The sequence below is a fragment of the Microtus oregoni genome, unplaced genomic scaffold, assembly GCF_018167655.1.
Source record: "Microtus oregoni isolate MIOR12 unplaced genomic scaffold, Mior012 000081F_ref0000091, whole genome shotgun sequence".
Taxonomy (NCBI): domain Eukaryota; kingdom Metazoa; phylum Chordata; class Mammalia; order Rodentia; family Cricetidae; genus Microtus; species Microtus oregoni.
The window spans coordinates 2,146,699-2,401,663 of NW_024544541.1; the positions used below are offsets into that span (position 1 = coordinate 2,146,699).

Below are 254,965 nucleotides of genomic sequence, written 5' to 3' on the forward strand. Positions count from 1 at the left end.
CTGGAAAAAGCCTTGTCCAGTTGCAATTTAAAAAAATCTTTTTTTTAATGTGCATGGGTGGTTTTGTCTGCATGTATGTCTATGTACCACATATGTTCCTGGGCCCATAGCGACCAGAAAAGGCTATGTGAGCCCCTGAAACTGGAATTACAAATGGCTATGAGTTGACATGTAGGTGCTGGGACCCGAACCCTGATTGGCTGGAAGAGCATCCAGCGCTCTTAACTGCTGCCATTTCTTCAGCTCCCAATCATCTGCATTTTCATGCAGAAGGTGGTTAGCCAGGCAGCTCTCCTTAGTCCCAAACTCAGGAAGGGTGTTGAGAGTCCACTTCTCCACAGGCAAGGCATTGAGGGGCAGCCGGTGAGCTTGCTGGAAGCCCTGGGTTTCATCCCCAGCATGGGATAAACCTGGGGTGGCAGCTCATGCCCATAATCCCAGCACTGGGGAAGGGAGGGCAGGAGAATGGGGAGCTCAAGGTCGCCTTTGGCTACATATTGAGGATAGCCTGGGCTACGTGAGATTCTGTCTGAAAAGGAAAGAAAGAAAGGAAGGGAAGGGAAGGGAAGGGAAGGGAAGGGAAGAAGGAAGAAAGGAACCCCAATCTAGGTTGAGGCCACTGAAACGCTTCCTCCCTTGAAGGGGCTCAAGAAGCTAGCAGGATGCTTCTCTTCTGACTCAAGCAGTCCCTGGATGAGGCCTGACCTGAACCTGCTTCCCTCTACTAAATTCCAGGATGCTGGACCTCACCTGCTAGCTTTGGGCTCTGCCTCTTGAAGAAATCCCATCACAGAACGCTAATGAATGCAGGTTTGGAGCCAGCGCTGTCTGGTCTGCAGAAAGCCGGCAGAGGTGAGGCAGGCAGTACAAACAACAGCCCTCATTAAAACATGTGCTAATTGCCTTAGCTGCCAGGTGAGATGAGTCCTCGGTAGGCATTTCTAAAACCTTCGCCTGTAGCTTCCCGCACTGAGCAAGTGGAACTCATGGGGAGCCCAGTCCATAAAAATGGCTCCTGTGCCCCTTGAATGGCATCTAAGGATAGGCCCTGGACCTCTTGGCCCCTTCCCCAGTGGCACAGAGGATCTGCAACCCCAAAGTCATAGCCCCTCCCCACACACCCTGTGTCTTTCCACTGTTGTCCCCTCCTCCTGGTTGCACTTTTGCCTCCTTCTGCGGATGACACAGGAACAGACAGGTGTCTAAAGTGTTGGGGTCCGATGCCCCAACATAAAACTACTTTTTCAGTCGGGACACACTGAAGGAACATTCAAGGCTCTTTAACAGGAGGGCATTCCAATTTCCTCTCCCTTCCCTCTTCCCTTCCTCCTTCCTTCTGATTGGGCAAGCCCAGGACTGTTTGATATTTCTCCGTGGAAGTTACTGTTATTACGGTGCCAGAGGCCTTTATGAATTTTGAATGTTAATTTTTTCAGCAGAGATACTGTTTCCAAACACCTCCTCCCATTCTGCTTCTTCACTCTGTAGAAAAATCTTTGGTGCTGGGTGTGGCAGTGGACACCTTTAATCCCAGAACTCTGTGAGCGTGAGGACAGCCTGGTCTACACTGTGCGCTCGTGTGTGTGTGTGTGTGTGTGTGTGTGCACACCATGACGTGTGTGGAGGTCAGAGGACAATCTCGGCTCCTGTGTCTCACCTACCACTTTGTTTGGGGCGAGGTCTCTTGTTGTTGCTGTGTTCTGGACCAACTGGCCCTTAGGCTTCTCACCTCACAGTAAGAGCTCTAGGATACAGACCCATGCTACGTCCTAGGCCAGCTTTCCCTGAGTTCTGGGGTCCTGGTCCCCAAGCTTGCTCAGCAAAGACTTGATCCACTGAGCCATCTTCCCCTCTCTGCTCTTTCACGCTCCTGCTCTAATGCTTTGAAACGCAACCAAGTGAGAGTTTTTCCATACATGAAAAGCAGACATTTATCTGACAAAGATCCAGTCCGCTAACAACTATGCTCCGCTCATTAATTCACGCGTGGAACCAACCAACGTAGATAAGAAGAGCCTTGGTGGGGTGAGGGAGCGCCAGGTAAGGCTGGGAGCACTGGACACCTTGCCTGCAAAGTGTTTACAGTCTGGTTAACACGAGAAGGCTGCAACCCACTGCGATTATATTTTCTCTCCCGTAAACAATGAAGCTTGAAGGTGCCACATGGTCACCTCTACGCATGCATCCGTCAGCTGGTGTGAGGGGAGGCTCCAGTGTCACAAAAGCCACCTGAGTCCTTCATCGGTCCTAAACCACACAATCCAATTTCTCACCAAGAATCAAGATTCCACCCACATGGCAGATGCTGAGGGACATCTAGATCAGCGAGCATTGATGCCAGGTGTTGTGACACCCCGCCTCGTTGAGTCTCTCACCAGGTCAAGGTCGTGTTCTAGAGGAATCCTAGTTTGCCCTTCCGTTGCTGCAATCAACACCATGACCAAAGCAACTTCAGAAAGGGAAAGATTTCGCTGGTTTACTCTTCTAGGTCACAGCCCATCACCGAGGGAAGTCAGGAAGAAAGCTCAGGCCGAAATGAAGCAGAAATGGTGGGAGAATGTTGCTTATGGCCCCACTCTCTGGCTCAGGCCCAGCTGGATTCCTTAACACAGCCCGGGCCAACTTGCTTAGGGATGCCGCCGCCCACAGTGGGCTGGGCCCGCCCACAGCAGCCATCAATCAAGACAATCTCTCAGATCTGAACACTTCTTTAATTAAGGTTCCCTCTTCCCAGGGGACTCTAGATTGTGTCAATAGACAGCAAACCCGACCAATCAGGCACAAAAACATCACCTGCCCTTCCTTCCAAGGGGGCTGGGCCGTCAAAAGCCAGAGAACTTCCTTTTTTTTAGCACTTATTTTATTTCCTATGGGGGCTCTATTTCCTTAAAGGAGAATAACAGCTAGGTGTGGTAGTGTATACCTGTAATTACAGCTACTGCAGAAACGGATGCTCGCAAGTTCGAGTCTAGCCTGGGCTACATAGCGAGACCCTGCTTCTTAATAAATAAGCAAACAAATAAGAATGACATGCTTAGGTGTGACACATATGTGTAATCCCAGCACTGTGGGAGGCTGAGGCAGCAGGAGGCTAGCCTGGGCTACATAACTATACTTTGTCTTAAAAAAATAGTTACAGGCATTTACATATATATATAAAATTAAATTCAATAAAATGAGCTCTAATAAAGCAAAAAAGTTAGAAAGCAATTATTTACACAGTCAGGAGAGTCTGCTACATGTGTGTTTCTAAATTATTCATTTTACATATATAGGTGTTCTGCCTGCATGTGTGTCTGTGCACCACATGTATGTCTGATGCCCACAGAGGCCAGAAGAGGGAACTGGATTCTCTAGAACTGGAGTTACAGACAGTGTGAGTTACCATATGGGTGCTGGGAATTGAACCCTGGTCCTCTGGAAGAACAGTCAGTGCACTTAACCCCTGAGCCATCTCTCCAGTCCCCTTAAAAGATGTTTAAAACAAAGTCAAAAACAGGACCAGGAGATTCACTTGCAGGCACTGTCTTTGGGTTCTCCTCTTCCCTGGTTGGTGTCTGTCTATCAGTCAGTTCTGTTAATTTCTCTTCCCTAGGGCCATTCCATAGGACTCAGGAGTCTTGTTTATACTGTGTGTTTCCGGTGTTCTGATGTCTGAGGCCCTGCTGATGCAGACGGCCCTGAGCCTCAGGTCAAGTTAGTTAATAGAGGTTAACAAGAGTTTGCCTGGGAGCTTTTTATATGCACATTGAGCAGCCTAGAGCCCCACACCACCCCAAGACCATCATGCCTCTGCCTTCATCACCCCAGAGCCGAGTATGGACAGCAGAGGGGCAGGCTGGGTTATGCAAGTATGTGTGTTGGAAGCATGGTCCTCAGGGTGGTGATGTTGGGAGGGAGGTGGGGCCTGTGAGTGCTTGGCCTCTGCCCTCAGAGGGAATGAAAGGGCTTCTCATGGGCTCCTGGTTATTCTTGCAAAGGCAGTTTGTTGTCAAAGAAAAGCCGGCCTCTTGCATTTCCTAACTTCCCATCTCTCTGGGATCTGTTACCCTCATACATGATTCTGCAATGATGCTGGATACTACTGTTTGATGTGGCCAAAGGATCGCCGTGTTCTTGATCCTTTGAAAATTATGTACTGTGTGGGTGGGGTGGCACACGCCTTTAATCCCAACACTCTGGAGGCAGAGACAGGCGGAACTCTGTGAGTTTGAGGTCAACCTGGTCTACAGAGTGAGTTCTGGGACAGAAGCAAAAACAACAAATACAGAAACAAACACCCTTGCCCCCCCCCCCCCAATAAAGACGACACTATGAAGCAAATAAGTCTGTTTTCATTATAAAGGACGGGTCTCAGGTATTTCACCGAAGTGACAGAAATGGGCTAATGGGTCTTTCCTGCCTAGAACACTATCCATTCATAGACCCGGAGCCACTATTCCTCATCGCAGAAACCACGCACATTGTTCTCTTGCTTGCTTTGCCTCCTGAGAAATCCGGACACTTCCTTGTGTGGTGTCCTCTCTCCCCCTTGTTGGGGGACTTTGAAAACAATAGCTGTCTTTCCATGTCAGTAGTCCCTGCCTCTGTTTCCTTGCCCTGCTGGAATATGAAGAATCGGCAGAACCCTTCTTCCGTCCTGGAGATCGAAACCAAGGGCCTCATCCACGCTACGTAATCAAGCATTCTATTGTGGAACTACGTTTCCAGCCCCAAACTTACACTGGCTTGTTTATTAGTTTGTTAGAGAGAGGGTCTTTCTATGTCATTTTGGCTGGCCTGGAACTCACTATGTAAACCAGGCTGGCCCTGAACTCAGAGAGCCCCACCAGCTTCTGCCTCCTCAAGTGCTAGGACTGAAGACATGCGACACCATGCCCAGACAATGCACCTTAGAGCTGTGCAGCTAGCTTGAATGACCCTGCTATGAGTTCTACCCAACACGCTTTTCTATAATCCAAGAATCTAAAACATCTTGTTGATGTGGGATGTCCTTCTGTATATGTGTTGCTCTTATTGGTTAGTGAATAAAGTTGCTTTGGCCTATGGCGGGGCAGAATATAGCCAGACTGGAAGATATATATATATAGAGAGAGAGTAGGCAGAGTCAGAGAGATACCATGTAGCTGCCAAAGGAGACAGATGCTGGAACCATATCCGTAGGTCACAGCTTTGTGGTGATACACAGAATAATCGAAATGGGTGAATTTAAGATATGAGAGCTAGCTAGGAATATGCCTAAGCTATTGGTCAAACAGTGTTGTAATTGTGTGATTACTCAGGTATGGGTGGCTGGGAACAAATGAGCAATCTCTGTTTACATCTTGCTTCCTGTTTATTTATTTGTGAGGCAGGGTCCTATAAAGCATGGGCTGACCTCAGGTGGCTAAGGATGACTCTGAATTTCTGGTCTTCCTGTAGTCACCTCCCTAGCACTGGCATTACAGATATGTGCCACCACACCTAGTTTACGAGGTACTGGGTATCAAACCCAGGGCTTCCTGAAGGTAAGGCGGCCCTCTACCAACTGAACACCATTCCTAGCCCTTATTCATTTACTTGTTTTGAGACAGAGCCTGAACTCTGTATCCCAGGTTCACATTGAGCTCACTATGTAGCCCGAGACGGCCTTGAACTCTGCCTTCTCCAGTCCCCCGTCTCCCCCAAGCCACATCTACAAAGGTTCTAAAATGAACCCCAGTTGTGTCACTCTGCCATTTGAAACCCCACAGAGTCCTCTGCTGGCAACTGGCATCAACCCCATGTGTAGCTTCCCAGGTCCCGTGCATCTCGGACCCTGCCCCCAGGAAGCCTCTGCTAAGAGACCAGATGATGCTCACTGCCTTTTAGCTCTTCAGAGGTGCTGAGCTGATCCCACGGGACGCTTTTGTGTGTGTTTTCCTGGGACATTTTTCTCCAGCTTTTGGGTACCAGCTTCTCTCTCTCCAGCCGCTGTCCAGGGTCTCCTCCCAGAGATCTCATCTCTAAGCACCCAGTGAAACCCAACCCACCGCTCAGTTGTCTTTCCTTCCTGGCCCTGGCCACACTCTGATTCTCCATTGGATTTCTGTCTGTTCCTTATGCAGACCGAGAACAGACTAGAGGCTGCCTGAGAACAGGGCCCTTCGCTGTGTCCCTGAGCCTGGCACAGCTTGGCAGGTTCTACTGACTGAAGGGATGAGGGTGTCTTGGGGGAGTCTTACCTGCAGATCCAGCACAGGAAGAACACAAGGAGTCCTTGAATGGGGACCTGTCTCCCGCTGTGACCCTGCAGCCACTTGGGAACTGCTGGCTCACCAGCGGCTTTCAAACTCTTGGCCCCAGACCAGGCCACTGCAGTGGCAGTCTGGGGAAAGGCAGACAGAGCCTGCTTCCTGGAGAAGCCGCTGTCTCATGAGGTCCTGCTGACCATCACATTTCCCCTACAAGGATGCCTTGTCCTTCCCCCAGGACCCTAGGCTTGCCAGTCGCTTGACCATAGCTGGGCTGTGTCTTCTCTTGGCCCACAGGCTACGATGCAGCTCTTGTTGGTGCAGTGATGTCTGGGACGGCCGCCAACACTTTTATCTTTTTGTTGTGTTTGCCAACTGAGAGCTCGTCCTCTTCCCACCCCCACCCCCACCCCCCAAGCTCAAGGCAAGGGATGGCAGCCTTGAGGACAGGTGCTTCTCTTCTCCTACCCAAGGTCCTGCCCTGGCTTACACCCAGGCCAGCTGCTCCTGATCTCTGTCTGCCTAACCCTTTGCTCCCAACCCCTAGGGATTCTCTACCCCCCCATCTGACTCCAGCAAGGACCGCATTGTTCTTGTGCCCCTTCTGTCCAAATGCGTCGCAGTGCTCTGTAGACAAACATCCTCTCCGTCTTCACGGCCACTTGCAGAGCAAAGGAACCCCCGTCCCCCCCAGCACCTGGGCTTGGTAACTCTGACTCCTCAGCAAACCCTCTCTCTGTGGGCAGTTGTCTTGAGGGTATTTTATTTGTTAGGCCCCGGTTTCCTGGGTCAGCCTCACGGGATGGGACAGGCATTTTGATCATGCGTGTGTTGTCCATCTGTGAGCGGATGTTTCAAAGGTGCACGGTGCGCATCCTGAGACTGGCAGTTACCCACATGCCACAGACGTTAACCGAAAATGACCTGAAGTGTGTGTCAGGCCAGGGGTGTAACTCAGGGGTAGACTGCTCTTGTCATAAGCTCAACATCCGGGGTTTTGTCCCCAGTAATGAAGAAGACAAAGACAGCAAACAAACCTAAATACAGGAGCCGGAAAGATTTACTTCTAGGACCGAATGTGCAGCACGCATTTCCCTGGCAAGACTGTGCTGTGTGGCTCTGTGGTGTGGTCAGTGGCGTGGCTCGATAGTGTGTGTGTTCAGTGGTGTGGCACTGTGCTGTGGCTCCGTGGTGTGACTCCGTGGCAGGCAGAACACTTGCTTTAGTGTGCACGAGGCCCCGGATTTCCTCCACAATACCACACACACACACACACACACACACACACACACACACACACACTCTTTATAATATCGGGTTAGCCTAAGTAAGCCTTCTTAGACAGGACACTAAGAGCAAAGACAGCAAATGTAAAAATAGATAAAGTGGACATCATCAGAATTAAAAACTTTTATGTCTTAAAGGACACCATCAGGAAAATGAAGAGATGACTAACAAAACGAGGGAGAACATTTGCAATTGGGGCTGGGGCGACACAGCTCAGGTAATAAAGCGCTTGCCTAGCGTGCACGGACCCCGGGTTCTGTCTCCAGTCTTCATAAACAAAGCCTGCTGGTGTTCACCTGTAATCCCAGTATTCTAGAAATGAAGGCAGGAGGTTCAGAAGCTCAGAATCATCCTCAGCTGCATGGTGAAGTTGAGGCCAGCCTTAGCTATGTGGTAAAGTTGAGGCCAGCCTCAGCTACGTGGTGAAGTCGAGGCCCTGTGCTGGTTAATCTGACTGACCCATAAGCAAGCCTGCGGGGGCACTTTCCTGAATAGTGGTTGGTATGGGAGGGCCCGCTCACTGTAGATGGTGCTGTCTCTGGGCAGATGGTCCTGGGTTGTATAAAAAAGCAGGTTGAGCAAGCCATGGAGAAGTCAGTGAGGGACTTTCCTTCATGGTTTCTGATTCAGTTCCTGTCTCCAGGTTCCTGCTTTGAGTTAATCTTGGATTAGGAAATAGAAGCTGAAATAAATCTTCTCTTCCCGAAGTTGTTTTGGTCATAGTTTTTGTCACAGCGGAAGAAAGCAAACTAAGACACCTAGTTCTCACAAAAAATGCAAATAACTTACCTGGCGAGGGATTTGTACTTAGAACATTTTAAAACCTCAGGCTGGAGAGACAGCTCAGCAGTTCAGCTTGCCTACTGCTCTCCCAGAGGACCCGAGGTCCATTCCTGGCACCCACACCAGATGGCTCACAACAACCTGTAACTTTAGCTCCATGGATCTGAAGCCTCTGGCTTCTCCTCAAGTACCCAAACAGATACACACAAGACCAAAGTGGGCAAAGAATCTAGCTAGACATTTCCTCAGGAAACAGATGATAAAGTAAGACAGACAGTGGTCTTCAGCATCATGAGCTACTAGAGAAAATGCAAACAAGCACGAGTAGCCCCCCTTTGTGGCCTCGAGAATGGATGGCTACAATCCAGATCCAGACAAGCACAAGCCTTGGTGCATTGCAGGGTTTGGGGAAAAGTACAAACCGTTTAGGAAAACAGTGGGTCAGGTCCTCAAAGGTCATACACAGAACTGCCCTGTGACCCTGCCGTTCCACCACGAGTATACACCCAAGTCAAACAAAAGCTGTGTTTACATTAAGACATGCACACATGTTCATAACTACCTTGTTCTCAAGAGCCAAAAAGCAGAAATAATCCAAATATCTGTCTAATAATGATGTCGGCATCAACAAAACAAAGCACACCCATGCAATTAAACATTATTTACTGGGAACTGAAGAACTGGTTTAGTGGTCAAGGGAGCTTGGTGCTCACTCCTGAAGTGGGCTGGAGTTTGGGTCTCAACTGTGGTGGTTTGAATGTAATAGGCCCCCATAATCTCACAGGGAGGTGTGGCTTTGCTGGAGGAAGTGTGTCACTGTGGGGGTGGGCTTTGAGGTTTCCTACGCTCAGGATACTGCCCAGCACCTCAGTCGACTTCTTGTTGCCTGAAAGATGTAGGGCTCTCAGCTGCTACTTCCGCACCACATCTGCCTGTACATGGCTGTGCTCCCCGCCATGATGATAATGGACTGAGCCCCTGAAACTGCAAGCAAGCCGCCCCAATTAAATGTTTCCTTTGTAAGAGTTCCTGTGGTCCTAGTGTCTCTTCACAGCAATAAGGACCCCAACTAAGACACCAGCACACATATTGGGTTGCCCGCACAGCCCATACATAACTCCAGTTCCAGGGCATCCTGTACCCTCTTCTAGCCTCTTCAGGTACTTGTACACACATGTATATACATACACATAAGTAAAAATAATCTTAAAAATACTTTTGGGGGACTAGAGAAACGGCTCAGTGGTTAAGGGCACTGCCCGCTCATGCAGAGAATCCAGGTTTGGGTCCCAGCTCCGTATGGTGGCTCCCAACCATCTGTAACTCCAGTTCCGGGGCTGTGATGGCCTCTTCTGACCTCTAAGGGCACCAGGTGTGCATGTGGAACACAGGCACCACGCAGGCAAAGCACCCATGCACATAACGCTAATAAATAATAGTAATAAACCATGGTGGTGCACACAGCTTTAATCCCATTACTTGAGGAGACAGAGGCTGGTAGATCTCTGTGAGTTCAAGGACAGCCTGGTCTACATAGACAGTTTCAGCCCCTCCCCCCAAATATGGAAAATCTAAAATGAGAAATATTATAACTTGGGATTATACAAGTGTCCCCCCTTCTAGTTTTGTATCACGAACCCTTAAATCAGATGCCCTTTCCTGGCTGAGTCAGAAATTGCACCCTGATAGAGTAAGAGAAATTTTCAATTCTCAATTTTTTATCTAAACCTTGAAGATAAGAAAGTTCCCAGGCCAAAGAAATTTCAAACTGAGAACAGTCATCAGTGAAATCAGGAGGGAAACTGGGGACTCCTTAGATCACAAGGCACCGAGATGTGCCACGAGCAGAAGATGATGGATGGATGGAGCAAGACCGAGCAAGAAAATGGCTTCTCTACAAAGGACCCGAGCCTTGAGCCCTGTAGCCCAGCCAGACCCAAGCCAGCGAGCGGTAAGATGACAGCTCTATGCTGTTTAAATGTGGTACCCTATTATGGCAGCAAAAGGGAATGAAATAAATGCTACTTTACAGAGCCAATCTTAAAACATAACAAGTCATTTGGAGGTTTCTCATCTGGGTACGAAAATGTCTACCCATGGCTGAAAAACGTACGACACCTGTTCCCTCCCTCCCTCCCCTCCCCTGTGAGAAGCAAGGAGCCAGCAAGTAGAGCCGACTAGGGGCACGGTGCCTGAAAATAGAAACTGCAACGTGATTTTATTTCTAACTCCATAGACATGTCTGTGAGTCATTCATCTCTCCGGGTTTCACTTTCTGTGTCTGCAAGGCAGGTTGAGTTAACCCCCGTCTTCTGTTTATCCAGTATGCTCTGTGATGAGGAAGCAAAGTCCCCACCACTGTGCTCCATAGGCAGAGCCCCTGGTGACTTCCTTACCCAGGGCAAGATAAACCTGATGCGATCTGCCTTGAAGCCTTTCCCCCAGAGGCACTTTCCTCCCCAGCCCCACCTTCCTACTGACAGCACACCTTTGCCATAAGGTTTGGAGTGGGTAGTAGCTGCTAGCACAGAGATGAGAAACTCCAGGCAGGCAAAGGCACTGGAACCAATCCCACGGCAGGCACAGACAAGGTTCCCAGGGCTGATTTGGGGAGGCAGTGGTCTTCTACCTAAACTATTGGATTTTTGACATAAATGGATTGATTCTCTGAAGAAATTTAATAAATTGTTCAGATCAAACAAGAAGACGCAGGGTAGATGGGTCTGTGGGTACAGAGACTGCTGTGCGGGTATGAGGACCCAAGTTTGGATGCCTAGCACCCACATAAAAAGGCCAGACACAGTGGTCAATGGCCTGGAATATAAGTAAGGCAGATAGACCATGGCAGTCATGGAAATCAAGCCTGTTGGCCTCACTTGGTCCTTCTGGTCCTGCCAAATTCCCCTGCTAGTGCTATGCGGACGGAGAGCAACGGTTGTGACTTTTCACCAGACTGGTTTGCGTTTTCTCTCACACCAGGAGGCTTTCCAGTGGCTCAGAGGTGGCCATGCAGCCTTTCTGCCTGTGTGGTGGCTCGGAGGAACCTCTGAAGAAGGAACAGAGCAATGATGCTCCAAAAGTAAAGATGGGCACCCTCATCCAGGAGAGGTCCAAGGGCATCCTGCCGTTGGTGCAGTGCCATCCCTGCCTTCGTTAGCCCGAAGTTGCTTGAGGCTCACGGAGGGAAGAAGCAGCTTCATCTTCAGCGTCAGGATCACGGGGACACTGTAGGGTTAGCATTGAAATGGGCACGAGGTTGGGAACAGTGCACCAAAATGGATAGGAGGTGGGTGGAGCCAAGAGCTGAGATGTCTTTTACACAGCTGCTACTCTTCATAAAGCGCTGTTTATTTCCTGTCTTACTTAAGGCCTCGCAGGCACAAGATAACCCTCATCAGAACACAGAGAGAGTCCCAAGCCCCTTACAGTTAGGGGGCGTCAGAGATCTGCAGCCGGCTGGCGAAGGTGTGGGAAGGGTGTACACTCCCGGCGTTTTTTAACTCACTCCTCTGGGTACTCTACAGGTGGGGGACCATGAGGCCTGGGGACAGCAGGAAACATGTTCCAGCTTCCAAACGACAAGTCAGAGACACTGCTCATCCTCTGAATTTTCTCAACAACACATCCACTATCTCCACCCCTAGAAAACTTTAGGGGCACACGCGTTTTCCCGCGCAGCAGGGCAGCCCTGCCATTGAGAGTATGACCCGGATAGCAGAAAGGACCACGGAAGCAAGGCAAGAAAGAGCCCAAGTGTAGCAGCTGGACTTTAGGAAGCACTCGGAGGCTCCGCCTCCTCTACCGCGCCCGCGAGATAGGGGGCGTGCCCAGGTCCGAGGCTCCGCCTCCCGCGCGCGCTTCGCCCTAGGCCCCACTGCGCGCGCTCCTGGCGCCCGGGTGACCGCAGCGCGGGGCCGCGGTGGCCAGAGGCCTGCCCGCTAGGCCCTGTCGCTACGCAGCCTGAAATACTGCGGCAACCTGGGTTGAATTTGGCCTCGCGCCCGGGCGCTCTCGGAGGACCGAAGCGCGGCCCCGAGTGAAGTGAGCACCTGCCGAAGACGAAGCGCGGGCAGGGGGTCGCAGGTTCCCCCCCACTCCCTGACCCCAGCTGCCAGTCGTACTAGCCAGCCCGGGCCACTTCCCGGAGGAGCGAGATGAAGTAAGCTGCACCCCCCCTGCTTGCTCTGCGCTGCGCACTTCTTGCATCCAACGGCAGGCTAGCCAGCCGGCCATGGAGATGGCTCCGGTCCCACGGTGCTCGCCCGAGTCACCGAACCTTCACCCGCACGCTCCTCCTTCCGCGGAATAAAGGCATCATCACCCTACCCCACCCCACTCCACCTCTGCAGGGCCTGGGGATGCGGTGCAGTTAGGTGATGGGCCAGTAGGAGGCGGCCAGGCCCCTTCCCCGGCAGCCCTGGGGGCCCAGCGCGCCCTTGTCCCTAGGCTTCCCGGAACGTGCCGCAGAAAGCGAGCCGGTGATTTCCCAATGCTTAAACTTTGGCAGCTGCTATCGCGTGAGCGTTTCCTGCATACCGACCCAGCAAATTCTTTTCCAGGGACACGGGGCCTCTGAAAGCCGGCTTCCCCAGCCTTGAATGCTTAGCCGGAAGTAAAAACTGAAAATTCCATATGGCTGATACAGTAGCTAGTCCACCCCTCTATCGTGGCCCTTGAAAGGTAACCAGTTGGAAAACCAGGACTCCTATAGTCTCTGCCGTGATGCATGACTGGCCGAATCTTTTGAATTGATGAGGCTAATCCTTATTTTGGGAGCACATCCCAGAAAAGCGGCTGTTTAAGAGGGGCATAGTAGTGTACATCTCTAATCCCAGCACTTGGTGGAAGGGGGGCAGAGGTGGGAAGATCTTTGAGATTGAAGCTAGTAGCCTTTTCTGCAATTAGCGTTCTATGCTAGCCACACAGTGAGACCCTACCTTAAAAAAAATACTGTGTTTGACTTGAGCACGGCTCATTTTTTAAAGAGTTTTGTATTTAACAACAACAATAAATTTTAAATACAAGGTGATTTAACAGAAAGCAACAGATTACTATTGGCTGTTTGGGTAGATCAGGGGCCATTTTAAAGAGAAAGAAAAGCCGGAGTGGTGGGGCCCATCCATTATCCCAGCATTTCCGAGACCGAGGCAGAAGAATGTCCAGCCCAGGCCAGCCTCGGCTACCTGGCCACACTCTTTTCTCAAAACAAAACAAAACTGTAAAGGAGAACTAGGACGATTGCTTTGGCTATCAGTGGCCCAGTGCTCCAGAGCTGCCTGGAGCAGCTGTCCTGGGCTGTAAAGTAAGGAAAACCCCTTACACCATATCCTCACGAAGTACGTTTTGTTCCCTGATCCGGTTTCTTCTGGCCAGCCACTAAAATGAGGTCGTTTATCCCCATTTTACAGCAGGGAAGGTAATCCAGAAGTAAGCCAGGGGTTAGGGCTGCACAACCTCAGCCTCACTTCCCACTGGGGCCATTGTTTTCCACCTACAACATCGTACGCACTAGGCAAGCCCCAGACCTTTGGCTACAGCCCCAGCTCATACTCCTTTGCAAATATGTTATTTTTAAAAGATTTTTTTTAAAAATTTGTGCATATGAGTATTTCGCCTGCATGTGTATAAGCATACCATCCATGTGTGTGCCGTGTTCAGCTAAAAGAGGGTATGGGCTCTCTTAGAACTGGAGTTGTGGTTATGAGCGGCCGTGTGAATGTGGGGAATCAAACCTGAGTCCTCTGCAAGAGCTTTTAACCACTCAGCCGTCTCTCCAGCCTCATTTATTTTATTTGTATGTGCGTGTGTACGTGTGTGCATGTTCACATGCCTGTGGAGAACGGAAGAGGGAGTTGCAGTGCTAGGAACCGAATCTCAGTCTTCTACCAGAACAGCAAGTGCTATTAACCGCTGAGCAAATTCTCTAGGTCGTCCTCCCCCCCCCCCCACCCCAGTTTGTTTTGTTTTTATCTTATTTATTTATTTTGTGTGTGTGGTTGGGTGTTTTATCTCCATCCATATCTGTATGCCACACGTGTGCCTTGAACCCCATAGGCCAGGCGAGGGCTGGAGTTACAGATGGTTTGTGAGCTGCCACGTACATGCTGGGAACTGAATTCAGGTCCTCTGCAAGAGCAGCAGGTACTCATAACTGCCGAGTCATCTCTCCAGCCCTGCTGTGTGTTTTGGGAACAGGGTCTTGTTTTGTATCCCAGGCTGGTCTCAAGCTCGCAGCCCTTACCCTCAGCTTCTTGGGTTCCGGGGTTGTGGACAGGTACTGCGACACCCGGCTGTCATACTCTGTTTTTCTGGCTGGGTGGTAGACTTCTCAAGAGCTGAGAAGGGGCCATGGCAGCCCTGTAGCTCTTCAGCGTTTCGTCAGTGTGGTCAGATGGAACCATGCCTTGCAAGTTTCCTGTGGCAAGGTGGTTCGTCGCTTCCAAGGCTTGGTGGGAGCCACCTTCATGACGCTCATGTTCAGTGGCAGAAGCTAGCATTTTGGGAGAGCCTACAGCTTGTCAAGCGTGGCGCCAGAGTGCCTTACATGGATCGTCTTCGTGTGTGCGTGTGACGGACTTGCTTTTCTGTTTTGTGGTTGAGAACACAGGTTAGACATTGCCTCAGCTCACCCTGCTGCAGAGAGGCCTGCAGTACACAATTCCAGATGTATAATCAGTGTCTTCGCCCACAGGGCTCTTCGGGTTCACTTGGATATCGACTCCATGTCTTCCTATATCAGAAGGAGGGCATTTGAGTCACTATTAGGCAAGTGGAATGGGGCCTTAGCAGAGACCAGTGAGAGGCCTCTAGTGTTCAGGGTAATGTGGCAGCTTAGAGCAGTTCCTGGCCAGCTGGTTTATGTGAGCAGCCACTGTCAGGAAAACCAGTAATGGCACACCATGCTGCTATTTGCCATTTCGTTGTTTGGGAATTCTTTTTTCTCTTTTTTTAAGGTTTATTATTTTTATTTCCAGGTATGAGTTTTTGTCTGCATATATGTATGAATACCACGTGTGTACGGTGCCTGCAGAGGTCAAAAGAGGTCACTGAGTTCTCTGGAACTGGAGTCACAGATGGTTATAAGCCATCATGGTGGGTGCTGGGAGCTGAACCTGTGTCCTCTGCAAGAACAGCAACTGCTCTTAATTGCTGAGCCTCCTCCAGCCTTTAGCCACACACTTTATAGTGGCATCGGTAGTTAGCTCCACCACCAGGCCTGTCACCTCTGAGGTTGTCTGGCCATCAGCAAGATAGTTTACCTTCCCGTGTCTTAGTTCACTGCTCTGAAATGGTTGATGGCAGCACCTGCCTCACAGAACAGTAGCAAGAGTGCAAGGGTTCGTCACTTGTCAGGCTCCACGCCTAGCGTTTGGCAGATGGCATTTGCACCATAAATAGCTCACACTACTCAAGTGTTGTCATACGCAAGAAGCAGCTGCTGGTGGGTTGCAGCGGCACGGCGCCTGACGTGGCCGTTACAACGCATTGTTTCCATGCCAATATTCAGTCCTGGGCACCTTGTTCATGAGGTTACAGTGATCCTGTGCAAATGGTATTTATTTGATCATTGGCAAATGTCACACGGAGCTTGCTGAGTGCTTGGCCCTGTTTGGGATGCCAGAGACACTGCACTGAAGGGAGCATACCTCTCCCTGCCTCAGGCTGGACGTCATCATCCTACAGATATAGGGCTGGGGATGTGGCTCATTTGGTGGCATGCTTGCCTAGCATACATAACATATCAACATGGCACAAAAGTAAACATGGTGACTCATTCCTGTCATCCTAGCGTTCAGGAGATAGAGGAGGGAAGAACAGAAGTCCATGGGTCTGGAGTGATAGCTCAGCAGTTAAGAATACTGTCTGCTCTTCCAGAGGACCTGGGTTCAATTCCCAGCACTCACATGGCAGCTCACAACTGTTTGTAACTTTCATTCCAGGGCACCTGAAGCCTTGTTCTGGCCTCTCCAGGCACCAGCATGCATGTAGCACACAATCACACACAACACCCACACGCATCAAATAAAACAAGGAAAGTCAAGGTAATCCCCAACTATATATCAAGTTTGAGGGCAGCCTAGGATACAGGAAGCTGGGAAGGAAGAAAAGGAAGGGAAGAGAGGACAAAAAGAAGGAAGGAAGGAAGGAAGGAAGGAAGGAGAGATCCAGAGAGAATAGAGTGGGGAGGAGGGAGGAGGCATGAAGTGGAGGTGGCAGTTCTAGTATTTTGTGGAGTTGTCTGAGAAATCCTGACTGAGAAAGTGGTCTTGCTGAAGTTAGAGAAGGAATGCACCATGCGGGGAAAGTAGGTCAGACAGAGAGAAGAGCCAGTACAGAGGTTCTGAGGCAGGAGGATGCGCAGAATAGTATAAGAGGTAAAGAAATGATAGTGAGAAGCTAGAATGTGTAGACCTGGGGACATGATCCTACCACCGCTGGGAGGGTCATGCTGGCCCCTGTGCTAGACTCAATTGTGCAGGGCCCGAGGGAGACATAGGAGGGAGGAAGGGCGTTCTGTTGTAATCCAGGCAGAGGCGCCAGCAGAATAGACGAGGACAGTGGGAAATACTGTACTCCAAACCTCTGTGACTATTATTGTGTTTGTGTGTGCATTCCTGTATACACATGTGTGTGCCTATGTGTGTACACACATGGAGGTCATAGAGCAAGTACTGGAGTTGGAGTTCCCCTTCCGGCCTGTGAATTGAGTTCAGGTTATCAGTCTTGGTGACAGGTGCCTATAGCTGCCCCCAGATATAATTTGAAGGTCGATACTGGTATTTTCCAACAGACCAGACACCTCTTAAGGTTTATAATCTGAACATGTGTGTGTTTGCTGGGACTTGTGGAAGCCGCATTTGAAGTAGGTTGAGAGGTGTGGTGGTAACGCCTGTAACCCCGGAGGATGAGGCTGGAGGATAAGAGTTGAGGCCAGCCTGGGGTACAGAGAGATGCCTTGTCTCAAAATAAAGAAACACAGACCTGAAGGAGGGGAGGGAGGAAAAGCTAAAGGAGGGGAGGGAAGGAAAAGGAAGAGAGGAGATTTGGGGTAAAGAAGCCAGGTGGATGCTGATGTGGTTAAGCCTAGGCAGCATTCAGCTAGTGGGATCAGATGATTTGAGTGTAGGTTGGTTGATTACTCTAGAGGTGAGGTGGGAGGGTCCAAACTGGACACACAGGCTTGGCCGCACAGAGAGCAACTGGCTGGTCAACTTCGAACAGCTGCTGTGTAGGAGGCAGGGATGGGGCTGGGGAACCGGATTTAAGATCTTTGCCAATCTCCACGTTACAGATGTCCTCTGCTCAGCCAATCAAGGGCACATAGCAAAAAAGTGGTCTCATGGCTAGGAGACGCTGTTCTGAGTGTGTGGTGACCTTTGTTTGCTCTTTATAGAATTCAGCTGGTTATTCAGTAATGTAAACTCAGATTTAGTAATAACTGTGCTTGACAATCAGTTGTGAAAATACCCGGAAATTGAGCAATCGAACCTTGGAGACCGGTCCAAAGGGGCTTTGGGTTTCATCACTGCTTCTAGCTACCCTCAGAGGAGGCCAGGGAAAGGGCTCTTTGGAAAGAGCTCGATCTGGAAGCCCTGGTCCTCAGATTGGCCGCAGTGGACCAAATGCAGATCAAGGTTGGATGCCACAGGTTCTGTCTTTGCCTGCTCTGGTGAGTCTGGCGTCAGGGCCTCAGAACTAGAGGGGATCTTTGGTTGATAAGGGCAATTCTCTAAGTGTCCTTTCATTTGAAATCTTGTTTCCTTCCCGCTTCTTTTACAAAGTCCAGCTTTCTGGGCTGTGATTTGAGGCGCGTCCCCTCTTCTAGCTCCATCCCCAGGAGTCAGCTCTGTCAGTGGCATCTGTGGGAGCTAGAAAAGGGAATGGAGGTAGGTATGACCCCTGATTTTCCCTCTCTCTGCTGGCCTGAGCAGGGACAGCTGTGGGCTGGCTGGCCTTTTCCCCCTTGCGTGTGAGGGTAAACGGAAGATGGAGCTGGACACTGCCCCTGTTCACCATGGCTGGCCAAGTCTGCCTTTCGCCTTTTGCAGTGTGAGCAGGGCCTTTGTCTAAATGGGCAGACGCTCTAATGACCTCCCTTAGTTGGGCTTGGAGAGCCAAGGGTGTTGGAATCAGATCCCTGTGTGCACACTCAGTCAGAGCCATGTATTGTCGCCCAGAGGAGGCCGCCTGTCTTCCTGCTTGCTGACTCCACCTCCTTTTTACTTATTTTATTTTGTGTGTAGAGTGCTTTGCCTGCATGTCCGTATGTGCACCGTGTGCATGCTTCGTGTAGGCTTCCCTGGAACTGGAGTTTAGGATGGTTGTGAGCCATCATGTGGGTGCTGGGAACGGACCCTCTGCAAGAACAACAAGTGCTCTAAACTGCTGAGCCATCTCTCCAGCCTCTACCCTCTCTCTTCTTCCTTACTTTTCTTTCTTTTGATATGGGGTTGCTGTGTAGCCCAGGCTAACCCTGAACTCACAATCCTCCTGACTCCCAAGGACTGAGATTGTATGTGAGTTGTCATGTCCTGTTCTGTTTCTTGAATAAAAAAATATATATATATATGAAATTGTCTTCTCTATACTCTTTTTGTTTCTTTTTTTTTTTTTTTTTTGATTTTTCGAGATAGGGTTTCTCCGTAGCTTTTGGTTCCTGTCCTGGAACTAGCTCTTGTAGACCAGGCTGGCCTCGAACTCACAGAGATCCGCCTGCCTCTGCCTCCAGAGTGCTGGGATTAAAGGCGTGCGCACCACCGCCCGGCTCTATACTCTTTTTGTTTTGTTTCTCCTGGCTGTCCTAGAACTCACTCTGTAGACCAGGTTGTAGACTTGGATTTATATTTCTTGGCCCTGTGACCCCTTACAGAGGTCTCCCCTAGCACTTCCCTGTCTATGTAGCGTCTCCTTGATAGTAGGGCAGGACCTCCCTGGCAAAGCATGGGACCAAGGGCTGGTAAAGTACCTGGACCCACTTAGTTCATTTCCCAGGGGAGGAGGCTGAGGCTTTTGCAGATTAAATGCCTTCTTCACTGTTGTGTGGTTGTTTAGGATGAAGGCAAGAATGTGCCTGAGAACGACATTTTCCAGTGTCCCTGTTGACATCTCTGTCCTCTCCTCCAGCTTCTCAGCCTGTTGAGTGATGGTTTCCTGACTGATTGCTTAATTAGACAACAAAGAAAGCAAGGGAGAAGCAAAGTCCTAAGTGGGCTTTGTCCTGCCTCGTGACCAACTTCTAGTGTCGTGTGCTCAGCTCTGGCAGGTTCATCTCATAGGCCTTTCCTCTCAGTCGGTGCAGAGCCCAGAGCCCAGAGGGAGGAGTGCTTGTGTAAACCTCCTCGGGCGCAGCCTCAGGGAGGAGAGCTGAGCCCAGGCCTCACTGTCCTGTCCTGAGAGGCTGAGCTGGCTGTGAGATTGGAGCAGGCTTTGCTCTGCAGGGTGCTTGGCAGGGTTGGCTCTGCAGCCTAGAGGTGAGGGCAGTGGCCCAGTATCTCCCAGCAGTGCTGTGCCGCTCTAGGGCAGGGAGTCACTTTATAGTCAATTAACTTTCTTTCCTTTTTTTTCTCCCTGAGACAGGGTTTCCAACCACTTATATTGCAGGCTGGCTTTGCATTTCTGACCATCCTGATTTCACCTTCCAGGTGCTGGGTTACAGGGGCACATTGCCATACCTGGCCTATATAAGTGGTCTAATGGTCTAATTAGTTAACATTTGTCTAGTATTCTCTCTCTCTCTCTCTCTGGTTTTTCAAGACATGGTTTCTTTGTGTAACAGCCGAACTTGCTTTTGCTTTGTAGACCAGGCTGGCCTTGAACTCAACAAAGATCCCCCTGCCTCTGCTTCTGAGTGCAAGGATTAAAGGTGTGCACCACCACCGCCTGGCTAGTATCATTTTTAAAAGACTTTTTATTACTCTTTAGTGTGTGTTACACATATGCACATGCATATACTTGCCATGGCTTGGATGTGTGGGGGGAGGTCAGAAAACAAATCCGTGGAGTGAAATTTCTCTTTCTGCCATGCTGGTTCCAGGGGCAATTGGGTCATCATGCTTCTCAGCAGCAAGTGCCTTTACCCGCTGAGCCATCTCATCCACCTGGGGGGTGGGTGAGTGAGAGAAAGAGGGTGAAGGAAGGAGCGAGAGATTGTGTGTGTGTGTGTGTGTGGGTGTGGGTGTGTGTTATATTGTTCAGCTTTGGTTTGGAGAGAGTCTTACTATGTAGCCTAGGCTGCCTTGAACTTTTAGTAATTTGGTAATTCAGAAGGCCTTGGTCTTCTGACTGTTGGGATGACAGGCAGGTGCCCAGGTCATGGCTGTGCATGTTTTTGTTTTGTTTTGCTTTGCTTTGGGTCACATCACATCTCTGTCAGTCTTTCTAACCCCCCCCCCCTCAGGTCAGCAGAATCTGTCATGAACCCAGGCCTCACTCCCGATAGACAGATGCTCTGTCACCGACTGAGTTCTTCAGTCCTTTCCCACTCTTACTTTTGAGACAGGGTCTCTCTAAGTAGTTCAGACTGACCTCAAACTCCCATCTGTAGCCCAAGCTGGCCTTGAACTTTTGACTCTCCTGCTCAAAGGACTAGGACCGTAGACACGATCCATCATGCCTGGTTTCCGCCATGTTTTATAGGTGAAGAAGTCAGGACCAAAATGGATTAAGTTGTTTCCGAGGGTCCTGCGGCTAGGAGGGTGAAGGCCAGTGCTTGGAACCTCCATGCCGTGATTGACTAAGAAAGAGGGTTAGCGTGGTAGCGTGAGCTTTATGGTTCGTAATTCATTCCTCCTAGTCTCCTCAACTGTAGTATGAGAATCATGTCAGAACCAGTGGCTGAGGCCGTACAGCTGGCTCACCCAGTTCATGTTGGCTTCCACAGTCAACACAGGACCTAGTCAAAGCCATTTATGTCAACTAAAGCGTCTCAGGTGGAGCTCGAGCATCTCTGACGTGTGATGAGAATAGGAGGCCAGGCGTGTGCGTATTTTATTTTTTCCTTTTGTGTGTATGGGTGTTTCACATGCACCATGTGCCTGCCTTGCGTCTGCAGAGGCTAGAAAGGGCATTGGAACCCCTGGGACTGGAGTTAGAGTTGTGACCTGCCTTGTGGGTGGTGGGGATCTAACTTTGGAAGCAACTAGTGCTCTTCGCCACCCAGTGGACTCTCAGGCTTGTCTGTTTGGGTGTAGATGCCTCTTGTGCTCAGTGTTCTGGAACCTGGCAGCTTTGGCCTCTCCATCAGAATCTGCATCTTAAACAGTTCCCCAGGGAACTCAAGCACACACTACAGCTTGAGCTATGCTGTTAAGGTTAAAAAACAGGGTCATAGTAAAAATAAGTAACACGCCCCCTCCCCATCAACACCTGAGGTCAGAAGAGCAGGATACATGTCCCTGCCTCCAACAGCTGTAACATTCGAGAGAGCAGGCTCTGCACCTCGCCTGGGCAGCACAGTAGAGCTGACCATATTGGTGGACATGTGGGTGAGCCAGCCCCTAGTTGTGAGCATGGGGGAGCTGTCCCCAGTACTCATCTGTCTTGTGGCAGCAGCACTCCCATCAAAGCCTGAGGCAGTTGGAAGAGCATGCCCCGAGGTCCTAAGAGTGGGGGAGCTGTCCCTGCCCTTCACCAGCTGTAGCACTCGGGAGAGTGGCCCCCACATCTCACCTGGGCAACAGTAGAGCTGTCCTGGAAGGTTAGGTGTGGAAGAACTGACCCTGAAGATGCAAAAGCCAGAGAAATGGCCCCGCCCCTTACTTATCCCCTCAGCGAGGGGTGAACTGGCCAGGGCACTGCAGGAGAGCTCACCCTGGTGGTGAGGACAGAGGGGAGCTGGTGGGCTGACCAACCCTGCAACTACCCAGGCCCAGAGCCAGGGTTCTGTGTTGGCCCACCCCAACATCCACCCTCTCTGTGATCTGATGGACAGGAGTGAGGAGTGGGGGTGGGGTCGGTGGTAGCAACAGGATATCCAGGAAGAGTTCCAGAGAGGGCCCAGCATTGATGGTATAGCACAAACCAGGGGATCAGACCAATGATCCTTTGCGATGAACGCCTGCGTGTAAAAATGTGTGGATAAAGGATTGACTGCTTGACTGCCGTGCCACACCGCAGCTTCCAGGTCAAGATTTTCCCTTTCTCACCTTCTTTTCCTTTTCTCTTAAATTTTATTTTGTTTTATTCTGGAGGGTTGGGTGGGAGATGGGTGGGATTGGGAGGCATGATGTGAAAGACACAAAGAATAGATAAAAAGAAAGTTAAAAAACCAAGTAACACATATAACACCCCTGAAAGTTAAAAAACTAAGCAACACATAAGGCTGCTTTCAGCAAGAGTAGTTGTGTAGGTGTTTTAGTAACCACTCTGCAAACATGCTGTCGTAATTCCCAGTGTTGCTGCTTCAGGAGTTCTGGAATGCCAGAGAGAAGACTGGTTTACCTGGGCATTAGGTCCAGAACACACCCGTCAGAGGAAACCGGTGTCGTTGAGGGTCAGAAGGCAGTGTGGTTCAGGTGCCATCCATTCCCATTGTCCTCAGAGAGGCGGCCTTGGGCTCCCCCACCTGCCAGCCCCTGCAAGACTCCCCAGCTTCTCTCTGTACCAGCACATCCCGAGCCCTGGCTCCCAGGACCGGATCAGGAGTTTGGCGAGCCGCTTGCCAGCTGGCGCCTCCTCCTTCTCCAGGCTGTTCTCTGGGCTTCAGATTTCTCCTGCACTGACCTTGCAGCTTTTCCTTCCCCCGGGGCAGAGCTGTTGCCAGTGGAGAAAGAAAGGCTCAGGTGCCAAGGACAGGAATTGGGAAGCAGAGAAAAATGGAATGCCCTGTAGTCCGTCTGGTGTTTGAGAACTAGCAGAGATCCAGGGTGAGCAGGAGAGGAAGGCTGGAGCTGCTCAGGCCCTTTGAGCGGAGGAAAGTGGATGCTGGCACGGAAACTGTTATTGAACCTTTGTCTTCCTTGGGTGTCACTAGAGCCATCATGGCGGCGGGTCCCCAGAGAGATGAGGAAGGAAGACTAGGACCAGATAAAAGCAGGTGCATGGCTGTAATCCCAGCACTTCAGAGAATGAGGCAGGGGGATTGCCATGAGTGTGAGGCCAGCCTGGGCTACAAAGTAAGACCCTGTTTCATATAATAGCAACAGCAATCAAATAAACAGAGGTAAATTTAATATCCACTGCACAGTGCTGGTAGGCTGGTCAACTCTGGGAGCTTTTATATGTTCGATGATCTCTGTAAACTCCAGTCTCCCATCTGTGTGGCCGTGTTTATTCTGTTCATGCTGTCTGGTTTATGAATGGTGTTCAGCCAGTTTCTGTCATTGCCTTCACCTTTACACCTCTGTACTACGCCCTGTTTCCACCTTTACTTCCCATAGCTGTGGGTCCTCTTTGATTCCTTCCGCCCTTTCCCAAAGCCCAGCTTCAGTAGAGACCCTGAGGACTATGGTGATATAAACACAGCGCTGGGCCAGAACAGAAAACCAACCTAGTAAATACCCAGGTGCTCTTGTGACTTGATCCAGGCCTCTTGCCTCTTAGATATGCCAGTTGACACAAGTCAGGCTGGAAAAGCTGGCCAGGAAGGCATGTTTGCCTGTGGAAGGCCAGGTAAGCAATTGCAAGGACCCAACTTGCCACTCTGTCACCATGGAAGCTTCATCCCACAGCACATGAGCCTTTCCACGTGCAAAGGGGACTGTAGTTAAACTGTCCTGTATGGGTCCTCAGGGCCTGGTCTGGGTCCAATAAGACCGGACTGAGAGCGTTTGGGTTTGTGATTGACACATATGTTAGCACTTCTAATCAAAACCCAGAGACAGATATTAGAGTTCAGCCTGAAGGTCAGAAAAGCAAAACAGCCGGTTATTGGCTCTTATCTCTACCTCAGTCCAAAATGGCGACCCTGCCTCCAGGAATCTCAGAATGAGACTGTGACTGTGTGTGAGAGCTGTCTCCTCCCATTTTATATTCCTCTCTAGGGCTGTGATTAAAGGCATGCAACATTACCGCCCGGTTTCTATGGCAAACTAGTGTGGCTACTGGGATTAAAGGTGTGTGTCACCACTGCCTGGTCTGTGAGGCTGACCAGTGTGGCTGTTTGACTCTCTGATCTCCCTTTTTCCCCTTCTTTTTAATTTTATTTTGTTTTACTATGGAGGGGTAAGAGGGAGATGGGTGGGATTGGAAGGCATGATGTGAAAGACACAAAGAATAAATGAAAAACCAAGTAGCACATATAACACCCCTGAAAATTAAAAAAACCTACTAAGTAACACGTAACTTTGGCAAGCTTTGTTTGTTAAAATCAAGTGAATGCCACTGCAAATTATGTTTATGCATCAGCTCTCCTGTAAACAGTGGCTGAAAGGCAGCAGGTGCTCCCCTAAGCATCGCGGAAATGTGGGGTTTATTTTATTCTTGCTACAAACCTGCGTGCATATACATGGAGGAGGTCAGAGGACAGCTTACAGGAGCTGATTCTCTCCTTCCACCATGCAGGTCCCAGGGGATGGACTTGGATTGCCGGGGCGGGGGGGCGGGGTGGGTGTATTTTCACACTGAACCGTCTTGCTGCCCCCCCCCCCCGAGCAGTTGGGATTTTGTGCGTGGAGTCCAGTAGACAGGGGAAAGAGCTGAGTGGTGGGTGCGAGAAGGTGGTCGTGCCCTCTCGCCTGCTGCTCTTCCTGGGTTAGGGTTCCCCTGCTGTCCAGCTAGCCTGTGCTCATGGCAGAGGCTGGTTGTGGCTGTGAAGGGGTCCACTCCTCTCTCAGCACTGGGGGCCTCTCTGGTGCTCCTAGCAGCAAAATGCCCTGGTTCCATCACATGGCTTAGGACTTTCCTGGGTACATTTCCTGCTTGCAGAGCAAGCTCCTAAACACCGACTTCCTGGCACAGAAGCCAGGCTGCTCGGGAGGGAGGGAATGCTGAGTGACTATAATGTTTCTCCGAGTAACATGTGGTTGTTTCTTGCCAGGCAGGAAATGTTTGATGCCCTAGCTGTGTTATTTCCACATTCTAACCTCCTGAGCCATGTCTGATGCTTCCTCGTTCCTTGTCTGTTCTTCCCAGGTACCCAAAAATTTGGAAGATGCTCGTAGCAGCAATGTGCTTGGCCCTTCTGGGCTGCCTGCAAGCCCAGGAATTCAAGGGGCATGTTTCCATAATCCTGCTGGGAGCAACTGGGGACCTTGCTAAGAAGTACCTGTGGCAGGGCCTGTTCCAGCTGTACCTGGACGAGGCTGGGAAGGGCCATAGTTTCAGCTTCCATGGGGCCGCCCTGACAGCCCCCGAGCAGGGCCAGAAGCTCATGGACAAGGCCTTGGAATCCCTCTCCTGCCCCAAGGACTTGGCACTCAGTCACTGTGATGAACTCAAGGGTCAGTTTCTGCAGCTGAGCCAGTACCGCCAGCTGAAGACAGCTGAGGACTATCAGACCCTGAACAAGGACATTGAGACCCAGGTCCAGCAGGATGGGCTCTGGGAAGCTGGCAGGATCTTCTACTTCTCTGTGCCTCCCTTTGCCTATGCAGACATTGCCCGCAACATCAACAGCAGCTGCCGACCGCACCCAGGCGCCTGGCTACGGGTTGTTCTTGAAAAACCCTTTGGCCATGACCACCTCTCAGCCCAGCAGCTGGCTTCAGAGCTTGGGAGCTTTTTCCAGGAAGAGGAGATGTATCGAGTAGACCATTACCTGGGCAAGCAGGTGAGCTGCAGCTTGGAGCCTGGCATGGCTGTGCTATGTGGGGTACCATGGGGCTGACATCAAGGACTTACTATCGAATGTAGAATTGGGTTAGGGTGTTGGGATCCCTTGGCACCCATGGTCTCCCCGAAGGGAGACGGGAGATGTGGAAGCAGGGGAGCCAGTGAATAGCAGGCAAGACCACTTTCTGTCTCCTTGTCTTGGCTTCCCAGAGAGAGAGTGCATTCTCATTCCTCTGTATTGGCCTGCCTTCTCTGCAGAAGTGGTCCAGGGACTCTGATGTCTGGAACTGGCTTTCATTGGGAATGCTGTGGGAATTAGAGTTAGCTTAAGTCCCTCACCTGTAGCACGATTAATAAAAACCCAGAGACAGAAATTGGAGTTCAATTTGAAGGTCAGAAAAGCAAAACAGCCAGCCACTGGCTCTTACCTCTACCTCAGTCCAAAATGGTGGTTCTGTCTCCAGGAATCTCAGAATGAGACTGTGTCTGAGAGCTGCCTCCTCCCGTTTTATAATCCTCTTTAGTGCTGGGATTAAAGGTGTGTACCATTACCACCCGGTTTCTTTGGCAAACTAGTGTGGCTACTGGGATTTAAAGTGTGTGTCACCACTGCCTGGTCTACAGTAAGGCTGACTAATATGGCTGTTTTACTCTCTAAACTTCAGGCAAACTTCGCTTATTAAAATACAAATGAAATATCACTACACTCACCCATCTGCCTTTTTAAAATAAAAATCTTTGTCGTCTTGAATTCTGTCTTGAGGCACAAAGCTGATAACAACTTAGACCTGAGACAGGGAAGTGGACCCTGAGTTCACGCACTTCAGTGAAGCGTAGACAGGAACTTGGAGGATCCCCTGGAGATAGAGGGCAGCATCAGTCCACTCCGCTCATCAAGCGCCAGCATCGCCAGTGTAGACCGCAGTGCACCTGTACTCTTTGGTACCCAGACTGCTGCGCTGGGCCACATACTGGGTAGAGAGCTAACTACCCAGGCAGGTGCTTCATTTTCCATCCAACCCTTTGCTTCTGTCGTGGAGATAGTCTCAGATTGCAGTCCCCAGACCAGGGCCAGGCTTGATAAGGTTTCATTGGCCTGGAAATGGAAAGGAATAGTATTAAATGTATACAGTTTAAAGTTTTTCATGTTACAATTTTGTCATTAAATGATTTTATTAAAAATTGATAGTCTTAAAAGAGAGGGTTCATTTTTTCCTTTTCCACCCTCTTTGTACTGTAGATTGAACCTAGGGTCTCATGCATGTGAGGCCAGCACCCACCACTGGGCTACAGCACAGGAAGACAGTCAGTTTAAGCATGCTCTTTCTTGGCTGGGAACCGTTTAGGTCATTTAGTTTTGAGCATTTCCATGGAGCTGTGCATCCTGAGGTCTAGGAGCTGGTGTCCACAGACGACTTTCTCCCTGGGCTCGAGAGCTAGGCCTCTTTCACCCAAGAACCTGGGATGACCAGTCTTCCTCCCTGACAGGCCGTGGCTCAGATCCTGCCCTTCCGAGATCAGAACCGCAAGGCCCTGGACGGCCTCTGGGACAGGCACCATGTGGAGCGGGTGGAGATTGTCCTGAAGGAGATGGTGGATGCGGAAGGTGCGTGAGAGCTCTGGTGCCCACGGCTCCTCAGCCTTGCCTGCCTGGTATTCGGTGGCATGCCAGGCTCTGCAGTCTGGAGTGCCAGCCACGCCTGTGCACCATGGCCAGCTCTGCTTGGAGGGAGAATTTCTGTTGGTATGTAACCTCCCTCCAGGCCTCCTGCTGTGTGCTGCAGGAGCTGACCTGCAGGGACCTGGTGGCAAAGCCCAAATTTTCAGTGATGCCATAGGAGGCATTTGGTGCAGTGACATGCACCTGGTGCAGACCCTTGAAACTGCTGACAAGAAGTCAGTGCTGGAGGTTACTCCAGGCGTGTGTGTGTCTATGTAAGTCTGTCTGTCTGTCTGTATGTGTGTGTGTATTTTTCTGAGACAGAGTCTTGTAGCCCAGGCCGGCCTCCAAATTGCTACATAGCCAGGGATGACCTTGAACTTCCGGTCTGTTCGCCTCTGCTTTCCTGGTGCTGGACTCTGGGGATGCGCTATGCTGCCGCAGCCAGCTAATGTGGGCTTTGCGCTACTGTAATGTGGGTCATTGCAGCTGTGAGGTTTTGTGCTTGCGTGAGTGATGCCACCGCCTGGGAGGTGGCGGCCACTCCTATGCCCTCCTCCCTCTCAGGTGACCTCTAGCGCCCTTGCTCTTCCTGCATAGGGGCCTTTACTGGCCACTCCTTCTGGAAGCCACAGACTTCCATTGCTCTCTGCAGGGCCTCTCTTCTCCGGTGCTGGCCTCGCTGTGTCTCTCACATGCTTGTGGGTGCCAGGAGGGCACCCATCTTACAAAGTGCCCTGTGAATGGTGTCAGTCCGGGGTCAGGAGACAGTGTTACACTTGTCTCTGCCTCTAGCGAGGTGACCTCAGTGTGTCACTTTTACATCTCTTGCAAGAGTAGGTTTTGCAGGTGATGACAGATAAGGTGGCTTTGAGCTTTGACATTCTCCAATGTTAGTACAAAATTTTTAGAAGTGTGTGTTTGTGCGCACGCGCACATGCACTGCATACACATAAGAGTCTTGTGATCTTGTGGAGGTTAGAGGGCAGTCTTTGGAGTCAGTTCTTCCTCTGTGTGTCTCCTAGATGTTGAACTCAGATCATCAGGCTTGGTGGCCAGCACATTGCTCACCAAGCCAACTTTCTGGTCCTGTTATAATTAAAAGTATTTTTATATTTAAGTCATTATGTTATGTGTATTAGCATTTTGCCCAGGGAGATCAGAAGAGGACGCTGGGTCCCCTGGGACTGGAGACCCAGACAGTTGTGCATCACCACGCGGGTGCTGGGAACTCAGTGCAGATCCTCGGCAAGAGCAGTAAGTGTTTTTAACTACTGAGCCTGGGGTTAAAATCTCTCCAGCCCCTGTTATTAAAAATTTTGATCACTGCATTTACAACATGGGTTCTTACATCATCATATAATAACAATCATATAATAATAATTTAAACAGCTAACTGTTGCTATGTCCCCAGTAGCCGTATGAGATGGGACAATCCCTGGCCAATTACTTCCTTCTCTAAAGGAAGTGGATGGTTCCCTGTCCAGTCCTTGGCTGGAGTGAAGGAGTCTGCCTCTAGGCCAGCACTGTGGCCCTAGCTCTCACACTTGACACACTGCACAGAGCCACCACCCCACACAGATGTATGCCCACCTTCTGCAGCTGTAGGAATTCCCAGGGCCCACCCCTCATACCCCAATGTATGACTTGGCTAGAGGAGAGGTCTCCAAGCTCCTCGACCAAAGATGGGTAGAGGCCTGTCCTCTTCTCTCCTCCGTCTGTCCATTCTGCTCCGTCTTTCTCTTCCCCTCGGGAACTCTGGCTTTTCTCCTTTCTTGGCGTGTGTAGTTAGTGCTGGGAGCTCTGGGCCCGGTGGGTGGTAGGGTCAGAGAGGTGAGACCCAGCCCCTGGGAGGCTGGGGTGGGGGTGAGAAACTCCAGTATGGAGGCTGCAGGCAGACTGTGCTGGATGGTGGAGGAGTGAGGGGCAGGAGGCTAGACAGGGCTTCCCAGCCAGGCTTCAGCAAGCATCTCTCCATCAAGAGGTCCTGGCTCCCCCTCCTCCAGGATCCATGGCAGAGAACAGGTACGAGCCCCTTATGGTGACTTCACCTGGGTCTCAGGAAGTCACTGGAGCCCTTTCAAGTGTCTGATGTCCAAGCAGGAGTGTATGCTGCACCTCGTTCTTGCTTTATCTGCAGAGCTGAGCTGCAGATCTGGTCCCGAGAGTGGGGATCCAGTGGGAGGTGCAGCGACCACTCTTGAGCGGACCAGCAGCAGCATCTACCCCTGCTTCTGCTCTCTGGACTTGGTCTGTTTCTGCCTAGGCTGGGAGGCTGGGTCTTGCTCCCTCTGCCTGACGTTCTTCCCTGTGCTCACCATGGGGCAGGGAAGAGTTCCATGTGTGGAGTTGGCTATGGTCCTCTCACCTCAACCTTCTGCCCATTTCCTCCTCCATATCCTACACATCCTCTATGGACGCTAGGGTCTCTGTGGAGACAGGGGCCAGACAGGCTACAGCAAAGGTGCCTTTGACAGTTAGGGCGTAGAAGCCAGAGAACAGACAGAATCCAGGTGGGTGCCTGGGCAGGTGGACTTGCTGAGTTGAGCCTGCAGCAGTGACAGCGTGGTCTAAGCAGCAGCTGCTACCGGGGTGGTTGTGCCTAGGGACTGGTCAGGGCTCTGGCCACAAGGCTGCTGTAGCAGGTAGAGTCCACTGTTCCTAAGCCTCCAGCACGAAACTCTCCCTCTCAGTGGGAGGCCAGGCAGCCAGGCTCCCCCCTTGTTCCAAGGCCCTACACCTAGTAACAATAGAGGCTGCTGTGTGGGACTGGCCTGCTCTCTGGGCTTGCTTCCTTTACCCATTGTTTGGTTCGACACAGTGCCTCTCAGTATAGCCTAGGCTGGCCTCCATCTTATAATATTGTTCAGGCTGGCCTTGAACTCACAGAAATCCTCCTGCCTCAGGCTCCCAAGTGCTGGGATATAGACACAAGCTACCACTTCGTTTTTCTGGTGTCAGTTGTGTAGCTGGCTGGCGGGGCTGCTGCCCTGCTGGGTACAGGCCCAGAGAAAAACGGGAAATTCTGCCACCAAACCTCTAGCCCAGCAGGAGGGCCTCTGCCATGGGCCACTTTGGCCATAGGATGAGCACATGTGAGTGCTGGGAGGGCAGTCTTATTGGCACCCTCAGGAGGTGCCCACAGAAGCTCTGTGACTCGAGTACAGTTCCCTCCCCCACCTTCTGGACAGGAACTGCAGATCCACCCAGGTGCCAACATCTGGTGGCCATGGTGGGCTTCGATGAGTGACGGTTCCTGTTGGCCTCAGTGTGGGCTCAATGTTTCCAGGGCTGAGTCCTACAGTTTGAATTTTAAGCAAAAAGACCAAGGTCACAAGCCATTCCCTGTCCACTGCCTCCTGCATTATTCCTACCTAGGGGTAGATGTACCCTGCCTTCTGGGAGGGGAGGAGCCACTACCCAGGCCTGTTCTCCCCTTGCCCGGCCACTGCAGTAGCCAGAAAGGAACTTTTGAACTGCAAGGTCATTTGGCTCTTTCTCTCCCACCCCACCCACCTGGACGGCAGCAGCTCCCCAGCTCCCTCCCCTCCACGGCTTCTGCCGCAGCCTTTGGCTCAGTGGAGCTTGCTGCAGAGGCTGCAGCACAGGCTGGGGGCACACTGGAGGAGAAAAGAAGGAGCCAGCAGTAACCCTGCAGTGTCTGACCTGGGTTCAACCCGCAGGAGGCCCTGACCCCTTCCCCCAGTCACAGATGCCCTGGGGCCTTCAGGGCTGCATGGGCTGTGGATGTGACCTTGGTGAGGAATCCTGTCTTTAACAGCAGAGGTTCAGTAGTGTGTGCTCTGGGTTTGAAGCAGCCTCTGGATCATCAGAACCCAAGCCTCTAGTCATTGTGTTCCTCATCCTCTCAGTGCCCAGGTCTCAGGAATTGGCCTCCCTCACTACCTTGTATTTTTGGGCACTCCTTACCAACCCAGCGTCCCTCTGCACAGGGCACTCCCTGAGGCTGTCTCTCCTAGGCAGGGTCTCTATCCAGGCTCTAGGGAAAGGATCGTGAGTTAGAGTGACTGCCCTGTGCCTCTCACCAAGGGACCAGAACAGCCAGGGTCCTCCCAGGTAACACCAGTTGTCCTGCTTTCCTTCACCCATGTGACCCATCTGCTGTGCTGTCTGCATGCTGAGCTGGGGTGGCTGCATCCTCCTGTGCAGAGGGAGGGCGATGGGGAGAAGGGAAGAAGCAGCCTGCAGTCAGACAGTCTCTCCGCTGCTCCGCTCTCACCGTCTTTATTTTTAGCGGTCCCAGAAGACATTGATAGGGACTGCTGCTGGCTTTTAGTAATTTTTCCTTTGTTTCGTTAAAGTATCTATTTTAGCTGGGAAACCCAGCTCTCCCAAAGCACCAAAGCAATGGGAGTGGGTATTAGATCATTTCTGGAGGCTTGACCCCTAGCTCACCTTTTATAGTGCGAAGAAGCCTGGTAATGTTCTCTGGGTGATTCTCTGTATTAAATTAGATGATATCCATGGGCGTAATTAACAAATAGAGATGCTCTCCAAGTTTACCAGGAGAGGAGCGATCTTAAAATGCCTGTTCCCACCAAGGTTGGCTTGATGTGTGACAACCTGCGATTGGTCTAGAATGCCCTTTGTCCTTTCTTAGTGAGCCCCATCTACCTTTCCATATATTGATAATCTGAGTAATATATTTTTAACAGCTCTATATTTTGTTCAGTTCTATTTATATCACAGAATATGTAGTTTAAATTCTATAACTAGGCATTTTGGTTGTTTTCAGTTTTTGCTATTTTAAACAGTACTTTCTGAATTTTTTTTTTCTGAAATCAGATTCACACTCTGTAAAATTCACAACTTAAACTTTGTGACTCAGTATGTTTTAGTACTTTGCAATATTGCGCAGCTCACCTCGACTTCTAGAACACTTATGATCTTAACTATTTCTCCTCTGGTATATATCTCCACAGTGGGGCTCCCAGGATGGTGAGCAGTTTGGAGCCATCTTCCTTCCCTTAGACTGAGCAGGATGACAGAGGGCAAAGTCATGATCCACTCTGGACTCGCAGTTAGGAGCTGAGTTCACGGGGTCTTTCTTTGAGTTGGCCATACTGCTTGCCCTTTCTCTTCTCAACAATGTGGATGTTAGCTGGCGACCTTTAACCTAGGAAAAGGGTGCATGAAGCCAGTACACACCCCCTTTAGGGGAAAGAAACATCAGTCCCCAACAACCGGCAGTTCCTGGACAAGTCAGCACACTGAGAACCATGGGAGCGCCAGTGTCTGGCTTTTCACCTGCTGCTCAGCTGCTGAGCCCCGAACACGGTCTCTTTCTTGTTCATGTGTGGCTCAGGCCATAGCCCTGCTCCTTCATAGATGACCACGCTGGGAGCAGAGACACAAGACCACAAGTCTATGGGTTGTGCTAACACAAGCACACCCCTGAGTCTGCAATGAAGAAATAAAGACAGCTCTCTTCCACTCGGCAGGTAGTGAACCCCAGGCAAACAATCTCCCAGAATCCAGCAGTGGGTGGATAAAAATAGGAAAGGGGCCACTCAGGGGTTTAGGAAATTAATGAATAGTAAGCAGAAAGCGGGCTTTTAAGGACGCCGGTGCTCTCTCTCCATCAAAAATGCATCGTTCTTAAAGCCGTAACCACCCTCTCTCTGCTTCAATCTGCTCTAATTCATTGATTTTATCAGGTACGGGTTTTCATGTTTGAGCATCTCTGAAGCTGGGCTTGCCATCGAGGGTGCCAGGCTGAGCCAGCAGCCAGCTTCTTCCTGAGGCTATAATTAGCAGGGTTCGAATCTCAGGCTTGGCGAAGTCTGTTGTTGCCTCACCTGTACCTCCAGTGACCCTTCAGGGACGGCCACCAGAAGCCATGCCAGCACTCTCCAGAACCAGCGATTTTAAATGGGCAGTTCTCGTAAAATGCCAAGTACCTTTTAAAAAATTATTTGTTTCTATTGTATGCATATAAGCATCTTGCTTAAATATATGTCTGTGCATTGCATGAATGCCTGGTGCCTGTGGGAGTCAGAAAACGGGACAGACCCCTGGAACTGGAACATAGTTGTCAGCCGCCATGTGGGTGCTGGGAACTGAACCCTGGTCCTCTGTAAGAGCTACGAATTCTGCCATCTCCAGCTCCCTGAAACTATCATTTTTAAAAGACACGCATCTCTTTAAAGGCTTCTACTTTTATTTTTTGGGTTGTTTTTTCTTTTCAAGAGAGGGTCTCAATATGTAACCCTGGCTGTCCTGGAGCTCACTATGTACACCAGGCTGGCCTCAAACTCACAGAAGTTTGCCTCCCGAGTGCTGGGATTAAAGGTTGGGCCACCACTGCTAGTCTCTATTTTTACTTTTAAGTGTGTGTGTGTGTGTGTGTGTGTGTGTGTGTGTGTGTGTGTGTGTGAGAGAGAGAGAGAGGGGGGGGGAGTACAATGTCTGTGGAGCCCAGAAAAGGGCATCAGATCCCCTGATGCTGGAGTTTAGATGGTTGAGGGTGTGGGAACTGAACTCAGATCTTCTGGAAGAGTAGCAAGTGCTCTTAGCCTCTGACCACCTCTTTAGCCCCCAAGCTGCCCTTTTCAGTTCCCAATGGTCACCGTGTCTCTCCAGCAGGGCAGGTTCTGCTGACTCAGGGAACCTGCTCAGGACGAGCATGCTCAGCTCCAGAAGTCTAACCTGGGATTGCCTCCCCTCTCTGTTTGCATTAAATATTAACTAGATTCCAGGTAAAATAGTGCTCAGAAAATACATGTAAGGTAAATATAACTCTGTAATAAGCAATGCAAACGGGTTTTAATTTAAATTTTTTATTTTGCCCTCCTGGGAATGAGCCTGGAGCCTCGAGCATGATAAATAAACATCCTACCACTGCTCCACATCCAAACTCCTTCCTACTAGTTCTATACTTCAGAAACCCTTTAGTACACTTATTACTTATTTATGTGCGCGTATGGGTGTGTGCATGCCGTGGCACACATGTGAAGGTCAGATGACAACTTTCCATCTTCTGGGACCTGTGGAATGAACTCGGGTTGCCAGGCTGTCTGCAGGCCCCCGTCTCCACGGGTCACTCTTACAGCCTCCCCCCAGTTAAAAGCGCGGTAACAGCCCTTGGGTCTGTGTCCTTGGACTCTGTCCTATTCCTGTTCTCTGTTGGTCCCAACTGTGAGTGTGCTTACATCTGTTTGTATGTTTGTACATCTTTGTAAGTACGCGTGTGTGTACATATGTATACTTGCGGGGAGCCAAGTGTCTTCCTCAGTCATTCCCCACAGGACTTAATTTGAGTTAGGGTCTCTTTGTGACCAACCAGCTGCTACTAGGACTCCCCTGCCTCCACCTCCTCAGGGCTGGAGATGCAGGTGTGAACTGCCATGCCCAGCTTCTTACATGGGTGCCGGGAATCTGAACAGAGATACTCATGTGTACATGACACGCATGTCGCTGAGTCATCTTCCCCACCTCAGCCAGCCCTCAGTTCTCCTTACTCCTGTCATGGATGTCCGTGTCCTTAAACAATGCACTGCTAGATTTTAGTGCGGAGTCACACGCGGTACAGCAACTTTTGTTTGTTTCTTCTTTGTGGTGCTGAGGTTGGAGCCCAGGGCCCCATGTGTGCTGGGTAAGATTCTGCTGCCAGGCTCCACCCAGCCTTCCTTTCAGCTCTCATCCTGCCCCGCTTTGCAGCATCACGTGTCTCTTCTACTCCGACTCTCCCGGCCCCTTCTGATCTGTAATTAACCCCTACGTCAGTGATGATTGCTTATTGAGATCCTGCCCGTGTGGGCCAGTTCATAGCCTGTTTATTTATTTATTATGACTTGACTTTTGTGTGTGTGTGTACATATGTTTGCACTCACGTCTGTGTACACACATGATTGTGCTGCTACCCTCAGAGGCCAGAAGAAGGTGCTGCCAGGTGCAACCCCTGAAGCTAGCGTTACAGGCAGGTGTGAGCCGACTGCTGTGGGTATCAGGAATTGAACTCTGATCCCCTTAACTACTGACCCATCTTTTCAGTCCCTAGATCCTCTCCAAATAAGTTCCTTCTCAATCAAAGCAATGCTGTCTTCTTGTGATACCATGGGCCAGGATGTGTGCATTCATCCCTTCCACGGTCTCTCGTGTGAAGGAGGCAATAGCTGAAGTAGCAGGCACACGACAACTCTGTCCCCACTGTGGGCCTCAGGTGCAGACCTGAACGGCCAGCATCAGGTGGGCTGGAGAAGGCAGGCCTGCAGTATTGGAGGCCCAAGCCCCTAGGGGCTGAGAGTACACAGGAATCAGTTAGCATCCTCCCATCGCCGCGAGTGTTACCGCCGGCCCCCCTGTTGCTTAGGCCCAGTCTGAGGGTCTGCCTTTGCCCCCTCCTTGCCTCCTGTCACTCATGCTGTCCTCTTCTGTTGGCCAGTGCAGTCAGTTCCAGACGGAAATGACTCTAGCTCCTGGGCCACTGCTCTAGCGGAAGCCTGGCCCTCCCTTCCATCTTCCGGCCTCCACAGTCTTGCCACACAGCAGGCCAGGATCCCGCTCTCATGTGACTCAGGCCTGCTCCACTGGGGTCGTCCAGGGGCTTCCCTCATCCCACAGGACCTAACTCCGCTCCAGCCTCGTCTCTGCCATCTCCTTGTTTCTCGTGTCCAGCCCCAGCAGGCTCCGTCTCTTCTGCCTCAGAGCTGTGCACCTGAGGGTCTCTTCACCTGCAGTGCTCTGGTCTCAGGGGAGCCTTCCATGATCCTCTATCATACCTAACGGTTTTATTTCCTCGTTCTTCTCTCCCACTTCTTCACTTTCCCACATGCCCTGGCTTAGTGGACTCTAGCAGTGGATCATGGGTGGTGTTTTTGTTTCTGTCTAGTGGTCAGATACCCAACCAGTTAACTAAGCAACGCACACTCGGAAGAGGATGTCAGAGCCATCCTAGTCTGTTCTCTGCCATCCTACCCTCCTCTCGTCCTGGCCAGGTTACCCCCCTCCGCTGTTGGTCAGTGCCCAGGGAGGGAGGGCGGCAAGGAGGCCAGCCAAGATACACAGATGTTTTCTGCCTAGCCCTGAGACTAGAACAGCCCAGTGGGATGATCCCTTTTCTGAGAGTGGTTCTTGATGGAGGGACGTTTCCCCAGCTGTCCCCTTTGCTGTCTCAAGTTGAGGTTGCAGCGGCACACCTTGTCGTAGGTTCTTCAGATGAAGGAATGAGGTATGAGAACGAGTGACAGGGGACTGTAGTGTCTCACCACCATGAGGACCCTGCTGACAGCCCCCTTGTCACTCAGGCCGAGCCAGCTTCTACGAGGAGTACGGCGTCATCCGTGACACGCTGCAGAACCATCTGACGGAGATCCTCACGCTGGTGGCCATGGAGCTGCCCCACAACATCAGCAGCTCGGCTGCTGTGCTGCAGCACAAGCTCCAGGCCTTCCAGGCCCTGCGGGGGCTGCAGAAGAACAGCGCCATCCTGGGCCAGTACCAGGCCTACAGTGGGCAGGTGCGCCAGGAGCTGCAGAAGCCAGACAGCTACCAGAGCCTGACACCAACCTTTGCAGGTAGGCATTAGAGCCTTCAGCAGTGGGGCCATCAACCACGAGGCCACCACCAGCTGTGGGTCCACCAACAGCAGGAAGCAGCTGTCCCACCCAGTGTCCTTTGAAGCGTGGTAGTTCGGACTAATCAAGAATCTTTACAAGAGTACTCAGTGTGTGGTGATTACCACCCCCAGGCCTTCTCCATTTTAAAGCTTCAGGTCACCCACATCAGCCCCCATTCAGTTCCAGAAAGGTCTCCTGAGGGCTCAGATAGGTGCCACCTTCATGGGCTGTGTATATGGCTTCCATAATATGGCAAACCTTTATCCAGCTACAGCCAGGGAATGTCCGTGTAGACAGACACCACATTGGCCAGCAGATACCTGCTAGAGCCACCTGGAAAGTTCCAGAAGCTTTTGGGGAGAGCGGCTGGCTCCTGGTAGGAAGAGACTATGGCCATGGGACAGCCCCTGTATATAGGCTGTTTGATGTTCCAGGCTGTGGGTGTGCCTCTTCTCACTCAGCACTCACACACCCTGGAGGCAGGCACAGTGTTGTCCTCAGTGAGGATACAAGAGGGGAGGCAAAAAGGCAAAGCCTCGGTCAGGCTTGAATTCGTGTGTAGTATATCTGCGCCCGGCATCTGTGACTGTGGCACGCACACACATGCATGCACACACACGCACACACACATGCACACACATGCATGCACACACACGCACACACACACACACACACGCACACACATGCACTCCCACTCTACAAACTCCTTTTTACCCTCCCCTGCCCACCTAGCTTCCCCTCACGCATGACTTTGTTTGGCATTCTGGGGGCCTCATGCAAAGGGAACTGCCCTTCCCCATCAAGATCCAACCTGCCTCTCACCTCTTCTGTCCCACCAGAGAGCCTTCCATGGCAGGCTCCAAGCCTGGTTAGACCAGGTCTCTCAGAGAGACCTCAGAGAGCTGGTGTTATGACCGTAGAAGGAACGCCACTGGCTGTTTCCATCCCTGCCTGGGAAGAAGAGATAGCAGAAGGCTGAAGGCCCAGCAAGACAGGCTGGGCAGGGGCCCGGGAAGCAGGGTGGGCGGCTTTGCGGGCTCCAGGCTGTGGTAGCACTGTCTGCTCTCTCCCCACACCAGGTGTCCTCGTCTACATTGATAACCTGCGCTGGGAGGGTGTGCCTTTCATCCTGATGTCTGGCAAGGCCTTGGATGAGAGAGTGGGCTATGTTCGGATCTTGTTTAAGAACCGGGCGTACTGCACCCAGAGCGAGAGACGCTGGGCGTCGGAGCAGAGTCGGTGCCTGCCCCAGCAGATTGTCTTCTACATTGGACATGGAGAGCTGGGCCACCCCACCATCTTGGTCAGCCAGAACCTGTTCAAGCCCCATCTACCTACCCAGAGCTGGAAGGAGGTGCACGGCGAGCCTGGGCTCCACCTTTTCGGCCGTCCTCTGTCTGATTACTATGCCTACAGACCTGTGCGGGAGCAAGATGCCTACTCCACCCTCTTGTCTCACATCTTCCATGGCCGAAAGGAGTCCTTCATCACCACAGAGAATCTGCTGGCCTCCTGGATCTTCTGGACCCCCTTACTGGACAGCCTGGCCCTCGAAGTGCCACGCCTCTACCCAGGGGGAGCAGAGAATGGCCATCTGTTGGATTTTGAGTTCAGTGGTGGCCAGCTGTCCTTCTCCCAGCAGCAGCTAGAGGTGCTGATGCCAGAGTTAGGGTCAGTCCCAAAGCCCAGTGACTTCCAGGTCCTCAGGGCCCAGTACAGACAGAGCCCGCTGGTCACTGCTTGGCCAGAGGAGCTGATCTCGAGGCTAGCCAGTGACATCGAAGCCACTGCAGTGCAGTCCGTAAGGCTCTTTGGTAAGTTCCACCTGGCATTGTCAGGCGGGTCAAGCCCCATCGCCCTCTTCCAGCAGCTGGCCATGGGGCACTACAGCTTCCCCTGGGCCCACACACACCTGTGGCTGGTTGACGAGCGCTGTGTCCCGCTCTCAGACCCAGAGTCCAACTTCCAGGGCCTGCAGGCTCACCTGCTGCAGCATGTCAGGGTTCCCTACTACAACATACACCCCATGCCGGTGCACCTGCACCAGCGGCTCTGTGCTGAAGAGGACCAGGGCGCCCAGTCTTACGCCAGGGAGATCTCAGCCCTGGTGGCTAACAGCAGCTTTGACCTGGTACTGCTGGGCATGGGCACCGATGGGCACACGGCCTCCCTTTTTCCGCAGTCCCCCGCTGGCCTGGATGGCGATCAGCTGGTGGTGCTGACGGAGAGCCCGTTCAGGCCCCACCAGCGCATGAGCCTCAGCCTGCCCCTCATCAATCGTGCCAAGAAGGTAGCTGTCCTGGTCATGGGGAGGACAAAACGTGAGATCACCACGCTGGTGAGCCGTGTGGGCCATGAGCCCAAGAAATGGCCCATCTCAGGCGTGCTGCCTCTTTCCGGGCAGCTGGTTTGGTACATGGATTACGAGGCCTTTCTGGGATGACAGGATCACCCTGGCCTAGGTCACTCTCCAGCTTTCTGTCACCCGCTCAATGTGCCCCAGCTCTCCAGAGCCTGGTGCCAGAATCAGGCCCCAGCGAAGGGAGGACAGAATTCTTCCCCGCTTCCTGGGCCCCCTGGTTCTGTGTAATTATGGTGCCTAGACACAAAAACAAGGCAGAACTCGGACCTCTGCTGTGGAGATGCCTTCAAACCCATCAGGAAAGAGACCCTCATCACTATCTACAACACAGAATAAGACAGCGATCCTTTCACTGGTTCCTGCAGGAAGAGGGGCCAGAGTTGGTGGAGAGACTCCTGGAGAATGCAGTGTTCTGAGCCAGGCAAGAAGAGTAGAACCAGTCCTGAGACTGCTCCCTCCGGCAGTCTGCCTCTTCTGGAATCCCTTCATCCCTCCGTGCATCTAGCTGACGCCTGGTCCTCCTTCAGGCAGCATCTGCCTGGTCCTCCTTCAGGCAGCGTCTGCCTGCTCTGTGCCTGATAGCCACTGCCCTCTGCATTCCCTGCTGCCCTCACCTCCCCCTATACACTAAGGGGGGCAGCTACAGACACTGCCATGTCAGAAAGGTCTCCCCCTCCAAAATCTAAAGACCCGGGCTCCCTTTCCCCCAACAAGGACTGTTCTGCCATCACTGGGCCATCAGGTGTTTCTGATCTATTAGATAGGGCTCTCTGTCTGCTCCTGGGGGTGAGGATTACAGCTCACAGCTTCTTTCTGGGGCATGTATAGCCAATTCCCCACACTAGGGGGCAGGCTGCATCTAGGCCTTCTCACGCTACCTCTCTTGGGCTCCAAGCCTGGCAACTGACTCTGCCTGTGTCTCCTCCACCTCTCTTCATCCTTAACCTGGTACCACTGGGAACAGGATAGGCAGCTCCTAAATCCAGCCTCCTCCGGGGCCTCCGAATTTTTAATTTTTTTTTTTTTTTAAAAGAAAGCCGACAATGTAGAGCAACCTTCTCAGGGCACAAGCCTCCGGTTTGGTCACGTGGACAAGGGAGGGCATAGAAGGGCTACCATGGCCCCTGTGTCACAGCCACGCTGTGTCAGTCACACAGTCTCGGTGTCTTTCAGAACTTTCCCAGAGAGGGGCTTTCGTTTGATGAGGAGCATCAGGAAATCTGTTTCTCTACTTTTGATTGATCGTACTTTTCTCCCAGGCAGAACATGGAAAAGACCCTCACTTTCACTAAAGATGCGTGCACAGTGTAGCTTGAGCTGGGGGCTCTGTATGAAAGGCACTCTTGTTAAAATTCTGCTTTCTCTGGCCTCCAGTGACCCAGACTGACAGAACACCTCTATTGCGAGAGAGCTACCCTGGGCAGAAAGTTCACACACTGAATGCCCTGGGGTCCTTTTCTGGCTGGCGTCACTGGTAGTTGCGGGTGAGCTTCCACCTTTGGCCATGTGGGGGAGCCCACGGGCCACCACTCACATTCCACCCAGGCGGCAAGTTTAGTGCCAAATGTTCCTTTGTTTTTTTGGTCTGCCTCTCTGGCTTCTTAGCCCCAGTGCGTTCTCTTCTGTTCTTTAGGACTCAGCCCTCCGAAGGCCTTGCATGACTCGGGAGAGAGGGTGAACAGGCTTTGTGTCACCGTTCTGAATAACAGTGAGTCACTGCCCAGCCTGAGCCTAGAATGTCCTGTTCTTACCCAGAAGAATGACTCGCCTCTATCTGTGGGGAGTTTGCACAGGGGAGGCCAGTGTGGGGAAATACCAAAGATTTTCTTTCCGGAAGCAAGCGCTAATAAAATCGTCTTGGGAAGGCTGGCGGGAGACATTGTCAGTGTCCTTTGGCTTGCACCTGTGCTGCCCTTTCCCCTTCTGCCTCGGGGTTAGGAAGGAGTGAAGCTCAGAGTCAGGACTGCTCTTCAGACCTTGTGGACCATTGTCCACGGCAAGCAGTGTCTCAGGAAGGAGTTCTCAGCCTTGGGACCTGGGATATCCTGAATTTTCTATTTTCCATTAAAAGAAATTGTTGCTTGCAAACGACTCACGTTGAGTTGATTACAGTGTGAAGAAGACAGCCTCGGCCAGTTTCCTGCCTGTCTGGACGTGGGAATCTGAGGCTGGGAAGAGAGGTCTCTGGGGAAAGGGGAAGTATGATCACTTGTGTGTGGGACACAGCCTTCCTTCCTTCAGGCACCCCCAGTGAAGTAAGGTCCCTGCCGCCACCGCCACCGTGGGGACCTCTGACCTTGTAGGCATTCTCCCTGGGCTGGCTCAGAGCCAGTGACTGCTGCTGCCTGCATCCCCATCGTTCCCACGGGGATAGGGGACGGAGACTGGGGGGGGGGGGGACGGGGGGGGGGATGAAACAGCAGAAGCGGAAGCCTGCCTCTTGCTTGGGTGGCTCTCAGGTGTCTCCTGCGGACAAGCAGATACTAAACTCCGTGCAGGTCACACCTTTTCCTGGTGACAACCCACTTTGCTGCCGGTGGGACCTCAGTGACTGATGATTTGAAATAAGTCCAGTGGCAACCAGAAACTGTTAGATTCTAGAACCTGTTCCCAGCACCCTGGGAACCTGATTTTTGTTTGTTTGTTTTCAGGGGACCCACAAGGGCATCCCATGGCAAAGTCAGGCTCCCTGAATGAGCCCTTCGTGGGGAGGACATAGGGACATATGAATGGCAGAAGGAGCCCTTGGGGTGACATGCCAGTTAGCATTTCCAGCCAAACACTGATGCTTGAGATGGGCTTCTGGGTGTCGCAAGCTGGATTCTGATTTCCAGTCCTGGGCAAATGTTCCTGCTAATTGATTGCATTTAAATGGTCCCATCCTCTTAATCTTCTGCTTCTTTTTATGATTTTTTCCTTATTTTACATGCATTGGTGTTTTGCCTGCATATGTGTCTGTATGAGGGTGTCAGATCCCTTGGAACTAGTTACAGACAGTTGTGAGCTGCCATGTGGGTGTTGGGAATTGAACCTGGGTCCTCTGGAAGAGCAGACAGTGCTCTTAACCACTGAGCCATCTCTCCAGCCCATATTCCCGGCTTCTCCTCGCTCCATAAAACCCTCTTCTCACTTTGGTCCCCAAATTCTCAGTGTACTCAGAGCTCCCTGTTCTTGGACCAGTACCTTGGCCCTTTCTCCCAAGGGCTTGATCTCCCTGTTCTTGGTTGCCTACTTCCCTTCTTCCCCCATCCTGACCTTGGGCCAGGGGTGTGTGGTGGAGAAGGGAATGAAGAAGCTTCCAGAAAACCTAACTGGGGCTATTTCTTGGAATTTCACTTTCAGGAATTTTGTTTTTTGTCTCCTACAGAGTGTGTGCAGCCCCACAGAGTGTGTGCAGACACCAGAGAGTGTGTGCAGCCCCCACAGAGTGTGTGCAGACACCAGAGAGTGTGTGCAGACACCACAGAGTGTGTGCAGCCCCACAGAGTGTGTGCAGCCCCACAGAGTGTGTGCAGCCCCCACAGAGTGTGTGCAGCCCCCACAGAGTATGTGCAGACACCAGAGAGTGTGTGCAGCCCCACAGAGTGTGTGCAGCCCCACAGAGTGTGTGCAGCCCCACAGAGTGTGTGCAGACACCAGAGAGTGTGTGCAGCCCCACAGAGTGTGTGCAGCCCCACAGAGTATGTGCAGACACCACAGAGTGGATGTGCAGCAGATCCCCAGCTGTGTTTTTATCTTAAACATCTGGGGCTCCCACAGGTCTCAGTCCGTTGGTAGAAAAAAACCACCTGGCAACATCCAGTGTCAGGGGATGAGCCACAGTTGTGGAATGAAGTCACATTAGTTGGCCAAAGTGGTCAGCACCTGCCTGCCCTGGGAATGATTCTCCAGAGGAACCAAGGGCCTGAACAAACTGCTGTCCCAGGTGTCACAGATTGCATGGGTCATGAGGCTGTCTGCTGGCCAAACTGGAGGAAACAGGCCCCTCCACTTTCTGCTCTCCCGCCCTCCAGCTCCCAACGCTCCTGAGGCAGGCAGTTCTGCACCAGAGCCTCAGTCCCCAAGGTTGCGCTGTTGACCAGGGACCTTGGCACTTGAAGACATGCTCAAGGCTTGGTTTGGCAGCATATCCATGAGGGAAAGGATTGCATTCAGGAGTTAGTCAGAACCCAACCCGAGCCGGCAGTTAGTCAGGGTGGGTCTGCACTGCCCTGTCTGGGCCCAGTTTAATTGCAGCGGCCAGGGATGCGCAGCTGCAGATGAGAGTCATCTGTTCCAGACTCAGCCCTGGCTGCACTTACCTTGAGCCCTTCAGAACCGGGCTAACTTAGCTGCACCGCCATTCAGTTGGTGGCACACGTATCTTTTGTTTTCTTCATGCCGCATCCCATGTGTGCTCTCTAGACACACAGCTGCCTTGCTTCCGGCCCTTCCCACCACACAGCAGAGCTGGCCCTCCAGGTATCTAAAGATTCCTTGCAACGATGCGGCCTCTGGGAAGGGAAGCAGGAATCAATGTGTTCCTGGAAGATGTAAGGGGCAGATGTCTTCCAGGAATACCAAATCCTGCCTTCTGCAGGCTGTTCACGCCGACTGCAGGCTCCTCACACTTAGAGATGGGTGTGAGGAACCCCGAGAATTCTTCAGCTCCTAGCTGAGCAAGATGTCAGTTCACCACTGCTGTCACCAACAAGACATCCTGGCAAGTGATCTGCGTATGCTTCACTGTGATCTAACAAGCCATGGGGGTGGGGATGGCTCAGATGTTCTGTCCCTCCAGCCAACCAACGTTGTGGGTATATTTATTTGCATCCCAGGCAATGGCCATGTCTGTGTGTGACCATGGACAGGACCCCAAATTAATGACACTCTGTTCGTTCTTTGACCTCTAAGGGTGAGCTTGTTCAAGCCCTGTGTTGTTTCAATGCCTGGGATTTTAAGGGAAGTCTATATATCTTTTTGTCCCTTTCTGTTGAGTGGCAAAGATCTATATTTGTTAAACACCATTGAGTCCATATGAACAGCTGGGAGTTGCCATTGAGAGTGCAGGTGTACCGTGCGTGTGTGTGTGCGCGCGCGTGTGTGTGTGTATGTGTGGTCTTTGGCTGAGCATCACAGAGGCCTCCACAGGCTGATTATGGTGCATTATGGGACTGTAGCTCAACTGCTAGAGCATTTGCCCACCGTGCAAAAGCCCCGGGTTCCATGCCCAGTGCCACATAAGCTGGGAATGGTGGAACACATCTGTAATCCTAACACTTAGAAGGTGGAGGCAGGAGGACCAAGAACTCAAGGCTATCCTTGGCTACATGACAAGATCAAACCAGCCTGGGATAGGTGAGATCCTGTTGCCTTGTGAGTGCAGAAGGTAAGGGCTGGGTTAGGCAGGAGTGAGAACCCCCAAGCTGTTCCCCTGTCCTGGGAGTCCGGCACCATCCACTTGGGAGAGCCGGGTAAGGGGACTCCAGTAATCACCACGGCTTCTGTTGCCCACCCATGCCTGAGTGAGGAGCCTGAGTCCCCAGGGACAGTTAGACTTCTGAGTCACTGTGATAAGCCCCAATGGAGTAAGGGTTTATTTTGGCTCATAGATCATTTTAGCCCAAGGTCACTTGACGGTGTTGTTTGTGGGCCAGAACTGAGACAGAACGTCAGGGCAGGAGCATGGTGACCCAGAAGTGGGATTAAATAGGCAGGGAAGGGGCAAGAGACAAAACACGGCCTTCAAAAGCACACTCTGGGGAACCTGCTTTCTCCAGTGAAGACTGACCTCCTCCTCCCACCTCGGAGAATGCTCTTATTATAAAGTCACCAAGGGATTAAGGCATCATGATGTGAGAGCCTTCAGGACACAGTTCCTCAAAGGCCACCAGCTGGCAACCCAGCCCCCAGTGCCCGAGTCTGCAGACAGACTCCACACACAGCATCACAGAAGGTCAAGCCACTGCCACGCTGAGGGCCCAGGCCAGGGCTTGTGACTTGGGTATGTCCTCACTCTCTGTCCTATAGAGAGGAACTTGGGGGTCTCAGTCTTTGTCAGGTAGGAATGGCAGAGGGAATGTCCAGGAGCAAGAATGTGGGGTTCCCCCACCCCCGGGGGAAACTGCCTCCATCTTATGGAGACTGGCACCTGTCCCAGAGAACAGGAGACATCAGAACAAATGCCTTTTTAAACAGCTGAGACCCTTTATGTCTTTCTCTGTATCAAATGTCACATTGTTTTCTTTTTTAACAATAAACTTGTTTATATGCCAAATTTCAAGTTTCTTCCTTTGGGGCATGGAGTGAAGAGGGTGTGAGCCAGGCTCATGTGACGGGAGGGGACATGGGGCAAAGATATTGCTGGTTAGTGCTTGCTAACCAGACGCAGGCTAGAGTTCCCTGGGAAGAGAGAGACCATGTTGTGGTTCCCTGGGGCACCTCCATGCTCACAGACACACATGCACACACACATGCAGGTGTGCACACACAGACACACACAATACATACACACATTCATATACATAAATGATTTTTTTTTTCTGAGACAGTGCTTCTCTGTACATCCCTGACTGTCTTGGAACTGCTCTTGTGGACCAGGCTGGCCTCGAACTCAGAGATCCACCTGCCTCTGCCTCCTGAGTGCTGGGATTAAAGGCATGTGCCACCACCGCCTGGCCATAAACAACTTTTTAAAAAATGTATTCTTTTGGAATGCAAAACATGCTACTCAGAACACAATTGACTTTACATATCCACCATGCAAAACCACTATGACAGAATTGAAACTAAAAAACATGCTCCTCTCTCATGCCTCCTGTGACCTTTGGCCTACATTCCACCCTTTCTTATCACCTAATATTCTCTTGATCTCCTTTTTAAATTGTAGGCTGTATGGAGCGACTCCTTTTACACATGCGCATGAATGCATTGCCGGCTGTGATTGGAATGTGACAGAACATGTTTTGGGGTTGGATCACCTTGTGTAGTGTTACACTTTCCAGCTCTACCCATTTTCCTGAACACAGCTCACAATTTCATTTGTAAACTGCTTGAGTAGCGTTCTGTGTATAAATACACCCCATTTGCATCATCCATCCATCTGTTGATGGACATCTGTTCTGGTTCCATGGCCTTGCTCTGTGACTAGTTCAGCAGTAAACACGAACGCGCAAACATTTTTGCGATGGAGCGTGGAGATTGTTGGTCAATGCCCAGAGTGTGATGGGTGGGCCATAGGTCAGTTCTGCAGTTTTGGAGGAACCTGTAGTGGGAGGCAGCAGACAGGGTAAGATGGTTTTGAAAATTTTCCTGCCTCTGAAAATGGTCTGTCAGTTACTCTAGGCCTTAGCCAAAGTTAGTTGCTCCAATGTTGCAAATGTGACGTTGGGTGATTGCCCAGGTATCCAGTTGTCTCTGTCATTTGTTGCACATTTTGGAAGTTGCTTGATTGCACTTTCTGCTTATTAAAGTAATATCATTTCCCTTCTAGGGTCTTCATTGGGGTTGAAGACTAGATAGTTGTAGTTACTTTTCTCTCATGACTTGGCTGAGTTATTTATATACAAGACTTAAACTCATTAGGATAATTATTGAAACACTTATCATATGTTTCTTGCTTGCTATTGTTTATGCTGGTTGTAATTCTCATTTTTATACCTGATATTTGTTCTTATTGTATATAACTTTGTATTAGGCTTAGAACCTTCTTATTTAAACAAAAGGGGGAGGTGTTATAGGAATTCCTATCACCAGTAGCCTTTAAGTTACCTGCCCACTTGGGTGTGGTCTCTTATACTATTTATGCCAATGTAAAGTGCTCGTCTGGCCTCTTTTCTGGCTGCAGGATTCAGTTGCTGTTCCCCATTCTAGCAGAGGATTGTGACCTGCTATAACCCTCTATTATACCCAATTCTGAGCTAGTGTGGGATTTCTTTTAGGCGTCCTTCTTCAGGCACCTCCAAGCTGATTTCCACACTGGCTGCATTGATTTGCACCCCAGCAGTGAATAAAGGTTCCCTTTCCCCACACCCTTCCCAGCATTTGTTGTCAGACTTCTTTTATAAATGATATTTTTATTAATTCTTTGTGAACTCCACACATGTATTTTGATGGAATCCACCCCTAACTTGCCCCTGACTCCACATCTACCTCTCCACCTCTCCCAACTTTGTATCTTTTGAAAAATTATTTTTAAATTTGTTTGTAGTAGTTGCCTGCCTGTATTTCTGTGTACCCATGTGTGTAATACCCAAGAAGGCCAGAAGAGGGCATCTGATCTTCTGGGTCTGGCATTACAAACCATTATGAGCGACTGTGTGGGTACTGAGAGTTGAACCCATCCTCTGGAAGAGCAGCCAGTGTTTTTCACTGCTGAGCCATCTCTCCAGCCCTTGTATCCTTTTTTTTTTTTTTTAATAACTCACTGAGTCCAATTTGTGCTCCTAAATACTCATGGGTGGGGTCATCCACTAGGCCATGGTCAACCTACTAGTGGCCACACCCTTAAAGAAAACTGGGTCTCCGTTCCCCAGAAGCCAACAGTTGGGAGTGTGTACTGGCCAGTTTTAAGTCAACAAACCAGAGTCATCAGAGAGGAATGAGCATCTATTGAGAAAATACCTCCATGAGATTGAGTTGTAGGCAAGCCTGGAGGGCATTTTCTCCATTAGAGATTGCCCGGGGAAGGCCCAGCCCAGGTGAGTGGGATCAACCTTAGAATGGTGGTCCTGGGTTCTATAAGACAGCAGGTAGAGCAGTCACCAGGAGCAAGCCAGTAAGCAGCACTCCTCTGTGGCCTCTGCATCAGCTGCTGCCTTCAGGTTCCTGCCCTGCTTGAGTTCCTGTCCTGACTTCCTCCAATGATAAACTGTGATATGGAAGTGTGTGCCAAATGAACCCTTTCTCGTCCCCAGTCTGCTTTTGGTGATGGTGTTGCATCACACAGAAGTAGCAATCCTAACTAAGACAAAGTTGTGGGCTTTCTTGGCGACAGCCATGTTGAGTGGGATGAGGTGGTCTTGGAGTAATTTTAATTTGCATTTCTCCAGTGACTGGGGATGGTGAGCCCTTTAAAGTAGTTCTTGTTTCTGTGTGTGTTTCTTCTGTTTACAATCTGCTCATTCATTAGCTCATCTGTTGTTCCGCCGTTTTATTTCCTTGATGTTTCCTCTCTGCAGTCCTTGATAAACTCTGGATAGGAGCCTCACCCGAGGTCCAGCTGACCGAGGGTTTTCCCCATGCAGTGGGCTGTGTGACTGCTCGGCTGGCCATTGCCTTTGCCGTGCAGGAACTTGTTTTCACATTGTCCTGTGTGTTGATGCTTAAGGCTGGTTCCTGGCTGTTCCTGTTCTATTCGGGCAGTTCTTGCCTACCCCAGTGCCTTGAGAAATAGTCCTTATGTTTTCTTCCAGAATGTCTAGCATTTCAAGTTTTAAATTAAGGTCTTTAATCACCTCACGTTCATCTTTACACAAAGTAAAAGACATGAATATGATTTCAGTTTTCCGTGGGTGGAAACCCAGCTTTACCGGCATTTCCTCTTGATTAGCGCGTCTCCTTCCCCACCACCCCACGTTTGACCTCCTTTGTCCAAAATTAGGTTCCCATAGCTTTGTGGCTTGATTTTGACATCTTCTGTTCTATTCTATTGGTCTAAATGCCTGTTTCATGCCAAATCAAATTGTGTTTGTCACTGTAGCTCTGTAGTATAATTTGAGATCAAGTATTGTGATATAACCAGCTATGTTCTTACCGCTAAGGATTGCTTTGGCTCTTTGTGATTTTTTTGTGGTTCTACATGAATTCTTAGGCTTTTTTTTCTAGATGTGTGGAGAATGTTGTCAGAGCCAGGCATGGAGGCACACCTCTTTAATCCCAGCACTTGGGAGGCAGAGGCAGGTGGATCTCTGAGTTCGAGGCCAGCCCGGTCTACAGAACACAGAGCGAGTTCCAGGACAGCCAGGGTTACACAGAGAAACTATGTCTCGGAAAAAGAAACGTTGTCAGAATTTTAATGAGTACTGCATTGAATGTCTGCTGCAGTCTCTGCAGCCTCCGTGGCTAGCAGAGTGACAGTCTGTGGGATGGGCAAGAAAGCAGTTTGGTTCAACATGACCAAATAACCAGTTTGGGTTCAGACTTCAGAAATCTGACCCCTAGTGGTTTATTTTAGGCGTATTTAAGCACAGCACAATTTGGTGAAAACTTTTCTGGTGCTAATTAACTTAGCCTCACATGTACACATAAATCTCTGACGAACAAAGTAGGCTAAATAAAGACCAGACATGACTACATCGAAACTCTTTGTGAAGTACGTGGGACACCGGCCATAAAGATAGGTTCTATAGATTGACTGGGGGAGAGAAACCAAGCTCACCATAAGGATCTGGGAGGTTTCAGTGTGGTCTTGGCCACACAGAGAGAGCAAAGGTCACCAAGCTATTTAAACCACATCCACTCCCAGCCTTCTGGGTGGATAACAGAGTATGCATCCATTACTTGGAAGGAACAACCCTGCCACAAGCAACATTCCCGGTTCGCCTGGTGCTTAACTATGAGCACAGGACTTCTGTACCCGCTATAACGATCTAGGTTAATTTTGGGAGTAGAGCCATTTTCATTACATTAACACTGCCAATCCAGAACCGTAGGTAGTGTTTCCATTATCCAGTTTCTACTTCGTTGGTTTCTTTTCTCACTTTTCCTTTTTTGTTTTGTTTTGAGATAGGACCTCTTTATGAAGTCCTAGAGATCTGTCTACTTCTGCCTCCAGAGTGCTGGAATTAAAGGCTACCATCCCCAGCTTTGGTTTCCTTCCCAATATGTTGAAGTTTTCAGTGTGTGTGTGTGTGTGTGTGTGTGTGTGTGTGTGTGAAGGAACACAAAGTGTGAAGACAACTCATGGAAACCTGGTTCTCTCCTTCCACCATATGAGTCCCAAGAATTGAACTCAAACCATTAGGCAAATACCCACCAAGTCATCCAGCCCGGTCTGATGTTTTCCTTAGTCTCTAAGGCCAAATGCTTAAATGCCTTCTGGTAGCTCAAAAATTCCACGGCTGCCACAGCCGCTCTGCTCTTACCCACTTTGATTTCTTATAGCTGTGTGTCTTCATGTGCTGCGGTAGAGGAGCTTCACAAAACCCTAAGATGCCTGGGGGGGGGGGGGGGCAGGCTATGGGTGTCTTAGGTGTAAGCGACAGGGCGAGCTGGCCAGTGCAGGTGTGAGACGTAGGAGCTCCTGGAGCCCGACCTCGAGTGACAGAGGCAGACGGTGCCCCTTCACACAGCCCCACTGTGGGGAGTGTCCAAGAAAGGATGTTCCAGGGACAGACAAACGGGCTTCCCCTCAATCATTTCTTGCTCTTCCCTCAGCTCCCCCTCCCCCTTGCCCATCTGCAGTCTCCAGGTGTCCTATCTCTCTTCTCTTCTCACCCCAAATGTCACTCAGTGGCTTCCTATAAGGATGTGTCCCCAGGTACCAGTCAGCTCCCTCAGGGTACCTGGGTCTTCTGCCCCTGCCCCAGGAGTTAGTGTTAGTGTTCAGGCATCTGCACTGGACTGCCCTTGGGGTCCTGACAGGATATGTCCTCAGCTGTAGTCACTAAGCGCACGTTTATTATGTTCCCCTTTAAAAGGTAGGCCTTGCTCTCTCTCTCTCTCTCTCTCTCTCTCTCTCTCTCTCCCTCTCTCTCCCTCTCCCTCCCTCTCCCTCCCTCTCCCTCTCCCTCTCCCTCCCTCCCTCCTCCTCCTCCTCCTCCTTCTCCTCCATTTCTTCTGTTCCTGTCACCAGAGGCTGATCTCCCCCCTCCCCTCCCCTCCCTTCCTTCACCTCCCCTCCCCTTACTCCCAGCCTTTTTCCCATTCCCTTTCCTCCAATAAAAACCCCTCCATGTGAGTTCCATCATATGGTATACGTGTTTCTCTCTTGTGCCATTTTTTAAAATTACAGTTTTAGTGAGTATATAAGAGAACAGAAGAACACACCCTCTGGCTCTCCCCAAATCTGAGTCCATGCCCTACAGTGTCCTGAGTGCCAGGCGTTGAGATTGCCTCATTCATCCCTTTGACTTATTTATCTGCCTTGAGTGAAGATGAAGGAAGAGAGAGAAAGGATAGCACTACAGACAGGAAGAGAAGCCTTGTGTCAGGGAGTATAGTGGCCATGGCTTTGACTTCCCGGCCCCCTTTCTCTCCCCTGATTTCAACTCTGAGCCCTTCTCAATAGGGTGGAAGCCCTAGGCCAGTTATATTTGGATCTTCTCCCCTGACCACAGATACCCAGGGAGAGGGGGTAGCAGCAGGCTGCTTAGCCTCCATGGGTGTCCTGCCCTGCCCTGCCCTGCCCAGTAACTTTCCCTCCATCCTGTCTCAACTGGATCTGAGGGAAGCTGATCCCACAAACAGTCCTTGGCCCTAAACAAGGTTTGAGCCATCGGTGGGCATCCGTCCCGTGCAAGTCTGCTCCCTGCAGGTCCTTTCCTTTATTTCAGAAAGGAGAATAAGAGGCCCCAGCACTCCCGCCCACCAGACTCCCACCCACCAGGGCATTCCTATGAGGCCTGTGCCAAAGGCTGGGGCCAGGACTGAGCACTGTCCCCTGGCATTTTCTACCCGGAGTTGGGAGGGAAAGCACATTTCTCTTTTTGACTAAGAGCTGGTCCCGTGTTTCAAGCCTGAAGAGCAGGCAGGCAGTCTCTTTTCTCCCCCATTGATTGCTGGGCCCAGAGAAGGAAGCCCAGCAGACAGGGGGCCTGAGGTCTCCAGCCAGCCTTTGGTGCCCAAGGCTCTGCCCACGCCTTCCCTTGCCTGTAAACCAATCCGTCCGGCTTCTTTCCCAGCTTAAACTGCTTTGAACTGGATTTTTTCACTCCTAAGGAAAGAACCCCTGGACAATAGAGCAGACAGACACAGAACAGAACATATCCCCAGCCCAGAGCAACACCACCAAGACACAGGAGAATGTTCGGGACTTAGGGTTCTTCATATCCATATTACATTGAGTTTATGTATTTATTTATTTATTTTATTTTTGCAGGGTTAGGGGTTAACCCCAAGGCTGTGTGCATAGAGAAAAACAGATTTGTTGTTATTGTTTGCTTTTCAGACAGGGTCTCACACAGCTCAGGCTGGTCTTGAACTCACCATTTTCAGAGTACACATCATAGACACAGGCAACCACTCTTGTTTATGCAGCGTTGTGGATTAAACCCAAGGCTTCTAGCCTGTTGGGCAAGCATTCTGCCAACTGAGCTGTATCTCTAGACACGGAAAAACAGGATTCTAGTTTCTGTCTTAGAAGTCCAATGATAGCCGGGCGGTGGTGGCGCACGCCTTTAATCCCAGCACTCGGGAGGCAGAGGCAGGCGGATCTCTGTGAGTTCGAGGCCAGCCTGGTCTACAAGAGCTAGTTCCAGGACAGGAACCAAAAAGCTATGGAGAAACCCTGTCTCGAAAAAAAAAAAAAAAAAGTCCAATGATATGGTGATCCCAAAGCAGGGCGCTGGCCACCAGAAGGAAGAGGGGAAAGAAAGGTTGTGTTCTGAAGACCCCTGAGGTCCCGAACTGCTAGACAGGGTGGTTCCAGGTGGGCAGCTTGGGCTACGGAGGCTGAGAGAGGACAGACCCATACAGCCTTGAAGGCTGTTCAGTCCTCTCTGACCGGGTCTCACCCATAGGCTTGGAGACATGAATGTACAAGGGATGGGGGACCGTCTCCCAGACAAAAACCGTATCCAGAGTGGTTAGAAATGACTTTGCCCTAAAACAGTGCTAGAGCGGCAAATGAAATTCAAATAGGCCTGGTAAGAAGGCTCACCATCGGTCAAACCTGACAGTGTTGTGTTCCCTCTCTGGAACTCGTGGAAAGGTGGAAGGAGAGAACTGACCCCACAAATCTGTCCTCTGACCTCCGCACATGCAAATAATAAAAAGTAAAATACAAAAACTGTATCAGAAAAACCAGCCTGAGAACTTGCCGAACACGCCACATGTGTGAAGGGATGATGTAGCCTCCCTGGACACTTGACACTGAGATGGGTGGTCCCCCTGACCTGTGATCTCACCCCTGATGCGTGTCAAGGGACTAAGAGGCAGAGAACTTCCTACTGTCCCCAGGGCTCCAGCTCAGCTCAGTCCCCCTGCTTGAGTCTGTCTGCTGGGTCACCACATTGCCGCCCTCTATCCCGTCTTGTTTCTGTGTCTCATGCCCACAGTCCGATCCTCTGCAGCTCAACTCCACTCTGAGGTGGACCCCCAGCAGCTCTGTGGGCCGCCAGCACCCCTCTAGCTGGGTTCATGAGCATCTTCTCCTTGGGGCTGAAGGAGCATGACTCAAGAGAACTGGTTGAATTTATTGCGACATTGTAGGAAGATACAAACATGTTTGGGGATGTTTGGGGCACGGCTCGCTTACACCAGGGGTCCAGCCCATGCAGCTGCTGTACGAATGCTCCGGGATCCAGGGGCGAGTGATCTGCCCATCAACACACCTTTTATTCACTCATTCATGGATTCCTCCCCCTGGAACTCTTCGGTTCAGGCGCAATGGCAGATGCTGGGTCCCTGGCTTTGAGGAAGCGGGCCAGGCCCTCCGTTTCTTTGCCACATTGTGACAAATCTCCCCAGTTAGGGGCAAAGGCCTGCTGTTTCTTGTCACATAACCTCCCTGGTGTGCCGTTGGCCACTCAGAAAGTGAGTCAGGCCTTTGGGCCAGACCACCATGCTGCCCTTCCCACGAACATTTCCTTCCCATGGGCTTGCTCAGTAGCGGTCTGGCTCATGCTGGGCTGTTGGCACTCCGCCCACACACCCCTTCTCCAGCTCCTGCCAACAGTGATTTCCTCTTCCCAGGTCCACAAGGGAGGATCAGCCTCGGCCGTGACACACTTTCTACGCTCTCCATCGGAAGCCAGGAACAAGGATGTGGGACCCCTGTTCGCAACCTGTTAAGGCGATAACACCTGGTGAGATTCTAAACGTGAAAGGTCAGAGTTCAGATCCCAGCTCCACTCCCTAGCAGTGAATGTCACGGGGTCACGTGACCACTCTGAGGTCCGCTTTCCTCCTCTGTGAACTGGGATAGTTTTTGTTTTTGAGACAGGCTCTCATAGAGTCCTCAAACCCGCTAGGAAGCTGGTGTTGAAGTCCTGATTCTCCTGCCTCCTCTTTCTAAGTGCTGGGGTTAGGGGCATGCACCACCACATCTCAGGCTCACTCTGAGAGCCAGTGCCTTCAGAGAGCGCTCTGACGCAGAGAGCTGGCTTGTGGAAGCAGGTTCATGACGGAGGCACCTAGCCCCAAGCAGTTGATCCGGTCAGGCGACAGTGGCACCGGATTTCCTACGGGAGGCGCAGCTTCTCTTCCAGCCTTAGCTGTAGCTCTCATGTCTTCCCAAGCCGGTGTGGCCCTGCCTAACCACAGAAGGGCTTGGTGTCTCTTTGTGCCATTGGCCCCTCAGGGAGCAGGAACCCTGTGAAGCCCAGACCTGAGGAGGGCAGGCTGACATCCTGGAACCAGTGCAGCCCCCACCCCCCACCCCCCAACAGCTGCAGAGTGGCTTCTGGATGCAGCCACCGGAAAAGGTTCAGCCCACTCATGGAACGTTCCAGATCCTGGGTGGTCTAGTGTCAGGGACCCAGAGGCCAGAGGATCTGGGTTCAGATTGCCACCAATTTCCTGAAAGATTTTTTTTCTAGGGCTCCAGGCAAACCTACCAGTTGAACAGGAAAAAAAACAGACCCCACACTTAAAACCAGATGTCAGAATCTCTCCCGAGCCACTCAGAGACAGGAGGCGCCAGCTCACCTCTTCTCCGCTGCAGTCCTCGCTGCAGACGGGGCCTCCACCACTAAGCCACACAGCAGACAGCTTAGCGGGCACCTAAAAATATTGCCTTGTGTTTTCCCCTTAAATAGAAAGGCCCTTCAGCTTGATCCCTGCCAGCCTCCGCCTTCTCCATTCTGGGTGGGCGCCCGAGACCTCAGCCAGATTCAGCGGTCCCCACGCTGTGCTGCCATGGCTCAGAGATGGAGCAGGGTCGGGTGGGGTGAGTCGTGGTTCTGTGGCTGGTCCACTCCTAAGAACTGGTTGGATAGTACAGGGTAGACTGGTGTTTGATTTCCCCGGCATCCCAGAGCATCATGTACCAGAGCAGCCCTATTTCAAAGCCCAGGGCATCCCATAGCACAGGTGAGAGGCAAGGGTTCAGGATTGGGGGGGGAGGGCTGTGACAATGGAAAGGGGACAGAGCAGCCGATGTGCTTATGGGAGCCTTGTCCAGGGTTGTCTGCTTCTTGCGGTGCCAGGGAGAGCCAGGAAGCCGTGCCCTGGGTTCTGAGCTCTAGCCGTGCCCTGGGTTCTGAGCTCTGCCTGGCAGGAGAGACCAAGGGATTTTTTTTTTTTTTGGAGGAAGAGCCAACCAGGGGCCATGATAGCTGGGAACCCTCAATTCTGAGCCCCAACAGTGCCTCTATCCCCTGACTGGAGCCAGCTCCATGGTCAGTGGTTAGGAGGAAGAGCAGGAGGCCAGTATATGGCTTGTGGCCCCTCCAGCAGAGCACACAGAAGGCCTGCTGCTCCCTGGGGAATGTCCAGGTGACCATGAGAAGGCCACCTCTGGGGAAGGGGACGGTTGGAGTTAACTTTTCTTGATTTGTGCTGTAAGCAGGACAACGCGGGCTGTTGCTATCTGAATGTTTGTGTCCTCACAGATGGGTGGTACCCTCATGAATGAAATTAGTGTCCCTATAAGAGAGGCCCGAGAGACTTCGCACACTCTTCCACTGTGCAGGCAGGTCACATAGGAGGTTACAACTGTCTGGCAAGCATGCTGTGTTTGTTAAGTGTTTGCCACCGTGTCATGAGCTGGGGTCGTCTGAGAAGAGGGACCCACAGCTGAGGAAACAACTCTATAAGATTAGCCTGAAGACTAGTCTGTGGGACAGATGTGGGAGGGTCCAGCCCACTGTGGGCAATGCCACCCCTAGACAGGTGGTTCTGGGCTGATTAAGACAGCAAGCCGGAAGAGTCACAGAGAGCAAACCAGTAAGCAGCGTTCCTTCACAGCCTCTGCCTCAGTTCCTGCCTCCAGGTTCCTGCCCTGACTTCCCTCAGTGATGATTCTAACCTGTAGGCCAGTTAAACCCTTTCCTCCCGACACTGCTTTTGTTCAAGGTGTTGATCACAGCTGTAGAAAACAAAATGAGACACGGGCCTTCCCCAGACAGGGCGATTTGGACTTCCTCCCAGTCCTTCCAGCCTCCAGAACTCTGGGGAGGAAATCCCTGTGGTGTTTTATTATAGACATGAACTATTTAAAATGCATGCAAGTCGTTTATTCATTTATTTGATTCTACAATCCCAGGTATCAGACACGGGGCCACTAGGAACACGACCTAACACTGGGCTATGTTCCTAGTCACAAATACTTATTTATTTATTTATATTTATTTATTTATTTATTTTTTGGATTTTCAAGACAGGGTTTCTCCGTAGCTTTTGGTTCCTGTCCTGGAACTAGCTCTTGTAGACCAGGCTGGCCTCGAACTCACAGAGATCCACCTGCCTCTGCCTCCCGAGTGCTGGGATTAAAGGCATGTGTCACCACCGCCCGGTACAAATACTTTTTTAAATATGAAAAAGATACAAGCAAAACAGCACCCCTCCTCAGTGGTTCCCTGCCCACCCCCAAACCCAGTTGCTACACCCAAGGGTGGCTACTAGAATTTTTTTTTGTTCTGTTATTTACTCTCATATTTTTCAATAGTCTTCCTTGATTGCTCCTTCATAAGGTTTTTTTATTTTATTTATTTTGTGTGTGCAAGCCTGAGTAACGTTTTTGAGGAGGCCACAGGAGGCATCAGATCCCCTGGAACTGGAATGACAGGTGATGGTGAGCACTTGATGCCGGGTGCTGGGAGCGGAGGAACAGTCCGCGCATGCTCTTAACTGCTGAGCCGTCTCTCCAGCCCCACATTTTTGTTTTTGACATTAGATCTCAGGTAGAGACCAGGATGAGGTGCTGCCAACAGCTGGGATGTGAAGTGCCCTCATGGAGCCTTTTCTCTCTCTCTCTCTCTCTCTCTCTCTCTCTCTTTTTGGAGGTTGTGGTATCGATGGGGCAGTGGCCTGCCTGGCAGAAATGGGTTATTGGGTAGGAGCCTTGAAGCTGGTATCTGCTTCCGCTTCTAGCCTGAGCTCTCTGCCTCTTGTCCCACCGAGACAGCCTCCATATAAGCTCTTGCCAGCCGGGAACCAACCGATCCTACAGTCCTGCCTTCTCCACTGGGAGAGCCACCGAGACTGGGAGCCCAAACCAACCTTTCCTCCCACGCATTGCTTCTGTGAGGTATTTTACTCATAGGCATAAGAAAAGTTTTCAGTGTCTGTGCTGAATTTGAAGCTAGGTGCTGGGTTCGAAGCCACACTATAAGTTTGTCAGTAACTTGACTCGTGGCTACGCTAGTGATTTTGTCTGTGCCTCCCATTTCCGCATCCACACCAGAAGACTCCTGTGAGGGTTAACCAAATGAGGTTTCCTTTTGTTTTGTTTGAGGCAGTCTTGAACTGCTGATCCTCCTGCCTCTGATTCCCACTGTCTGGGATTGCCAGGTTGCAGTGGCTGGCCCTTTAAACAAGGTTTTTCTTTAAAAATTCATTTATTCTAACTGGGAAGAACCTGGGAACTTCAACCAAGGCTTTAAACATGCCACAGCCCAGAAGCTGCCTCGGGAGTACTGGGCATGGAGATGTCACACTGATGACGTCAGGCTGCTCCCTTCCTTCTTTGCCTGGCTGTCCCTTTGTAGACTAAGCTTATTCAGTTGAACGTCTTCATTAATTCATCCAATACTCTTTGAGTACAGTGGAACTGAGATTGTTAAGGAAAGAGTCACTGTTCCCTCAGTCCCACCCACTGGGGCATCTTCGTCCTCCACCCTGTGACTTCCTCTTGTTCTGGAAGGGAGCAGATCAGAGACTTAAAAGGCATACAAGCTCCAGGTTGTCCTTCCAGGTTTTCTGCCATCAGGACTTACACAGGGTTCCGCTGCCCTTTCAACTCAGGTCCAGGGTTGCTCATCCGTGAGTCAGGCTCAGATAACCCTGGAGCCCAAGGCCAGGAGAACCAGCTCATCCCCAGCCAGTCAGCACACGTGACAGAATAAACGATTGCTCTTATTGCTTTAGCGGCTGGGTTTGGGGGTGGTGTGTTTCATGGCAATGACAGAGATATCATGTGTCACACTTGGACCCAGATGAGCCTTGGGCATTTGTGGGAGGGCAACATAGCCCCTCATGTAAGAGTCCGATGAGATTGGGGTTCATCAGAGATTGCCTCTCTGACAGGTGTTGTGAGGGAGGGCCGGGTGGGAGAGCGTGGAATCGGGTGTGATCAAGCCAAGAAGGGCAGATGGGAGCTGGGAGCCAGAGCAGAGCAGGAAAGGAGGGGATGCTCCTGGAGAGAGGCCCGTGGCTGTCGTGATGGGAGGAAGCAGGAGGATGAAGACATGAAGGGAAGAGTGGTGGGGCTGGAGAGATGGCGAGAGGGTGCCAGGTGCAGAGGGGACAGAAGGCCAGCCATCGAGGGCCTTGTGGACATGGTCAGATTTTGGGACTCTGTTTTAAAAATATTGATTGATTTTTTTAAAGGTTTATTTATTAATTATATATACAGCTTTCTGCCTGTGTGTAGGCAGAAGAGGCCAGAAGAGGGCACAGATTTTAGTACAGATGACTGTGAGTCACCATGTGGTTGCTGGGGATTGAACTCAGGACCTCTGGAAGAAGTCTGTTTTAAAAATATTGATTGATTGTGAGGTGTGTGTGTGTGTGTGCATGCCCACACATTCATGCATTCTGTGCAATGAATATGGAGGACAACCTGAGGGAATCTGTTCTCTCCTTCCACCATGTGAGTTCCGGGGATCAAACCCAGGCCTCAAGCTTGGCACCAAGCACTTCACCTGCTGAGCCATCCTGACTGCCTTTGGCTCCATGTTAATAACAGAGTGGGACTGTGGAAGTTGGCATTGCAGAGACCATTTCTATTGCTGAGTGATTGAAGGACTGAGTTCCCAAAGGAAGGAGAATGAAGAGCCAGCACCAGACAGCTGAGGGGTGAGGAGGGCATGCATACTAGTTTCCTGTCAGGGCCAAAAGCAAGGCTGTCTCAGGCTCTAGAAATATTCCTTCCTTGCCACTTCCAACCCCATGAATATTGACAGTTTGGGTTTCTTTAGCTTCATGACAAAACAGAGAAAATCACAGCATGTACTTCCTGGGAGGGCCCTGTGGGAGGATACAGGTAACACACGTAATTCCTGGAGGTGGTAAGCATATAACAAGTGTAGCTAGAAAGAGATTTGATGAATCTGGACATTTTAATTACTCTTCTTCCATGCTGATCTTCTCTGGGAAGATTCAGGCTATCTTCAAGGAACATTCTAGAATGTTCTAGGCTGTGTGCAGAGGGTGATGGGACCAATGCTTCGAGCTCTTGGTGTGGGGTAGAACCGGAGCTGACTCAGTTTCATCTTCCATCCTTCTCCTCTTGCTCCATCCAACAAGCTCCCAGCATGCAGCAGGGCCTATGGCTCATGCCCAATAAGTACCAGTGCTGAGTGAATGAGGAAACTGATTCTTGTTACGTGTGAGGATGAAAAAAAGTCCAGATCTGGGGGTCTGGGCTCATGATCAAGATACCTACCAAACACAGCAAACTCTGTGGTGGGGACTGGAGAGAGATCGAGTCGCTAGCTGCCAGAGGTGTCTTATCGTCTGGAGACCACAGAGTGGCTTTTCTAGATTCTTTATATGGAGCAATGGTTCTCAACCTTCCTAATGCTGTGTTCAGTACAGTTCTTCATGCTGCGGTGACCCCCAACCATAACATTATTTTTGTTGTTATTTACTAACTGTAATTTTGCTAATGTTACAAATTGTAATGTAAATATCTGTGTTTCCAGTTGTCTTAAGAGGTCACTGTGAAAAGGGTCATTCAACCCCCACAGGGGTTGTGACCCATAGGATAAGAAGCACTGATACAGAGTCTTAAAATTCTGAGCCAGAGTCCTGAATAGAGGTGTTCTCGCCCCAAGCTTCTAAGAGAAAGAAAAACAGACCATTGAACGAATACACCTAAAATGAGTCTTTTTTTAAAAAATGACTTAATAAAAAAGATACAGCTGGGCAGTGGTGGCGCACGCCTTTAATCCCAGCACTCGGGAGGCAGAGCCAGGCAGATCTCTGTGAGTTGGAGGCTAGCATGGTCTACAAGAGCTAGTTCTAGGTCAGGCTCCAAAACTAACAAGAAACCCTGTCTCAAAAAAAAAAACCCAATAAAATAAAATTAAATTAAATTAAAAAAAAATAAAAAAGATTCGTGTGTGTGTTGCCTGTATGTCTGAACACAATGGTCAATCCTGGTGCCTTCAGAGGTCAGAATAAGGCATTATCCCTGAACCTAGAATTATGGATAGCCATGAGCCACCACCTGGGTGCTGCAGACCAAACCTGGTCTTAACCACTCAACCATCTCTCCAGTCCCATGAAGTGAGTCTTCATTCTCTCTCCTACTGTCTGAATGATGCTACTTGCTCTGTGTATTTGTACACCTGTGTGTGTGTGTGCCTGCCCACACGTGTGTGTGGTGTGTGCTCAGATGTGTGTAACTTGTGTGTAGAGGCCAGAAGTCAACATTGTGTGTTATTTTAAATCTCTATCTTATATTTTGAGACAGGGTCTCTCACTGAACCCAGAGCTCGCTGATCAACGTGCCTGGCCGGCAGGAGCCTCAGGATCCTCCCGTCTCTACATCTCCAGCTCTGGGGTACAGGTGTGCCACTATGGCCCCTTTCTTACCAGGTCTTCATTTGACCAAATGATCCAGCACCCCAGCCCTGAATGATCCCATTGCAGCCTTTCCCGTTTACATGGAAACTCTCTAAAGCCAGGGACTTGTTCTGTTTTGTTTACCACTTACCAGTGTGCAGAACAGCACAAGAAGGTTCTGTGCAGGGCTGAGGTGAAAAAGCACTGGTCTTACCCAGTGTGATGGATCCTGAAGTTACAATACTGGCCTGTCAGGTAAGGTGTGCCTACTGGTGCAAAGTGGCACCAAGCTTAGAGTAGTAACCACTGCTTTCTGTTTGGACCCGAGGCCTTTTCCTCAAGAAGGAACTCATTTCTGGTTCTGTAAAAAACAAACATTGCAATAACTATTGTCCCAGGATTCCCCCAGAAGGGGTTAAATTCCTATTCTCACAACTGAATTTAGGTTTCAGTTCTCAGAGAAGGGCAGAACAGGTGTCTCTCCCACAAAGAGCCATTTATCCACGATGCCCTTGTATTCAGGGACAAAGCCTGAGCCAGCCTCACATTGTCGCAAGAACAAATCTAGCAGCCCCTTCTGAGTCACATCCAAACTTGCTCAATTTTGTGCAAGTATGTCCAAAAATGATAAGACGAAACCTCAGTCATTTAAAAATATACTAATATAACTCTGTTTGTTAACTAATCATATTTGAGATGACCTAACTGTTCCCGGAACTCCCCTTAGCTGTGCTTAAAAAGAATCTGCATGTTCCCCTCAGGATTCTTGCCGTTTTGTACTGGTGAACGACCCCACATGCACGCTGGGATATTAATAAGCGCTCTTTGCTCTTACATACTATTTGAGTCTGGGGTCTTCCTTCAGCATCTCCTCAGACCCTACACTCTATTCCTCATCTCTTTAGGATTTTATGTAGCCCAAGCTGGCCTTGAACTCATTATGTAAAGGATTCTGACCTTGAACTTCAGATCTTCCTGCCTCTACCTCCCAAGTGCTGGGTTTACAGGTATTATGCCAGCAAGGCCAGGTTTATGTGATGCTAAGCACTCTGCCAACTGAGCTGAATCCCAGTTGCACTGAATGATTGTTTCTCTATCAACACCTTCTCAGAGTCTTAGGAACTCTTCAAGCCTGGGTACTACCCAAAACCTGGCATAGTTTAACGGAAACTTTTCTCTGAATGTTTGATAGAGCTATACTGCAATCTCACATTCTGCCAGCAGGTGTCACTGTTCAATAACATGTGATGCTGAACCAGCACCGTGTTCAATAACGTGGTCTTGCACCCCGCCCCCATGGAGGAGGTAGGTGGCTGCTGTGATCACTCCAGAATGCTACAAGTCGTCAAACTGTGAAAGGGCTGATGGGAGAGAGCCATGATGATCAGCCAAGGGCAAACACCCCCGAGGCACCGACAAGGCTGCCCCCCTAAATAGTTGTGGACTTAAACCTATAGGGCCCCAGAGCGGCCACATTTCCCCCCGCAGGCCCACCTTGTCCATAGCAGGTGGAAGCATCTGTGATTTTCAAACAAAACTAAACTTATCTGCAACATAATTCCTCTGGCCCTTAGGGTTGCATCTTTACCGTGATTGAATAACGAGAGTGGCCACAGTATTTATAGCACCTCCCCTGGCACTTCCCTACCACCCACAGGTGAAGAGTGGGGAAATCTTAGGGGGATTTCGTCCAGACAGGAATGTGAAATCCCCCCAGTCACCTGTGACCACTCTCTTGTGCACAGTGAGGGAAAGAAAGATTCCTTCCAGACTAGAGGTTCATAAAGGTCTGCCTGTCGCTCATGCGGTCCTAAGCTAGGGGTACTGTGGATACCCATGTAACCAGCCCCTGGGGGTTTGGAAATCTTGCGATGCCTGCCTGGCCCGATGGGTGCATAAAGAGTGAGAACAGTCCAGTCGGATCACGAATTGATTCATATACTGCCCGTTTGCACGTAGGCATTACAGAACCTTAAAACTCGGAGTTTAGGGCGGTGGTGGCGCGCGCATTTAATCCCAGCACTTGGGAGGCAGAGGCAGGTAGATCTCTGTGAGTTTGAGGCCAGCATGGTCTACAGAGTGATTTCCAGGACAGTCAGGGCTACACAGAGAAACCCAGCCTCTAAAAAAAATTTTTTTTTAAATCTCAGCGTTTCAAACGAATTAAGCAAGGTTTTGCTCCTGTGATTATTGTTATAACCTCACCCTGCCAAACGTGCCCCCGCCCCCATTAATGAACCTCAACTCCCCAATGCAGGGCCTGGCACTACAGCAGCCCTCTGCAGGCTTTCCGTTATTACAATCCCGGCTTCAGGCCCAGCCTTTCCCAAAAACTCCTCCAGAGGGATCGAAGCTGTTGCTGCAGACGCCAGGGCAGAGATGCCTGGCTGCAGCCTCCACCACCCCAGGGAGCCTCCGCAAGAGGGCGGGGGCGGGGGCTGCAGAGCTCGCCCGCCCGCCGCCCCGCCCCGCCCCGCCCCGCCTCAGCACCCTGTGCGCCCTGCGCTCTCGGGCGCCTCGCAGCGCTCAGCACTGGGAAACCCACGACCTGGCCCGGAGAGTAGAGGGGCCGGGCGGGGAGAAGGGGCGGGGCACGGCATGGGCGTGGCTGGCAGAAGACGAGAGGGCGGGGGTAAAGGGCGTAACCCGAGGGAGGGCGTGGTGTAAGGGACTCGACAAGGGGCGTGGCGGGGCGTACAAACCCCGCCCCTGGCACGTCCCTCTGTCCCTCCACCCCCCCACTTTAGAGCGGTCGGTTGGTTTTTCTTCTCAGTGCACGAGTCGCGCTCGAGCGGCCCGCGCGCTTGCTGCAGGAACCAGCTCCAGGCGCTGGCGCCGGGGCCGCGGGAAGGAAACGATTTCGCTCTCTGCAGCAGCGGGCGCGGCCCGGAGCCCCGCTAGCGTCCAGAGCTCCAGGGGCTGCGGCCTCTCTGCGCGGTAGGTGGCGCGGGACGCCGAAGACCGGGTGGGTGGGCGCACGGTGGGCCTCTGGGACCCGAGGAGGAGGCAACGTGGGGGCCGCCGCGCTATGGGAACTGAGAGGGTGGGCGCGGGGCAGAGCGTGGGTATAGGGTGGGCACCCGGCGCGAAGCGCTGGCTCTGGAGCCCTGTTCGCTTGGGTCCCTGGAGAGGGGCCGGGCGCCGCCCAGCGCGCTGCTGCCTGTGCTGCTGAAGGCGGCTCCTGGAGGCTCCAGGGTCCCACCTGCGGGGGCGGCACTGGGCGGGGGCCTCAGTGGAGCGGGGACTGTCGCGCCGCGGGGATGAGCCGCGGCGGCTGCAGAACGGAAAGAAGCCTGGGGCGCGCGATAGTCTCCGAGCGCCCTAAGGTTCTGTTCTCGAGGCTGACTTTGGTTGCCCAAGTAGAGTGGACCCCTTCTGCACCGAGCATCGCTACCCTGCTGAGTTAGTTTCGCTTTTCCCGCCAGTCTGGGTTCTTATTTGCAGCGGTTACCGCTGTCCCGGTCCCCCTCTTGCTGCGGCCCCGTAGCGCCTCTCTATGGGAGACCGCCTGGTGTCACTGCGCTCGGCGCCAGCCACCCCGGAGCCGCCGATGCTTCTCCCGGCAACCGAGGTTATGTCAGGAAATCGATGGAAACAGAGAAACAGGAGCAGCCTGAGTCGCTGGTGGAGCAGCGGGATGGATTGCCCCGCTCCTGCCGAGTGTGTAAAGAGTCGTTAGTTTCCAAGTTTACCAATGTGCGATGGCAAAGGCTCTGAATGTTCGTCAAATGTTGCCTTTAAAGATGCTGGCCGGCCAGGAAGTTGTGTGCTTTTGAGTATGGGCGTGTGTCCTCGTGTGTTTGTGTGAGTGTCTGTCAGTGTATCCTTGTGAATATGTGTTTTCTAAGTGTTCTTGCGTGTTCACATATTTCTGTGGCATGAGCATGTGTGTGTGTGTGTGTGTGTACGCGCGCGCGCGTGCGTGTGTGCCATCTGGGGTAACCAGTGGGGCTGGCCATTGGCTCTCCAGGCTGTGGAGTGTGACCCCCTTGCTTGTTTGGTTCTGGTAAGTGGGGTATTGCTGGAGTGTTAGCTGGCACCCATCCAGGGAAGCCCGTGAGTGCCATCTGACCAGGACTCTGGCTCTTCTTTCTCTCTTCCTCTCTTTTTCTCTGAAAGTAAACTGTGCAGTGTAGTGGTGAGCTGGCAGAGGCTGCTTCCTGAGTGAGTAATATTTAATTAAATACTCTAGTTAGGAGCATCAGAAGCTGCTCATGAGCTGAGTTCTAACAGGTGTTTATAGGAACAGTGCTGTCCCCCATGCGAAGGCTTGGTGTCCTTGAAGATGTGTGTGTGTGTGTGTGTACACACTGAGGTAGGATGGCTTGGAGGGAGTTAGCTTTCTTCGTATTTGTTAGATCTGAGGAGAGTAGACGGCTTTTCTAACTTCCATCCCTGGGAGGTAGAAATCATTACGCCAACATTAGTGGCACAGACAGAAGGAATCATGGAGTCGGGGAAAAACACTACATCACTTAGAGAATATCCAGCTAGACCAGCCCTTTCCCAGTAGAAGCCCAGTGGAGAGGTTGGGTGGCTTACCCAAAGGGCTATGGACCAAGCTCCAAGTCCTGTCCTGGCTGTTTTTGGTTAGTGTCCCCGGCACTGAGGTCATAGGCCAGGCAGCTGCGGAGTGATGAACTGGATTAGATCATTTGAACCATTTCTGCAGGGAGCTCTTCCAGTAGATGGAGGTTATCTGGATGGGAGGTGTGGAGTTGCTGAATCCAGAAACTTTACAAGTCTTTTTCTGACTTAGCCTAGATCCCACTTAAATCAGCCAGACCAAGCCCTGGGGAGAAGCCTCAGCTGTTAGAGTCTCAGGAAGGAGTGGTCTTGCCTGGGGCCCTGGGTGAGGTCACTTAGGGGGTAAATGAGGCTCCCTGAGTGTGAGGTTGTGCCAGCCAGGATGGACACACCCTTCAATGGGTTCCTCACGGCTACTATGTGAAACTGGGCCCCTCGGAATCAGCATAGATGTTGAATTCTCCTTGCTCCTAGGAGGTGCTGCAGCTCACGGAGATGTGGGTGTACCCTTCTAGAACCTGCCATCTTCTCCTTCCTGGGCGGATGAAGCTTGCAGGCAGAGGTATCTTCACTTTGACCAAGTCTTTGCTTTTCACCGGGTTCCAAGTTTAGTCTAGGAATTTCACACCACTCCCTTTCGGAAACAGGGTGTGGCCGGTATGCGTGAATTGATTCATCCTCGTGTTAGGGTGTGAAACACGTGACAGGTGTGCCTCAGTCTGTCTAGGTGTTAAGTGCACAGACCCTGCATTCACTGCAGGCCAGGTCAGTGAGCACAGAGCACATGGCTGTCTGACATCTAGGGCTTTCCGTGCACCCCTTCCCCCATTGGCATCCTCTCCATCGGAGAGTCTGAGTGATGCCCATGCTGCCAGGGCTCTGATACGAGCCTTTGTCTTACTCTTAGTGGGCAGTGGCTTGAGCGATGTCCTGGTACTCTGATTGAAGCCTTTGACACGTTAACTTGTCTACACTTCCCGGGAGCCCTGGACTGTGGGCTCTCCCTCCTTCCATCCCTCTTTGCCCCAGCTGGCAGGTTACGTAGTCAAGATCTGTTTGCCGTTGAATGGTGAAGTCAAAATTCCAGACTTTAGTCACCAGAATGGCGTCTCTCTGTTCTGCCTTTCCTGTCCCCTCAGCAAGTTTGTGTTAACTTTTACAGTTCTTATTATTGCATGTTTATGTGTATATGGTGTGTGTGTGTGCGCGTGTGTGTGTGCAGAGGTCAGAGGACAACCTTGGAGAATCTCTTCTCTCTACATTATGTAGGTGCTGGGGATCAAACTCAGGCTGTTAAGCCTTGTCTGCTGAAACATCTTGACGCCTTGTTAATTTTTTTAATGATTTATTTTGTTGTTATAAAAATAAAAAATCCAAGCATGCATCAGTGGAAAGGAAAATATACTGAATAGGTCCCCACATTCCCTCACCAGTTTCAAGGACCAACACAGGCCCTACATGGATGCCCGTTTGAACACATGAATGTATACATACATGTTGGGATATTCTGAAGCAGAACTATGTTGTCAGTTTACCTGTAGCTACCTTTTAAGACGAACTTAAGGGGGAGAATCGGTTTTATAAGACACCGTGTCACTCCTTATGAGGGTAAGATTTGGGTCAGTGTGAAGGTGACGTTGACACTTACGTATATTCTGGTCAAGAGGACTGCACAGCCAGTCAGGGCCTCTGGGCAGCATCTTGCTTATTTAGCCTTGTAAATGTTCTGCGCGTTGCCTAATATTAAAAAGAATGAGTCTGAGGGTCATGAGGCAAACCACATCGGCTTAGGCTCCCTCGGCCTCCCTGAAGAGTTGGGCAAGAGAAGCCGCCGAGGCACAGCCAGCTCTGCCTGCTGTGGAGGCCCAGGCCTTGTGCAATGCTGGTGCCGGGGGTCATGGCGGGCTCGGGTGTCAGGGTAAGAGAAATGATTTGTCAACAAATTCTGGACCAGACCTCAACCCAAGCTTAGCTCTTCAGCTGGCAGTGCCGTCCGTGGATGGAGGGGGTCTGGGGGCCTCTGCTTCCTCCATGCAACGTCCGGGAAAAGAAAGGGAGCTCTGGGCCGGCAGGGCTAAGCGTGGAGGAGATTGGGATGTGACTTCACACTCAGAAAAGGACAGCAGAGTGGGACTCCAGCGACTCAAGGTTGGAGAGCCCTGCCCGTGACAAGGTCTCCAGTCTGCCCCTCACTGTGAACCCTGCTTACCAGGTTACCTGAAGCTGCTGGCTATGTTTTGGGCCACCTTGGTGGGTAAAGTTACAGCTTTCTGAGTTATTTTTCTTGTTGCTAAGACAGAATACCGGACAAAAGCAGCTTAAAGAAAGGGTTATTTCGTCATTTTGGGGAAGGTGTGGCGCAGAAGCCTGAGGTGTCTGGTCCTGTGGTGGTCACAGTCAGAAAACAGGCAAAGACGGTGCTGAGACTCAGCTCGCTTTCTCGTATTTCTTCAGCCCAGGAGCATCCCAGACATTGCCACGCACACTCAAGGTGGGTTTCCAGCTTCAGCTATACCTCTTTTGAAATACCCTCACGGCACACCCAGAGGAGCGTCTCCTAGGTGAGTCTAAATCCCATTAAGTTGACGAGGCAAACTAAATATCATAGCACCCCTATCTTATGAACATCTGTGTCTGCTTCTCACCCCATCCCTAAGGAGCAAAGGCTCTTGCCCTTTGGGTCACCTTACCTGTGCAAGGTGACCTGCCCTCCAGAACAACTTATGTTCGCTGGAAAGAACCCACAAGCCTCTGGGGACGGACTTTGTGGGTATGGGGCCATGGTGGCAGGGGGCACAGAGTTGGGTCTGCTGAACTGATTGGTGCTGAGAGTTTTCATTTATTATTGCAGTTCTGAGAGTTATGAAGGACGCTAACAGGTTGACTGGCTGGCTGAAACATGAAAAGCTGGCACTCTGTGTTGGAAAGGAGATGCCAAATCTCCCTGGGTTTAATGGAGGAAAGAGTCAGCAGCTGGAAAGATTGGAATTCCAGAGGGGCAGGCAGATCTCCCACTTAAACCTCACCGCCCATCCTGGGACGGTCCAAAAGATGAACTTCCCACCAGTACTCTCGGAAATGGATTTGGGAGAAGAGATCCACCACTCCTGAAGTGCTGGTTGCTCTTCTCAGGCCTTACTTGGAAGCCTGAGAACTCTGAGATCAGTGGGAGTAATTGGATGGGGCAGAAGGAGGCCGAGTGGTGGCTCGCAGCCTCCAAAGCCCAGGTGGGTGTAATCAGTAATTATGGTAATGGAGGCGGGCAGAGCAGCAATCACAGGCGTCTGGCTCGTGCAGACTTATGGGGCTGGCGAGTTAATCACCATGTTCCTAGAAGTGAAATAGATGGGAAGCCTGCTGCATTCTTGACCGTGCAAGCAGAAAGCCTCTGGGGTGGGTGAACTGAAGACAGGCCCAAATCATAACAACGGAAGCGTGGCTCCTCCACTCGTTTCCAGCTTGAACCAGTTTTCAGGCCCTGAGCTCAATGACAGGGAGGCCAGGCCTACCTGAGTATACCCAGTATCACTCGCGAAAACTTATACTGTTAATCTTTTGGCCAGGCCTCCCGGAGGCCCTTTGAGCAGGATGACTGTGCACTGGGAGAAAGGAACAGAGTACCCCGGGCCTCCTGGATGTCGCCGTGAGCTAACTTGAGTCCAGGAGACTGGAATTGTCATTGTGGTCCTCCCTTCCGACAGGGGCTGATGGAAGTCATGTGATTCATGGATTTTCAGTTTAGATCCAACTCGGAGGGTGCTGTGGGTCCCTGAACATATCCTGTGGTTATTTTTTTCCCAACCCCAGAATGTAATTGGAGCAGAAAGTATAGCAGCTGGCAGAATCATCACATTGACTCTCTGACCTGCGGAGTCAGGGCCCGCTACAGTGACCAAAGTCAAATGGAATCCTTTAGATATGTGCCCGCCCAGGGAGATCATACATTGGAAGCAATGCCATCCCCTTTAGGGGGATTTCAGAGATGAGCACCCCCATCAAGGGTTTGAGAGATGCCAAGGGTGACGGTCTCTCCACCCAGATCCCCATTCAACTCAACAAAGGACATACAGCCTATGCAAAACACATATGGGTCTCAGAGAATAATACTGCCCACCATTAACTGGACCAAATGTCCACTCCAGCTCAGCTGCCATTACAGATGTGACCTTCTTGTTTAAGCAAATGCACACATCTGGTACCTGGTATATGGCTATTGACCTGGCAAATGCCTTTTTCTCCAGACCAGTCCATAAGACCTTCCAGACTTTTCAGTGGGCAAGGCCAGTAATACAATGCATGGTTCCATCTGAGGGGCAGTCAGCTCCCCTGTGCTGTGGCACAGTTTCTTTCCTGGGGACAGTCCTGCTTACCTTTCCCTTCTTCCATACATCCCACCTGGTAATGGTGTTGATAATATGATGCTGATTGGATTGACAGAGCAAGAGGTGAAAACCACCCTGGATTACTGGTAAGACAGCTTCATGAAAGAAGTTGGAAATAAGACCTACTGAAGTTTAGGGGCCCTTTGCATCAATGAAGTTTGTATGAGTTAGTGGTTTGAGGCATGCCAGAACACCCCTTCCTAGGCAAAGAATAAGTTGTTGTGCCTGGCCCTGTCTCCAACCCAGAAAGGAGCATAATGCTAGCAAGCAGACGTTTTGGACTTTGGAGATAGTACATTCCTCGGTTGGGTGTGTTACTCTGGCCCATCTATTGAGGGACTCTTCAAGCTGCTGGATTTGAGCGGGACCAGACTGGGAGAAGGCTCTGCAACAGATCCAGGCTCCCCTACCGACTGCTTTTGTGTTTGGGCTGCATGATCCAGAAGCTCCAGCGATCCTTGAGGTGTGGTGGTAGATAAGGATGCTATTTGGAGCCCTTGGCAGCTCCACATGTGAATCACTGCACAAGTGTTTGGGATTTTGGAGCATGGCCCAGCTGCTATCCCCAAATCACTACTCTCCTTTTGAGCCTCCCTTGGCATGCTGCTGGGTCTTACTGGAAAGCCAACCTTTGACCATGGGCCACCACTTTGTCATTTGATCGGAGCTACGCATATGAGCTGGTGTTATTAGACCACCCTAAGCCATCACGATGGATATGTACATGGGAGCAGTCTATGATCCAGCAAAAGGTATTTATATGAACCTGCGCGGTGCTGAAGGCTCAAGTGTGTGTCTGAGTAGACGGAAGACATATAGCTAGATATATGTGTCCAGGTAAATGGCCCCTAAAAGATGATCTCAGTAAAGGGGATGTTAGTGTTCAAGTGGACAGGGATGATTTGTTTTGAAGATAACTGGCCAGCTTCTTTCCTATTGCCCAATGATGTCCTAGAGTAGCCGTGGTGCCAAAGAAGAACGCTGCGTGAGAAACAGAGAAACTGACGCTTGGGAATTATGTATGTAACATGCGTTCATGGTTTGTTTCTGCCTGGTGAAAGGGGCTGTCAGCTCCTGAGGAATGACATGTGAGGTTGACCGCTAGCTCTGCATGCACAGACATGCATGCATGCACACATATATCCATGAAAGTGCACACACGCACACACGCACGAACGAACACACACGGTGTCTGGTGAGGAGGCTGAAGCTGGAAGGTCAGGGGAGGTAGCTGTCTAACCCAGACCTGCCAGTTGGGAGGTGAGCTGGCAGCACTTCTGGGGTACAGTGGGCAGACTTTGGGAGCTCATTGGACATGGAATGTTAAAGAAGGCTGAAGAGCTATAGTTGTTTCCGAGAAACCCGGCTAATTAGGTCATAGCGGATCCAGAGCCTAGAGCAAGGTCTAGAGACTAGGTCCACAGAGGCCTTTTTATCCTGTCCTGGTGAACATGGCCCAAGTAGACCTGTCCACATAGACAGGAAGACTTGGGGTTAGAGAGAGGCCTGGACTAGCAGCTAGGAACCAGAGCTTCTTTGTAAGGAGGTTTCTCTGCAAATAGATTGCATGGCATGAGGTGAGATGCCATGGGGAGATGGAGTCATGTTGGGCATCTTCTTCCAGAACTGGGCAGACCTGTGGTGGCTTCTCAGGCTGGGTGTTCCCTCCTGGTGCTCCTACTTGGTACTCCATGTCTGGGGAGTGACCACCCTTGAACATCAGCAGGTACTTGCTACCTGATGTGTGTCGGGGCCTCTAAGATGAGTATCAGAGTGTCCGAGAACCCTCTGGAAAACCTTTCTGTTTATGGCTTTATGCTTCTGTTTCCATTTTTAAAATTTTGAGAGAAAACTCTAAAATTGACCATCTTAACATTTCTTTTTTCCAGTCTTGGGGATTGAACCCAGAGCCTTGTGCGTGCTGGGGAAAAGTTCTACCACTGAGCCACACTTTCAGCCCCTGGGTTTTTGAGACAGAGTCTTGTTTTAGTTTAGATTGACCTGGAACTTGTGATCCTCCAGCCTCAGCTTCCAGGGTGCTGGAGTTACAGGTATGCTCAGTTTGTATGATGTAGAAATAGAACCCAAGTCTTTGTGTATGCTGGACCAGTACTCTACCAGCTGGGCTAAGTCTCCAGCCAGGGGGAAGGTGGCTTTGTGGTCCACAAGTCTGGGTGCCAGAGAGATATGGCTCTGACTTCTTGGCCTTTAAGCGCCTCTCCAGACTGGTCCTGGAACGAGAGGAGTAACACCAGTCATGGCCCTGCCTCCATTCAAAGGTCTCTGGACTGTGGTCAACACTCTGGCCTCTGCCTCCTAACTTCCTTTACCGTCCTAACCCCCCTAAGCCTGATCCAGCACCCTTGTTAATAGACCTACTCAGCAGAGGTCACCAATGACCTGTCCCCATGACCCACACATTTGGGGGTACCCTTGCCCTTGGGTCTCTCCTGCTGCTACCAGACCCTGTTTGCATCACTGCTGCCTGGCACCGAGCCCCGACCCTGAGACCTTCCTGTTCATCAACTGGCTTTTGGTTGCTGTGACAGCTATGTGTGAGAAACAACCCAGAAAAAGACAGATGGGTTTGGGGCTGGTGGTTTCAGATTTTGTAGTCCATGGTCACTCAGCTCTGCTGCTTCTGGGCCCGTGTGAATTTGCACCTCTCATGAGCAGTAGGGCATTTGACGAGCAAAAGTGCACACCTCACAGCCGCTGGGAAACGCAGAGACTGGCGTGCGGACGGCTACACCATCCTCTTTCTGTTTCTTCCTGACAGCTTCTTGCATTCTTTCCCTACTCAGTCTGGCATTCAGTGTGGGCTGTCTGAAGTCCCGGCTTCTCTAGAGATGGTTCTGCTAGAAGTCGGAATCCTTGTCAGGTGCCTCTGCTGGGCTCTCTGCTTGCCTCCCTCCAATGGCCCTGGGAGGTAGATACTGCTGCCCTGTTTATGGATGAGAAGAGCGAAGTACAGAGATGTTCCCTGAGTGTGGACTCCAGGAATATGTGGAGCCCAGACACGACACATGTGCCCATGAGGAGGGTCCTGCCAGGCTGGGGAGTTTTCTTGGTTGGCGCAGGGAAGCTGGCCCTCATGGAGAAGTCTTAGAAGCGGCTGCATTACTGTATAGCAAGGTGGCATTCTCTGTCAGGCTCAGGTCGTTTGTGGGTGCTCTTGTACCCGTCTTTCACCATCTCACCTCAAGTTGTTTCTGAGATGTGTTGATTGATGGAGTTTTTTTTTTTCTTTCTCAACTTGCCTGTTTTACCTTGCATATAAAATAAAACATAGCAAGTGGGGATCCTGGACAGTGTCTCTCAGAAGACCCAAATTCAAATCCCTGCTCCTTCCAACTGGCTGACTTTCCGAGTCAGGTCATCAACGCCCCCTTGGCAGCGCTGCCGTCCGTCCGCCGACCAAGGCGTAGGTGTCACTCTTGCCTCAAGTCTTTCTCTTGTGGCGTCTGTGATGATAAGATACTCCTGCAGCTGTTGTGGGCGGCCACAGAGGAAACCAGCTGTCAGGGGTTCGTTTGTTAGGGGATCACAGAAAACCTGCAGACCCAAAATTAACACAGGAGTCAGCGAGTGCTAAACTTCGTGAGGAGTGAGCCCTACCTGTCCTTTGTTCTGTGAAACCCTTCAGGGGTTTCTGAATGAGCCCTGGAGACAGGCAGAAAGCCCGCAGAAACGGAGTCATGTCGCTTGAGTCCTCTGCAAAGGAGGGAGACCATCACATGCTTTCCGGATCCCAAGCTCTCCTCAGTTGGGCAATTTTAGGGCTCACAAGAACGGTTGGCTGTGTTTGTCTGGGATACATGGAAATGGGGGAGGGGAGAGCTTCCTAAAGACATGCAGCAGTGTTCAGTTTATGGTAATTACCTATAGGTTATATATGTGTGTCAGGGTTCCTTTGAAAAGACTTTCCTCAGAGTAATGATCATTGCTCTGTCCTATGTGTTGACTCCTATGATCACCCCCCCCCACACACACACACACCATTTGCCCTCTAAGGTCCCTCAAAGCCAGCCTTCCTGCCACCAACCTGCTTTCAGGACTGTCTGGAAAGCTCAAGATAAAATGAACCCCTTTAAAAATTCCTTCATCATTCAACCACTGTCTCCTGAATGCCTGCTCTGTCCAGGCCGTCCTGGTGTCTGGACCGAGGGAGATGCCCAGACAGAGCTAACCCGGAGGTCGCGTCTGAGCCGAGCCCGCATGACTGGCTCTCTGTCTTCCCTGTAATGGTCTTGCCACAGCTGAGGTTTGCATTTCGGTCAGATGTTCACCTCGGAGACTGGCAGCCACAGATACCTTTAGTCCCCTGCCCTGACACCAGTGTCCAGGACTCCTGCTCACTCCCTTCTTCAGCAGGCATGGTCATCCTTCTAGGAAGGCCATCAGGTTCAGGAATAGCACTGGGGTTCTGAAAGATCAGAAGGGCTCTGGGGCCTTGGAGGTTTACACCTAGCATCCCCTGAACCTGCGTTTTTGGACACTTTTCCCCAGTTCCTACAGAGTCTTGGGGCCATTTGAACTGGAGGGGGGTACTTGAGCAGTTTAGGGGTCTCTACAAGATGAATTCCTTTTTTTTTTTTTATTTGAATGGTAGTTTGCTCTGTTCAGCATGGATTTGGAGTCCATCCCCAGAGAAGCCGACTCTGAGAAGCCTTCTCCCCCCTTCTCTGTCTCTGTCTTCTGTCTGAAATGCTTCCAGGAACCTGGCAGGAATCAATAGACGCAAATGATACCAGGGCCAGCCAGGCAGTGCCCTGCTGTTTCTGCAAGTTGCTGGGTGTCAGGTGTGACACATGACTTCACCTGGTGTGATTTGAGGGTGCATGGGGTGCTATGTCTGTTTCTTCCTGAGAAGGTGGGTTTAGAGTAACCCGAGGAAAAAGAGCTTTCTCTTTGGTACTGAGCCGTCTGTCCTTCCCCTCCAGCCAGGTGAAGCAGCTGTACTTAGACCTGGTAGAAACCAGGGCTCTATTTCTCTCTCCTAAGCCTGTCAGTGTGAGTTGCGACTCACAACCCTTCAGGAGGATCAGACTTCCTGTTGGTGTAGCTGGTTCCCTGCTGTCTTTCTGAATATTTTATAATGTGCACAGCGCATGCTGTTAGCACATGCCACCATCTCACAGGGCCCAGTATATGCAGTAGGACGTAGTGCAAGCCGTGGTTCTCAGGTCTTAACTGTGGTGTGATTTATGAGGCACAGTTTGCCTGCTCTAAGTGTCCACGTTGATTTTTAAGACATAGTACACAGGTGGGTAGCCATTGATGCGCTCTCTCTCTCTCTCTCTCTCTCTCTCTCTCTCTCTCTCTCTCTCTCTCTGTGTGTGTGTGTGTGTGTGTGTCTGTGATAGAGACAGGGTCTCTCTGTGGCTATGGCTACCCTATAACTAGCTCTGTAGACCAGACTGGCCTTGAACTCACAGAGATCCACCTGTCTCTGCCTCCCAGTGCTTGGATTACAGGTGTGCATCACTGCACCTGGCTTCATTAACATTTATGAGTCCGGTTTCTCCTCACAATGGCAGCATCCTTGCGAGCGAGGAGAGTCGGGGGAGACAGTTCTCTCAGGGTGCTTGGCCGCTGGCTGCGGTCCAGGTGGGCACTAATGTGATTTCTTGGACAAGCCACTTATGAACTAAATTTCACGTCACTTGAACAGTATCACTTTGACTCATCCTGTAAAAGTGGCACGGCTTTGGAAAGCCCCCAGGGAAAGCTGTCCCCAGGATGTGACCAAGGGTGGCATGTGAAGATTGTCCACGCTAGACCCATTGTGAGTTTGGGGTGGTCCTGGGTGTGAATCACTTATTTCCTTCCTGGGTTTAGGAAGGAGTCCAGTTCTTTGGTGCAGAGGGAGCATCTGTGTCTGATTTCCTTCTAAGTCTTCCCACTAAACACAAGATGCAGACTCTTCAGTCTGTTCACAGACAGCTAAAAACCAGCCAAGTGCTGCACATGGAGGTGCATTGCATGCCTGTCATTCCAGGACTTGAGAAGCTGAGGCAGGAGAATTGTAAATTCTAGGCCAGCGTGGACTACATAGTGATCCTGTTGTCAAAGAAAAGGAAAAAAAAATCAAAGTCGAAAGCTTAATGGAGTCACATAAGAATTCATGCTGACACAGTGATGTGGATGCAAGCAGTCGCTGTTTTGTTGTATGTTTTTTTTTCATTTTTTCTGTGTATGTGTTGTGAATGCATTTTTATTGCGCACGCACACATGTGTGTTTGCGTGTTCAGGTGTGCACTCGCGAGTATGTATGCGTGTAGAAGCCTCGGGCTGATGTTGGGAGCCATCCTCCATCACTCTTCCACGTTATTCCTAAGTCAGTTTCCTGGTCAAGCCCAGACTGCACCAATCTGGCTAGTCTTGCTAGCCCACTTGTTCCAGGGACTCCCTGTTGTCCCCTTCTGAGGATGCCATGACAGGTGGGCCACCATGCCCATCTGGCATGTATGTGGTTTTGGGGACCCAGGCTCTGATCCTCATACTCCCCCGTCCCCCCTAAGCCATCTTCCCCAGCCCCCCAGTGTGTCCTAACCCTCTGCCTACCACTGAGCTGGAAGCCAGTCAGGATGGGGGTGGTGAGACTCAGTCACTACAGAACCACAGCACAGCCCTGCAGTGGGATGTGCCGAGCTGTGTAGGGAGAGTTTCTGGCGGAGGGAGGCAAAGGGATGGATGATGCACATGACTGGGCCCAGGTTAAGGAGGAGGTGGGAGAGTGAGTAGCAGCGGGTTCAGCTCACCCACTCCCGATCCCCAGTGTGTGGCCCTCAGCAGATGTTGGTGGTGGCCACGTGAGCGACACCAGCATCTCAGAGGGGCAAAGAAAAGATCCCGAGGCTTGCACTTTCCCCAGACAGCCCTGGACATGTTTAGTGGTTCTGCTGGGCTGTCAGCAGATCCAGCCACGTCCAGCGAATCTTCCACATTCTCACGAATACCTAGAGCAGCTGCCGGCTGGGAAAGCTGGAAGGCTTCTCACAGCTACCCTCCGTCCAGAGCTGGGAGCTGACATCAGTGATTTACTCTTCTGCCTGTCTTCTACGTGTCTACAGGGACATCAGCCAGAGGTGATGAGGACTTGAGTTGGTAACCAGGAGGTAGAGGGAAGTGGGGGAGGGAGCAGGGTTCTCACACTTACTTCTGCTCTTTGTCTAAGAATTCACATTAAAACAAAACTGAGAAGATGGAGGCCTCGCCGCTGGGCTTCCCTTGTTAGTGCCACGTCTTTCTCTGAGAAAAACCAGCCCTGAGCGTCAGGCTTTAATTACCTTCCCGAGGGGCGCTTCCTGTGGATATTTCTAGTGATGAGTGGCTGAGACTGAGCTCCTAAATAAAATTAGGGTTTTAACTGGGTCATAAGCTCACATGCTCCCAGAGGCTGGGAAGGGAGGCAGCAGGGCGTCGGGAAGACTGAGGCAAAGAAGTGTGTGTCCTGGCTAAGGAGTAGCTTGACAGTAGAGCCCAGTCGGTGAGGCAGCGTTGCCAAGAGTCTAGATTTGATTTTTTTTTTTTAATAGAAACTTTGACACAGATGATTCAGCGAGTTTTGTTTGAGAAGTGCCCAAACTGCCCTGGTTGGAAATACAGTCTCTACGATGAGATGGAGGACAAGACTGGGGAGCCCATGGGGTCACACAGTTAGGGTCCAGGGCAGCTGAGATGGGAACTGTTTCTGCACCTGGTCCAGCCCCTGCCCACTTGCCCAGGTTGCATTGTGGGTAAAACTGAGAACTGACTCAGCAGATCCTCCTGCAAGAGCTGCATGCTGGCACTGAGGGGACAGCTGCCTACTCATGAAGAGATGGTGTTTGTGTGATTATCTTCCTGGGTACCCTGCACAGAGCCTCTCAGGTCGGGTTCTCTCAGTTTTGGGGATCTAATGCACACCCCTGGTAGATAATCCATTATCTTTACATTGCAGATAAGCAAGCTGTGACCTGCTGAGGCTCCACCCCCTCTGGTGGGTGGGATTTGTGTACAAGTCTGATTCCCCTGTCGGCCTGTTAAATAAGTACGCAGTACTCAGTCTGGTGCCAATGACCTTGCCCCTGGGCCATGGCTGCATTCTAATTATATCCACTGGCAGGCATCATCACCCACCACTTGAAGAGCACTGGGATTGGAGGTTGAGGCCCCCCTCGCTCCTCTCCTGTTGGGAACCTAGGGTACACAGGCTGCCCCACCTCTGAGGGCTGCTGACTAATTCTCTTTGCAAAGGGTTGTTTCACAGGCTTGCACTTCCAGTAACCACGTGGGTGGATTTGTTTCACTGAAGGGGAAAATGAAACAAAACAAAACATGGAGGGGTTTTCTTTCCCAAGAAGAGGACTCGGTGGCTCGGGGCATCCTGGTGCATTTCTGCAGCCAGCAGGGCCTCTTGGCAGCCCGCTCCAGGGAGAAATCGCTTAGTCATTTGCAAGCGGATCCAGGTGCGGGGAGGTCAGGGAGGTGGAGGGGCTGTGGTGCACAAGAGGTCCTGCCCTGCCCAAGGAACCATAACAGCTGGGTGCTCCCTCCCGCTCAGCCCTGCCCCAGACTGCAGGAGGAGAACTGGGCAAAGAAGAAGGTGGCAGGTGAGACAGCCACCCTGACCCTTGGGGCTCATGGCACTCCCAAGGGAGGTAGCCTGGCGAGAAGATGCGCTCAGCTGATGCAGGCCAGCTGCCTACTGCTGTTGGAGTAGTTTGGAGACCGCGCGGGGGGGGGGGGGGGGGGGCGTGCCTAGGCTGCTTAGGTTCTGCTGGAGAGTGTACAAGGCAGTTCCAGGAGAGACTCGTGTGTGTGTGTGTGTGTGTGTGTGTGTGTGTGTGTCCACATGGATATTTCCACATAGCTTCATCCATGGCATCACTACACCTGGTTGGGTCCAGGCACTATCAAAGCAGAGCCTACTTCGATGCTGGTATTGGCAGGATGCAAGGAGCCTCTGCTATGTCCTAAACTAAAGATAGAGCCCCTTTTAGTCGCCCTACAGTGAGGGAGCACAAGTGACGGCAGAGACTGATTGCTTGGGCGGCAGACATGGGAGGTTTGGTACCCTGTAGCACCTGTGTGTCCCTGTCTTAGAACACGGGCATAAACAGGCCGCACAGGGGCCGCTCCGAGTGCAGCGGATAGTTGCTCTTCTCCAGGGTGGCAGCCTCTTGTCTGGATGAGGCCACAGGGGAAGCTGGGTTTAGTCTGTGTGTGGAGGAGGTTGATGCTGTTTTGAGCTTGGCTGGGAGTCAGAGAGATGACTGCATTCTAGCGTTGGCACTTCCTGCTTCTGTGACCTGAGTGTGCTGGTCACTCCTCTGAGCCTCCAGTTTCCCCCTGCGAAGTGGGAGTGTCAGAATGCCCCATGGAATGGGATGATACATGTAGGTGAGTTGCCTGGGGGTGCCCTGCCTATGGAATGAGGCAGCTTATCATAAAGAGGGCGGGTATCCAGATAACTCTCCCCAAATATAACACTAGTGGAGGTGGTAAGGGCAAAGGGACCAGCAGGGTTTGAGTTGAATTTTAATGGCAGTCAGGATTTACTCAGGTGACTATGGGAAAGCTATGTGGGGGCCGTGTCTCTGACACTGGGTCTTAGGTCTGAGAGGGCTGAGTGAGGGCCGTGTATATGCAAAATCTTCAGGGGTGTACCTAGGACTTGGATAATTGGTGCCTGAGAAATGTCATCGGAAAAGGCACTATGATGCCTGGATTTTCAATTTGATACTTGGGAGGTACGTGCGTGTGTGTGGGTGTGAATGTGTGTGTCATGTCTGTATGTCCGTCTTTGTCTTTCCCTTCCCCCTACAGGTCGATTGGTTCCTCGGTTCTGAGCTTTTTATTCTTCTCCGACCTCCCATTTATCACACTGCATATTAAGGGTGTCTGTGTGCCAGACTTGGCCATGAACCAGTCCCCTCCCCAGCCATAGGAAGCAGAGTGGACAGTTGTGGGCAGTGACAAGCCAGGTGGAGACAGGAAGCAGCTGCACTCTTTCCCCGTTTCCGGGCAGGTTAGGGAAGCATGGTGATTGTTCTGGGAAGCTCAACTTGGACAGCGCCTGGGTTTCCTGTGGCCAGTGAGGGTGGTGCCTTAGGGCTGAGGCTAGGGCTGGAGGTGGGCGTGGGCATTGGAGGCTTATAGTGCCCTGCCAGACCCTCAGCTAAGGGGGTGGCTGATGGTGATAGATTCCCCCCACACCCATGCCTATTACTGTGCCTTCTCTCTGGCTTTCTTGCTTTCTCCCTTGGCAGCATAAGTCCTGCCTGAGAGGCAGTGTTTGCAAGCTCTCTGAGTAGCAGGCAGGAGAGAATTGAAGTACTGGTGTAGCCGTTCTCTGCCATGCTCTTCTTCGTCTCCCCCCCCCCCCCCCCGCCCCGCCCCGCCTTCCCGTGTCCTGAAAACACTGTGAGCTTTGGTTCTGGCTTCTCACCTGGATCCTGGACAAGTGTCTGTGCTGCTTTGAGCCCTGCCTTCTGCAGAACCACAGCTGGACTGAGCATAGACACAGATGTGTGGCTGATGCCTGTGGGCCACTGTACCATCGTTCAGACAATTGTACCTTTGTGAGTTGCTCTGCCAGATTCCAGATGCACAGCTGGACAAGGCAGGGTTCTTGGCCCTAAGGATTGGCCTTCCCTGGTGGGGACAGTCATATGAGCTGGTGATTAGAACACAGTATAACTGTGCAGAAGCCACCCTGGCAGGAGCCCAGCCTGCAGTGGTGCCCTAGAACAGGTCCTAATGAGGAGTCAGGAGCTGCAGAGGCAGAGTCTGCGGGGCAGCAGTGGGTGGACCTATGTAAGTCTCCCAGGCCACTGATCACCTGACTTCATAGCCCCGCAACACCAGCTCCCTTCAAGCTAACCCCACCACTCGGATATTGGAGTGCAGACCCCCTGCTCTCTTTTGAAGCTAAGTTGATATAAGGAGGTGTAGGGGCCCCCTGGATCATGTGGCTCAGGCTTTCTGGGGACAAGGCATAGAGACTAGATGTCCAGGTTGCATCTACTACAGTTTCTTTGCCTCCTTCCTGATCTTTCACGGCAAGAACTTCCTCCTACAGATAGGTGTGGAGATCCACTACTGCTCTGTGTTGTTCTTTGCAGCAGTGTGGGGAGCACTCTGGGAGAAAGACTAGAGGGTCATGATTAGCCATCGCCGTCTCTCGGGACAGGTCTGCCCTCTGCATGTTAGACACATCCACTGGTTTGGTAGCCAAGCCAGAGGCTTAGTTCCCTAGAAGATTTTGCCTCCTCTCTCAGGTTCCTCCCACCTCTGCCTCACCTCAGGTGCGTATGGGTGTGGGGTGGCCACAGGAGCCCCTTTGTCCTCAGGCATGATCAGTTTGTTTGGCATGCCTCAGTTAGTCCTTATAACATCGAGAAGTAAGTCCCCACTCCTTCCATCTCTGAGTGTTGTATTCAGTGGCACAGTAAGACCCTGGAGGAGCCGAGAAGACCCAGCTAGGGCTGTTGATCACTGTCCCTCAGTATCTGCCCCGAGGCGCCGAAGGAAGGGCCAGAGTACATTTCAGGTTCAGACATGGCTTAAGCACTGTCAGAGTTGCCCATGTTATACAGTAGCTGGGACATGGCGGCTGCACATGGTGGGTACATGGTAGAAATGGAAATGAAGGGCTGAGCGAGTGAGTGAGCAAGGCCATCTCTTCACTGATGATGGAGGAGCTAGCACCTTTGATCTAGCCAGGTCATGCTTTATGAATGTCCACTGACTGGCTCTCAGGTGCTCCACCCATCATGTTCTGAAGCTGCTGTGTCTAAAACAGTGTCTGGCTTACCGTGGGATTGAGTCCCTCGACCTAGTACGATGGACAAGGTTGCCTTGGCTCTCTAGCCTTTGCGTTGCCCCAGAAGGATCAGGTCTGTCTCCTTCCTCCCCAAAACTGGCCTCTCCACACACACACATCCCCACCCTCCTCCTGAAGGTGGACTGAGGGAGGATCCCTGCTCGGCTCTCCCCACACAGGCTGACCATCTTCCTCCTGCAGGGCCGCTGTGTGTCTTACTTCTTCATGTGGGACTTTTTGTTTATCTCGCTGGTGGTTTGGAGACCGTACGTACATCCTGGGGTGAAATGAGAGGGACGGAGTTCCAGTAGACTCTCACTGTACAAGTTCAGTGAGGCAGGAGGAACCAAGCTTTACCAGGTTTCAGGGGAAAGCCCCCCCCCTCTAAAAACAGCCCCCCAATTCCTATGAACTGTTCAAATGTCTGAATTCCTGAGATCCCCACTCCCACCCGCTAGGCTACAGCAAGGGGAGTAACCTTGGCCATGATTCTAGGGATGGAGGCAGCAAAGTAATTGCTGTTACTGGAAGTAATCTTATTTCCTCTCGGCCGGCCTTCTCTGTCCCACTAGAAGAAAATTAAAAAAATAAAAACGAAATCAAAACAAAACAAAAACTTCCCCAAAACACCAAGCCGAAAGAATTCTTAAACCTCCCTAGTTTAGTCTGCGTGGTTGGTTGGGAAGGGCCGTGGAGGGGGCGGGCAGCTTAAACATTTGCATTCCTGGGGCTTAGCTGGCTCTTTGGGTGTAGAGTTTCTGGGTTAGTGGTCCACCAAGATGGAGTCAGAGCTCCTTACAAAGAAAGTGTGTGTGTGTGTGTGTGTGTGTGTGTGTGTGTGTGTGTGTGTGTTGGAATTTCAAATATCCTGCAAGGCATGGGTGGCCTCCTTCAGCACCAAGACCATGGAAACGCACTCTTGTGCTAGAGAGAGACATGTCGCCTAGTTGGGCCTTCAGACCCTTATAGCACGTTCACTGTGTGTTGGGGGGCACAGCTGAGAAGGGGTGAGAGGCTTTGGGGAAGTAACGAGCAGTGGGAGACAGACACAGTGTTGTTCCTGTCCTATCACATCAAAGGCCATTAGGGTTGGAGTCACCTGATGGTCACTGTAAGGTGCCATTGTCTTCAGGACCAGTCTGATGGCAGAGACAGTAAGATGCAGGTCCCATGACGGAGTTGGGGGGGGGGGGGAGATGGGCATGTTAGACAGGTGGGTGGTGCTGGACAGGCCAAGGTCATGGGGAAGGATTTTATGGACTGTGGAGGAAGACTATCAACCACCTCTGCTCTGGGTCAAGAGATAGAGTTCCTTCCACTGTAGGCAAGAAACTGTCGTAGGCATGGGGCTGCAGAGCTGGGTGTCTCCAGTGGTGGCCAGAGAGGATGACAGCCACAGGAGCAATGTGCCACCTATGATGCACCCCTCTGGCCTCTTATCCTATGAAGGAGCCTGTCTGGTATCTGTTTTATACATGGGAAAAAGCTGTCCATCTGTCCTTGGGAAATACACAGCCGGCTCATGTTGGACAGACTGGTGAAATGCCTCCCTCTGAACTCCCATCCTGTAGGAGGCACAAAGGGTCTTTATTACCCCCTGAGCCCCTGGGTTTAGCCCTGGAGATGAAGTCTTAACCCGTCCTGTCCCAGTGGCTTGTCTCTCATCAGCTCCTAGTACACACCAGGCTCAGGACTCAGTGGGTGCCCGCATTGTTTCATCCAATATTCAAGTCATTCCTATAAGACAGGGGCTGCTATCTAGTTTTCAGAAAGGGGAAACTGAGGCCCACAATATCACAGGTTATAGCTGACCTAGGGTTGCAGAGCACACTGAAAATTTTAAAGTTCATGAGTCTTTCTGATAATTGGCAAATTTCCCACAGACTCTTATCTGTTCCTGTTTGGAGAACTATCCATTAGCTGGCCCCTCTGTATGGTGTGTTCACCAGCTATTAGCGGGTAGGATTGGAAGCCCCCACTGAAAACTGACCAAGAGGAAACATCTGTGAACAGGACCGAGGGGCTGTGCTAGTAAGCTAGGAAGACAGAGTGTAAAGGGGGACTGGGGAGTACTGTGCTCAGGGGTTCCGAGGCAGTCAGGGCACCTGCTGGTTCCATTGTGGTTGAAAATTAGTGGATTATTTTGGAGGGCCGCGAGGAGCCACACGCGGGTCCAGGTATTATAGAGGGACAGTGGTTTATGATGTTGAACCTGACTTTGGTGACTCTGACAGCTAGCAGAAGGCAGAGGTCCTTGGCCTGGAGGGCAGCTCTGGCTTAAGTCACCAGACACAGCAGCCTCTCTCCCTCACCACACCCTTCCCAAGGCTCTTCCCAGACACCTTTTGTTGTCTGGCTCTGACAGACGTCTGGGCTCCCAGGGAGGTTCCTGATGAGGGACCTTAGAAATAGGTCACTCCCTTCCCGTGTAGCCAGCACTGACCTAGATGTGACCTGCCCCGTGTCTCTGTCTGAGTGTCACTCTTTGATGCTGGCAGTGGAGGGGTCAGGTGGCCATCTCTTCCCAGCTTTGGCCTTTGAAGACTTTGTCATCTCAGCCACAGCACTCTGCATGCTCCTTCAGTCAGCCCCTCCTCCCCTCTGCCATATTGGAAAGGGGAAATCCAGCCTTGACCTCTTCCGCTCTCATGAGAGCCCTGGCTGGGCTGGCGGCTCCCAGTCTCTGGATGAAACAGTTCCTGCTGAGCCGAAGCCAAGGGTTGCTGGGGCTTGATATGGCCCCTCTCTGGCCCCCTACCCCTTTGCCTCCCACAGAATCCTGGGGTTTTCCATTTCTCCCTGGCTTGCTTTCTCAGTCCCCCAACCCCCAGGCCTTTTGGCTGGGGCTTTAGGAGATCAGCCCATGGATGGCAGAGACCATTCTTGGAACCATAGACCTTCCCCTGCCTCTCTCTCTGGTCCTAGTTCCTGAGGACCAGAGAGAAAGCTCAGGGGGCTTTCTTCTAGCAAGGAAAACTGAGGTATGAACCCCAAGGAGGGGGTTACTTTATCTGAGCCACAGGATTCCTCCCAGGGTATCTGGTGGCTCCATCTTGGTCATGATTTTTCTGTTTTCTAGGCTACTTCTCTTCCCTTCTTCTAGTTCCTACCTGTTTTATGTAGCTCTATTAGGACTTTTATTTATCCCTCCCCAGACTGTCTCAGCTTGTGGAGTGTGTGCGTGTGCGTGTGTGTGTGTGTGTGTGTGTGTGTGTGTGTGTGTAATAGCTTGAATGTGGAGGTTGGAGGACAATTTGCGGGGGGGGGGGGGGTTGGTTCTCACGTGCTATGGTGTGAGTTTCAGGGCTTCATGCATGCTAGCTTAAGCCCCTACCAGCCGAGTTCCATCCCCAGGCCAAGGGACACTAACTTCCGATAATCTCATCCCTATATTTTTCTCAGTCAACCAGTCTGGCCCCCCATGATACAGCTGGACCAGACCCCAAGTGAGCAGGCTTGTCCTCATCACCGTGTGCACCCACTGTGAAGCAAGCCTATGGAAGCCGTGAATGACATTTTCAGTGGCCAGCAGTGTCGTTCTGTCTGCTCTGCTGTGTGCAGGCTCTGCTCAGCACATAGTAGGTCCTCAGTAAGCTTCTAGGGAGTGTGGAGATGCCTAGTGCTGGCTGCATATGCTTGTCTATCCTCAGTGTCTTTATGAGGAGGTGGGGCAGCCTAGGGGGTCTTGGACTGTACCTGCTGGGGAAGCTGGATGGGTGGGTGTGGGGTAGGAGTCAAGATAAAAACCTATTGTGTCCTTGGAGAAAGGCCAAACCTGGCTTTTCCTGACCCTGGATTAGCCAGTGGCCATCCTGTCTTCCCATAAAGAGAACTTTGTGTTTGGCTCCTGGTGGGAGGCAGCCGCTGGTCAGTGTCTCCTAATGACCAGAGACTCTGGAATGGGTGTGGCAGCCTTGAAGCCATGGTGCATGTACCATGGCGATAATTCTGTGACCCTTAATTTCTCAGAGCTGACACCAGGCTAGGCGGTCATGTTTGAGACAAGAGGTCTGTTTTCTCTGTGGGGAGTGGAGGTGGGGGGGGGGGAGCTGTGTGGCCGGATCCAGCGCAGATGCGTTCTTCTTTCTGAGAAGGCAGGGGCACTGGCCTCTCCAGCTGGTGGATGGGAAGGCGGTCAGGTGCAGGTGCCGCGGTTGGCTGTCCTGTCTGGAAGGAGAGTACTTGCTGGCTGTTGCTCCCAAAGAGAAGGTTTGTGTGGATGGAGGGGATATATTGGGCCTCTTCTGTGCCCAGTGTAGATGTGGATTCTCCAAGCTGGGACAGGGTGCCCAGAAGGACCACACTCTGTTGTCCAGCCCTCAGCTGACACTCTTGGTTCTGGGCCAGGGAGGAGTCAGGGAGCGAGGAACCGAAGCTGCTGCCTGCTTCCTAGGCACAACCAGGTCTCCCCACTAGAGATAGTTTTGGCTGCAGAGAATTGAGTCTGAGTCTCTAGAAATGGGGGGCCTGGAAGGCAAGCTGGGGCTAAAGCGGCGTTTACAGCCAGTCAGTTGGGGACAGACAGAGGAATGCAGAGAGAGCCCTTCAGGACAGTGGTATATCTTAGGGAGGTGCTAGACCCTGCTTTCCTGGGAGTATTGTGCAGTATTTTGGGGGAGCACAGTGTATCAGACAGAAAGAGCCTCTCATTCACCCCACAGGCATGTTTTATTACCACTCCAGGCACTATTCCAGATCCTGGGATGTGGTGGGCAAGATGAACTTCCTGCCCTCGTGGAGTTCCTATTCTGGTGAAGACTGTCTCAGGCTGCTGTCTCCGTGAACATGTTTCTGGAGAAGCACGGGCCGAGCTCCTGAGGTAGGAGGACTGGGGCAGACGTACCGGCAATCCCAGGTGATGGCTGGCAGGCCTCTGTGGTGTATTGCCCTCAGAGTGAGGCCTGATGGGAGAGGGAGAGCCCTCTGAATGAAGGACAACCCTTGGTGGTGCAGAGACTGGATGAGGTGTGGCGGGTGAGGAAGAGCAGGTGATGCGGCCCAAATAGAAGACCTACAGGCCCTGTGAGACACCCGGTCACGCCTGAAGGCAGCCACGGGAGAGTGTGGGCGATGGAAAGACAAGATCTGGTGTAGGAGCCACACAGAAGGACTGTGGCGTGAGGGACCCATGCTGGCCCTTAGAAGGAGCAGAGGTGGGGATAACAACCTGGTTCTTCCTAGACTGACCAGATTTCTGCCTTCAAACTTACACATGATGTGACATCAAATAAGGGTCACCAGGTGGCAGGTGCTCCATCCGGATGATTGTCTGACATATGCTATGTGCCTGGCACTAACTTTGAGAAGGTTTAGTACCAGCAGTTACTGCACTCCGCTGCTGTGCTGAAGCAGGCACCAGGGGACAGGGTCCACGGCTCAGCACAGACGGGATGATGCGAAACAGGTCAATGACAGAAAGTTTGCAAAAGCCCACGAAGGCACAGGAGCGGTGTCACACGGGGAGACGCTGTAAGACTTTCCACTGTCAAAGGCTCTCTGAGGCAAAATTCTATGAGGAAACAAGATGTGCCTGGTGGAAGAAACTGCGTGGGCCAGAAAGTAGTCTTTGTCAAGTTCAGCTTGGAACCATGGAAGAGTTCTCACTCAGCATGCCAGTGGCCCTGTGCTCAGTTCCCAGCACCATAAATAAATAGTTTAAAATATTCATAAGCAAACAAACTGAAAGCCCTCAACCTGGGAAAATGGCTCAGATGTTAAAGAGCTTGCCATGCACACACAAGAGGCTGAGCTTAATCCCTCAGAACTCACAGCATGCACCTGCAGTCCCCAGTGCTGGGGAGGTAGAGACAGGAGGAGCCCTGGGGCTTGTAGCCAGCCAGGCAGGCTCAGTCACTGAGCTCCAGGTTCAGAAGGAAACCCTGCCTTAAGGAGTGAGTAAGGAAGATGCTCAAGGTTGACCTCTGGCCTCCACGTGGACACACATACATACACACACGGGGACACACCCCAAAGCTTAACCTGCTTGTCAGCAGGGACTTTTCCGTATCAGAAGATAAAATCTAAAAAGGGGGAAAAATTGCTTTGGTAAACTGTAAAGTTACTTAAAAAAGAAGAAAAAGAAAAAACAAGGAGGAAGAATCTGAGCCCAGGGGTTCCAGCCCTGGCATCAGCAACTGTATCCCTTGCTATTTAAACATCTAATTTCATTCCTTTTGACCTCTTTCTCAGAAGGTCATTTAGGCAAAAGCCCCAGGATTGTTTTGACTGGTCCCCTATCTTCACTGTTCTAGGGCCATGTAAATCTCCTGATGCAGCAGTTTGGGGTCATGTCCCAACTCCCAGGGCCCAGCAGTCAATCAAGGCCTACATTGTGACTAGGGACAGGAGAGTCTTCAAAATCAGAACTGAGGCATATCACCAAAGTGAGACAAAGCAGGTTCTGGGCAAAGACATCAGATGCTCTACCCCCAGCTAAGTGTTGGGGACATAGATCATTCTCATAGGGTAGTCATGAAGGGAGGAAGGAAGGAATCTAAAAGGGATAGAAGGATGTCACAAATTACTGTTGACCACTGTCCTTGAAGTGACCCGTCCCTGGCAGACTTACAAAGGTGATCTACATACTTCATGGGTGACCGCCAGACAGTTTAACATAGGGACATAGGAGACTGCACCACGAAGATGCTGAGTTCTGGGGGCTGTTTGGGAGGGTCTGGGAGGACCTCAAGAGAAGGGCTCAGCACAGTCTACACCCCGAAAGCCGGTTTAGTCTCTGCCCCCTCCTGACACCCGTCTCCATGTGAAGCTACCTGCATCATTTTGGGTGGCAGAATGGAACCTGCCATTAGCATGTCCCCGCAGTCTCAGCATCCTGGAGAGGTCACACCTGGTTTTAACTTTGACATAGTTCATGGAGGATGAGCAGGGCATGTTTCTGAAAGCTGAGCTGCGTTGTCACTTGGGTGTTTTACTTTCTGACCTGCCATTGAATTTTGTTTCTCCATAAATCCTGGAGGGAAGTTAGAGCTGGCTCTCCTTGGCATTCCTGGCTCCTCAAGGAAGATGTCTGTTGTGATGCTGGGAAAACCAACCGTATACATCTCATCGCAGAGTGCTTGATTTGTCAGGGTTAAAGGTCAATGTATCAAAGAGTGGTGTCAGAGACAGAGTATCTCAAGTCCAACCAGAAAGATCTGAGTCAGATAACTGGCCCAGTCTTATACTGCCATTGTCCCAGCTGTCCCCAAGAGCATGACAGGGCCAGCGGCTGACATCAGGTGGGAGTGTTCCCATGCAGGGCAGAATTTGCTATTCTCTGCTATTGAATTGTTGGGCCTCTGGTGCTCATGGGAAGAGAGTCCCCTAATGGTGATCAGAATCTACTCAGAACACCGCCAAGAGACTAAAGTCTCCCCTGCCACAGAGACACCCATGAGCCACTGAGATTCCACCCTGCACAAATTCTCAAACCACTGGAGGCGCACACACACACCCTGCCAAGAAGAGTCCGGAATAGTGTCGCACAGTCCGCTCCATTGTGCTTTGCATGGGGGTCAGAGACATGATCAGAATAGATGCAGAGGTAGGAGGAGCTTGGCCTAGATAGCTCTGTGAATGGCCTCCTTGGAGGGCTGTGGAGATCCGGCACAGGAGCTGCGGGAAAAATCTAAGAGTTTTAAGGAGTTGGGATACCCACACGGCCCTGCTGCAGCAGCTGTATCTACTTACCCAGAGAGAGCTGCTGGCCAGAGGCACCCTGCACATTCACCCCCTGGAGATAAACAGCACCCTGGTGTAGCCGAGCAGACACAGCAAGCCCGACTTTCCAAGGGGCTTTCTTCATTCCTAAAGTTTAGTCTACTTTGGTTTATTTCAAAGATGTATTGCTTTTGAGTCAAAACATTAAAAATCCCCCTGGATGCATTATAGAGATTGTTGGCTGTGAGGGAAGAGGGTGTTGGAGGGAGGGGACAACTAGAACATTCTCTAAGCCTTTTCTGCCTGCTGCCCTGGCCAGCTCTCTAGGAGGTACCATGTCCCAAAGGCATCCCTTTCCCCATCTGAGGGTCTTTGCTTTGGTATTGGTGTTTCAGGGCTGGGTAATGGGGTGGTTTCTTGTGTTTAGAGGACTCTGCTGTTGTTTCTTAGCTGAGAGTCTAGCATGGCCCTTGTACACATGTGTAGTGGATCAGACAGGCTGGGTGACCTTCTGTGCCCTCCTGAATAGCCCTCACAGGATGACCCATGGGGGTGGGGAAGAAAATACAGCTTTATTTCTGTATAAATAAACTGTGCCAGTTTAAGTTTCTGGGGTGTGTATGTGTGTGTGCGTGTTTCATGATGTTTGGACTCTGTCAATGTAGCATTATTGTGACCATAGTATATGTATTAGTCTATATCATCTGTGTGTGTGTTTTGGGAGTAATTGTTTAAAAATGGACACTTTGTCACATAGGTATAAAAACTGGAAAACATGGTGGATTCTGGTGCAAAAGAGGCTCTGGGTAATGAAAGGAATGGGTGCTGTGAGTGGCCTAAGAAATTTGGGGAGATGCTTCTTCTGGGCAAGGGAAGCCGGACCAAGAGAAGGGAGTCTATGGACAGAGTGACAAACAGCTAGATGCCACACTTCTCTGCCAATGTAGCTGGTCCTCCCACTTGAGTCTGGGCCTGGAAGACCCAAGTTTGGGCGAAAGTTTGGCCATCTCACTCAAGGGCCAGCAACTTAGAGACTGGCTTGGCAATGGTGGTCCACTGCCGAGGGCAGCACTTTGTTACCAGTAGATCCCCAGACACCCTGCCTTCTGGGGCTTCATTCTTACAGCACAAGTACCTGGAGTCGAACAGTGTTGACTGGTTTAGTTCCCTGTTCAAACCATGCAGTGCTGGCTCCTGTACTGCCCAGAGGAAGCAGGATCTCTGCCTGCAAGAAATCTGGTGTGTGCACAGTGATGTCTCATTTTAATTTGGGGTTCCCCTGTCTGTAACAAGTCTTTCTCTGTCCCATCAGCCAGCTCCCAAATAATGAGACTTCTTATTAATTATGAAAGCTCAGCTTATAGCTTAGGCTTGTTCCTAACCAGCTCTTCTAACTTAAATTAACTCATTTCCATTAATCTATGTTCTGCCATATGGCATTACCTCTCTCCCACCGTGCATATCCCGTTTCCTCTCCATGTCTCCTTGCACCTCTCTCTGGCCCCTAGATTTCCTCCCCCTATTTCCCCTCTCTGCCTGGAAGTCCTGCCTATACCTCCTGCCTAGCTTTTGGCTGTTCCGCTCTTTATTAAACCAAGCACAGCCATATATCTTCACACAGTGCAAATATCCCACAATACCTGTCAACTTGAGTTTGAATATCTTTTCAAGCAAGTCTGGAGTCTGTTTGCCATTTGTTTTGTTTTTGTTTTTGAGTGGACTATCCACATCCTCTGGCCATACCATGTCTCTGTGTACCAAGAGCCACCCCCTGCAGTAATTTCACAAGCGAGGACTCAGGCGGGCAAAGGGGACCAATTTGAACTGTAGTGTCAGAGGGAACTTGACCCCTGGCCTGTGGTGGGAGGGATGCCCAGCAAGGAAAACCTCTGTGTTAGGACTAAGGTGAGTCAGGGGTTGAGGACAGAAACTGACAGATACATAGAGACTGGGAGGGCAGGACGTGTCTGATTGAGTCCTTATGAGAGATATTGTTTGTGGGTAGATATGGAGCCACCAAAACAGAAGGGCAGCAGAGGCCTGCAGCATTGCTGGGGTGGGGCACTGGGCAGCGAGGGTGTGCGTCACGGAGAGTACAGCGTCTGTGTCAAGGACATGGCAAGAGTTCCAGATGAGGTTGAGAAGTATAGCGGAAGCTTTTCTTAGGCCGTTCAATGTATTGATTAGGAATCCATGACCTTGAAGGACAGCTGGACTGGGCCTGAGTAGCCTGCTTCTGTAGGCTGAGTGTGGATGGGAACAGAGGCCACAGGAAGTGTGGGCAGCAGGAGAGGGCACTGGGAGCCAGAATAACATTGGCACTCACAGCTCCCTCCTGGGCGCTCTGCCTCAGACTTGACATCAATGATTTGTCTGTTTGTTTTGTTTTATGAAACAGGGTCTCTTGTAACCCTGCCTTGCCTTGAACTCTCTACATAGTGGGAGCTGGCTTCAAACTCCCGTCCATTCTGCCTCAGCCTACCCCAAGTGCTAGGATTATGGCCACCACACTTAGCTTCAGTTTAATTCTCTCCAACAAGTGGGTGTATTGGGCACCAGCAGCACCCAGGTGTCTCCAAGCTGCTTTCCTTATGTGGTCCAGTGTCTCCCCGACAAAGGAGCCCTGAGCTCAGGAGAGATGTGAGCTTTTCACTACTTGAGGCTTGATTTTCAGTGTCTCAATCTGCTTTTTTTGAACTGGCTTCTACCTCCTGCCACTTCTGTCTCCTTGCCTGTTTAGTGAGACCTGCACCTGCACATGGGCTGCCCAGAGTGGCCCAGATTGGACCCAGATGCAGTCTGGGAACCGTGACTGGAAGGAAAGGAGGGTGCAGAGAGCCCCGGGGAACTGGTCACCAGGTGAATGGTGCCCTTCCCTCTGTGCTTAGCCTCCTGTCCTTTTCAGCACGGCTGCTCTTGGGAGGACAGACAATGTTGGCCAATGGTCAGCTTAAAGAGACAGAGGGCACTGCCAGGGGCACATTTCTTAGCAGTTTTGAGCATCTGTCCCAGGAATACCAGGATTAAAGAGCTCTTTCTCCATTGCTTTTAGATTTCTATGCCACAAGTTCTCCTTTATTTTATTTTCATATAAAATATGAAAATATAAAATTCATATAAAATAAAATAAGTGTTTATTGTGGCAAAGATAGATGACCTAAAATTTACTGTTTGAATCCCAGGCTCAAACCCGATGCCACATGCGTCCCAGGCAAGTGCTCTACCCCTGAACCCCATCTCCAGCCCCTAGCCATTTTAAAGAGTAAGCTCAGGCTGGTGAGATAGCTCAGTGGACGAAGGCATTTGACCCCCAAGCCTGATCGCCTGAGCTCAGTACCCAGAACCATGCGGTGAAAGGGGAGAACTGTTTCCCACAATGTCTGCTGACCTTCACAGGCCTGCCTTGGCATGACAGCCCCATACAATACACTAACAAACAAATGTGTGTGTGCGGGCTAAGTTCAGTGGGAGCAGTATTGTGCATGTCATCATGCATCTGTCACCATTGCAGCTCCAGAACCTTCTCATGGTCCCCATTGAAAGTCTGTCCCAGGCAGCCCTCACTCTCCATCTTCACCACCCCACCCTGAGCCCCAACACCCACCAATCTAGATCAGTCTCTGAATTCACCCTCTATGAGGGCCATGTAGAAGTGAAAACATACTACATTTGTCTTTTTGTGACTTATTTCATTTTCCAAAATATCCTCAAGGTTCGTCTTTGAGCAGATGTAGAATTCCCTGCCCTTCTAAGTCTGAATTGTAACTCACTGTACAGATTGCAGTTGTCCATCCATGCGTCCATCATCGGTAGACATACGGGTTGCTCCCACCCTTGGCTCTGATGAGTAGCAATGCCTTGAGCACGACTTTCAGTTCTTTGGACACCGTGATGGTTCATCTTCATTGTCAACTTGACTGGATTTAGAGTTGCCATGGAAACACATGCTGAGCATGTCCACGAACGCATCTTCAGAAGAGCTAACTGAGGAGGGAGACCCACCCTGAGTGCAGTAGCACCATCCCGTGGGCCGTGGTCCCGATCTTAGTAAAAGGAGGTGAGCTGAGCCCGAGCATTTGTCTCTTTTAGTTTCCTGACTGTAGATGTGATGTGACTGGCCACCTCACGTTCCCGCCACCGTGCTTTCTGCCACTGTACCCCAATCTGTGAGCCGGAATGAAGCTGGGTTCGAGAAGCTGGGTTTGTTGGGCATGCTGGCACAGCAACAAGAAGAGCACCTAATTCAGTGGGCTGCTGCTCTTATGCACCCGGTTGGGTGCTTCACAGGACGTGAGAACTAGTGCGCAGGGAAATGCGGAAGAGTTTGGAGCCGTGGGCCAGCATGCTGTAAGCAGTACTGTCCTTGTGGGGGTTTGGAAGAATGCAGAGAGAAATGTGGGCGGTGGAGACCTGCATTAGGAGGTTTCAGAGAGGAACAGATACTCTGTTGGGAAGTAGGCCTGAAGCCATTCGTATCTTACCCTGGCAACTAAAGTTGTTTCTGCATTGTACCTGTGTCCTGAGAACCTGACTGAGACTTAGTGAGCCAGTTTATCTGGCAGAAGAAATTTCAAGAAAGGTTAGCATCTTTACACTGTGGCGTGGTTATTACTTCACCGCTCTCATTCGGTCTGCGGGTGGCAGGGAGCAGCAAGTGGAACAGAAAGGTGGGGGAAATGTGTGGATTGGCTCAGAAAGGTGTGTGAGAGAGTATAAAGATGTGTGCAGGGAGGGTGGGGAGAGGAGGCAGCTTTAGTTGTGACAGAGATGACTGCCATCGACGACTGACTACATGTTCTGCGCTGGGACAAGTGGAAACTGGCCTTAGGTGGAGACGCCGCCGCCACCCCTTGCACATCGAGCCCTCATGTTGTCACAGCACAGATACATTTGAAAGGAGAGACCCTGAAGTGAGAATGCAGAGAAAGGGTTTTCTGCTCCAAATCGGCCACCTAGGCAAGCACTATCCTAGACTCAGCCTTGAAGGCACGCAGAGGCTATTGTGTTTGTGGTCCGAGGGGGTTAGGCTACGCCTTGGACTGACAGCAGAGCCTGGCACCGTCATCCGGCTGGTGTTGGTTTTGCAGTCACGGAAGATTTGAGAAGGTGGTCATAGGGATTTGCACCGAGGTTCCAGAAAGCTGCCGAAGCTAGGCAGTGCGTGGCAGGCTTAGAGTCCTTGCAGGAGACCTCTGGAGCTCATTGCAGACCTGAAAAGGTGAAGCCTAGGTTGCAAAGGAGACCCCAAGTGTGTTGGAGCGCTAAGATCATAGGACATCTGCCAAGGAAAGCTGCAGGCATGGAGTAGAGCTGGTCCGAGAGTCGGTGTGCCGCAGAACGGTAGGAGGGAATGATGACCTCATCAGCTCCAGATGTCAAACGCGGAGCCGCAGAAATAGGCGTTTGCCCTTCTGAGTCTTAGTCTGCTTTGGTCTGGGATGTCCATCCTACTCTCCTTCCTCCCTTTAGAGCAGGAATGTTTGTTCTCTGCCACTCTGTAGTGGACGATATATAACTTGCCTTTTGATTTTATAGATGGGAAACAGCCTTGGGTCTTAGAAGAGGTTTTGGATTTTTTTTTTTTTTTTTTTTTTTTTTTTTTTTTTTTTTTGGTTTTTCAAGACAGGGTTTCTCTGTGGCTTTGGAGCCTGTCCTGGAACTAGCTCTGTAGACCAGGCTGGTCTCGAACTCACAGAGATCCACCTGCCTCTGCCTCCCGAGTGCTGGGATTAAAGGCGTGCGCCACCATCGCCCGGCGTGAGGTTTTGGATTTTTGAATGGTGTTGGCGCCATTAAAGACTATGGGGACTTTTAGGAATAGACTAAGTTCATTTCACATTATAAGATGAAGATGAGACATTGTCGGGGATGGACGAGCATGGCTTAATAGTGATGCTCCTGGGCGCTGTGTGGGCAAAGGGTAAAGTTGTATTGATTAATCATCATTGTAAACTTGGCTGGGTTAGACTCACTGTGGGGACACACCTCTGGCTCTGTGAATGAGGGTATTTCCAGGAAGGTTTAACCAAGAAAGGAAAGTCTTCCCTGAATGTGGGTGCCACTATCCCATGGACAGGAGTCCCAGACTGAATAAGGAGAGAAAGCAAGGTGCTTAGGAGATGTCCCCATGGGTAGAAGTACTCAACACAGAAGCCTGAGAGACTTAGCTCAGTCCCCAGGACCTGCCCAAAGGTAGGAGAGAACTGACTCCACAGAGCTGTCCTCCGACCTCATCATGTGTGCTGCGATGCATGGACCCATAACCTAACCCAACATTTCTCTTCCCCTCCCTCCCTCTTCCTCTCTCGTCCTCCCCCACCCACATAGAATGATAAATAAATAATTTTTTTTAAAAAAAGGAGAAGTGAGCTGAGCACCGGCATTCCTCTCTCTGCTTCCTGACTGCAGACGCAGTGTGACGCTGTCTCATGCTCCTGCCACCACGCCTCCTCTGCCACAGTGGCTGGCACCTTCAAACTTCCTTATGTTCCTGTCCTCAGGTGTTTTGCCCCAGTGGTGAGAACTAACTGTAGCCAGTAGCGATGTGTGCCCCACATGGAATTGCTAGAGACCATGGTCATTCTATCTTGAGGTTTCTAATGAACCTCCATAGTGTTTCCCACCACAACTGCATTATACAAAGCAAAGCATTCTAAATAGATGAGCCTTTAAAAAGATGATTTTTTTAAAATTGTGCATATGAGTATGCACATGTATGTAGGATCCATGGGTGTCAAAGAGGGCGCCACCCCCTCCCCCCTGGAGCTGGCGTGAGCCACCAGACATGGGTGCTAGAAACTGAACTCACGTCCTCTGCAAGAGCAGTGCTTTCTCTTCATCTCTGAGCCATCTCTCCAGCCCACGGTCTGACAGACGGTGAGGCAGCTTTGTGCTCTAAGACAGTACTGTTCCTATCCTGCCAAGTAGTTTGCACTAAGACCTAGCCACGTGGATGCCCGGTAAATAACGGTAGCTACCACCTCACGCACAAACACACGTCACAGATTAATGCTCCAAACTGGCCACGCAGAGAGCTGTCTGAGCCTGTGGCACCGCTGGAAGACCTACTCTGTGCTGGGAGTTGTCGGACCCCTGTGCATTCGCCATGTCCTCTGGTTACCTCAGCAGCCTGCAGGGGCTGGGAGTTCATCTTACTTTCGCAGGTAAAAAATGAGGCTGAGCTGCTGATGAGGACCCTCACTCTCAGACTGTTCACCTGAAAGACACTTTCTAATTCATCTTTCCTGGCTCGTGTGTGTGTCCATGTGTGTGGAGGCCAGAGGACAAACTCAGGTGGTTCCTCAGTGGTCAGCTACCTTGTGTTTTTTGTTTTGTTTCTTAAGGCCTCTCTGATGTAGCTGCCCCTGCCTTGCAAACACTGGGATGGAAGGTGAGCACCACCATGCTCGGTGGTGTTTTTTGTTTTGTTTTGGTCATTTATTTTGTGTGTGTATGTTTATGGACACATGCATGCCACTGTGCATGTGTGGAGGTCAGAGTTCAGCTTGCAGAAGTCACTTCCCTCCTCCTACCTGTGGGATCCAGCACTTGAATTTGTGTTGTTGGGGTTGGCAGTAAGTGCCTTTATCCACTGAGCCATCTTGCCAGCCCACCTTCTCTATTGAGATAAGTTCCCTGACTAGCCTGGAGCTCTCCTCGCGTGGGCTAAGTGGCCAGCTAAAAAGCCCCGGGGATCCTCCTGTCTCTGCCTTCCCAGGGCTGGGATGACAAACACATGTTGCCATGCCCGGCTTTTAAATGTGGGCTGTGGGCATCAAATCAAGTCTTCCTGCTTGGAGGGCAAGCACTTTACCAACTAAGTGTCTCCCTAGCCCCCTCTTGGTTCTTAACCTCCTTTCCCCAAAGCATAAAAGAAGGAAAATAGAAAAGGAAAGGGAGAGGAAGGTGGCACATCAGCTGTTTGTGATGGCTTCTCAGGGACAGGTCAGAGTACCAGTCTCAATATGTGAGCTCGATGGCTGGCTGGCAGGTCCCAGCTGCCATGTTTATGGACCTGCTGCCCTGCCCTGCCCTTTGCAACAGGGAGTGTGACTCTAACCGCTCTGTGGGGAGAGGACATGGTTCTCCAGAGTTCTGCTTTCTGGTTCCCACCCAGAAGCCCAGGGGAGCGAATGTACTAGTGGACTTTGTGCTGGGCGCTGTCTTCCCTGCCACTCCCTGGCTCACTGCCCGATGTCCAGTCCCTGCTTCCTGCTGTGATGAGGCCCAATGTCCTTGCCACTGGGCTCCAGACAGGGTTTCATATTCTTGCAACTTCTCCAGGGGGTTTCTGGTAGCTTCTGGCTGGTTGTCCTGGGAATGTGCTGTTTAAATTTTTAGCACAACCGTATCAAAATCTAAACTCTGATCTCCCCCCCTCCGCCCGCTCTTAAGTTCAGTGGCCTTCCTGTCTGTGACTGGGGCAGGATGAGGGGGCAGTGGATCCTCAAGTCCCTCTAAAGTAGCAGTTCTCAGCATATAGGCCATGACCCCTTTGGGGGGGGTCTAACCACCCTTGCATAGGAGTTGCCTAAGACCATCGGAAAACACAGATATTTACATTATTATTCATAACAAAATTACAGTTACGGAGTTGAAACAAAATAATTTTATGGTTGGGATCACCACAACATGAGGAACTGTACTAAAGGGTCGCAGCAGTAGGAAGGTCGAGAACTCCCTGCTCTGAGACAAACGAGGACCAGGGTTGAGTTCAAAGACTTAAGCAATCTTTCAGTGAGGTACGGCCTCTGCTTTCTCTGAGGCAGACCCCCAGCGTGACTGGTAAAGGCAGTGGCTCGCTTGTGCCCTGAGCCCTCCCTGGGTCATGGGTCGTGGGTCATGGGCACAAACCATCTGGAGGATGAGAGAGTAGGATGGAGCTGAGAGGGGAGCGCGCGAAAGGCGCTGACCTCAGTCCCACCAGACTTGGACTTAAGTACTCCCGCCACTGGCCCTGCCCCCTCGGTTTTGAGGATCATTTCCTTACTATGCTCAGGATGGGGGTCTAGCTCCGCGTACACTGGGAGGCCGCGGACACCCTGTGCATCCTCCAACCTCTCTGCCCCCACCTTCATTCTGTTTCCCGTTCCCTGTGCTCTGTCTCTCCCCTGGGCAAATCCCTGAACCCAGAGCAAGGTACTGTTCTGGTCAGAGAAAAATGCAGCTTCAGGGAGGCTACGGAGTAGGGGACCCAAGTGAGCCTGAAGATGGACTGAGGGAATATTTAAGAGCATCTTCCAGGTGTTTGGTGGCTCCTATATGACAAGAATTTGGACCTTGTCCAAGGTTAGAGCCCCTATACCCCCAACACTAGGCGGTGAATAGGGCTATTCTGCCTTCCAAGTCAAAGTGTGGGGAAGAGAAAGCATGGCTCACTAGCATGGGTGCCCGGAACGTAGTAAGGAATCGGGTGGAGGAAGGACAGATGCTTCTCCCTGCATGCTACTCTGCTGCAGGGAGCCTGGAGACTTGGAGAGAGGGTCTGAGGAGGGATGAGGTGTGTCACCCAGCTCTTTCTCGCGCCTTTTCTGCTTGAGCTTCCCTCCAGGGTCTACTTACGGTGTCTTAAGATCCTGGCAGTGGGGTGTCCCTACATGGGAGAGAGCATGCCCTAGGAGAGGCTGATTCTGAAGGGAAGGTTCTGGATGTGCTAGGACAGGAGGAGATTGGGGACCAGCGCCCTGACTGTGCTGGCTGCACCTGAAACCCTACTGCCCAACCTCTGAGGACAGTGCCGAGCCCTGGTGCAGTCCTGGCTGCTCCCCTGCCAAGTTCAGCTAGAGCCTGGTGAAAAGTGCCTTTGCTCCTCTGGTGGTGAGTTTACTCATCGGATGGCAAGCTGCTTGGCCAGGGGTGGGAGGTGGGTGGGGGGGTGAGAGGATTGGTCATGGCTGGCAGGCTGTGCGAGAACTGTGCCGGTCCTCAGCCTGCCCCTGCCTGGGCTGATATTTCTGGTGAGTCCCTTCTTGAGGTCTGATGGATGGGGGCATCACCTCTGCACCTGCCAAGCTTACTGGTGGAAAATGGTGTTGTGGACTTGGCTCAGTGCTCTGTGCCGTGGCCTGTGTTGGCCGGGACTCTGCAGTTACTGGGGTTCTGTGTGTTTCCCTGTCTTCCTAAGTGGGATGACACAGGGTCCCCAGGTCTTGGGAAATATTCAGAGGCATAGAAAGGGAATGAGTTACCTACTGGCCTCCCACTGGCTTGCAGCCTCCAGTTTTGGAGGGCCCTTAAACTGCTGAGCCGATTCCCCTGTAATTGTTCCCAGCAGTGAGGAGGGAGGCCTGCTAGGCCTTGGTGTTTGTTTTGCCTTCTGTGTTAGGCCAGTGGTAACCAAGGGCTGTTTCCCCTTGGTGACGGTGGAACTGGCTCTGGCCAGGAGTGATCAAGCAGCTCAGCACGGCAGGCCAGGCCGGGGGGCCCTGTGGGGCAGCCACGTTCAGAAGGATCCCCAGGTTTTAGCCGCCTGATGCTGCTTCCATTTTGCTCTCTAATTCTCTCCCCCACCCCCTGGGGTGAAGACCCACAAGACTTTTCTCCTGGCTTTTTCCCAAGGCACTTGCCTGGAACATTCCAGAACTCTGGATTTTGTGGTAGGTGTTGGGAGACTGTGAGGCCACTTGCTGGCTGGCCACATGTGGGCGGGTCTTGGACAGGCTCATGGACTTCAGCCAAGATACAGGGTTGTGACTGACCACATGCCTAGGTTTCTGCAGGCCCAGGGTCCTGAGGTAATCCCAGGCAGAGTTTGGAGGAGATGGCGGTGAGGCAACCGTGGAGGCCAACCAGGGAAGGCTCTATGGAGGAGGCAGCCAGTGTAGACCTGAGAGATGAGCTTCAGCTGACTTGCAGGCCATTTAAGGGCAAAGACTTTCTAGCAGTTGTGGTGCTGAGAAGTCCCAGGGTCTACCTCGCCCACAGGAATCTAAGGGATATCTGAAGTAGGAGGACCTGAACGGACAGCTGAAGCTTGAAGGGTGGGCAGAGGGAGACTGGACCGTGAATAGGGGAGGAGCCTCAGGGTGGCGTCACCACGACTGTCCTCCCACTGCCTTCTGTAACGTCTAGGAACACAGTCTGTGCCCTACCCTGTCTACCTCTATGGGTCTTGCAAAAGGGCTGGCATCTCTGACCCAGGACAGGGAACATTGTCTGCCACCTCTGTCACATGGTCAGTTGTTTCAGGACCAGCTTCCTGGAGGAAGATGAAGCCATCCAAGCTTCCCCCTCCCAAAGAGCCCACACTAACAGTCCCAAGCCACCTGAGCTCATGTCACCTGAGGTCTGTCTGTTGCAGGTCCCCTCTGTGGGACCTTGGCTATGCATTTTCATGGAGCTCTTGGCATGCATATGGGCTTTGCTGGGTGTCACAAGATGCAGGATGTGCCAGGTGACTGGTCCCCTTCTCCTTTTTAAAGGGACAGTGTGCCTGTGTTGTATCCTAAGAGTCAGACTGGTCCACGTGCAGAATCTCTATACTGTCTGGTTTTCTGTTTGGGGGCCTGGAGAGGGTGCTGTCAATCAGGAGAGATGAGTGCAGGGAGGAGGCTTTGCAACTTTCACACGGGTTCCTGCCACCAGCCCAGCTGCCAATACCATTAAGCCTCAGTGATTCATTGTAGTGCACTGTGTTATGAAAACGCAGGTCCCAGCGGCTTGTTTTGTTGGCAGGTCCTGTCGCCTCAGCAGAAAAGAACTGCTTTTGATATGGGAACAGAAACTCAGACAGCAGGAGAGCTCGGCAGTGCCTTCGGTAGGAGCAGGGATTGCGGTCCAGCTCCAGCTGTGGGAACCTGAGTCTGGCAGGAAGGCCTGCAGGGAGGGCCTGAGGAGGGGTCTTCCCACAATTGGTCTGGTGGCAGCTGCCCAGCTGGGGTGTGCCAGGCCTTCCTGCTTGTGCCTGCTTAGTGACATGCATGCTGTTGTCTTGTGTCATGGGAACTCCAGCCGACTGCAGATGTACCTGTCAGAAGTTAGGCCTTGCTGCTTCCAGAGCTCTCTGCCAGCAGGGGCAGAGTATGCCTGGGGCGGCAGGAGCTGGGCCTTCCCAAGGCTGAGCTGGTTGCTGGGACGAGTGAGTGCTCTCCTCTGCACCAGTTGTTACCCTGGGTTGACCCATTAAATGACGCTCTGGCCACCTTCTCCCCATTCCCCTTTGTGCTCTCATGATTTGAGAACTGGAATAGACAGGCCCCAGATCCAAACTGCTTTCCTGAGAAACTTTCCTTGTGCTCAGTCCTTGACTTCCTGGCGTCAGGGAGCAGAGGAAGCATGAAATGAGCATCCCGGGCCAAAGAGATGGCTCAGGGGCTACAGGGGCTTGCTACCAAGCCCGAGGACCTGGGTTTGATTCCTGGGACCCGCATGGTAGAAGAGAAATACCTCCCCGTAACTTTTCCTTGGACCTCCACGCATGCTTTGTGACACTGCTGTGTAGCAGTTTCCTCCAGAGATGAAAATTTAATTCACCAGACACTGGGTGAAGTCCCCAGGGGCTCTGTGGCTGTTACCCAACCTGAGATGGCCCAGAGTAACACAGAGCTAAGTCAGCAGTTTAGGGCTGCTGCTCTTTGCCAAGATGGCTGAGTTTGGGGTAGGAGTTGGTTTTGAATTTGCATGTCTGTGTTGAAACCCTATCTCAGGAGACATAACCCTCCTCTCTTCTTTTTCCTCACTAAATCCAAATACATCTCCAATGTTAGCTATTTAGCTGTTTTTACGTGTGTGTGTGTGTGTGTGTGTGTATACAGGCATGTACATGCCTATTGTGTGACAAAACTTTTACTGGGGAGACGCAATCACCCCAGACAGGAAACCCATGACAGACCAAACTGTGGACACCACCAGAGTCCAGCTCCGTGAACTAATGAGCTTTATTGGGTTACTGGCAGAAATATAGGTGAGGAGTCACTTTCAGGAGCAGAAGAGACCCAGCTGCATCCCCAAAGCCCACCCATAGGGTTACAGCTCACAAAGCTGGGAACCTGAAGCACACAGCACAGTCTGCAGGCAGCTCAGCAGGCTGGAGAGCCTTCTTTCCAGGTGCCTCCCTCCGTTGGTCTAAAGCTCTTCCAGGCAGCTCTGCTGGCTTCTGTTCCTGCCAGGCAGCTGCTCTGCTCTCAGAGTCTTCCTTGCAGCTTGGCTTTGCCCCTCTGGGAGGGACTCTCAGGGGGCCTAGTGAATCTGATCAGTTTCAAGGACTTCCTGAAGCTGTTTTGAGTTGTTTCCCTTCCTGCTTAAGGAGCTTCCCTGCAGGGTGGAATGTTTTCATCTCTGGAGGAAACGGCTACACAACAAGACTACAGAGCATGCTTGGAGGTCCCAGGAAAAGTTACCGGGAGGTATTTCCTACCATGCGGGTCCCAGGAATCCAAGGACTCAGGTCCTTGAGCTTGGTAGCAAGCCTCTATACCCCCTGAGCCATCTCTTTGGCCCTGGACACTCATTTCATGCTGAACTTCCCATGAGATCCACATTTTACCCTCTAAGCAGCCAGTGAGGTTGGAGCATCATTGCCTTCACTTCGGTGCATGGGGGACCCAGAGCACAGAGAGGTGAGGAAATAAGGCCACTCAGAAGTTGGTACTTGACAGCCCAGCCCTAGACTGCACACATGGCCTCTATGGTTTGACAGGCACTTGGCTAAACCTTCTCCCTTGGTTGACCCTGTTTTGCAGCCAGCTTTCATGTTTGATGTGAGCCCAGCCCAGCTGGAAAGGGCCTCTGGGAAGTGACGGTACCTGTGCGAGGTGCCTGGGCTGTGCTCAGGCTCTTGGTGGTAATGGTCCAAGAACACATCACTTTGTCCATTAGAATGAGTTTGCGTGTGGGAACAAGCCTGGTTCGTCTGAGCGTGGGTGTGGCAATTCTGTGGTGTAGTTTTGCTGGCCAGGCTAAGACATTAGCAGCAGGGGAGCAAGCAGAAGCTGAGTAGCCAGAGTGATTTCCTGATACATCCCATGCCAGCATCACCACACTGTTGTAGTTTGGCTGTGCTGGTCACCACTCCCGAGTCCTCTGTTTGAGCACAGGCGGGAGACACAGGTACACATTCCGGATTCCACCAGAGAAGCTTGATTCACCGGTGCCTGCTCAAGGATGCAAAGCTGGCAGCCAAGCCCGGTGCTCTTTTCTTTTGCAGAGAGAAAAGTGTGTGGGTGCAGGGCCAGAGGATCACAGCAGGCAGGCTCTAGAAGGCTCTTAACTCCCACATCTTATACCATTAGCCCATTAGCTGTGGCTGGTTTGAAGCATTGGCTGCAAGCCAGTGCTTGGTCAGCCAGGTCCCCTGTAGGTTCTGGGTGTCCTTCAGCCTTGCAGCTCTGACCTACCCTCCTCCTGTGATCGTGAGCATGCAATGTAGCATGCTTTCATTTAGTATGCTTCAGATAGCCTAACATTAACCTGTGTGTGTGTGCGTACATGCGTGGCAGAGTACACGTGTATGTGTGGAAGACACAAGTCAGTCTGTTGTGGTATTATCAGGAGTTAGCTGCTTTGCTTTTGGAGTCAGGGTCTCTCCCTGGGACCAACTGATCAGACTGGACTGGCTGTCCCATGGCCTTGGGACTAACTGGTCAGCCTAGACTGGCTGGCCCCTGGATCCCCAGGGCTCTTTCTTCCTTGTTCCACGTCTGCAGAGCTTGGCTTTGTCCATGGTGCTTGGGGTTGGATGAGGGTCTTTATGCTTGTTCGCCAAGCACTTTAGGAACTGAGCTTTCTCCCCAGCCCACGTTAACCTGTATTTTTAAAAATGTGTGTGTACATGTACATGTGTGTGCCTATGTGTGCACTATGGTATGTACAGGTGGAGATCAGAGGACAACTTGGAGTCAGTTCTCTCCACCATATGGGTCCCATGACCAAACTCAGGTCATCAGGTTTGGTGGCAAGTGCCTTTACATACTATGCCATCTTGCCAACCCATTGTTAATCTTTTTAGAAAGCACAATTCAGTGGTATCTTGTGTACACACACATACACACACACACCCCGCATCCCACTTAGTCCCCAAACATTTACTGGCCTCTACAATCTGCTTTGGTCTATATGGATTCTCCCACTCTGGTCATTCCATAAGATGGAACTATAGGCTGTGTGATGGTTTGTGTCTGGCTGCTTTCACTTAGCCTAAAGTTTTCAAGGTCTAGTCACAGGGTAACATACACCAAGACACTGTTCTTTCATGGCCAAATAGCGTTCTATTGTATGTGTGAACTGCAGTTAGTAAACCTCGTCATCTGTTGATGGGCACTTGGGACCAGTGTTTCTGACAGGTGATGAATAGTCTGCCCATGCACTGGGCAAGAGGTCATTTGTCTCCCTCCTTGCTCCATTCTGCATGGGATAAGCTGGTGCATGGACATTTGCTCCCCAGAACCTTGTCTGAAGCGCCAGATTCATTCGTTTACCACCTTTGGACTGCTGGGGCCTCTCCTCTAGAGGTCAAGGTCTTTCCAGGCTAATGAATGGTCTTGGAGCAGGAAGGACAGGACACGTAAGATGTTCCTGGAGGCCATAGGAACTGAGAAGTTAAAGTTGTTGCTTTTCCCAGTGCCCTTGAGATCAGGGACTTGCCTCTCCGAGGCCTCCTGTTCAGTTCTGTGGACTGGTGCTGCGGCTGCTACCGTTTAGGATCCTTAACTAGTTTGTCGGAAGCAGCCTATTAGAAGTCTGTTTGACAGACTAGCTCAACAGAAACTCTCCAGCATCTTGAGCCTGCCACCCTGCAGTCCAGAGACCAGGAAACCTCTAGGCAAGTTGGGCATCTTTAATGTCTTCTACAAATGATGGCTGTGAAATGGGGGTTCTGAGAGCCAAGATTTTGAGGGTGAGAGTGAACTAAAGGAAATCCTTCCAGGTCACTCTGTTAAAGAAAAAAATCTTAACTGTATATGTGACCATCCTTACAAAGAACCTAGGTATCACTCAGACGTGATAAGCATCTACAAAGGGTTGTTTATACAACCATTAACACATAAAACCAATGAAAGAACTAAGATACGACTAGGAAAAACAACCCGTGTGCTGGGTGTGGTTTGACCTTTGGTTGTAAATGACTATCATTGTATCTGCATTCTAGAATGGTCCAGAAGGCAGATATACATGTCTTATGACTTCTTATATGTGACATTTGAAATAGTTCATTCATATCAAGGTAGAACGAGAGTTTTCTAGAAAGTGAAAGGAGTTGGGGAGAGATGGCTCAGTGGATAAAGTGCTTGCTACACTATCATGAGAACTGAAGTTCAGATCATAGTTACTCCCTGTAACCCCAGTGCGTGGGAGGTGAAGACAGGGTACTCCTGCACATTGGCTACCGTAGCCAAGTCAGTGAGGTCCAGGTTCAGTGAGAGAGACCCTGCACACACAAAGGGATGGCACACACACATACACACAGAGGGGGGGGGACATACTTGAATACATGCAAACCATAGAGCCAGTCCATTGAGATGGACTGGATATTCAAGTTTGATGGTGCACGCACAGCTTTAATCCCAGCATTCGGGAGAACTGGGAATCTGTACGGTTCCCAGAGTCTACCATAGCTGATACCTCACTTTGAGAGCCCCCTCACATACATAATTACAGGGAGCAACCATACAGCCTCTTTTGGGGGTGACTCCCACTGCTGCTGTTCTTGATCTAAGGGGTTCATGTGACTGACTGAATTCAGGGGAAGCAAAGGGGGTGTTATGTGAGGGGTCCTTCAGCCTCCTTGCTTTTTGCATGCCCTGTGCAGGGTCTCACCTCTTGTGTCTTCCCTCTGAGACACCTTCTTGAGAGCTGGGCAACTAGAGTTATCTGTGTGAACCATGGACCTGTGACTTTCCATGAACCCCTGCACTTGGCTTTCAGGTTCCTTGTTTTTAGGGATCTCTTAGTAAAGAGAGCTGGGAGGAGGCAGGACATTGTATGTATGATGCTTCTGCTGTGTGCTAGATAACCTTTTCCAAAGGAAGAGGTCAAGGTATCACCCGCTCCTGTACTAGGTCTTGGGCCCCAAAAGCTGAGTTGTCTTTGCTGTAAGCCTGCAACCTATCTCAGAGCTGTGTTAACCTCTTCTCAGATCAGGCAGCCCTGGAGCCAGCCTGGTGGAGAGCCAGGCAAGAGGGAGCCTAGGGATTGTTCCCCTGGGGAGCCTTCTCACAAGGGTATATAGGCTCTTTGGAGCCACCCAACCTACTTGGGGACTGTAGGCACTTACCTCAGTACCCCATTCCCTGCCTTCCTCTGGAGCTGGTAAGGGGATGGATGAGTAAGGGGCAGCCAGGCATTCTCTGGGCTCCCCCTGCTTCTCTGAGGCTGGATTGGAGGCACTCAGCCCCCTCTGCACCAGCAGTAGCAGCCCAGTCTGTGACTGACTTCCCTGGGCCATATGGACCAGTAGCCCAGAGTCTAGACTGTCCCCACCACCCCTAAAGGTGCACATGACAGGGTATGGCTGCCCCTCCTGCAGCGGAGCCTCTCTGAGTGAGCCGCAGACTAGCCCTCCAGCTCTAACTAGACTACAAGCTAACTGTTATTTTAATTTTTGGTCTCTGTATGAATGTCTCCTTGGTTTCCCAGGGGCACAGTGCAACTGCTGTGAGCCCTTTCTGAAAGAGCCGTGAGTAATCTGGGTCCTTCCGTAGGAGTTTGCGGCAGGTGCGTTTTTGCTCTTTTTGAGGCCAGAGGCTAGAGCTCTGGACTATGTGGGATTTTCTTTCCAAAATCGCCCATCAGAACTTCCCAGAAGGGCCTGATACTCTGATGGTTCTAGAGTCAGACTTAATTTTACATCCCTGCCTGAGAAGTCCCCTCAAGCGGGAGATTGGGTGGAGCGGGAGATTACAGCCACATGGCAGGAGTCCAGATGGGGATGGCAACTTCGCCCAGTCACCCAGCTTGTTGTGCATGCCCCAAGCACTCCCTCCTAACCCATCCTAGCACCTGTGTTCACCCGGGGCAGGCGGTCAGACAGCGGCTCAGCCTGCCTGCAGAGGCTGCACTGTGGTAGAATAACAGGCGGTTCTGCCCCAGGCATATTGCTCTTGCCACACTCTATACTGCCACTGCTGCCGTGTGTGGGGCAGGCAGGCCACAGGAGGGAGGGGCCGGTTTGATCTGCAGGTGAAAGGAGGCTTTTATAAATAGGTCACCTTGTTCCACATCCTGAATTTCATTCTTTCTCCATCTTGTGTCAAAACAATGGTTTTACTGTTCTGGGGTCAGAGGTAGTGAGGGTGAACCAAGCTTTAGGAGGTGGGCATATGTCTGCTTACTCCCTGGTGGCCCTCCTCTGTCCACACCCATCCACTGCCGCCCCCCCCCCCACCTTGGCAGTGCCTCCTACAGTAAAAGGATAATTTTTCGCAGAGGTGGAACTCTTGAGCCGAGTCATTGGAAGGTCTTTGGGGAACGGTGAGGTCTGCCGGGCCATTCACTGAAGGGATAGGATAGGATTCCCGGTCGGTTCTGGCAAGTTCTGAAATCCTGCCTGTTTCAAGTGTTGAAAGTTGTCCCCTCGGATGTCCCTCTCGTTCTTCCTCCTTCTCCTCTTTTCTAGAGTTGGTCTCTTGAGGCCAGAGCAGTCCTGGCTTTTATGAAACAGCAATATGAGGCCCATGATGGGCAGGACATAAGTAGAGCCCACCTGGCTGAGTCGCAGGATAAAGGAGTGGCGTTGGGGCAAGTGGCACTAGACAGCTGCCGCACTCTGGGTGGACAGAGTGAATTGGTGGCTTAGAGTGCAAGCAGCACCCTGGAGAACCAGTTCCACGTACAGTGGCCTAGAGCTTGACCAGGATTCTTAGCCTTACCTCTGCTTTCCTGTCAGTCACAGACAGCAAGGGTCTAAAATGAACGTGTCATGAATTTGCTAGCGCTGCACCCCGGGGTGACTACTGTAAAATATCTGGTATCTATTCTTCTGTGTAGTTCTTTATGCCTGCAAACAGACACACATACGTGAAGAGATTGTTTAAATTCTGTTTCTTTGGAGATGGGAGCACACACTGCATGTTTTATGATCTGCTTTGGAACAGCCTCACAGGACATTTTCACAGCCTGTCCTAAGCTGCCTCAGTCCCAGGACTGCTCAGCCTGTCCCTCTGCCCACTATGGACGAACTGGACTTTACGCTGTGTGAGATGTCTTCACTGCGGGCTCTTTTGTATAGCCTGGTTTGATGTGGGGGGAAAGGGGGGGCTCACAGATGAAGCTCCTGAAAGAGTATTTGACACCTGGTTGGAGGCATGCCACCCTACACAGCCCCTGCCAAGAAGGTTGTCCGTTTAGGAGTCTGTCCATCACACTAGCTGATAATTTCCTGCCAAACTCTTCTGTCCTCTGTGATTTCGTGGATAGCAACAAGGGGTCCTTGACTAAGAAGAGCACAGAAGGCTGCTGTGGGAAGCTGAGGCTTCAGGAAGTTCCCGTCTTGTTAGAGCCAAGCTGTGCGTTTGAACGGCTATCACATGCCACCTGTAATACCATCATTGGTAGGCTCCTGGTGTCCCGGGCCACTTAATCTTCCGGCATCTAGTAGGGAGTCTGCATTGAAAGCTTTGTCCCTAACTGCTGTTGCCTCTCACAGTGAACCCGGGACTGAGCGATGACCCCAACTCTGTGTGTGGCAGATGTGGGGGGAGGGGTGGGAGTTCTTCCTTAGTGGAAGGCGGAAGAAATTAAAACCACAAGGTTTAGTGTGGTCTGGTGGATGCAGACACCCCTTCCTTAGCTCCTACGCTTCTGCTCTGCTTCACGCTAGCGTAAAGAAATATAGAATCAGTCTGGGTGTGTGTGTGTGTGTGTGTGTGTGTGTGTGTGTAAACTGGCCTCTGTGTGTGTGTATGTGTGTGTGTGTAAATGGGCCTGTGTGTGTGTAAACTGGCCTCTGTGTATAAACTGGCAAGTATATGTGGGCCTCTGTGTGGGTATAAACTGGTAAGTGTGTGTGTGTGTGTGTGTGTGTGTGCGCGCGCGCATGTGTAAACCGGCAAGTATGAGTGTGTGTGTGCATGTGTGTGTGTAAACTGGCCTCAGTGTCGCATATCAGTTCACAGGGCCAGTGTTTAGAGTGCAAATGCCTTTGCTCTTGTTCGCCATGGTCCTGACCCTGCTTCTCATGTTGGTTTCCTTCTGTGTTTCTCTTACCCACCCCACCCCCCAGTCAGAGAGGAAGGTCTCAACATGTGCTTGGCTTTGATATTGGGATTCCCAGGCTGTGACCAATACTGTGTCAGGTGGGGCGTGGCTTAAGCTGGGATATGAGGAGCAGAAGGGTCAGAGTTGTGAAGTTCTGGGATATCCCACCCATAGCCTTGGGGTTTACCCCAAGTCTGTGGCCCCCTTTTCAGTGTGCTTAAATTCAGCCACACATCCCTAACAAGAGAGTAAAATATACGGGCAATGGCGGGAGCGTGCCTCACCTGCTGTGACCCGTGAGGCTACTCACATGGCATTTCCCGAGTGGTCATCCAGGTAGCTTTCATGGCACACAGCTCCTGTCACTGGTCTTGACTCCAGAGGAAGGAGTTCTCTTCTGTGACTCAGTACGCTCTCAGTGTGTTGTTGCGAAGAGTATTCTTTCTCTCGTGCGCAGCCTGCTTGCCCTCTGGTGATGGTTTCCCTGCTGTCCTTGGTTGATCTTTAATCTGATTTTATGTGGAGAAAAACATTGCCAGGAGAATGACTGGCCATGTTCCCCGCTGCCCAGTAAGAGTGACAGATCTGTAGTTAGAGCTCCTACATACACACAACACAAGCACACACACTCACAGATGTGCACACTCCCTTGGCTGGGATGGGGTAACGACATGGCGTGTCTCCTCCTCTGCTGTCTCTGAGGGGTGTCCCTGATCCTTGGGAATCACCAGCACTGTAATTGTCTGACAACTGGCCGGTACTGTCCTGAGGACTAAGCACAATAGGATGTGTTCATTATTTGGGGTGGCCAAAGTTTCGTAGGGTGAGAGGGGTCCCAGCTAGGACTTTGTTTGGGAGTTGGCTGGCTATGAGGATGGCCAGCAGGTGCTGTGTGAAGGGCGTGGTGGTGAATGCCGGAGTTTCCTTTCTGAGCAGGTGAATTGCTAAGGGACTCAAGTAGGTGTCCAATTTCCAGGCTTCTGTCCTGGCTCCTTGCCTGGCTGACCATTACCATCGCTACACTCAGTGGCGCCCACGTGCGTACAGCATGCATGACTGTCTGTGGAGGCATCCATGGCTGCCGTGAGTGGCGGAACAAGGTGATGGCTGTCCAGCCCTTCAGCCCTCTACTCAGCCGACAGGAAACACATACCCATTCCCTTCACTCCCTTCACAGTCTGGTGTCTCCTGGGTAGGGACTAGGGCTGAGTCCTCCCACTTCATAGAGGTCTGCCATCTCTCTTGGTAACCCTAGGCCCTGGCACTCATGTGGCACACTTGAACCCCTTGAGCTTCTGCTTTGTTCCTAGAACAGTAGGAAATGGGGGTGACCTAGAGCCGGCACCTGTACCGGCTCCCCACTTCCTACCAATAGTACCCACTGCTGGACTCTCTGCTGGCTCAATGAAGCCTGTCTCATCCATTGTCAATCACAGCTCTGCAGACCCACCCATGTTCCTGTCACTCAGCACCCATGGATGCCACACACCCACCCCATCCCGAGCTCCATGTCCAGGTGCTTTGGGGAGCAGGTCAGCAGGTTTTCACAGCTTCGTAAGTGGGGTCAGTCAGAAAACTGTGGCCGTGGGGTAAATCCAGCTCTTTGTTTTCTTAGAGTTTTATTGGGACATAGACACACCCATTTATTTACACACTGTCTGAAAAGCCTAAAATGTTTACCATCTGGCCATTCACAAACCAGGCCCACTGAACCTGGCTCAGTAGAGTCCTTCATCTTAGTCCTCTGTAGGATGGCATTCCAGTGCCCAGATCATGGCCTGAGGCAGGGTCCATCTGTTGGGCCCAGGTGCGGTAACCAGGAAGAGCGACTCACAGTGATCTTTGTTCAGTGAATGAGCACATTCTAGAACATCAAAAGGAATATGCCAGTTGTGCCAGGCCCTCTCTCGGACATTGTCTCCATGGAGTTTCAGAAAAGCATGTGACACACAGATGACATTCACATTATAAATGAACAAATGGGAAATTGGCAAAACCAAGGGTGAATCTTAGCTGGTATATTCAAGGCACAGTCATCCTGAGTGAGTTTGGGAGCCTTGGAGATGGGCCGGGGACATGTCCTTCAGGCCACAGCCCAGGGAAAGGTGAGGATGGAAGGGTACGTCTGCCCGGAGTGTTTTTCAAAGTTATGTGTATGTGTGTGGGGCGGGGAATGTGCACGTGAGTGCAGGTCCACACGGAGGCCAGAGGTACCAGGCTGGCACCGCAGTCAGTTGTGAACTGCCTGGCATGGGTGCTGGGATTGGAACTTGGGTCCTCTGTAAGAACAGTGTGTACTTTTAACCTTTGAACCATCTTCCCAGCTCCCTGCATGGGCAGTTTTAAAGTGGACGAGAGAAGGGAAGCCGGATGGCTTTGGCACCCTTGTGTAGGCTAGGAGGTGGCTAGCTATGCACAATAGGACAGTGTCATCTTCAGCCAGCAACCTGGACACACAGGAAAGATGAGTCAGGAGTGACTCGAGGATTGCCATGGCAACTGACCACGCAGAAGGTGACTCAGATGACGGGATGGTGGCGCACATACAGCAGAGGGCTTGGACCGTGTCCTCTAGCCTGCCCTTTCGCAGGGTCATTTCACAATACTGTGGATACTTTCCCCGGTGTTACCCTCTCCAGTTCCTCCTTCCCACACCTTCCCTCCCATGGACACACACCTTCACAGCCGTTCCGTGCCTGGGGCTCTCACCCTTCCCACAGCTCAGCACAGAGTGGCTGGTAGTGGACTCAGTGGGCCCTACACAGACCTTGAGGAGCATGTGGGACTGACCTGGACAGATTGTGGACGCTCCACCCTCGGGTCACTCTTTCGATTGTTCATCTAAGGCTGCCAGGACATCCTTTCTCATCCTTGCTGCATGCTTGCCTGCTGCGGCCTTTGCAAAACTTCATTCAGAAGAAACAGAGTAAGAGCCATAATCTCGCTGGGGACTGGCAGTCTGTGGGCTGGCCTGTTTTTATACATAAAGTTTTATTGGAATGCAGCCATGGACATTAGTTTGCCTGCCTTTCATAGGTGCTTTTGTGCTCTGATGAAGTTGAACAGCTGTAGTCTGTCCCACAAAGCCCAAGACAGTTAGCATGGAGCCTTTACACAGAAAATTTGCCATTTCTGGTTATTTTCACTTGATCTCTACTGCTATGATAAAACACTCGGACCAGAAGCAGTTTAGGTGAGGAAAGCTCTGTCACTGAGGAATGTCAGGGCCGTAACTCGAGGAGTTTAAAGCAAAAAAAACCACAGATGAATGATGGAGCCAGCAATGTGAGACCCTGAGTCATTTAAAGTCTTTAAAAGGTCTGATGATGTCGTCCAGTGGCAGAAGTCTTGCCTAGCGTGTACAAAGCATGGGATTTGTTTAGTTTTTTGTTTTTTTTTTTGTTTTTTCCCAAGACAGGGATTATCTATGTGACAGCCCTGGCTGTCCTAAAACTCACACTGTAGACCAGGCTGGCCTCAAACTCACAGCGATCCACCTGCCTCTGCCTCCCTAGTGCTGGGATCAGAGTCTACAAAGCAATAGGTTTATCCCCTGGTATCACAAAGAAAGATGAAAGAAATGAGGATTATTGTACCTAGACATTCTGTGAAGTAGGGTCACAGAATCCACGGGGCTTTGTGGAACCAGTGTAGTCCTCAGCTGCAAAGGGACATTTCGGGTCTAAGTAGATTTGGGCACAGGTCCTGCCTTGTCCCTGTAGAGATGTCTGTGTCCTTGGGATTGGGAGCTAGGGTGGGGTGTGCTGTGTGCTCTCTCTGGCACTAAGAAGGAATGACAGCCACAGGATAAGCACAATGGGCAGACGTGTCCACCTAGATCCATCCCCTGGGACTGAGCCTCCAGGAGACCTTTCCTCCCTGAAGGCAACATTCTCATGGCGGTCTTTCCCAGCTAAGAGGACAGCGGCTTATGCTAGTCCTGTAGTAGACCTGTCCCACCTCCTAGACCTGTGCTCACTGACGAGGACCAGTGCTTTCTGGTCCCCAGATGCTCAACCTGGCACCCCGCAGCCTTCTCACACTAGACTCCTTCCTACTTCTTTCATCTGCTTTATTCGGGCGTCCTAGAGCCCCTTGGGACAGGTGACTCAGCATGACCCTGTTTCCCAACTGCCAAGTCTCAGTGGCCCTCACCCATCTTGGCTGATGCTCATTCTGTTAGATTATGGAGCCAGGAGGCTGCCCTCATTATCCTGTTGTTCATAGGCTCCTCTTCAAAGTGGGGAGCAGAAGTCCCTTCTGGAGGCCGAGGAGGGTTCTGTGGGTTTGTAAATATATGTGCAGTGTGTGTGTGTGTGTGTGTGTGTGTGTGTATGTATGTACATGTGTTTCGAGACTGGAGGATGGCAGTGGGTTCTTTCTCACCTCTCCACCTTGTATGTTGAGGGTGTTTCTCTGAATTCACTGCTTTAGCTAGTGATCCAGCCAGCTTGCTCTGGAGGGAGCCTGTCTCCACTTCCAGGTGCACCAAAGTCACGGGGAGGGGCTGCCACAACCACCAGCTCCTATGTAGGCTCTGGTCCTCAAACTTGCGAGGCAGGCCCTTTAGCCTCTGAGCCATCTTTCCAACCCTCCAGGTTTGGGCGGCAAAGAGCACCTGCTCATGAGGAGGACCCAGGAATGCAACTGCTTTGCTGTCTTCCCTGATACCAAGCTGCGCAGGGACAGGTGGAGGAGGTGCTGTCAGCTCTACTCTTAGCCTCCTTCTCCTCTCAGTCACCACTAGAGATTGAGTAGACAGATGTTGTGAGGGCTCCCCTCGGTCCCACTTCCCCATCCTCGTTAACAGACCCTGGAGATGATGAAGTCAGAAAAGAAAGAGGCAGTGTGCAGTTAGGCCCCTGCCATAGCATCCCTGTTACCGTGCTGTAGCAGGGAGACCCAAGCGTGAAGCATTGCCCTCTAGGTGAAGGCTGACTTCTAACAAAGCGGTTGACCATCTGCAAGTTAGCCCAGAACCACGTGTGGGTGAGTGGATGAGCCTTGCCCTTCCATGTCCAACTGAGTCCAGGGCCCAGCCGAGGGCCTTGAGGAAAGCCTTGTTGATGGTGCTAGTCTGGGTAGGGTATGGACCTCTGGGCCTTAGCACCTGGCCCAGTGTGTATGTGCACGCAGTTTCTCAGCCGACCTGCTGTCTGCGTCGGGATTTCCTCCCTATCAGAGATGACTCCGCTGGAGAAGAGGGGAGGGTGCGCTCGGTGTCCTCATCTGCCTGTGCCGCACTGTGGGTTCCACACAGGGAAGCAAAGCTGTGCATGCCCTCGTCCTGACCGGTTGAGGCTTACTCCAGCATCTGTGTCACCACTTTGGCCTTCTGGCTGTGAGACACCACCTAGAAGCCCCAATGGTGTCTCAGACTGGCCCAGCACACTGAGTGCAGGTTCCAGTCCCCAAGCCCACCTCTACCTCTCCACACAGGCTGTGAGGCAGATGGCCCCTTTTCCTTTGTGACAATATAGCCACAGGGACGGGGGCATTTCATTCTGCACCAGGGTTCCAAGCTGCTGAGACGAATTGGTGTGTGTAACTCTGTGTTCCTCTTTAATCTTTCCCCTTCTGCACCCCACTCACCCACTCTCCTGTTTTTCTTTCCATCCATTAGGCAATACTGAATGCTTCACAACCTTCGGAGATCGCCTAGCAACCGTCCTTAGGAATTCTGTCGGGCCCTGATCTGGAGTCAAGGCCCCAAGATTGATGAGTTTGCCTTGGGAGTCAGTGAAAAGGTGAAACCAAAGGTCAACATGGGTCAGAAGGTCACGGGAGGGATCAAGACTGTGGACATGCGGGACCCCACATACCGACCCCTGAAGCAGGAGCTCCAGGGTCTGGATTACTGCAAACCCACCCGGCTAGACCTGCTGCTCGATATGCCCCCCGTGTCCTATGATGTCCAGCTGCTCCACTCCTGGAACAATAATGACCGTTCACTCAATGTCTTCGTGAAGGAAGATGACAAGTTGATCTTTCACCGGCATCCGGTGGCCCAGAGCACAGACGCTATCAGGGGCAAAATTGGGTACACGCGTGGACTGCATGTGTGGCAGATCACATGGGCCATGAGGCAGCGAGGCACGCATGCTGTGGTCGGGGTGGCCACAGCGGACGCCCCTCTGCACTCTGTTGGGTACACAACCCTCATAGGAAATAACCACGAGTCCTGGGGCTGGGACTTGGGGCGAAACCGTCTCTACCATGATGGCAAGAACCAGCCAAGTAAAACGTACCCAGCCTTTCTGGGGCCGGATGAGACGTTCATTGTCCCTGACTCCTTTCTTGTGGCCCTGGACATGGATGATGGGACCCTGAGTTTCATTGTGGATGGACAGTACATGGGAGTGGCTTTTCGGGGACTTAAGGGTAAAAAACTGTATCCTGTAGTGAGCGCCGTCTGGGGCCACTGTGAGATCCGCATGCGCTACTTGAACGGACTTGATCGTAAGTGTTCCCTGCCTTGTCTAAAGCGGTGTCCTCCCACACATCCCTGTGGTCCTGGCTAGTTATGGAGTTATTGGACTTAGAATGTCTTCAAATCAATAGCCCAGTGTTTGTGAATCCACACAGGCCGTGTGTCTTAGTTTCTATTGCTGTGAAGAAACACCAGGACCACAGCAACTCTTGGAAAGGAAACATTTAACTGGGGTGGCTCACTTAGAGTTTCAGAGGTTCCATCCATTATAATCATGGTGGGGAGCATGGCAGTGTAGGCAAACATGGTGCTGGAGGGAATAGCTGAAAGTCCTACATCTTACAGACAACAAGAAGTCTGGGTGGTGTCCTGAGTATTGGAAAATCAAAGCCCACCCTCACAGTGACACCCTTCCTCCAACAAGGCCATACACACTCCAACAAAGCTACACCTCCTAATATTGCCTCTTTCTACAAGATTATGGGCACCAAATACATTCAAACACCACACCATTCTTGACCTATGTCTGGCTAAATGAGAAATTCTGTCCAGAGCCTGCTGAAGTACCTGGCAGTGCTTCATGAATAAGCAGAGGATGGCTGGATGGACAGATGGACAAATGGATGGATGCATGGATGATGGAGCGGTCAGATGAATGGATGAATATGTCATGGTGTAGTGAGCAGATAAATTGATGAATGGTTTTTATTATTCTCTGATTAACATGCTTCCAGCCTTGAACTGTAGTTGTCCATATTCTAGCCCAGTAGCCAGTGTCACCAAGGTGAGCTTTGTAGCCTTGGGGATGCTCTGGCTTCTTAGATAAGTGAAAGCCAAGGACCTTTTTCAGTCATGACCCAGATTCTGAGTTTCTCTCCCAGAGCTCGACACTCCTTTGCACGGAAGTCCTGAGAAAGACTTGCTTAGTCTCAGAGTGGGAACTGCGCTGAGTCAGCAGTGACTTCTGCCTGTCCTTTTGGAAAGGGGTGTGGCCTTTCTCTGTGCTGAAGTAGCTTGCATGCAGCAGCATGAAATAGCTATGCTGGTGGCGGCAGGTGCAGGTCTGTAATGGCACAGCATGGGTGGGACCCGGAGCTGTGTTAACTGGGGTCCTGGTGCTCCAGAGCCACCTACCTCAGGCCAAGCCCCCTCTCTAGGAGCTCACTTCCTACAGGGTTGTCTCTGTGGTCTGTGTGTTTCATCTCCAGAAGGGGTGAGCCAGAAAGCGCCAACCACCCATGGCTGGTTTTAAGGCAGATTTGCCCGACCCTTCAATTCCTAGCCCCAGCCTGTGGTGAGTGATACGTGTGACTCTCACTGATGTCAGGAGATAGTCCTCGACTGGCCTGTCATCTCTGACCCTGCAGGATCCCCAAAGTCTACCTTTGGGAGACACTGGAATGTTGAGAGCACCCAGAAACTTCTTACTCTTCCTTTCCGTGTTGCCCAGACGATGACAGGGAGCCCATCACTGGGTGGAAGTGTCTGCAGTGCAGTGTCCCCGCCTGCTCCACCTTTCCCTGTGCAGCGCAGCATGAGGGGCATGGCACTCCTGGCGGAGTGGCCCAGCGTGTACCTAGAAGGGAACCTCCCTGAGGAAGTCATCTCAGGCCTGGACCGGGAACTGGCAGAGCCAGTTCTGGGAGTCAGTCTCCCTCGATTACAGAAATAGGTGGCATAAGTCCACAGCCAAATTTGCAGGGGTGGGCGGAGACTGGGACTGCTAGGCGCAGGTGTCTGGGCTGAGGTTCTCAGGGAAGCCTGGCTCTGGGCCTGCCCGCCGCCTCCCTGTGGAGGAGTGGTCAGTAACGCCGCAGGGAGGTTTATGCTCCTTCACTGCAGACTGACAGATGATAGATGGAGGGTTGCCGGGCTCCTGTTGTCTCCCAGACGGATCTGGGCTCCATGAGAACTCCCCAACCTTGTCATTTGGGAACAAACAGGCCTGCCAGGGTTTTCATGAACCCTGAGGATTTTGCATGGAGGGGCCTGGGGTGTGTTTGCCCTCGGTTTGCCCTCGACAAGCCACACATAGTGCACATGACATTTTCAGCAGTGGTATCCCAGAGGCCCAGACACATGTCCAGTGAGCAGATGGAACTCTGTTTAGCTCTGCATCAGGTGTGGGGGCTGCACACCAAGCTAGCTCCTTTCCCTGTCGCTGGGACAAACACCCGAGCAGTACAAGTGAGGGAAAGAGCCTTGGCTCACAGTTCGAGGGGTCCAGTCCATCATGGAGAAGGCATGAGACAGCTAGTCACATTACATCCATAGTCGGGAAGCAGAGGAAGGTGAATGCCCGCTTTCTCTTTTTTCTTCAGTCCAGAGCTCCAACCCTACTGGCCGGGTGGGAGTGTGAGAACTGGAGCATCCATCATGGCAGCTAAGATTCAGATAGGCTCAGAACGTCACATCAAGTTACTTCCTGATTAGTAATCACACTCTGGATGCTCTCCAACCTAACTGAGTGCCAGAAAGCACCAAAACCCTTGGCTTCTCCTTTTCCATAGTCCTGGTTGTGTATGTTTGACTCTGGAAGATGCAGATAGGAACATGGATGTGGCCATTTCCTGGGGTGCTGAGCAGGACATCTGAGGGTGGCGTGTTATCATTAGGCCTGCTAATGCCAGGGGAGAGGAGGGAGAGATGGCACCTGCTTACACTGGCACCTCAGGGCATTGTTGAGGGGTGACTCATGCCTTACGAGGATCCCTTGGCTGATGGTAGGCAAGAGTGGCTGCCATGACAGTTGTCTGGTAAGAGATGACTGGGCTTGAGGCAAGGGAAGAGCTGTAGTGATGATAGAGAGAGGCAACCGTATTCTAGAATGCGCACCTCAGTAAATTGTATGTAGGAAATGAGAAAGCTTGCTAAGGATATGACTCCAGGTATTTGGCCTGAGCAGGTCGAAGGATATGTCTACAATCGGAAAGATGGGACATATCCTAGATGGGACAAAGCTAGAGGGAGGACCATGGACAGGTGGACCTACAAGCCTGGAGTTGAAGACACTGGTCATTCTTCCATATATAGATGGTTTGGGGGAGTTGCTTAAGGGTAACAAGCTTGCCTAGCATGCACAAGGTTCTGGGTTCCATCCCCAGCACACTAAAACAATAACTACACCGTGACCCTGGATGAGAGCACTCAGAGGGATGGGAGAGCCGGACCTGAGGGCTGACGCTGGACTCTCTTAGAAGCAGGAGGCCCAGGAGAAGCAGGCCATGTGTGCAGAGCATCCCAGGAGATGCTGTTGTGTGCCAAGGGAAGGAAGGGTTTCAAGAAAGACAAAGTAATGGCAGGTCAGGAGTGCTGGCAGCTGTCTTGGCAACACCAGGCATCAGCCTGGTGCCTGATGGAGGAAGGATGCTATACTCATTTCCTGGGACTGCCGGAACAAATTACCCTGAGCCAGGCATCTAAAACAGCAGAGATATATTCTGTCACAGTCCAGGAGGCCAGCTGTCCAAGATGAAGTTGTCCAGCGGGGTCCTCGGACCTCTCAGAGGCTCTGGGGGAGAATCAGTTCCCTGCCATCAGCAGGCCTGACTGCTGTTACTCAGTCTGTAGCTGTCCTGCCCTCCCGGCCTCTCTCTGCTCTTGCCCAGTTCTCAGTGTACCCGCTCTCTTCTGCAGCTGCTCTGGCTGCCCCACCACCGTGGAGACTTCTCCTTGCTCTGGGGAGACACGTTACCCTGCCCTGCCAGGACTTCCTTCAGGGAGTCACCCCATTCACAGGAGACATTCTAGTGACTCTCTCAGAAACACTGGCTTTGTGAGGACAACAGGTACTCAGGGTTTGGAGGACAGGGACCAAGAGCACTTCTATCACTTGGAGAGATGTCAGTTGTCCTTCCCTGGTTCCTCTTGTGAGAACTGCTGAATACATTGTGCTGAATAAGCACAATGGCTACTTCCACTCAGAACATTCTAGAATATTCCCATGGGTATTGTCACTGCCAGCTGCTTATAGGAGTGAGCCCCAGGTCAGCCATAGGTACCGTGGGTGTGGGCAGCATGACCTGGAGGCCCCTCTGAATGTGACTTTCCTTGATCCTTAAAGTCATGGACTGGGAACTCAATACTTGCCTTTTTCTTTAAAAATCCCATTTGTGCACGTGCGTATGACTGCTTTAATGTGTGGAGTGCGTGGGTGTGCAGGGGTGCACGTGCGGGCATGCACTGTAGGGTGCACTGCATGGGTGGTGGTGCATTGAGGGGGTGCATGGGTGGTGGTGCATGTGCAGTGATATATTGTGGGGGTGCATCTATTGGGGTGCACTGCAGGGGTAAGTGGGGGGGTACATGTGCCTATGGAAGTCCACGATTGATATCAGGAAGCATCTTCAATAACTATTCCACCTTAATCATTGAGGCAGGTTTCTCAGTCAAACTCAGAGCTCACTGATGTGACTAATCTTTCTAGCTTGCTTGGGGAACCCGTCTCTATCTTCCAAGGCTAGAATTACAAGCAGACTGCGTTTGTCCCGGGGATCCAAATTCTGGGGCTCACATTTGCACAGTGCTTCTCCTGCTTAAGCCGTCTCCCCTGCTAGCCTTGTGTTTTTGAGGCTTCACTTGGGTCAGGTTTTTTTTCAGAGTACCCCAAGAGCCACAGGTTTGGGGCTCTGGGACAGTGCAGATCTGACTAGGCCACTAGGAAGCTGTTCCTCTTAGAAATGCAGAAGTTGGCATGTGGGCTCTTCCAGGTCCTCGACCTTCTGCTCCTGGAAATGGATTTGTTTTACTTCCGGTGTCACTGTTGCACATTCACCTTATCTATTATAAACGAAAAATATCAGTGGCCTCCTGAGATAAGTGGCCAGAGGCCCCAGCCAGCAAGACGTACCCACCAGATCAGTGGGACAGCAGTGGACACTGGGCTATGGATGGAGCAGGGAGCAAGCTTGGCCAGAAGTACTGAGGTGGAAAGACTTCCTTGGGTCCTGGTAGTGACCAGCTGAGATTGGTCCAGTGTCTGTCTGCCCAGAGCAAGCTCTGTGGACTGCTTCTCCTACAAGGGAGGGAAATGGGACCTGCTTGTTCTTGTATAGAGTGCCTGTTTCACTCTGATTGTGTTTGCAGCTCGATGCATCACCACAGCCATTAGCTGCCCTTCCTGTAGCTGGTCCGTATTACAGGAGCGCCCCACCCCCACCCGCCGTGTGCCTCCTTTCTGCGTGGGTGAATGAGTTGGCTACCTCCTCCCGTCAGAGTCCTTGATCCCTTGTCCTTGGGCTCCTGATGTCTGTTTCCCCATCTCTACCCAGGCCCATAGCATGTACTCCACCTCCCATGGTGGCAGTGATGGCAGCTTCAGTGTCGGTCCTGAAACACAGGAGTTGGAGCAGGGTCTTATAGAGTCCTAGTCCTCTTGTTTGGGAATTTTCTTCACGGGGGGGTATCTGTGAGGTGACCTGAAATCACAATGCCAAGGGCTGCATGGTGGGAATATCAGCTGGGCTGGTGAGGCTCTTGGTTCATATTCAGTGACTCCCGGTGCTCCCGCAACAGCCCTCCAACCTGTAGGGAAGCCTCTCTACCTCCCAAGTGGGACTGAGCCACATCCTTCAGGCAGACTACAGTGGGCAGCCCCAGGCCCTTTGCCTAGTGACACCGGATGGTAGCGTTCCCAGGCAGAGGAGGAAGCACAGAGGTCCCCACTGTGCCATGCAGGAGGGCTACCTTGTAACTGCCAGGTCCTGGCCAAAGGCTGCAGTGAAGCCTTCTGGTTTCAGGACCTAGTTGGCCATGGATACATGGAGCTCCTTTACTTCATCCTCCTGCCTCCAGGCTCCTGGTGGTGGTGCTGCGTTGTCTAGGACAGGCTCTATTTCAAAGCTTCTCGTTAAAAACCATTGCTACTTGAGTTTCTCTCCTGAGAAACTGTGGCTGAAGTTTTCCGTGCATGCGTGCGTGCATATGTGCGAGCGAATGAGTGATGTGTGTATGTGTATGAGTGCTGGCACACCCATGCCACCAGATCACACTCCGGTCGTCAAGTTTGCAGCAAGCAGTTGTACACACCAAGCCATCCCGTCAGCTCAGGTGTATTCTGTGGGCGGGTGTGAGTGTGGGTGGGTGCGTATGGACACACATGTATGTGAGTGGGTGCATATACACGTACATACATGTGAGTGGGTGCTTATGCACGTGTATGTGGCGGCCAGAGGGCAGCTTCAGGAGTCGTTCCTTGAGTACTCTCCACCTTGCTCTCTTGACCTGGGACTCCCCAGTTGGCTAAACTAGCTAGCTAGTGAGCCCCAGGGATCCTCCCTTGTCTGCCTCCCCAGCACTGGGATTGAGAATATGTACCGCCATGACTAGCTTTTCTCATGCGCTCTGGAAACTGAACAGGGCCTCGTTCTTTGATGGCGATCACCTTCTAGACTGAGCCATCTCCCCAGCCCAGTTTGTTCTTTTTCAGAACAGCTGGTGTAAGGTACAGCTTAGGTACCATTCTAATTGATTTGTCCGAAGCACCCAGTTGCTTCACTGCAATCAGCGCCAGACCGTTCTCTGACTCCCAAAGAATCTTACGCCTGTTAGCAGGTTCCATGTTCTCTCAGACAGAGAACCCAACCTTCAATAATGTTTAATGTTATTTATTCATTTGGTGATGAGGTCTGAGTCCAGAGCCTTGTACATGCTAAATAAGCACATGCCCTACCACTGGGCTATGTCTCCAGCCCAAAGAGGGGTTATTTTTTAATGTTTTGAGGAACATTGGTGAATGTTGAAATTCAGAAGAATGCACTTAGCGTTGCGGAAATGGCTGTGTAAAATGCGTGCCTTGCAAGAATGCGGACGTGAGTTTACTGCCCCAGAACACACATAAGACAGCCAGGTATGATGTGTGCACATGTAATCCCAGCACTAGGGAGGCAGAAAACCAGGCAGATGTCTGAGGCTAGCTAGCCAACCTGTCCACTTGGTGAATTTCAGGCCAATGACTCTGTCCTCGGGAATGCTGGCTAAGGCTGCCCTTTGGCTGTCACACACATGCATGTGTGCCCCCCACCATGTTCATCTGCACACAGATGAGCATGTATGTATACACAAAAGAATAAGTGCACACATTGATAAAAGAACCCACTTTTTCAATGGAGTGAGATATGGAGGGGAAGTTTTCGTTCTGGGCTTTTTTTTTTTTTTGGCTCACAACAGACTTGCCATCAAGGGGTGGGTGTGGACCAAACCACAGTCCATTTGTTTGTGCTCTTTCTAGCCCCAGAATCTGGGGGAGCACTGAGCGGTCCCACGTGTGTGTTTGTGCCTGGTCCCAAGCAGAGTGAGAAGGGTCTGCCCACCCCCCGGACGTTCAGAATGTGGGAGAAAGGCTGAAGAACTCTCTGGGGTGCCAGTTGGCCAGGGCCTCCTCTGCAGGACGCGCTCTCAGCGGGCAGGACAGAGGGACCTCGGAGACCACGAGGGGCAGCGGTCTCCTCTTTAATCTGGACCCCGGAAACAGCTCTGACTGGAAAGCATCCTGACTATGCTTGGGGCAGTGCAGGGAGGTGACCTCAAGTACTTTGGTGTTCTAGCTGCAGCTAAGCTGGTGTTTCCAATTTTCCCTGTCAGGCTGAAGGAAGCCCAGAGACCTGGGGTTCCTCCAGCTCTGACCTGTTGGTCACCATGACTCTGAACACCACCTTGGCTCTGCCACTGGGTACACATGACTTTGGCTATCATTTCTTTTTTAATAATTTTGTTTGCTCGTTTGTTTTATTTATTTCACATATGTGTGTACTTTGCACACATGTGAAGGTCAGAGGACAACATGTGGGTTTTGACTCTCCTTCTGCCATGTTCACCCTCCAGAGATTGATCTTGGGTCATCAGACTTGGTGACAAGTCTTTATCCACTGAGTTAGCTCCAGGCCAGTTCTCTGTATGTCCTGGGCAATACAGAACATGGATGCCAATACAGAACACAGGGTGCCCGGAATTGGATCCGAACCTCTACCTTTTCTATTCCGTACCGTCCTCTGCTTTAAAACAAAGGCAAGGACAGTACCTGAGAGGCTCTGAAGGCAGAAGCTAGGTGGCACACAAGGACCTCCCTTCCAGATCCTGCCTGGGGCCCTGGCACTGGAATGAGGGAGTGCTAAGGAGAAGAGACTCTCATTTGCCCTGGAGCCGTTCACACTGAAGGTACCTTTTGTCCAGACAGGGCACAGGTAGCCCCGCATGTGACCAGGCACAGCTCCTTCAGGTCCAGCCCCATCCTTTCCAGCAGGGCAAGCGTAGGCAAGCTCTCTAGATGCTTTCAGGTCCCTGTTCTGTAAAGGGAACGTGAGCAGCAGAGGTCTCTCTGGTTATTCCGCTGTAGTTGGTCACTGTCGGGAGAGCAGATGAATCCCTGTCTGCAGAGGGCTTCTGAGGCTACCTGGCCTAATGCAGCTTTCTCTGCAGCCACCACCACAAGTCAAAATTTAAAATTGCATTTGTTAATGATCTGCTTGTTAAAATCCAGTCAGTTCAGTGCTAACCCTGGACATGCTGTAAGGGTTGTCTTGTCTGTTCTAGAACCTTCTTGAACTTTGCTAAGGTTCTCCCTCTCTTTCCTGGTTTTCCCAGCTGAGCCCCTGCCACTCATGGACCTGTGTCGGCGCTCGGTGCGCCTCGCTCTAGGAAAGGAGCGCCTGGGTGCCATCCCCGCTCTGCCGCTACCTGCCTCGCTCAAGGCCTACCTCCTCTACCAGTGACCCACATCCCAGGACCACCACACCACAGCCACCTGGTGCCAACTCACCGGGCCGTTGGAGTCCACCGACCCCTGCGCCTGGGATGGATGTCCACCCCCAGCCATGGGCAGATGTGTCCTCTCATCCTACCAGCTGCCTCTGCTAGGTGGACCAATGCCAGCGGACTTCTCTCCTCCCTTCCCAACACTGGCTGAAGCAGCAGCATCCAGGCCCTCCCCTGAACAGATGCAGAGAATAAACTTCTATGGAAGCCTCTGTCAGGCTCCTGACTGCTCTCACGGAGTGGGCTGCTCCTACCCTGCAGCCCCCTGGGGGTCCTGGGAGGAGAGATTAGTGGGAGATGCCAGGGCTCCAGGCAGATTCCCAAAGCAGGAATGGCCAGGACAAGGCACTCAGATGAAGCTCAGGATGTCACATACCATGGACACTGAGACAGGACCCCAGGTTGGACCTCCCTCGGGCCAATGTGTGCCCGGCTTCAGTGCCAGCTGTCGGTGCTCCATGCCCTGTATTTATTCTTTAAGCAGTGACAAAGACCATTTATTTATTCCATTTAGAAAGGAAACCTGGTTGGGTCACCTCCCTTTGTGTGTTCTGTTGCTCCCACACACACACACCTGCCACTTCCCAGGAATGTGTATGCCACACCTGTCCCTTTTCCTGGGACATGCCTTTAGCATATGAACTGGCGTGCACAGACACAAGGGTGTCATTGTGTAGATCACTTGACCCAGTTTCCAAAGGGCTCTGCACCAGCACGAGATCAGGCCCCAAGGAGAATTAGAAGACTGTGCAAGTCCGCACGTCCCCAGGTAGCTGCTTACCTTGGTCGTTCATACATCATTGCATGTGTCTGGGTCTCTTGTCTTCTGTGAGATTTGAATTTCGCACCTGATTTTTCTGGTGTTTCCTATGGGCATCCTTGAACTCCGGGCCTGGAGGGCCATCAGGATAAGCAGGGCGACTTGGGGTGCCCAGCCGCTAGGGAAGCTATAGGCAAAGCAGGATGAAAGAGACCAAGAGCAGAGTGGAGCATTGTGAAACCCCGCGCCTCGAGGCTCAAGAGCCATATGGAGCAGCACTCATGACCCCACCACACACACCCTTGAGTCTCAGGAGTGGGGTGTAAGATGGTAGCAGCTGATGGCTGCCTGTCCCCAGCAGCACCTTATTGGAGCATTCCAGCACCTGCTTCTGATCTCTTGCCCTTTCTTTTACTTTGAAATCAGTTCCCTAAATTGGGAATGTAGCCCAGTTGGTAGCGTGCTTGCTTAGCCTGCAGGAAGCTCAGGTTCCATCCCCCGTACTAAGGAAAATCAGGCATGGTGAACCACCCTTGATCCCAGAACTCAGGAGGTGGAGGCGGGAAGACCAGGAATCCAGCTGCGTGCTGAGTTGGTGGCTGCCCAGGGCTGTGTGAAACTTGTCCTCTTAAAAACAGAAAAAGAAAAGAAACCAACTCCAATCGAGTCTGAGCTTTGCTCATTTCTGCACAGGTACAATAAATGACTTTATGTTGAAAATGTTTAATATATTTACATATATATATATTTGTAAGCATCATTTTAAACAGCTGCTGTAGGTACCTTTTCCCCCCAGTCTTCCAGTGGAGTCTAATTTTTAAAGCACAAAATTGGTGCCAAGACTAGATAAAGAATGTAAATTATTCCCTTCATATTTTGCAGTTTTGGAGTATTTTTGTTTGTTTGTTTGTTTGTTTGTTTCCTTTGGGGCCTGTCAGATTGTAAAATTTCACTTGTTCCTATTTTGGAGTGGGTCATGTTCATCTGTACAGATCCCAGCTTCTCATTTTGATCCAGCTGGACCTGATGGATGCTGGTGAATTGCCAGGCTCTCCTGAATCCACCATGCTCCATCACCCCAGGTCGCCACCCTCCCTGCTGTCCCATCAGCATAAAGCCTCTTGGCATGTATAGTTTGAAACCCCCGTTCTGTTCTATTTTATGGTGATTCATAACAGTAACCTAATAAAGGAAAGTTTGTTAAAATATGAAACCATTGAGTCCTTTGTGCCTTGTGGGAGGGGAGAGGGGCATAATTAAGCCCTCGGCTGGCCAGCGATACTGCCTACTGTGTTGCTTGCCACTCCTTGACCTGGCCTGAGAGTGGGATGCTTGCCAGAGAGTCAGGGATCATCCTAGGATACACCTCACTTTTGCAGAAAGCTTGTAACCGTAGCAACTCAGCAAGCCTAATAGGAAGTGATTCCACCTGCCGCTGAGGCCCTCTCATTGCCTTGTTTAAAAGCTTAGGGTGGGAGTTGGGGAGATGGCTCAGCTTGTCAAGTGCAGTCACACAGCACGAGGACCTAAGTTAGGGTCGGAGGACCAGCCTAAAAAGCTGGGCTCAGCGGTATGCATCTGTACGAGGGAAGCAGAGGGAAGCCCCTGGAGGCCAGCCGGTGGTGCCAAATCCATGAGCTCCAGGTTCAATGAGAGGACCCTGTCTCAAAAACTAAGGTGGAGTGTGACTGAGAAAAACATGTGATGTCAGCCTCCAGCCTCTGCCTGCTTATATGTGCACACAGGTAGCTCATGCACAAGAACTAGGAGGAGTACCCCAGTCGAATGGAGCTAGTTAGGACCAGCAACAGCCGGCACAGCACCCGCCGAGTCCAGTCCACAGAGTTGAATAGAGCTAGTTAGGACGAGCAGCAGCCAGCACAGCCCCCATGGAATCCAATCTCAACACTTAGCAGAAGATTTTAAGCCTACGTCCCTCACATCCCATCGAGTACACAGTGGCATTGAAAGAACCTTGCCCAGCTAGTCCCTCTCGCCAGCCGCTGCAGATGGAGGCCCTGTGGGAAGAACAGGGAATTCTGACTTATTCAGAGGAACGATGAACAATACCGTGAGCCTCGAGAAGCTCACTGAACGAGCTCATACGTCGTAACTGGTTTCCAGAGAACCGCTGAGAGGATGTGAAGCGTGTCGAGGGGATTTTGTCTTGAAGGGCATGTTGGTCTCTAGGGATGCTGTAGGAAGTGCCTGGTCAGGGGGCACAAGCCACTCAGCATGTCCCTTTCTGAGAGTCTCCCGACCCTTTTTCCTTAGATCCTGTGTTGTTAAATACAAGTTTCTGTGCTGCAGTTGTAACTTGGTTGGCAGAGTGCTTGCTTGCCTGACATGCATGAAGCCCTGCATTGGATTCCCCAGAACCATAGAAAATCTAGCATGGGCCTCCATGATGGCCCAGCAGATAAAGATGCTCACTGCTAAGTGTTTCGTCCCGAGGACCCATATGGTGGAAGAAGCTGACTGCCTCACATTGTCCTCTAGTCTCCCAGTGCACACTGCGGTGCCTGCAAAGAAGCATACGACGATTAGAATTGTAAAAACAAAGCACAGCTTGTCATATTGACAGATCCCTGTAATCTCAGGACTGGGGGGGAGCTAGAAGAGCAAGAGTTCAAGGCCATCCTTGGCTACGCAGTGATTTGAGGCCAGCCTGGGCTACTTGGGACCCTGTCTCCACCAAAAAAAAAAAAAACGGGGGAAGGGGAAGAAAAGAAGAAGAGAGAGAGATAGGGAGAGGGAGGGAGGGAGGATGCATAGTGCAGCAACCCGGCCCCCTAGGCTTCACCAGGTCCCGGAACCTGCACTCCCCCACGCTCCCCAGGTCACCTTGCTTAAAAGGGATGTGCCAATGCTCTTTGGAACTGTGTTCACGCTTTCTCTTGCAAAGCTGCTAGGTAAAGGGACTCATATCAGTGTGGCGGCTTCTTGGCCCAGGAACTAGCACATGAAATCCCAGTCACACTGAGGTCCTGACACTGATGTTGTAACCTCAGATGCGCCTCTGTAAAATGGCAGTCACAGATGTAACCAGGGGCCATGGGGCTCCCAGAACAGGGCCTGGCCTCACTGAAGTCCATGTGCCAGCAAGCGCTGTAGAGACTCTCGTTCCCTGAAAGCTATGGCTTCCTATAGTGGGACTTGGTTTCTGGGAAAGCCAAGCATTCCTGATCTAACCTCCTAATTAGTCTTTCTTCTCAGGTAGTCAGCCACAAATCAAGGTGGATGCTGGGGCAGACTTCCACGCCCACCCCGGATGCAGGCAGAGGGAAGAGGGTGGCACTAGAGTTATTTTTAGGCGGGAGTTCATGTCTGGGTTGCAGTTGGAACCTGGGCCTCCCTTGAAAGGATGGCAGGGGTCAGGCATGAGGTAGGGGAGGCATCGGCAAAATGAGGGTCTTTGTGCTGCCAGGAGACTTCTGGGGGAGCCGGCCTTTGTGCTGAAGGGAACGGTTTTAATAAAACCATCTGTGCAGACTTGGCCCATCTGGTTGCAATTAATCCCCTGCCTTCGAGCAGGTAGCCGGCTCTCTGGCTTGGCCATATTGGGAAGCTGCCTCTGTCTCCATCCTGGGCAGCAGCCTCCCTCCCGCTCCTAGGCGGGATGAGGAATGTGGACTCCGCTGAACCGTAAACTATGCTGGGGAAGCTGGGGAGGGGGCTGAGGACAGAGCAATTCGTTCATGTTCCAGTCCAGACACCCAAACATGGTCGGGTTCCAGCCACAAGGAATATTTGAAATAAATGCACTGCGCAGGGCCAGGAGTTTGCTGTGTTTTCTGCATGGGGCCATGGCAACCGGAGAGGAAATCATGAGCTCGGATCAGGCTGGAGGATCAACAGATGATGTCCTGGCCCAGCAAGCCGGAGGAAGCAGCGCATGACTCCTAGGGCTTCTCAGGACTCTGCTGTGGGAAGCCAGGGCTGTGGAAAAGAAAAGCCTGTCCATCTTCCCCATGCACTCCAAGCTCGTGACCCTCTTCTAGACCCACTTCAGCTGTTTGCTATGGCTTTGCTAGGCCACAGGGATCTGCCACTGCCCTGAAGGTCTCAGCAGAGGGGATGCTCTCCGTTAAAACATAAAGTACGATAAAACAGGCTAAGGGCAGTGGCTAGAATTTAGCCGTTAGCTGAAGTATCCTTGGCGCTGACCTGCCCCAGGTCTGTCTTCCAGCCCAGGCCCAGCTGCTACCCTTCTGGGTCTATATTCTAGGCAGAAAGGCAGGCTCAAGGTCCCTTCTTCCTCCTGATGCCATCTCATGGTGGACTTATGTCTCTATATATTTATGGGCTCGTATATGCCCATTATAACAGGTCCTAGCAGGGCGTGTCAGCTAAAGTCTCCAGATGCCCCCTTGCATCTGAGTCACCTGGGAGAACTTACTTGGAAAAAAACAGAATCCTAGCAAACTTGCTACGCCAAGACAGAGGATCTGGTGATTCTGATAAGACTGCCCCAGAGTCCCTGAGAACCCAGAATTCTGCACATAGCTTTACCTGAGCAGACTCCTCTGCCAGTCCCCCATGGTCCTCCAGAAAGCTGCAGACGGCCCTGAAGGGGCTTGGTGACACCCCTAGTGCAGAAGCTACTGTGTGAAGACTCTGCCAGGTCCATCTGCTTTGTTCCTGGCTCCTGACAAAGCCCCAGAGAGCTGAAGCTTAAGGCGGCGATGCCAGCACCCCACCCAGGCTCAGAGGTCTAGTCTTGAGGATACAGTTAAGTGATCCGTGGGGAAGTACTGGAGCAGAGGTCAGGAAATGCCTTCCTGGAAAGCTGCACCAGGAGCCTGGTGACATTATCAGGTCTCCGAGCCTCTGCTCAGGCAAGGCCTTTCTATCAGGACTGACCCCCTCAGGAGCTATCCTTTTATTTTGCAATAAAGCTGAGGTCACGTGACATTAATTCACCATTTTAAGGTACACACATCAGTGGTGTTTAGCACACTCCCAGTGTTGAATATTAGCCTCCACCTCCATCTAAAATACCTACTATCCCGCCCCCCCCCCCCACCCACACACACACACCACACTCAATCACTCGTTTCCCCTTGCCTGTAGTACCTGGCAACCGGGCACCTACTTTCTGCCTCCGTGGATTTTCTGTTCAGTGGACTCATGACACCGTGGGACCTTTTGTGTCTGGCTTCTTTTGCTTCCCAATGGCCTGTGAAGGGGCTTTGTCCCTTTTGTCCCCCACGACCTCCCTTATGACTACTCCTTTCTCCTGGGTCCTCAGAAGGGGACAACATTTCCTCGGGTTCCCTTCGGGATTCATGAGCCAGGATCTACAGACTGTTCAGACACTTGCAAGTCTAGATGTAGGAGACTAACGACATGGTTGCCAGCCACCCAGAGTCCCTTGCGCTCACGCTGTGTTTACCTAGAACGGCATCTTTCAGGGTCCTTGCCAGGACCCAGGAGCCTCAGTTTCTCTTTGAAGAAATGAGGACTAACATTAATTAATTAATTAATTATAGTCTGGGAGCCAGGGGCAACAAAGGACCAGGCGATAAGGGCTTCTGGGCCTTGCTCAGTATCTCTGATTCCAGCTTCCACGTTGCATTCATTTCCTCAGGCTATATGACAAAGTGCCCTGCACTGGATAGCTAAAAATATCACATTTCCTCCCACAGTTCTGGAGGCCAGAAGTCTAGCATCGAGATGTAGACAAGGATGGACTCTCCTTGGACCTCCTGTAGCTCCAGATGCTTCCAGACTTCCCATGAACTTCCACTTGGTTTGTGTGTGTATGCGTGTGCATGTACATGTGGGCACGTATGTGGAGGCTGGAGCACAACCTTGGCTGTTGCCCCGCATGAGTTCTTGTTTGTTTCTTTTTAAAAAACAAAGTCTTGCCGGGCGGTGGTGGCGCACGCCTTTAATCCCAGCACTTGGGAGGCAGAGGCAGGCGGATCTCTGTGAGTTTGAGACCAGCCTGGTCTACAAGAGATAGTTCCAGGACAGGCTCCAAAACCACAGAGAAACCCTGTCTCGAAAAACAAAACAAAACAAAACAAAAGTCTCTCACAGACCTACAGAGCTCTAAGCAGACAAGGCTAATGGACCAGTGAGCCCCAGAGATCTACCTGTTTCTGCCCAGCTCTGGGTCTACAAGGATGTACCCCACTCCTGGCTTTGGTTACTTACGTTCTGAGGCTCAAACACAGGGCCTCATGCTTCTAAGACAAGCATTTCACTAGCTGAATTCGCCCTCCCACCAGGTGAACTAGTCAGCTGAACGAGACCTCTCACCAGCTGAACTAGCCCCCTCACCAGCTGAACTAGCCCCCTCACCAGCTGAACTAGCCCCCTCACCAGCTTAACTAGCCCTACCCCTTCTCTCTGTTCTATTCCTGGCTTCTTTAAACATTTGTCATGGGACCCAAGTGAACTTATCTTAAGTCCTTAACTCAGTAGCATCTTCTGAGACCCCTCCCCTTCCCCAAATAAAGTCACATTCTGTACACATCATTTGGGGCCACCGTTCAACCCTCCTGCTTCTTAAAGACAGTTACTGGAATGGCTGGGAGGGCTCTTCCAGCAGCAGGTGAGAGATGCAGCCCAGGCTAGCCCACAGGGGCTGCTGCCAAACAATTCGGGTTCTCAGTCATCAATAGTCACATTGTCCTCCCTCCCTGACCTCCTAGGCCAGTTCTATGACACCGGGTTTCTGCATACTTGATCTGTATTCCATGATTAGAGCTCAGGGCAGGCTCAGGAGCTGTAGGGCCAGGCTCTTTCCCCTTAAGCCCACTATGCCACCATGGGTTGGGAAGGATGACCACAGCTCAGAAGTCTCTAGAAATAGAGGGTGAGCCTAAGACATCACACTTCAAGTGCCAAGTTCCCCGTAGGGACCTTGAGAGCTCATCTCCCTCCATCTGATGGGACAGGGTTGCCACGTATCCCCACGGCTTTTGCCTCGAGGCTGTGCACTGAGTTGATCCTACAAGGACACGGAATGTGAGCCCCAGGCTACTGGGGGACAGAAGGCACAGCTGGTGCCATGCCAAACTGGGGTGCCGTGGGTCAGCCGGCACCGTTCTCCTCTGTGCACATGGTTTGATTTACAAGAGGCCGCGAGCAGCTCCGACTGCAGACAGAAACTATTTGAAGCAGCTGCCAGATGTTGTGTCTGAGCCGGGTTTTACAACTTGCTTACTGGTGAGCAGCCACCTCCTGCTGGAGTTCAGCTGGCCCCAGCGGGTTCAGGGCCCTGGCGCCAACCCCACAGGCCTCGCTCAGCTGCCTGGAGGCGCCCTCCTGTTTAGGTCTGTTGCGACTCTGAGGGGGAGCCAGGCTGGGAGCCCAGTTTCCAAAGCATCCCACCTTCCTGAGGAGGTATGGCAGGTCTGATTTCAGGATGTCTCTCAGGAGCTCTAAGAATGCTCTGGAATGTTCTGTTTGAGCTCAAGCACGTGGGGCGTGGCTTGAGAGACGCGTACCGACAAGTCTGGCGCTTGTTCTGCTTGTACTGCATCCTGGTCTCTCCCGCTTTGGCCACCTGACATCAAAGGCACAGGGGACCAAGGCTGGAACCACAGCTCAGCCAAGAGCTTCTAGAAGGTTCCTCACGTAGTGCAAGAGAGAGGGAGGTACTAGTGACTACAACCTGTTCATAGAGACAACTGTGTCAAGCCTGGATAGCCCTAAAGGGGGTGGGCAGGCTCTTCCCCAGCATGAGACTAGTCGGGGGTCACCGGAAGTTGGACTGCATTTCTGCACCCTCCCGTCCGGGAGGCTGAGGCAAGAGGTGCAGACTCCAGGCTCATGATCACTTCCTGGGGCCACTAGGAAGCGTTTTCCCAGAAACTTTAGCTGCTCAGCAGAGCTAAGTGGGTGACAGGGGAAGGGTGGGGAGGAGGAAGGAGACGCATGATTAATCTTGTTGCTGTGAAAGCTTGCTTGTGTCCGTCCAGGAATCCTGGCTGGAGGCCGCCAAAGTGGACAGACTGTTCAGTCCCCTCCTGAAAGCGCCGGCAATGTTTTGTCCGCCGGGAAGGAAAACACCCTTTGCCTAAGCTAGAATTTGGCTCTGCCTCAGGGAGAGAGAGGCCTGGAAGGGCTCCATCTGAGAGGAATGTAGCTGAGGACTGGAGGGTTTGGGGAGCCCTCTTCCCTGAGGTCCCAGGGGTGTCCTCAAGCCTGCAGCGCTCAGTAATGTCCCTCTGCGCTGTTACCCAGCCCCTGTTTTTTCTTCTGAATTCTGCAGAGAATTAGAAAAAAAGGGAAGAGAAATACCCAACAATTTGTCTCTCCCTACAACCTGTGTTACCAGCCCTGGAATGATGGCGGAATTTAAGATACTCTCAGGCTGGTCCACAGCAGGGACAATGCCAGTGCAGAAGTACAGAGACTCAGACCTAAGATCTGAGTTTGGACTCAAAGCATCCATCATGTGGACCTGTCAGCTTCCCAGGGACCTGCCTGTGCCTTCAATAGTTTGGAGATAATGATGACCTCCAACCAAGCTCACAGCAGTGCCAAGATCAAAGGCAGTGTAGATATGGAGATAGGACCTGAAAAGCCGTGAAACCCACACCCTGAAGCCGGGAGATCATCACACCCCTGATTTCCGGGACAGTGGGAAAGGGGCACATCCTAGGAATGCCCACCACTCCCAGACAGCCCCTCCCTCTGGCCCAGCACTTCCTCCTGGATCTGCAGCAGCCCTCCAGGAAGCTGATGGCCTTTCCAGCATCGCCCACCCTGACTTCCTGGAAGGATAGATTAGGGGAGCCGTGCAACCACCATGCCAGGGTCACCCCGAGAACATGCCAGCCTCAGAGACTGGGGGTCCCCGTCGGAATAGCCTACAAAAATGTTGTCAAAGACCCAGACTCCATTATGCCATTTGACAGACAGCTCACAGACACACCTCACCACGGGTCTGTGCCACACACATGTGGACACTAGATAGAGACTCAGAAACCCTGAGCTGGGCACAATGGGAGGACACAGACAAGCAGGGATGGGGGGGTGGGCCCTGCCGTTCAGTTGGGCAGGGATGCCTCCCTGGCATTTGGAAAGATGGGTAGTAGTTTTCCAAATGCACATTTCTGCATAAAATTGGTTGTTACTGAGTAGTTCTTTGTAAGCTAATAGAGTTTGGGCAGTGCAGAACTAATAATAGTAGCACTGACAACAACAATGATGATGATGACGTCATCCAAGTACATGATGTCAATGCCTCCCACAGAAAATCCTTTGAAGAATATCAGCCCCACACCCTCAGGAGCCAGGGTCATCTCTGAGGCCTTCTGAGTCCCCTTCAGGTTCTGGCTTTTCTGAGTTGATCCCTTCAGAGCCACTGTCCTGAGAAAGGCCCTGAATTCTGACCCTTTTCTGCATCTGGCCCCCTTGCTCATCGGGGATCCGAGGGGTAGCCATGAGCTAGGCCAGGAAGGCTGTTGTCCCGTGGTGGTGTGTGGGCTCAGGACCGCAGCAGGCTTAAGCATAGCCAAGAGCCAGTGGGAACTTTTTCCTGAAATGGTCCTGGGCCCAGAGCCCATTAGGAGCTGGGGTTGGTTCAAACATGGATGCTAGCCTTAAGGCCTGCATCCTGCAAAGCCAGAGGACCCCTACCACCACACACACAGAGCCTGGACTAGAGACCAAGGCCAGCCACAGTATTGGGACATCTGTGCCCAGGATCACTTGGTGGCTGCTGCAACGAGAAGCTCAGAGGGGCTCAGTGGCTTTAGTCACAGTTCCTCTGCCTTCTCTTCCTCCCCTTTTCTGAGAATTCTAGAACATTTCTGTTTGGCATTTAGAATGACTGACCCCACAGGACTAGAAAGATGGCTCAGTGGATACAGTGTGTCTGTGCAAGCATGGGGACCTGGGTTCAAATCCTCAGCACCCACGTAAAAAGTCAAGCATGACAGTACACCTGTAACCCCAGCCTGAGGCTACACAGAGGCCAGAAGAGTCTGACGCAGAGGTTCTCAGCCTCCCGAACACTGCAACCCTGTAATACAGTTCCTCACATCGTGGCCACCCCAACCATAAAATTATTTTGTTGCTACTTCATAACTGTCATTGTGTTTTGTTATGAATCATAGTGTAAATATCTGATATATGACCCCCACACACACAAAGATGTCTCGTCCTACAGAGTGAGCACCACTAATGTAGCTGAATCTGTGAGGTGCAGGTTCAGTGAGAGACGCCGTATCAGAAAATAAGGTGGAGGCGCCTTGTTATCAGCCTCCACACGCACACAAGTGTACGTGTCCCTGTTTGTACATGTGCACACATACCAACACGTAAACACACGGAGAGGCACACGCGCACACACAGCCTTAGGGAGTGCTAACAGGACCATTCCGACCTCTTCGCCTGTTGGCTCCCAGGTCTGGGAGGCCAAGCTTTCTGCAGACTGTCTCCTGGGTGTTTTCTACAACCTGTCCTGGGCAAGGTGGTCCCTTCCTCCTGCACTTACAGAGGGCATGCTCTGTTTCCTCCCCAAGGGCGCCTCTGCAGAGGGGCACCAAAACAACCAGGCTGGCCTCCCCAAGGCGCCTCTGCAGAGGGGCACCAAAACAACCAGGCTGGCCTCCCCAGGGCGCCTCTGCAGAGGGGCACCAAAACAACCAGGCTGGCCTCCCCAGGGCCACATCACTCCCTGCTTTCTCCATAAACATTGCTCTGTCCAAGACCAACGAGGACACCTGACCCGACCGAGGTTACCCTGGTCTCCTGAGCTCTGGGTCGGCTGCCAGCTTATTTTTACGAGCTGTTTAATCTGCTCACTGTCCTCTGTTCCCAGTAGATGAGGACACGCATTCCAGGATGGCCTCGAATGATAACAGCAGCTGTCTAGACAGAGGCTGGCCCCGACACCACCATAAATAAAAGGAGCTTTGTGCTCCAGGCTCCCTCGCGCCTGAGCCCAGGGAGGGGTGAGCAGGCCCCCAGCGGGCTGGCTGCCACAGGGCTCACCCAGCTGCTGTCTGCCCCTGCCCAACACCCTGGGAGTCTAATAGAGTACCTAAGGCCTCCAAGATGGCAGAAAGCGGCCTGATGGTCTGGGAGGATGGAGGCGCTGAACGTTGACGCTCTCTCAGCTCTGTCCGTCTATGTGGTCTGAGAGGCCGCTTAGTCAGTGAACGCAAGGCAGTCACTTGCTGATTTAACTTTGAACTCCAGAGCTTGTGCTCTGCCCACGGCTCCCCAGGCCCAGGCCTCCAACCAGCCCAACCAATCCAGGTACAGCTGGAAGTTTCAATTCCCAGCCCTCACCTTTATTATCCGTGTGCTCCATGGTCCCCTTGCTTCCTGTGCTGAGTGTTCATTTGCTGGTTTGTTTCCCTCTTGTTCCTTGAATGCTACCTGAGACTCAGAGGAAGGCAGGGCTAGACTCGGGTCTGAGAGGAGCTGACTGGGCCCCATGGTTCAGAGAGCTGGTCACTGCGGCCACGTGGATCAGATGTGCCAAGGATGTGCAGAAGCGTCCACGAGTATGTTCAGGCCAGCATAGAGGTGTGCAAATGAGCCCACTATTCCAGGTCCAGACACAGTTCCAGGTCCCCAAATCATCCTCTTGTTCTCGTGTAGATTAGTCGGTGTCTTCATTGAGAACAGCGCCCTCCTGGGCTGGGCAGTACACGGCCTACCCTATGCCACTTCCCCAGGCCAGGGAATTAAGTCTCTGGAATAAAACGTTGGTTCTTCTCTGGGTCAGTGGCATGTTCCTTTCGGCCCCTCCGAGGAGATAGGAGAGCCGTGGGGTATCATGGGAGATTTAAGAGGACAAAGACAGTTCTTGAATAGAATCTGGATATTCGGTATGGCTGGAGGTGGGAGAGGTGGGAAGGAGACCGTTGGCTGGATTCCACAGACAGATGTCAGTGCGACACTGTGTGTTATACACATGCCTATGGGGTGGACCTTGTTTTCATTGCTAAAGACTTGGGACTAGATCTTAGTGCTCAGGTACCAAACACCCGTTCTTGGGAGCACAGCTTCCCCCGGGGGCTTGGCAGATCCATGCTGACTTCCTGATCCTGAGCTCACAGGTCTCCACAAAATACGGTTTCTCAGGGAATGGGGCCCCGGGACAGCAGAAAGAGCAGCACCCAGATATAGCATACCTATGATGCACTGGGCCTTCCCCATCCCTCCAGCCACAGCCAGCGCAGACTGGGGGGTCCTTTTGTTTTACATCTTTGTCAACCTATTTGCTCTAAATGGCGTCTTAGAGCTGAAGTTCCCAGTAAGGAGTTCTAAAACCACACCATGCAGGTTCCTCACACTCAGCAGAAAAGGCAACTTTTATTTTATTTCTTTTTTTTTTAATTTATTTAACATTATTTTATGTACATTAGTGTGAAAGTGTTAGATCTCCTGGAACTGGAGTTACAGACAGTTGTGAGCTGCCATATGGGTGCTGAGAAATGAACCCGGGTCCTCTGGAAGAGCAGCCAGTGGTTTTTAACCCCGGAGCCATCTCTCCAGCCCCCTTCTTTTTTGAGCTTTTATTCTTCTCTCGTACATTACATACCAATCACAGTTTCCCCTCCCTCCACTGCTCTCGTCTTCTCCCCCAGATCAACCCCTCCATCTCCCTTTCTTTATTCCCCACCCCTTACATCCACAGAGAGTCCAAAATCAGGAGAGATTTCGCTGAGCTGGGGATACAGTAACGATGCCTAAGAGTAAAGCTGTGGGGTTACCCACATAACACCGTCCTTGTGATAGATTCCAGCCACCAGACCAGGAGTTCCCTCCCTCACCCTTGGCGGCCAAGCAGCTTTGGTCCATGTCATCCCTAAGGCACACCCCCATTCTGGCTACAGGAAAGAGACCCAGAGGCTTCTGAGAGGCCAGAGCAAGTCAGGGAAGGGTGACAGTGCTCTCATCCTCTGGACACTGGTGCACGTACCTGACTTTTAAAAATAGTCCAGGAGAGATGGTGGGTGGGGCTGGGGTCAGCTGGGAACACGTGATTGCTGTGGGGTCCATGTGAAAAGGAAGCATTGACAGCAAGGAAATCAGCCCCTTCCAGGAACAAGGGACAAGGGGGAGAGATGGAAGATTGGATAACCTAGAGAGGACCAGGGCAGGATGGGTCCCTGTGTCTTATTAGGTGATTGGTCACCTCACAAAGGAGCAGAAGGGACGGGTGAGGAAGCAGGCAGAGCCCTTCCTCTGTTTCTGTTTGGAGATACAGTCTCCTGGAGTCCAGGCTAGTCGTCCTAGCTCACTACGTAACAGAGGATGACCTGGACTCCTGACCCTCCACTGTCTCCTCCTTAGGGTTGGAAATACAGACATGCTCTGGCTTGCCAGGTTCCTGCAGCGCTAAACAGTGACCTGGGACTTGGTGCTTGCCAGGCCAACACTCCACCAACCGAGCTGCGTCTCTAGCCCATCTAAATTACACGTGGATGCTTTTTATAACGGGACATGAGCAAACATCTGTATGACAGGCAACAGGAAAGGCCTGCTAGAACTTCAGGCTGTCTGTGCCCCAAGTCCGCTGTGCAGCACCAGGATATTCTATCTGAACCCCAGTGAGATTCTGGAAGGTTGGATTCCCATCATCACTCTACAGGGTAAACTGAGGCACAGAGGGAGGGGAGTCTTGACTCAAGTGTGCCTCGCAGCTGACAAGAGCGAAGTCAGCATTCCAGACAGAGATGGCTCTGATGCCCTGTCGTCTCAGCCCCTCTGTGTCCCGCACCGCCTGGCACTGAGCTGGCACCAAGCGTGTTTATTCAGTGCATGGCCGGGAGAGATCCGAGCCCTCCCCGCCCTGCTCAGAGCGGAGCTTCGTGGGGCAGCTTACCAAACAAGGGTCTGTTGAGGCCACGGAGCAAACAAGGGGATCATTGGACCGGCCACCCTGCCTTCAGGGGCCGCTGACTGGGCTGGACAAAGGGAGACGTCCAAAGTCAGAAGCCTGGCCTCGTGGCTGTCAGGAGCCAGGGGATGTGAAATGGGGACATGGCCCTTCCTGGCCATCTCTGGAGCCCATCAAAGTCTCCCTTCAAAAAGGTAACAAGATCCAGGATGGAGAAGGGCAGTGAGGATGAGTTAGATCCTTTTCGTTAGACCCTTGGTGAGGGGCCCAGGATGCCAGCCAGATCTGCCGTCTGCTCAGGGTCTCAGTCACCATCCCTTGGGAAGGCTTGTGGTGTTGAGATGTCTGGGACAGAATAAAAGTGTGGCAGCCCAGGGTGTCCTAAGTCCGATGGGACATCAAAGAGCATGAAACTTGCCCCATCCCCACAGCCTCTGATCACCCTCTCCTTAGCCCTTCTGACCCTATATTATAGAAGATGAACCCCAGCTGCTGTGTTCCCTCAACACTAGAGTTGACCCAGTAAGCTTTCCTGTGCAACCTGGTTAAAACCACTCTTTCCAAAAGTCTCATCAGCACTCAAGTTTTGGGGAGCTAACTGTCCAGTCTGTGGCCCTAGCCATCAGCGTCTCCCTAAGACCATTGTTAACATCACTCGGAAAGAAGCCTGCTTCCCAGGGGAAGCCTGTAGCGGGATGGATCTCCTAGCAACCTTCTGGGAGCTATCTCAGACCAGCCCCTGTGGTCAGTTCCCCAGTTCTTCAGTGGGAAGAGGAATGGGAGACAGCGGACATGCTCGGTGTTGGCACTATATCTCGGTGTTCCAACAAGAGACAGATGGCTCCTTCGGGATAATTCAAAGATGGTTTCCTCACATGGTATGTGTAGGGCCTCAGAGAAAAAAAGGGGGAAAATGAGGACATCTGGAGCTGGCGACAGCAAAGCTGCCTTCTCTCCACGTTCCAAAGGACAATGGTGTGACCCACAGCTGAAACCCAGAAGAGCAGGCCACTCTGCAGGCAGCAGCAGCTTTCACGCATGGACCTCACCAGCTCACAGGGTCTGGCAGTCGTCTGGACTGAACCCCAAACATCATGCCCACCCAGTGCTCAGAGTATAAGCTGACATAAAAGCTGGCCCTCCTCTCTCTGTGCATGTAACAAGGTAAGTACCGTCAGGTGACGTCAACATTCAGTAACGGGTATCCCCATCAGAAGAGAACGTGGACAGATAGACAGAGCCAAAGGCCATGTGACGAAGGACGTGAAGATGGGGGAGATGCTTCTCCGAGCCCAGGAAGATGAGCCACCCGAAGCAGATCCTCCCAGAGCCTGGGGAGGGCCCTGGGCTTGGGGACGTGACAGTGAACTGTGAGAGCATGCACGTGTGCTATTAGCTCCAGGAAATCGGCGCAGGCCTCCTTCCCTCTGGCCTGTCTTGAGTCTAGCCTGAAGGCAGAGGGCATGAAAGTCTCTTGGTGTGATCTGCACAACACAGTTTCCAGACAGGAAGCAGGGGAAAGGGGGAGCCAGGTCTTGAAGGGTCAGAGGAAGACTAGAGGAGACAGCTGTTGTCCCAAAGGCAGCCGACCAAGATAGGGAGATCTGCCTTCACTGGTGTAAGCAGCACTCACCATGCTCCTGGTGCCAAAATGTAACCATTTTGGCACCTTGATCTGTTCTCTCCTGGATGCCAATCACGTGGGCATCTGCTACTACTAGATCTCCTCAGAGCCCCACCCGCCTGCTCAGCATCAGAGGGGCGTCATAAGGAAGAACAGAGTTCTGCAGCCACTCTCCAGGGAAACATCATGGGGACACTTGGATTCGTCAATGCATGGTGCATGTATGTGTGCATGCGTGTGCGTGTGCTTCAGTGGAAATACACTCGTGGGAAGCCACAGGTAAACCTTGGCATTTGTTCCCCAGGCCACCATCCACTTTGCTTTCTGGACACAGGGTCTTTCACCAGCCTGGAACTCAACAATTGGGTGAAGTCAGCTGAGCAGCCGTCCCCAGGGATCCACGTGTCTCCACTACCTCCCCGCAGCAATGGAAGTAGAACCAGGAAGTGTGTGTACCACACCTGCCTTTCTTCTTGGGTTCTGGGGGTTGGACTCAAGGTTTCAATGCTTGCAAAGCAAGCGCTTTACCAATGGAGCCATGTCCCGCCCTGCATCGGGTTCGTGTCTGGTTGGATATCTGCAGGAGGAATGTGAACTCCAGCACAAAGGCAGGGTATAGGGATCCATTTGGACTAGACAGAAGGACAGACAGACACAGTGAAGGCCACAGTGGAGACAAATGTGTTGGGAGCAGTGAGACCCCAGATCCTGAATTTCTTGTAATCCCCTGATCTGAGTGCCTACAGCTGCTCTGAGCACGAGACCTTCAGGAGTTCCTGGTGGCAGGAGAGTGGTTTCTGGTGGGTTTGGCTGGGGCGTGGCTATCTCTATATAATCTGCCCCTGAACACAATAAAGGGGCATTCTTGGGGAATTCAAGGATGACCCGTGTCACTGTCTCTCTGTCTGTGTGTGTTTGTGTATTTTAACCTCCAGCTCCCTTGCCCGAAGCTCAGTAACAGGGTGCCAGCGCACAGAGCACAGACATGGGGGGCGCGGTGTGCGGCACAAATGGAAGTCCCAGGGACCATAGGGAATCCTCTGCCTATCAGTCCTTTGACACACACCCTGGGTGGTCAGATGACAATGGCAGGGACTGTTTCCATACCAGTGGTAAGTGTCCTCCACTTTCTGGATCCAGGTGAGGGTGCTGCATCCTCAGTCTGTGTTCAGGAAGTTCTTAGCCTGCTCTTCCTGGTATTTCAATGCATCCATGTGCCCATATGTTCCCAGTCTATTTTGACGAGTTCTTGACAGTTTGCTTCCTCCTTTTAGGAGCTAGCCATCCGTCTGCGCTTTGTAGTTGCTGCAGGACGGGCAAGTCACGTCCACACGTGCAGGATGCAGAGTGAGCCTGCCTGTATCTGCACTGAAAAGGAGCCAAGGGCTGCCTGTAAAATAGGGTCACCAAGGACAAGGCGCAGTCTGAAAGCCACCCAGGGGTTCCAACAGAACCGGGGGACTTCTGACAGGAGGAGGGGAAGGAACACCAGGCCATCCCTGTGGGTTTCCTGTGACGACAAAGCTGAGAAATGACCGTGAACCCATGGGTGTGTGACCTCAGAGCTCTGGAGGCCAGACTGATAGAAGCAGGTTTCAGAAGAGCTGACTCCTGGAGCCTGGGAAGACGTTTATTTTCATTTTCTAACTTTGAGCAATGCCTCTATTCCTAGGCTCACACAGTCTCTTCTTCAAAACCCTAGGCGGGAACATCTCTGTGTCTCTTCCTGGCCCTCTGTGCGTGTCTCGTGTCTTCCTGTTTATGTCTCTCTCTCTCTCTCTCTCTCTCTCTGACATTTCCTGTCTCTCTCATTTTATATCTCTGTCTCTGACTGACTTTCTGGTTTGTCTCTGATGCTCCTTCCTGTCTGCTTCTAAGGATTCTTTGGTACACCAGGCCTGTCTGGGTAATTCAGGTTGATCTTACCACTTGGAGGTCCCTAATACCATCTTCAGAATCCTTTGCCCTGTGGAATCATAAGGATGACTTAAACATCCTCACAGGGCAGTTGTCCTGCCCGTGACATCCCCTCTAACTAGCGCCATGGTCAGCCCCACACACTTACGCTGCAGCGCTGCCTTCCTCAGGGTCAGTTCTCGGGCCTCCTCCCAGGGCCATTGCCCAGTCAGCCCCTTGCAGTCGAGGATGCTCCAGCTGACCTTTGACGTGGGCACACGGGGCCCTGCAGCCAGTTCAATGGCAAACCGAGAACCCTCCCCAAAAGTCAACAGGAGTGGTGGGGCAGAGGCCAAACACAGAGGGATTTTGTCATTGTCGATCGCTCACTGTCCTAGCATCCTGGGAAGCCTCCAGAAGGTACAGCAAGGGAGGCCAGGAATGCAGGTGCTTCCAGAAGCTGGAAAACTCCAGAAAACTCTTTTCTCCGCAGGCCCCAGAAGAATTCAGCCTTGTTGACCCCTGCTTCAACCACTGTCTGCAAAAGAGAGAAAAGGCCCCCTCTGTCCTTAGCAACACTTGTGTGGACTTCAGGGGTAAATTCCAACCAGACCCAGTGAAGAGTTTCAAGGTTAAAAGGAAGAAAGAGAAAACCCTGATGTCTGTCCCCATACATGTCTGTAATCCCAGAATTCTGGGTTTTTAGCCACATAGCAAATTCAAGGTCACCCTGAGCTACATGAAGCCCCTGTGTCAAAAGACTAAACAAATATTAAAGGAAGGAGAGAAAAATTGAAGAGAAAAAAAAAAGCAGGTAGCTGACTTGCGGCGGGAGAGTGGCGGTCCCTGCACAGAGCTGGCATCTGTGTGGTTGACATACACCCTGGGGACTGGACCTTGACGACTGTCAATGTAGTCCTCGCCTTCCCTGGACAGTATGGAAGAGGCCCTCGTGGTCAAGAGGCTAGGCTTGCCGACAGGTCCTGAGATGTCCCCAGCAGCTGCCTAGAAGGGGACCATAAGACAAGGGCTGTGCAAAGAGCATGCCCGGCAGTGCTGGTGTCCCCAAGGCTGGCTGTCATTCTATCTCCTACCATCTTGCAGGCAAAACGTCACAAAAGCCCAGGGCCTCCCTGAGCCCTGTAGAACTGGGCTCCGGTGGACAGAGGCCTTCCCTAAGCTTGAGTGGTTGTCGTCACTCAAGCTTCTCTTTGGGAGGGATTCCAGAGCCCCGTGCTCTCTCCAGACCTTGGCCCAGCCAGACCAGAGGCTTTAAATGTTTCTCAATTAAGCCAGGGGGTCTCAAAGCATCCTTGAACACGGTGCACAAGCCAGGGCCCTCTGCGAGCTACTCTCTTGGCACGCGGCCCCTGGCTGAGGCCTGCCAGGCACACCCTTGGATAAGCCAGGTTTTTCCTGAGTGGAAGCCAGGTTCAGATCCATGTGCCCTGTGAGCTCGAGCAACTGGGCAGGCCATCCGGGTCCCACAGAAAAGGTGGGGAAATCTGGCCACTAGCCGGGGAGGGGACAACAGAGGATTCTGAGAAGCTTCCAGGCTTCATCTCCACCCTCCTGAGTCACACGGGAATATTTGAGACCAGGAGGCAGGTGGGTGGGGGTAGGGAGCCTTTTCCCAGCCCCTATCAGGGTCACAGTCCGGGCACCACAGAGGGAAAGCAACCCAGACCTGTGAACGGTGGCTGTGGAGAGGCTGTGGAGAGACAAGCAGAGGATACAGCTGCAGCCTCAGGCTAGACACCACTTCCTCCCCTCAGCCCGCCCTCCTTTCCAGAGATGCAGTCCCCCCCACAGATCTTGTGTTCTGGAAACACTGGCTGATCCCATCCCTGAGTGTGAGGGAAGTATCTGAGGTTCCTGTTCCCAGATGATCCAGGGAAGCCCAAGGTCTTGACTGAAGTGCTCCCTTCACTCCTCACCCCTCCCCCTTCCACTGTCCTGTCCCTGCCTGCAGCTTCTAAGATACTGACACCTTCCCTCATTCTCCCAAAGTCTAGCACCAATCCCAGCATACCCTGGGCTCAGGAAACACCCACTGGCTCTCCTCAGCTTCCCCCACACTGAAGGTTGCCGCCCACCACTTTGACCAGCAGACTACAGGTTAGGAGCTAGATCATGGGCAGGAACTGGCAGGAGCAATGAGTCCCAGCAGGGTTACTGCATCCTGGGACCCTGCCTTGCCCCAGCACAGGGAGAGGCTGATGAAAGCCCTCTGAGACAGAAACCACTGCGCGCCAATCTCGGGGCTAGGAGAGTGACTATCTGCACGCTGGTGTCGCCTCGAAGGTGTAAGAGGGCATCAAAGATGTCAAGGTGCCCAGCCACCTCCATCTCTGCCTGAACAGAAGCTGGGACAGGAAGCGTTATGCCAGCTGCTCCCTCACACCAGGGATTGGAGATCCAACAGCTGGGGTTCCTCAGAGATTCCAGGCTGGAGAGCCAGCTCAGCAATGTGGATGTTCTCCAGGTAGAAAGCTTAGACCACACTGGGCCAGAAGTTGCTGATGACTGGAATCAGCCTGGTCCACCTGGCCAGAGACAACACAGGTCTAAACCATACCAGCCTTGAGGAGTCCAATGGGGAAACGTTGGCTTTGCTATCTCAGGCTCCCATGGTAAAGGGAAGGACTCTTTCCTGCCAGAGCCGGCTTCAGAGGGATTTGGGTAGCTCTGATCCAGTCTCCTGGAAAAATCCCTCAACCCAGATTTGTGCAAAGTGCGTGGTGGGTGCTGAGATGCAGAAAGAGATCCAACTCTGGCTGACCCTGCCCTATAGGATCCTGGGGCAGCCAGGTAAAATCGGGCCAACGTGGCATGTCTGAACCAACATTGCAGAAGCCAAGGAAAACAGTTGGTGGTCAGCCACCTGCAGGAGGGTCCCTGGGGCTGTCCAGATGAGGCTGACTTTGCAGGGAATAGGCAAGGATGCCGAGCCACTTGGAGGCAGCAGCCCAGGCCCTGGCTCTTGGAATCTTCCTGGTACTTGGTGTGCCAGGCCTGGGAACACCAGGCTTGCTTGGAAAGCCTCGGGCTCCATGCCTTGGATGACTGCGCTGCACCTGCCTGGCCTTGAGCCACAGGAAGTGACTTGCCGGTGAGGTTCCTACAGGCAGCATCTCCCAGAAGCACACAAGGAAAGAGCTCGCATGGCTTGTGGCCACTGAAGTCAGGCTAGGTTTGGGGAGGGCGTGAGCCAATCCTGCTGGTTCTGATTAGAGGACTGGCTGCTCAAATGGCCGAAGGGGCTAGGGGCTATGCCAGGTTCACAGAGCAGATGGCAATGTTTTGTACATCGTCTCCTAGCAACATGGGCCACTGTTATGGGGAGGGGGTACCCTCAGGAGCTAGGGAGCCCAGCAGTTAGTTTCACTGCAAGGCTTGTGAATAGCCCGGCTGGGGCACACCTGTCCTGGGCTGAAACTGGGTGGTTCATTCGTGGTGTCTTACCCCACAGGGGGCACAGCTGAAACCTGTATTCTGGGCTAGAACTGCTGGCTCCCAGCCAGGGCTGGTACAGCTAAGGATCCCAAGGTCCTGAGGCCAGAGCCTGGCTGTGTACCTCACCTGAGCATTCTCAAATCAACCAAAAGCAGATAACTGAATCCAAAATCTAGATTAGGCAATGCCTTATCCACAGTCAGTGCCCAAACTAAATATAACCACGGTCAATGCATGGAACTCAGTCTGGGGTAGAGTGGCCTCTCGGTATACATGTTTAAAGAGCCAAACTAAGTGACAGCTAGCAGGCAGTGTCCCGTGCTCACCTATGCTGTGCTATCCCAGGCCCCAGGGTTTCCGGGTTCCTGCCCCAGGGATGCGGGTGGGGTGGTAGGCACGGGTCAGACAGTGTGTGTCTGGCCTTTGAATGCTTTTCCCGGCAGTTCCTCTGATTCACAGCTGTCCCAGGAACAGTCATGGCTGTGTCAATAAATATTGGTGACACCAAGTGACCTCTCCGTCTCGCAGGGCTGTTTGGGCCTTCCTGCCCCCCCAGAACCCTGTCCCGGCCATTGTTACTCTAGTCTGCATGTGAACCTCTGATCCATGAGCTATCCTGAGGGAGAGAATGACCCCTGCAGGCTGAGAACCCAGAAAGCTGTGTCTGTGTCCCAGATTGGGGTCCCATTTTAAGCAGAAGCTCCAGCCCTCTGAGAGTTCACATCTCTGGGTACATGAGGGTGAGTGACACCAGGAGGTCCTGGTGCAGAAAGAGCTAGAAAGGTACCCAGCCTCCACTGTCCCCACAGCCCACCTCAAGTCCCCTGTTCCTCCATGTTGGTGATGGGGGGATGCATGTTGTGGCCCAACACAGACACTTAGCTGAGGTTAGCTACCTCCTTCCCTGCTTCACGCTCTCCATACTGAGTGCACCCCCTTTTCAGGACGACGAATTTTTAGCAGGAGAGGAAAAGAAATTATGAGCATACAGGATCTGTGTCACCTCCTCCATTCCACTCCAGAAGCATCATTAGTTCGGCTTTCTGTGGGCCAGGCACACTGGGATGTGACAAGCCTGAGCCCGTGTCCTCTCTCCTAACAAGAGCTTGTGGCAGGAGGGGAAGATGTCAGTGAGCAGGCGTGGGGCTCTGGTGGGGAAGCTTGGGGCTGCTGGAGTAGCTAATGAGGACTAACGGGACAAGCCACCGAGCCCTGGGGTTGGGGACTTCTGGCTGGAACCTGTGTTGAAAGCAAAAATAGGGCCAGCGACTCGGTTTTTTGGAGCTGTTGAGATATTCATTGTGGAGAGTGTGTTAACTGGTATTCCTGAAGCCGGGCGTACAAGAGACCGCCCTGGATCCTGCAAGGTGCTTGCTGTGTTAAAGAAGGAGGGTGTCTCACTCTGCACATGGCTTTGGAATGCTTAGGGGTATACGGATGGCGAAGTGCCCGTGGCTGAGTCCCAAGTCACTGTGCAAAGTAGAGAGGGGCTCACTTAGCTGCTGGAGCTGAGCCAGGGAAAGGGCAAAGAGGTTTGGGCTGCAAATGGCCAGCAGACAACAATAGTTCACTTCTCCAGAGCATGGTTGTGAGGTCTGAGGAGGTAGAATCTACAAGGTAGAAGGGATGATGTGGAAGGACAGAGAACTTCTGGTTTCTGATGTAGACCCAGGAAGACAGAAATGACCCTAGCAAGAACAGAAGTCTCAGGGCCAGTGAGATGACTCACTGTTAAAGGTGCTGGCCACCAAGTCTGGCACCCACACGGTCAAAACAGAATGCTGACTCCATAAGCTGTTCTCTGACCTCCACTTCATGGATGTGCCTCCTCCACCCGTAATAAAATATAAATAAAATTGTTCTTTTATTTATATAAAACACTGCTTGGCCCATTAACTCTAACTTCTTATTGGCTAAAAAAAATTGTTCTTAAAAGCCCAGCTTCCAAATGTCTGTAGCAATAGGACCTCTCAGAGCTCCAGGAATTTGGAGGTGTGTTGGCCTGTAGCACCATGGAGTGTGAATTCTGTCCTCAGACATGACTGTGGGGGCACCACGTCCTTTGGCAGTGCCAGCCAGGCACACGGGATGTCCCAGATGTAAGGCTCAGTGAGGACAGAGATTGCGTCCTTTCCTCATCTTGATCTTATTTCCCAGTCCTCGCTCTGCCCCTTGGGATAGATGAGGACACTGTTCCCAAGGCACTTGAATCCACAGACTTGAATCCAAGGCCAGAATCCATAGACTTCCCCAGAGGCTCTCCACCTCCTATCCCAGGTAAGACAGGAACAGACCGGAAGCCACGATCTGGGTTTTTCTACATCCCCATTTATTTTGTTCACCTATCATGAGGGTCATGAGAGCAGCTTGGACAAGTAGGAGTGAGACGAGCCTACCTCGGGGGTTCTGAAGATCTGCTCCCTTCCTGGCTACCTGCAGCTGAACCTCATCTGAGGTCATCTACTAGCTCAGCACATAAAGATTATTAAGCTACTGTGTTCCAGGCAGCGTCTCAGATGCCAGAGAGATAAGCACAAACAATACAAGGAGTATGGTAATAATAATGTAAATAACTCTGCACATATGCATAAATATAGATTTGTTCCTCGAGCATTTGGCAAAACACCCAGCGTTCTACCGGGCCCCGGGCCTTCTGTAACCCAAATAGCCAGCTGTATGTAATATTATTCTCTTCAGTTGAGTTAGGACAACAGGGACTCAGAGAAAGGATCCAAGTGCCTGTCCAGGGTCGTGGTTTACAAGTAGCAGGGTCAGGATAAGAACTTTGACCTGGAGCCTGTGATCCTTCATATATCCTCCGAGGGCCTCAACTTACCTCTAAAGATTGGCGGCAGTTAAGAGTCTTGGTCAAGCCGGGTAGTGGTGGCGCACGCCTTTAATCCCAGCACTCAGGAGGCAGAGCCAGGCGGATCTCTGTGAGTTCGAAAAGCTACGGAGAAACCTTGTCTCGAAAATCCAAAAAAAAAAAAAAAAAAAGAGTCTTGGTCAAGTCCAGTTCCATCCTTGGGAGCTTGGATCTTGGACTCACTCCTTTTTTCGTTCTAACCCTGGACCTCTCCTTTCATGCTGGTATCAGCCAGTGGTAGCCAGCAGCCAGTCCATTCAGCACATGGGAGAGGCGCCACAGCCTGAAGCCAGTTCGGGCTGGCTAAGGAATGGAGTTACCCCGCGGTGCAAAGGACAGATGTGCTTGTGTATATTAAAGACGTCCTTGTCATTTACATGAAGTTCAGATTTCTGGGTGCCAGGACAACAGCTGCACAGGCTTCTTATGTGGACCCTAGAGCTTGAACATCGGTCCCTAATGCTTGTATTGTCACTGAGCCATGCCCCCAGCCATCTTAGTGTAAGTTCTGAAGCTCAGTTTTTCTGAGAGACTATGCTCCTTCATGCCAGACTCAGACATCCAACCAGCATTTCCCATGCTTCCCCCACATGTCAGCTGCAGGCTCCCTGTCTCCTGATTCTCTTCACTCAACGGACATGCGGTTATGACATTCGTTGGTGGGGCTTAGCCCTGTGTCCAGCGATCTTGAGATCTGTCTCCGTGATGGGGCTTGTCAGTCTCCAGCTCCATCACTAACCCCAGCCTAGTCTGGAATTTCCAGGACCTGGTCCTTCTGCCTAGAACACGTTCCCTGAACTCTGCCTTTCTTCTATAAGCCCCTCCCCTAAATCCCATCACACCTCGTCCTTTTTAAAATATATCTGTATTGATTCTTTGAGAATGTCATACATACATATAATGCATTCTGATCATACCCCCACACACTCACACACATACAGGTGAGCGTCAGATGTGTGAGGGAGGGGAGCAAGCTGATTGCCTCTTGGTGGCCAAAGAGTGGGGACAGAGAGAGAGAGCAGAGAGAAAGGAGGGAAGATGCAAGGGGATAGTGAATAGCTCCCACAGACAAGCACTGAAGGACCTGCTTCCTTGTGTAAGTTCACCTTCCTAAATCTCCATCGCCTCCCAGCAGCCCACCAGATTATTAATTCATCTCTGTGTTAATTCATATCCAAGGTCAGAGACTACCTTCATTGATTGATTGATTAATAAAGCAGTCTCATGTGTCCCAGGCTGGCCTTGAACTCACTATATAGTCAAGGATGATCTTGAACTTCTGATCTTCCTGTTCTGACCTCCTGAGTGCTGGGATTACAGTCACTACCTTACCCAGTTTTTGTGGTGCTAAAAGGGAAAAAATAGGGTTTCAGGAACACTAGGGAAGCATTCTACCAACTGAGCACTCCCCCCGACCTGCCCACTCTGATTTATGACCAAAAACACTCCCTGCAGGGAGGAGGAGGAGGAGAGCAAAGTCCCCCTAGCCAAGAAGCAACATCATGTTCAGGAAAGGAAGGTCAGGGACCACACAGTCTGGAGCGGATGCCTGGGAGATGCAGGCTGAGGAAGGGGCTCAGAGTAGCCACAGCCACAGCTGACCTTGGGATGTTGTCTGAAACTCGGGCGTGGCGAGAACGGGAGGGCTCAGGGAAGAGCCAGAGCAGGCTGCGCCACTTCGTTTACCAGCCTTGAACCCTGAACTTGGGGCTTTTCCTGGAATGGGCAGGGCCTGGTGTAACTCGAAATCTAATTGTTTTTATTTTTTTTTATTTTTATTTTATTTATTTATTTATTTATTTATTTATTTTGGTTTTTCAAGACAGGGTTTCTCTGTGGCTTTGGAGCCTGTCCTGGAACTAGCTCTGTAGACCAGGCTGGTCTCGAACTCACAGAGATCCACCTGCCTCTGCCTCCCGAGTGCTGGGATTAAAGGCGTGCGCCACCATCGATAATAAAAGCCGAGTCAGATATTAGGGGGTGAAAGCTGAGAGATCAGAGAAGCAGCGCAGTCGGCCACTAGAGAGACCTTTTACGTCTACCAAATCCTCATACTGAAGGGGCCATCCTGTCTCCACGAATCCTCAGACTGCATCTCAGATTGTATCTCAGTTTCGGTCTCCTCCCGCCTTATTTTCCTCTCTCTGCCCAGCCATATCGTTCCTGTCTCCACCTCCCTAGTGCTGGGATTAAAGGCATGAGCCACCACCACCTGGATCTGTTTCTGGATCAATCCTGTGTAGCCCAGGGAGTCCTTGATCTCACAGAGATTCCTCTGCCTCTGTCTCCCCGAGTGCTGGGATTAAAGGTGTGCGCCACCACTGCCTGGCCTCTACGGCTAACTGGTGGCTTAGCTCTGCACTCTGATCTTCAGGCAAGCTTTATTTGTTAGATCACAACAAAATATCACTACAGCCTGGAGCCATGGCCTGTTTCAGAGGTACCTGTTCCCTCCTCCACAGTCTGACGTGTGTTTAGCTGGTGCTGATTGTGCCACGTGCCTGAGACCTCCAGGGGAGTAAGGTCCGGATCCTATTTCATGCCGCCCTCACCTGGAGCAAAATCTCCAAGAGGTAAGATCATTGGCTTAGGATTTTTGCTGTTGTTTAGATTTGTTTTGTGTTCTTTTATATGTATGACTTTTGTTTGCAAGCATGTCTGTATACCATATTTGTAACTTGTGCCCATAAAAGCCAAAAGAGGTCATTGGCTCAGCTGGAGCTGGAGTTAGAGGCAGCTGGGAGCCATCAGGTGGGTGCTGGGAGCTGAACGAGGTCTTCTGTGAGAGTAGCAGATGCTGTTAAGTGCTGAGTCATCTCTCTAGCTCCTTGAGGTATTTTTGTGTAGAGTACTGGTTGGTTTTGGAGACATGGTCTTATATAGTGCATGCTAGCTTAGAGCATGGAGAGGGGCCTGCCTCGAGCTCCTGTGGGCTGGGGTGACGGACATGAGCCACCATTCCTGGTGTTGGCATTATTAGCCCAACACGGTGGCTTGTGCCTCTCATCCTGGCACTTGGGAAGCTAACAAGAGTTGCTGTGAGTTTAAGCATAGCTTGGTCTATATAGTAAGACTTGATCTCAGACAAAACAAGACAGAAGAAAGTTGGGTTTGGGCATGGATTTTAGAACTTGACTATTATAGATGTCTATCTATTAACCCGTATTTCTTAATTATCCATTACATTTTTAAATGAGCTGCACAAACACAACACCTTAACCAAGAGCAGCAATATAACATATAACAAAATTGATTCTAAATTTGTATCAATAAACCAAGATCCATACCATTGCAAAGTATTCATCTCTATATCATATCCCCTTTATAGGGTGTTTGGTCTGCATGTATGACCGTGCACCACATACATGCAGTGCCTGTAGAGACAGAAGAGAGCATCAGATCCCAGGGAACTGGAGCTCCTAATGGCTGTGAGCTGCCATGTGGGTGCTGGGAATTGAACCCTGGTCCTCTGGAAGAGCAGCCAGCATCTTAACTGCCCATTCAGCTTTCCAACCCTCACCACCTTCCCTGGGCAGGGCCTCTTTTTGGTCTGAAATTCTTCAGGTAGGTTATCCTGCTTAGCTAGCAAGCTCTAGGGCTCTGCCTGTCTTCGCCTCCTGCACTGGAGGTCCCAGGGCACGCCATCATACCATTGTTTGTTTGTTTGTTGTTAGGATGAGTTCTAGGATGAAACTCAGTTCCTCACATTTGCAAGGCAAACACAGCCCGAGCTTTCCTTCCCCATCCTTCTTTCTCAGTCTTTAACCACATATTTTAAAGTCCCTTTTGCTGTGACGGTTCCAGAAGGATTCTAGTTTAAGAGACTAGGACAGGGTGGCCCTTATCTACCACGCGGGGTTCCGCTGGCAGATGTGTGTGAATGTGTTGGAGAGCGTAAAGATGCTGAGGGGACCTATGACCAAACCACAGCACCTGATTATCATGTCTAGTACAAGAACTCAGCTTGAGGGGCTGCAAGGATGGCTCAGTGATGAAGAGCACTGGCAGCTCTTGCAGAGGACCTGGGTTCGGTTCCCAGCACCCACACGGCGGCTCACAACCACCTGTAACTGTGGTTCCAGGGGATCTGACTCCCTCTCCTGAGCTCTGCAGCTACAAGGCTGGGAGGAGGAGGGTTTCTGCCGGCGTGGCTTGTTTCAGGACCGCTCACAAATGGGTGAGCCTCAGCGACATAAAGACCAGGCCTCCATCTTCCTGCACAGCAGGAGCCTCCCATCTTTCCGCTCGACAGCCCGAGAGTGTTCCGTGAGCCAGCCTGCACCATGAGCTTGTTCACTAAGGCAGACTTGCAGTCAGAGCTATAGCTGTGTCTGTCTCAGCGATTTCTGAAAGGGCACGAGGAAAGGGAGGGACACTGGGTCTTGGTTAGTCTCACGGAAGCATCGATGCCCATTGGCTGAGCCCCACCCCACATTTGTCTTTCCAGCGCCCCATTCCCTTGTCTCCAAGGAGGCCTGAGTGGGCCTGAAGCCCCAGAGATCTAACTATAACTAATAGCTGGGCCTTTATTTCCCAACTGGCTTCTCTTTGTCAAGCAACTCTTGTAGAGCTTCAGCTCTGTAGGGCCTTGGTGTCTAAACCATGACTTTGAAAGTGTTCTCGACTTCAAACCAAGGCTTGTTGGGGGTGAGGGGTACAGCTGAGGAAAACCCACTTGTCTTCCCCAGGCAAGAGCCAGTACAAGTAAATTCACTTCCTCTCTCTCTCTCTCCCTCTCTCTCTCTTCCCCCTCTATCCCTCCCCCTTTCCTGTCTTATCTCTATCTCCCTCCCCTCTCTCACACACACATACATACACACAATAAAAATAAATATAATAGAGGTGATTTTTTAATTAAAAGCAGCAATAAAAGCATATTGTACATGCAAAGGTTTCTAGGAGATGCCCTATTTTGCAGGGAGTAGATTTTGGGTTTAGAGAAGAGAGCAAGTGCCTCTGCTATCACTGAATAAAAAAATCCGAGCATATTTTTGTGCCAGCCCCTGGGGATTTAGGGCAGAGAAGGGCTAGCCTGTGGGTGCTGCCAATGACTCCTCAGATGGCCATCCTAGAGCTCCCAACCCTTCCCACCCACTCCTGGCCTGGTCCCCAGGCCGGCCTCCCTCCCCTACCCACGTCCTCACCCCAACCCAACAAGGAGGGCCTGGCCATCCTGACCTGTTTTTGCCTTCTAATGAAACAGGCAACTCTGGGCAGCCCCTGCTGACTCCTGATTCATGCTCACCTCTGACCAAAACAGAAACGCAGCTGTGGTGCAGTGAACTGCGGGGGGGCGGGGCGGGCAGGAGGCAGGGTACAGGCAGGGATGGAGAAATTCTGAATCACAGCACTGCACTGGGGGTAGAGGCAGTCATGGGAGTCGAGGGCATCACGGCTGTAGACTGAGGACAGGCCAGCAGAAACAGACACGGGGAGTCCCCGTCCCCACTTCCCCAACCTCAGAATGAGTGGCATTTCTTAGGAATCAAAGGGAGCTATCCCAGGGCCTTGAGGGGGAGCTGCCATGGCCTGAAGGAACGAATGAGTCAGTAGCCCAATAGAGCCCCTAGTACCAGCACATTCTCTGAGAGATGCCTGTGGCATTGTCCCCACCTGGACAGGGCAAGCGCCAGCAAGCCCATCACATGCTTGTTAGGGCCCAAACTAACTAACTTTCTTTCTTTCTTTCTCTTTCTTTCTTCCTTCCTTCTTTCCTTCCTTCCTTCCTTCCTTTCTTTTTTTTCTTTCTATAAAGTCTCACTTTGTAGCCCAGGTTAGCCTTACAGCAGTTCTCTTGCCTGCCTTGGGATCACAGGAATGAGCCACCAAACCAGCCTGATCTTCTATTGATTACCCAACCCAATGATTCCAGACAATAAAGCTCCCATGGGAGCCAACAGGTGCTGAGTAGAAAAGTCCCTGGGCAGAGTCTGCCAGAGTCTGGGGTAGTTAATAAACTGATTGCATGGAGATTATAAAAGAGGCCAGAGCAGGGCCTGAGGCTGGGCTGGGGAAGCCGAGCCTGGGGACAGCATCCTGGCCCAGGGTCATGAGGTGGTGGGCCCATGTTGGCCAGGAGTCTGAGCTAACAGCAGACTCTATCACTAAAGCCTGGACTAGGAGCCAGCCTTCCCAGGCCACAGGGAACTCCCAGGGAATGGGAACCTCAGAGCCAGGCAGAGCGACTCCAAAATTCCTTGGGATTTTTCTTCCCTAGTCAAGAGACTGTCTATTTTTAGTCGTGGAAATAGACATGCAGGAAGGGCTGGATGGAAACACGAATGCTAGCTTGCTTGTTTTCTTCTTTCCCTTGTTTGTATTGTTTTTGCCAAAAATAGGACATTCGAGATAAAAAAAATATTTTTAAACTATCATTAATCTTGATAGAAGTTATTCATATTTGGGATTTTAAAAAGTGGAAAAAAGAAGTTATCAGCTGCCAGGGTCAGTTAATCAGGAACATTTTGCTGCCCTGTTTTGTTTTCGCTTTTTCCTGTCCTGGGTCTTGGGCGGAGAGAGGTACTTTTCAGCATTGCTGTTGTAGTTAATGTTCTCGCAGAGTTTTCTGTTACCACAAAGCCATCAGTCTTAAAATGTCTACCTAGGGAGGTGGGGAGACGGCCCAGTGGATAAAATGCTTGCTTTGCCACAATGCGGGCCTAACTGTGGATCCTCAGCGCCCACGGGAGAAGCCTGCGGGGTCCCGCACACCTTGCCACCCTAGGCTTGGGGACGAGGACCCTGGAGGCTCGCTGGTGGGTTCGTCTTGCTGAACTGGTGATCTCCAAGTTCAGTGAGAAACCCTGTCTTAGAAACTGAGGTGGGGAGGACTGGAGACTCCATGGTTTAGAACACGTGCTGCTCTTGGAGAGGACCCAGGTTTAATTCCATGTGGTGGCATCGTAACCCCAGTCCCAGAAGATCTGATGCCTGCTCTGGCATCTGTGGGCAGCCAGCAAGCACATGATACACACACACACACACACACACACACACACACACGCAAGCAAACCACTCACACACATAAAATAAAACGTGTTCTAAAATATAATGAAGTCCTGTGACTAAAAGTGTAAGGTGGGTACTGGTGAGATGGCTCCATCAAAGGCCACCTTCAGCTCCACTCGGTCCTCCTCATTCACTCCCTCATCCTATGCCCTCTCCCAGGGGACAATAGAGTGCAAAGGCCCTGACCAAACCAAGCAATTTCCTATATCTGTGATTTCCTGGTCTCCGGGAGCCAACGGAATGCCTCGTGTTTAGAATCTACGCAGCCAGTCGGATTCTATGGCAGTAGCAGAATGAACTAAGACACAGAGTTACTCTAAACCAAGACCCATCTTGACTGAGCATGGCTGTGCACGCCTGTAATCCCAGCACTTGGGAGGCTGAGACAGAGGGTCATGCAGTCCAGACCAGCCTGGGCCATATCTCAAGAACCCGTCTAAAACAACAACAACAAAAGTCCCTATTTTTAATCGTGCCCAATGTTATTAAAAGAATGTGGGGGCTATCAAGATGGCTGAGCAGGCCAAGGCACTTGCAAGCCTGGGGACCTGAACGCAATCCCCACAACCCATGTAAAAGGTGGAAGGGCGGTGGTGGCGCACGCCTTTAATCCCAGCACTCGGGAGGCAGAGGCAGGCGGATCTCTGTGAGTTCGAGACCAGCCTGGTCTACAAGAGCTAGTTCCAGGACAGGCTCCAAAACCACAGAGAAACCCTGTCTCGAAAAACCAAAAAAAAAAAAAAAAAAAAAAAAAAAAAAAAGGTGGAAGGGAAAAACACTCTATAAAGTTGTTCTCTGGCATTCAGAGGTGCACTGTGCCTCTCTCTCTCTCTCTCCCTCCATCTCTCCAATGTTTTATTCTGAAGAGGAGGATGAGAGGGGAGGAAGGGGATAAGGAGGTTTCTTTGGAAACGGATGGGCATGCGATCTCTCCTGCCTCTGACACGTTCGTACAGCGTGCCTACTTCTTATCGACACAGATCATCTTGCCTGTGGCGCAGCTCCGTCTACATCAAATAGGTGGGTACAGAGAATTGTAAGTCACTTAAGGACAATCTGGGGGTAAGAATTGTAGAAATAAGCAACTTGTGCCTAGATCAAGAAGAGAGCAGCATTTTGTCTCCTGGGGGTGGGCAGGCTTCCCGCTGGCAGGGTAGTGGAGGGCACCATCCCAGGGCAGGGGCCTGCATCCCTGGTGGGCATCTACGACCCATCCAGAGCATGGCAGCCAAACTGCATGCCCACTTGACTGCATCTAGAATTGCCCAGGAGGCTCACACTGGGCATGTCTATGAGGGCATATCTGGAGAAGTTTTTCCAGAGAAGTTTTTTCCGGAGAAGTTTTAACTAAAGAGGACAGGCCCATCCCTAAAGTGGGCAGCGTCTTCCCGTAAGCTGGGGACCTATGTATAGAAATGAGAAAATGACCTGGGCACCAGGTTAATCTCTCTCTGCTTCCCGCCCTCGTCTGCCGCCCGCCGCCTGCCCGCCGCCCGCCGCCCGCCGCCCGCCGCCCGCCGCCCGCCGCCTCCTCTGTGTCTGTTCCCTCCACCTATGAACCATGTAAACCCTTCCTCAAATCAAAGCGCGAGGGGAAGGGCCTGTGTGGAGGCACACGCACGTCTGTTTGAGTGTGTGGAGGTTGACCTCCTGTGTAGCTCCTCGGGCATATTTATCTTGGTTTTTGTTTGTCTTGTTGGAGACAGAGCCTTTGTTTGGCCTGGAGCGTGAGCACTGACTAGACTGTGCTGACTAACCAGAGAGCCTCCGGGGGCCGTGCGTCTTTGCCTCCCCAGCGCTGGGATTCCAAGCACGCACCGCCACGCCCAGAGCCTTTGTTGTCGTTTGAAAATGAGGGCGCTGTAGATAAACCCAAGTCTCCCTGCTTGTGCGCTTGGGCGACAAACACTTTCCTGACCTAGCGGTCTCTCAGTCCTTCGGTGGCTTTTGTCACAGCCATCAGACAAGCCACTGAGATGAGGAGGAACCCAGGAGGGAAGCAGCAGCGGGGTGCCAGGTGGGTCTGAGGAAAATGGCTCACTTGGAGTATCCCCACGTTTCCTCACCTTTTATTCATTAAGCGTCCAGCCTCCAACTCCAACTTGCCTGGGCCCTCTGTGCACAAATGGGAAGCCTGTCCCACCAGCCATGATGCCTCAGGCCTCCTGTACAGTCAGTGTTGTTGAAAATTCACTTTGACGGGCTGAGGGTATAGCTAATTGGTACCCTGCAGAGCCCTGGCTTAAATCCCAAATCAAAAGCAAGACAGTCTTGATCAAACTAGTTTAAACCAGTACCTTGTAGCTGGATATTATAAATTTAGTGCCACTAAATGAGAAATCTAAGTGCATCTCTCTCCACCTTGAACAGACAGGAAATCTGGGTTTGGGGACAGAGAGTCCTAAGTTCGAGACGCCGCCATGCCTCTTGGCAAGGAGTTTAACCCCTCTGTGCCTGGTTTTCCTTATGTGTATCATGGGGATTATCAGGCAGCTAACGTCTAGGAATGGGAAAATTGAGCCCAAGCTTGTAAAGCTGGCTGTGAGGTGGGTGCTCCCAGAGTCCCACGGCAGAAGAACCAGGGCTTTTGGCATCATCAGGTGGAGCAGTTGGCAGTGCAGGAACTAGACATTGTCCGGGCCTGCATGCCCCTAAGCAACAGGCAGCAGATGTGTGAGTGGCCAGACCTCACAGGACTGTCTGAAATGGTGGCAGACAGTCATGTTCTTGTTGTACTTCCTCATCCGTACCTCTGCCTGGCAGAATTAGGAATATGTTCTAATTCGCCTCCGCTGCTATATTAAAACACTCTGACTGAAAGCAACTTGGGGAGGAAAGGGATTATTTCATCTTATACTCCCAGGTAACAGTCCATCACTGGGAGAAGTTAAGACTGCACCTAACCATAGGACTGCTTACTGTCCCCATACCACATCGCCTCTGACCAGGTAACTCATTCACGGCCAAGGAAACACACCAGGAACCGTGCAGAACACAGGTCGCTACCTGGGACACTCACACGCTCACTTAACTAGTTTTCTTATACATCCCAGGCTGCCTGCCTGGGAATGGTGTTTCCCGCTGTGAACTGGGCCCTCCTGCGTCAGTTAATAATAAATAAACATGTCCCCCACAAGCAAGCCCACAGGTCAATCCTCAATGGAGGCTTTCCTTCCAGGGTTGTGTTAAGTACACATCACTAACTAGGACATCACAATAAAGGCTAACCCCAACCTATACATCCCGGGCCTTTTGTTTATCTTTTGTTGACATAAAATATTGCTTTGAAGGAAATGCGATGGTTCATTCTGAGCTAAACATGCATGACCAGGGCCAGGGAATGCACGCTTTATCGCCTGCATGGGACATGTCACCACGGAAAAGCAGCATGAGCTTTATGATCAAAAGTAAAGAAAGGAGATGGGTTCGTCAGATAGGCAAAACTATATTTTTGGTTGTGAGCCTAGCCTTTAACCACTGAGCCATCTCTCCAGCCCAGGTAGGCAACTATAAAAGGTGGGAAATCCCTTTGTAGGTGTTAGCTTTGCCTTGTTGATGACTGAACCCAGAGCCTTATGCATGCTCACATTAGCCACATGCTAACATGCTAATCACATGCTAACATGCTAATCACGTGCTAACATGCTAATCACACACTAACATGCTAATCACATGCTGTGCCATTGAGTCATCTCTCCAGCCCTCATTTTTCCTTCTGAAACACTGTTTTAATTTTGAGGCAGAATCTTACTAAGTTTTCCAAGCTGGTCTTGAACTCAGGGCCCTCCTGCTTCAGCCTCTTGAGGAAGGATTTCAGGCCTGTGCATCCAGGCTCAGGTGCTATCTTTATGTGAGTTTCAGCTGCAGGGTTGGTGGGAACTAGGTGTCTGTCAGGCTTAGCAAAACCTTCCAAGAGTAGTCAAGACACGCTGGGTCAAGACACAGAGGTGACAGTGCATGTCTATTGTCCTGACCAGCTTATGCCAACTTGACACACACTGGGATCATCAGAGAGGAAGGATTCTCAATTGAAAAAAAAATGCCTCCATAAAATCAGGTTGTACGCAAGCCTATAGAACATTTTCTTAGTTAGTAATTGATGTGGGAGGGCTCAGTCCATGGTGGGTGGGGCCATCCCTGGGCTGTGGTGCTGGGTTCTATGAGAAAGCCTTGATGAGCAAGTCAGTAAGCAGCACTCCTCCATGGCTTCTGCATCAGCTCCTGCTTCCTGCCCTGTGTGAGTTCCTGCCCTCACTACTTTTGATGATCAACTGTTTTGCGGAACTGTGAGTGAAACAAGCCCTTTCCTTCATAAGTTGCTTTTCGTCGTGGCGTTTGCAGACAGCAGTGGTAACCCTGACTAGCACAGGCATTAGGAGGGACTGAAGCTGGCCTGACCTACTTCGGCTGTTTATCTGCAGCATTCCATCTCTCTCTAATCTTGATGTTCTAGGCAGCCAAGGTCAGGCTGCAGGCTCTTGAATATAAAAAAAGCTTTGTCACAGAACTTCAGCTCATAATAAGCATAAACATGTTTTTCTTTTATCATTATCATTGTTATTATTGCTGCAGGGTCTTGCTATGTCACCCAGGCTGGTCATACACATCCAGACTCAAGTCCTTCTACCCTGGCCTCCCAAGTAGCAGGGAGTACGGGCAGGCACTATTACATATAGATGGCTTCTATATGCACATTTAAGGGTTTGTTTATTTATTATTTAATTTGTATGTGTGTGTGCCTGATTGTATGTACATATATCACGTGCATGCAGCTGCCCAAGGAGACCAGAAGAGGGCATCAGATTCCCTGAAATTGGAGTTACAGTCAGTTGTGAGCCACCCAGCTGGGTGCTGGGATGAAACCTGCCTGCTTTTTAAAGAGCAGTAGGATTCCTAAGCATTAAGTCACCTCTCCAGCCCCAGTTTTATGTTTTTAAAAGATGCAGACATCTGTAAAGTCAACACAAGGCCAACATCAAATCTCTTTGTTAGTTCCCTTCATGGGCAACCTGTTTATTTTAGTCTTGGAATTTTAATTGGCACACAGCAGGAATTCACATCTAAGCAAAAATGGAAATATTGGTTTGTATAACTGTAAAACCCATGGAATAGTCCTGCCTCAGGGATGGCTGGATCCAGGAATTCAAGTAATGTCATGAATGATCTCTACACACACGTACACACACACACACATACACACACACACACACACACACACACCCCTCCCAAACATCTTTCCTCTAAAGCCAGCAAGATGGCTACCAGCAATCCTCAACTAGCATCCTATCTAGGTAGGCCAGGTTAAAGGAAAGAACCAGTCCTTTCCAACAGCCAGAAGAGTCTAACAAGACACCTTGGATGAGGGAGAATCCCCATCATAATGCTCTCATATCTTCTCAACCCCGTGCCCACCAGTGGGTGATAGAGCAGTGGGTGAAGGGTTTGGCCATGATGGGAGATTTGGAACTTGACAGAGCCGTCTGTGAACTCACAGACTTTGAGTCAGCTCATCTTAAACCAGCAGAGTGGGAAGAGCCTGTCCTCTCACCTAGAGATGGAGGCTGGACAGGAAGAGAGGAAGATGGGTGGAGGCTGGACATGAAAATGGAGGCTGACAGGTGCTCGGGTCTGCTGAGTGTGGAGCTACCTGTAGAGGCTGTTAACACGAATCCTGTGGGCTAGGAGGATGCTCCGTTGGTAAAATGTCTCCCTTGCAGACGTGTCGACCTGGGTTGAGATCCCAACACTGTAAAGAGTAGGACGAAGCGCTGGGAACCTGTCATCCCAAGGCTGTGGAGATGGGGTTCACAGTTTCATCTATGGTAAAAATCACAGTTTACATGCTATGGTGAAAATACCCTGCACCAAAACAACAGAAACAGCTTGGTGGAAAACAGGAGAGATGGCTTGCCAATAGAGGGTTTGCTTTTCTCGCAGAGGACAGTTTCAGTACCCACATGGCCCACAATCATCTATCTATCTAAAATCTTCAACTCCAAAGAACTTCATATCCCCTTGTCCCCTTTATGGCCTCTCAAGGACCCAGGCACATGTGTGGTACATATACATAATACATATATATGTGTGTATGTGTGTGTGTTAAATCTTTTTTTAAAAAAAGAAATTTAGGGGAGAAAGGGTTTATTTAACTCACAATTCCAGGTTCCAATTCATCATCACAGCCACAGTCAAGATGGGAGGGTCTTAGAGTAGCTCATCACCTCCACAGCCAAGGTGGGAGGGGCTTAGAGTAGCTGTCACAGCCACAGTCAAGGTGGGAGGGGCTTAGAGTAGCTGTCACAGCCACAGTCAAGGTGGGAGGGGCTTAGAGTAGCTGTCACAGCCACAGTCAAGGTGGGAGGGGCTTAGAGTAGCTGTCACAGCCACAGTCAAGGTGGGAGGGGCTTAGAGTAGCTCATCACCTCCACAGTCAAGGTGGGAGGGGCTTAGAGTAGCTCATCACCTCCACAGTCAAGGTGGGAGGGTCTTAGAGTAGCTGTCACAGCCAGTCAAGAACAATGACAAAGGGATGCAGGCACGCCCACTGCTCAGCTCCCCATCACCAACCAGTCTTCCACAGTCCAGGACCCAACTCTGTAATGATGTTGCCCACAGTGGACTGGGTCCTTCCTACGTTAGTCAACAACCAAGACAGTCCTCCCCAAATCAGCCTGATTTAGACAAGCCTCATGGAGACCCTCTTCCTGGATTGCTTCTAGATTGTATCCAGTTGATAAGAAAAGCTTACAATTTCAGGACCTAGGCGACTCCAGAAAGTTGTCCTCTGACCTCCACACGAGCCATACACTCACTATAATTAGAAAAGAAAAGCAACCATACAGAGGGAATTCCTGGGGCTCACTGGCCAGCCAGTCCAGCAAACTGATGAGCTCCAAGTTCAGTGAGATGGGGAGTGATGGACATTAGCCTCTGGCCTTGACAAATGTGTGTGTGTGTGTGTGTGTGTGTGTGTGTGTGTGTGCATGTATGCACATTTACATGAACTTGTATCATACACACACATGAACATGTATCTCTCTCTCTCTCTCACACACACACACACAAAACCTTCGATGGTGGTCCCCTCCCATTCCCAGTTGTCAAGGAGACAGGTCCACCCAAGGCTGAACCAAAGACAATCCAGCCAACATGGAGCCTAAGAGTGGCCCATACTTTCCTCTGCTGACAGCCCACCTCCTCTCCCATGCTTCAGTCCCCGCCCTCAACCACTACCCGTCTCATGCTAAGGAAAAATCAAGAACTTCCTGTGCCAGGCTGCTTGCTTCAGAGCCTTCCAGCAAGCCAACTCAGACTTTTCAGCTTGCTCAGCTCTTTTAAGTCAACCCTTCACAAACAGCCCAGAAGTGGGGGCTGCGGCTTGATTCGAGGTTAAGCAAATAGGTTCCGTTTCTCCACTGACAATCTAGGAATGAAAGATTTCTTAAGGCAAATTCCCAAGCTATGTGCTCCATTAAAAAAAATGCTGCCCCAAATTGCAGGGTTCCAGTCCGGTGTTCTCCATTTTCGAAGATATCTGGATTGGTTTTGCCTGTGCTCTGTAGAGCGCTGGGACCAATGGCGGTGTGGGCAGCCAGGCACAAGGCTTTGAGCTCTGTGTAGCCCCGACCTGGGCTTTTTTGGCAGGCAGCCTCCTAGCCCAGACCCACAGGAGCTCAGAGGGCCTGGAGCACTTCTTGGCATACCGAGAAATGCGCTCATCCCTTCCTTGGAAGGCCTAGGCAAGATGACCAGCTGTTTGGCTGCTCGAGACAGAAGGCTTTTCTCCATATGCAAGAAAAATGGGAAGGAGGAGGAGGCAAACGTGTTAAAATAGTAATGTGTTAGAGCCTCCTGAGAATACAAGGAGAGGGTTTCCTCTTCTCTCTAAGAACCATCCATCCTTGTGCCCAAGCTGGAAATCTAGACCAAGAGTTTCATCTAGGTGTGGTGGCATATACCTGCAGTCCCAACACTCAGGAGGCTGAAGCAGGAGGAATTTGAAGCAGAAGCCAGCCTACACCACATAGCAATTTCCAGGTCAGCCTGGGACACAGCAAAACTGTCCTCTTCATTCCTGGAAGTATCTTGAGAGTGAAAAGATGACTCCCAGGGAAAGTCCAAGACTCCCTCCCCACCCTCCATATCCCCCACCCCTGTGGTTGCCTGCTGGGGTTTGTAAAGAGTCTGGCCAAGGAAATACAGGAGATGTGTGTTCTCAAAAGCCCTGCCTGCCTGCTGGTGTCTTTTCTCAGGCATTGCCCCTATGGAGGTTGATCCACGAGGGATAACTTCCGGGACTAGGGTGATAACTCGGTCAGCAAAGTGCTCGTCATGCAAGCATGGGGACCCGAGTTCGATCCCCAGAACCCACAGGAAAAGTCAGGCATGTATTTGTAATCTGAGTACTGGGGAGATGAGGGCAGAAAGAGCCCTAGGGCTTTTGGGTTGGCCAGCCTAGTGTATTAGGGGAGCCCTCAATAGTTAGAGAACCTATCTCAAAAAAAAAAAAAAAAAAAAAAAGGCCGAGGCTAGAGATTTGGCTCGGTGGTGAAGAGCACTTGCTGCTGAGGGCCCAGCTTCTCTTCTAGCACACATGGTGGCTCACAGCTGTCTATATAACTCCAGTACCAGAACATCCAACACCCTCTTCTGGCTCTCCAGACATGCACATACACACGCACCCAAACACACAAAAATAAAAAGTGAAGTATCTGTTTGAAGTTGGACAGCATCTGAGGAAGAGTGACAGACACATGTGCTGTCTCCCTGAGTGAGGCGGTGGCGGAAAATTGCCTGCTAACCCAATGGACCTTATAACCTGAAGTGAGGGTGGGAGGGGGAGAGCCTGTTACCGCGTCTAGCCACGCAGTCCCAGGGGCTGTTTGTTACTGCAGGATTGTCTTACATTCTCTGACTGATTCGGCTCGTGGCACACTCTGGGATGTCTGCCACATCATTCACTGAGAGAGAAAGACCGACTTGCATGAGAAAAATAAACAATCCACTTGGTTCTCTTCTGACCAGCAGCCTTCACCCCAAGAGTAGTTTCCAGATCGTGTCCAGGGCCCCCATGATTTCTGGAACACTCTGAGATCTGGGCCCAGTTCTGTGCTTTCCTTTATGTTTCCCTGTTGTGGGTGAACATTAAGCATGTTGCTCAAGGGGATGTGAGACAGGACAGGCAGGAAGGACCTACTCTGTCTTTCTTGAACAGGGTTTCATGGATCCTAGTTGGCCTCAAACTCCGTGAAGCCAATTGGGGTAATTAGCTGTCATTAATCCTTTACCCTGGGCTCACATACTCCCGTGCTACTGTGTCTGGATGCTTCAGACAGATTCACTTCATCTTCCCAGCTTCCCCACTATTCGGTTGTTGTTTTACTAAAAGGAAGAACAGAGGCTGAGAAGGACGAAGTGAACTTGCCCAACATTGCACAGATAAATGCCGGAGGTGACACCGAGGCTATAGCCTAATGGTCGCTCTCAACTGTGGATATTCGTATCCTGGACAGGAGTACAGACCTATGGGCCTGCTGGGGGGAGGGGCCCTTGGCAAAGGGCTGTGTCACTGGGTTCCGAAGCTTACTGGACAGTGGCTGTGGTGACTAAAGACAATCACTGGTGATCATTAAGGACACTAAGCCATACTCATCCCATCCTAACCTCACCTTGGCCAGAGGAGATCGCTGGGAGCTTCCTTATCGAGCCTAGAGACCCCGAATGGCACAATGACACCCCACAAACGTTAGTACTCATGCTGTACATCCTGTTCCGCAGGCAGGTGCCCTGCGACCATCATTCCAGCTGTTGCCTGCTCCGCCCTGTTTGCTTTGTAGCCTCCTCCTAGATACACTACAGTATTGCAAGGAGAGAGTGGGAGCCAGCATCACTGAGCGGTTGCTATGGGCACCATTTTGTCAAGCAAATACAGGCGCCATGTCTCAAGAGACCTTGGCACCCCTAGGAAGCAGGATCTATTGTACAGATAAGATAGGATGCATGGCTTTTAATGACTTGCACACAGGAGACCAGCGGTACAGCACTGCTTCAAACCCTTGCCTGTTAAAATCCAAAGCCGCGAATGCAGTGTCATGTTAAGCTGGGGGTTAGAACTGACTCCCAGAGATCATTGCCCTTCTTCATCTATTCCTTCAGACGGTGAGTGGTTTTATTACTTGTAACTTTGTGTGTGTGTGTTGTGTAGTGTATGCACCTGTGTGGTATGCACATGTGTGTGTGGTGTAGTGCATAAACCTATGTGCGGTATGCATTGTGTGTGTGTGTGTGTGTGTGTGTGGTGTAGTGTATGCACCTGTGTGGTATGCACATGTGTGTGTGGTGTAGTGCATAAACCTATGTGCGGTATGCAGTGTGTGTGTGTGTGTGTGTGTGTTTGCTTGTGTGGGTGGCCAACACTGAAACATCTTTCCTCAGTTGCTTCTCCATCCTATCTCATTCATCACTCATTGAGACAGTCTCTCACTGAACCTGAAACTCACTATTTCACCTGGACTGAGTAGCCAGTGAGCTCCCAGGATCCTCCCTACCCCTGCCATACACACGCCACCAGCCCCATGCTGGGGCCAGAGGTGCGCACCATCACGCCCAGCCTTTATGAGAGCTCTGGGGACAAAAACTCAGTTCCCATTCACGTGCTGCCAGCATTTTCCTCACCAAGTCTCTCCCCAGCCCCTGCTCTATCATATAAATAATATCTTGCTGTTTGGAACCTGTCTCAAATTCTTGGACTCCAGCCATCCTCCTGTCTCAGCCTTCTGAGTACTGGGACCCAGGCAAATACTACCATGCCTGTCCTTTTGAGGGTTTTCTGGCTGTCTGCTCTATTACAGGCTATGGACTGGAGCTTGAGGCAAACTGGCCTTGGCTTCCTTCTATTCACCAGGAATGGACCTCCAAATTAATGGCGTAGCTGGAGTGTTTCCCATTGTCCCCAGGTCCTAAGAAGGCCAACCAGCAGCCTGTGGCTACTCCTCGGGAACAGGGGGATTGGAGGTCTTTCAGGGAGAATCCAGGTCTGAGTGTTTCAGAAAAATCTCCGATCTGCCAGATTTCTGTGTAACTGATCAGTCAGAGATGAGGCCAGGTTTCCCGTCAGCTCAGCCTTTGTCTCTCACATGAGCCCGAGACAGACAAACCACAGCCACAGACTCAACCAGCTGTGGAAGCATCGAACAGGAAACCCCGAACATCTGGCGCTCCACTTCCTCTGAAGGCTGCGCACGTCTGGGTGCCTGTGTTCGTGTCTGTTTTCTCTCCTGCTGTTGGTTAGCGGGACTCAGATGCAGACAGAGCTGGAAACCACAGGCCTTGTGGTGACAAGGAGTCAGACACTGGCTCCCAGACCCCGACAGCACATGGCTGCTCCTCAGACAGTATCCCAGGCAGGATCCAGCCCGGGCTCCAGGCTACCTTCCAACTCCCAACCGTAGTCAGCAGCAAGTCACCGTAGGAGCAGAGGAAAGGCATCCTTTCACTCTGGACATAGGTGGTTTTTCAAGCCGCTGTCTGGAGATGAGGTGGGAGGGCTCTGCTTAAATATAACTTGGCCTTCGTGTGCAGACTCGCAAAATGCAGCGTCTGGATAAAGCTGCTGTTATGGTAATTTGGGAATCTGTGGGTGACCACTGAAGCCCTGTGCTGAGCAGGGGACTGATTTCCCATTAGTGATGGTGGTCTCCCGGTAAGGACTGGCTTATTGGGGCCTCCACCCCTTCCTTCTTTTTTTTCCTTTTTTTCTTTCTTTTTATGAGACAGGGTCTTATTATATAGCTCCAGCTGGCCTGGAACTTGCTGTGTAGACCAGGCTGACCTCGAAGGTACAACACTTTCCATATTTTGAAGGAAAGACATATAGGAAATGGAAACACTCCCAAAATCATAGCATAAGGTTTGAGTCTTTGTACCCTTAGGAGGTAGGCTTTGGAAATGTTCACAAATCCCTCACTGGCATACAGAGAGGGTCTTAGCTCACCTGAGATCACACAGCAAGTGAGGAGAGGCTGTATTGCTTACATATTATAGTTTCTGCTTTTGTATTTTTATACCGTTTCTGTATGCGGATGTGTGTGCCTCTGCATCTGTGCATGTTTCTTGTAGGGTTTTGTTTTTTGCTCTTTTTTATGTTTGTTTGTTTTGTCCTATTCTGGTTTGTTTGTTTTAATTCTACTTTATTTTTATGTACTTGTTTTTGTTTTTTCTAATGAGAGGAAAAAAGGTTTGGATTTGGGTAGATGGGTAGGATCTGGAAGGAGTCGGGGGAGGGGAAGTGAGATCAGAATATATTGTATGAAAAAAGTCTATTTTTAATGGAAAAGAAATAAGTAGGACTAAGATTCAAATGCGAGTCAGTCCCTAGCTCCCTGCCAGGTCCGGGATTACGCTTTATCTTTTAATGAGTAGTCATAAACTGCCCAGCTGCCCAGCACACAGCTGGTGCTCAATAAATACTTCTTGAGTTAATCACCAACTGCGCTATCATTTGTGACAGAGACAGTGCCATCCGCATTGGACGGACAGATGGACGGACGGACGGACGGACGGACACACACACACACACACACACACACACAATATCTGCAGAAATGCACAGCGCAGAAAGGATGCTCTGTTGTTACTGGCATTGTCAGGGGCAGAGCCTGAATCCTGGCAACCCTGACAATGTAGACTCAGCATCCTGCCCTCAATGAGCCAGCTACAGAAACAAGTAATAGTGAGAGGCAGAAAAAGGAGATTCATTCAACGTGGTCACATCGGGGAAGGAACAAGGAGGTCCTGTGCCCCTTGAAGTCCACCTTGAGGATTTGGACGTAGGATTTCTTTTTAAACAAGAGGCACGGGGTATGTATAATAAGCAGTCCCCAAGAAGATGTGGTCCCACCCGTGAGCCTCTCCAGTCTCTTCTGCAAGGACATCTGAGAGGCCTTAGATCTCTCTGGGGTCAACGGCCCCCTCTGGCAGGCACCAGCCGGTCTGAATATCCTCATTCCTGCCAGGACCATTACTTGGCGCAAGTTCTCGAGTCCATGCTACCTGTGACACTATAAAGCCTACAGAGCTATGGAGCACGTTAGGGAGATGGCCTGCAAAAGAGAGCGTGCCAAGGCAACAGCAATTTGTGAATCCGTCTAGCAGTCAGACGGGCTAGGCATGATGGAGGCCCGCCAAGAGATAGAAGCGACAAGGTGAGCACAGCACTCATCAGCTAATCGGGTATCGCCTGCAGGCGGCTCAAAGCAAGCCAGAGAGAAGCTGAAGCATCTCGGGTGATTTCTGCGGCTAAGAGTAAACGAACCGGCTCCCCTTCCGCAGACACGCTCGCCCTAGACTGCAAACTAAAACTGAGCGCCGGCAGACCCGAAGTGGCACATGCGCAGTATCCCAAGCCATTCTCTTTTTCACACCTACGGAATCCCGCTCCTGAGACTGGGCTTACGTCACCCGAGCAGCGTGAGGTGATGGCGTCATCGGAAAGCGCCAGGGACAAAGTCGTTGCCGTGGAGATGATGCGAGTGTCTAACCCTGCCCCCTAGAAGGGATTGGCTGAGGTTTCAAAAGCCGGTAGAGCTATGGTGGCGCACGCCTTTAATCCCAGCACTCGGGAGGCAGAGGCAGGTGGATCTCTGTGAGTTCGAGGCCAGCCTGGTCTACAAGAGCTAGTTCCAGGACAGGAACTAAAAAGCTACGGAGAAACCCTGTCTCAAAAAAAAAAAAAAAAAAAAAGCCGGTAGAAGCTCTCTCTCTAGGGCCCCCCTGTGGGTCCTGATCCCTAAGAGGGCAGTCAAACATCAGATATCCTGCATATCATATCATATGCATATCCTGCATATATATATGATATGTATATATCATATACATATATGTGTATATATATATACACACACATACATACATTATGATTCATAACAGTAGCAAAATTACAATTATGAAGTAGCAACAATAATAATATTATACTTGGGGTCACCACAGTTTGAAGAACTGTATAAAAGGGTCTCAGCATTAGGAAGGTTGAGAACCACTGCCCTAGGGCACATTCTACTCAGGCTCCATGCTAACTTGTATCTAGTGCCGTTATAAGGATGATTCCAACAACTTACAGACCCAGGATAAAAATACCAAAATCACTTATGAAGGCACACATGCACATACACAAATGAAACCCACACACATACAATATACACAACCCAAAACAAGAAAGAAGGACCAGGAAGACAAGTGCCGGGAGTCTGAGGTGTAAAACTATACTGTATTCGTGATTTACCAAAGTCTATTTGAACTCACTGACAGGATTTCCCCCTCAGCATGGAAACGCACTGCGTCTACCTCCCGAAAGCATTCTTTTGTGACTCCATCTCTCTCCCCATCTTCGTTTTCCTGGCTATCATGACTTCTTGAAACTTCTTATATTCCTCTCCCAGCTTCCACCTCCTACCTGACTGAATCCTCTTCTGTCTCCTCTCAGTCCTTGTCTTCTCTTTTCTACAGGAACATTCTCTGTAGGCATAATTTTCTGTCCCACCAGCCAGTTCCCAAATAACTACACAGAGACTTATTAATTATAAATGCTCAGCCAATAGCTTAAGCTTGTTACTAACTAGCTCTGACAACTCAAATTAACCAATATTTCTTATCTACACTCTACCACATGGCTCAATACTTTTTTTTTTTTAACACGGATTGCTCATCTTCCTTCTCCCAGCAACTCCACCTTCTTCATCCCAGGGTTCTCTCCCTGTCTGCAAGTCCCACCTAACCTCTTCCTGCCCAGCTTTGGGCCATTTAGTTCTTTATTAAACCAGTGAAAGCAACACATCTTTACAGTGTAGAAAAGATTATTCCACAGCAATTCTCTGTGGAACTTTCTGTGGTTGACTTTTGGCATCATACACCTGACTTTGTTCCTCCATGCCTGGTTTTTCTTCCCTGTTTCATTTGTTGGCTCAGACTCTTTCTTCTGACTTGTAAATGTATTGATGTGGCATATATCAGACAGACACATAGCACTGAATGTTTGTTCAATGAAGAATCTTCCTTCTTCATTGGCTCTTATGATGGCCTCATCTACATTGGTGGGTAAAAAACCATTTTCATACTGATGACTACTTATCTACATCCCTCCAGCCCAGAATGCTACTTTGTCTCAGAGAATGGCCCATCCATGCTTCTAGCTTCTCAGGCTCCAAACCTTGACTGCTCCTTCACCCCCACCCGTCACCAAATCCTATTGGCTGTCTCTTCCAAATAGATGCAGACATAGAGGCTGGAGCACAGTCCTGGGGGGAGCGCTTGCCTGGCATGCACGAATCTATGGGGTTGATCTCCAGCACAGAGGTCAGTCTTCAAATGTCAACTTCCTCTGACAGAGTCTTAGAAGACACCTCCCTTATCTCTCATCCAGAGAGTCATCACTGCCCTGCTTCTACATTGCCCCTAGTCCCTTCCCCCATGTGTGTTCATATGACCTCAGTAATTGTGTTCAAAGGCAGATCCTGTACCATCTCCGTGTAAATCCTCCCAGAGGTGCCATCTTGCTTAGAATAAAAGTCAAAATTTTGTCATAGCCAGCCATGTCCTATACGGCCAGTCTCCAAGCACACTGAAGGGCCTCTCTCTTCTTGATTCCCCCTTGCTCTTCTAATTACAGCCACGCTGGCCGTTTGCCAGGTTTGCTTCTACCTCTGCAAGGAACGCGCCTCAAACATCCATGGGGCTCCACCCAATCACTGGCCACTCAGGAAGGTGCTTTGCTGATTTATTATTATTTTAATTTTTAAAGTTTTTAGATTTTTATTAGTGTGTGTATATGAGTTCATGTGCATGTGATACAACCTGACAGGCTGGGATAACAGATCTAAACATATCCTGGTGCGGGAGAATTTTGTATTCTGTCAATTACATTTTAAATAAACGCCAATTGGCCAGTAGCCAGGCAGGACAACCAGACAGGAAGTAAATGATAATGATAATGAGAACAGTGAGGTAAGATGCCTCAGAGAGACGCCATGCTCCCCTCTCCCGGGCAGATGTGATAGCTCTGCTCTCTGAGGCAGCCAGCCACCAGGTCAGACATGCTGAATCTTTCCTGGTAAGCGCACCTCGTGGTGCTACATAGATTATTAGAAATGGGTTAAGAGGCTGAAACTAATGGGCCAGGCAGTGTTTAAAAGAATAGAGTTTGTGTGTAGTTATTTTGGGGCATAAGCTAGCCAGGTGGCCGGGGTGCCAGGGACGCAGCTCCGCCACTCCTATTACAACACCCTTAACCTCTCCTCTGCCCCACACCTTGATCAGCAGCTCTACTTTGAACAGTTTCACACAGAAATGTCCTGGTGCCTATCCCTGTGTGGAAGACCATGCAAGCGTTTCAGCCCAGTGGCCAAGAAACTCTTGAGCTGCCCATGTAGCTCAATTGGTGGTATGCCTGCCTACCGTGCACAGAGTCCTCAATTTGATCCTAAGCACCCCATAAATCTGGGGTTGGGGTGCATGCCTGTAATTCAGGATTCAGGAGGCTACAGTAGGAGCATCAGAATATCAAGGTCGTCCTCAGCTACATGGGGCAAAAAACAAAAACAATCTCTGTCCCCATCAAAAATAAGTTTGGGGGTTCTCAAAGAGAGGTGGTAGTGATGTGTCTTGACAAGGCACATCTACTCAGAACCAAGAAGTGCTGTTACTCCCAAAAGCCAGAGAGCAAGGCCCTGGGACTACAGGTGGTGGCTGGATTTGTTCCCCATTGGCTGGGATCCTACTTCACAGTCTTCACGATTGGCTAGTTTAAAGATTAGTACACAAGGGAAGCAGGAAGGGGTTGGCTACTTAGCTCCCTTAAGTTTGGTGAACAAAGGTTTTCCTGGGTAGGGGTGTAGAAATATTGGCATACAGGTGGGGGAGATACAATATCTCTTATTTATTTTGGGGTGGGGGCTCAAGACAAGGTTTCTCTGTGTATAGCCCTCGGATGTCCTGGAACTCACTCTGTAGACCAGACTGGCCTCAATCTCAGAGATCCACCTGAATCTGCCTCCAGAGTGCTGGAATTAAAGGTGTGAACCACTGCCACCTGGTGATATGCCAAAATTTTAATTCCTGGTCAGAAACACAAATTGTATAGTGTTTGATAGAAAAACTCATGATTAATGTTTCTCGTCGTCCCCTCCATTCCCCTGATAGAGAAGTGTCCAAGACAATCATAGTGACTGGAGACAGAATTAACTGATGGAATGTGCTTTGTGTTCAGCCAAAGAGATGTCTCTTACATCCCACCGGGCTTGCTTGGCTTCCAACACCGGTGCTCTACAGGAATGCTGAGTCTGTTTCCTCAAGGAGTGAAGCATTTGGCAGTAGCCATGTGGTACCCTTCCATGGCCTCCATGTCTTCTGCTCCCAACCCGCACGTCTCTCCCTCTTCCAAAAGACTATTCTTTCTTAATGGCACTTTTGAGGAATATCTTGGTACATAAATCTCCCCGACTTATCTTTAGAGGCGTTTCTATAAACGAGACTTCTGGGAAGAAGGATTTCTGCTGTTGAGTTTCCTAACTACCTTCCAGAGAGGGTGTTCTGATGTGTAGGCCCACGGGCAATTTACAAGATCGCCTGGAGTCTTCTCCCGCCCCAGCTACTCCAGGAATGCTCCTCCTTGTACTCTCGCCAATCTGATAGAGGAAACTGATTATCTCAGGGTTGCTTTCATTTGCATTTCTTTGATTACCAGTGAGACTGGCCTCCTTTCCAGCCACTTCCTACACTTCTTTAGTCAAGTTTCAGAGCTAAATGCGGGGCCTTGCCTGTATTCCCGTTCAATTTTATCTCGTTGGGATTAACTGAACATTCCTTCCTGTTGAGATAATTTTGGACCTCGGCGTTGCAATTCCAACAGATTGGCCACCCTTCCCAGTCTGGGGCTGTTAGCACAGTTGATAAGCAGCTATCTTTGGTCCCATCCAAGTTGTTGATAGAAGGCTGAAGAGATTAAAGCCAAGGACAGAATTTCTTGGCACGCCACTAGAGAATTCTTTGGACTGACAGCACCCCATCTGTTGATAGGATTCCACATGACCATGCTCTGGAGTTCTAGTGACATAAGGAGCCTTTACCATGGACATGGGGCAGGCCTGGACGCAGATTCCCCGTTCAGGCCTTATTTGCTGTGTGAAATGGTGTCGCCTTCCAGGGAGACGTGCCTCAAACTTCGGCAGGCTTTGTCACTGTTTTTGGTCCACAGGAAAATCTGTGAGAAGTAGTGGAACTATAAGCAGCATGGGTGCTCATGGCGTTCATTCTGTTAACAAAACTATCAAAGGCATCCTTTGGGTGTCATCATCGACCCTATCATCACCTTCCGTGGGCCAACCAGCCACGTGCCTAACCATCCGCTGTTGCCTTAGAATCAACCTGAAACTCATCAACCTTCCATTGGTCTCATTCGTGATTTTAAAGTCTAAAAATTTTAAATTGTGTGAGGATGTGGCTTAGTTGCTAGAGTGCTTATCCAGCATGCAGTAAGCCCTGGGTTGGATCCCCAGCACCGCGTAAAATGGGAGTGCTGGGGAGGTGGAAGCAGGCAGAGCAGACGTCCAGGGTTGTCTTCAGCTGTGTGGATGTGCTGGCTCGTTTTACGTCAATTTGACACAAGCTGTAGTCACCTGAGAGAAGACGCCTCCAACAAGATTAGGCTGTGGGAGAGCCTTGGAGGATTTTCTTAGCAACGGCTGTGGAAGGGCCCAGCTCATTGTGGGTGTGGCCAGCCCTGGGCTTGGGCTCCTGAGTTCTATAAGAAAACAGCCTGAGCCGGGCGGTGGTGGCGCACGCCTTTAATCCCAGCACTCGGGAGGCAGAGGCAGGCGGATCTCTGTGAGTTCGAGACCAGCCTGGTCTAAAAGAGCTAGTTCCAGGACAGGCTCCAAAACCACAAAGAAACCCTGTCTCGAAAAAACAAAAACAAAAAAAAAAAAAAAAAAAAAGAAAACAGCCTGAACCAGGTTGTGGTGGTGCAGGACTTTTATCCCAGCACTTGGAAGGCAGAGGCAGGCGGATCCCTGTAAGTTCAAAACCAGCCTGGTCTACAAAGCAAGTTCCAGGACAACCAGAGCTGTTAAGCAGAGAAACCCTGCCCTCCCCGCCCAAAAACAGAAGGAGGAGGAGGAGGAAGCCAGTAAGCAGCACCTCTCCATGGCCTCTGCACCAGCTCCTGCCTCCAGGTTCCCCTGCTCTGGTTGAGTCCCTGCTCTGACTTCCTTCCATGGTGAACTACAGTGTGGAAATGTAAACCAAATAAACCTTTTCCTCCCCAAGTTGCTTTGGTCATCACCACAATAGAAACCTGACAAAGACAGCCTGAGATCCATGAGATCCTGCCTCAAAAACAAACATCCTAATAATCCAACTTGTCGCCTTTGGCCTTCGTGGTTCCTCACAGCACCCTGAAGTCTCAGGGGTGCTCAGGCTTGTCCATCCTAACCCTCCCCCTTTCGAATCACGGGTGAGAAAGCCTCCTCTCTTCCAGGCAGATGGGGGTCAGGGTGATGGGAGGAAGGTGCAGAAGGAAGCGGGAAGTGGGAGGGGTGGTTCATGTTTGTATGTTAGCACTTGGGAGACTGAAACAGGAGGTTTATGTAAGTCCAAGGCCAGCCTGGGCTACAAAGTGAAGCCCCGCCAAATGGTTTCTTCTCAGGGAGAAAGAGGAAACCACAAGAAGCCTTGACATTCTAGCTCCCACAGCCCTCCAAGAGACAAAATTATTGTCATTCTCTGTCACTAGTGTCACCCCCAAGTGGTTTTACACCCTGAGTTACTTCAGTATGGAGGCCAGACACAATTATTTGCAGGAAAGAACAGGAAGCCTTCACTCCATATAACACATGAAAATTAAAGGGGAAATTAGGTTCCTGATTTAACAGACATAAGGGCACCATCGCCTTAGCCTCATGGCTTCTTGTTTTAACTATTTATTTCCATTTTATGTGTATGAATGTTTTGCCTAAATGTATATGTATGCACATACTTTGTGTGTCCTTGGTTTCCACAGAAGCCCAGTGAGAGAGGCAGCTCCCCTAGAGCTGGAATTACAAAAGTTGTGAGCTGCCACGTGGGTGCTGAGAACTGAACCTGGGTCCTCTGGAAAGCCGCCAATGTCTGAACTGCTGAGCCATCTCTCCAGCCCTGTCTTTTGGATTCTTATCGCCATCCCTGGAAAGCAGCGATTGGCTCACACTGAAATATCCAATCCGAGGCCACACGTGGCACAGGGTAGCTAGAAGTGCCACCTAAAGCAATTGTAAACTTGCTCCAACATGCTATTTTTATGATTTATTTTTTTGCTTGCTTGTTTGTTTTTGTGACTCAGCTGCAGGTGTCAACATCATGTGGCAATGTCCGAAGGCTGGACATACCTGGTGCTGCTGGTCACCGTGTGTACGTAACAGTACAAGACGTCCGAAATTCCTTTTTATTTATTCTAGCTTACTGGTGGCAATGACAAAAACAAAGGTTGCCCTGCCCTGAGGGGTGGTGTCCTCCCTAAAATCCACGTGGAATTGAATCCCTGCAGAGTTGTTAGGCCTTTGGGAGGTGACTGAGTCACCAGACTGCCACTATGGGGGGGAGGTGAGATGCTCTAGAGAAGGCCTGGAGGATCTGAGCAAGATGGCCTTTCCCTCCAGCCCGCTGTCGCACTGGGAAGCAGCAGGAAGGGCTTCACCAGATGTCAAATGCTGCACGGTGGCCTCCATTCCCCGCCCGCAGAACTAGGAGAAATGGATTTCTAACGTTTATGAATTACTCGGTTGGTGCTGTTTTGTTTTGGTTTTGTTTTGTTTCAGCCAGGACAAGCAAACTGGGATCAAGGCTGCTAATGCTTGTTGATTTCCTGCTGTGCCGCGGAATTAACCCTTTAGTCTCGAGGCACAGAAGGGAGTGACCCTCCCAAACCCATCCTTCTTATAAGAGGTAGAGCTGGGACTTGAACTCAAGCAGTCTGGCTCCAAGTGGCAGGCACTACATCCTACTGTTCTACATGTAAATGAGGCTAAGGAAGGAATGATTAGGAATTGTTTGTCGGCTGGAGAGACAGCTCAGAGGTTAAGGGCTCATACTGCTGCTCTTGCAGAGGACCCAACTTTCGTTCCCAGCACCCATTTGGACAGTTCACAGCCACCCATAGCTCTGGACCCAAAGGGACTCAGTGGCCTCTTCTGGCCTCGGAGGTAACTTACACATGCCTACAATTTTTTAAAAAAATAAATCTTTAAAACAAAAGAAATGATTTCTCTCCCAGGTTCTGAAAGTGCCCTGCAAAGTGGCCCAGATACAGTGGAGCACAAACCTCTCATCTCCTGGACAAGCCACACGAATGAGCAAGGGAATGAAAGCACGAGTGCCCACAGCCTCTGACTAACCCAAGGGGAGCCTGTACACCTGCACCCGGCGGCCATGACCCAAAAGCAGGGCATGCCGACGCCAGCCCCCCAATCCCAGCCTGGACCACATCATCATGAGACCAGCTCCAGATGTGTCCAGACCTCAGCGGCAGCTGGTGGATTCCCAGTACCGTCTTCCAGTTGCTAACCTTCACTGCTTCCCAGGACGACGTCCGAGGTGTCCGAACTAGAATGTCAGTACATTTTAATACAGATCACTTCAGCCACAGCAAGGCAACTGGCTTCTGACGAAGCTGGCAAGAGATGCTTGTGAACTCATTCTGACTGACATCTTTCGAGGGGCTCACGCCAAGTGCAATGGGCCGCTTCGTAATTGTGAAAAGATCTGAGCTGTTCCCACTCCACCGGGGTTAGGCCCACTGGTATCTGATTCAGTGTTTACTTCATGAATGAGGTCAGTTCCCAGCACAGCTGGGGCTCAGGAGCGGAGATTGGTCAGCAGACCACGGCCAGGTCGCAAATCCACCCTCGGGTGTTAGCCTTAGGGCAGCCAGCTTGTGGCTCAGCTGGTTTAGCCACACCCCTGCGTGTTTTCTGGGGTCTGCTCCCTGGAGAAACAGACCCCGGCCTGACGCAGCCTCCACAGGATGAAATCACAGTCAAGTTTCCCACAGGCTGTGCTTCCTTCCACCACCTGCCTCTTTGGTGTTGCCACGCTGTGCTCCTGGCCATCCCCTCATGAGCTGCAGAATTGCCAGGAAGCAGGGTAAGTTTATTTTAGTGCTTTTGGTTTTTTTTTTTTCCAGGATAGCTCTACATGGGTGGCATGAGAGTGACTCAGTGTCTTGGAAGCCACCTCCAAAGGTAAAGAAGTCCCCAGGCCAGAGTGTCTTTTCTGCCTGTTTCCCACAGACAAGAACAAACCGAAAAGCTCTGAAGGTTCGAAATGTACCTTTTAAGGACACCCATTGGGCTGGGGATGTGGCCCAGTTGGTACCCACTTGCCTGAAGGGCTTGAAACCTGGGATGGAACCTGTATTCCCAGCTCTCAGTACAAAGGCAGGAGGACCAGAAATTCAGTTGACTACACAGTAAGTTTGAGGCAGCCCAGAATACTCAAGACTTTGTCTAAATAAAATTGTCACAGAAACGCACAGACAGGGTCCAGACTTGCCTTTTTGGGGGGTTGGGGGACAGGGTCTCACTCAGTAAGTCCTGACTGGCAGTTACCAGCTTTGCTTTCCCAGTGTGCCACCATGCCTGGCCCCAGATTCCTTCGGACTCCTTTTTTAAAAGACCCATTCTCCCAGTGACAGCATTAATCCACCGTGATGGAGGGGCACTTATGACCTACACACTCTTAAAAGCCCCCCTCTAACTGTATGTGGTGAGACACTCCGGTAACCCCAGGAGGATGGTGCATTTAAGGTCAGCCTGGGCTACATCGCGAGAACCTGTCTCAAAACTTGGGAGTTTCCCGCCCTCCGACACTTCTGCATTAAAGATCAAGTTTCCAATGTATGATTTGGGGGATGTGTTCCAAGCTCTAGCACACTCTAGGCAAAACTGTGCCTTCGCCCTCTTCAACCTCGTGGCTATTGCCCTCTGCCTTCTTCCATAAGGCAATGCACACGGCCCTACTGGAGCCTGCACCCCCACAGAATCCACCGGAAAAGAGCCAGCCACCCTGCAGCCAGAGCCTGCCCAGAGAGTCTCTTCTGTCCCCTCGGCTAGTCACCTGAAGCCCCCCGACTGCACCAGCCCTAGGCTCTTGTCCCTTGCTGCCACCTCACGGGTTCAAGCAGCACAAATACCCAAAACCTGGACCCGTGAAGGGGCCAAGGAGCTCTTCCAAGAAAACCCAACTGTCTTCATTTGAGAGTTTCGAGTGACCCCAAAGTAACCTCTTGATTTCTGTTTTTGAAGGGAAAATATTTCCAGATCTGAATGGCTGCAGGGCCAGACTCGGCATCTATGAGTCCTTCGTTATGTGACCTTAGCCACGTCCGCTAAGCCACTGCCAGGCCTGATTGCAGAAACGAACCCAAAGCAAAGACTTTGAAAGAAAAAAATCAAGAGTTCTGAAATTTGCCCCATCAAGTCTTTTGAAACAAAACTGTCCACATTTTTTTTTTTTTTTTTTTTTTTTTTTTTTTTTTTGGTTTTTCGAGACAGGGTTTCTCTGTGGCTTTGGAGCCTGTCCTGGAACTAGCTCTTGTAGACCAGGCTGGTCTCGAACTCACAGAGATCCGCCTGCCTCTGCCTCCCGAGTGCTGGGATTAAAGGCGTGCGCCACCATCGCCCGGCAACTGTCCACATTTTTAAGTGTTTGACGTCATAACATTCCCAAGTAAGACAACATTTTGAAAAACAGTGGTTGTTGTGTGTCTGTGTGTCTGTCTGTCTCTCTGTGTGTGTCTGTCTGTGTGTGTGTTTGTGTCTGTGTGTGTGTGGTGGAATGTGAGAGTTTTAACATAGTCCTTAGGAAATCAACTCTTAAACTTGAAATTTGAAATTTGAGATGCGTGGACAGAATGGGCCACGAGGCTGCGCTTGCCCCAGGAAACCCATGTGCTGTTGAGACTGCCTGGAACTGTCTGGAAGTTAAATGTTAGGCTCTGAGAGAGGCCGGTCCTCAGAGAGCGGCTGCTGTTATTCCAAGCGCTCTGTAGGCAGTATTCTATTTAAAGTCCTCACACCTGGTGCTTGAATGTTTCTTGTTTTCCAGTGGGTGCCCTAGAGCCCCGAGCTTCTTTTCCAGCATCAGGTCCCCTTTTCCATGTCCTGGCAGCTTTACTCGGCATGCTGACTGGAAAGGAAAGACCATTAGAAAAACAACAAGGGCACAGCCTTTTGCCTCTGTTGCTGAAACTGGTCTCACGTGAGATTAGATGACCCTAGAAAGAGTGCTGGGACAGAGGGGCCAGAAAGCTGAATGAAGAGTGTCCCTATTGTCACCCCAGAGAGAACACCATATCCACTCCCTCAGTGCCCTGCACCCCAGCATGCCTATCTAAGTAAACCCAGGTCTATAACCTCAATGGCCTCTGAAGAAGCAGGTCTTGAGAAAGGAAGGGAACCCCAAAATGGCTCTGCAAATGAAGGCCCCTGCCCCCAATGGTCTGGAGGTCCGAGTTCAATTTCAGGACCCACAAAGTAGAAGGGGAGAATGAATTCCCACAACCTATCCTTTGGTTGCCACCTACAACGGCAAGTTGTCTGTCCTCTGACCTCTGCACACACACACACACACACACACACACACACACACACACTAAAGTACATTTTTTTTAAAAACTTGGGGGAAAAAAAAGAAGGAAACTTGGAGGAGAGAACAATTAAAGGAGGCGGAGGTTGTGCACAGTGGCACCGGCCTATGTCTCCGGTACTGAGAAAGGGAGGCAGGAGGACCAGGGATTCAAGGAGTTCAAGGTCACCCTGGACTTGAGCAGGGTTGCACCCTGGGTTACAGAAGACCTTGTCTAACTGGAACAAAGGGAGGGAAGAAAGAAAGGGAGGAGGGAGACAAAATAAGAGGAAGGGAGGAGGATGGGGTGGGGGAGCAGAGCCCTCTGGCCTGAATTAGAGTCCTAAGAGGTGAAGGACTCCTGCCCAGCGTCCCAGGTCTCCCCTCGTTTCTCCAGGTCTCTCTTCCAACCTCAGAGGCTCCCCCCTCCTCTGCCTCCCTCTTCCCATTCAGTCTCTCACCCTTGGGGGCTCAGAAGAGCAAGGATGACTGAGGGACACAGTAGGGCCACCAGGTTGACTGGATGCCTGTGGTTGTGGGCTGTGCACCGGGCTCTTCACGGTGGTCTCGCAGAGACATTCCAGAGATTTTTCACGTGCAAGCAGATATTTCCTTTGTGAGTTTCTAGACTAAATAAGACTCCCTGTGTCTAAGCATTGGTGTGCGCTGCTGACCTGGCCCTGTCCTCTGCCAGTGGGAGGAGAGGGGAGCCTTCGGCTGCCCACAGGCCTGGATACCCAGAGGAAGATGTCAAGAAAACGGTGTCCTAGTAAGAACACCCGTGCCGTCCCTCCTCCGCTGTCCCAGGCCCCTTCAAACACTGAGGAAGTTTGCTGGCAGGCCTTGGGACAAATGGGAACTTTTCTAAGAAAATGTGCCCAGCCCTCTGTCTCCACTTATACTTATCTGTGTACAAGCAAACTTAAGCCAGATTTACTTTGCTTTTTTTTTTTTTTGCGCTTTTTTCGAGACAGGGTTTCTCTGTGGTTTTGGAGCCTGCCCTAGGACTAGCTCTTGTAGACCAGGCTGGTCTCGAACTCACAGAGATCCGCCTGCCTCTGCCTCCCGAGTGCTGGGATTAAAGGCGTGCGCCACCACCGCCCGGCCCAGATTTACTTTTTGAGGGGAGGGAGGGTTCTCATGTAGCCCAGGCTGACCTCCAACTTGATACACAGCTGAGGGTGATCCTGAACTTCTGATCTCCTTCCTCGACCTCCCGAGTGCCAAGCGCCAGCATTACAGTGCCACCACACAGGGTTGATGCCATGGGATGGCATCAACTCATCAGCTCTCCACCAACTGAGCCTGCCACCTAGAGCAGTTTCCGAGTCATAGACAAGCGGAGCAGACAGTGGAGGTTTCAGTTAATCACCCTGCACATGGCCTTCCTGGCCATCAACATCCTGCACCCTCAGGGACATCCCTTGCCCATGAAACCATGTGGCCACCCTGTTATCACCTGAAATCTCTGCCACATCAGGGGTCACAGTCAGAGTTGCACAATACCTGAATAACTTACTTCTGCTTTGATTATGGCCTACAAGGAAGCTTTCATGACCAATAAATTGCATGAGCCGAGGCTCCATCCCAACCCTAGCCACTCCCAATCTGTTTCCGCAGTGTGTCTTTTCCAGAAAGTCAGAGTAGGGATTAGACTGTGGGTAGCCTGTCCAGACTGGCTTCCGCCACTAGTACCACGTGTCTTCTGTCTTCTTTCCCTCCTCCTCTCTCTTTTTAAGAGAGGGTCTCACTATGTAGCCTTGACGGATCTAGCACTCACCACGTAGACCAGGCTGTCTCTGAAATCACAAAGATCTGCCTTCCTCTGCCTCTCAAGTTCTGGGATCAGAGGTCGGTGCCATCACACCTGGCTTCCTCCTCATCTTTTCGTGGCTGGACCTCTGACTTTGCTGTAGCATGGAATAATAATTCATTGTCTCGATGTAGCAAGTTTTACATATTTCTAAGAAGCCAGGCTTGTTTTCTTTCTTTCTTTTTAAGATTTATTTATTTATTAAGCATACAATGTACTGCTGGCAAGAAGGCACTGGTCTCATTGCAGATGTGGTGGCTGGGAATTGAACTCGGGACCTCTGGGAGAGCAGCCAGTGCTCCTAACCGCTGAGCCATCTCTCCAGCCCCCATGAGCTGCGTTGTTTTCACCCTAAGAGCGAGTGGCTGTGAGCCTAAAGTAAAGCAAAACAACAACAACAAAGAAGTTGGATTTTTAATGCGTTTCATAATTTATTAATAATAACTATTTTATTATAAATAAAGAATTTGATATTATATATATTTAAATATTAAATATTGGAATTGTAAAGCTGCAATAAAATAAAAACAACATTTGGCCTAAATATAATAACTTTTAAATGACATTTTTTAAAATATTTATTTATTTATTTGTTATGTATACAATATTCTGTCTGTGTGTATGTCTGCAGGCCAGAAAAGGGCACCAGATCTCATTACAGATGGTTGTGAGCCACCGTGTGGTTGCTGGGAATTGAACTCAGGACCTTTGGAAGAGCAGGCAATGCTCTTAACCTCTGAGCCATCTCTCCAGCCCTTAAATGACATTTTAAAATTTATTCTAGGAGACTGTGTATGTGCTTGTGTACGTGTGTGGGCACCCACAAGCCACAGTGTGCACGTGGAGGTCAGAAGACGCCTTGCAGGAGTCAGTTCTACCACGTGTATCCTGGAGACTGAACAAGGGTGTTCGGGTTTGGCAACAGTACCTTTACCAGCCGTGCTATCTCACTGGCTCAGAACACAGCAACGCCATCACTATGAAGGCTGTTATTACCGTCTCTGGCTTCGATAAGTAAACCAAGAGGCACAGAGGGAGCCTGACTCATGTGCAGTGTGCAAGTCCATGCTGTGCTCGCCGTAAGAACGGCAGAGTGGAGCACCACAGCCTCATGCTGGGAAGCTGAGCTTCCTGCCTCCCTCCCTCCTCTCTCCTTCTTATGTTATTTTAACTTGTTGGTTTGTTTGTTATTGTTGGGGGCACAGTTACACATGTGGAGGGCAGAGGTCAACTTGGTCTCATTAGTTCTTGCCCATCTGTATACAGGTCAAGTCCAGGAGGTCAGGCTTGCAAGGCAAGTGCCTCTACCCACTGAGCCACCTTTCCTCTCTCCTTTTGCTCCCGGGGAAAGGAGAGCCACTTACTAATTGGCAATATGAGAAAGAGCTGGGCGTGCTTGTCACCTTAGCTTCCTAGAAGCTGAAGCAGGAAGGAGGAGTAAAAGTTTGAAACCCACCTGGGCTACCTAGTAAGTTCCAGTTCTGTCAGTGGTCACATAGCAAGACAGTATCTCTAATTAATCCATTAATCAATTAGTTAGAACCAGCGTGAAGTCAGAAGAGCTGTGCAGGGGCTCACACATGTAATTCTAGCACTTAGAAGGCTGAGGCAGGAGGATGTCAGTTTGCAGCCAGTCTGAGTGGCTCAAAATCAAAATCAAAAACAGTAACTACCAAAAAAAATCTGTCTAGGAAGGTCGGCATAGAATAACCGAAACTAGAGTTCAGTTTCCATGAAATGGGAGCTGGCACCAAAGAGACCTCAAGTACTCAGCGGGTATTTCAAAGCCAGTCCTGATGGCATGCCTAATCTTGCACGCCTCACCCTACACCTGTGGATTGCTCAGTGCTATCTGGATTTCCGGGGCCAAGGCTGAAATCCCACCACAGCAACACCCAGGGCAAGAGTGACGCTCATGAACATGTCTGCACAGAGGTGTGAGAGGAAAGGGATACAGAGCCTCACCTGCTTGTGTTCGTGGCATCCCACGGCATCCCGCGGGCAAGGAGGACAAGGAGGGTGATAATGACGATGGGAAGAGTGTCCAGGGAGCATCTCCAACCTGGTTCCTGTGGTTGCCCGATGGCATGGTCCTGTTGCTCAGCAACCAAGCACATCATCGCTCTGCCTCCTCCCTTGTCCATCCCCACTGAGAATCCACCTGGCAGAGTCCTACCAAAGGTTCTTCTTCCTGAAAAGATGGACTGGGGGAGGCTAGAGAGACACCCAATCGCTAAAGCATTTGCCGCACCAATATAAGCCTCCCGGAACCAAAAAACCCCACATGCCTGTAATTGCAGCACTGGGGAGGCAGAAACTGGAGGCTATGTAGAGTTGCTGCCCAGCTGTTCTAGACAAATCGTGAGCTCCAAGTTCAGTGAGAGATCCTGGCTCAAAAAATAAGGTAGCAAGGGATGCAGGAGGAGCTGATCCTGACTCTGGCTTCCATACTCATGTGCACACGTGTAAACATGCACCCCCACACATGTGCACACACAACCCCATACACACAAAAAGTAAGGTGGAGGTTAATTGAGGAAGACACGGATGTTGACCTCTGACCTCTACACACATGCTCCCCCTAAAATAAATAAATGAATAAATAGGTTGGAGGAGCCTCTTTTGCCTGGTTCTGTCTTGACTATGGGCACACTATTCGGAACAACAACAACCATGTATGACCACGATGTGAACCTAAAGCCCCTGATAGCCTAGTGCACAAAGACCTCCACCTGCAGCCCTTCTCTCCCCAAGTGTAACACTATAGGGTGTGGGGAACACCCAGAACACCAGCGAGTCAAAGGGGGCATGTTGTGCCTTTAGAATTAACTGCCGGTTTCCTGCCTTCAGCAAGTATAAACAAAACAAGATGTTAAGGAATAATCGCTCCCCCTTTAATTCTCGCTAAGGTCCTGAGGTAGAGAGCAAGCCAGTGATGTTCCAACATGGAGCTGCAGATCCCTTGAGCAGAGCCGGCCGAGATATGTCTGTGCCCGGTGGCGGCCCATAGGTGGAGGGTAGCAAGGCGACGTGGATGCTGAAGCTCTTCCCTTCCTGCCTCAGTCCTGCAGAAGATAGCAGAAAGAGACGACAGGAAGATGTGGCAGCACAGGGGCCAGACACCTGATGTTGGTCTCATAAGATCATGAAGTCCTGAAATCAGGAGAAAGGTGAAGGGCAGCTGCCCTGAGCCCCACCCACAGGGACTGGCGGGGGTGGGGAAGGGAGCGGGAGAGGATGGGGTGGGGATGACAAAGGATGCAGCTGTGTTTTCTGTGGGCCTTGAGGAAGCGCTGACCCAAGCAGCCCACCAGGATAAAGCACTAAGCAAACCTAGGAGCCTAGGGAGTGGGAGGGAGGAAGTGGGCAGAAAGCACAAGGAAAGTCGCTTTCTGGGGCTGGATGCTCAACATGTAAGAGCCCATGCTGTTCTTGCAGAGGACCAGAGTTTGGTTCCCACTGCCTACCCAGCAGCTCACAACTGCTGTGCCCCACCCTCCTCTGGCCTCTGGGCCCCTTGCATACTTGTGCACAGACACAAGGCAAGCAAAGCGCCCATACAAACACATGCATCTTTTTAATGATTAAGAAAAGCAATCAGACTATGCTCTGAAGATGGGCTAGCCGCTTTCCAATTAGCCCGCTGCTGTCCATACATCTGCCTCACACACCTGCTCCCCTCCCAGGTCCCTCTTTCCCACTCAGTCACGCTGGAGAGTTCTACACGCTCATGTCAAAGTAGCGTGTGGCATTTGGGGCTAAAGAATATGCTAGGAGTCATAGAGCAGACGATATGATTGTTGTTTGTTTAGGTTTGATTGGTCTTATATAGCCCAGGCTAGCCCTTGAACTACATGTCTGAGTTTGGCCTTAAACTCCCGGTCCTCCTGCCCCAACCTCTCCAGTTCTGGGATTCCGGGTTTGTGTCGCTACCCCCAGCTCTTACCTCTACTGGGCTCCTTCTGAAGGATTTTGTGCTTCCATGCTGTTTGGTTTTGGTTTGTGAGACAGGGTTTCCCTATGTAGCCTTGGCTGGTCAGAGCTCAGTATGTAATCCAACCCCTATCTTGAGGCCATCCTCCTGCCTCAGTCTCCCAAGTGTTGGGATTAAAGTACAGCCACATTTGGCTAGGAATCCTTTTTAAATATGAGCGACAGCCACTCCTGGGTCATTCCCCATCCTGCAAGAATCCAGCTGGAGCAGAGGCTTGGCTCCCACTGTCCCGGGCAGTGGGAGCTGACTGGTCTGCCCTAGACAGTGTGGTAGCCACCACCAGGGCGAGAGGGCCGCTGGTCATCTGCCTGCCAGATTCCTAGGAATACTGCCGGCTTTCCTAGCCCGTGGGAAGCAGAGCCAGCCTGTGCCTGGAGGCCGAGGGGAGGGAAGTTAGGCAATATTTCTCCCTCCCACTGCCCACACAGCTCAGGGCTCCGGCTTCCCAAGTTCCCCCGATCCCTGTGCCAAGGCCTGGGGTATTTATAGTGCTGGCACATGCCGGGGGAGCCAGTGGAACAGCTGTTTTCTGATATGGGAAGAGGGAGCTATTTCTACTGCGAACTGTAGGGAAGTGAGCCGGAAGATGTCTGTCCCCCAGTGCTGGCCATGCTGGGGAGAGGGCTTCAGATCCTCTAGTGACAGCATTTCCCATCCTCACTGCCTAGACAGTTCATTCAGCTGGTGCCCCTGAGTGCCAGGTGCTGAGCGGGCCCTGGGAACAAGGCAGGGTAAGGCCTTGTCCTTACAGTGGCTGGGAGTAGCCACATCATGGAAGTCGAGAGCAACCATTCAGTCCTTCCGTTGCTGCAACATGAATGAAGGGGACACAGAAGAGTCAATGCGAGGGAGGCAGCCGCTCCTGCGGGGTGATGGTGGACTATGAGGGGAGGAGGCAGTGGAGTGGCCAAAGCTTAGCTGGCTTTTCAGGACCAACAGGAGGGGTCCATGTGAGAGGGGCAGGTGAATGGAGATTGTGAGGCCTCCCGTGAACCTACCCATCCCTCTCCTGGGGATCGTAAAGGTGGATGTCTCTTCCTGGTAGCATCATTTGCTATGTGTGAAGATGGTACAGCCAAGCCAGCGGCCTCCCAGAGAGTTGGCAATAACACACACACACACACACACACACACACACACACGCATACACACACACTCACATGCACACACACGCATACATACACACACACACACACAACCTTCCACTCTGTAGCACACACCTGCTATGGGAGGACCTTCTGCTCCTTCAGCCAATAGCTGCTAAGATACCAGCCCATTGGGGCGTGGTCTATTTATCTTTAAAACAGAGCAGCAAGCCCCAGCCTGCTCTCTTGGTTCCGGTGCTTGATTCCAGCTCCTGTTCTGGCGACTAGGCTCCTTTCCTGACAGTTGGTGCTTTATGAGTTTTATCCCCCAAAATAAATACCCCTTTAAATCCTAACAGGTGTGGGATTGTTTCACTCATTACACACCCATGCATGAACACACTGACACTTCCCACACACTCGAACATACACAAGTGTGTGTGTGTGTGTGTGTGTGTGTGTGTGTGTGTGTGTGTGACATCTCTACCCCTCACGCATCTGGTGAAGGAACAGGGTTCCACCTTTCTGCCTCTCCTTCCCCAGGTTCCCGTTACCCCATCAAGCTCCCTTAGCTCTCCCAAATGCTCTCCCGAATGCTCTTCTGGGCATCCTTCTTTACTCATGGAGACCTGTGGGTGCGCTAGCCGCATTTGGAGGAACTCCGTCACTGGTCGCTCTCCTGCGCAGTACCAGAGCAGAGTAAGCCCCATTTGTGTTAGACTGAAAGCCTTAATCATTGTCTCCTACCGACCCACTAACAGTGACCAGAGAAGAAATATATCTCATGTTGTTTCATGAGAGGTGATGCCCCAGTATCGGCAGCCTGATTGGAAGTGGTTCCAGCAGCTTTCTCCAGGAGCCATGGTTTAGAGGGGGCGACTTTGTTTTGTTTTAATTTTTGGTGGTTTTTTGTCTCATGTAGCCCAGGCTGACCTCAAACTTGCTATGTAGCTGAGAATAACCTTGAACTCCTGGTCTTCCCGCCTCTGCCTGCTAGGATTCCAGGCATATGCCATCATGCCTGACTCACTGGGAGTTTCTTCAGCACCGCAGGGTAACGGGACCCGTGCTGTATGATGTGTGTGTGTGTGTGTGTGTGTGTGTGTGTGTGTGTGTGTGTGCTGGCTTTAGCCATAGATTGAAGTGGCAATCCAGAGGGGTTCCGTTCATAGTACACTGGTATCAGAGCTGTTGGAAAACCCAAAACCGGATCATCTTATCAAAGAAAAGCCATTCGTCCCTGATAAGATCGTTTGGTTCTGTGGTAGGGCTGGTGCGGGTTAGTGGTTGGCTTTCTGGTAGTGGGATCATGAGGCTCTCCAGTGAAGGTGTACCTCAAGGAAGAGCCCTTGAGCCTGTGAAATTCAGAGGCCAGGACAGCAATAAAGGAAGGTTGTGGCGCCCTCTGGTGAGTGTGAGACTAAATGCACCCAGCAGGCATCCCTCGGAGGGACTGAGGGACCGCCCGGCCCCACCACGGAAAGCACAAGGCTCTTAGTTCCTCCTGTGGTCCCTCAGAGCTCATGGCTTTCAGCCATGTGGAGCTGATGGGGTCCACTTAGACATTATATAGATTCCGTCCAAGAAAGATGAGACGGAAGGAAAGTCAGGCAGCTAAAGCCCTCTGGTTCCCAGGGACTGCCCACAGTCACAGGGGGCTACCCGGACATCACCACAGGGCCATGGGTTTCCCACCAGGCTGCATCTGCACAGACCTCAGGGAGCTTCTGAGTTGAACCACATCTCCGTACGTCCACAACAAGAGTACTTAGGATGACAGAGCAGTCCCCAGAAGATGGAGAAGTTCTGAAGACTTGAGGAAGACTGGGGCTTCTGCCCCCCAACACCAACTTCCCCAGGGCTCAGAAGAAGTGTGCCTGAAAGGCCAAAACGGGGATATTATGGTCCTTTTATAACCCGGGTGATGTCTAAGGACGTCCCCGGGAGCTCTGCACGCATCCCTGATGCACTGCCATTCACTCAAGCCTAGACTGGTGAAGCAATGAGTTTATTGGACTACTTACAGGACCATGAGTGAAGGTACTTAACAGACCGTGGATGACTCGAAGAGCCCCAACAGAAGCTCACGCGGCACATGGATGACGACTTCCCCGAAACTGCATAGACGTCTCCCCTTCAGTACCTTCCACCCCATCAATGCTACCGTCTCGGAAGAGAAGAGGAAGCTGGGGCAGAATGATACACAGCCGGGAAGGGCTGGCATTCAGGTAACAGTCTAATGTCTGTCCTGTCCCTTTGTTAGGGACAGTCCACAGGCTCAGCCAGCTACTCTGGTTAAGATGGGAACAGCTGTTATGATCAGGAAACACAGCACCCCACAACTCTGAGAGTGTTAGCCTCCTGTGTATACACTGGATGAGGACAGATGGGGAGACCATGTGGAGGTTCAGGGACAGCTTCTTGTCCTCTCCGGATCCTCTTGTCCTTCATCCTGAGATTCTAAGTCCACCACACTCACATTTATTTATCGTATGTGTGCATACACATCCATGCATGCAAGTCGGGGACAGCTTGGAAGAGTCAAGTCTTGGGACTGGAGAGATGGTTTGGTGGTTAAGAGTACTGACTGCTCTTCTAGAGGACCTGGGTTCAATTCCCAGCACCCACATGGCAGCTCACAACTGTCTGTAATTCCAGTTCCAGGGGACCCGACCCAATGGCAAAGAACTAGTGCACATAAAATAAAAAATAAATTTAAAAAAAAGAGTTGATTCTCTTCTCCTACCATGCTGGGAACCAAACTCAGGTCATCAGGCTTGGTGGCAGGCGCTCGCACCTGTGAGCTGTCTCCAGTCCACACCCACTGTTTTAGTCTATTACAGCCTGCATTTTTAAAAGTTAATAATTCACATGCCATAAAAATCTCCCTATTAAAGGATTAACAGTCCCCTACCTTACCATAGTCCAAGTTAGAATTTTTCAAGTCTATGATGCTGTAAAAGAAATCTGCATTGGGTAGAAACCTCATTGAACTTTAAATTCTCGCTTTTCTCCAGGTGCTGAGCTGTGTTCTATGTCGGGGCTTTTTTACTTTCGATGTTTTCCACTTGAGTGGGTTTGCAGGGGCAAAACCCCAAAGAGTACCTGTGCACAGAACTAAGCGACCTTGGACTGTCCATTTTAGAACATCTTCATCACCTCGAGGAGGAATTCTGCAACTTTACCCAGCTTTGGTTCTCCTTCCACTCATCCTAGAAACCACTAGTTCATCCTCCTTGGATCCGCCCACTCTTCACACTTTATGTGATGCGATCTTACTTTACGGCTTCCATTCTGGTTATCTTTAGTGGCCACCACACCTGGCCCTCTCGGTACTTTCTCACGGTGTCGGAAGGGAGACTAGGACTGTGTCTCTGGTGCCTGGCTTCTCTCCACTGCCATGCCCTTAAATGTCACTCCTGCCATAGCCTGTGCCCACTCTTCCTCTTTAGAGTTTAGTAAGTGTCCACTGTATAGATAGAATTCATTAGCTTGTTACTTCATTGGCTGATGGACATGGAGGTTGTCACCATTTCTGGCTATTGTATGAAACAGTGTTGCTATGAACACTTGTGTACAGTTTCCTTCAGGCGTCTGCTGTCTTTCCCTTGGATGCATGCCTAGGAGTGTGAGTCTGGGATGCTAGCTCTGTTTAACTTTCGGAGGAACGGCCAGGCTGTTGGGGCTCTCATCACTCTTCCAGAGCCCTAAGCATTGGCCAGTCACATTGTACAAATAACATTATTACTAGACCTTTCCAGGAAGAATTTAAACAGCCCTAGGAAAATGTCAGTTCTAGCTGGGAGGCAGCAGACCTGCTATGCAGAGGCTTTGAAGGCACCAAAGAGGGGCTGGGGGAAAATTCCGGGGTACCATCACTTCCCATGAGATAGCCATTGAGTCTGGCTCCAAGAAAGGGTATCAGTTTTGGCGACTATAAAGCCAACCAGACCCAGCCATTTAAATGGATGCCCTAGCAGAGTCCTGGCTTAACATGCACAAGGTTCAGAGTTTGGTCCCCAGGACTGAAAATTAAAATAAAAAATTGACACTCAGCACTCAGAAGGCTGAGACAGGAAGATGAAGGGTCTGAGGTCAACCTGAACTATATATTGAGAACTTGTCTCCAAGTAAAACTTGACAACACTGTAAGGACCAATCTTGGCTGTCAACTGGACCACATCTGCAACCAACTACACCCTAGCAGCTGGGCACACTTGTGAGGGACTTTATTAATGCATCATTTGGGGTAAGAAGGCTCACCCTAAGTCTTGACCACACTCCTAGTTGCTGCCTACATGGAAGGATGTGGAAGAAGCTTTTTGCCTGCTTGCCTTCACTCCCGCTGGCAAGTCCATCTGTCCTGCTGCTGAGGTATTCTTTTGCTAGTATTAGTACCTACTTCTTCAGGATCCCAGTATGTTCTGAGGACCAGATGAGACACCCAGCCTTGTGGACTGAGCAACTACTGGGCTTTTTACCTTTCCGCCAGGAGACAAGCATGGCTGGACTAGCCAGACCACAGCCTGTGAGCCATCCTAATAAATCCCCTATAAATAGAACATTTTCGTCCTCAGTTCTGTTCCTCTGAAGAACCCTAATACAAGCTCCCGTGTATCAGCTTCATGGGTCACTATCAGTGACAGTTCAGAAGGGTGAGCGGGCTCAATGGGGGTCTGTGCCAGGTCTCAGCCAGCAGGGGGTCTGTCGGGCGAAGCTGTGTAAGGACCCACCTCTATTCTAATATGCACAGACCCACCTTCTTGCAGCTGGAGGGCTGGGGTCTCCCTTTGCCAGCTGGATGTCAGCAAGGTTCATCCTTAGCAACTAACAGATCTCTCGTTCCTTCATCCTTAGCACCCCCATCTCAAGGCAGCAAGATTACCTCAAATCCTCCTCTTGAGTCAAACCTCCCTGACTTCTTCTTCTGCACCCAGCCAATAACGGATTCCTCTTCTGCATCCAGCCAGCGATGGGTTCCTCTTCTGCATCCAGCCAGCGATGGGTTTCTCTTCTGCATCCAGCCAGCGATGGGTTCCCCTTCTGCATCCAGCCAGCGATGGGTTCCCCTTCTGCATCCAGCCAGCGATGGGTTCCCCTTCTGCATCCAGCCAGCGATGGGTTCCCCTTCTGCATCCAGCCAGCGATGGGTTCCCCTTCTGCATCCAGCCAGCGATGGGTTCCCCTTCTGCATCCAGCCAGCGATGGGTTCCCCTTCTGCATCCAGCCAGCGATGGGTTCCTCTTCTGCATCCAGCCAGCGATGGGTTCCTCTTCTGCATCCAGCCAGTGACAACTCTCTGCTCTGACAGGTCCAGACCTACAGGATCTCGTCATTTTCCTGTCCTCTCCACTGTGACACCACCCCACCCTTCAGAGATGACACAGAAAGCAAGCGTAGGGACGTCTCCAGATTTCCCTCAAGTACAGGGAGTGTGCCAGCTATGAACAGAGCAGAACTGAATGCTGGCCAAGCCCGGGAATTTTTGAAGAGATGGCTATCCAGTACTGAACTCCGATTTGTGCCTCTGAAAACCTTGATTTGGATGCAACAAGCATGTGATTGACAAGCAGGAAACAGCACGTGTTTAAGATGTAAAGCAGAGAACTCTTGACACATACACACACCCATATACAGGTCTGTTATCACAATAAGACACACATTGGTCACTCCAAATGTTTTTGTGTCCACTGAGGTACCTTCCTCCACCCTGTCTGCTCCCCTGGTTCCAGGCAACCATAATCTGCTTTCTATTCCTGGAGATATGTTTTGAGCTTTCTAGAAGTTTCTACAAACTCAGTTACACCCTGTTGTTGTGGATTGACAAAGCCCTCTGTTGAAGCCCAACCCTCCAGGATCTCAGGAGGTAACTGTATTTGGAGATCTCTTTGAACTTAAATCAAAGTTTTTACAGTGGAGCTTGAGGCCACTGTAAAGATATGTTGATTTTTAACTTATGTGTAGGTGTGAGTGCCTGCATGTATGTGTACCACGTCCATACCTGGTACCTGCAGAGGCCAGAAGAGGGTGTCAGATCCCCTGGCGCTGGAGTTAGAGGTGGCTCTGCACTGCCACGTGGGTTCTGGGAACCCAACAGGGTCCTCTGAAAAAGTAGCCAGTGTTCTTAATCCCTGAACCATCTCTTCAGCCCCCTAGATCTGTTTTTAATTAATGTTCTTATATGGTACAGGATATGAACCTAAGGCCTTTTGTTTTGCAGACAGATACAAATGTTCCTTGCCCCGAAGGGAATTATGCCACCTTAAACATAAGTCAAAGTGCACCGTATACACCTGACAAACCAAGCAGCCTACCTGGGCACTCCAGAGCACTGTCTACACCTGACAAACCAAGCAGCCTACCTGGGCAGTCCAGAGCATCATGTGAGACCTGTTGGTTCCTGCCTGTGACCTTATGGTTCATGGTGCCCCAGGGAGGGAGGGAGAGAAGGAAGAAGGGAGGGGAAAAGGGAGGGAAGGAGGGATGAAGGAAAACGCTCCTGGAATTTTGATTGTCATTTCATATTCTTAGACAAGTCTGAGAACTGACACCCTAATGGTAAACATCGTAACTAAATTAAATTTATATGCCATAAAAAATCACTTTAGGGGGGCTGGAGAGATGGATCAGAGAGGTTAAGAGCATTGCCTGCTCTTCCAAAGGTCCTGAGTTCAATTCCCAGCAACCACATGGTGGCTCACAACCATCTGTAATGAGGTCTGGTGCCCTCTTCTGGCCTGCAGGCATATACACAGACAGAATATTGTATACATAATAAATAAACAAATATTTTAAAAAATCACTTTAGGATCCATGAGAAGGTTCAACCCTGCCTCAAACAATTAAGAAAAAAAAACTTTTTAAAAAAAACTTCCAAAAAACTATGTATGCTAAGATATTCATGATAGTATTGCTTATGTAAGTGATAAATCAAAAAACATAAAGAGGTCCGGACAGAGAGGTGGCTCAGCTGGTAAAGGTGCTTGCCATCAAGCCTGATGACCTGAGCTCTAGCCCTGGAACCCTTATGGTGGAAGGAGAGAATGGGTTCTCTCACGTCCTCTGACCTCCACAGGCACACAGGTTCCTGAACACAGACACACACAGAAATGTAATTTAAATTGTGTTTAGTTGCCATTGTCAAGGGTACAACTCAGTGGGTTTCAGTACAGTCATAGCCTTGGCCATAACCATTACCGAAGTCCAGGACATTTTTATCATACAAGAAAGGAGCCCCCTGGCACTGACAGTCACTCCCCAGATGCCCGCAGCTGCTAATCTGCTCCTTCTTGGAATTTGCCTGCTCCAGACACTTCGTATAAACAGAGTCGCCCAACCTCCAGCCTTGGCATCTGGCGCATTTCCATGAGTACAGTAGATCAAAGCAGACGCCCTGACAGCGAGGAGTCTACAGTGGCACCTTCATATGCGGACAGACAAACCAGGCGGGGCCACACTGCAGAAGCAGCTTCCCCACGGGAAACTCAGACATCTGCCTTTCCTCAAATCCACTTTAATCGTCTTCCAAATAAGCCATGACGTTAAATCCAGGTACCCGCGGCTAGAGCTGGCTGGAGTTTAGGGCCGATGGCAACCACAGAGCCAACCTGGCCGTCGATTGTGTTGGCATGGGTTCCACTTGCTACTGGGCAGCAGTACCCAACTTGAGACTTTTCACCAAAAATTCCTTTACAAGGCGGTCAACCAAAATTGCCCATCTCCCACCTGGCAGACTAGAGGAGGTTGTTCTCGGGGACTCTTGGTGGCTGCTACCCACACCAGAGCCCTATGCCCTAGTCCTGACCCGTCAGCTGCCTGGATGGCTAACTCCTAACACACACACACACACACACACACACACACACACACACACACATATCACACTCCCCTCCTCTGTCTCATGTAGATAAATCCCAGAGAAACTTCCTGGTTTTTCTTGGGACACTGAATGCTGACCATGAATCCTGGAGTTGTTCCCTCTCTATGAACATTCCTCCCATGACAATGGTCAACTCATGCCTCTTCGCTTGGAACATTGAGGGTTTTACCACAGCTCGAGATCTGAGACCCGGGAAAATCAGGGTGTTTGGGCACATGGCCTCTCACTTCATTCCCTTTTCCTCCGCCTGAGACACAAGCACACATACACACACATTAAAATACAACTTAAAATGTAATAGTGATTGAGGAAGACACTGAGTGTCAACCGCTGGCCTACACACACACACACACACACACAAATAATAATAATAATAATAATAATAATAATAATAACCCTATAGCAAGGTCTGACTGAACTGGAGTTTTCGTCTGCTGGCTGACCTCTCTGTGGGCAGCCTCTGAAACTGCTGGCAACACCTCGCCAGTTTCCTCCCTGTGTGAGAGGAACACTGTACCAGCGACTTCCAGGGCCCAGTGGTCGGACCCAGAGATCTTGGGATGGAGGGCACTGCACACGGTGGGGTTGAGCCCAGTCACCGGCAGTGGCTAACGCCTGCCTGCCAGATGGCCCTGCAAGCCTCTGGTTATGATTAGGTGGCAGACGGCACTCGGAACCCAGCAGGCTGATGTTTTGCGGAGAACATTGTTCTATGGCTTTTCATAGTTTCCCAAGTAAATGTTCCGCTCACTGCCGCTTGGATTACGAAGGCCTTGGAAGTGAAGGCGGAGATCTGTTCCCAAACAGATGCCTCGTTTCTCCTCTGTCACCTAGGCACTCGGTATTGTTGTCGGATTGTTTCCCTGGGTCCGCCCGTGCTCTGGGCTCAGAACATTCCCTCCGAGTGATCTCCTGGCATCTGCTCAGCCGGGCTTGCAGCCGCCTCATTTCCCAGCCGTTCCACATGAGCTCCTGATGGAGCAGGCGACTTGCCACAGGCAGGTGACCCAAAGGTCCCCTGGTGCTGCTGGGAGGAAAGGTAGCAGCAGAGAAGCAGACGAAGTCCTGCCAAGCCCCTCCGAAGGAGGACAGTCCGCTGGTGTGCCGCCTCCAGGCCTGTCCTGTGACACTAGATACATGCAAGGGCTGTCTGCAGAGGCAGAAGAAGTGTCTACACCCTGGTGGCTCTTGGGCCCTCACTGCCTTTATTATTGCTTATAAAATCTAGTAAACAGATGGTTTGGTTTAGAGAAAGTATGCAGCCAGGATTATTCTAAAAAGAAAGGAGAGAATGAGGAGGGAGAGGGAAAGCAGGGAGGCTTGGATAACAGCAAGCCTCGGGACAGCTGGCAAACCAAGTACCATGGTCCTGTGTGTGCCTCTTTATGGGACTGTCCTCACTAAGTCTGTGTGTTCCCAAAGAAGCCAAGGTAGCTCCCACTTCAGGTAGGGTCACACTCCACCCTCCTCACCACCCCTCTTTCTAGGATCTGTTCGTGTCTGTGCAAGCCTCTGTGGGAGAATGAGTTTGACGGCACTTAGGGCCAGAAGAGCCGCAGGTGGGCTCCCTTTGGAGAGGGCTACTTGCGCAGTAGGTGGTCATAGAGGAAGAAGGGAAGGAGAACCCTCTGGAGCAGGGGGCAGTGTCCTGGTTTCTTTTACTGTGACAAAAATATCACGGGGGGGGGGGGGGGAGGGAAGCAACGTAGTGAGAAGAAATGGCTAATTTGGTTTACAGTTCCATCGCTCTGGGAATGTCAAGGTAGGAACTCAAGCGTCAAGTCACAGCCACAGTCAAGAATATTTTCATGCCGGGCGGTGGTGGCGCACGCCTTTAATCCCAGCACTCGGGAGGCAGAGGCAGGCGGATCTCTGTGAGTTCAAGACCAGCCTGGTCTACAGAGCTAGTTCCAGGACAGGCTCCAAAGCCACAGAGAAACCCTGTCTCGAAAAACAAACAAACAAACAAACAAAAAAGAATATTTTCATCTTTGCTTGTTTGCTCTCAGCTAGTTTCCTCCCCTCTTAAACTACTCAGGATTTCCTACATAGGGACTGGTGCCACCCACAATGGGCTGGGTCTTTGTGCCAATTTGACACAAACTAGAGTCATCTGAGAGGAAACCTCAAGGGAGAAAACGTCTCCCTAAGGTCAGGCTGTAGGCAAGCCTGTAGGGCATTTCTTAATTGGTGATTGATGGAGGAGGGCCCAGTTCATTGTGGGTGGCGCCATTCCTAGGCTGGTGGTCCTGGGTTCTTTAAGAAGCCAGCTGAGCAAGTTGAAAGAAGCAAGCCAGCAAGCAGCACCCCATCATGGCCTCTGCATCAGCTCCTGCCTCCAGGTTCTGCCCTCACTCTTTGGGATGATGAACTGTTACACAGAACTGTGAGTGACATCAACCCCTTTCCTCCTCGAGCTGCTTCTAGTCGTGGTGTTCATCCCAGCAACGATAACCCTAATTAGGACAATCTTCTCGCATCAATTAACAAAGCAAAACACAGACATGTTCATAGGCCAAAATGATCTAGATAATACCTCATTGTGATTCCCTTCCCAGGGGCTGGAGAGATGGCTCAGGGGTTAAAGCACTAGTTGCTCTTCCAGAGTTCAGTTCCCAGCACTGATATCAGGTGGCCCCCAGGCGTGCACCCATGGGCACGCACAGATCCATACACAGAATCAAACACAAGTCTTCATTTTATAAACAAAACAAAGTTAAGCAGAATAGGCAGTGTGAGAGCCAAAGTTACATTTTAAGTTTTAATTACTCTGCCTAAGAGATTCATGGAGCAAAAATGCCTCTGATCTGCCAGCCCCTTGCCCAAGGACAGAGAGTTCCTGAAATGTTGGATGGAGCTGTTGTTTATGGGAGATAGTAAGCCAGGTGTTTCACTCCCCTAAACAAGTTTGTTTGACCCATCTTCACCAGATGTGCTTGACCACATGGGCGGGAAGATCACAAGCTGAAGGTACCTCAGGATGTATGCTTGCCCCTGATTGGACCTCATGGGAAACACAATGAATTATGGGTTTTCCTTCTTAAGTTGCTACAAACTGTGATTCTAGGCATTTCCCAGAAACCTGGGTGTGGACCTGGCCAGATCCCATCCACCTGGTCAGTATTTAACTAAAGCTTGCTTCTAATTTGACTTTAAACTGTGGTAGTGGCCTTATTCTCATTCGGTGGGGTTAACATTTTCTGGAGGTCCCCAACGAGATTCAGACCACCTACCCAAATTCAGAAACTGCACCTTCGCTCTGGAACTCTAGGGTCGAGGGGCCGCTTCAGGAGGCGTGTGCCTTGAGGTGGTCCCAGTTTGTTCATTTTGTGGCCTGTCAGAGTGAGAGGCCTCGCTGAGAAATTCAGCAAGCATCTAGAGTGATAGTCTGGTTCTGTTCTGTGGGATGCCTACCGGGGATGTGGAGGGGGTTCTGCGGGACCCCAGTATTCTCCTGTCCAGGGCATTTAGTGAGATGTCACCCACCCGTCTGGTTCTAGTTCTGGATGGAAAGTTTTGTCTATTTCTCAAGAGTGGTCTGTATGTTTGTTTTGTTGGAAAGTTTTGTCTTTCTGTGTTTTCTGGTGTGTCCATGAAAATGTTGTCTATTTCTGTCCAGAGTTGTGTCTCCCTGTTTCGTTGGAAAGTTTTGTCCATGTTTTCTAGTGTCGCAAGCATGCAGCTGGGACGAAACGGGTCAGGTATTTTTGCTGCCTCTGTGTGTCAGCTGCCAGTGATCACGTGGCTGCGTTTATGGCCGGGGCTCAGAATTTATCTCTGAGCTCTCTGGTCGCTGGATTTGGGTTAGAAGTTGAGATGTCTTTTTGGTGTAGGTAACATGAAAATTGTTTTATGCTGTTCTTTATTGGAAAACTGACCCTGGAGTTGGATTATGGACTTCCCTTTGCTAGACCCAGGCAAGCTTATTGAACCGTTTCCCCTGTGTTGCTCTGTCAGCCCGAGCCCCTGACACAGTGGCAGGGAGAAGAAAAAATTATATTCAGTTTATGTGAACATTCTGTACCTTAATATTTATAAGTTTATTTTAGCTGGGTGGTGGTCGTGCACATCTTTAATCCCAGCACTCAGGAAGCAGAGGCAGGTGGATCTCTGAGTTCGAGGCCAGCCTGGTCTACAGAGCGAGTTCCAGGACAAGCTCCAAAGCTACAGAGAAACCCTGTCTTGAAAAAAGGAAAGGAAAAAAAAAAGATTTATAAGTTTATTTTGTTGGATATGGTTAAAAATCTGTAAAATCTGAGGAAAACAGTTAAAACTAGTAACACTGGGAGTTGATAATTAAAAACCTGTGTGTGGGTAATTTTAAAGGAACCAGGCGGCATGCCACCATCTTTAGGCAACCACACGGATGGTTGGCAACTCTGCCAGGGTGAATGTCAGGTGACTGGCAGCCATCTTTCTAGGGTGAGAGAGAAGACAGATGTCATGAGATTTCACCGCCATTGTGATTAAAGGTGACCATATGGAGGGGACCTACCAAGAAGGCAACACAACAGCAGCTTCCCAAGATATTTTGGACAGGGTTTCTCTGTAGGGTAAACTGACTTTGAAAAACCACTGAACTGCTAAATGTGGGATTGGATGATAGATGTCCAGGGCCGCTGAGGTTGTGATCTGTGGCCATTTTACATAGCAAATCATTCCTCCTATAGGGATGAACTTTTTCCTGGCACGAAAAGTAGCCGCTCTGGTTGAAGCTTTGCATATTGTAACCGGCTTTTCTTTCCAGGTGACATGTCTGTGGAAGACTTAATTCTGATAGAGTTATAGATATTACTGGAAACTAATTTGTTTTTTTCTATTATACTCTGCTTTATTGAAAAAGTAAAGCACTTGAATTGTGCTCCAGAAATTCAGATGTTGTCTTGCAATCTTTAAACAATAAATGGATGATTTCCCCTTAAAAAAAAAAAAGACAGGGTTTCTCTGTAGCTTTGGAGCCTGTCCTGGAACTAGCTCTGTAGACCAGGCTGGCCTCAAACTCACAGATCCACCTGCCTCTGCCTCCCAAATGCTGGGATTAAAGGCGTGCGCCACCACCAACGCCGGGCCTAATTGGGGTGGATTTTGTGTGATAATTCCTGTCCTGTTCTGAAATCAAGGTTTATGAAAGATAAGATTTAAAGCCAATGTTTGTTCAATAAGGCATTAAAGCTGCACCTCCACGCTTGTGCTGACAGTTTAACTTTGTAATTTAAGAGTCACCCAGGTGACAATGGTTTTAAAGACACGAAGGGATCATGGGAAACAGCTGAGGTTTGCAAATGTGTGGCAGGGCTAGAGTTCCTGAAGAGGGCCCAGTCACAATGGTGGACCTTAGCAGTTTTGGAAATGCCGGTGCCATGTGACAGTCACCAGAAACACCAGCCACAGTGAAATGGAGCAGGCTCAGATCTAGAAGGCAGGCTGTGTATATGCTGCCAAGAGTGGGGCCAAGGAGGTGATCCAAGCTTCTCAAGAGATCAAAAGATGAATGATCCCAGATACTGAGCTTTGGATTGTTTGTGCTATTGGGGCGTTGTTTTGCCCTGTGCAGATTGTGGTTAGGATGTTTTCTCCCTCTTAAAGTAAAGAAAAAGGGCACTTTATTTTTGATATTGCAGGAGCACATTTGAGAGATTTTTAACTTTGATTAAGAGGAAATTTTAGACTTTTACAGAGAATTTAAATTTTAAAAAAACGGATTTTTTTTTTAAAGAACGGTTTTTAAAACATTTAAACTTACAAGGCTACGGGGCATTTAAGTTTATAGAATATTTTATTTTATGAATATTTGAACTTAAAAATAAGTAAAAAGCTAAAACTTCAGGCTACAGCTATGAGCACCTGATGTGGGATCCCCCTCTGTATTCCGTGAATACGATTGGTTAATTAATAAAGAAACTGCTTTGAACCTATAGCAGGGCAGAACTTAGGTAGGTAGGGCAGAACTTAGGTAGGTAGGGAAAACTAAACTGAATGCTGGGAGAAAGGAGGCAGAGACAGAAAGAAGCCATGTAACCCTGCTGGAGCCAGACAGAACTTTACCTGGTAAGCCACAGTCACATGGTGATACACAGATTAATAGAAATTGGTTAAATTAATATGTAAGAGTTAGCTAATAAGAAGCTAGAGCTAATGGGCCAAGCAGTGATTTAATTAATACAGTTTCTGTGTGGTTATTCCAGGTCTAAGCAGCCAGGAGCAAACGAGCAACCTCCTCCAACAAACACCAAATACTAACACCCAGAAACCGGGATATCTCTGTCTTATGATGCAGCAGGACAATGACCTAAGCAGTCTTGGCAAAGGGCTCAGAGCAGCTTCTCAGCCTATGAGTCCCTACCCTCTGGGGGCTGAAAGACTTTTTACAGGGGTAGCCTAGGACCACCTGCATGTCAGATGTTTGCACTGAGATCATAACAACGGCAAAACTGCAGTTGTGAAATACCAACAGGAATGCTTCTATGGTTGGTGGAAGGGTCATCACAACATGGAGAGCTGTACTGAAGGATCAGAGCACTGGGAAGGTTGAGAAACACTGGCTTAGAGAATGTCTCCTTATCTAAGGTCTACTCAGGCTTAGGAATGTCTGTCTAGCCTCCCTATCTTTGCTAACTTTGTTAAGCTTAAGCTATTTTGATAAACTGAGTCATATAAGAAACTGCTAGTTTCTGTAATGGTGTACTATAAAAGGATTAGGAAATTTCTCAGTCTCTCTGGGGACTGTGTCTATGAGTTAAAAGTTTTATTTTGATGCTAAAAGGAGCTTCAATTGAGAAATTATTAATTTTGAAGCCTCAGACTTAATAGAGATAAAGCTATAAAGTCCTTTTCCCAAGGTTAGGCATTTAGATAAAGGCCCCATTCCCTTAGGAATTTGAAGAAAGTTCCAGCTGGCTAAGAAAGGAGTCATTCTCCTTGTATCTGGCAAAAAGAACCTGTGGCCCTTCATTAACACATGGCCGTGGTGCCTGTTAACTTGTCAAGGGAACCTAGCCTCTAGGTTCCCCCAGTTCCTGCTCACAAGCCCTACCCCAGAAAGTCCTAGTCTCATGAAAGCTAATAAGTTATTATAAACTGGTAAGGATAATAAAGAAAAATCTGATTAAAGTAGTCTTTAATGAATGAACAGCAGCTGCTGAGAGACATTGTATCATAAAGGAACTGCTGAATTAAACCACCCTATATACTTTAGGGATGTCTTGTCTTCAGAGTGGAAGTGGGAAAATGTATTGCATTGGGGGAAAGGTTGTGTTTTTGCTCCTACAGAAAACAAAAAGCTATGGATTCCTTCAAAATGAAATCTGACCAGAAGACCTCCTGAGGATCTTCTGATTTTATAGAAGATTTTACAGAGGAATCCAATAAAGACCACAGGCCAGGTGACCTGTATGCTGACCCATGTGCATGGGAACAGTTCTGAGACTGGACAACAAATGCTACAACTAGTTTTCTTAGGACTTGACCATTGTCTCAAGTTTCTCAGGGTCCTCTGGAGATGCCATTGCCCCCAGACAACAGGAAACAGTCTAGAGAACATTTCCCAAGAGGTAGGGTGTGATGGCATATTCCTCTAATCCCAGCACTTGGGAGGCAGAGGCAAGTGAATTTCTGTGAGTTCAAGGACAGCATGGTCTACAGAGCGAGTTCCAGGACAACCAAAGATACACTGAGGACCTGTCTCAAAAACCAAAATAAAAATAAAAGAAATAGAGTTAAAAAATAAAAATTAAAGTCACATAAAGATGGAAAATAGAGAATATGGATACTGTATGTTATTGTGTTGTCTTTGAATTGCTTGGTTGCTGAGGAAGGAGCAACACCTGCTAAAAGACATATATATTTTGAAAATTTCTTGACTTCAAAATTTAAATCAAAAGATATGTTATTTTTGAGAAGAGATTTTGTTTTTGTTTCCACAGGAAATGAGAGGCTGTAGATTCATTCTGGGCTAAGGAAAATAAGGTTTGATCAAGGAAGACCCCCCTGAAAAATCCCCAATGAGAACAGATGGCCCAGATGATCCAACATTTCAGAGCACCTCTGTTGCAGTTTCCTGAGTTCTAAATCAAGAACAGTCTCGGGACTTCTGACTGAGATGATTCAGCCTCACAGAATACTCCAGTCAGTATTCTGTGATAATACTGTGGGAGGGACACGGCAGAGGCCATGTCAAAGCAATGGGATGATTGTAGCAGACAAGCAGTGTAGAGTCCCCAGGGAGCAGAGCCAGCTGGGAAGGGGTTATTTGCATAAGACTCTCTCTGTGCCCATGGTCTGTGCCAGGCAGCCACAATCCACCACAGTCTTCCAGAGTAAATACGGAAGCCGAGAGTGAGCACTGTGAAGTTCCACATGCCTTTTCTCTTGCTGTGTTTGTCTGGCTTCCTTTCTGGTCTTTTAATGTATCTACATGTGTGTGTGGAGGTGTGGGTGGGCGTGCCCATGCCAGAGCGTGCTTGTGGAGGTCAAAGCAAACTTTTTCCACCATGTCAGTTCTGGAAAACAAACGCTCATTACCAAGCTTGGCAGCAATGATTTACCTGCTCGGCCATCTCTGGTCTGACTTACTGATTTTGTTTTATGTTTAAAAAAATTACATAGCCGTTGAATCTGTTGATGCCAATAATAAAATCAGAACTTGCATTTTTTGCTTATAAATTTACACTGTGTGTGTACATGTGTGCGTTCATGCACGCCTATATTTTATATTTGTATTGAGCCTGTATTTTGGTTTTGGTTTTATGTGGAGGTCTTTGTGTGTGTTTTGTGTGTATATGTGTGTATGCATGTGTATGTTTGTGTGTGTCTGTGTGTGTTTGTGTATGTGTTTTGATATTGTAATTTAATTACATTTCTCCCATCTCTTTCTTCCCTCCAAACCCCTATGTACTCCTTCCTGCTCTCCTTTAAATTCATGCCCTCTTGTTTAATAAACTGTTATTACACACACACAAACACACACACATAATCCCAATTATAACCTGTTGAGTCCATATAATGTTACTTGTACGTGTGTTTCCAGGGCTGACCACTCGGCACTGGACAGCCATTAGTGCGCTCTCCTCTGGGAAGACCACCTCTTCCTGCTCGCACCTCTCCTCAGTTGCCTTTAGCTCTCTGTGCAGGGCTGAGGGCTTGTGGGATCCCCTTCTTGGTCAGCTCATGTCTGGGTGGTCACGCTGGTGAGACTGCAGGTGTAGCTTCTGGTGTCACTAGGAGGCAGATCTCTCAGCAAAGTCTCTCATCCTCTGCCTCTTACCATCTTTCCACCCCTTCTTCCTCAGTGTTCCCTGAACCCGAGGTGTGGGAGTGGTTTTGTAGATGCATTTATCCATGCTGGGCTCTATAGCTCTGCATTTTGATTGGTTATAACTTTCTGTAGTTGTTGTTGTAGTGATATTTTTTTTTGTACTGTAACAAATAAAGCTTGCCTGAAGATCAGAGTGCAGAGCTAGCCATAGAGGCCAGGCAGTGGTGGTACACACCTTTAATTCCAGCACTCAGGAGACAGAGTTCAAGGCCACCCTTGAGACTCTGATTGAATCAGTCTAAAAGAGAAACAGAGCCTAGCGGTGGTGGCTCACACCTTTAATCCCAGCACTAGGGAAGTATAAATGGGAAGTAGTATGGCTGGGCAGAGAGAGGAATATAAGATGGGAGGAGACAGAAGCTCAGGATTCAGTCTGAGGACTTGTAGGGACAGGACACCCCGTTTGGTCTGAGGATTTCATGGAGGTAAGAACTAGTGGCTGCTGCTTTGCTTCTCTGATCTTTCAGCTTTCACCCCCTAATATCTGACTCTGGGATTTTATTATTAAGACCAATTAGAATTTCACTAATTCTATAGGGCCTGTATTTTGTGTGGCCTTTGTCTCTCCCATCTCATTTTCCTAAGTAGGCCATTGTTGGATGTCACAATGGCTGCAGACTGTAACGGATGGGAGATTTGAAAAGCTAGTCTTTCAGTTTAGACAGTTGGAGACTCGCAGGCACCATGAATAGCCATTCCCTCCCCAGCCCTGGGACAAGAGCCATAACTGCCCTAAGGGCTACAGAGATGCTGCCCAGACAACCAGGAACCAGGACCCACCACGGGTACAGGACATGCCATGCTGTCACTGCTGCAGTCCCTGCTCTCTACTGACAAAGCATCAAACAAGCGTGTGGGGTGCCCTGGCTTGCGGCTAGAAGAAGCAAGGCTTAGACTCGTGGCTATTCCACCCCTCTCTCCATCCCCTGCTTAGGGAGACACAGACCCAGGAAAGCTCAAAGTTCAGTTACAAGAGTCACGCATAAATGTTACTCTCTCTCCTCTCTCTCTCTCTCTCTCTCTCTCTCTCTCTCTCTCTCTCTCGTGCAGTACAAATACACAAAAGTACAAATGTGTGTGGGGACACACAGTTGACATTGGGAGTCTCCCTCTATCCTCCTGGCTCAATGAATCCCCTGTCTTCAAACTGCTGGGATTTCAGGCCAGCCACTGTACCTACCCAGCATTACAAGGGCTCTGAGGGTTCAAACCATGGTCCCCTTGTTTGTTCGGAAGTGCTTTAATGGCTAAGGTGTTTCCAAAGCCACACTTTCCACATACCAGTTATTGGCTGAAGTCAGATACCCCCACAACCCATGGCTCCGTCTCCGTTTGCTCTCTCATCCCTGAACTGGAGGGTGTAAGTGTGACCCACACTGAGAAACACTGTTGGCTTCAACCCACTTAGGACAGATGTATATATAAAGAACAAGAGGTTGTGGTGAGAAGTTAGGATGATACCTCTTGCCCTAGGGGTCCAGCAGCTCCCCAGGGCTGGCCACATGCTGACCCTTACATGTGCCTTACATGTGCTCACTAAGCATAGGTTCTGCTAGGGAAATTCACACGGCTCTCTGGAGTTGGACAACTGAGTAGTTTATACAGTTTTCACCACATTTTAAAAACGAAGCTAACCAGCACAGCAACCACCACCACAAAAACCATTGGCAGACCCCGTGCGATTCTGTCCTGCTGGTGTTCAGAGCGCTCCACTGGAGGACCACACGAAAAAGCAGTTTCTCTGTACGAGAAACCGAGGTTTGTTTTTTGGGTCACTGTTTTCCCAGGTGGTGTGTGATGGTGGTGGGGGTGACTCATTTTTGTTGCTCCACCCCTTGCCCTCATCCCAACCATGTGGGGCTGGATGGGGGCCAATGGCTGGGAGATCTGGGCTGTTGCCTAGGTGATGCTTAAATATTGGCCTCCAGTTATGATGGTAAAATAAATAGGCAGGAGCTCAGGGAGCGCCAGTTAGCCTTGCCCGCGTTCCAGACCCCCTGTCAAGGTCTGTGGACCAGCTTGGCTCAGCCATAGTGGAGGCTGTAACCCTCTCCTGGGTGGATGGAGGGCAGGTTAGGGTTTCAAGATGCCTGGATGTTCACGATTCTATGTTGGATGCTACATGTCCTGTTTTCATAGGCTCTGCCAAAATTCTAGCTTAAGGTCATCAGGAAAGACCCCACATCTATGGCCTTGGGAGGTCGCTCTCTCTCCCTCTCTCTGAAGGCAGAACACACATGGAGGGAGACTGAACAGCCGCCAGCAGATAACTCTCAGGCAAAAAGGACTGACTCGCTGGAACTGGAGTTGTGACTCAGTAGCAGAGCCCTTGCCTAGCAGGTGTGAGGTTCGGGGTTCAGGTCTCAGCACTACATACTGACACCTTGCACCCCAGAACACAGGCCGAAGAGATGGTTCAGGAGTCAGGAATACTTTTTGCTTTTGCAGAGGATCAGAGTTTGGTTGCCAGTACCCAAGTCAGGTGACTCACAATCACCTGTAACTCCAGTTCCAAGGGATCCAACACCCTCTTCTGGCCTCTATGGGCACTGGCATTCATAAACACACAAGCACACACACACACACACACACACACACACACACAATTTAAAATCAATTAAATTTCAATTTAATTTAAAAAAAGAAAAGAGAAAAGAAAAAGTGGTGATGGTAGCGCACGCCTTTAATCACAGCACTTGGGAAGCAGAGGCAGGCGGATCTCTGAGTTCTAGGCCAGCCTGGTCTACAGAGCAACCTCCAAGACAGCCAAGGCTACACAGAGAAAACCTGTCTCAAAAAAAAAAAAAGAAAAGAAAAAGAAGAAAGAAAGGAAACAGAAGGTTTTAAAAATCAAAAATCCAGAGGCTGACTCCAGCCCCTCCTGGCCCAGGGTTTACAGAAGACTTGATCCTAAGATGAATTCTTCTTTCAGACCAGGCTCCTATTCCAGGATGCCCTTTGGTTCAGAGATATATATTTAGCAAGGCCTTAGAGCCTCTGGACCTCAGTTTCCCCGTCTGTGAACCATCATTTTTATAGGCAAGAAGTGGGAGGGACTGAGTCCTCCAAAGCTTATTCCAGGGGGCTCGTTCTGCAGCAGCTGTGTAGCTTGTATTCCAGGGTTTATGATCACACTGCCCTTGGGGAAGTGAAAACCATTCGCCTCGCCCCCAAAGCAGCTAAAGTCTTGGCCCAGAGGTCTGCTTGTCCTGCTTGTTGGCCTGTGTGTGCAGGGGAGCCGGGCAGAGGTGGGGTGGGGACAGCTCCCTCTGGGCAGTGCTGAAGCACTGGGCAGTGCTGGGAGGGGTGCTGAGTGTTTGACAACCAGCATGAGGTCACTGCTGTCCTCCCTCCGGGTGTGATGTGTCAGCAAACAGCCATTGGCCTACATGCCGTGACTCAGGGTGGTGGCATTCCTCTCGAAGGCCCCAGCCCTGCCGCTGCCCTCCCCAGCTGCAATCTCCGTCCCCTCCCTCTGGCTCTCTCCTTCCAAGGCTCCAGCCAGGAATGCTAAGCAAAACACTATGTCAGCAGAAGCAACTGCCCCTGGGAGCCCCAGGGTGTTCCTTGTGATACCTGGGTCCCCTGCAGGGTCGTATGGCTGCCTTCGTGCTGCCCGCAGCGTCCTGAGGGATAGCAGCACAGGCAATTCTGGGTTTTAGCGAGCATCCACAATGTGCCCTAGGCCAAATGTTGAGTGAGGGTATCTCCCTCTCTGGAATACTGCCACCGTCACAAATTACCAGAAACTGGTATCTGACAACAAGAATTTCTTTCTTCTAATGCAAGCCAGAAGGGCAAAATCAAGGTATCAGCAGGCCCCTGTTCCCCCGAGACACTCTGGAGAGAAGCTATTCTTGCCTCCCCAGCCTGGAGTAGACCAATTTCCTCAGTCCATGGCTGTGGCCCTGTTCTCCCTTCCTCTGGCCTCAGCTGGCCCCGCCTCCTCTCTTCATCCCTCTGGGTTCAGTCTTCTTCATATGAAGACCCCAGTGATGGACATAGAGCCCATCCAAACCCAAGAGGGATCCATCTGAAAATCTCTAGTTACATTTGCAAAAGCCCTATTTCTAAAACAGGTCATTGTCACGAACATCACTGTGCCATTCCCCAAAGTCAAAATTTATCAATTAGTAATAATTCAAAAGCCCTGTCAGCTGCAATTTGCCAGGTAAGGCCAGTTTCACTTGGTAGCTGGCTGCCAATCCCAGGCTGCTTGATTCTGGTCTTAATTACTAACTCTCAGACCACATATCACAAGCGAACATGCGCAGAACGTCTAAGAAAGGGTTAGCAAGCCCCGTAGGTCAAGAGGCAGAGCCAACCCAAGTACAGAAGGGTCTGCAGGAGACCTGAAGGCTCAAGCTGTCCCGGGGCCACTTTGAAGTGGGCTGAGTGTTACAAGCAGGAGAAACTGCGTTTGAGCTGGAGACAGAAGCACGGGCGGGCAGGAGTTCTTTGCCACAGCAACATTCGAGGACACGGCTCAAGACAACTGACCAGTGACAAGCCAGCACGCCTGCACCTCTGTCTTGGTGCATGCCCCTGTTACAGCCTCAGGTGAGGGCTTCTGTTCAGCCTGAGTGAAAAGCTCCCGTGTCTAGGGTTTCTGATACGTTTAGGTGTATGCTCAGGTGTTACTGTTTATGGGCGTAAATAATCACCAATCCGTGCCTCCTGGTGCTGGAAGCTGATAGTTGGTGGTTGTTTACTAGTATTAAAATGTGGAGAGGTTTTTTTTTTTTTTTTGGTATTTATACTCAAAGAATTATAGCTTAGGTCAAGGCTGTTGCTTATAAAATGGATTTATCCAAGGCTAGACCCAGCCTGCTGATATCTCACGCACCAGAGAAGAGCCCAAAGCAGGCCTAGCTCCTTCCCCTATCACATTCTGAGCTCTGAGTGATCTTGGACTGGGGGGAGATGGAACAACTTCACTTAGGAATTTCAGTGCTATATTACATCCAAGGATACTAGGGGTCCCTGAAGGGAAGTGTCTCTTCCAGAGTCCTTCAGCTGTAAGTGGTGGGTTCAGGACTTGAAGTCAGTCCTCCTGGACAGGACTCTGTCCCGTACGGTCTCTTTAGACTCAACACCAGGGAGGATTTCTACCATGTAAGCCCTGGCAGGGCTGAAGGTGAAGGGGACCTCGGCAGTCAGGAGCTAGGCATGCCGCCGAGCCCCAGTCTTTCCCTCACTTCAGTTTGGACACAAATCCTCAGAGTGTGTAATGTCACAGGGAGATGCCGAGCCACGGTGCCCATAGCTCTGTATGGCAGAATAGGTCCCGGTGACTTAGTGCAGGAGGCCCAGGAATCCCAGAAGCCTCGCTAGATGGGAAGCCACAGACCAGCTGTCCTCCAGCTCGAAGCAGGCACCAAGAGCACAGTTTAGCAAAAGGGACTGGTCCATGTCCTCACCAATGAGCCCAGCACTATGTCAGGAGTCCTGCCACTGGGGTGGGGGTGCGGGGAATCACCTAAGAAAGAGAAACACTCGTTCCTGGAGGTACCGGTGTGTTTTCAGGAGTCCCAGGCAGCTGTGGGCTCTGCTCAGGCTGTAGTGTGCTGAATGTGGACAGGCTCGGAGAATGAGATAAACCTTCTGTTCCCTTCAAAGTCCCAGTCTGGCCAGACTTTCTCATGGTGGCCTCAGCAAGCGCCCCTGGTGCCAAGTGAGGGCGGAAACCAGAACTTCCAGTGTCCTCTGCCTGCTGGAGCAGTGTGGACTCTGAGTAGGGACAGCCCCTCCCAGCCCCAAAGCCAGAAAAAAAAAAAAAACTAAAACAGGTGCCACTGCTTGCAAGTGGCCCCGGGGAAGCCCGAAGTGCCACCTCTCCTCTGAACAAGATGTCCTTGGCACCGCACTGGAGCTCCGCAGTTCCCGGTCTCATGAAAGCGCAGGACTCGGCCTCTGGACAAAACAGCCAGGCATTTCCTTGTCCCTACAGTAGGCAGCACCTTGCCAGTGCCACGCCTAGCGTCGCTGTGTCCTGTCCGCTCTGGCTAAAACCCAGCGTGAGTCCCAAGCAGCAATAAGGGAAGGAAAAGGTCACAAGCCCTAATGGCCCCGAAGATGGAACACCCCAAGATGTCTGGGGCAAGGGGAGAAAATGGACCCTTTTGTATTGAGATGAGATTCAGTAAAAAAAAATTCATCATCTTAAAGTGGATCACTGGGGCTGAGGGTGTGGCTCAGGAGTCATATTCGTGAGACCCTGGGTTCGAGCTCAGCACCAAAACAAACAAAAAGAGAAAACCCACAGGGTGAACAATTCAGTTGTGTTTGATAGAATTCTTAGTATTATATAAACCATCGCCCCATCTAGGCCCAAAACATTATCACCCCCAAAGGATACCCCGTCCTCACTGAGCAGTTGCCCCACCCCCATCACTATCAACAGTCTCTCTGGAGTGTCTGTTCTGTGTGATTCAGACAAATGGAATCAGGTAGTCTCCCTGGCCAGCCCTGCTGTCGTCGGCTAGTGCCCGTTGCTTCTCTGATTGCGCACCCCCGTTTTACTTTAGGAAAAAACTCACCAGCCCTTTCCAATCACGCAGCTGCCCCACCCTTGCCTCTAAGAGCAGCTTGCACCCCAAGTCTTGTCAATAATCAGCATGGTCATTGGAGACAAGTAGTGACTCAGCCCAGCCCAAAACAACCTCAGGGCCATGGCTGAATGGCCCAGAGATTGACACTGTCTGGATCCATTATCAGCAAGCTTACTGGGGTGCTGGGGATAGAACACGGGGCTTCACCTATAGTCAGCAAGCGGTGCCTCCCAGTGTGTGTGTGTGTGTGTGTGTGTGTGTGTGTGTGTGTGTATGTGCACACTTGGGAATGCATGGTGTACCCGTGTCATGGTACATGTGTGGAGGTCAGAGGGCAACTTGTAGGAGTCAGTTCTCTCCTGCCACGTGGATTCTAGGGTTCAAACTTGGGTCGTCAGCTTTGGCAGTAGTCACCTTTATCCGCCAGTCCAGAGGACACTCATTATTATCCACGTGGGTACCTAGATCCAGATCTGCCCGAAGTAGAAGCAGTCTTAGGCAGCTTGCCTTAAGAAGCTTCTAGCATCCTCTGTGTGTAAGCTAGATGGAGCACACGTCTGTTGTCGTAAGAGGCAGAGGTGGCTGTAGTTTCCTGCTTAGCATTACACAAAGCATCAAGCCCCTTTAACAAAGACGGTAGAGGGGCAGGTTCTAGCACGGGATGGCCAAAGCTATATTCTGGGGCTGTGGCCAGAAGTTGTGCATTGCGAGGGTTTCAACCAAACAAAGTACCTGGCCTTTCTCCACAGCAGGTGAGCACCAACCCTTCTCAGGGCTCCTACCACTTACAGGCCCTGCACTTTTTGGTGCACACTGCATGCTGCCTGCAAGACCAAACAAGGCCAGATTGCCCTGGAACGCCTCAAAGTGTTGGATAGGCTCCCTCTACCTGTGACAAGAATACGTGGGCAGTAGTCCCTGCTGTCCTCAAGGTTGGGCAGCTGAAACCTAATCAGAAAGTTTGCTCATCTGGGGCAAGTGGCTTATGAGGCCAGCCTGCAGTACCAGACTATGAGAAACAAAAGGATTCTAATTCCCAGATTCATTAGTGGAAGAAGCAGCCCGGAAGGCTACGGAAACAGCAGGAAAGAACGTGGAGAAGAAATTCAGCATGCTCACAGAGGTCCTCAGGACCAGTGGATTCCTGAGGCAAGACAATGAAGACCGTTTGTGCCTCGAAGCAAATCAGAAGAAACACACGGCTGATGTGGGAGGGTCTTCTTTTTGAGTTGATTTCATTGGTTAATAAAGAAACTCCCTTGACCCTTAATAGGACAGAAAATTAGGTAGGCAGAGTAAACAGAACAGAATGCTGGGAGGAAGTGAGGCAATCGCCATGCCTCTCCTCTCTGAGCCAGATGCAATGAAGCTCCAGCCCAAGATGGACGCAGGTCAGACATGCTGAATCTTTCCCGGTAAGACACCACCTCGTGGTGTTACACAGATTATTAGAAATGGGTTAAGCAAGATATGAGAGTTAGCCAAGAAGAGGCTAGATATAATGGGCCAGGCAGTGTTTATATGAATACAGTTTGTGTGTTATTTCAGGGCATAAGCTAGCCAGGCGGCCAGGAGCTGAGCGGTAGGAACGCACCCCACTGCTCCTACACACAGCCTTCATTCAGTTTGTTGAGGACCGAACTCCTGGTCTTGCACATGCTAAGCAAATGCTTGGCCACCGAGTTAAACCACAGCCCTGCCTGGCTTCCCTCACTTCTCCCTTTCATGCCTTGTAGCCTATGCCTTTCATTTAACACACCAGCTGCCCAATTCTACATACACACACACACACACACACACACACACACACACTTCCCAGCCTTTGGGTCTTCACTCTGGTCTCCTCTTTCCAGAATGCTCTTCCCATCTCCCCACTGCCTCCAAGTGCTTTGCTTTTCTCTTCTCTTCTCTTTTCTCTTTCTCTCTCTCTCTCTCTCTCTCTCTCTCTCTCTCTCTCAGGGCAAAGCCTATGCCTGATGCACAGAACCTCATTATGTGTTTGTTGAATGAATGAATGAACTAATGAGATGCCTAGCACTTTTCTTCAGAAGAGGGCTTGTGGTAGAGTGTTTGCCTAACACTCCACCCAGAGTCCCACCCCTCGGCTCTTTCCCAGAACACCAACAAAAGCCGCACTTCGAGACCACTGGCTCAGTGGCTTCTGCCCTGACTCTGGAAGCCCGTGTTCTCCAGAGCTGCACCCGCCCTCCTGACACCTCCTGGTTTTTGAAGCCCTTGCACATCACACCGCCCTGTTCTCCCAGGAACCTTGCTCTAAGACCCTGCAGACTCCCAGTCACACCCAAGGCCAGGATGAAGCAGTCCAGGAAGTGAGCCTCCAACTTTGGGGGATCATCGAGAATTAACAGGGAAGGGTGCTTCTCTGGGATTCCCTTTTCCGGAAACAGCCTGTTGGCCAGGGAAGGAGTTTCACTCACTGATTCTTTTATCCAGTGTTTATCCAGAGCCCACTAGGAGCAGGTGTTGAGCTCAGTGGTATGCAGTCATGGGCATTTACAGCACTGCCATCTCCTGAGAGAGATAACCAAGATGCCAGGGAGCCCAGGGCCCTTGCAGAATCTCTCTCCTTTGTTTACATTATAACCTGAAACCATTGACTTCTCACCAGGACTTTATGAGGTAGGGGTGATGACTGCCATGCCTTACAAACCTGCAGGAAGCTGGGGTGCAGAGACCACTAGCGGGGAAGTGTAGAGCAGCCTTACACAAGCTCCAAATGCTGCTGCCTCTGCTGATGGGGGAGGGGGCTCTAGCTGAGGGCACGCCCTCTTGGTGGCTTGTCAGGCCACTAGAGGACAGAGTGTACTTCCGGTACCATCCACGTGGCACAGGTGTCCTGGTTCCAAAGAGCACTCAGCTGAGGAGATCACAGGCCCCACACAGAAAGCCTTCAGGTCAGCCTAACCGTCGTGGGATCCCAGGCGTGTTGTGGACTCCCAAGCAGGACTGCTCCCTCTCTATTTACAGGCCTTCAGAAGCAGCTTCCAGAGCCACATGTGACCCTTGAGAGCAGTGTGGTGGCTTCCCCCACCCAGCAGACAAGGTTTGACACCTGTCCTTGTGGGAACAGCCTGTTCCTGAAGAGAAAAACAAAACAATGAGTCAGACACTAGGTGAAGGGCGCACTTGTTGTACCAGCGAAGGGACACGGGCCACAGAAAGGGCACCTGATGGCCCTGTCGGAAACAGCAGACCAGAGAGAACATTCCAGCTGAGGTGTGGGACCCATGGAGGTCATGGACTCACTCCTGACTGCTAACTGTGATGAGGGGAGGAACAGGTGAAATTCTCAGAGCAGGAGTGGGTCACACTCCAAAAGGGGACTTTTCCTTCCCTCACACACAGGTGACTTCAGGAGAGCAGCTCCCTCAAGGCCCTAACTTCTGTCTTATTCAACAGAGGGTCCCTAATATCTCAAATTTTATGTCACTGGGGGCTGGAGGGCTGGCCCAGTGAGTAAAGTGTTTGTTGTACAAGGCCCATACAGAAAGGCAAGCACAGTGTGTACGTCTATAATCCCAGGGAGGTGGACACGGGAAGATCCATGAAGCTCTAGTCAACCAGAGTCACTGAATTAACTAGTGTCGGGTTCAAAGACTTACCCTACCTCCAAAAATAGTGGAGAGAGAGACTAAACACCTCTGTGAACCTGATGCATGCACACTTACATACATCTGACACATAGGACTGCACTAGTACACACACACACACACACACACACACACACACACACACACGATGAGTACGTAGACATTGGTCAGGCCACACAGCCTCTGTTAGGAGAAATGGATCAGTGCTCAGCTAGCTGGCTCCTTTCTCAGCGGCAGGGTGCAGGCTCCCAGGTCACTGGATAGCGCCACTCAGATTCACTGGCAATCTTCCCCCAAGGTAATCCTTTCTGGAAGTGCCCTCCCACGCACACCCAGAACTGTGCCTCACCCTCTTCCCAAATGATTTTAAATCAAGTCATCTTGTCACCGAAAGTTATCACCGATTTGAATTTGGATTTTATATCATATTCATGAATTATTAGCCTTAAAACAACTTTCCCCAGTCATTAGAAAAGATACAAAATTCACCTTCGGCTTACAAGGGTCTCCAAAACCAGACATGGGCTGACAGTGGCCCACAAGCATTGTTGACTGGCCCCTGACTGTGGCCACAGCCCAAAGCTCAAATCCAGATGCTTCTCCGCATGATCTGTCAATCAAATCAGGCATTCCCCCAAACCGTGAACCCCATTTAACACCCACCATGCTCAATTTATGTCTCTCTCATGAGTTCTTCTAGAACATTCTTCCTCCTCCCTTTTTCACACTGGCTTATTTTTTTTTTTTAAGTATGGTTTGGTTTTTAAGACCCAAATCGACTGTCCCCAGTTCTGGGAACCCTCTGAGGATCCTCATGAAGGTGGCTTCCTCACTTCTGTCCAAGTCTCTATAAAGAGAATGTCACCATGCTGGCTGCCCAGTCTGATGAGGGTCCTCATGCCCCTACACACACCATCTCATCAGCGTTTGCAGTATGGGAGATCCTGATAAGCGCTGGTCACCATCACCTCGCTCCCTCCAGTGTGGTCTGTCCCTTCTGTTTCTCAAACCCTAGGATTGGTAACTCAGGACCTCAAGTCTGAGAGTCTTCATCCGACTTCTCCTCTTCTGTGAATCACCCCACATCTGGGCATTTATACCACCATGGTTGGTGGTGACAACTCTCAAATTGACATATACAGCCCCAGCTTGAACGCCACAGCCAGAACGTCGCTGCTGCTCTTGAAGTCAGCTCCCTAGTGACGGCCAACAAAGGACAAGAGACACATAGCTGTCTGATAGCTACATGCAATTGACCTCCTGAGCCGGGGAGTCTAGAAGTAAGAGAGCTGGCCCAGTGGGGTGCAGAGTTGTGCTGGCCTGTGTTATGTCATCTGGACACAAGCTAAGTCATCGGAGAGGAGGGAACTTCTGTTGAGAAATTGTCTCCATAAGATCAGCCGTGGGCAAGCCTGTATAGGGCATCTTCTCAATTAGCGATTGATGGGGGAGACCCAGTCCATTGTAGGTGGGGCCGACCCTGGGCTGCTGGTCCTGCGTTCTATAAGAAAGCAGGCTGGCTGAACAAGCCAAGAAGGGCAAGCCAGTAAGCAGCTCCCCTCTGTAAGCTGCCTGGCTGTGGCGTGTTGTCATAGCAACAGGAAGTAACTAACACAGATGCCACACACCTGTAACTAACACAGGTGCCACACACCTGTAACTAACACAGGTGCCACACACCTGTAACTAACACAGGTGCCACACACCTGTAACTAACACAGGTGCCATACACCTGTAACTAACATAGGTGCCACATACCTATAACTAACACAGGTGCCACACACTGTAGTAGGAAGGATGTTAGTTCGTTCCCAGCTGCCTGGAGCCTGCTTGTTTGTTACCAGCTGCTCAGCCCTGAAATAATCACACAGAAACCATATTATTTGCAATATTGTTTGGCCAATAGCTTAAGCATATTTCAGGCTAACTCATATCCTAAACTATCCCATCTCCATTAATCTGTGTATCACCACATAGCTGTGGCTTACCCTGTCTCCAGCAGGGCTACATGGCTTCTCTCTGACTCCGCCTTCTTTCTCCCAGCAGTTTCGTTTTCCCCACCTACCTCTATTCTGCTCTGCACAGGCCCAAGACAGTTCTTTATTAATCAATGGTAAACACAGCATACAGAGCTGAATCCCACATCAATACGCCTGTAACTAACTAGCACAGGTGCCGTACACCTGTCTAACACAGGTGCCACACACCTGTAACTAACACAGGTGCCACACACGTGGAACCCTAGCACTCAGCAGACTAAGACAGTAAAATGGAGAGCTCTAGGCCAGTGTGGACTGCATAGCAAGAATTATTCAAAAGAAGCCGGGCGGTGGTGGCGCACGCCTTTAATCCCAGCACTCGGGAGGCAGAGGCAGGCAGATCTCTGTGAGTTCGAGGCCAGCCTGGTCTACAAGAGTTAGTGCCAGGACAGGCTCCAAAGCTACAGAGAAACCCTGTCTTGAAAAACTAAAAAAAAGAAAAAAAAAAGAATTATTCAAAAGAGATCAGGAGGGGCCAGCCAGATAGCTCATTAGATAAAGGCATTTGCCACCAAGCCTGATGACCTGAGTTCCATCCCTAAGGCCCCACTTAAGGAAGGTCTCCCACAAGTTGCCCTCTGACCTCCGTACACACAGTAGTGCATGCACACACAAATAGAATTTGATTAAATAATAAATAAGAGGGAGAAAGGAGGGGAAAGAGAAGAAGGAAAGGATGGAGGGAGGGTAGATGGGAAGGAAGAAACAAGGAAGGCAAGAGGAAGCGGGGAGGGAAGGGATGGAGGAAGGAGGCCAGCTCAGAAGGACTGGCCAAATGCCTGCTAATCAAGCTGGCTCAGAGGCCACAGCCCACAGTCACCCCCAGCTGGCCTTGCTGAGCTCACCTCTGGCCCACACCAACAGGCCAGGGTCCATGCACAGCCCCAAAGGTCCGGGCTGCAAACCCAGTCAGCACTTCCAAATAAGCTTGGGAAGGAGGCACTGTGCCTGGGATTAACAGAGATGGAGAGGAGGCATCGCTCCCCATAGAACAATCCCTAAGCCCTTGATCTTATCAAATGTTAGCTGTATCAAACCCCAGAGCATCTCCCCAGCCCTCCAGAGGCCATTATTCTTCTAAGCGGGCTCTGTGCCCAGGCGTCATCATGAATGTCGGCCTAACGCTTCCTTTCCACAGAGTTACTTTGTTATCCTTCCATCCTCTCCCCAGTCTCTTCTCAACTCCTCCTTCCATCAGGGCCCCAGCTCCTCCAAGGCAACCCAGAGGCCAAGTCCTCTCCTCTTGCCTCATCGGCAGGCCCTTCAGTCTCTCCAACACTTTTATTGCCGTTTCCCGGCAAAACTCCCTGCAAATTATCGGTGACCTCCACATGGGAAGACCTAAGAGAAAACCCCCTGATAAGAGCATCCTCTCACTTCCCAGAGTGCTTCTCTGTGCAAACACTCCTCCCCGGGCTGATTACAGACACGATCTGGGCCAGACGGGAGAACGTGTGGTTCCGGATGGCTTCTGCCTGCCTGAGCCTGCATCCTCTTGGCCTGTCTCCCTGCAGCGCCTTTGTGCCCCTCACCACCTCTCTGTCCCTGCCCCAAGCACCTTCCACCCAAACAGCCAAGCCAAGGACCCTGAGCCACACGGCCCACCTGCTCTCCAGCACCCTCAGACTCCCACAAATGGTCGAAGATCCTCCTCACCCAGCCAGAGCACTTTAACACAGGACCGCATTTCATCCAGAAAGCCATTCTCTGCTCCATGGTTTCCATTAACAGTTGGTAGGCACAGGTTCTCATGGATTAGGTAACCAGTCTCAGGCAACTGGGCAGGAAGTAAGAAGACTTCAACCCAAGACCTCATCTTTCCCGGGAACCCACAAACGATCCCTCAGTTCCACCTGAGCAACACAGGATGCACAGAGGGAAAGAGAGTTTATACTGTGCCTCAACAGGCAGCAACCCCAGGCTCCTGGCCCCTGGTCCCAGCTGAATCAGCTACACCCTAAAAGACGTGTTCTCTTGTCTCCTATCCACCTCATGCCTGGTTCTTACTGAGATGCGAGAATGAAGGGAAACTCCTGATTTGGGTTATAAATCTTCTGATTCGACCTCTAGCCAAGGGAGATTTTCTTCTTCCCATAGAACTTTACACTGTCCTTTTTAAATTAGCAAGTCAGGGGCCAGCAACTCAGCTCAGTAAGTAAAGGTGCTTTCTGCTAAGCCTGAGGACCTGAGCTCAGTCCCTGAGACCCACGTGGTAGAAGGAGAGAACTGACTCCTGCAAGTTGTCCTCTGACTTCTACACGTGTGCCGTGTCCACACACACACACACACACACACACACACACACTAAATAGGTAAAGAAATAAAGGTTTAAATCATGAAAATCAAACAGGTCAAGTAAAAACATGCACAGGTATTATGACAGTACTATACAAAATAACTAAAAGTGATAAACAACTTAACATCCTTGAACGAATGAATGAATGACCATACATACGTGGAATATTACTCACCCATGGAAAAAGATGCCATCCTGACACCCAGTGCTTGGCTGAGCCTTCAAAATGTAATGCAGAGTGAAGAAAGATAGATGCAGAGGGTCCTCCAGTGCACAGCCGCAGAGGGTCCTCCAGTGCACAGCCGCAGAGGGTCCTCCAGTGCACAGCCATGGTGGGTCCTCCAGTGCACAGCCACAGAGGGTCCTCCAGTGCACACCCGCAGAGGGTCCTCCAGTGCACAGCCACGGTGGGTCCTCCAGTGCACAGCCATGGTGGGTCCTCCAGTGCACACCCGCAGAGGGTCCTCCAGTGCACACCCGCAGAGGGTCCTCCAGTGCACAGCCATGGTGGGTCCTCCAGTGCACAGCCACAGTGGGTCCTCCAGTGCACAGCCATGGTGGGTCCTCCAGTGCACACCCGCAGAGGGTCCTCCAGTGCACAGCCATGGTGGGTCCTCCAGTGCACACCCGCAGAGGGTTCTCCAGTGCACAGCCACGGTGGGTCCTCCAGTGCACAGCCATGGTGGGTCCTCCAGTGCACACCCGCAGAGGGTCCTCCAGTGCACAGCCGCAGAGGGTCCTCCAGTGCACAGCCTCAGTGGGTCCTCCAGTGCACAGCCGCAGAGGGTCCTCCAGTGCACAGCCACAGAGGGTCCTCCAGTGCACAGCCACAGAGGGTCCTCCAGTGCACACCCGCAGAGGGTTCTCCAGTGCACAACTACAGAGGGTCCTCCAGTGCACAACCACAGAGGGTCCTCCAGTGCACAGCCTCGGTGGGTCCTCCAGTGCACAGCCTCGACTCTGAGATGCACAGGGTAGACAAACCTACACAGACAGAAGCACAGCAGTTTCCAGGGGTTGAGAAGATTCCTAGATGTAGAACTTTGAGGTCATGGGATAATTCTACACAGACCCTGTCTCAAACATGGTGGAAGGTGAGGATGGACACCCTCTGACGGCCACACAGTGCATTCATGTCCACACACACACACACACTGAAGTGTACCCTTTCAATAGACGGATTATATAATATGTAATAGCTCAACAAAAGTGTTCTCTCTCTCTCTCTCTCTCTCTCTCTCAAAAGAAAAACAGAAGGAAAGCCCATGTCTTCCTGTAAGTTGTCGACTACATTCCCCAGGTTGTGATGGTCCTGATGTCACAAGTTTTTGAGCAAAAATCTGAAATTCAACAAGTCTCAAAAGGATCGCAAAAAGAGTTGATTAGCATGGTCTCGGGCGCCCCCTGGTGGGCACTGAGGCTTTAATTCCTTGCCAATGGCGTGTGCTGGTTGCCCAGGGCTTGCAATCTGCCCACACTTGTTATTCTAAGTCACTTGGGCCTCTTTGAATGCCAAGAAGGCCAGTCTTACCCACTACATAACTCCTTTTAAACTTTTTTTTTTTTTTTTGGTTTTTCGAGGCAGGGTTTCTCTGCAACTTTGGAGCCTGTCCTGGAACTAGCTCTGTAAACTAGGCTGACCTCGAACTCACAGAGATCTACCTGCCTCACGAGTGCTGGGATTAAAGGCATGCGCCACCACTGCCCAGCTTAAACTTTTCTAATTTGTGATATATAGGTATATCAAAAAAACTACAACTGGTTGGTGGTGGCACACACCTTTAGTCCCAGCATTTGAGAGGCAGAGGCAGGTGGATCTCTGTGATTTCAAGGTCAGCCTGGTCTACAGAATGAGTTCCAGGACAGCCAGAGCTACACACAAAGAAATCCTGTCTCAATTCCCCCCCGCCAAAAAAACAAAAAGAGCATGACTCCTGTCTCATTTAATGTCCTCTCTCCCAACTAACTGCATCATTGTAGCCAAATCCAGACAGCAGTCAAGGCCTCTGTAAATACTTATGCATAAAAGATCAGGAAACCAAGGGACTGGAGAGGTGGCTCAGTAGTTGAGAGCACTGACTGCTCTTCCACAGGCCTGGGGTTCGGTTCCCATCACCCACAGATCACCACAATCACCTGGAACTCACTCTGTAGACTGAGTGTCGAACTCAGTCATCCTCCTCCCTGGGTGCTAGGATTAAAAGCGTACACTACCACTGCCTGGCACAGTATTGAGCTTGAGGGAGCAAGGTTGTTAGGTTGCAGACCAGGCCACACACACCTGCAGCGATGTTCTCCCAACTAGCTCTCCCCCCTTGGCAACCGACAGTCTCCTTTCCGAGCACCTGCTGGGAATCTAACAGGCCCAGTGGGTACCGGACTCCAACATTAAATCCCAGACCAAGTCTGATTAAGATATGTTCACCTGCAGCTCTCCCTGCCTCCATCCTCAGAGTTGATTCTGGAATCCCTGCTGTATACTGAGAGCCTGGCTAGAGTGTGCTACAGACGCCCCGTGCCTGGATTCCAGGCATTATGCACCCTTCCCTCAAGCGATACAGGACATCAGAGCGCTGCCCATGGTGGCCTGTCCCCGTCGTGTAAGAGGCACAGTGCAATTAGACTTGCCCCGTCCCACTTCCCCTACATCCTTGGAATTGTATATTCCCACTCCCAAATCCTCTCTGGTCCCTTGCTACCCAAGAATCAGAAACAGTCTGGCTATGTGACCCTCCTCTCTCTGACAGTCTAGATACATGAACCCCCTTCCTCTGAGACCTGTAAGAAGGGATCCCTACCTGCCTCATGGGCCAGAACTCTCCTCTGAGCTCTGCCAAACAGTCGCCTACCTATCTGTCCTTGGAATTAGTGAGTCTTCTAATAACTCTCTTGTTCCAGTAAACACTCCACCTGTGTCCCCCTTGAGTCCTGCACCCCCCGCTTCACAGTCATGAATAATTAGGGTCAGTTGCTTGGTTGGTTTTTTTGAACTTTGGGATTTTTGTTGTTGTTCAGTTGGGTTTTGTGTTTGAGAAAGTGCTCGCCTATGTAGCCCAGGCTGGCCTCAAACTTTCAATCCTTTCCTCAACCTCCTGGATGCTGGGAATGCTGTGAGCATCACTACACCAGGCTTTTCTGGTTTTTCTAGACTAATTTTATAGTAGTTTGAGATTCACAGCAGAGCTGAGCCAGGGGAACACAGATCCCGTGCACGCTTCCTGCCCCAGCAATCCACGCACACTTCCTGTCCTGACACTCCACGGACACTTCCTGCCTTGGAACTCCATGCACACTTCCTGTCCTGGCACTCCATGCACACTTCCTGCCCTGACACTCACGCACGCTTCCTGTCCTGGCACTCACGCACGCTTCCTGTCCTGACACTCCACGGACACTTCCTGCCCTGGAACTCCACGGACACTTCCTGCCCTGACACTCACGCACACTTCCTGCCCTGGCACTCCACACACACTTCCTGTCCTGACACTCCACACACACTTCCTGTCCTGACACTCCACACACACTTTCTGCCCTGGAACTCCATGCACACTTCCTGCCCTGGCACTCACGCACACTTCCTGCCCTGGCACTCACGCACACTTCCTGTCCTGACACTCCACGCACACTTCCTGCCCTGGCACTCCACAAATACTATAACATCCAGACTTTCACATTGGCTCTCTGGTGACCAATCCTGGAAGTCAACTCCAGCTGAGTGAGCAATTGCCTCTGTCAGATCAGCCTGAGGGCATCTCTGCAAGGCATTTTCTTGATTGCAAATTGATGCCAGAGGATCCAGCCTCCTGCGGGCCATACCATAGCTAGGCAGGAGCAGAGGGGCTGGGCTGCATAAGAAAGAGCTGGGCAAGCCAGAAGAAGCACGCTGGTAAGTACTGTTCCTCCATGGCCTCTGCTTCTGTCCCTGATTCCAGGTTCCTGCCTTGGGTTCTAGACAAAGTTTCTCTGTAGCTTTGGAGCCTGTCCTGGAACTAGCTCTTGTAGACCAGGCTGGCCTCAAACTCACAGAGATCTGTCTCACCTGTCTTTGCCTCCTGAGTGCTGGGATTAAAAGCGTGCACCACCATTGCCCAGCTTCATTACTAATTCTTTAAGAAGGCTCAATTCACTGTGGCTCGTGCCCTCTCTGGGCGGGTGGGTCTGGATGAGGAGCAGTGGCTGCGCAAGGCAGAGGGAGCAAGCCGGTGAGCAGGTCAAGCTGGTGAGCAGGTTTCCTCCAGGGCTTTGCTCCAAGCTTCTGCCTTGAGTTTCTGCCTCGGTGTCCCTTGATAACAGATCGTAACCTGTAAGCCAGAGTAACCCTCCCCCCCAGTTGCCTTTGGTCACAGTGTTTGTGACAATAGACGGCAAGCCAGCAGCAGCAGGTGGCCTTTACTGCTGACCCAGCTCTCTAACCCACTCCAGTGCTTTCATTCCAGATGTGGAGCTTTCCCTATGTGGATCTTGCAATTTTTTTTTTTACAAATCTGTATCTTACTATTTTATTTTGGAAGTGTGAATATAAATGGTAATAGATTTATACTTTTTATTACATCTGCATATACTGGGCAGGGCATGCGTGGGTATTGCGTATTTGGAGGTCAGAGGGTAACTTGGAAGAGTCAGTTCTCTCCTTTCACCAAGTGGGTCCTGGAAACCACATTCAGGTCACCAGCCTTAGCAGCAAGTGCCTTTACCCCGTGAACCATGACACTGACTCAGTAATACGTTTTTAATTTCAAATTCCACTTGCCCATTACCTGCATTAGGAAGCCAATTACTTTATATGCTACTGTTGGTGGGGAGGCAGACTGATCCAAGACTTTCTCAGAGGCTGGGGGGCGGGGGGGGGAGGACAAAGGCTACTTTAGTTCTGTGTCTTTACCAGGAATGGACTTGGCAAGGCTGGTGTGAAGCTGGAGCCAGTGCTTCCTGGGAGTCGAGGTTACTGTGGCTCCTGGGACCCAACGTTTCCCACTGAGTTGTGGTTAGCAGACCTTAGGCAGCTGCCTCTGAGGGGTGGGTGTTCTCTTTGCCAATATCGTCTTTGTTATGCTGACATTCTGGTTACCCCTGCAAATAGTGCATAAGATGTTGTACTTAATCAACGTGCCTGGCATAAGTCATCAGTTTACACAGGGCCTCTGGTCCCAGCTTTTCTTTTGTCTTCTCTATTTCTCATCCCTGAGCCCACTCGGCACCTTGCCGTTCGGGTCCCTATTCCTGCTGGGTCAGGTCAAATGTTAATCTCATCACTTTCTATGCTCACTTATTATATTTAGTTTTTGTTAGTTGGAGGAGGACTCTCGGTTGCATTGGCTAGAACTTCCAGCGTTTCTGTCCAATAGCAGTGAAGAGAAGGCTCTTGCCTTGAACCTAGCCTCCACCGGCAGGAGAGCTACCGTTTCTCATCATTCACTGTGGCCTTAGCCACGCTCTTTCTGCAGATTTTTATTATCTGCTTGGAGTTCCTTTACATTACCTGTTTGTTGAGAGCTTCATCACAAATGTGTTTTGTATTTCGCCACATTTGTATGTTGTGGGAGACTGCTTGTTGGTTCCCAGCTTCTCAGTCCCAAAATAATCACACACAAACAGTATTAATTAAATCACTGCTTGGCCAATCACTTAAGTGTATTGCTAGCTAGCTCTTACATCTAGAATTAACCCATTATCCAGTGTTTCATATTTTACCATGAGGCTCGTGGCCTACTGGCAAGGTTTTACCATGTCTGTCTCTGGCAGCGGCTCCATGGTTTCTCTCCCAGCATTCAGCCTAGCTTTCCTTGCCTAACTAAGTTCTGCCTTGCTATAGGCCAAACCATATGTGAGATGGGTAAGTTTTCTTCCTTCAGTCTCTTCAATGGCTGATTCTATCATCAACTTTTTAATATTGAGATGACCTTACATTTCCAGTAAAACTCCTTGTTAGTTGTGGTGCTGAGTCAATAATTGATACACTAGTCCTATGGCAGAATGGGGGTCCCTTAGCTGACACCCCCATCTGATTTGGGATTCCCTCTGTATGATATGAATGTGTTTTATTACCATTGATTAACAAAGAAGTTGTTTCAGCCAATGGCTTAACAGAGCTATAGAGAGAATAGGCAGAGTCAGAGAGATGCCATATAGCTGCTCAAGGAGGCAGATGCCATGTAGCTGCCCAAGAAGCAAGAGGTAACAAACCAAGAGCTGTGTGATAAAATATAAAATAATAGAAATGGGTTAGTTTAATATGTAAGAGCTAGCTAGATATATGCCTGAATCATTGGCTGAACAGTGTTGTAATTAATACAATTTCTGTGTGATTATTCAGGTCTGGGCATCCAGGAAACAAAACACAGCCTCTGTTTGTAGATGGCACCAATGTGGGCCACCTACATCCACATAAAGCCTGAGAGAGCTTGGGAAGGAATTCTAGACACAAAAGAACTGAATTAAGGGGCTGGAGAGATGGCTCAGAGGTTAAGAGCATTGCCTGCTCTTCCAAAGGTCCTGAGTTCAATTCCCAGCAACCACATGGTGGCTCACAACCATCTGTAATGAGATCTGGTGGCCTCTTCTGGCCTGCAGGCATATACACAGACAGAATATTGTATACATAATGAATAAATAAATATTAAAAAAAAACAACTGTGAGATCCCACAGTCACTTTAAAAAAAAAAAAAGAACTGAATTAAGCACAGTTCCTTGGTAGCTGCATTTTTTTTTTTTCAGACATACTCCACTTGCTGGTGGTGAGCAGAACTGTGGCTCCTTTAAGAAAAGTCTTCTGACACAGTATTAGTGGCAAAAATTGCATGACTTCTTTAAGATCCAGCTTCCTGGTTTGTGCTGGCAGCAAGAACTGGTCTGGCTCTTTCAGGAGGTCCTGCACTTAGGTGAAGTTTGTTAGTAGCATAGCCCTGCTGTGTCCCTGGAGCTAGGGCCGTGAGCATGACTCACAGAGGCGGTGAACATACCTCTGCCATGCTGGATGGAACAAACAGGCAGGGCCTCAGAATTGATCCTAGTCACGCCTGCTTAGCGTTAAAAATAAAAAAGCACTTCTGGTCAAAAAATGATTGCAGAGACACAATAAAGACAGATTCAGATGAAAAAAAATTCTAAATAGGTCACAGTGTTGGGTAAATGTACGTAGGCTTAGGAGAGAGAAGAAAAAGAGTATAGACAGTTATAAAAAGAAATAGGTTTAAAAAAATAAAACAGTCTTTAAAGAGACAGTAAAAGTAATATAAAAGAATAGAGAGTCATAGATTAAAGGAGTAAAAAAAGCCATGGAAAGATGGAAAATATACAGAGAGTCTGGATTATGTATATTATTGTGTTGTCTTTGATTTTTTTTTTACTTCAGAGAGACATTTCCTTGTACAGGTTGCTAAACTAAACTGACATATTTTTTAAAGGTATCTTGACTTCAAATTATGAGTCTAAAGATATGTTACTTGGGAAAAGAGGTTTTGCTTTTGTTTCTACAAGAAATCAAAACATGTGAATTCCTTCTAGGCTAATGTGGTTTGATGGAACAAGACCCCTACCCCCCCAAAAAGGTGTCTGTGAACCTTAAAAATACTTCACCCAACAAATAGCAAGAAGCAGTTTGGAGAAAACAATATCCAAACTCCCAAACTGATTATTTATAAATGTTGGTTTTCATTTAAAGGAGATTGATTATAAGTGATCAATGGTCAGTTTCTAAAAACAAAAAAAAATAAGGAGGATATGATATAAAGATGAATACTTTGCATTGGTATGAATCTTGGTCTCTTTATACTAATTTCATTCATTTGTTACACTGTGTATATGTATTTTTGCTCTTGTTTAAGGTATTATGTGTTTGTGCAGCTCATATAAAAATGTAATATATAGTTAAGAAATGCAGATTAAGCCGGGCGGTGGTGGCACACGCCTTTAATCCCAGCACTCGGGAGGCAGAGGCAGGCGGATCTCTGTGAGTTCGAGACCAGCCTGGTCTACAAGAGCTAATTCCAGGACAGGCTCCAAAACCACAGAGAAACCCTGTCTCGAAAAACCAAAAAAAAAAAAAAGAAAAAAAAGAAAAAGAAATGCAGATTAATAGATAATCATCTATAATAATCAAACTTAATTATGTTAGTTAGGTTTTCTAGATATACAGAGATACTTCAGTTAGATAATCTTCAACACTTCAAAGACTCACAGAATATGACATTTAAAATGTTTTAAGAACTTAGACTTTTCTCAACAGTGAGACATGTCTGCTTCTGGCAGCACCAATTACTTCAGAGAGGTTGATGAGCATTGAAGAAACTTGTTATGGAATTTGCCTTCAGTGTGACAAGGCTAACCATTTGGGCAAGAAACTGCTCTTGCCTGGACTGCTTTATGGTATGCTGTATGAACTGGACATGCAGACCCATAGAAAAGTGTGTTCCTGAGCAGAATTTCAAAGGCAGGGCCATTTACACTCTAGGATCACAGAACTGTGTTTTTTTTTTTTTGTTTTTTTTTTTTTTTGTGCCAATTTCCCGACAGCCAAGGATCTTGGAAAAGAATCCTTTCTCTCCTTCTCACAGAGGAAGCTTCTGGCACAGAGCTAAGGTGTCAGATCCTGGAATGAAGGGGTTGCTCATGCGCTAAGTAATATAGTGGGCACTGTGCTGGGTGAAGACAAAGCGGGGGCAACTGGACCCAGGGTGGCTCCAGAGTGCGCTGTGCTGTCTACTGCTGGCATTGCCCCCTGGGGCAGACACAGAGGGCTAATCATTAACAAAGGTGTCCCAGCAGCCTTGTGAAGCTTGCATCCTGAACTGGGGGTGGGTAAACTTCTCAAATATGGGTAGAGATGTATCTAGTACAGAGGTTGAAATAACATTTATAGACACTTGCGAGGCCCGGGTTCAATCCCAGCTGTCTGTGATCTTGGAGAAGTCCCTTGATTTCTCAGTCCCCTAACCTGGGGGCTGACTGTATTGGAGGACCCATCCCAGGAGTCTGTGGTGAAGAAATATAGAAATACTTGGCAATCCTACTCAAAACAAGCCTTGATGCCAGAGACTCTTTAAGAATGACATCGGGGGCTGGGGATGTAACTTGCTTGCCTCATATGCAGAAGATTCTGGGCTCCACACCCAACACTGAATAAATTGGGGGTGTCAGGACACAACTATAACCCAAATACTCAGGAGATGGAGGCAGCAGGATCAGAGGGTCAAGGCTGTCCTCAGCTGCATAGATACTTTGAGGGTAGCCTGAGCTACATAAGACCCTGCCTAAGAAAGAGAGGGAGGGAGAGAGGGAGGGAGAGAGGGAAGAAGGAAGAAAGAAGAGAGGTGGCTGAGGAGATGGCTAAATCAATAAAATATTTGAATCCGAGTTCAATCCCCAGAACCTATACTTAAAAAAACAAAAATCCAACATTTCAGCACCTGTAACCCCAGCACTATGGAGGAAGAGGCAAAGACAGGAGGATCCTTTGGGACTCACTGGTCAGCCCGTTGGCCTACTTGGCAAATTCCCAGCCAGTGAGAAACCATATCTCAAAAAAGAAAGTCGCACCAGGCAGTAGTGGTGCAGCCTTTAATCCCAGCACGCAGGAGGCAGAGGCAGTTGAATTTCTGTGTTTTTTGAGGCCAGCCTGGTCTACAGAGTGAGGCCCAGGACAGGCTCCAAAGCTACACAAAGAAACCCTGTCTCGAAAAACTAAAAAAAGAAAAAAAAAAAGTGGAGGGGCTGAGAGATGACTCAGGGTTAAGAATACTTGTTTCTGCAGAGGGCCAGGGTTCGATTCCCAGAACTCACAACCATCTGTAACTCCAGTCCCAGGTGATCCGATACTCTCTTTTGACCTCTGTAGGCACCAGGAACACACGTGGTTCACAGACACATATGTGAGTAAAACACTCACACCCATAAAATAAATCTAAAAATGACAAAAAGTGGATTGTGCCCAAGGAATGACACCCAAGATCGTCCTCTGGCCACCAAGTGCACACACGTGTATGCAAGCATACACACACACTCATACACACACACACACACACACACATTTTTTTAAAAGTTTCATCTCTATTGTGAAGCCTGCCTGGGTGGTCTTCATGACAAAACAGCTGATGTTTTCTTCTGTAAATGTGGATATCCTGGTGCCATCTAGAGAGTGTGCTGCAAAGCTCTACTCTGAGGACTTCCAGCCTAGCTTGTAAGGAAAGAACAAACCTCCGTTATACCCCTGACTGAGGAAGGACACAATTAGGGCAGATGCTCTAGAGGTCACCCCCCACGCCCCGAGTCCGCATTCCTTATCCATGGTCAACAGATTTGTCCCCAGGAAAATGGGAGAAAAGTCAGACCTTGGCCGTGGGTGGTAAGCAAATACTGACCCATTGATTTGACCTAGGTTTGCCAGGGCTGTGCTTAGGCACGTATTCTCACTAAGGGAAAAGGGGCGTGGAAGAAAATAACAGCATGGTAGATTCGAACAAGTCCTAGCCGTGCTCCAGGAAGCCAGACCCACTAATAACCAGACTGTCTGACCAGAGTGCAGGCTGCTTAAGTAGCCATGCCACCACCACCGACAGCAACTGGCCAACACCTTTCCCTACCCCTGAGGAGCTGGTGGCTCCCAGGCCAGCATTTCCTCTTGTGGCATCAGCTGCTCTGCTATTTGCTGGGAGGAAAGCTGGGCACAGAGGGAGGCAACCCACATGACTTTCCTGGGAGCCTGTTTGTTTGTTCTGGTGAGACAGGCAGACAAACTCCCAGCTGGCCTGGGAACTGGTCTGGAACCGGATTTCATGTCCCTCAGACTCCTGTCCTCTCTTCCCTTTGTTTGTTATTGTTGCTGCGGACTCCCCCCCCCCCCCACACACACACGGGGTTTCTCTGTGGAAACAGTCCTGGATGTTCTGGAACACACCCTGTAGACCAGACCCTTTTGGCCTTGAACTCACCTGCCTCTGCTTAAAGGCACACACCACCACCACCCCACACTATCGACTGTTTGAGATGGGATCCCACTGTTTCTCAGGATGGCCTCTAACTGGCAGCAACCCTCCTGCCTCAGCCTCCCCAGCACTAGGCTTACAGTGGTGTGCTGCCATACCCAGGGATTAGATGTATTTCAACAGTCCACCTGCTTCACTCTGGGGTAAAAAAGTGAGGCGGGTACATGGACAACCCGAGGTGAAGAATATCCACAGAGAAGGTAGGAACAGGCGCAGGCTACACACCTGCCAGACAGGGTGGCCGAGGGGAGCCATGAAACAAAACCAACCGGAAGTTTATGCTTTAGTATTCTGAAACATGTGGGTTTCAAACCATAATTTTTTTAAACCAAGACAGGGTTTCTCTGTGTAGCTTTGGCTGTTGTCTGTCCTGGAACTCACTTTGTAGCCCAGGCTGGCCTCAGACTCACAGAGATCCACCTGCCTTTGCCTCCTGAGTGCTGGGATTACAGGCATGCGGTTCACCAGCAGGGCCACTTCCAGCCCCTGTTCTCTTCTTAATCCCATGTAATTCCCTTCACCCACAGCCTGAGTCCGGGGGATACCCATGACTGGCTTGCTATGGGACATAACAGTTGGATACACACTCTCGGGTAAGCTTTCAGAAGGCCTGTGCCGGCCTGAAGGGCTCTACCCTAACCCTTGTTCAAGAAAGGAATTGAGCTGTTGTCTGCAAGCCCCGGAATTTACCAATTTCAAGTGTGGAACCCAAGGTCATCCGTATCTTCACAGAGTTACACAATTTCCACAATCAGTTTTCAAACATTGCCTCACTCCCTCAAACAAGCCATCTCCTTAGCTGTCAACCGGGTACCCCTCCCCCATCCCTCCCCCAGCCCCATCCGGCCTTTGACACTAATCCACGGTCTGTCTCCGAATTGCTCTCTCTGGACAGAGATAGCATCATCTGTTATGTGGCTCTGAGTGTCTACTTGTTTTCACTGAGCAGACGTCCCCAGGCTCCCCCCCCCCCCCCCCCGCCACAGCAATCTTCAGCACATCTTCCGCTGTTTAAGCTGAGTCATGTTCCACTGGGTGGTCATGGACCACATCTTATTTACCTATCCATCAAGTTGATGGGCATTTGGGTGGCTCGGCTGTCTAGCTATTAGGAACAATGCTGCTGCCGGCATGGCTATAAGTAAGTTTTTAAAATACCGCTTTTCTTTTGCAATCCACAGTCGGGAGATGAACTGATGTCCTCAAGGGACCCTGGTGTTCTACCTGGTCAGCAGCACAGGGCAGCTAGGGTTATGGACTCCCCCACAGGCTTCACAGAGGAACGGGGGCGGGGGGGGGGGGAGACGCTTAAGACTCCAGGGTCTTTGTGAGGACTCTCTCAGGGTCAGACAGGCTTACAATGCTGTCCCTGCCAAGTCTCACCCTGCCCCCAGCTCTTGATCTCCTGTCCGGGGACCACGACGGCACCAGGAACTGGGGATCTGCTGTGTAGATGGCTCAGGTCTGGGGGCACACATGACATAATCCGTGGTCAGGTCTGCGTGTCACTGAAACAAAGGCTTCCAAGAAGTGCCGTGTTCAGCAGCTCGTCCAGCCGAGGGGATCAGGATTCAGGCAGAAAAGGTTCAATCCATGGTCACTTAGAGCCCTGCCCTTGCGCAGAGCAATACAACAGCAGGAGTCTGTGCTAGAGAAAGCTGTTCACTCCACAGCAGACAAGAAGCAAAAGCAACGTCTACACAGAGCTTTAGATGTCTACTGTCTTGTTTATGTACCTGTGTGTGCCCCCTGTGTGGGTATCCTTGGAGGCCGGAAGAAGGAGTCGGACCTCCTGAGCCAGAGTGAAGAGTGACAAGCTGTGAGCAGCCTGATGTGGGCGCTGGGAACCAAAGCCGGATCCTCTGGAAAACAGCTGAGCCATGTCTCCAGCCTGGCTCCTCTCTCTCTCTCTCTCTCTCTCTCTCTCTCTCTCTCTCTCGTGCACGCACACAAGCTCTCGCACTCACATGTGCACACATGCACCAAACAAACACATCTAATTAGGCTAAAGGAATCCCAGGACAGACACTAGCCGTAATTGTAAAACAAACAGCTATTAACTCCTAAGTCACTTTGGAAACAGTGGAGACAGACTGGAGACAGGACACTGTTGATAAACACGGCGCCCGCTGGTGATGTCATGCTGAGTGGGATCCAGCTACAGTCCAGAGCTCTGCACAGGTGTGCTGAGATCACTTAGCAAGTGCACAGACAGCAGATGGCATGAGCCGGTTCTCACTGGCAAGCTCTGGGCAAGCAAAGCAGGAGGGGAGGGCTGGCGAGGGCTGCCTTGGCTGAGGAGCTGAGAACCCACTCCTACGAGATGTCCTCTGACCTCTGACCTCCACAGGCAGGCTGCTGTACAAACACATACGCACATACACACACATACACTGACTTCCACAGGCAGATGATGTACACACACACACAATTAATTAAAATTCTTAAAAGGGAAAAACTAGAATAAATGGGATAATGCTGGATTGAGTATGACCACAGGTTTTACTCCATGTGAGTGCGTGCGTCTATACATGTGTTTCCAGATTTAACCATTGATAAGCCATACCATGAGCAGTAACATCTCAGTTCTGATAATCTTTCCTCACATGTGTAGATATGATTGCACTGCTAGGGTGGAGGACCACAGGGCTCAGCAGGGAGGACTCCTCCAATTGCACTAGAAGGGTAGAGGAGTATGGGCTCAGCAAAAGGACCCCCCAATTGCACTGGAAGGGTGGAGGAGCATGGGCTCAGTACAAAAACCCCCCAGTTGCACTGGAAGGGTGGAGGACCACAGGAATCAGCAGGGAGGACCCCTCCAACTGCACTGGAAGGGTGGAGGACCCTTCTACAGCTTGGGAAGAAAATCGGCAGTGCTCCATGGACCCATAGTCGGATGCCCCTGGATCAGAGGCTGGTATGTTTTCTCTCTGAACTCAAGCCCTCAGCACTATTAAAACTTAAAAAATTAAATGGGCACCAATGCGCAAACCTGTAATTCCAGCTCTTGGGATGCTGAGGCAGGAGGATCAAGAGCTCAGGGTAACCTCTGCTAAACAGAAAGTTAGAGGGCAACCTGGGTTACATGAGACCCTGTCTCCAAACCTCACAAAAGGCTGACTATGTTACATGCTGTGTTACAGCAGTATCCTCAGGCTACGTAGAGGAAACGGTCTAGCTGTCTGGGCACGGCCCACCCCATGAGGCTTGCACAATGCCAGCATTGTGTTTCTCAGATTGTGTCCCCCCCTTGTGAAGTGATGAATTTGTAGACTATGTTTAAGGAAGTCGTTGAAGTTAAATGAGGCCATAGAGCAGAGGAAGTGCACACCAACAGAAGGAAGGTCAAGTAAGGACATTGTGAGAAGGCGCTGTCTGCCAGCCAGGAAGACAGCATCAACAGACTCCAGCCCTGCCCGCTCTTTGATCTCAGACATCCAGCCTCCAGCACTCTGAGGCCCGAGTGTCAGCCGCTGGGGCTCTGTGGGACCCTGTCAGCAGCCCTCCAGACGGATGCATTATGTAACTTGTCATTTCCAGGTGGGGGGGGGGATAGTGACGTTTACACGGTTGACAGCTTTGTTCCTCAGCTGAGCCGACTCTGGAGCTATACCGGAGGCAGTTTCTGAACATCCTACATCTCATCACTAACACCGTTGTCCAGTGAGAAGCTCCTTGAAGCCCCTCCCAAACTTCGAGAAACATAAAGAGCATTCTCACGGCTTCCAGTGGGAAGCAGGCCCTTCGGCTGTAATTTACAAGACCACTTCTAAAAGAGATAATTATAAGATAAAAACAGGGCCTGCTGCTCAAGTGTCAGACACAGACTTAACTTATGGGGCCTGGCTAGCCAGTCTTCCATTGTTTTGAGCCTTAGAGATAATTGCTGTTATCAAAGCTAAATCATAATAACATAAAACCTAGGTTGAAGTGTCCCACCTCTGCCCCTCCTGGGACTTGATATCCGAATATCAAGTCAATATCAAAACACACTCACTTACAGTCACTTTCCCAGACACCCTGTAGTCAGGACTTGGGGCTTGTGATCAAACCTTCCACTCAGGGAAAAAACACTTCCGAAGGGTTAGGCCCAGGAGCATGACTGGTGAGTGTAGGGTGTCCTAGGGAGCACAGGCAGGCGCCAAGTCCCCACCTCGTCTTTAACAACCAGGATAGAAGTGCCAGTTTGGCTTCTCTGTTCAAAGACTGGCTTGGCCTGAGGTTGCCTGAGTAGAACTGGCAAGTCCCAACTTCTCCTGGAAGATTAGTGGATAACTGCGCCTACCCCCTCCTTCCCCGCCATCCCCAGAGGGAAAGCCCCAGAGAAAGGACAGCTGGAGAAAGAGATTTCCTGGGACAACAAGTTCCCAGGAACCACTTGGGACTCAGCCAGGACAAGCCAGTCTCCAGGGAACAAGTAGGAAGAGGGAAGGAAGGAGCACAAAGAGCATGCTAAGTAATAAAGGTGGTGGCACACGCCTTTAAACCCAGCACTGGGAAGCAGAGGCAGGTGGATCTCCGAGTTCGAGGCCAGCCTGCTCTACAGAGCGAGTTCCAGGAGAGAATGGAAGGTACATTTGTTGATCGATTGATTGATTGTGTGTCTGATACATGTGTGAAGACACGTCATGTTTTCAGACTCAGGGACTCTAGGACTGAATCAGTCAGGGTTCCGCAGAGAAGAGGGACACAGGAAGAGATTCAAAGCCCATAATCCCAGAATGTGCTGGGGGAGGGAAGAAAGGATTGACAGAAGCCAGCCTAGTCTACAGTGGGGGTGACTTGGGTTTCTATGGCTGTGACAAAGACCATGACCAAAAGCAATTTGGGGAGGAAATGGTTTATTGGGCTTACATATCGCTGTCACAGGCCACGGAGGGAAGCCAAGGCAGGAACTGTGCCCACTGACTTGCCCCTCATGGTTGGCTCACCCTGCTTTCTTACACAGTCCAGGACCACTCACCCACGGGGGACTGGGACCTCCTACATCAACCATGAATCAAGAAAATGTCCCCACAGACTCTCCTACAGGCCAATCTGACAGAGGCGTTTTCTCAAGTGAGGTTCCTCTTCCCAAATGACTCTAGCTTGGGTCAAGTTGATAACCAACCAACTTGCACAGAGACCTTATCTCAAAAAACCCAAAAAGACAAGAGAGGAAAGAAGAAGAACAGAAGGGGGGGCAGGGAGACAAGAGATGTGTTTATTTGTGTGGCTACAGAGGTTGAGAAGTGTCATTATCTGTGGGCTGAACACCCAGAAAAACCAAAGCTACAGTTTCAGTCCAAACCCAAGGGCTTGGGCACCTAGAGTCGGTGTTATGGGTCTCTGCTCAGACTCAGAGACTCAAAAGCAGGAACTCCAGTGCCCAAAGGCAGGTAAAGATGGCTGTCCAGGTACAGGAACAGGCAGGTAAAGATGGCTGTCCAGGCGAAGGAGCAGGGAGGTAAAGATGGCTGTCCAGGCGAAGGAGCAGGGAGGTAAAGATGGCTGTCCAGGCAAAGGTGCAGGGAGGTAAAAATGGCTGTCCAGGTGCAGGAGCAGGGAGGTAAAGATGGCTGTCTAGGTGCAGGAGCAGGGAGGTAAAGATGGCTGTCCAGGCGAAGGAGCAGGGAGGTAAAGATGGCTGTCCAGGCGAAGGAGCAGGGAGGTAAAGATGGCTGTCCAGGTGCAGGAGCAGGGAGGTAAAGATGGCTGTCCAGGCGAAGGAGCAGGGAGGTAAAGATGGCTGTCCAGGCAAAGGTGCAGGGAGGTAAAAATGGCTGCCCAGGTGCAGGAGCAGGGAGGTAAAGATGGCTGTCCAGGTGCAGGAGCAGGGAGGTAAAGATGGCTGTCCAGGTGCAGGAGCAGGGAGGTAAAGATGGCTGTCCAGGTGCAGGAGCAGGGAGGTAAAGATGGCTGTCTTTTTTTCCCCCCATTCAGAACCCACTACATACACCAGGCTGGCCTCGAACTCACATTGACAGCCTGCCTCTGCCTTTCGAATGGAATGCTGGGATCAAAGGCATGCTACATCTCGTTGACACCGTTTGTTGTTTGAGCCTGCCTCCTCCTTGATGTGCCTGGCTCAGTCGTGTCTCAGACAGTCTTAGAGAAGAGAGATCGTAGCATATGAACTAGGCTGTATTCACTACTGGATTGCTGGAACATTCCCAGCCTGGAGGATAAAAGCCACCCCTCCTACAGACTGCCATTGACACCCACGACTTCTCCTCCTCAACTCTCTCCTTCCCTGACTCACCAGGCTTCAGCCACACTGGTCTGCTTCCTTCTGCCCCCTACACAATCAGAGGTCCTCAGGGCCTTCGTACTTCCTGTCCACACCGCTCAGACTGTCTCCCTAGCCTCTTACAATGTACTTTCTATGTATCCTCCATGTCTCAGCCTCAAGACAGCTCTGACCCTCCCCAAAGGAATCTGGATGTGCACGATTACTGCTTACTGCCTTCCTGCACTGAATGCCGGAGGAATTTAACAGCCCTTTATCCCGTCGCTGGTGGTTGATCTCCTCTAGAACTGAGCTCCATGAAGGACAAGGAGTGTTTCTTCCTCACACCAGAGTTCTGGGCCTAACATTGAGGAAGAATTCAGGTAGAGAGAAGCTGCGTGTATTTGTGCATATGTGTATGTAAGTGGTAATATGTGTGTGTGTGTGTGTGTGTGTGTGTGTGTGTGTGTGTGTGGTGTATGCACACATACAAGTGCGGGTGCCCGATGTAGTATGTGTGCAGAGGCCAGAGGGAGACTTCGGGTGTCCTGCTTCCTCACTCTCTACCTTACTCCCTTGAGTCAGGGTCTCTCAGTAAATCTGGAGCTAGGGTGGTAGCCATCAAGCCCCAGCAATCCTCCTGCCTCAACCTCCCATAGTGTTACATAGGTGCTGGGATCTGAACTCAAGTCCTCGGGCTTGCACAGCAAGCATTTTTATCTACTGCCATCACTCCGTACTTACCTGCCATCTTCTATCCGTTCTCACCTCCCGCCATCTCTCTGTTCTAACCTCCCGCCATCTCTCCAGCCCTATTCCCCTCTCTCACTCCCCATACTTTTGCAGTGCTGGAGATAAAACCCACGCAGGGCCTTGCACATGCTCAGTGCATGCTCAGCCACAGAGCCTCCGCCCCTGCCCTATGGCCTTCTTTACCTAGTAAAATGAAACCACACTTCTCCAGTGTCCTTAAGTACTAGTGCTAGAGATAAGGTGCCCTCTCCTGGTGGAACCCACAGGTCAGGGGGAGGGGCCTGAGGGCAGAACCAGGAAAGCTGTAAGGAAGGGGAAACCACACGAAGCAGGTCCCTGATACCTCAGTCTCTTTCATTGTAAAGGCAGACAGCGATACTGTAGCCTCCGCTTTATGGTGACATAGAGCGTGAGTCCTATGGAGAAGAGCAGATACTCTCTACACGTGGCCGCATGCTGGGTCTGACAGGCCTGTCCGCTCCCCTTGCCTGGGCCCAGAGTGGCAGCCTCCTTCACACGGAAGCCCTGCTCACGCTTAGTCATGCCAAGTCTGCAACTGGAGCCAGCTCCTTTGGGAGGATACAACTGTGGGGTCATTTCTGTGAGCCAATGACTTCTTCAAACCCTTGGGGCTGACCAGCCCTGGGCAGAGTGTCTTGATTCTTTCTCTCAGGGTCACTGGACCCAGAAAGAATTACCTATGGAGGGCTAGGCTGTAGCTCAGAGGTTGCCCAGCATGCAGGAAGCCCTGGGTTCCATCCCCAGCACTGCATACACTGGGTGTGATGGTGCAAACCTGTAATCCCCGCACTAGGGAGACGGAGGCAGAAGAGTCAGAAGCTGCAAGCCATGCCGGGTAGATATTGTCTTTGAGGCCTCCCCGAGCTACATGAGAGCCTCTCTCCAAACAAGCAAGCAAACAAAAATTGCTCATGGAAAAGCAACTTGGTGCGCCTGAAGCTGTTCTGCCCCACCTCCACTACAGGGACTTCTACGTGAGGCACTGCCAGGGTCACCCACAGGGACCTAGACCTTCCTGCTTTGTGTGCCTGGAGGTGTGGGGACTCCTCAATTCCTGATCCTCCAAAGGGAACTTGAGTCTCTTAAAATGTTGTCAGGCGCAATTGAGGCCAAGCCACTGAGCAGACAGAGCCCTCCCTACCCAGCCACATCAGCCTCTACTGCTCTTCCTTCCTGGCTGCCTCTAGGCAGGTACCCAGCAAAGGGAGAGGTCTCCGGATTTCAGCACCAGTGGCTCAGAAAGCCAGCTATCCGCAGTGGACCTAGGACAAGCACTTGGCTGAGACCCTAGGTCAGCCTCACATTGAAACAGTAACCAGTTCAGGCTTGGTTGGAGCGCCCAGCAGGATCACCAGGAAGTTTAGTGTTGAAAGTGAAAGCAAGCCACGGCTCTCAACAACCTAGGCTCAACCATGAAGTTCTGCAGAGGGTCCAGCCTTTCGCAGATCAGAGAGATTATGAGTGAGGTGTTGAGTCAGTGAGAAAAAACACAGACTTCTGTTCTGAGGGATAAAAGCTTCTCTCCCATTTTATTACTCTTTCTGGTGCTTACTCTTTCTTTCTCTGTTCTGTTCTACCCTGATGTTCCCCTTCTGTTTCCTGATGACTTCCCTCTCTCCACTTCCTGATGTCCTCTCTTATCTTCCCTGGTGGTTTTCTTCTGTTTGTCTTTACTTTCTTCCTTATAGCTTATATATCCTAGCAAAATTTTTCATGCAATATAAATTAGAATGTGGTTCCATGCTATAGAGATTTGCATTGGTATGGATCTTGGTTTGTTGATTTAAATTTAAGGTCAATTTTGTTATACTGTGTATATGCATTTTTGATCTTGATTAAGGCATTGTGTTTATCCAGCTCATTTAAAAATGTAGTATATAATTAAGAAATATAGGTTAATAGATAATCATCTATAATAGTCAAACTTGTAGTCACGTTAGTTAGCTTTTCTAGATATATAAAGATATATTTCAGTTAGATAATCTTCAAACTTTTCAAAGATCTACAGAATATGACATTTAAAATGTTTTAAGAGCTTAAGACTTTTCATGGCAATGAGACACATCTGCTCCTGGCAGCACCAAGCTACTTTAAAAGGATGATGGACATTAAAGAGGCTCCTTAAGGCATTGGTTAGCCATTTGGGCAAGAAACTGCTTTGGCCTATAGCAAGGCAGAACTTAGCTAGGCAGGGAAAACTAAACTGAATGCTGGGAGAAAGAAGGCGGAGTCAGAAGAAGTCATGGAGCCCCACTGGAGACAGGCACCGGAACTTTACCTGGTAAGCCACAGCCTCCTGGCTATGGACAGGTTAATGGAGATGACTTAATTTAAAATATGAGTTAGCCAGAAATACACTTAAGCTATTGACTAAACAGTATTGCAAATAATATGGTTTACTGTGATTATTTCAGGGCTGAGCATCCGGGAACAAACAAGAGGACTCTTACAACAGTTCCAGTCTATTTTTTAAGTGAATGATTACAATGAATACAAGTAAAACCCAGCATGTTTTCCACATCCCTTACATGATTTAGCCTTTTACATATTACAGTATTACAGGTGAAAAATAAATCACCCCCAAGAGTCCACATATATTCAAGTCCAAGCAACTTGATATAGATTAACAAAGTGTAAGCAAGCAAGGTGTTTTTCTCAGCCAGTTCTTTGGCAGCCTGAATTTTTCAGTTATAAAGAAAGGATCAACCACTTTATTATTTATCTCAAAAGGTAATCTTTTTTTTTAAAGATTTATTTATTTATTATGTATATAACATTCCTTCCATGTATGCCTGCAGGCCAGTAGAGGGCACCAGATTTCATCATAGATGGTTGTGAGTCACCATGTGGTTGCTGGGAATTGAACTCAGGACCTTTGGAAGAGCAGCCAGTGCTCTTAACCTCTGAGCCATCTCTCCAGCCCTCAAAAGGTAATCTTATAAAAATCTTAAAATAATCGCAAATCTAAACTTTTTTTAAAATTTATTACATATACAGTGTTCTGCTTGCATGTATACTTGCAGGCCAGAAGAGGGCACTAGATCTCATTACAAATGGTTGTGAGCCACCATGTGGTTGCTAGAAATTGAACTCAGGACCTCTGGAAGAGCAGTCAGTGCTCTTAATCTCTGAGCCATCTCTCCAGCCCCAAATCTAAACTTTTATATATGAGAAACAATTAGTCATCTCTACTTAAATCCTCAGGGTGCATACCTACTCGCCAACAGCTTTTTATTGTTATTATTAAATAATATTAGTAAGCTAAGGGCAGAAATGGGTACAAGGAATTGATCATCATCACCTTTGGCTACCGATCTATCCTAGCAAGAAAGGTACGTCGGCCGGCAATAGCCAGGTTGCCACTATTTTTGTTCCCTGACCTCAACGAGTCCCTCAGTCAACTCTGTGCCTTTCTAAACTTTTAAATTGTTCCCCAAGATTTTCTACCTCATTGCCACTAACAGACACCATCTTAACCTGACCTTACTAACAATCTACGTGTCTAAATGTGGTGGTTGAATCACTAATCTGCTCCAGCAGCAATGTGTGGAGAAAAGTCAATCACTGCTATTGTAAGTACCAGTAACACTGCCCAGTGAAGGGCTAGAACCCCCCTGGGAGTTTTCATAGATCATGAGGGGTACGGTGACCTTGAGAGCAAGTGGCAGAGCTGTGCTCAATAGCAGCCTGAGGTCTTCGGGATACAGTCCTCGGGGCTCTCCCTCTGCTGACCGTCCAGCCATGTTCCATGAATTCCAAAACCGTTTGTTAGTTCCCTCTCATGCTCCCGACAATTTTCACATGGAAAGCTGAGGCCAGAGGGGTCGCCACCCTCCTGACTACAGGAACTCTGTGCCTTTCCATCTTGTGTGGACTCGGTGAGCGGGTTGCTCACTGGTTCCCGTGGGCCGTCTGTCTGCTACAGAGGCCATGACTGCCTCATCCTCATCTGTCACTCGGCATTTCCCTCCGAAGTCGATTCACAGCCAACCTCTTCCCAGCATCTCAACTTGCCCTGGTCTCAAGCTTGCCCTCCTTGTCTGCACTGTTCTACCCTCTCTACCCCAACCTCCAGGTCCCAGCCTTATGCCAACAGATTCCTTTCCATGGGCCACCAAGATGATGCTTTCGGAGCTGTTCAGCAGTTTCATTTGTTCTTGGGGTAGATGGTAATCTCAGGCTCACTCTCTCTCTTCCTGTCCCTTCCTGCCATTCCCCAGCCTCAGAGGACTCATGACTAGCCAGCCTCCCTCTCAAGGCTTTGGCCTTGTCCCCTGACACTCTCCATCCAGAGATCTCCCAACCCTTGCTGATTGATCTTCAGGGACCCGTTCTTCAGAGGGGTCCCCCTGGTGCCTCCCCGGAGAGGAATGCGGTGATTTCTTCCACCCATGCCTTTTCGAGATTTTGCATTTTCTCTCTCTTTTTTTTTAAAGATACATTCATTTATTATATATACAACTTTCTGCCTCCATGTATACACACACGCCAGAGGAGGGCGCCAGATCTCATTACAGATGATTTGGAGCCACCATGTGGTTGCTGGGAATTGAACTCAGGACCTCTGGAAGAGCAGACAGTGCTCTTAACCACTGAGCCATCTCTCCAGCCCAAGATTTTGCATTTTCTGAGGGCCCCATGAAGCTTGCACTCTGGAGGCCGGTGCCGTGGTCAGGTTTGTGGCAGAGTAAAGGTCAAGTCACCATCCATTGCATGCAGACATGAACAAACAGGTGAATGCATGAATGAGATCCCTCTGTGTCTCCTGTTCCTCCAGACTGGATGCTGCTGTGGATTCCAGGATTATTGCATCTCTACCATGAGATGGCCATATTAATGCCCTTGGCCCAGCATCCCCCAGAATCCAGGGCAGTCAGTGCTGGGTACCTGGCTGAGGAATAATATGTCTTCTTCTCAGGTCAGCATCACACTCAGTGGACAAGAACCCAGCACTATTTCTCTTGTGCTGATGGTCCTCAAGGGCCTGTCAATCAGTGTGGCATAAACCCAAGATGAGAACAGGAGGAGCCAAAACTGAGAGAATAATGTGGCTTGTATTAATTGGGTGCTTTCTCTAGGCAATCCCAACTATCTTATGTCATCCTTACCATGCCCTGGAAGGTAGGTGCCGTTATGGTCCATATCATTATAGCTGGAGAAACCACTGTTCAGCAAGCCTCAGCAGTGGATTCAGCATCCTGGGATGTAAGCCCATCCGGCCTGACTCTCCTGGGAGCTGCTCACTCTCCGTACCAGCTCAGCAGTACATAACCACACTCTGCAGGCAGAGGCAGCTGGGTTCATTTCTGACTCTGGACAGGACACAAGTTATTTAAAATCTCTCTCCCCCCCTCCCTCTCACTTCCTTTCCCTCTGCCCTCATCTCTCTCATGTATGCATATATTTTGAGGGTATCTGTGAGGGGGGGGGGGGTGCAGCATGCGCACCTGTGTGCATACACCAGAGTGTGACATCTCACCTAGTTTTTGCTTGTTTGTTGGTTTTAACAGGGACTCTTACTGAACCTGGAGCTCACTGATTCAGCTAAATGCCTAAGGAGCTCAAGGACTGCCCTGTCTCCACTTCCGTGGCACTTGGCACCGGGTTACTTATGCATGCCATCAGCCTGGCTTCCCGTGGATACTGGGGATCCAGACTCAAGTCGCCATGTTGTTAACAAGCACTTTAGTAAGCCATCCCCAGTGCCTACTTAACCTCTCATCAGCTGGGATGAATGAGGATAAGAAGTCACCGGTGGTTGGGAGGCCCACATAGAAACGACACGTGAAGGGACTGGAGAGATGGCTCAGCGGTTAGGATCACTGACTGCTCTTCTAGAGGGCATGGCTTCAATCCCCAGCACCCACATGCCAGCTCACAACTGTTTGGAACTCCAAGACGTGACACCCTCACACAGATGCACATTCAGACGATACACCAAGCACATAAAATAAAAACAAATTATTAAAAAAAAGAATTTTGTTTTAAAGAAAGAAAAGGTACATGAAGGGTGCCATGTAGTCCAGGCTCAAGGGACAGGACTAAGGATACATACAGCCCAGTGACAGAGGGCTTCCCTAGCATGTGTGCGATGCCAGGGAGATGAGCACTTGGGGGAGGGGCGGTATGCAGGGGCAGAGACTCTGACTGATGAGCTTGGCAGTGGTTGTGGAACTCACGCACGGCATGGTCTGTGTCTGGCTGTCATGCAGACCATCCATCCCTGATGGTCGTCAGATGAAGTGAAACAGTTCCTAAATCTCCATTCCACAGTTGTAAAACCCCCAAATCACAACAGCTAGAGGCTAACCCTGCTGGCATGAGAAGCTGGCCTGGCAGGACCTCATCTGGCAGCACATTCCGGCCTTTTCTGGCCACAAAGCTGCTTACCGGGTGCTTAAAGAGTCCCTGTGTGTGACTATTCAAAACACTGTACACCTGAAAATGGAATACTGCCAGAGTCAGATATGGCCCTAACCAACTCCTCTAAAATTGTTACGACACAGGCCAGTGAATCACGCCAGGTCTCTGCTCTCAGATTTCTCCCCGAGAGCTGTACCCTGACCAAGGCTTTTGGATGAGGGATTATGTTTATCCCATGGCTGCCATTATTACAATAGGAGCTCAATAAATGACAGTTCTCTCTTCTTTTAGGATGATGACATCCTTAACGTCTTTCTTTACAGCCCAGCCCAGTGTTCAACATGTTAGTTCTTATTTAAAAAAAAAAAATGTGTGCGTGCGTGTGTGTGTGTGTGTGTGTGTGTGTGTACATGCTTGCATGTACCTATTAAGGCCAGAAGATGGAACTGACAGCTGTGAGCTACCTGATGTACGTGCTGGGACCTAACTAGGTCCCAAGAGCAAGAGCAGCAATTGCTCTTAATGACTGAGCCATCTTGGGCTGCAGAGATGATTCAGTGGATAAGAGCACTGGCGGCTCCTGCAGAGGACCCAGGTTTAGTTCTCAGCACCCACGTGGCAGCTCACAGCTGAGCCACCATCGCGCCAGTCCCTAACACAGCCGTTATTGTTCCTCCTTCTCAACTATCAGCTAAATCAGCCTTGCCACACAAGTGAGGAAACTGAGGCACAGTTGACACTTTGATCGCAGAGCCTTGGGTTCTGCTGCCTCTCAGAAGCTGAGACCAAGACAGCAGCAGGAGAGAGGAAGGGAAAGATTTTCCTGACAGCACCTACCCACTGGCCAGCTACTGACCCTGAGGTGCCACCAAGCCATTAGAGTGACCACCAAGTTTTCAACATCACCCAACATAATTACAAACGTAAACGTAGGCTTCTTAAATTTGACTTTATTCCAAAGGTGATTTCCTTCTAAGAAAAGATCAGGAACACTGTGAGCAGGGACAAGGAACTCTCAGAGAGTCAGGGAAAGCAGGTTCCCACCTGGCAGAGACTCACAGGCTGCCCTGGCTTTTCCTTGCCAAGCACGGACAATGTTGGCCTTTCATTATCAAGGAAGCTTGGCTTGTACACTCTCACTAGGACCTTCGCTGAAAACCTGGCTCAGGCTGGATCTGTTACAAAGAGAAAGGGAAGTGCAGTGTCCTGGTGTTTGCCTTTTGCCCCACACGGCTGCTTCTACCCTCGCTGCCTCTGCACAGAAACAAGTCTCACTGGCTTCCTATCATTTGATTATACATGAAGCTACCAGAAACTTCCAGAGAAAAAAATGAGCCCTACCCTAGTCTCTGGGCTCTGTTGTGGAATATTATTTTAAGGTGTGTTACATTAGTTTATGTTGTGGAACATTTGTTTTAATGATGCAAAGATGTGTTGCATTCCTTTATCTTGCATTTGTTTAACTCTGTGAAGCTGTGTTAGTTTGCCTGTATAAAACACCCGAGTGGGCTAATAAAGAGCTGAATGGCCAATAGCAAGCCAGGAGCAAGGATAGGCGGGGCTGTCAGGCAGAGAGAATAAATAGAAGGAGAAAAAGCAAAAAAGATCAAAAATCAAGAAAAGAAGGGGTCAGCCAGCCACGGAGTAAGAATGAAAGTAAGATTACAGAAATAAGAAAAGGAAAAATCCAGATGCAAAAGGTAGACGGGATAATTTAAGAAAAACTGGCAAGCCAGACAAGCTGGCCAAGTCAGATGGTGGTGGTGGTACATGCCTTTAATCCCAGCACCCAAGGAGCAAAGGCAGGTGAATATCTGTGAGTTTGAGTCCAGCCTGGTCTACAAGAGCTAGTTCCAGGATAGCTAAGGCTGTTACACAGAGAAACCCTGTCTCAGAAAAGAAAGAAAGAAAGAAAGAGAAAAAGAAAGAAAGACAGACAAGAAAGGAAGAAAAGAAAGATAAGAAAGGAAGAAAAGCTGGCTAGAAATAAGCCAAACTAAGGCTGGGCATTTATAAGTAAGAAATAAGCTTCCACGTGTATTTACTTGGGAGTTGGGTGGAGGGCCCCCTGTGGTGATATTTTATTTGTGCTTTAACAAATAATGTTTGCCTGAAGATCAGAGTGCAGAGCTAAGCCACTAGTTAGTCACACAAGTCAGGCCGTGGTGGCACACACCTTTAATCTCAGCACTCAAAGGCAGACAGCTCTCTGTGAGTTCAAGGTCACCCTGGACTTAACACTAGATTGATCCAGTCTAAAAGAGAAATGAGCTCACAGCTTTGATCCCAGCACTTGGGATCACACACCTTTAATCCCAGCTCTAGGGAGGTGGAGACATTGAGTGATGAGGCTGGACAGAGAAAGGAATATAAGGCAAGAGGAGACAGGAGCTCCGGATTCAGTCTGAGGTTTCATAGAAACAGCATTCAGTCTGAGGACTTGTAGAGACAGGACACCCCATTCAGCCGAGGATTTAGCAGAGGTAAGAACTAGTAGCTGGCTGCTCTGCTTCTCTATCTTTCACCATAAGCCTCTATATCTGACTCCAGGTTTTTATTATTAAAACCAATTAGAATTCGTGCTACAGCCCCCCCCCCCCAAAAGAACAAAGAATAAAACAAACAAACCAAAAAAAAAAAAAAACATCTGCAGTGCTCATAAAGCAGACCTGCTCTTCACAGCTCCCCAACAAGGCGATGAAACCCCAAAGCCACGGTGGTGGCAAATGATTGCTGGTCGCAGCAGTTTCTGCAGCAAAACAAGAATTAGAGAATTAGAGGTTTGAGAGGCGAGAGCGAGCGGAAGAAACAAGACAGAACCCGCATCAGGTCACTGGAAGCCACTGGCCCTTGCAAACCTGAGTGGGGAAGGATGCTTTTCTTCTTCCACCTGCCAAGCTGGCGACGTCGAATGGATCAACGGGTCACGTGCGTCCCTTCACCTCTGAACTTGACAGGTGGTACCTTTGTTCACGCTATCTCTTTATGCTAGTGGTTGAATCCATGGCCTTGGGAATGCGAAGCGTGTACTCTACCACTGAGCTCCACCCCATCCCCTGAGCTAGTGGTACACGTAGTTGGCCTTGCTTTTTTCTATCTAATCAACTTCACTGGGCTAAAAGGTACATACAATAAAATGTATCTATTGCAAAGGGGACTTTGGTGGTGGTGGTGGTGGGACAGGTCTTACGTGGCCCAGAATGACCCCAAACTTGCTATGTAGTCGATCATGATCTTGAACTCCCAATCCTCCTGCCTCTGCTTCCCGAGTACTGGGATTATAAACCCTGTCAGAACACAGTCAAAAGAAAGTTGCATAGTGCACAACGCCTTGGGGAACTGTGAGAGAGGCTCCAGGAAAGAAGGCAGGCCTTTGTCCTCGGGTGCATTTTATTCCTGGATTTTCTTGGATGTGATCACATGCCTCCTTTGACAAACATTTACATTCAATTTATGAGTCATTCATTCTCGTTGGATGTCAGGACATAGTCATAGACCCCATCTGGTCAGTGGACCCTGAATCTGGACACAGCCCTCTGTCTCATTGGATGTCAGGACATAGTCATAGAACACAGCCTGGACCCTGAATGTGGGCATGGCCCTCTGTCTTGCTCTTCTGCTTCCCTAGATATAATCTATAGTGCCTGCCAGGCAATTATGTTTAAATTGGTCTGCCCTGAGAAAGGGCTGTTCTGTTGATACTTAGTATGTGCGTACTGGTGTTTATTGACACGTTTTTCTGACCTCAAACACCCTTCCTTGGATCATTGCTTTCTTTGTTACATTTATGTATAAAAGTACAATGGAACTGAAGTAAGATTGTCTCCAGCATTAGGCCATGGTCTACCCCATTCTTCCAGGTCCTCAGATGCCAGGTCCAGCAAAGATCTGCACAGGTTGGCGGAAAAGTCGACAGGCATCAGCCACCATCCATGGCAAATTTAAACTTTACTAGCTGGGTGGTGGTGGCGCACGCCTTTAATCCCAGCACTCGGGAGGCAGAGGCAGGCGGATCTCTGTGAGTTCGAGGCTAGCCTGGTCTACAAGAGCTAGTTTCAGGACAGGAACCAAAAGCTACGAAGAAACCCTGTCTCGAAAAATTAAAAAAAAAATTAAACTTTACTTTCACTTTGGACAGTCCCATGTATCCTAGGTTGGCCAGGAACTCAAAATGCAGCCGACGAAGACTCTGAACCTCTGATCAACCTGCTTCCATCTCCCAAGTACTGGATCAAAGGCACGTGCCGCCATGCCCAGCCTCAGAGCGGAACTTTCAATTAATTTTATTTTCATTCGGTTCTTATTCCTATACATCACAGAACTTTTTTTAACTTTTTTTTTTTTAATTATTTTCGAGACAGGGTTTCTCTGTAGCTTTTGGTTCCTGTCCTGGAACTAGCTTTTCTAGACCAGGCTGGCCTCGAACTCACAGAGATCCGCCTGTCTCTGCCTCCCGAGTGCTGGGATTAAAGGCGTGCGCCACCACCGCTCGGCCACAGAACATTTTCTTGACCCTAAGACATTCCCTCCAGCTTACACTGCAATGTGCTGGATAGTTTCATGTCAACTTGACACAAGCTGAAGTCATCTGAGAGGAGGGAAGCTCGGTTGAGAAAATACCTCCATAAGATCAGGCTATAAACTAGCCTATTGGGCACTGTGTTAGTGATAGATGTGGGAGCCCATCATGGGCAGGGCCATCCCTAGGCTGGTGGCCCTGGGTTCTATAAGAAAGCAGGATGGGAAAGCCATGAAGAGCAAGCTAGTTAGCAGCATCCCTCCATGGCCTCTGCATCAGCTCCTGCCTCCAGGTTCCTGCTCTGCTTGAGTTCCTGCCCTCACTGCTTTCCCTGATGAACTGTTTGGTGGAACTGTGAATGAAACAAACCCTTTCTCCCCAGGATGTTTTTGGTCCTGGTGTTTCATCACAATAATAGAAACCTGACTAAGGCATATAGTCAGACCTTCTTATCCCCCACCCCAGGCAGGGTCAGTTCTGCCCCCTCTGTTCTGTTGTATAAACAGAACATGGACTCTTTTATGCCCGTTTCTTCCTCTCTTCTCTCTCTCTCTCTCTCTCTCTCTCTCTCTCTCTCTGTGCTATTATAAATAAGATTCTATTAAATTACAGTTACTTGTATGTGTGTGGTCATACGTGTGGCATGGCACATGTTTGGAAGTGCAAGAACAGCTTGCAAAGCGGGCTCTTTCTTACCATTGTGTGGGCTCTGATACTGAAGCCAGGTCATCAGACCTGTTGGCAAGTACCTTTCCCTGCTGAGTCATCAAGTACCTTCCCTGCTGAGTCATCTTATTGGCCCCAAATAGGGTTTCTTAAAGCTTCAAAAGCCAATTATTTGCAAATAAATAAGATTTAAAAAAGACACTTCTTTTGAATATACTTTGTTTCCTGTGACCTTGCTGAATTCACCAATTAGTTCTGAGCTGCTGCAGAAATTACTCGGGATTTCGTAACAATTACATCATCTGTGACTAGAGAGGCTTTGACTTCTCTCTTCCAAATGTTAACAGACTCAGGCCTATTACACAGAAAGCCAATGTCCAAGAGACGGACGCTGAAGAAAAGACACAGCAGGGCCCCCCCGAGGATGCTACTTACCTGGACTAATGGCCCAGACCGCCTTCCAACCTTTGGGAAAGGAGGAGATGCTTACATGAGGACCAGGTTAGGAGATGCCTGCAGAAGCAAGCATTCCCCAAGAACTTTGGTCAGGTAGCCTGGTCTTTTGACACCTACCAGGGATAATACTCTCCTGGCAATTGCCACAAATGCATACATATATACATGTGTGTGTGTTTATATGTGTGTGAATATATCTATATAATGAAATACAGCCCTATCTACCCGCATTTCCCCATCCCGTCCCCATGTTTCTTCAACATGCCTTTTCCACCTCTCTTTTTCTCACCCACAAACTGCAGTTAGTGCTGCCCATGTGTGATGGGTGTGAGGCCATCCACTGGAGCATGGAATGCCCATCAGTGGCCACATCCTTGGAAATGAATGGTTCTTCCTCCCCCACCAATTGCCCTCGGCCAATGGCTCCTCAGGAAAGAGGGGGGCCTGGAGATCCTTTACTCTGTGTAACCAGAGACTGGAAGTATTCTCCATCCCCCGGACAGGTTTCTCTCCACCCACCAGGTCCCACTCACTAGTTCCCACAGCTGGTTATGAAATAACCACTCTGAGGCTTAATTTTTTTTTTTTTGAGACAGGGTTTCTCTGTAGCTTTGGAACCTGTCCTGCAGCTAGCTCTTGTAGATCAGGCTGGTCTCGAACTCACAAAGATCTGCTTGCCTCTGCCTCCCGAGTGCTGGGATTAAAGGCGTGTGCCACCACCGCCTGGCTCTGAGGCTTAATATTAATTACCTACTTTTTGACCTTTTAACTCAGGCGTCTTACTAACTAACTCTTACATCTTAACCCATTTCTATTATTTTATATTTTACCACAAGGCTCGTGGTTTGTTACCTCTTGCTTCTTGAGTGGCTACATGGCATCTGCCTGACTCTGCCTTCTTTCTTCCTCTTATCGCTGCTTAAATTTCCCACCTTGCTATATTCTGCCTTTCCACAGGCCAAAGAAGCTTCTTTATTAGCCAATGGTAATAGTACATATTCACAGCATACAGAGGGGAATACCACATCACCCTGTCTGTGCCAGGATTTTGGCTAGCTTGCTCTTGTGCGGATCTCGTGGGTTTGTGATTGCAATAGCCACATCCCATCCAGAAAACTGCATTTCATGGCAGTCTTCTCCAGCCACCTCTTCCCCGAGTCTGGGTGGTGGTGGAGTTAACAGAATCATCCCACTGGGGCTGAACTCAGTCTCTTACTCTTTAGAGCAAGACAGTCGGAATGTAGAGTGAAGACAAGCCCTGAGAATGAAAGAGAAGGGGGATAAACCAAAATGGAGCCGCTGACGACAACCCAGCACTCAGTCTTTGTGCTTTTCTTTTTGCTTTGCTTTGCTTGCCTTACTGCATTGTCTGGAACCACTAATGTAGATGAAGAAGAGGTTAGAGCTAACGTTTTAGATGCTAATCTTGGGGATTAGGCAGTCGCTGTTTACCATTAAGTATGATGTCAGCTGTAGGATTATTTTTGTTTTGAGATAGAATCTCACAGAGCTTAGGCTCCCTTTAAATTCCTGATTCTCTTGCCTCTTCCTCCCCAGTGAAGGACTAGGAGTCCACAAGATCCCAGGAAGTCAGGTAGAAAGGGAAAAGAGACTCCAGGTGGATTAATACACTTTGATTTGACAGATTTTTTTTTTCCTGCCAGAGAGAATTTTTCAGTGGAGCTTTCTAAGGAGGGTGAGGTAAATTGGTTTCCTGTGTCAAGAACTAATCTGTTCCCTCTCTTTGTCCAGATTACCCGACCCCCTGTGACAGCCCAAACCAGTCAGTTCTGAGGGGAAAAAAAAGGGGGGAGCCAATCTCCAAACACAAAAAGTTTGTCTCTGAGACAAACTCCAGAACCACGTTAGGTCCCCTTCCCACCTGGGAACCTGCCTTTTCATGTGCTTTGCTTTGTGGTTTTGCTTTTACTAAAACTTGGCTGCGGGAGCTGGAGAAATGGCTCACCAGTTAAGAGCACTAGCTGCTCTAGCAGAGGACAGGCGTTCTCTTTCCAGCACCATACGGCAGCTCACAACCTTGTACACTTCAGTTCCAGGGGATCCGATGCTCTCTTCTGTCCTCCAAGGGGATATGGCAGACAGGAAACACATGCAGTCACACATGCAGACAAAACACCCAAGCACATAAAACAAAAATTTTAAAAAAGTTGGCTGTGGTGAGACCTTGCTTTTCCTGCTTTTTTATTCTTTAAATAGGCAGAGGAAATAATAGGTTTCTACAGCCCTGGCCGACTCACCGTGACGGCACACAAGGGCTAGATTACAGGTGTGTACTGCACGCCTGGCGTAGACACCGTTTATCAGCGAGAAGATTGCTGAGGGCTTTTGTCATGAGCAGTGTGCACGCACGCCAAACACCTTCCTGTGTTTATTGACATCCTCGTTCCCCCTCCCCACCCACCTTTGTTCTCTTGACCTGCTGACCACTTGGTTCCTCACCCACCCACCCACCCTGCTGAGTGTATTATTGCCGTTTCAATGGTAAACCCACTTCATATTCCTGGATCATGAGCCATTTGGTCATATTTTACCTTTTTGTTGTAATTACTGAACTTGATTGTATATTTTTTCTTTTTGAGACAAAGTTTCATCTAGCCCAGGCTGGCCTGGAACTCACTATGTAGCTGAGGATGACTGAGAACTTCTCTTCCTTCTGGCTCGGCCTCTTCTGGGGTTCCAGATGCATACCGCCATGCCCAGCTGTGGAATGATCCTTCTGGATACTGTGAAGATGTGCTGCTCTCGTTGTTAATAAAGAGCTGACTAGCCAACAGCTAGGCAGAAAGAGCTTAGGTGGGCCGGCCAAACTGAGAACCCAGGGAAGAAGGAGGGCAGAGTGGCCAGCCAGAGGCAAAGGAAGCAGGAGATGAACATGCCATACTGAAAAAAAGTACCGCCAAGTGGAAGAGCGTAGATAAGAAACATGGGTTAAGTTGTAAGAGCTAGTTAGTAACAAGCCTAAGTGATCGGCCAAACATTTATAATTAATAAGTCTTTGCATGGTTATTTGGGGAGCTGTCAGTCCTGATGAAGAACTCCACCTACAATGCCCAGTTTGTTTGTTTGTTTGTTTATATGTATATGTGTGATTTTTCTGAATGTATTTCTGTGTACCACTGTGTGCCTGGTACCCTTGGGGGCCAGAAGAGATCGCCGGATCCCCTGGAAGTGGAGTTAACAGTCAGTTGTAAACACATTGCGAGTGGAAGGGCAGCTGGTGCTCCTAACTGCTGAGCCATCTCCCCAGCCCATGCCCAGATTTTGTGCGGTGTTGGATATGACCCCGGAGGCTTTTCTCAAGCACACTACTAACTGACCCGAAGGTCTGCACGTCTCATCAAGCATTTGTGTCCCTTTCAGTCTCCGGAGACCCCCAGAGCCCAGACTACTGCTTGAGACAGGATAAAGTCTCAAGAGCTGTGCTAAACCCATGAAACCTCTAGCTCCCTCCACAAGGGACGGCTGAGCCAAATAACTTATTTACATATATCAACACAAAGTTCCAGACTTCCTTCTGAAAATGCCGCCTTAGTCTTCCTTCCCAGCAAGAGAAACACCGGGGAGTAAGGGCTAGTGCGGGCCTCGCGCAGTAGCTCGGGCGTACAGGCGCTGCAGTCAGATCCTCTCAGTGGGCGGGGAACGGGAGCAAGAAGCATTAACAGAGAAGCTTTGCAAAGAGGCCAGTCTCTGAGCCGGCTTGAAAGACTCACAGCAAGGGGGAGGAAGGAGAGGTAGTCTAGGCCGAGAAGGAACTGGGGCAGTGGAGGAAGGGTGACATCTTGGCATCAGAAGCCATGCGTTCAAAAGCACAGAGGTGTGACAAGTCATTACATCAGCCTCCAACTTAGCTGTTGACCTTGAACAGATCTGTCCTGCTTGTTGGTAATGAGGGAACCAAACAACAGGTCTGCCAAGACCCGGGTTTGCAGTGAGATGATGTACGGGAAAGACCTTGGGAAAATTCCCACAGGAGCGCTGCCTTGCTGCTGACAAGGAGAGGAGGAGTCTCAGTGGCGTGCCCAGCCCAGCACTGACAGGCCTGAGGAGCAGCCGAGAGACTGGCTCTTCCTGGGCGTCAGAGCCTAGCAACCAGCCTCACACAACAGCCCAGGAAAGGGGAGGTCTCCAAGGGTGACACCTCCTCTGATTTAGGATGGGGCGTGGTGGCTCTTGGGAGGCTGAGGCAGGCAAGCTGTTCAAGGTTAGTTTCGTCTACCTTGAAAGTTCCAGGTTGACCAGTGCTGCATAGTGAGACCCTGACTCGGGGCAGAAACAGACAACAAAACCCAGAGTCCTGCCTGGAAAGGGACAGTTCCCTTCTGGTTAGAGGCTGGCAGTAGTTTGCCTAGGCTCTCCACTACCCTACAAACCTTCAGCTGGGGCTGGAGAGACGGCTCAACCACCTCAGAAAATACCAGTTCTCTTCCCAGCACCAACATGGTGGTTCACAACCATCTGTAACTCCAGCTCCAGGGGATCTGACTCCTTCTTCTGGCCTCATTGGTCACCAGGCATACATGTGGTATACATACATGCAGGCAATAACACTTATACATATAAATGCTTTTTATTAAAAGCTTTAAAAATCAACTTTAGCTAACTAAGACAAGCTCTCACTTCCTAAGCAACTGAAGCAAAGGGTTTGGGTAGATACAGGAAGCATGAAGAATCTCACCTTTTTCTTTCCTTTCTCTATTATTAGAGCACAGCTGGTGTGCACCCACCCACACCGACACCCAGAGCGCTACCACTGAACTATAATCCCAGACTTGGAGCGCTACTATTCCCCCGTGCTGCCTGACAGCGATGGCTTTAATATAGAGCCATCACTGTGTTTGTATTTTACATGACTACCGAGCCTAGCAGTTGTTTCTCAGCAGTGCCCCCTATCAAACACAGATTGGCTGTGTTTACCCACAACTCGCCTCCCACTCCTGTCGCCCTGTGTATGCACACAGGACATCTAGCAGCTGGGTCTGGGAAAGGTGGCGCTTTGCTTTTCATCAGGTCTGGGAAACGGAATACAAAAGGTTGGTGTATTCTGCCTCTGGACACTCGGAAGGGTAAAGGGACAAAGGAGCGGATAGCGTGAACAGGTGGCTTCTAGCTAGCGGCGAAGTAGGAGAGATAAAAGGAAAGGGATAGGTTCCAGGAGCTAGAAGTGTCAGATGGAGGAGGGAGAAAGATTAAAAAAAGGGAGGAGGAGAGAGTAGGGGCGGGAAGGGAGG

At 50.5% G+C, this 254,965-nt stretch overlaps 2 protein-coding genes across 5 annotated transcripts; both read left to right on the forward strand.

Annotated features, from left to right (window-relative positions):
* The first annotated feature begins 12,180 nt into the window (after positions 1-12,180).
* Positions 12,181-41,682, forward strand: LOC121441804 (GDH/6PGL endoplasmic bifunctional protein-like). Of its 3 annotated transcripts, XM_041643120.1 has the most exons (6): positions 17,842-17,952; positions 25,353-25,989; positions 27,480-27,597; positions 36,918-37,187; positions 38,309-39,043; positions 41,225-41,682. In XM_041643120.1, the coding sequence occupies exons 1-6, from the start codon at positions 17,906-17,908 to the stop codon at positions 41,527-41,529; spliced, it is 2,112 nt and encodes a 703-aa protein (XP_041499054.1). In that variant the 5' UTR covers positions 17,842-17,905; the 3' UTR covers positions 41,530-41,682. The 3 variants fall into 3 exon arrangements, with proteins under 3 accessions (XP_041499053.1, XP_041499054.1, XP_041499052.1); XM_041643119.1 differs by lacking the exon at positions 17,842-17,952 and adding an exon at positions 12,181-12,441 and having other exon boundaries at positions 38,309-41,366; XM_041643118.1 differs by having other exon boundaries at positions 38,309-41,366.
* A 22,480-nt stretch (positions 41,683-64,162) lies between these two features.
* Positions 64,163-127,065, forward strand: LOC121441816 (SPRY domain-containing SOCS box protein 1). Of its 2 annotated transcripts, XM_041643137.1 has the most exons (4): positions 64,163-64,338; positions 68,383-68,489; positions 115,535-116,370; positions 124,922-127,065. In XM_041643137.1, the coding sequence occupies exons 3-4, from the start codon at positions 115,677-115,679 to the stop codon at positions 125,047-125,049; spliced, it is 822 nt and encodes a 273-aa protein (XP_041499071.1). In that variant the 5' UTR covers positions 64,163-64,338; positions 68,383-68,489; positions 115,535-115,676; the 3' UTR covers positions 125,050-127,065. The 2 variants fall into 2 exon arrangements, with proteins under 2 accessions (XP_041499071.1, XP_041499070.1); XM_041643136.1 differs by lacking the exon at positions 68,383-68,489.
* The last annotated feature ends 127,900 nt before the right edge of the window (positions 127,066-254,965 follow it).

Bases quoted from the DNA above. Each gene is read 5' to 3' on its own strand.
- LOC121441816 (XM_041643137.1), top strand. From the start codon at position 115,677: ATGGGTCAGAAGGTCACGGGAGGGATCAAGACTGTGGACATGCGGGAC. The intron at 116,371-124,921 runs GTAAGTGTTCCC...TGGTTTTCCCAG, and splicing joins CTACTTGAACGGACTTGATC to CTGAGCCCCTGCCACTCATG.
- LOC121441804 (XM_041643118.1), top strand. From the start codon at position 17,906: ATGCAGATCAAGGTTGGATGCCACAGGTTCTGTCTTTGCCTGCTCTG. The intron at 25,990-27,479 runs GTGAGCTGCAGC...CCTCCCTGACAG, and splicing joins ACCATTACCTGGGCAAGCAG to GCCGTGGCTCAGATCCTGCC. The intron at 37,188-38,308 runs GTAGGCATTAGA...TCCCCACACCAG, and splicing joins CCTGACACCAACCTTTGCAG to GTGTCCTCGTCTACATTGAT.